This window comes from Salarias fasciatus, chromosome 22 (assembly GCF_902148845.1).
Source record: "Salarias fasciatus chromosome 22, fSalaFa1.1, whole genome shotgun sequence".
Classification (NCBI taxonomy): Eukaryota; Metazoa; Chordata; class Actinopteri; order Blenniiformes; family Blenniidae; genus Salarias; species Salarias fasciatus.
The window spans coordinates 18,596,714-18,839,212 of NC_043765.1; the positions used below are offsets into that span (position 1 = coordinate 18,596,714).

At 44.5% G+C, this 242,499-nt stretch overlaps 11 protein-coding genes and 1 long non-coding RNA gene across 16 annotated transcripts; 6 read left to right on the forward strand and 6 right to left on the reverse strand.

The window, feature by feature from the left end:
• Positions 1-39,565: 39,565 nt before the first annotated feature.
• hey1 (hes-related family bHLH transcription factor with YRPW motif 1) lies at positions 39,566-41,319 on the forward strand. Its single transcript, XM_030120286.1, has 5 exons — positions 39,566-39,736; positions 39,872-39,947; positions 40,060-40,143; positions 40,244-40,325; positions 40,444-41,319. Exons 1-5 carry the CDS (start codon positions 39,651-39,653, stop codon positions 41,127-41,129), a joined length of 1,014 nt encoding a protein of 337 aa, XP_029976146.1. The 5' UTR covers positions 39,566-39,650; the 3' UTR covers positions 41,130-41,319.
• A 3,723-nt stretch (positions 41,320-45,042) lies between these two features.
• On the reverse strand, positions 45,043-52,960 carry LOC115409223 (stathmin-2-like). The gene is made up of 5 exons (XM_030120288.1): positions 52,813-52,960; positions 47,335-47,430; positions 47,004-47,176; positions 46,698-46,889; positions 45,043-45,430 (listed from the first exon to the last, which is right to left on the reverse strand). The coding sequence occupies exons 1-5, from the start codon at positions 52,829-52,831 to the stop codon at positions 45,371-45,373; spliced, it is 540 nt and encodes a 179-aa protein (XP_029976148.1). The 5' UTR covers positions 52,832-52,960; the 3' UTR covers positions 45,043-45,370.
• Positions 52,961-53,252: 292 nt separating this feature from the next.
• LOC115409221 (uncharacterized) lies at positions 53,253-59,608 on the reverse strand. Its single transcript, XM_030120285.1, has 12 exons — positions 59,469-59,608; positions 58,155-58,364; positions 57,925-58,067; positions 57,719-57,841; positions 57,574-57,631; positions 57,272-57,435; positions 57,108-57,174; positions 56,896-57,032; positions 56,708-56,812; positions 56,516-56,573; positions 56,025-56,075; positions 53,253-55,936 (listed from the first exon to the last, which is right to left on the reverse strand). The coding sequence occupies exons 2-12, from the start codon at positions 58,339-58,341 to the stop codon at positions 55,044-55,046; spliced, it is 1,986 nt and encodes a 661-aa protein (XP_029976145.1). The 5' UTR covers positions 58,342-58,364; positions 59,469-59,608; the 3' UTR covers positions 53,253-55,043.
• Positions 59,609-64,130: 4,522 nt separating this feature from the next.
• LOC115409219 (uncharacterized) lies at positions 64,131-103,088 on the reverse strand. 4 transcript variants are annotated; one of them, XM_030120282.1, is made up of 44 exons: positions 103,007-103,088; positions 98,896-98,958; positions 98,705-98,729; positions 98,584-98,601; positions 98,328-98,384; positions 98,023-98,162; positions 97,808-97,912; positions 97,438-97,495; positions 97,303-97,350; positions 97,115-97,183; positions 95,839-95,978; positions 95,511-95,633; positions 95,359-95,416; positions 95,181-95,249; positions 94,859-94,920; positions 89,613-89,681; positions 89,506-89,530; positions 89,397-89,423; positions 89,144-89,209; positions 88,917-89,056; positions 88,641-88,769; positions 88,428-88,485; positions 88,123-88,167; positions 87,980-88,036; positions 87,749-87,894; positions 86,984-87,088; positions 86,847-86,895; positions 86,667-86,747; positions 85,573-86,085; positions 85,313-85,449; positions 84,000-84,057; positions 83,740-83,888; positions 75,176-76,943; positions 74,961-75,088; positions 74,780-74,878; positions 74,433-74,490; positions 72,583-72,717; positions 69,451-69,789; positions 69,305-69,370; positions 69,088-69,221; positions 68,809-68,958; positions 68,097-68,154; positions 67,913-67,990; positions 64,131-66,028 (listed from the first exon to the last, which is right to left on the reverse strand). In XM_030120282.1, the coding sequence occupies exons 1-44, from the start codon at positions 103,031-103,033 to the stop codon at positions 64,266-64,268; spliced, it is 7,692 nt and encodes a 2,563-aa protein (XP_029976142.1). In that variant the 5' UTR covers positions 103,034-103,088; the 3' UTR covers positions 64,131-64,265. The 4 variants fall into 4 exon arrangements, 3 of the variants coding, with proteins under 3 accessions (XP_029976142.1, XP_029976143.1, XP_029976144.1); XR_003933917.1 differs by having other exon boundaries at positions 65,971-66,028; positions 68,823-68,958; XM_030120283.1 differs by lacking the exon at positions 88,123-88,167.
• Positions 103,089-106,473: 3,385 nt separating this feature from the next.
• Positions 106,474-114,801, reverse strand: LOC115409403 (peptidyl-prolyl cis-trans isomerase FKBP9-like). 2 transcript variants are annotated; one of them, XM_030120571.1, is made up of 10 exons: positions 114,478-114,801; positions 113,682-113,827; positions 112,175-112,364; positions 111,941-112,086; positions 111,043-111,232; positions 109,171-109,316; positions 108,821-109,010; positions 108,271-108,416; positions 106,742-106,905; positions 106,474-106,659 (listed from the first exon to the last, which is right to left on the reverse strand). In XM_030120571.1, the coding sequence occupies exons 1-10, from the start codon at positions 114,711-114,713 to the stop codon at positions 106,480-106,482; spliced, it is 1,734 nt and encodes a 577-aa protein (XP_029976431.1). In that variant the 5' UTR covers positions 114,714-114,801; the 3' UTR covers positions 106,474-106,479. The 2 variants fall into 2 exon arrangements, with proteins under 2 accessions (XP_029976431.1, XP_029976432.1); XM_030120572.1 differs by lacking the exons at positions 113,682-113,827; positions 114,478-114,801 and adding an exon at positions 113,229-113,323.
• A 952-nt stretch (positions 114,802-115,753) lies between these two features.
• LOC115409936 (cartilage-associated protein-like) lies at positions 115,754-122,372 on the forward strand. The gene is made up of 7 exons (XM_030121287.1): positions 115,754-116,255; positions 117,232-117,381; positions 120,297-120,468; positions 120,574-120,702; positions 120,806-120,951; positions 121,363-121,446; positions 121,998-122,372. Exons 1-7 carry the CDS (start codon positions 115,794-115,796, stop codon positions 122,043-122,045), a joined length of 1,191 nt encoding a protein of 396 aa, XP_029977147.1. The 5' UTR covers positions 115,754-115,793; the 3' UTR covers positions 122,046-122,372.
• On the reverse strand, positions 122,014-136,217 carry LOC115409935 (sushi domain-containing protein 5-like). The gene is made up of 6 exons (XM_030121286.1): positions 135,916-136,217; positions 134,630-134,807; positions 129,826-129,935; positions 129,009-129,197; positions 125,100-128,301; positions 122,014-122,087 (listed from the first exon to the last, which is right to left on the reverse strand). Exons 1-5 carry the CDS (start codon positions 136,001-136,003, stop codon positions 126,407-126,409), a joined length of 2,460 nt encoding a protein of 819 aa, XP_029977146.1. The 5' UTR covers positions 136,004-136,217; the 3' UTR covers positions 122,014-122,087; positions 125,100-126,406.
• A 9,181-nt stretch (positions 136,218-145,398) lies between these two features.
• Positions 145,399-161,153, forward strand: LOC115409429 (F-box/LRR-repeat protein 2-like). The gene is made up of 14 exons (XM_030120613.1): positions 145,399-146,055; positions 149,980-150,041; positions 153,189-153,243; positions 153,929-154,003; positions 154,380-154,474; positions 155,001-155,165; positions 155,248-155,374; positions 156,643-156,717; positions 156,845-156,975; positions 157,299-157,359; positions 157,498-157,542; positions 157,753-157,809; positions 157,933-158,145; positions 159,043-161,153. Exons 1-14 carry the CDS (start codon positions 146,026-146,028, stop codon positions 159,148-159,150), a joined length of 1,299 nt encoding a protein of 432 aa, XP_029976473.1. The 5' UTR covers positions 145,399-146,025; the 3' UTR covers positions 159,151-161,153.
• A 1,434-nt stretch (positions 161,154-162,587) lies between these two features.
• LOC115408969 (CLIP-associating protein 2-like) lies at positions 162,588-212,302 on the forward strand. Its single transcript, XM_030119911.1, is given in 50 exon segments — positions 162,588-163,526; positions 167,985-168,063; positions 170,692-170,795; positions 171,462-171,553; positions 172,691-172,766; positions 174,040-174,137; positions 177,613-177,683; positions 186,877-187,014; positions 189,393-189,466; positions 189,593-189,685; positions 189,771-189,916; positions 190,688-190,823; positions 190,906-190,976; positions 191,142-191,201; positions 191,296-191,373; positions 191,549-191,716; positions 192,058-192,098; positions 192,508-192,660; positions 193,322-193,345; positions 195,304-195,405; positions 195,626-195,652; positions 196,568-196,594; positions 197,848-198,021; positions 198,265-198,309; positions 199,893-200,000; positions 200,312-200,374; positions 200,902-201,008; positions 201,149-201,172; positions 201,328-201,483; positions 201,765-201,856; positions 201,931-201,994; positions 202,778-202,837; positions 204,780-204,782; positions 204,921-205,084; positions 205,682-205,760; positions 207,255-207,398; positions 207,485-207,628; positions 207,769-207,875; positions 208,015-208,091; positions 208,094-208,155; positions 209,842-209,859; positions 209,861-210,038; positions 210,124-210,190; positions 210,192-210,315; positions 210,407-210,535; positions 210,769-210,795; positions 210,797-210,976; positions 211,069-211,087; positions 211,090-211,184; positions 211,752-212,302. Coding segments are annotated over 50 exon segments (4,641 nt in total). The 5' UTR covers positions 162,588-163,328; the 3' UTR covers positions 211,827-212,302.
• Positions 176,521-193,376, reverse strand: LOC115408971 (uncharacterized). The gene is made up of 3 exons (XR_003933831.1): positions 193,317-193,376; positions 180,605-180,617; positions 176,521-176,566 (listed from the first exon to the last, which is right to left on the reverse strand). It is a non-coding gene; the product is annotated as an uncharacterized LOC115408971 (long non-coding RNA).
• Positions 212,303-216,069: 3,767 nt separating the features above from the next.
• LOC115408970 (upstream-binding protein 1-like) lies at positions 216,070-226,448 on the forward strand. Its single transcript, XM_030119912.1, is given in 19 exon segments — positions 216,070-216,775; positions 219,444-219,545; positions 219,547-219,593; positions 221,880-221,921; positions 221,924-221,955; positions 222,075-222,129; positions 222,132-222,179; positions 222,276-222,382; positions 222,506-222,658; positions 222,734-222,844; positions 223,340-223,447; positions 223,626-223,732; positions 223,830-223,884; positions 224,766-224,859; positions 224,941-225,031; positions 225,140-225,258; positions 225,342-225,484; positions 226,020-226,071; positions 226,170-226,448. Coding segments are annotated over 19 exon segments (1,620 nt in total). The 5' UTR covers positions 216,070-216,659; the 3' UTR covers positions 226,208-226,448.
• Positions 226,449-234,170: 7,722 nt separating this feature from the next.
• Positions 234,171-241,162, forward strand: LOC115380932 (programmed cell death 6-interacting protein-like). The gene is given in 8 exon segments (XM_030082242.1): positions 234,171-234,467; positions 237,436-237,490; positions 237,570-237,639; positions 238,533-238,659; positions 240,314-240,339; positions 240,342-240,467; positions 240,978-240,998; positions 241,001-241,162. Coding segments are annotated over 8 exon segments (714 nt in total). The 5' UTR covers positions 234,171-234,261; the 3' UTR covers positions 241,084-241,162.
• Positions 241,163-242,499: the final 1,337 nt, after the last annotated feature.

Here is a 242,499-nt window from a genome sequence, read left to right on the forward strand (position 1 = left end):
TTTTTTTTTTTAGTAGAAAATGTTTAAATAAATTTTTTTAAAAAAAGACATAAAGCTTGGTGTAATGATGAAAACTTAAAGGACTTTCAGTTTTTGCTTTCATTGCCACGTCCAAATTGAAGAAACAAACAGTTGAGTATTCCTTCTTTTCATGCATTTTATGCAGCCAAATCTAAGCAAACCGGGACACGGGATGAGAAAGGCGTCCTTTTTACACAGACAGATTAAAACATTTAAACTTTCAGCTTTCTGTGACAATTTATCTCATCTCATCTGAAATCCTGAGCGCAGTAAATTCCTCCAATTTGGCACTTTAGACTGCGATCAGACTGAAACAAATGCAAAGAATGCATTAAACAGTGCTGTGGAGTGGTGTGTGTGTGTGTGTGTGTGTGTGTGTGTGTGTGTGTGTGTGTGTGTGTGTGCCTGCTGCCCGTCCCGGGCTACGTGCTGCTCTCACAGTTTATCACACTGTGTTTGTTTCCTCGTGGGCAAAAAGCACCGCTGTGTGTTTGAGTGTCTGTGTACACACACCGAAGTAGTCATCAAACACTGGCATTGCAGGCAACCACACACTGCCCTATTCTTTTCTCTGTGTGTGTATGTGTGTGTGTGTGTGTGTGTGTGTGTGTGTGTGTGTGTGTGTGTGTGTGTGTCACGAGCGTGAGTGTGTGTGCACAGGCCTCCTTCCCCATTCACAGGCCCTTTTGTGTGGGTGTCTGTCAGCGGCGTTGTCTGCGGGCAGGCCCCCATTGTGTTCAACCACTGCTCCTTATTGACACAGGGCCCCTGGCGCTCCGTGTTCCCATGGCCCCCCAGCCACGACGGACGGAAGGCTGAAACCGGAGCCCCGGACCTGGGGACAGTTTGTTTGCACTCCCCCTTTCTCTCCCCCGGTGCTCCTGAAGCCTGCGTGCACAGGGCCGGGAGTGTGTGTGTGTGTGTGTGTGTATGTGTGTGGCTGAGGATAACATAAAGTGGACAAACGGGTAATCATCTGGTCACAGCTGCAGGGGAACCCCGTTGCCACCCATTGCGTGCGTATGAAACCATTACGTGTGTGTGTGTAGTGTGCGCGTGTGCATGCGCGCGCGTGGGTGTGGCTTTGACCTTCGGGACGTATCGGTCACGCGCCGGCCTCGGCCATGGCTCCAGGCTCACAGGTCAGCGGGAGAGCGGACATTAGCGGAGCAGATTATTCCCCGATCGGCGTTATCTGTGCCGCGACCCGCCGTGACCCCGCGCCGGCGCTCAGGCTCAATCTGGCTCCCATGTGCAAAGTGCTGCCAGCCGGGCGCCGAGCGCCGCGCCGCCGCACATGGCCCGCATTTACACTCATGCTTTGAAACCGACTTTAAACGACATAACAGCAGTTTGTACATTTTGAACTGTTGTCAGGCACAAACCTCAACAACTTTCCAAAAAGCTGCTTCAGTTTTGTTTTTTTTTTAATGTTGAGTCAAAGCTTCTTCAGACGGTGAAAGACAAAAACAGCGAGCAGCCCTGGAATGTGTAAGTTATTACTTACATTAGCAATGATTTAATTGAAATTGGAAGTAAACTCAGCCTTCACCGACCGGAGCTCGTACAAAGTGCCCACATTGTACGAATATTTTGTAACTATTGCGTTTAATGTGGTCCTTTCTGCCAGTATATAATAAAACTATTTAGGTCAAAGGTTTTCATGCGAGAGCTCATGAAAACAAAAGACAGCTTGCTTGGAAATGTAAAAATGCTAAAAGTGTTTGTTGGAATAAATTAAAAGGGGTTTTCAGACAAGGAAAGTAACCCTTAGATTTTCTCTGAATGTGGAAATAAAATTCAAAAAGAAGCTTTTCCATGAGGAGTGAGCTGCAAAATGTTCTATTTAATTTTATTGAGTTTGTTTTTATCAAACCGAATCCCCGACATTTTTTTGTCACTTGTTTTATCTTCTTGATCAGGACAGTTTTTACTTTCGACATGAGTAGTTTTTTATTGGCAGACTTAAAACGTCTCAAGCTAAAATACCTGAAATTTAATGCAAATTCTCTCTCCATCACTCCATCTGGCTGTTTTTTGCCGTTAGAGCAGCACAGAGTGTGTGTTTACAGCAAAAGGAGACACACACACACACACACACACACACACACACACACACACTGCTGAACGCTGCTGTGTGAACCTGGCAGAGGCGCAGAAGTAAACACACACACAAACAGAGAGAAGCATTACCATGTGAAAACGAAAGGGCAATTAAGACGTGGAGAGTTTACTGGCTTGTGGTGTTGTGGCCTCTTCTCCTGTCCTTTTCTTTTCAGCCCCAGCTTTATTTAGGGCCACCATCGCCAAGTCAAGGCCAGCAGCCACACACACACACACACACACACACACACACACACACACACACACACACACACACACACACACACACACACACGGCAATGTTTGTGCCAGATATAAACTCGCCGCCTAAGTCTTCTCTCCACGGGTGACATAAATGTGTGTTTGTGTTTTTAATCCATTATGGTTACAGATGAGGATCTCTGCCTGTGATTCTGCCTGTTAATCCAGCCATACACACACACACACACACACACACACACACACACACACACACACACACACACAAACAAACCGGCTCTTGTCTTGTTCGTGCTTGCTTTTTATTTGTGGGCTGACATTGTTGTGCTTTGATGCCATATTTGCGTGTGTGTGTGTGTGTGTGTGTGTGTGTGTGTGTGTGTGTGTGTGTGTGTGTGTTCCTGAGGGTCTGCCTGCATCTGCTCATGACTGTGTGTTTGTTTATAAGGATCTGTCAGTGCGTGTGTGGGAGAGCATGCGTGTGTGTGAGAATGTGTACACACATATCGTATCATCTCAGCGTGTGTCCCAGCGAGTCCACGGTGTCAAGAAGTGACAACACGTGTGTGTGTGTGTGCGTGTGCATGCGAGTATGTGTGTGTGTGTCTAAGGCAAGGTGCTGGTTCCCACAGCTCAGATCTAATTCAGCTGTAACTCAATCTCCGTGTGAGTGATTCTCCTCCAGCGCTCTCCTCTCCCTCTGGAGTGTGTGTGAGCGTATTTACGTGTGTGTGCGTGTGTGTGTGTGTGTGTGTGTGTGTCAGGGAGACATTTCCCCTCTCAGACCCCATAGGATCAGTTTACTGTGTCAACGCCAGGAGCTAGACGGCAGCAGCAGCAGCAGCAGTCAAATCCAACACATGCACACACACACACACACACGGCCCACAATCTAGTCAAGTCAATGTCTGAATGGTAGGTGTAGGGTATCTGCCCTGTACGTATGTGTGTGTGTGTGTGTGTGTGTGTGTGTGTGTGTGTGTGTGTGTGTGTGTGTGTGTGTGTGTGGCCTATAAACCATTTGAGAGCGGAGGAGCTGTTAAAAGGCGACATTAGAGCTGTCCTGTTAGCAGAGATCCTCCATGACTCCTGTTTATATTTATCTGCTCTCCTCAATGAGGTTTCGGCTGTGATTTCCTCAGAGTGAGATTTTAACTCCAGAATCTTTGGGGTAAATGCTGTGTTTCCCAAGTACAATGTGTGTTCATGAAAATGATCAGTCATGCCTGTCTGAGACATGAGAAAAGCTTGTTTTTGGACGATGGGAGAAAACTGGACTGCCAAGAGAAATCCTGCACACGCACATGGGGAACATGCAAACTCCACACAGAACTGCCCCTCTCAGATTTTTAACTCACAATATTCTCGCTATGAGACGAGAGTGATAATCAGCTTCAGCGCAGCCTTTTAAAGAGAAAACAGAGGTAGCTTAGTTTAATTTATTACACATACTGCATAGTGGTTTTCTTCTCATTATGTTCAAAATGTTCAGTAGGTGGTCCAGTGATGACTTATATGTAATTATAAAATTACTCTTATACCCGAGGGATTGAATGCATTTCACAAAATTCCTCTGAAAACAAAACAGTAACAACAAATACGTATTTATGAAAGGTAGAGTATCTGCAAGCCAGCAGCAGCTGGGAGCGTGAGCTGTGTTTCTCTTGGCCTCATCTGACTACCGGGGAGAGAAAGTGGAGCAGAGGTGGACTGAGAGCGAAGGATGACGAAGTGTGTGTGTGTGTGTGTGTGTGTGTGTGTGTGTGTGTGTGTGTGTGTGTGTGTGTGTGTCTGCTTCAGACAGAAAACAAATCCAAACAGATGTGAGCAAGTGTGGGAGCGCTCTGTATGTGTGTGTGTGTGTGTGTGTGATGTGTGTGTGAGAGAGAGAGAGAGAGAGAGAGAGAGAGAGAGAGAGAGAGAGTGACAGTAAGTCTGTTTGTGCACACTGTGAGGACAAAACACACAAAAAAAAAAACACATCATGAGGGATCAAGCAGGGCGTGTGTATGAGTGTTTGAGAGAAACATGTGGGAGTGTTTGTGTTGAAGTGTGTGTTCGTGCGCACCATTGTTCATGCAAAAGCACCAAGAGTTTTTATGTTCATGTTGTTTTACAGAGAGAGAGAGAGACAGCAACACAAACACACACATATCATAGGAGGCAGTAGTTTTTGGTCCAAATACACCCCGAGGTGCTCAATGAGCCACTTTTGAATGGAACATCGAGCGCAATTATTCTTTAAAAGTTGTAAAACTGCAGTTAGAAATAATGAAACGTATATATATTGTGATGAAACAACCCAATAGCAAATATCACATACATCGTTAATTTGTATGATCCTTTGCAGATTGGATCTCTGATGGAGATTTTGGCATTTTTTTGGCAGATCCTATGATCGAAACTGTCCATCTGTGCACAGGAGTGGCTCACTGCACCACCATGTGGTCTAAAGTGTAACTGCATGTCAGGACAGGCTGGCTAGCTCCAGAGGGATTCCCAGTGTGGCAGTTTTTATCATTTAAATGTGAAATATTTGGCTTTATTACCTTTAAAGAGCTTATGTCTGGGTTAGAAGCCTATGAATGTGGGACAAGGTGACTCACCGCTTTCTTTGTGCTACTCTGACACGACACCCAACTTCCTGCGTTACACGCATTCTTGTGTTGCTTGTGGTTGTGTCTGGTCACAAAGGCAGCCGCGCTGCGGCGGCCAACAATGACAAGAGCCAAGATGTCTGCTTGATTGGTTTTTAAAAGACCCACCAAAGACACCGTCGTCCGGCCTCGTTGCTTCCTGATTGTGTGCGTAGGTGTGTGTGTGTGTGTGAGTGTTTGTGTGTGTGCATGCGAGCGGCCGGGTTCGGTGTCCCCTGGGTCACCAAGCCCTGCATTCAGTCCAGCGTTATCCTGCGTGGCACCGCTTCCTGCTGCGGCGGGCCGCCATCGAACGGCGGCCACGTTTTCAATCACTGAATAGAACAATTACAGAAGCGAAGGGCTGACGACATGCACACAGGAGACTCAAACACACGCACACACACACACACACACACACACACACACACACACACACACACATTGTTTATTTGTGTCTCTTCCAGCTCTACTTCATTTAGATACTTATCACCAATAAATTCAGAAGTCTTGCCATCACAGCTTTGTCGTCCCACAGTTACCAGGAAATTCAGGAGCGACGGTTTCACTTTCCAGCAATGCAGAAATAGTTTATCAAGATGAGAAAACTGTCCCGCAGGAATGTGAGCTCAGAACAGGAGTGACTGGATAATGCAGCTTCAATTGAAGCTAAAGCAGTTACACGCTTGATGTTGTTCTTTTTTTCTTAGATGCCTCTGATTGGCTACTTCCTTTCAGTGGATCGACACATATTCAGCGATGGCGAGAGGAGAATCTCTTCAGACCAGCATTTATTGTGCTTTCTGATGTGTATTTGTGAGTATTTTAATGTGTGAAGTCTTTAATGAAATCACCGCGAATGTTATTTAGCTTTAGATTATGTAACATTGTCGGTGTAAAGATGACCTCCTTTGTCTTTGATCACATTTTAACGACTCAAGTTAATATCCTGATTAATCTTGAGCCAAACGCATACACGTACGTGCACGTGCACGTGCCCATAGCGCAGGTACACCTTGAAGCCCGTACACTCAGATGGATGCTGGACCTCCTGTTTTCGGCAGTCGGAGCTGGTGGGAAAATCCTGGCCGCTCAGTAATTGATTCCGCCCTGCCAGCTCCATTAGTGAGCAGCAGTCTCACACACAAACACACACGTAGACAGTCGCACAGGGTGAGATAAAGCCGCCCAGACAGTCTCTCCACTAATTTATCCCGCTGCTTCCCCCCTTTCTTCACCATTTTCCAACCATTTGTTCCTCGCTTTGTTCTTATCAATGTCTTACCAGGTCCGCCGGGTTCAAAGATAGTCACAGAACGAGTGAGAGCTCACTGGAACTTGTTTTTTCAGTTCATGAATTAAAGGGATACTTCAACATTTTGGCAAATTGGCCCATTTAGCGCAATTCCTTAGTCATTTCGAACAGCATACTTACTTTTTTTGTGAGGGCGAGCTGTTGTTTATTCAGAGGCGAGTCGGGGAAGGTTTTCGGGACGGACACAATGGAAGTGGATGGTATTTTTGGTTCCCCTCATCAAACTCATCAAACACACAATCCAACAACCCCAAAACACTTTGGTGGACACGTTATAATCCGCACATTCACTACGCTGTGGAACACCAACAAATAATATTGTAGCGTTACGACACTGAGGCAAATACTGGGAACTACTTTTTCTTTTGAAATCACTACGCCCAGACGCCATCTTTAGTAAATAGTTCCGTCTTAGCAATCTTCGCGTAAACAAATGAATCTCGTAATTTTGCATTAATATTTCACAGCGTAGTGAATGTGCGGATTATAACGTGTCCACCAAAGTGTTTTGGGGTTGTTGGATTGTGTATTTGATGAGTTTGACGAGGGGGAACAAAAATACCATCCACTTCCATTGTGTCCGTCCCAAAAACCTTCCCCGACTCGCCTCTGAATAAACAACAGCTCGCCCTCACAAAAAAAGTAAGTATGCTGTTCGAAATGACTAAGGAATTGCGCTAAATGGGCCAATTTGCCAAAATGTTGAAGTATCGCTTTAAGTTTAGAATCCAAAACAGCTTCAAAAATTGTATTTAACTGATCATATTTAGAGAATTCAGTTTGGGATCACAGGAAGCTGAAGCTCGCTGAAGAATGACCAAATGTGGCAAGAAATGCTGCTTTTGAATGTAATTTTCTCTTCAGGATCAGCTGTTGACAAGTTCATGGAAGACGCAGTTCTTGAAAACACACACAGGGAGAACATGCAAACCCCTCGAAGAGAGGTTTTGGCCTTAAAACAAGCTGGATTGTCCTGCTCGTGAGACGAGAGCGCTCACCACTGCGCCGCCAGATAATCACATAATAGAAAGCTAATTTCTGTGTGTGAAGTCTGACGACGAGGAATGTTTTGGTGGAGGCGATCCCGGCCGACTGCGAGTGACGGCAGGGGACAGCTCGGACAAACACACAGAGACAGACGACCACAAACCAAACACTCACGGCCAGTCCGTCATCAGCTGACCTCAAAGGGCTCGTCTCCGGACTGTGTGAGGAACCAGAGGATGTGGAGAAACCTGCCTCCACACAGACAGGAGTTTACTCATTGTGAGGCGACGGTGCCATCCACTACACCACCTAAACCAGAACGTGTTGATTTGCACATTGTCAGAGTCGTGTTTTGTCGAATTTTCCAGGCTCAGATTTTGTTGTCTGCAGATCAGACAGCACTCAGTTGCCACCCAGTGTTTAGCTGTTTATTTTGCTGTTGAGACAGTAGAGAGATGAAAGGTGGCGAGAGACGGGAGAGATGACAGCCGACCGCCGGAGACCAAACATCTGCCTCAGACGCTGTCGTGGGGGATTTTAAGTCATTCCTCTCATGTTTTTGCACTCAAATCACTTTTTGAATCCAACATCCAGCTCTTCCTCGTTCTCTCTCTGCCTTTCTTTTCTCTCCTTCCTTTAATCCTGCCTTTATCAAAGTGACAGCCACCTGCTCCACACTGTTACCCCCCTGACCTTTGACCCCCACTCCTCGCACTTCTAAAGCGTAAAATGCCGCCTACATGCTTTTCGGCACACAGACCGAGTGACACAGACAAAAACAAGCACGCACAATCGCCACTTTTTCCCCTTATCGCCGCCGTTTCAGACCCCTCCCTGTTTTTTTATCACACAGCCCGGGGCAGGGCAGCGTCCAGTCTGGCTCGCGTTCAGCACTTCCCTTCCCCGATGAGCGGCCATTTGCCGTCCAGCGCACCGTTATCAATTACCATAATCGGCATTATTACCGCGACTCCTCCACTTCAAAGTGGCCATCAAAGCCGTCTCATCAGGGAGGACTTTCACATGGGATCCAGATTTCATTTTGAAGTTTTCATGTACAAAAACAGCAAACAACGCAGATAACTTTTCATTCATTTTCATTCCAAAATGAGTTATCTGCCGTTTGAAAACCTGCGACGACCCAAAGCAATTACTCGCTGTGGAGAGCAGAAAACGACAGGAGCGTCTTGGAGGCTTGTGGTTCTTGATAAGTATCCACAAAAAGCGTTTTTTTTTTTTTCTCAGTGTTTTCATAAAGGACTTGGAGTAAAACAGCTTTATGTTAAAAAGGTAATGAAAAGAAATCCCATTTCACTTATGTGAATTAACATGATTTGACAAGAGGCATGATTTTAGTTTTGGATGTGGTGCAGCAGTGGATGTCACTGTCAGCACACGGCAGTGGGCTCTAAGTTCAAGTCCGCTGCTCACATGACTCTGATTTGCTTGTTATCGATCATCTACATGAGCTGTTTTTGCAAAAGCTACGGCTATTTATCGCGGAATCCATAATTTAATGAAGACCTCAGCAACCTGATCTCATCCATTTTGCTTGGAAAGCTTCTTCTTTGTTGTTTCAGCTCTTTTTATTGGAGGATTTTTCATTTTTATTTTACATGTGAACGTGGATCTACATGAATTACATAGAAAAGACAGACAGTTAAAGGAAAACTAAACTCAGACATACAAAAATCACTTTCACCCTGCTCCAAACACGCACATCATATTTGTTCCTGAATTTTCTAACTTTCATGATTTTATTGTTTTAAAATAATCTATAAAAAGTTGCCATAGTCGGTAAAATCCATTCCAGTTGTTGGTGTTTCTTCACTTCTTTTCTTGTGGAAAAATGAACAGGGTTTTCTTTTTTGTTGTTGTTTCCAGTTAAATCGGATTAACTGCAGACTTTTGTTCATTTTTTTCCCCCCCTTTCTTTAATCTACAGAATCACTTCAAACAGCCTTTCTGGGACACATATGTGAGAGTTTCTGGTGGAAAACAATAGAAAACCACTGCTCCACGGGATAAGCTGGATTCTGGTCATAACTAAAATAATTCAGCGTTTCAGGATTAAACTAATTATCAGCTTATCAAACTGTAATGAACCGTCACAAAGAAACTTAAAACACCTTTTGTCGTGAATGAAAACAGTCAGTGAGCTGCAGGAGGAGCGTTTTCATTATTACTAAAAAGCAAATATTATGACTGACGGCACCGTGACCCAATGCTAAAATCCTACACAGTCAGACAACATTCACACACATCAACAACGTTAAAGAGTAACTTATTTCAACAGGTTTCTGTGACATACGTACGTTTATTATATAAACTTACATTAATGTTAGACAGATCCATGCCATGATGAACACGAATCACCAAAGCAACAAGGAATTTTCCATCGAACTGGAGAGGACTTCTGGAACTAACCTGAGTTATGTTCCTAAGTGTATACTTCACTTCACTTTCAATATGACTAACTCATTTTAAACTATCGAAGGTGTGTGTGTGCAGATATGCCGTGCGTTTACATGGGACTTTTTATTCCTCTTTAAATCCGAATAAAGCCTAATTGTGCTCTAAAATGACCATGTAAACGCTTGAAAACTTTATTCAGAATTAAGTTTATATCCGAAGAGACCGGTGGGTTTATTCTCCTTATATGCAGAATTATATGCTAATGAGGCGACTGTCGGTCGTTCTGCGCATGCTCCGCCGTGATGACGCAATTTTACAAGATGGCGGCGCAGTGGCGGACCGTGCATTTCACACTAAGGCCTTCAGAACAGATCCGCCTGAACCAATCCACCTCTCAATAACTATTTTATGTCTATTAAAAACATCTTATTATACAGATATGCATATACAGAGTTGTTGCATAGCAGATACTTGTGCAGCCATAATAAATGCCTTTACTGAAGTGCACAAGTCTCCTTCTACATCTGTGTACATACAATAAGCATCATTATTATTATTATTACCATTATTATTATTAGTGCTCCAGTGAGGGTCAGGGTATCCCATCCCAGTGTGTTGAGCCGACCAGGTGAACCAGATTTTTCCATTGTTGGTGATCTTGTGTCAGCTGCTTCGCATCCTCCACAGCAACTCCGTGTTAACTTCATAAAACAGCAATATTATTTAAGAAAAGAGGGACATTTTACTCACCAAAATCCTGATTATTTGTAAACAAAATCCATCCTCCTTTCCTTCCTCAAAAAGAGTTCATTTGCTCTGTCATATCAATTACCCGTGCGTTTCAGTTCCATCAGCAGATCCTTCTCGATTGCCATCAAATCCAGGGCTGAAAGTCAAGCTTGCCCTGTGGTATTTCTGGCTTAAGTTTTAATTCTCTGCAGGTCTTCTTCTTCTTCTTCTTCTTCTTCTTCTTCTTCTTCTTCTTCTTCTTCTTCTTCTTCTTCTTCTTCTTCTTCTTCTTCTTCTTCTTCTTCTTATTCTTATTCTTATTCTTATTCTTTGGAATAATTGCAGGTGGCGACCAGCAACTTAGGTGCATACCGCCACCTACTGTATCTCTTGGTGAATGTAAATCAGAAGGCCTGGATATGCTGTTGTTAGTGTACGCCTGCTAGAAGGCGCTGAGTCGCCAACTCGAAATCTGATTGGTTGAAGCAACTGTCTGTTGGACACTTTACTGAGCCATCAGGAATGGACTGTGAAGGCCTCAGGCAGATTTCTTTGACCCTAGCAACAGAGGATGCCTGAAATCTAATTGGTTAAATGATTAATAGGAAAAAAACATGTCTTGGAAGCAGTGCAGGAAAACTATGAAAGGAACCGAAACAGACCATTTGGAATCATTTAATAAGCATTCATGGACAAAATAGAATTTACATCATTCTGTAATTCAGATACTTTTTAGGCCAGCATAAGGCCTTGCGGGCCCAGACGGCCCACCACTGGCGTTTCGACTCGTATGAAGATGACTTGTTTAAAGGTGCATTAAGGAGTTTGCACATTTTATGTGAAACAACGGCCCCTGCAGGCCTTGAGCGAAACTGCAGCTTAGTGAAACGCTCATGCCTGTGGCTTGCGTCCATGTACGTGCACGGAAGAGGGGAACTCCTTCCTCGCTCGTTTAGTAGCGCTCAAGTAAAATTTAAGTTTCTTTTGCCTGGTGGGGTCTGTGCTGGAGTTGTGGCAGTGCTGGAAGCCGTTTTTTTCTTACTTTCTGGAAGATCCATCCTCAGTACTGTTCAGTTGTTGCTCGCTGAGCATCTGGCGGAGTAATGGCGGACAAAACAAAAGCTAAAGAAATCAGGCCAGCTGGAGCGCGCATTACGTCACATCCTCTCAAATTCTCCCCCAAAAAATTGTGGTGCCGGACCGGCACTGCAACTTTCAAGTGACAATTTAGCACTGTTAGCGGTACTTGCAGTGAATATGTCAGAGCACATTGTACACATCATTGAATATTTGTAACTTAGTTATGGTGGAAAATAGGTATTTTTAAAGTTGAAAAACTCCTTAATGCGCCTTTATTGGCTGTTTCAGAAGAATTGGGTATAAAGAAACGAGTGGATCGACGGGCGCTTAACAACACGGGCATTTTCAAAGCTGTAGCGTCAAAGTTAATTGAGAAACAAAGAAGAGAAAAACGCTGTTTACTGCCGGGCGACGTCATACGCCATGGCCGCCAATCAGAACGCTTCGCACACCCCAGCGTGAAAGAGGATTTAATTCTTCATTTTTCCCATGTAAACACGGCGCTCATGAATATAATTCTGAATTACTTAATCCGGAATAAACCAATTCCGAATTAAAAACACCATGTAACCACACTCATGGTGGCATGAGGCGCTTTCTCCTCTGCATGTGACTGGACACATGTTGGCTGAAACATTTCAGCATGCTGAAAGGTGAGGAGTGTGCGTGTGCGTGTGTGTGTGTGTGTGTGTGTGTGTGTGTGTGTGTGGGTCGGGATGGTGGGTAATTATGTCAATTATACTGCTGCTATGCACAGACACACACACACACACACACAGACTGGCCTGCCTGCGTTCTCCATTTGTTCGCTGTGAAATATTAATCACAGTCAGCTGCCAACCTGACAAGGAAAAGGATGCAGGGCATGAAGCCTTGCACGCCACACGCACGCACCCTGTCACTCTCACACGTTAGCCCTGCACCACACACACACACACACACACACACACACACACACACACACACACACACACACACACACACGTACACATTCACATGCAGTAACAGGTTCTCCTCCACACACACGTATGCTCCTGCCACCCCCCTCCTTTCTGTTACAGTCCCAGCTCCGTCCTCTCGCCTGGGCATCTGTGAGTCTCAGGGTCCCAGCTGTCTGAGGGATTATAACAATCGAAGGATGATCCTAGAGGTCAGTGTGTCCAGTGACCCATCATAACAGACCTACTGAGTCCAAGGACGAATTTTTCTCTTTGCTGTAACAAACTGCAAAGCTGAATGTTGTGTGAGATGTTTTGATTGTTTCACTGTAATTCTGGATTTTAATAACAGAGATCTGAAATAAAGAAGGAGAATGTTTGAGGAATGTAAGGACAGATATCTGTGTTGAATTTAGGAAATGAAGGTAAAAAGTAAAGAATAGCCACCTGAAAATCCACTGGGTACACTCTGAACCAGAAGATACAAAGAATTTCATTTTTATCAAGGAAATTCGCTTTAAAGCTGGTTAACTCCTGAGAGCATGCCCGTGCACAGCTGCAAATTCAAATTTTAAGATAAACAGGCAGACATGATCAAGACAGTGGAAAAAATGTATCAGTTGACATTTCAAACTTCGCTTCTTTCAGCATCATTTTTATTCAGTCTCTATGAAATGCATGTTTTTTGGGAAGAAACCCTAAGAAAACCCACACATCCACAGGGAGAACATGCAAACTACACGTAGAGAGGCCAAACTCAGACTTCAGTGGTGCAGCTTGTTGAATCCACCTTAAAAACAACAACAAACAAACAGCCGCACGGAGAGCGGTGGCATAGACAGTACCTCCGAACGCCCCCCCCCTGTCACAGCGTTGCGACATGGGAACGACCAGAGTTGTTTTAAATCATGGGCCTAACCACGGGCCGGCTCACCCGGGTGGCGGCGGTGGGGGGTTGCTGGATACTTAGCATTCCGACTGTGACTGAGGACTGTGAGAACCAAACGACACGGGCAGAATTATTCTTAGGTCCTAATGGCTGCAAAAAGTATGCAGAGTATGTGTGTGTGATGGTGTGTGTGTGTGTGTGTGTGTGTGCGCGCTTATGTATAAAATGTAATGCCATCTACTGTAATTCAAAAAAACTGCACCAGCCAGGGAAGCTGCTGCTAATGTCCGTGACGGTCAGGAGAGTGGAGAGTTTGTCATAGTTGGACGAATAAAGCAGGATCCTGGACCGACTTACAAGGAACAAGAAATAAAAAACAATCTGAAAATTTCGTCTTTCTTTCATCAGCATCAACTCATCGTCAGAGTAGAGGTAAGGATCACGTGTGTGTGTGTGTGTGTGTGTGTGTGCGTGTGTGTGTGTGTGTTTCATAAATGTTTATGTTCTCTTTGTTCTTGCATTTACAGCATTCCTCGCCCGGCGATGTGGGTGTCTTCCCCCATCGCCGCCTAATCGTTATTTAACCATTACTGGAGGGATAACTGGCCGACCGGGGTCCCGACAGCTGAGCGCACCCACTTTCCCATGCTGCCAGGGGTCAGAGGTCACCACGCAGCCACCGCCGCAGTTGTTGCTACGACCCCTGGCAGACAAGGCCTCTCCTGTGCGACTGTACGCATTGCTGGCTGCATGTGGCCGGGAGACGAGAGGCGGCGAGGGGGCCTCGTGCACGCCGGACCGGGGTGAGTGTGCGCATGTGTGTGAATGCAATACAACAATGGCTTGCTCAAAGTGCGATTGTTTGAACATGTATATGTTTGTGCAAGGCGATTGGTAGCCTCAGTAACCGTGAACGTGGCCTTGTGAGGGTCCGTCCATGAGGCCTCTTGTTTGTTTAAATTGAATGACTGTGTGTGTGTGTGCGCGCCTCCGCATGCGTGCGTACACGTACCCCTCCAACCTTCGCCGCCGCTCTTTGAACCGTTGGCATTCGGAATTCAAAGCTTCCTCCTTTTCTTCCACATGAAAATACGCCGACCTTCATTTGTTTTTTCTTGCCAGCCGTGTTTGAGGTGGACACATCTCAGCTCCCGGCGCACAAAAATAATTTCAAACCCCCCCGAAAGTTCAAAAAAACCCGCACGTCAAACTCCGTCCTGACACGGAGCACTTGATCTCTTTTCACCTCTCCTTCCGTTCTGTCATGGAAGACTTTGAGGGTGAACAACCGGCGCAGGTGCGGCCGAGACTTCGTTATTGGCACGGCGTTTCTCGCCAGGTGAACTGCGGCGTGTTGCTCCGGCATGAGACGATTTTCAAGCTTCTCTGTGTATTTTGTTAAGCTTCTTTGGCTGTGTGTGTGCATGTGTGTGTGTGTGTGTGTGTGTACTGTTTGATGTCGCCACTCTTCCCACAGGGCAAAACCACGGAGCCTCTGCAGCTCACCTCCACGCCGTTGTAGCTGCATGTAGGATCTTGAAAGTGGTTGGAAGTGTTTTCTTTGGAGCTGCCAGCGCGCTGAAGCCCAAGTCAGGCCTCCAATAAAAACGCATGTATTGCTCGAAGCTACAGTTGGATCATTAAATAAAATATGCTTTATTTACTCCAGCGCCCTTTGATGGGATATTAAGAACCGAAATCATGGGCGTGAATGGGTAAATGGACGCTTTGTCGTGCTATCAAAAGCTAAGGCTTTAGAAGACAGGTGGCTTTTGGTAGCTAAGCCTCACCGCACGTCACGTCGGACGGCTACAAAACAGCCCGATTGTTAACGTGTTGGAAGGCAGCTTCACACAGGCATTCAGGCCTAAGTCTCAATGCTCCAGTGTTAAACCGTGTTGTAATCCCACAGTGTTTAACTCTGATCCAGCTGGATTTAGCCTGCTGAAGCAAAGCAGCGGTGCAGGTGCCTGCTGATAAGACCTCAGCTTCACACAGATAATGGCAGAGTAATGGGGGGGGGTGTTGCTGAGGCTGAGGGTGTGAATGGTAGAGCCCTGAGAAAAAGTTACTTGCTACTCCAGTTTGTCTTTCTTTCTTTTTACTGGCATTAAGTTGCAAAAAAAAAAAAAAAAAAAAAATCGGATATTTAGTTTGTTCACACTTCTTAAAGATGCTTTGCTGCACCAGACAAACAATGGTCAATTTACATTTATCACACAAATTTTAGCTAAAGGACATTTGTTCAATAAGTTGTAACAACAGAACTTCTGTCAACCCATTTTCCTCAAAACTCAGCGCCCTGATAAATCCCCCCCCCCCCCCCCCCCCCCCCCCCAGAAACCCAAAGCCGGGTCTCGCTCAGTAACATTTAGCCAGGAGTGCGTGCAAAGTTCACTGTCATACATCAAAAAGACAACCCCAAACATTCGGAGATGCTTGGAGCCTGTGGCGCTGCGTTAACACACCGCAGAGTTCCTGCAGGAAATTTAAGGGATGATCTGATCTTTATGCGCTCTATTATTAGAGGATGTGATCATTTTCACCCGTGAAATGCCTTCAGTGCAAGACTCGGTTCAAAGGCCTATAATCAAAAGCACTGAGGGCGTGCCTTTGCTGTGATTTACACTCTCAAAAAAGGTGAATGGGTTTTTTGAATATTTCAAGTGAATAAAGAAAAAAAAGGAAACTTGTCTGGGCATCAGATAATTGAGGAGAAATCACTTGCTGATGGTTTTGTTTGAGGATTGGATTCAGTTTTATTGTCTCTCTCTAAGAATGACAGAGTAAATCGCAGAAGGATGAAGCTGAAGAATAATGGCTGATCAACCAAAAGTGCAATCTGAGAAAACTGAGAGGACAAAGGCAGAAACTCCGGGGCATCTTTCCCATCCCTTTGTGAAAGTGTATTGTAGACAGTAATCCCATGTTATGACAGCGACGGAGTCCGTCCTCCTTCCTTCCCACAGGTTGGAGGGAATGAGTCAGACGGAGAGGAAAACAAAGCAGCAGGCAGGAACCTGCAAGGATTACACTCTCATCATGTGGAAACGAGACACTGCAACCGGAGCCGCTGAGGCCGGCGCTCTGACAGCATGCGCTGAGCTACCGTCTGACTGAACCCGTGTGTGTGCGTGTGTGTGTGTGTGTGTCTGAGACACAGATAGACTGACTGATGGTTGTACATTTCCCATCCTCCTGTGCACTGTCGGGCTACAATAACACATTTTATTAGAAGATCGTGTTCTGTAAGGGAACTCTTAAACCGTCTTCCTCATCAGTTTATTTGTGCATGTTCTGTTCTGTCGTAAGAAAAAGTAAAAATATTTTACTGAACACAACTGCCCCGCTGTGGTGTAGCTGAAGGCACACTGCTCGTGTTTGCCTCAGGAAGTCCATGAAAACACAAACACACCTACTGAGAACGATGCGGTTAGAAGTGTGTAAGAAGCGTGCACGTCTCGCAACCCGAAGCGCTCCTGGCAAATATTTGTACTGCGACGAGAGTGGCTGAACCCTCTGTGTGAATGTAAGTGAATAACCTGAACTGCATCGCTCCTCAATAATCATTGACCTGCAGTTCTGTCACGCAGGACACGAACATGGGCTCTGCAGTTTATTTCAAGTCAGTCGCCACACAGTCGCCGTTCCCAAAAATACCCTACCGAGTCCTAAGAGTATTCATTTGCAGTAAAAATAGCCCTGAAAAAATACATTGGTCCTGCGTGAGTTTTCCTGGAAAGGAAACACAGACTCATCACCAGAGACTTCTTTAAAGAGTGATTTATAGCTGTCTGAGGACAGAAAATTAGGAAAATATTCAATCTACAGACAAAACTGTGGTCCTAGATCACATAGTGAGACCTCAGGTAATCAATTAACCCTGACTAAATATTAAACATACAGCCTTTGTGATGTTGCATTCACGCAGTTCCCAAACTGCACCAGCTTCAGGTGCAATATGCCGTTGGTTCAATCAGATTATGAAATGAAACGGAGCACCTTTTCTTCCTTCTTTGCTGTTTTTTGTTGTCGAACAAATCATTTGCAATTCAAACCCACATAATTGACCCAATGATGTTGTGTCTTTGCTGATTTAGTCAGTGTATTGTCTCAAGAGCAGATTTCTGAAAATGGCACCATCAATGTCTGTTCGAGACGATAAACCTTCACATGAACTCACTCAGGTTCACTTTTTTTTTTATATTCTAAAGCCCTGAAATATCTGAGACTCCCAAAAATAACTGAATAAACTATGAGACAGCAGAGCCACATGGCTTTTAAGGAGCGGGGCTTTCCAAAGTGGTTTACAGAGTGGACACACACACACACACACACACACACACACACACACACACACACACACACCTCGTTGGAGCGTTGGGGTCACGCTTGTCTTTCATAAGCTCCGCTGCCCACAGAGAGCTGCGAGGCCTTGGGCCAGCCTGCTGTGATGTTCACACATGCTGCTGCACTGGAGTGTTTTTAGAGGTGTCTGTGACAGTGAGCAGTGTGTGTGTGTGTGTGTGTGTGTGTGTGTGTATTTTGTTGTAAAGTCAGTTGCCCTGTCAAAGAGCTGTGGTGACAGTAATTAGACAGAGACGGTTTATCGCGGTTTACACACCACCTCAGCCTCAAACTCTCGGATCGTCTGCGCGGTGTGCGTCTGTGTGTTTGTGTGCATGTGTGTGTCTGTGTGTCTGTGCCTCAGGACTACACACACTCCTCTGTCCCTCTGTCTCCTCTCAGCCAGTGAGTCTGGGACCCGAAGGAAAAGGCCAATTATATATATATAAAAACCTCTCCATCTTTGTTCTGTGGGCATAAACCACTTCTTTGCTTTTTTTGTTTTCATTCTTTCCCCTTCTGTAGGCTTTCTGACATTCCTCGTCCATTCCCACCGTCCCCGAAACCCCCCCACTCCGCCCCGTTACTCACGCTCACGCACACATGCGAGCTCACTCTTTTGGCTCTCACCACACATTTATTTTTTTTCTTTACAAGCGACAGTTCCCAAAGTCTTAAAATAGTGGGCCTTGCTTCCTGGTCCTTCATCAGTACCGTATCTTATCACGTTTGAAAGAAAAGCAGGGTGCGGCTGCCTGTCATGGCTCACTGTTGCTGATTGGACGTTGATGTGATGCAGTGTGTGTTTGAAAATGAACGTCGCTCACATGTATTCCATGTATTCCTTTGCGAGTGCAAAAAGATCAGAGAGTTTTTACTTCATTTTATTAGATTTTGACTGAGAACAAGATGCAGTGAAGTGAGCGGCCCAGTTCAGACACTCAACGATGAAGCTGATCATCTGACTGTCCAGCAGCTCGCTCACAAGAGTGCCGGCAAGTCGCGTAACCGTCTCCCCAAGCTGTGCTCGGCGTCGTGGTTATGTGAGGACGCTGGGCTCGCACGGCTCCGACGCCGTCCCTCCAGCTGCTCTGTCACCTTCTCAGACTTTCGCTCACACACTGCATGCGAGGACACACTTTCTCTTTCTCTCTCCCACACTCACACTCACTGCCTGTCTCTCAATCCCCATTAACACACACACACACACACACACACACACACACACACACACGCACAAACGCACACACACGAAAAGCCAGAATCGCTGCTCAGTGTCCAGCTCTGGGCGGTGTTCCCATCCCCATGGCCTTTCCCAGCACAAACAATGCTTTGTGTCCCACAAAGGAAGCTCTCATCCAGACTCTGGGGCCCTGTTTGGCCCTCGGTGGCCCCCCAGACCCCAGAAAGGCCCCCTGAGCCGCCCCACCACAACCTGCCGAGGTGCCAAGAGGAACATCTGTGTGACTCGGGTGAAGAGACTTCGCCGAAGTTCTCACACTAAGAGGAAAAGTGCTGCTTGTGCGCTTCTGTGTGTGAGTTTCTGCCCCGTGTGTGTGTGTGTGTGTGTGTGTGTGTGTGTGTGTGTGTGTGTGTGTGTGAGACCTGGGAGTCTCCCAATACAGATAATAAATGGTGTGAGAGGAAAGACAGAGTGTGTTGCCAGAGCTTTCCAGTCAATGAACCACGTGTCCCAGCTGCTGGACTGCCAACCATAGAGTGAGAAACGGGGTCACACGGACAGAAACGGAGGGATGAGGGGAGAAGAGGAGGGAAGATACACCCGGCGCCGTCACAGAGAGCCACAGATGGGCTGGTGAACGGATGAGTTTCATGTAGAGATTATGATATCTGGCTGCTTCAGTAGGTTTTTAGCTGAGTTCAGTATCATCGAGCTCGAACCACAAAACTGGTTTGATGTTTTTCACAGATGATTTTGAAAATTCAAACGATATCTGGCAATATTTTACTCAGGTTTTATGTAATTTTCCAGTTCGCACTAACTATTACCCTAACCGAGCAGCCTGTTGGATTTGGGCGAAAGTTTAGAAAGTAAAGAATAGCATGGATAACAAAATAATAATAAACAATCTGCTTAGAACATCCTGGCAGGGAGAGAAACCGTAGACCAGGAAGAAGCACTTTCAAAGCTGGAGAAGCATGAAAGCAAAATACACTGAGATCTATATAAAATCCTACACACACACACACACACACACACACACACACACACACACACACACAGTATGTCTGCTTTTCAGATAAATTCATTAATGATGCAACTCCTTCGTCAGACTAATTCACTTGAGACGGACGGACAGACAGTCCTCTGCAGCTGGGACCTTCACGGTCCACACCCTCCGGCTCAAAAACACACAACGCCGTCCAGCACAGGAAGTGACATCATGCACGGCTGGCCGACATGCAGGAAGCATGACGACAGCTCCTGAAGGACATGAGGGACACATCAGCTCGGCAAAACCCAGCAGCTGCTGCCTCTGATCCCACACCCATGAACACACACACACCACACACACACACTCACACTCACACACACCACACACACACTTTGAAGAATTCCTGTGAATCGGTGTGGGAACTCAGCTGAGCCTCAACACGGTCCACTTTGGTGAAACAACACATTACAGAAATTAAGCCTAATTTCTGTCAGTAGCTCAGACGGTCATTTGAGGCCAAACGCCGGTCTGACAGCGGCTCTGTATCATCGGCAGTGTGGGAAAAAGAGCCTCGCTGCTTCGCTGCACATTGATATGTTTATATGTGTAATTATAGACGGAGTATGACAGACCATTAAAACTCATTTTAAAATACATTAGTCTTCTTCTTTTTGTTTTTTTAATCAACTAGTTTACCAAAGGTTATTTAAGGGCGCGATCTGCAGTCACCAGAGACTGAGCTCAAATCTTATTGGGCAGAATCGACATTGATCAATTATGTTAACGCAGTGATCAATGATCAGAGCTGCTCTGCCTATATAGGGTGTTTGCTAGTAGCACCGAGAAATAGTTGGAGTGAGCTTAAGATATTTGTGAGGGGGAAAAAGTCTCTGGAACCACCTGTGGAGTGACCAAAAGTTTAGAAAATAAAAACTTTTTTTTTCAGTCAGAATAGCTTTGACAACAGTGTCTCTTACATCGGACACATGATAGACATCTGTTGTTTTATGCTGTCATCAATAATAAAACTCTCCATTGTAAACCCAAACACAGATGAGGATACAACACGTTGATCGATCTTCGCTGAAATCTCTCCTGAGTGTGTTCAGAAGCAGACCGACACCGAGATGAATTGCTCTGCTCGGGCTGGCGAGAGTTCAGAATAGAGCATTTACTGAAAATGGGAATACGGCGATCACAAGAGCTTTTGTTTTATTGGACCCAATATGACTTTTTTTATAAAATAAAAATAAAATTCTGTCTTTTAATGCAAACATCACATTATGGATGAGCAGAATTTTTACACACATTAAGACAATTCTAATATTATTAGATTTCCATCGTAAAATATAAAAAAAAGAGGACTGTACAGTATCTTCTTCTCTTTAGCTTCACAGACATGAGCTAAAATAAACCTGTCAGCGATGTGCAGTGCTTCCATCCACAATAACCTCTTCCCAGCCTCAGTGTGGATATTCCATCTGTGTATTTGTCTTTCCAATTATGTTCTGAGCAGAAACGCACTGACTGCACAAATTATGATCCAAGGCAATCTTTATTTAAATTTTGAAGCGCTACACTTCTAAATTACACAGATATTAGTCTGTTGTGGTGGACAGTGGGTGTAAGGAGAGCGAGATGTCTCCTCCAGGGATTCTGGTTCGCGCCCCTGGTTTCTGGTCGAGGTTTATGTTTGGGCATCTTCCACGGATAAACAAAACTACCATATTTCCCTGAAGCTGACAGTGAGTTTCTGCTGCCTCACTCTTCAGATTTTCGCCTGCGGTGATTGTTTCAAGTGTATCTTACATTTTGGCAGAAAGCGAGTGAAATCTGCAGCCGGTGGACGTTTTACTGATACCTTCAGTGTCAACAAAAACACCATCTGGAGGCTTTACGTTCGCGAAAACGTGATTTTCACCAGACGCAACAGAGTGGTGATCATGTATAACAATCCATATATACACAGCGTGTGTGTGTGTGTGTGTGTGTGTGTATATATATATATGCATATTAGTTACACTCGTGAATGTGTGTGTTTTCCTGATCAGCACGGTTTGGGTTAGGACTGTGATTGCGCCGGGGTTTCCTGTTGTTGTGTTTATGGCTCCGTGCGGCCAACGATCACCCCGCATTCCCACCGGATCGGGTTGCCACTGTATCACACACACATGTGTGTGTGTGTTTTTTTTGTGCTTTCATCCACACACATGCTTCTGCTATGTTTTGACGTGTCTCTCTCTCTTTCTCTCTCTCTCTCTCCCTTTAACGTTCTCTGCTCCCCTTTAATTTCGCGGCGTGTATTTCTTGCTTCCTGGTTTTCCCTCCTGCGTCGGTGTCTGCCTCTTCCCTCTGTCTCGCTCCCACACTCCCGACACACACAACAAACACGCCGCCGCCCCTCTCAACTTGTGCCCGACTCATGATGCCGTGCCTCGTAAGAAGTATGCGTCGATAACCACAACAGTGCTCACACACACACATCACACACACACAAACACACACACAGAGGGCGGCCCGCCGTCGCCTAAACAACATGCTTGCAAATATTCATGAGAATTGCTAAAAAGCTACAAAGCAAATATGTGTGGTGAACACCAAGCTTTAAATCTGGGGTCTGGATGTCACAACTTTGATTTCCCTCATCCTGTTAAGTCGCTTTAATTCGCTTTCTCTTTGTTTCTCTTTCCTTTGTTTCTAGCAGTAGTCTTTCATTAAAACCCAGTGAATACATGAGTATTCGTAGTTGCCGAACTTGATCAACTTCGCCGGCCTCGGTCTCCAGATCGCGACGCCTGCTGCTCCCCGGCTTCCAGCGAAGTCTTTCCTGTGCCTGTGAAAGTCTGACTTCTGTCTATTTCCATCTGCAGGGATAACAAACACAGCGTAAAGCGGCTGATAAAAACACAAACACGGGGAATATTCCTGAGTCCGCCACATGTTTTCACATGGCATGTCCAAAATACCATGAAGGCCTCAACAAATAACTAAAATAGCACAGTTTCTTCAATCCAAACATTTCCAGCAGAGGAGACCTGCACCCTCCGTAAGGCCTCTGACCGGTTGTAGAGCAAAACTGTTCGTTGATGTTCAGGTAACACATAATTTTGTGAATGAAAATACAATTAATGCAGCATAATGTGTCCGTTTAACATATGTGTCTATTGAAAAAAAAGTGCAAAACTTTTTGACCCGTGAGCACTCGAGAGGTTTAGTCTCTCCGAAGTGGCTGCGCATTGCTTCCTGTTGAGACTGTGTCCCCGTTTCCTGTTAGCTATGAACAATTTCCTCGTGACAGAGTGAGGAGTCCGCTGGCTCTGGGCTGACACTCGAACTTCCCACTCAGTCAATTCCTCACACTTAAATCGTAAAATATGGACATTGTATATATTTTTTTCTTTATCCATCCAGTTCATGCAGATTAAATAGAGAAACAGTCACGTTCACAATATTACCATATAGCCAATACAGAAACCGATGGCATAAAAAACTTAAATTATAAGTTTGTCCACCTAATGATTCACTGATTCTTCAAAGCAGTGGAATCTCACACATTTTCACAAACCCTGGTAGATTTTTTTATATCTTCCATCTTTCTCTCTAACAGACAATCAGTCAAACCCTCAGCTGAATATATATATTTTTTTTATCCATCATGCTGTGGAGGTAACCGATCAGTAATATTAGACTCGCAGGGTCCTGCAGAACTGATGCAAATTGGCTTTAGCTGAAATCCAACAATGATCAGGAGCCAAGGCAGTGACGGTTCTTGACTGGTCCGGCTTGAAAACAATCTACAGGGAGGGTCACCGTTGGGAGTTTAGTCACTTTATTGTGCAAACAGGGATCTTAAGAGGATCCGCCTGAGAGATTGGAAGAAGCTGCACATCCTTCAGCACGAGAACAATTTATTCCGACTAGATCCTGCTCCACAGAGCGCTTCTTGAAATCTCTGCAGCTCTAAAACTGTATTTTCATTTCATCTTAATGATTTGTTGTTTCTTCTTGTGATCACTGTTTTACGTGCTCAGAATTAAATACACAGCAGAATAAAATGTCCCTGAGCCGAAGGGGTCTGAATCCTCTGCGAATCCTCTGTATGCGTCATGTTTGGTGTGCGGTTGTTGGTGTGCAAGTGTGCGATTGTGTGCGTAATCCTTTCCAGCCGTTTCCCCTCCTTCCCTCCCCGCTCGCTCACAGGCCTGGGAAGCAGTCGTGGGGGGGATCTCTCACAGCCGCCCGGTGTGTGTGCGCGCGCGTGTGCGAGTGTGTTCGGCAGACAGCTGTGTGGACGGCTGAGAGCAGCCGTTTCAACACACACACACACACACACACACACACACACACACACACACACACACACACACACACACAACATACAGTCGTCTCATCTTGTCATCCTGGTCCACCCTCTCCTCCCCCGATACTCTCATTGCTACTCAGTAGAGGAAGATGTCAGCTGGACAAAGGGAGACCTCTCAGTGTGTGTGTGTGTGTGTGTGTGTGTGTGTGTGTGTGTGTGTGTGTGTGTGTGTGTGGTTTGAGAAAGTATGACCACCAGACGGCAAAGCGGTGACCTCTTTATAAGTCTGTGTGTGTGCGTACGTGTGTTTTCTTTGGGACAGGGTCACATTACATGGTTGACTAAGTGCCCATGTACCATACCATCTTGTACATGTCTGTGTGTGTGTGTGTGTGTGTGTGTGTGTGTGTGTGTGTGTGCGTGTGTTCATCCTTTTACTGTATTAGAAAGAATGAAACTGTCCTGTTTTGCACATTTATTCAGAAAAACTGAATAATAAAAGCAGACAATTGTCTTTTAAGGCCTGGCTTCTGCTCTCTGTCTTCAGCTCAGCTGTCCAGGTTCCCAACAGAAGCCCCAGATCAGACTGAGAAACTAAAGTTAAAATAAGCCCTAATTCAACATAGAGCACCTGTTGGAAAAACGACTGAAAAGGTCAATCTTCAGCTTTTATTGAAGGCAAAAAAAACACCCCCAAAAAATGTGACTTGTGTGACTTTTTGTGTTAAAAATGGTATGTAAATCCATTGTTTCAAAATGGCGGTTTCAAAATGTAAAGTTGACCAAAACCACACACAAAACACTTTTAAAATTCTATAGTTTCTTGGATTAGTGAAAATGTCCATCATCTAAATATATCACAGAGACAGAGTCCAGTATCAAAATACCACAAGTCTCATTTGAAAACAATAGAAACTCAAGATTTCTTTGTTTTGTTTTTTCAGTTAACCCTTTATTAAGAGGCGATACGTGTAACTTTCACGTTTCTTGCCGCTGCTCACAGAATAATAACTTGAGGACAATCACTCAATTGTTTCTGTAAACAGTGAGGTCTGTGTTGCATGTGCATGATTTCTGGAATTTATACAACTTAGACGTGACATAATTGTGCTTTTTGCTTCTCACAAGAAGGAGAAACGCTGTTTTGGGCCTTTGGTTCAGAAAAGTGTTTAAGTCAGTGAACACGACTGAAAAACAAACAAAAAAATAAGCCTGGTGCAGAAGACAGAATTTCCATTTTCAAACACACTTAATGTATTTAATACTTATTATGCAAGGTTAATCCTTTTTAGATTCCTTATGATGACGTGAGACAGTATAGGTTTAATGTCATATAGGTTTACACATCCTCATATCTGTGTTGATAATTATTGAGAAAATTGTTATTTTGGGAGCGAAAATTCAATGTAACACCTGTAAATTCTTCTTCTCACTCTCACTATCAGAGACCATGACTTACCTTCTTCCACTTCTTCTAAAAAACTGGATCTGTGTCTATTTTACCTCTGAAGTTTCGAAAATATTTTGTTCAGTCATCATGATCAACTGTATGTTATTTCGAGGCACAGACAGGAAGTTCGGTGTGGGGGTCCTTGGATTTGGGGTGGGGGTGGTGGGGTGGGGGTGGAGGTGGAGGGGCAGAGGTAAGACCGCGACCCCACTGTTAGTGTTGCTGCTGCCGCAGGGACTCAATGAAAACAGAGCTGTCAGTTGTGCTCCTGACTGTTAGGCTCTGTGTCAACCCACAGACCAAATAAACAGCAATCAGCGCTGAGCTAACCACTTTGTCACACACACACACACACACACACACACACACACACACACACACACACACACACACACACACACACACACACACACACACACACACACACACACACCCTTGGTGAGTAAGCCTGTGTTCATATCACAGCAACCACACACAATGCACAGACGCACAAGCGCCTGTTGGCACACACACTCACACACACCCACACACACACACACACACACACACACACACGAGAACACAAATGCATACACACGTCACTCACAAGTCCAAAAGCAAACAAGCCGGGGAAGTCTGTCTAATTAATGTTTTGAAAGTGGCGTCTGAGTGACGTAATGACGGAGTCGTCGGAGTCGTCAACGCTCGGCCTGATAAGCGAGCGTCTCGCTTCCCACTACCTGTGAGTTTCTCTTTAATTTAAAAACTGTTACTTTGCCACTTCTTACACAGCAACACTTCTCAATAACTGAGGTCGGCACAAATTCGTGATTGATAAGAATTATTACAACAATAAATCATCAGCTGTCTTGGGAACCCATCACAAGTTTTACAATTTTTTCACAATTTTTATCTCAAATCCAAGTATTTCTCCTGCCGTTAAACTTTTATTTTGAAAATTATTGTTCTGATCAACTGATAATAGATTTAATCAGAGTGAGATTTTCCCCCATCTGGGTTGTCAATATCTCCACAGACTGCAGAAATATCACTGCATCCTGTTAATATCAGTAAATCTGATTGCTTTTGCATTGATAATAAACCTTTTGAAATAGGAAATGGGGTTGTCGAACAGGCTTGTTTTCTCTATATGTCCACTGTCTGATCTCACTGAACACTGTTATATGAATTTAATTTAATTTGTTCATTAGTTCTGTAAAGAATTTGCATATATTTTAATTTTTTTTTCTATTTTTTTGTGCGTATTTTAATGCTTATTTAATTAGTGTAATTGCCGCTGCTTATCTTGGCCACATCTGTTTTGAAAAATAGGTTTTCAATCCGTCGGGGACATTCCTGGTTAGATAACCAGTTTCCACCACCATCCTTCACTTCACGACACACTTGATATCAATGCGGTCAGACATATCTGGCATCGCTTCAAAAATATGGCCTTTTTTTTTTTTTTTTTTTTTCTTGACAAATATTGTTTCTTTCATTTAAGCAGACCTCAAGGAATTTCTACACGGGGCGGTGCCACATCTTCGCGCCGGCCCCATGTACAGCGAGGGGATCAGACATCACAAGTCCCAACTAATAGATGTGATTGTTTCAAAATGTCTGCACAAAGCCTCTGAGAGCGAGCAGACAGACAAAAGAGCTCCCAAGATCCCTCTGTGATTGAATAAGCACAAGGAGGGATTGGTTTTGTAGCTGCCATAACAGGCCTGCAGATATGACTGAAGTGGTCGCATCTAAATGGGCCGAGCAGACAGACAGCGGAGGCTTGGCCCGAGAGCGCGGCTCTAAGAAGAATAGCAGATGCTGGAGATGAAAGGGCGGCCGTGCCTTCACTGGAGGGGTCTGGCTCACAGACGCGCTGGCAAAAACAACCTCTCTGCATGTGGCTGGCGGCCTTTAGCGTGCACGGCTTCCTTCTCAGATGTATCGGAGCAGCGCTGCAATTGGATGAGACAACATGGAGCATCGGGACGACTGCAGGACGAGATTTCTGAACACTTTTCAGAGCAGAAGCAGATTCTTTGGGGAAATATTATTGATTAAACAACCCAATCCACTGCACTCTGGTTTCTTTCCTTTTTTTTCAGGTCTTCAGTCATATCACATTATGTTTTCATGCCAGCTGTGACGCAGATGTTCAGATGTAGATTGAACATTTGCGGGACTTTGCTTCACTTTAGGCTTTGAAGTTGCAAATGGAAAATAATAATTCTGATCTGAAATATGCTGCGAGCCCCACTTTTATTACATTCACCATAGTCATTAAATGTTTTGCATTCTATCATTACCAAGCCACATTTTTTCCACATTTTATTGAAATTGCTTTTAACCAACAGTACATGTATTCAATTTATCTCCTCAACAAAGAGTAAAAACAGAACCAGGAAATGTTACAGTGAAGCTATATCCACAGTGCTCTTCTATAGCTTTCTTTTTTTCTCCTATATATTCTTGATATTTATCAGCGGACGGAGCAGCAGCAGTGTGCTTTTGGTTTGGTTCTGCAGCCTTTCAGCGGAGCGTTGCATCATGTGTGCCGTTACATTCGTCTGACTTCTTTATTGAAGCAGCATGAGATATTTGGCTCTGTAAACAGCACCAGTAGCTGCTCTGTTGTGTTCCTGACTGCGTCACTGTTCACCGGCCGTCTGCTGGTTTAGTCATTAACACCTCCTGGACATTGTTCCATGGCATGCATGTGCATGTTTTGCTTTTCTTTTGATACTACAAGCAGCATGAATTTGTTTGACTTTACCATAAATGGATGCATTAATTGCTCCTCCTCCCTTATATTAAGATTTCTTACTATTTATTAACAGACATAAGAAAAAACACCTGGCCTCAAACGGGTGTGTGCACAGTTGTCAGTTTCTAATTATATGTAAAAAAAAAAAAAAAAACTGTTGTATTATAACAGTGTTAATGGGCTGCGTTTATAAGAGTATCAAAGCTGCCATCTGAGTCCTGGATCCACCTCTAAATGCTGGATTGAGGCCAATTAAAAACTCCAAATAAACTCTGGTTTTGCTTGATTAGTCAAACCGCAGTAATGATTAAAAACCTGGAAACTGGCCAAACACCTGTCAGCAACACAGACAGCTTTACTTTAGAATAAAAAAAAAAAATTGTTTTGGCTTTATAAATTGGATTAATTCATAAAAGTCTCCTCCGTGCCTCGACATGCCAAACACCTTGACTCTCACACTGTGAAACCTGTCATAACCAAACACCGACGTGTCGCCTGCAAACACATAAAGGAAATAAAAACTACGCCTGCTGCTTCCACGAAGCAGATTTACAATAAAACAGGAGATGTTTTCAGTCCCTCTGGTTGCGTTCTCGGGCCTCACATATCGGCGGTATTTTACAGTGCACTTGAACGGCGTTTTATAGGACATATTTCCTTTCCAGAGGTGCATGAAATGACCGAGCTTTGATCCGCGAGTCTCACAAAGGAAACTGTGTTCTCCAGAGACGTTTTATTTCGTGCTACCCAAACTTCAAACATTTCTTTTAACCATTTATTTTAGATCACGTCGTACAATCGTTTCGATAGAAAAATCTGTTTACAAATTTGGAGTTAAGACTTTTTTTTAATCGAAGTATTTCATTAAGTGGCATTTAAAGTGCTTAAAGATGGCGCCATTCAGCTTGAGACACTTTTTTTTTCAGGAGTCAGAAAAGTTCTGTTACAAAATACGTAACAAACCCTGCTCTGTTAAAATGTGTCATTGTTGGCTGACAAAAGGGGCGGAAATCACTTTTTTAGACTGTGAACTTCAGAGTGAGTCACTGAAATCTCAATGACAAAGAAGAAAATCACTTCAAAACTGACCAGACATAAAGCTCCAGTCCAGGCTTTTCAATTGGTTTAAAATGTGGTTCCCAGCCTAGGGTCCGTGACCCTTTTTGGGTGTGTGTGTGTGGCAGAGACCGGGGTCTTCAAGGTTTGATAGAACCTGGAGAAAACCTTGAAAACCCCTGAATTGGTATGCTGTTGTATGTGGATGTGTTTCCATCGTTTGGCTTCATGCTATTGTTTTGATGCTTTAAGCGGCGTGAACGCAGCGACAGGCTGATTCTGAACATGTGCTCCACCTCACTCCTCCACCGTATCATCTCATTCCCGCCGCTCACGGGCGGCCAGACAGGGAGCTCTGGTCACGGCATGACGGGAGGACAACCTCTGGGACCTACTGTTTCCGCTGGCGCGTCTCCTGTCGCAGTCACTCTCCTCCCACACACACACACACACACACACAAGAACCGCACATAAATATAAATACACACCGCTGGTCCCCGCCGGAGAGATCAATTTCACAGGATCACACGGCGAGCTCTGGTTCCCAGGCGCTCCTCACGCGCTCTGCAGGCGCAGACGGTTCCTTCACACAACCTGACTCTTGACCCTCCATCATTACGAGGGTCAAAGGACCGGCAACCCCTCGCTGCTGTAGTGGAGAAAGACGAGGGGGGAGGGGGGGTCGCTACAGTTTCCCCCCAAGACGCTGAAAGGAGGCTGCTTTTGTCGCCCCCCCCCCCCCTCCTTTTCCCCGTGAAGGCCAAATGTCAAACGTTAAAACATGTTTCGACTGTTCAGGCTCGTTATCGAATTAGTGTTTAAAGATGAGCGATTAGACGTCTGCGGGCAGCAGGAGTGCGTTCGTGCACATGCACCTCCTGACAAATGCGTGAAACCAATGTTGTTTTTCGCCCCACATTTTAGCATACCTTCCTGTCAGGCCGGGAGATCATGCCGCAGCCGTATCAAAGGATCCGGCGTGGAGTCGGTCCTCAGGCATGAAGCATGAAGTTCTTACGCCACTCGTGACTCCTGTCGCATGCCAGCAGGTTCCCATCTCTCTAATCTCTGCTGCCACTCCTGTCCGATACGTTCCAGAATCATGTAAGACGTCAAAACAGGGAAAAATCACTGTTTGCCAAAGGGCACAAGGCCAGTTTGAAAGTGTGACCGGGTCAGTCTCAAAGCGAATAATTACCTCAAGCTGAGATGAAAGTTAAATCACTGCCTTTGTTCTCCGTGACTTTCTCTCTTTTTCTCACTCCGTCCTCTCACACCGACCACCCACCAGGAGTTTCTCCAACCCCAGACATAAGTCACACTCAGAATCCAGTCGCTCGATCCGCTTCCCATCGTACCTCCGCACTGAAGGCAGGCCGCCTCCATTGTGACCAGCAGGTTCTTCTGGATTCGGCTTGACAGGATGCAACAAATGGCAGCCGAGTCCCGAGTCCTGCATCTCATCCACCTGTTGAATTTAGATATCAAATGTACCAGACTGAGGATTAGATGAAGATCAGAGAGCCGCAGATGAAGGGGGGCGCGTTAAGGTTGTCTGGGTTTCCTGCAGGCAAGAAAAGTAGACATGATGCTTGAAACACATGTTCATCAGTCGCGGCTGCAGGTGCCTCGGAGCCCTCACAGCCAGACTCCAGCCGAATCAGTCCAGCAGAGACGAGACAGATGGTTCTCTACCAGGCGTCTCACACAAAAAGTCACACTAACAGCAGATTCAGAAAAAAAAAACATGTAAAGACTAACATCAAATAAAATAAAAGTAAGTTATATGTTGTACATTAGATTGTTAAATGTCAAATACAGCCTTGATAGTCGTCAATCTGTGCATTTACATGGGACTTTTTTATTCCTCTTTAAATCCGAATAAAGCCTAATTCTGCTCGAAAATGACCATGTAGACGCCTGAAAACTTTATTCAAAATTACGTTTATATTCGAAAAGACGGGTTTATTCTCCTTTGGAAGCAGCATATGCCAATTAGGCGCGACTTTATTCCGGTCGTTCTGCGCATGCTGGCCCGCGGTCCGTGTTTCGACTCGTGTGGAGACGACTTATTTAACGGCAGTTTTAGAAAAATTAGATGTAATGAAACAAGCGGGTCGACGGGCGCTTGACAACGCCGCAATTTTCAAAGCTGCAGTGTTAAAGTTAATGGAGAAAGAAAGAAGAGAAAAATGCAGTTTACTTCCGGGAGACGTCAGTACGTCACGGCCGCCCCCTGTCCAATCAGAACGCTTCGCACACCCCAGCGTGAGAGAGGATTTAATTCTTCGTTTTTCCCATGTAAACATGACGCTCATGAATATAATTCTGAATTACTTAATTCAGAATAACCCTATTCAGAATTAAAACCACCATGTAACCACACTCACTAATGCAGCAAATTCTAACAACTTCTCTCAATGCTCAATCCAAAAATCCTGCTTTTAGACTGCTTGTTTTAAACTGGGCACAGAGGACTGTGGGCTAAATGAACAGGAAATAAAGTCCTCTCAAAATGATGCAGTTGTCTTTTCAGGCCTGTGTGTGTGAATGACGGACAGACAGACGGGGGAGGCCCTCGGACACTTCCCATGGGAAGACGAGACAGAGATGAGTGTCAGTGGGTCGACCCCGACACATCCTCCACTTCCTCAACGTGCACGGCGAGTGACGCTCTCCGTGCAAGGACGGCGGAGAAGAATGCGAGTCAAGAGGGGTGACGGAGAGCACCGAGTCAACAGAACTCACGGGGGATCAAACAGTGACTGACAGGGGCAAACAATGAGACCAGGTCCGACCCCCCACCCTCCTGGAGGACAATACTCGGGTGTCACACATACACAACCCTCACAAACAGCCCACCCTCTCTAAGACACTCACATTCATAAACAATGTCTCTCTCTGGCTCTCACCCCCTCTCCCTCCGAGGGACAATGGTCGGGTGTCACACACGTCTGGAGCAGAATTAGCCGCCGCTTCCTCTCCCTGTCAGTGGAAACAAAGTTAGCCTTCCTCAGAGCTCCGCACGGCTCTATTTATAAACAATAACAAGGCTCACCCTCCGCAGGGTTTCACCGGAGAGCCGCCGGACGCATTGTTTCGAGCGGATGAACATCTGTCTGCGGCGAACCTGCAGACGCCGCGGCTCTCGCCGCCTGATATGACTCAGTCAGGGTCACACCTTTTAATGTGAGCAGCGGCAGCACCGCTCTACTTTTCTGACTATTTCGTTTGAATGCCTCTTTCGTCTTTCATTCTAGTCAAACCAGATCGAAGCTCTGGCTCATTTTTTTACTTTTTTTGTTAAAAAAGCTAAATGCTGGGTTTCGTTGTGTGCTAACTGTGCATTCCATCTCTCCTGAGTCAGAATAAATAAAGCGAAACACATGGAGCCGAATGAACGTCAGAAAACTTTCCCTTTGAAATGCAGCAAACTTTGCTGGCTGAGTTATTATATGTTTTAGTCTTCTCCCGGAGAGATTAGAGAGCGATCATTAACCAGAGCCACTTTAAAGAAGTTGTGGCAACACAATTGTCCCTTCGACCACAAAACACATGCTGTCGCAGGGGTTTGGACAAATTTTCTCAATCAGTGTTTTTTCCTTTACTTTCATGACTACATTTTCACTGAAGGTTCATCATCTACAAATGAACACGAAAGGAATTTTTTTTATGGCAAAAAGTGTTAAATAAGCCTAAATGTGTTTTATATTTCAGATTCTTTAAAGTCGGCACCCTTTGTTTAGTGGACAGTGTGTCAAACCCTCGGCCTTCACTCAGTGCCGTCGTCACCTGGAATGGTTTTCACTTCCCAGCGGGGCCTTGTCAGGGTTCATTTATGGAGTTTCCTGCTTTCTTAATGGCTTTGAGACCGTCGGTTGTGTTGTTCAGATGTCAGGCTGGTACGCGGCTGACAGCCCTTTTGACAGCTGGTAGAATTCATAATAAGACGAGAGCCAATCAGGAACGACCATCAGCATCATTACTTTAAGAGCTGAAGGTTAAAAAAAAAAACTAGTTGTATTGACACCTTCACCAGAAGGTGTGTCCAGACTTGTGACTGGTGGGACAGCAGCTTCGTTCCGTTTTGAAAGTCGTCCCGGCTCTTGTCTTGTCTCCAGCCATAGACGAAACAACCCAAAGAAAATGTTCCCAGGAAAAAGAAAAGCTATCCTCTCCTTCGTGGCTGCAGAGTCAAAGCTGAAAAGGTTTCTCGGGTGCAGCGGTTAGTTCTCTCACCTCCCAGTGAGTTGTCCCTGGTTTGAATCCAGGGTCAGGGGCCTGGGCCTGCATGTATGAGTTTTCTCCTTATAAATCAATGGAAGCCAATCGTGTGTTTTGACATTTTCACAAGTTGGACATGGAGAGCTTCAAGCTGCCAAGACATTCATGCTCGTTTTTGTCCGTTTTCACCCCACAGACCGACTTTTAGGAGATTTTCCATCATAAAATATTATTGAAAACAGTGTCTTCAGACATTCCCCTAAAATGTATTAAAAAAATAAAGCTTGAAAGACAAGCTTTTTAGTCAAACCTTGATCAATGCTGTGTGAAAATAGTTTCAATATTGCAAAATTACACTTTTCTATGCTCTGTAAGAACATTACCTATTGTGCAAATCAGATAAGAAAAACATCTTTACCAATAGGATTTATCAGACATAAACTCCCAGTCTCAATGTTTACCGTGTTCGCTCATATTTATCTTGACAAAAGAACAATATTAAACAGAAACTCTGACAAAACATAATTACAGCTTTTGGTCTGGACATTTTTTTTGGAGCATTTCAGAGGCTTTCAGCTCTTGGAGGGATTCAAGTGAAGACAAATAACACGCCATGCAATAAAGCAATAATCCTGGAAATGAAGAACACCCTCTCTGTTTCTTCTGAAGCGGTTTTTCATTCGGGAAAAGTTCTGGTTTTTATAAATGAGGGATGATGCAAACGAAAGAGGTCGTCGCATAGCAGCGTGAAAAGAAGAACTCCGCTGTAGAGTCCGCCATCGCTTCAGTCGCTGTCCATCCTGCACGGACAACTGCAGGAAGACGCTGCACCATCTGCAAGTCACAGGGCACATCGGGAACGGTTTAGCATTAGCAGTTGACATTTAGCGTGACTTTGTTTTGCCGAGACGTAACTGGGAGTTCCTGAACGTGATATCAACATCGTTTATCACCGTCAGTCTGTCGACGCCGCGGCCCAGCTTGATTTACACTCCCCGGAGGCGTGTCGAGCCCTGTAAACTCTTCGCAGGAAGTCATATACCTAAACAACTCGACGCTGAACACCTGATGGCATGTGGACCGTTCAGTAAATATATTGATGACTTAAGTGATTACACTTAATGCAAAAAAAAAAAACAAAAAAAAAAACTGTGGGCCTGAGGCAGTCTAGACTCAAAATCTTTTCACAGAATATTAATAGACTAGGATTTAATCCACTTTTTCAGTATTTATGATTCAGGAGGAAACTCAAATTTAATGTTTTTTCCATTTGACCTGACTCCAGACCATGTGTATCAATATTTGGTGTCTGAGAGCTAAAACGAATTCTCACTGCTAACGCCGAGCCCTGCAGACAGAGAAAACAGAGTGAGGTAATGACTGAAGAGTAGAAGTCAGAGGAAAATATGTGAAAACAGGAAATTAGACATGAAAGAAGAAGGAGATATTAATACGAGACGGAGGGAGCAGTGGAGGTGGACCGTAACTGAGCTTTGGCCTCCAGTTTGATTCGATTTGGTGGCCTGATTCGCAGAGGGAGACAAGAGGCGGGGGGGAGGCGGTCGGCGGCGGAGGGTGGGGATTTGATGATGTGGTGTTGCGGGCCCTCACCTTCAAAGGGCGGCCCCTGAAAGGCCCTACTAATCACAACATGTGATGAGACCGGTAGAACAAAGACAGCCGGGCAGAAAATAACAGCGTGGGAACTCTGGGTGAACTTGAAATACAACAAGAGAGCTCCCCCACCCCCCTCCACCACCCACCCCCCCCACCTCATCCTCCTCCCACTCGCACTCCCCCCGGGTTACACACACACACACACACACACACACACACACACAGTCGAGAAACTAATGTGGACGCACACCTGTGTTTATTGTGACAAAGGCCTCAGGTTGCATGCACTCGGACGTGTGTGAAAGCAAGTCCCACACCCCCAACACACACACACACACACACACACACACACACACACACACACAAGCATGAGGCTCGGGCACCAGTGGTCACCTCCGTGAACGCTGGAGTGCATCTGTGTCTGTAGCCTTGTGCAACAACAATAAGATGAAAACAGCCCTAAGTGCTTCCTCTCATTCATATAAACCAAACAAGGCAGGCTCCTCTCTGTGATGACCATTACGCCTCATGTCGCCCTCGGCTCCCACTGATACAGATCGCCGTATACCTCTCTACGTGTGTGTGTGTGTGTGTCTGTGTGTGTGTGTGTAAAGGTCAGTAATGACAGAAAATGTCGTGTTTTCTCTTCATCTTCATTAGCATAAGATTAAAAGCAGCTCAGAGGAAGAAGCTGTCTTCTCTAAACAGAGCGATCTGTGCTGATGTCTAATGAATCCAGGTTTAATGTTTCCTCCATACAGGCTCACACGGCGGGTTCCTCACATTGTTACTAATGTCATAAGCTGCTGGAAAACAGTGCATTTTTGAAATATATATGCTTTTTTTTCTCTTATTTTGCTTCATTTCACATTGCATTTACTTAAAATAAATGACACTGTATAATCAAAGTTAAACTGATATTGTTCCACTGGTTTGAAAAAAATATACTAAAGTTATTAATTTCAGTAAAATAAATATTGGTTATGTTCTTTTTTTTTTTTTTTTTTTACCTTAAATAACAAAATATCCGACTAATCAAAACAGAGAATTCTGAGAAAATATACAAAGAATTCCATCAAGGGTTTTATGCAGGGATTTTGATGCTACCTTTTAAATTGTTTGTCATTACATTGACTTTTTTTAAAAATATAGCAGCTTGTGTTAATACTTAGTTAGGTTTCAGATGTATATTTGTGTGAGGAGGGCTATAGTAAAAGAAATACCAACCTGATCATTATCATGTGCAATCATGTGTAAAAACCATTTTACCAAAACAGGAATATATTCTGTGGAGTGAACGTGGTCAAACTCTGCGCCTTCAGTAAAATGAAAGGAAAATATGGCATTAAAGGGAGATTTTATGAGAAATGGTGTATTAAAATCATCGAATTGAGGGCAATTAATTTAGATACTTCAAATCATTGACTTTGTCCAGGATGAACTGAGGAGTATGACCCTGATGATGATGATGATGATGATGATTGTGATGAAGGGCACTGCTTTGATTGCGTTATGAACTCTTCTCCTTGTCTGTCTTGGGCTGACTTGGCAGTGGCCGCCGGGTCCTCGCCGCGCACGCGGTCTCTCTGTGGGGCGAGATTAGACTCGGCGGCTTCCTCTGGTCGCGGCAGCGCTCCCCGTCTCTCCTCCCCGGGCTGAGTTAGTATTGGATTACAGGTTCACACGCTCGCTCGCAGACCGCCCGTCGCCCCGACCAATTGCTCCATTCATTCCAGCGCCGGAGACGGCCGCCGGCCTCTGATTGGTTATCAGCGCCGGTTAGGGAACTTTCCCACGGCCAGCGCGTGCTGACAGCCGGCCAGCCACTCCTCATCACCACCGGGACACACACGGGGGGGGGGCGGCGGAGGGGGGCGGAGGGGGGCAGTCACGGACCGAGAGACCATTGGACCGCTGTCAAAGTTTGTCCAAAGATCCTCGATGTGGAGAAGATCAATCACTCTCAATGTCAGATGTCATTAAAAAAAAAAAGAGAGAGAGCTCAAACTTTCCTGAGAGAACAACCACAGTATGAACAATGATGGAGGGAGAAAATGTCAACAGAAATAATAGATAAAGGAAAGAAAAAAATATCATCTTTAATATGTTTGAGTCAGATTTTTATCTCTTTTTGCCTTTAATCTCAGAACTTTGTGATTTTTTTTCTTAAAGGCTTGATCATCACTGAAGGCCAATCACTCAGCAACAAAGTTAGGATTCTGAGAGATTATTTTAGATTTTCTGAGACTTTAAAGTGTCAACTAATCCTTTTCCCTGACAAAAACTGATGTGACTATTCTTTTTAAATTAAACCTGTGAATGATAATTAAATTAGTTATCAAACAAAACAACATATACTGATCGAAATGACTTCAGAGAATTACTTTTTATTAAATCCCATCCCTTCTCCAGAGATAATGACAACTGAGTTTAGGATGCATGTGCGACTGACATGATGTGTGACATGTGCACTATAATTTACTTACGCCTATTTTAAGAAATGTGTTCTGTATTAATTGTTTTTTAATGAAAGTTGTTGCTTTTGGGAATGTGGTGGGGGTTTCGCAATGTTGCTGAAACAGAACACTTTCTTGTTCATGTTCATGTTCAGTCAATATTCTATTCTATTCTATTCTATTCTATTCTATTCTATTCTATTCTATTTTATTCTATGTTGATCTCGTCACACTCTGTTGTATTAACAACCAACAGCGTTACAAATAAGTCATCAATATAATACATATGGTATTAAATGATTGAGTGATGCACGATGCATGCTGGTGTAGTGATTAGTATTTCGTCTTATTGCAGGAGAGTTTTGGGTTTGATTTCTTTCTTGTTCTTCCATGCATGTGTTGCTACATAGTCTCCTCAATTAAATAATCATCAAACCAGACATTATTTCCTCTCAGGAAGACAATATGATGCAAACAAAAGTTGCAGAGCAACCCTGGGAGGAAAAAACTTGAATTTTTTTTTTTCTCTTTGCATTGATGTTTTCGCTGTAAACATCAGGCCAAGGAATCTAAACAGACACCATATTGCACATATTTCTGACATTTATCGTGCATCGGACCTCACATAGCGTCTGCAGCGTTGCTGTCCGCTGCAGTAAATGCACGTCCAGTGTTGCTGAAGTCATTCTGTCAGCTGAGAACATACGATTGCACAATGCATGTGAGAAAGACTCCGAACAGCTTCAGTGATCCCTCAGTCACACACACACTGTAAGTAAAGTCCAGTTCCAGCACCGATCATGTCATGTGTTTGATCTGTGGTCTGAATTCATTCAGACTTCAGCTGAAGCGCGACAGCGTGTTTGGAACTCACCATTCAAGTGTCTTCATGTGCTTATTTGGTGCAAAACAGAGTGCAGATAGGCTGCAGAGTTTATTTCAACTGGACCAGACATTACAAGTAAGAATGCTTTGAGAAAAATGTTCCTGCAGCAACACACCACATTCAAATGAACAGAATGAAATCAAACTTCATGAAATAAACCAGGCAAGTAACCAGAGGAGGGAAATTGATTGGAAATTTGTACTCAAAAACTGTGTAGCAACTCGTGAAAGTAGTGTTCAAATATAATTTTTTTGTCAATAGAAAACATTTAATTAAATGTACCTGGATATATATGAATAACTTGCATAAGTGCAAAAAAAATTACAAATTAGTATTTTTTTAACATACAAATGTAATGAAGAACTGATCTCTTAACAGCTAAACACAACTCTAAGGGTTTTGCATTGTAAATAAAAAGTCTCTGAATCACACGTGGCCCATTTTTTATGACTTGCAAACTAATTTGAAAAAAATATATTGATTTCACAGGAAATTGCAGGTCATTTTCAGCACATTTCAACCAGATATCAACTGACATTACTCAAAATTACTGTATTTCTGAGTTTATTTCCCTGGAGAAGCAAATATTGAACACATGCATGCTAATTGGAGACATATAATCACTCAAACGTGCAAAATTTATTAAGTTGCATCTCCTTGACGGAGTAACTGTGCCTGAGAGGCGAATTGCAAAATGACAAAAAAAAAAAAAGTTCTTGTTTTATTTCGCCTATAATCATTGACATTTTTCCTCTAGCTAGACAGTCACAGAGTGAGACCTCTTTCTTTTTTCCTCCTCTCGGTTTTGTCAAAGCGCACCAAAATGCGCTTGGGCCAACTGCGCTGTCACTCAAACCCAGCGCCGCTCTGTGATTGGCTGCTCGGGGCCCAGGCCCCGCCCCCTCTGGCGGCTGCCACCGTTGAAATGACACCGTGGGAAAGCCGAGCGCTTCAAACGGAGGCGCTCCGGGCGAACCTGGACACACAGACGCGCGTCTGGCAGACGGAACCACTGAACCACTGGCGGAGAGGAGCGGCTACTGTGGAGACAGAACCATGAAGAGGAACCACGACTTCAGCTCCTCGGACAGCGAGCTGGATGAAACTATCGAGGTGGAGAAGGAGAGCGCGGATGAGAATGGGTAAGAAAGTCGCTCCGGTCCTGCCCTAACTTGCATATCAAGGCTTAACTTTAAGATTTAGGAAGATTTCCCAAGTATTTTTTTTAATTTATCTCCGGGATATTGACTGAAGCTCGCTGCTGGATTTCTTTGAAGGAACATGAGCTCTCCTCTCGGCTCCATGTCTCCAACCACATCGACTCAGGTGCAGGCGAGGAAGAGACGTCGAGGAGTGAGTATAGAAATCTCTTTGTGGATTAATTTAATTTCCTGGCATTTGTTCAGGCGCCCTGGTGCCATATTTTAAAGATAATCTCCTAATAGCTTCATTTTTTCCCCTTCAGATTATTGAGAAGCGGCGCCGGGACAGGATCAACAACAGCCTGAGTGAACTCCGCAGGCTCGTCCCCAGCGCCTACGAGAAGCAGGTAGAGCCACAAAAACTTTCTTTAACTACAGCCAGAGACTCTTTATTTGTTTAAAGACCTTCTATTGGTTGGCTCATATTTGTTTCTTCTCACTCTGAAGGGTTCAGCCAAACTGGAGAAAGCTGAGATTTTGCAAATGACTGTGGACCATCTGAAGATGCTCCATGCTGCTGGAGGCAAAGGTAAATATTTTCATTTATTATTTTTACTTTATCAGAAACAAACACTGCAAGAAGCAGGAAACTTTCCAACCTGAGGTGCTTTAAAAGTCTAATCTGATGTACTGTTGCTTCTCCTCAGGGTACTTTGATGCTCACGCCCTGGCCATGGACTACCGAGGGTTGGGTTTCCGGGAGTGCCTGGCAGAGACGGCCCGCTACCTGAGCATCATCGAGGGTCTGGACAGCACCGACCCCCTGCGGATCCGCCTGGTCTCCCACCTCAACAACTACGCCACGCAGCGAGAGGCCCACTCCGGCCTCAGCCACCTGGCCTGGGGCTCTGCCTTCGGATCCCCCCCGGCCCACCTGACGCACCCCCTGCTCCTCCAGCACCAGCAGGGCGCCCCGCTGGCGCCCCTGCCCCGCAGCACCACCAGCAGCCCCCAGACCCCCCTCTCGTCCACCTCATCCCCCTCCTCCTCCTCCTCCTCCTCCTCTTCCTCGTCCTCCTCCTCGTCGTCCTCCTTGGCCGCAGAGACTCACGTCCCCGGCAGGCGCAGCGGCAGCGCCACCCCCCACTCGGACCAGGGCCCGGTCCGGGTCCCCTCCACCGGCGCCGCCCCCGCCGCCGTCCTGCACCCCGCCCTGATCCCCTCGTCCACGTCCAAGATCTCGCCTCCCCTGCTCTCCTCCCTGTCGGCGTTCCCCTTCGCCTTCGGCACCTTCCCCATCATCTCCCCCTCCACGGCGCTCAGCCCCCCGGCCCAGACGCCCAGCGTGGGCAAACCCTACAGACCCTGGGGCATGGAGATAGGAGCCTTCTGACTCACACGCACTCTGCCCAGAGACTCCTTTCCCAGCTGAGCTGGACTCAAGGACAAGCCTTTATTTTTTCCCAATAAGAAAGTGCTATTTTTTTTTTTTTTTCAAAGATGTCGGCATCCCACGAGGATTTATCTAGCTACAGTTTTTATGTTGTTGTCTCCATAATGTTTTTTTTTTTTGTATAGAAAAAGTGCTGAGGGGGGGAGACCTCGGCTAAAAAGCTTCGGCGGTGAATTACGGCGTTGATTGATCTTTGTCCCTGCCCGCCCCCTTTAGAAGTTACCCTCACTGAAGTGGGCCTATCAGGAATGGCTTTTCCAGATGGTCAAGCAGTCGCTGCCTGTCAGGTTCCTGGGTGAAAGTGCCCCCTCCCTTTGTTTTCCTGAGCTGCTGGTGCCCTGGATACAGGGCGGGTGATGGGATGGGGGGAGTTGAGAGTCGCCCTGTTTTTCTTCTTTTTTTTTCTTTTTTTTTTTTTTTTTACAGCATTTTATGGGGTGGAATAACTGAAACCAGGTGTTTTGTTGATGAAATACTAGGAACAGAAGTTCGCTACCAGCTTGCTTAGAAATAAACTTCACCACAATTTATCAAACACTTGTAATGCCCCATATGGTGCTGCGTTGTTTCAGCCCGTGTCCGAAACGTGTGTTTTCCTCTCTCTTCAGTAAATCCAGCCGTCAACGATCAATGCTTCCTTGTGTTTTAACCCACTTTTTGTCTAATGTAAATTATGTTAGGTTGGGTTCTGTCTCATGTTCTTCTGGCTCTGGCGTATGTTCTCCCAGGAGCACCAGGCCCTGAAACTCAGTCTTGCATTTGCAGATACAAATGCATCGTTTCCAGCAAATCCCACTGCGAGTCTGTATGTTTTAAGGTTGTACAAAGCACAAACAAACACTGACAAATCTCAGCTTTTCAAAGATGCTGCTGGTGGTAATGACAACTTCCCTGCAATAAAAAGAGTTCTAATAAATCACTCGTGGTTCGTCGGCCTGTTTGTTCAAGTGTGTTTGAGCGTGTGCACAGTGTTTGCTTGTTGTTGTTGTTGTCGTTGCTGCTGCCTGCGGTCGTTTTGTGTATGCGTGCGTGCGTGTGCACGGTGCACGGCGGTATCAGATGGGGCTGCCTGTTTCTCTCAGCGGCCCTCTGTGTTGTGCACAGGAAGCCATTAACAAGGAGGGGATATCCTGGACAATAGCAGCCCGCCTGGCCCCATGCACTCCGTGGGAACTAGAGAAGGGAGGGAAGGCTGGAAGGAGGAGAGGAAGGAGGGATGGAGCAGGGAGCAGGAGAAGAACTGGGGCAGGGGATGAAAAGAGGAGAGAGGGGGACAGAGGAAGTGTGCAGTAACGAGTTTTGTCTTTTTGCCATCAGCCTGCACCAGCTGCACCTTCTGTTCTCAGCAGCGACACACCGGCGCTCCCTTCTTCTTCTTCTTCTGCTGGACCGGAGTTCTTCTCTCTCTCTTTCTCTGCTTACATCCCTCTTGTAATCTCCCTGATATCCATTCTCTCCTGCCGGTCAGGGCGTGGGGTCAGGTAGAGATGAGAGCTTCAGTCACTTCAGCCTCAAGGTCAGGAAGGCTGCCAGAGAGCTGTCATCTGTCTCCCCCTACTGGCCATGAGCGGTATTGCTGGGGAGACTGAATATAATGTGTCTTTGGTGGTTATTTATTAACTTCATATTATTAACGTCACTTACAGTGTCATATTGTGCATAGTTTAAAAAAAAAAACAAATAATAATCAAAAAGTTTACTTTTCCACAGCATGGATTTGTGAATTAAAGGCATATTCTAAACTCTGCTCAAAAAATTAAATAGAAATAAATTCATTACTTATAATCAGATCACTTCCCACTGTGTCACAAACTTTACGGATTTATATATATTTATTTATTTTAAATGTTGTGGATCTAAAGAGTAGAAAACAGATGTTTTGCACATGATTCTTCACTAATATGCGATAATAACATCAAATGTTTGGTAGGCATTCATTGTTGTCAATATCTTAAATAACAGAGTACTACATGTATTATTGTAAAGAGAGAGTAAGAAATTGTTTTTTTTTACATCAGAGATAAACAGATATCTGTTTGTTACTTTGTGAAGTTTATGATTATAATCATTGTAAACATCCTGTAACTATAATTCAACAGCTTTGTAATTTAATAAATGTGTCAAAGTGTATTTTAACCCCTGACACTGTAATTTACTATCTGAGAATGTACAATCTAAAGCAATAGAGATCAGATTGAGTATGGTGCACAACAACATGTGCATCTATACTCTGTGAATATCTGACAACAGTTTAGTTTAGAGACACCGTTTGTTTTTCAACAGGACCGGCGTCGCTCTGCAAAAGAAACCACTCTCCAGGTCTGTTTCATTCACTGAACCCCAAATCTTTATTAACCACTGCTTGCTCACAAAGATATATGTGGAGAGGGGGAAACACACAAATGGACGGAGGATAGAGAGAGAGAGAGAGAGAGAGAGAGAGAGAGAGAGAGAGAGAGAGAGAGAGAGAGAGAGAGAGAGAGGCAGGTAGGCGATTCACTGTCCTCTGTTGGACTTCTGACAGTTGTTTCACGCTGCGTTTAGTGTCGGTTTATATTTAACTGGATCAATACCGCATGGCACAAACATTGGGTGATCTGCCCGCCCTTTCTGACTTGACACACACTCACACATACACACTCACACACATCTATGGGCCAACTGTGCGTGCGTGACCAACAGGCTTCATCACCCTGGGCTGCAAACGACCGGGGGCCTTTAACACACTCATATACACCGTTTACAGATGGAAATACTGTGTCCATGAACCATTGTTGCAGTGATACCTGTTTATGGCTTAAAAATCTTTCCTGCGCCGGCCGTACGGCGGCAGTTACAGTGTCTGGGAGTGAAGTGCAATGATTCCAGGAGACAATGTTGAGCACTACTCTAGCCTTTACGGAGTGGAGAACGCTGGGGCTTATTGGTAATTTCTCCCATGAAGGATTCACAGTAGCGAGTAAAGGTTGTTCTTTTCTTTTCTTTTCTTTCTTTTTCTTGCACTTCAGCATTTTGCAGGTTGCAACTTTAAAACCTTTAGCTGTGTGGCATACTACAGTAACGCGTGATCTAAATGTGGCTGGAAAGTTCGGAGGCCCGCCATTTTTTTTTTTTTTTTTTCTCGGGATGGACGGAGTTTAGGCAGGCCGCTCCTGACCGCTGCGCTGCGACTGCCCGTGTGGAGAGAGCGTGTGAGTGAGTGCTTCCTACAGGAAATATATACGTGGAGAGATGAAGAAGAAGATGGAGATGAGCTCAATAAATGCTATCGTGTTCCCCTGTGGTACAGTCACTACCTAACCTCACAGGAGAGGATGGGCCACGACGGCCTGCGGCCCCCACAGGAGGATCCCCCCCCCCCCACCCTGTCCATCCACCCACAAGTCCTTCACTAATTGGAACATTGGCATCAAGTGGATGGAAAATCACTTTGGCCATACACTGATCCAATTTCGCCTGGGTCAAATGAGTAGGTGTCCACTGGAGGAGGAGGGGGGGGTCGGGGATGGGGGGGCCCTGTGAGGACGCACGAGGTCGCAGCATCACATCAGCTAGCTGGCAAACTCACAACAAACACCTAAGCCTGTTACCACACAAGAGAAACCTAAGATATGAAACATCATCAGGCTGATATGAACTAAAAAAAAAAACTAACAAAAACAAAAAAAAAAAACATGAAAATGAACAGAATATTACATCCATTAATATGCAAGGAGAGGAAACTTAGATATAAAAATGGCACACTGCAATCAATACTTCTGCTGCTTGTATCGTACTGTATATAACAAAAAAAGAAGTATTTACAAAAAACCACTGTCACTTGTCAATTTGATCTTTTTTTTTTCTCCTTTTTCTTTTCAAACAGAGCAAAAAACATTCTCTTTTGGGAAAAAGTGGACTGAAGACATTGATGTTTCTCTTGTTTGCTTGTTCTTTTTTTTTTTTTTTTTTTAACCTTTTTTCAATCATTTTTGCAAATCGTTTTCCACCCCGTTCGAAACTTCCGCTGTCTCAGGGTGGCGTCTCAAGCTGTGGTAGTTTCACTGTGACATGGGGGGTGGATGGAGGGAGGAGGAGGAGGGGGGGGGGAGAGGTGGGGGGGGGTAAGGCAGGGAGTGGTAGCGGGTGTGAGGAGATGGGGGTGGAGGGGAAGGGCGTGGCGGAGCTCGTCGCTGGGCTTCTCACGCTGTCACCTCTTCTCTCAACTCCTTGTTCCTGCGCACCTCCTGAGCGTGCTTCTCCTGAAACACACACACACACACACACACACACACACACACAAACACACGTCAAGGACGTTTCTCGGTTTTTTTTCCTTTCTTGAAGAAATACAAAATGAACAAATCTTCTTGCTTCCCCTCCTTGTTGCCACAGTAATCCATGACTGAATGCAGGCTGACACTGAATTAAAGACAGTGGCACGTCATAAATTATCTCCTTTTTCCCAAAGTTGTTAGTGAATAAATAAAAACACTGATGTTAGAGGAGAAATGCCAGTGATTTTTTTTTTTTTTTAATTTTCCAGTTAACTCACACCTCTGTAATAAACTCACACCAGCTTCTTTTAGAGTTGGCGTTCAAAGAAAAGGTGTTAATTTTATTTCACAGATTCTAAATTTGACTCTGTTGCCTAATCAAAAACAGCACATTTTAAAACACATATACATATATTTATTAGTTTATTTCTGATTTGTTTTTATCTCATTTCTCACAGGAAAATTGCTTATAATTAGTTACTGCAGGTTTACATTATGATGTGCTCCAGCTTTCATACAAACAATAGAGTTTACTTGTTTAATTAATTTTATTTTCAGAAAGCTTTTGCTTGATTTATCGTCCTTTTTTTTGTGTCTTTCTGAATCTCTTTGTTTTAATGTTCTTTCCATGTAAAGCACCTTGAATTTCATGTCATGGGGATCCTGATGTCTTTCCCATAGAATTTATTTATTTTGCAGGAACAGTTAACAAAAACACAATAAAAATACAGTGAAACCAAGTTGGAGCGCAGACATTCACTACAGTTTATCCTGGCTTCTCTGAAGAATGTCAGATCATCCATTTTGCCTTTGTTTAAGGATAAACTAAATAAAAACCTGCCGAGTCACTGCTTCCTTCTCAGTGGTCTTACTCTCACAGCAGAAAGGACCATTTCGAGATGCTTTCGCTCTCCTGAGGCGAAATGTTTAGAGAACTTGCACAACTTGCACTCAAACGAGATGTTTTCTCTTGGTTTCACTTGTCTGCAGGGCTGCACGGCGGAGTCGTGGTTAGAGGCGCTCTCGCCTCGTAATGACGATACTGCGGGTTTGAGACGTGTGGGCCTTTCTGTTTGGAGTATTCATGTTCTCCCTGGGGTGCCGTGGTATTCCTCCCACGGCCCGTAAAAAACATGTTTGAGGTTCAGCAGCGACTTCAGTTACGCATTTTATTTCATATTTCATGTAACCTGTCCAGACTAAGACCCGCCCGTGACCCCGAATTCGGTCAATAACGATCGTCGGCTTTCACCTTCTCCTGCAGGCGCTCCATGATGGCGGACAGGTAGGCCATCCGGTTCTCCTCGTTCTGCTCCATCTTCATCTGGAGCTTCTCCTCGGCCATGCGGCTGAAGTTGCTGTTCTCCTCCATGGCCTTCAGCAGCACGTCCCGCTCGTGCTCCCGCTTCTCGGCCAGGAATCGGAGCACCTTCTCCTCCTGGGACTGAAGAGGAGGGGGAACAAGCGAGGAGCACGTGAGCGTGTTTTCACATTTAACTACAGAAGCGTTCCGCAGTTTTTGAGGGATCCTGGCACTGCAGCACAGCAGCGTCCTGACCTTCCTTCGGTCCTCGGCCGCCTCCAGTTTCTTCTGGATGTCCTCCAGGGAGATGTCCCTCTTCGGGGGGGTTGTAACGCAGTGGGCCACTTCAGACACGGGAGACGCCGCCTTCAGGATGACCTCGAAGGCCTGGCCTGAGGCGCGCTTGTTGATGGGCTTGATGTCCAAGTCTGCAGGCACAAGTACGAAGCAAACAAAACCAATCCTCAGTTCCCTAAATGACTCCTCAGTGTGTGTGTGTGTGTGTGTGTGTGTGTGTGTGTGTGTGTGTGTGTGTGTGTGTGTTTGTGTGTGATAAAGAAGGAAATCCTCTCTCATCAATACACACCTTCGAAGTCGCCCATGACGTTCTTGCGTGTTTCGGGGTACAGACATGAGCAGATGAGCGAGAGAACTGAAATCTCCTTCATCTTCTCTTTGTAAGCTGTGGAAGGAAAAAGGAAGCACGATTGTTCTGACGTGAACTTACTGATGCTACAAAACAAAACAAAAACGGCTGAATATTAACCCAGTAACACAAAAACATGAAGCTTCATTAACCCAATTTTTACCTCCACAGGAGGTTCTTCATGCAAAAAAAATAAAAAATAAGATTTTAGCAGAATAATTATTCAGCAAGTCCTTTGGAAAAAAAAAAAAAAACTCATCAAAGGGAGAAACTGCCAGGGGCTTTGTAGCTATTTTGTGGCCTTTGTTTTCACCGAGCCGCGAGGAAAACATGATGGATGTGTCTTTACTTGGCCTAATTTCCCCTGCAGCCGAGACGCTGCCATCCCCACAGGACTCTCCACACATCATTAGCTATGCATTTTATTTCCCTCTATTATTTATTAACGCTGCCAGACCGACGCCCGATCGGCACCAGAGAATAACATGACGCTTTCAGTCACTCGAGGAAGCGGAAAGTTTGCTGGAAATCTGCTGAAATCTTATGATAATCTTGTGAGGCTCCTGTTTTGTGGCATGAGTTGCTGTTTTTATCGGCAACAACACTGTCCATTCTTTGGTTCTTTTATGACTCCAGTGTTATTGACATTTGGGCAAAGTTGGCAACAAATTATTCAAACTGGCAACCTGCCCCATGATCAATATGACAAAGTGATCCAAAGGCAGGGAAATAAATAAATAAAAAGAACAACTAACTTTGTCTAACCTTGTTTTTCCCCCCTGTGTTTTTGGCATGCTACTTTGTAATGTGAGACTCGAGCTGAGCAACAGTCCCTGCAGGGGAAGAGACAAAAATACCTGCAAAAAAACACTGCAGGATGTGAAATATTCTGCGTTTGCAGAGAGCCGCTCCGCCCTGTCAGAGGTGCACTACCTGGTGGTGCGTATTCGCGATGCCAACTGCCACTGCTTGGCACAAGCCGCCAGCGGGAGCGGGAGGGCTGCGGGGCTGCGGTGCGCCACACGGGCTGCAGCAGCAAAGCCAGAAATGAGATTTTAATGTGGAAGAGCTTCTCACTTCTCCGTGGTGGGGTATGGTGAACAGTGTGATTAATCCAAATCCTCCTTCTCCCTCTCTCTCTGTCTCTCTGTGTCTCTCTCTCCGCCCTGCAGACTGGCAGACGCCTCAGTAATATGATAAACTCTCAGATGCAGCCCTCACTACTCTCTGATGGCCTTGTTAACCCTTTCCCTGAGGAGGAAGTGGAAGAGGGTGAGGGGAGCACAGCGGGGGGTGAGAATAAGAAACTGAGGGAGAGACAGATGAAAAGTGGAGCAGAAGAAAAAAAAAAGGGGGGGGGGGCTGTACAATTTATTTGAGATGAAAAGGAGGAGTGGTTTAAAGACAGAAGGAGGAAATGCCTGAGTGATGGATGAGGGTTAACAACTTTCTGATATGAGCAGAATTCACAGGCGAGGGAGATTAGCGGGCAGCATGGAGGGCAGCTCCCAGTGGAGGCCCCCCCCCCCCCCCCCACCCCCACCCCCCGACTGCCCCTAACCGCCCCCAGGACTGCCTAATGCAAGCAGCCAGCTCAGGTGGATAACACTTTCATTTGCAATTAGCAGACCTCGCCAGCGCTGCTGATGAGCGGCGGTGTGGGAGGGGCGGGCAGGTCACATTTGTAGGGTTGTCGCAGACTCATTATTTTGCTGTGTGTGTGTGTGTGTGTGTGTGTGTGTGTGTGTGTCGAGACCCCAGCAGCCATTTTGTCAAACACACAATCCCACTTGACAGCTGAGGAGTCACAATCCAGCGGAGCAGGTAATTTGGGTTAAGTGCTTATAGAGGAGATCAACAGAAGCTTCAGGCTGGTGTTCGTATTGAAATTTAACTTCTGGGGCTTCAGCTTGACATTTCCTTTTCAAATATACGGCTCTCCAGATGTCTGGAGTCAACACGTCTTGTTTCACTTGATCAAGACAAGTAGTTTCAGGTTGCGTTGATCAATAAGCAGCATAAACAGCCACTGTGGTTTGCATCCATTCAAGGATCATGAGAGGAGCTTTATGTGTGTCAAAGGAAATCTAATTTATCTCTCATTGTGGAAAATCAGCATTTATTGTGTCTTGGAATGGCTCTCCATCTCTAAGCCACATATTTCCCCAATATCCATAATCTAAAATATATGAAGCGCTCTCTGGTGTGAAAGTATTAAAGTGCTACTGTATTTCTCATGAGAGAAAAGATCCTTTTCCTCCCGTAACCACAGTAATAACACACCCATGCCCTGTGGAAGAGACACATAAAAATGACAAATGATCCGAAGTGACACCCCGCAGCAGAGAGCCTCCAAACACCAGCATCTGCTCAAAGCTTTCCGATGAGTTTCAGGCGCGAGGCGCTCATAAGTCAGTCTGAAATTAGACAAAATAATGTCAGAGAGGGATGGCAGTGCTCCACCCTTTGCCTGCAGTCACGTCTGCAGCCTCCCGCAGCCCCGATCACCCGGCCAGACATCACACTGCACTTCCTCTTCCAATCCATCAGCCTCAGAGTTGCAGATCATCAATATCTACGGTTCGTCCTCCCCCGCAGGCATCAGCGCCTTCTGCATTCCCCGAGCCTCCGTCTCATCTGTTGCTGATGCCATCTCCCTCTCCTCATCCCGTCTTCCTCTCTATCTTCCTCCCGCCACACCTCCATCGCACACTTCTCCTGCGTTCATCTCCTCATCTCTCGCTCCCTTCGTCCCAACCCAGCCCCTAGCAATTATCCCATTTACAGCACACAGGATGAAAAATAAAAAAAAAGAACAAATGAGAGGTATGTTAGTGATGCTCCAACAAAGTGCCTATTAAAGTCAAGCCACGAAATGTGACCGTGTGCACGGAGCGAGCGCCCTACGGCCCTCCTGGGCGCCGTCGGCAGCGTGGGCTAGACTGGCGTGGTCGGAACATGCCGGCGCTTTACAGTCTGCACACAGCGCAACCGTATAACCGGGAAATTATGAAGGTATCACAAGAGCGAAATTGGCTATTAAACTAAATGTTATGATGCCCGGACGGTCGGGAGCAGGCCCAGTGATTTAATGGAGGGGTGGTGGGCTGCGAGCAAGACAGAGCCGCACCCTGTGTCTGCACAAGATCACTGTAAGGAAGACGAAGGCCACACGTTGATCTAAACACCCCTGTAATTTGGAAAACTAGATGATTTTCTTGAACAAAATCAAACAAATTGCTAAAAAACTGCAAAAAGAGTTACGCACTCAAAATTTCTGATTTAATCCAAACATCTTTAGAGGACAGCTCTGGAAGTGCACAGAAATAAGAACCGATTACAGTCAAATTCCTGCTAGAGAATGTTGTACAGTCAGGTGGAACAAGTTGAAGACCAATGCCCACATTGATGCATGGTATCAGGCCGCGGCCGCCGGATTGATGTCACGCTCCCTTCCAGCCTGTGTTTAAGAGAAACGCTCGTCGGAGCCAGTAATGGGAGTGTGCCGCACAGATCGATGTGACTCAGTGATAAATCAGGATGAATTACGGGTCCGGGCCGCTTCATGCAGATGGGCCGCGCCACCGACACCACCAACAATAGCGGTGCGGCGAGGAGGGCGAGGAGGAGGAGGAGGAGGAGGAGGAGGAGGAGGAGGAGGAGGAGGCAGGATCTGGAGGTGACCACTCGCTTGGTATGGACGACCATGTTGCTCTGTGTTCTCTGCACACAAAGGAATTGATTGCGGGGCACTGAGCGACCACACCTAGGAAGTGACACACGTGCACGATAAGGATCAGGAGAAGGGCTGGAGAGGCTCAGAGCGCATTCCCTCTGTCCTGCTGTCTGTGTCATCTCAGAAAATCTATAAACTTGAAATGTTTATCTTCGGTTTTCCAACATCGGGAACATGATAGAAGAACACTATTTGCCGTTTCATCCCTGAAAGCACAAACAAGTGGAATTAAGTTTGTCATCTTGGCGGCGGCAGCGTTTCTGTAAAAGGCTGAGATGAACTCGGCGACCCGGGGAGTGCTGACTGGCATGATGGCGGGTTTCTGCTGGAGTGTCTGCTCCGTGCCCATCCCATTCTGCCTGTCCTCAGCTCAAATCATGGAGGAAAAGAGAGGAGGAGGGGGAGAAGGAGGGGGAGGAGGAGGAGGAAGAGGAGGAGGAGGTGAGGGGGATAAATATAACAGGCAGGGCTGAGTTCCCCACGTCCCATGGACACCGGGACCCTTGGCCACCGTCCCTCTGCATGCCCCTCCATCCATCAAGTGCTTTGTCAACCAGAAAACAAACACACTGCTCGTCCGACTGGCCCCACCATACATCACACTGTTTTTGTGCACTCACACACTCTGTATCACGACCGGCTGCCCCTCCTGGAATATTTTTCGCAGAACATCAAGGTGTCTGCACTCTCGGGGAGGCTCGCAAGTAAAGTCAGGCGTCAAACACATGTAAGATGGAAATTCACACTCTCGCAAACACAAGGCCTCCGACCTGTCATGCTGTGCAATCTCTGCACCGCTCCTCCTTCAATCCACACCGAAGCACCAACAATTATTGAACATAACAGCCCACGGTCACAGAACGACTGGAGACATTTTCATCGCCAGTCGTAAATTCCTCCCTCGACTGCAAAGCAATTCTCCATGAGGATGCTCCTCTCTCCTCCTCCTCCTCCTCCTCCTCTTCCTCCTCCTCTCTCCCTCTGTTTCATTCACGTCTCCATCTCTAACCCACCAAATTTGCTCAGGGAGGCTTTTCCAGCTCCATGATCGGATGGCCCAGTTGGGTGGAGGGGACCGGTCAGGGCGAGGCGTCTGCGCCCCCGGAGGGCCGCCGGCCGGCCGGCCGGCCGGGGATGTTGGGTGGGGTCGCCTGCGCTGCATTATGCTGCACGGCCGTGAGTCAGGCAGAGAGAGAGGGGCAGGTGCTGCTGCATGCGGGCAGGATCGACCCCACGCCGCTGCGCGAGGGGGGCTAAACTGCCTCTTCTGTGGCAGATTCAGTTCATTTTCTCACCATTTTTGCTCGCTTTGCGCATAATAAGAATAAAAAATGCGTCACTGGTGGGAGCTGGAGCTCAGCCTGAACCTCATCCACCAGCTCTGACTGGGATCAAATAAAAATAGGAGCCGTGGAATTATTATTAAAGTGAGGAAAATTCTGCTTGGATTCAACTTGTGTTTCTTTTAATTTAAATTCCCTCAGTGACTTGCAGCGGAGTTTGGCCGCTCCCTCCCATCATCCCTCAGCATCCTTTTGTGCCATGGGTGTCGCCACCGACTCTTCATCACCATCAAACCCGCAAAGCCGCTTTTTTTCCCTTTCCCTCCTTTCCTTCTTTTTTTTTTTTTTTCCTCCCAATCTCGCATAAATCAGACGGAAAACATAAAGTGCGCCACTCACCGATCGCGGTCTTGGCCATGGTGTCTGTGGGAGCGGCGGTGCCGGGGCGCGTTGACCGGAGGAGCTGCGTCGGCGTGTGGATGCTGTACCGCGGGGCGAAGGGACTGCTTAAAGGCACTGAGTCAGCAGAGAGGGGCTGCCGGTGCGCCTGCTGCTCTCTTCTCCCTTTTACGGCTGCGTCAAGCCACAGAACGCACGCACGGAGACGCGCGTCCTTCAGAGTACACGCACGAACCCAACGCCCTCTCTGGCGATCGATACACACACTCTTCGATCACTTATCCTCATCACATTATTCTGTTGTAATGCTCTATTATCATGATATGGAAATAAATTAGTAAAAAAAAGTCTTATAAATTAAAAAGGCTGCAGAAATCTGTTATTTCTAAAGCCTTTATTTTGAAAGTCGAGGCAGGAAGTTGCCTCACACATCGGTCTGAATTCATCAGGGAGCTTAGAGGAGACTGTAGCATCCTGCCACACACCCCTTTCTCACATCCAACTAACCTGCAGCCTCCTCGTTGTGATGTTCATCATGGAGCTGCTGTGACAGACCACAGCCAGACCGTCTCCTTTATTTTGATGAGCGATCCATCAACAATCCATCAGAGCTTATTGGGTTCTTCTTAGTCATTTTCATTCTGACTTCAGTTTTGCAGTGTTAGAACAATATATTTAGCAATTGCTGTTAAAATCATGCTAGTGACATATTATATTCAGGTGAAATCAGAGTCGTCCGGTCTGAACGAAATACAGAATCTACTGATGGCAAAGTTTCAGCTCATCCAGATATCCGAAACGTGGTCTCTGTGTTTGCAGATTTGTGTTAATTCACCAGCTAAATTACATAAAGTGATTTAAAACAAACAGGAACTAATCTAAACTCTACATTCACAATTTTATTTGGTCAACAAGCTGGAAAAGAAGTTTGGAAACAGCCTTCAGCCATAAGTGTGCTTTACGTTTTACTTTTCAAGTAGAAATGTGTCACTTAAACCACCAGAAAAATGCAGGAAAGAACAAGAAATGCCTCAATGAAGGGGGCAGTGGTGAGTGCAGGATGAACTCCAGCAGTAGACAGTGCAGCTAATACTTCCATGTGTTTTGAAAACACACAGCGTGACCCAAAAAATAGACCAAAAACAAAATAAATGTGAAAAGTAAAAGAAATCACCTGAATACTTGATGCAGAAATTATAAAACTTATTCTTCATACAATTAAAATTGTTTTTAAAAGAGAAAATGACGAAATGAACATTTTCTCAGAGTATGAATACTTCTGAATGAACTGCAATGTTGTAATGTTCATAACTGTAATGTTAATGCCAAACAGGATCCAGGAGTCGCTGCACTGCCTTTGACAGCAACACAAATTCAACCACATTACGAGTAACTACGCATTTTACAACTACTGTGTGCTTTTGTACCGAGAATTGTGACACAAGGTATGAAAACGATCAGTAGCAAGTCAATGAAATCTGATAAACTGCAGCTTCTACATTTGTGAAAATCTAACGTTGAAATGGTTCCTATGATCAACCAACCTCATCACACAACCGATGGAGGGAAAGAACAAAACGTCAGCAAAACTTCTCAAACATTGTTACATGTTTCTTCTTTTAAAAAAAGGTAACTTTTGCAAGTGACTACAGAGAACAAGTCCATCGTGTAACATGACAGACTAAATGAATCTCATTTGAAGTTTTCCTGAAATGTTTTAAGGCACAGCTTGACCAAAACAAATGTAGCCGTTTGCATGACAATGTTAAAAAAAAGAAAAAAGAAAAAAAAAAGATGCAGATTTGAACAGATACTATCAAGAGAATCAAAAATAAGAGTGAACAGTGAAATGATGAACTCTACAGCCGCGTGTTTCCTGTGTAATATTTCACCTGAAGAATATTTCAGTCTGGTCCTCACAGGGTGGGGCGAACTTCCCACGGCGAGAAAACTTCCCTTCAAATATCTTTATCTTTTCAAAATTGTGAGAAGAAACAAAAACTATTCACCATTTTTCTAAAACACAAACTGCTAAACTTTCTGCGAGTGCAATGGAAACAAAAATGGTAAAATGGCTAAACTGTGGTCTGTCTCACACAAGAGCCTTGTTGGGAGGAGGGGGGGGGGGGGGGCTCACCCCCCCCTACACTTTGAGAACCTTTGTTCTGATGGGATTTCAGGGCATGTTCAGAACATTTCGTTCAGTTTAAAACGGGCTAGAGAGCTGGTGCCTATGCCCAGTGACCGTCGAAGCCCTGGTGTGTCTGCTGAGTCTGGGTCTGGTGGAGCTGATCGCTCGCCTCTGGTGCGACGCTGCCGTCCAGAGTCTGTGTTCTGGCTGCATATAAATGAGGAAGAGGATGGTAGAAGCCATCGCCAGGCCCATGCGGGACGCCTGCCGGCGGACCTGCAGCGCATCCTGCCGCGTGCTGATAACCGAGCCGCTGCTGGTCGTAATGCTGAACGGCGCCGGAGCCCATGCAGGCGTGTCCCTCCGCTCCGGTTTCGTCTTTTGAAGTCGACGCGTAGCAATAATCCTCTCCACCTTCCCAGTGACTGTAGCCGGGCAAATAAGACGCAGCCGCCATCGGTCCGCTGTTCGGTGTGTCAGGGTCGTATTCGCTTTGGCGCGTCTCAGTCGATGTTTGCAGACGAACCGTCAGGTTGTTGTAGTTCCTTCCTTCAAACGCCTCGCGGTCCGTCGTCTCAGCTACATGTCCATACCGGCTGTAACCTTCACTGGGAGAACTGTTCACATCTTGAAACAAACTGACTATGAGATTCTTCCTTCGAATACGTCCATCCACGTCGTCACCTTCATCGAGCTGGAAACGAGAGGATTCAGACGATGAGGTACCTTCACCATCATCATCATCATTTCCTGTGAATGATCCAGACTCTGGGAAGTGATCTAGATCCAGATCTGCTGAAGGTGATCCGGAGGACACAGAAGTCCTGCCCTCAGTGAAGGACGTCCTCTCCAGCAGCAAAGGACCACTAGAAAGAGGCAGGCTCACGCTGAACACAGTGTCAGTCTTGCCCTTCATCTTCTTCTTCCTTTTTGACGGCTTCGCAGTGTTTCTGTGTGGCGCAAAGCGGCCCGACGTCTCCGTCACTCCCGGCCCTTCCAGAATGTAGAAGAAACAGCACAACAACAGGTTACAACAGAGAAAAAATAAAACAGCACAAAGCTGAAAATCTCTTACGTTTACCTTGGAGGGGAACATCAGCGTGAGTCCATTCACCACGCAGTATCTTTAAACCTGAAAACAGCATCAAGCGGTATACAAACAGCAGAACGCACTCCAAGGTGCGCCGAACCACAAAACAAAGAGTTCAAATCAGCATTATTGTAGAACAATTAAACAGGCCTGCTGAAAAAAAGTACCTATTTATGAGAGAACTGATTAAATAATATACATACGCACAGTTTAATGAGCGTAATTTGCATTGCACGGGGTGCAGTTTCTCATTTAAATGTAAAAGCTTTAGGAACTTCTGTCTACAGCTTACAAATGTATAAAAACCTAAGCCGCACAGGCCTGTATATGCTTTATTTTTTCATCTAAATAGCTATGATAGATCGCTGCTTGTCCCGTTATGGAGAGCGTACAGTGAGGAGGAGATATTTTATACTCACAAGTCAAACCACAGGAGTCAAAGGAAAGAGAATGAAAGACGAGTGGAAAGCGTCTGTACTTACAGCAGTGGTAATTGTTGGCAGCGAGCAGTCTACAGAGGGATTCTGGTACATTTACTACCTGGGGATGCGAGATGTTGAGACGTGAAACAAAGAGCTTTGTGGAGAGTAGACCATGTCTTTTTTTTTTTTTTTTTTTTTTACATGGAGCTTGTTCACAGCAGAAAAGTCGATTTACAAAAGAAAATGAGATACCTTCAGACCTCCTCTGCAATCATTTTTTTCCACTGTCCGGGCGAGCGACTGCAGCGTTTTAATATCAACGCTCACTCCCTCCACCTGCTCAGGACAAGCTTCCATCTGCACAAACGCATTGTCGTTAAAATCCAAGACCTGGTTTGCAAAATGAGTCTATGGAGACAGATGATCCACAGCACGCTGACCAAGTAGTTGACGAGGTGACTGGAGCCGGTGAGGTGATCAACGATGTCCTTTTTGTTGGATCTGACGCGGCAGCAGTGGCATAAGAAGCAGCCAGAGGAGCCATCTTCACTCCGGTACTCGACCACGTAGAGAAGACCTGTTGGAGAAGTGAAATGCTTTAACTCTCCTCAGGTATAAATCAGTCCACCGTTACGATTCAAAGCGTGCTCACCAATAAGAGGTTCAGTTCCTGTGTAGCCATGAAAACAGCTGGTGTTCTCCGAGCTGTCGCAAGATTTCTGAGGATTGTCAATTTTTAGAGTCAAGACGACTGTTTACCATTTGTCTGACTGAATGAAAGCAGCGATGCAGAGACACAGGTCAGTGTGCAGAGACCTCATGTGACGGCGTGTCGCCCTGGACAGATTCCTCAGAGCCTCTCTCTTGGTGTTGCAGAACAACCCTGTGCGATTTGGTGGGACTGTGCGAAGCTGCAGTCGTGTCAGCACAGCTCCCACCTTCAGCCTGATCACCTCTTAGGAGGACTGTCAGAGTTACAGCTAAGGAGGGTTACGGGGAGAACATCCACAGTGACTGAGCAATGATGTACATGCAAATAAATAAAAATCTAATGAAAGGAAACAAGAGGCCCAGAAGTCAGAAAACAAAAGGCGATGGTGCTGAGATAATTTACTGACCGTCGGTTTCACTGAGCGTCGTCATCTTCTGGTACAACGCTTCTCGAACCTCTATCAGCTTTACATGAAGGTGAATTTGTAAACCCTTATTTAAATATTTTTTTTGCAACCAGAAACACACAGGGACACGGTTAAAGTAACATACCCGGGCCTGTCCCGGTCCCTCCTTTTCCTCAACCATCTTGGCCAGCTCCATGAGGGGCCATGCCATGGCAGAGAGGTCGTTATCCTCCTGCCATGCGATCAATAACTCGGGGTGCCATGCTTTCTGTAGAGCACAATAATCCACATTAACACTGAATCAAAGGTATCACTCAACCTGGCCATGAAGTTCCCCAAAGTAGCACTTACAATATAATTGAACCGATGGTGGCTTCCAAATATGTGGTTTCGTATGTCAGATTTATTACACCGACACACACAAACGATACAGAAGTACAGTGGCGCGCTGTTCACTGCACCTGCTGTTACACATTCTGTAATGCTGTTCAGGCCTACAAACACAACAATGCAGTTAAAGTCATGGAAAACACAACAAAAAAGACCGCACATATTCAAATGGGGGACACATCCCTACAGACCGATAACAGGTTGCAATCTCCTGCTGTTGTTGAGATACGCTTTCAGGGACTCAAACAACTGGCTCTGGGCTGAGACACCCACAAAGAGAGAGGGCATCAAAACCGGCTCGATTGCAAGAAATGGAGGATCGTGGTGGATAAGACGCAGAGTTAAAGAGGAGCGTCTGTGTGTCCTACCTGGCTGCATCTCACTGATGAAGAAAACACCGCCTGAAAGCAGAAGGCGAGGCAAAAAAAAACAAAAATATAAGGGCATATCAGAAGAAACCAAAAACTAATGACAGCCAAGGAAGGATGGATGAATGTGTGGTGGATGGATGGGAGGTGGATTGATGGATGGATGATGGGTAATGGATGATAGATGGATGTGTGATGGATGGATGGATGAATGATAGATTGATGAATCATAGATGGATGGATGACAGATGGATGGGTCAGTGACGGAAGGATGGGTGATAGATGGATGGATGGATGACAGATGGATGGGTCGGTGATGGAAGGATGGGTGATAGATGGATGGAAGGATGACATGTGGGTGGATGTTGAATGATAGATGAATGGTGATGGATGGATGACAGATGGATGGTTGAAAGATAGATGGATGGGTGATGAATGAATGATAGATGGATGGTTGAATGATAGATGGATTAATGGATGGGTGAAGGGTGGATGGATGATAGACAGATGGATGGGTGACAGATAGATAGATAGATAGATAGATAGATAGATAGATGAATGTATGATTGATGGATGGATGGAAGATTGACAGGTGATGGATGGACAGATGACAGAGGGATGGATGGATCATGGATGGATGATAGAGGGACAGACGGATGGATGACAGATGGATGGGTGTAGGGATGGACTGTGACCACCAGATGGTGCTGTAGCATCATCACTGAACTGAGCACAGCGAGACATGGCGAGCAAATCCAAACAGCGTGTCAGTATTACTGGCTTTAAACACGATTTACAAATGAGATCAATGAATTCGGAGGTAACAAGTAATGAGAAAATTACTAGTCATAGTTACCGTAAGTTTTTGTTGATTCGAGACCCCATGGTCTCAATTCAGGGACGATAATTGGAAACAAACGACGTAAATTAATTTACCAATAGTTTCATTTAGTCGGTTTACAGATTAGGGAGAGGTAACGAGACCCACCGGGTATTTCACGCAATTAAGACATGTTGACATGTGTTAAAACAAACGGCTCAACAACAAAATCACTGTGGAGCTAACGAGCAGCAGACAACAGGAACTCAAGTCAGTCTGTGAACTTTAGCAGAAACTCTCAGTCTCATTGTACTCACCGATAAAACAGCGTGTCAAACCGCTTGTTAAATGGAAAAAACGTTTTCTGTGAAGCTGGGTGTAAGGTAGTGCTGTTGGTTTAAAGTTTGCAGTGTGGCCATGAGACGAGCTCTCTCTCTTATCTGCTGCTACTCCCACCAATAAGACCTCATCCGTGTTGCCAGTTCCGAAATCACCTTAACTCAAAATACACTCTCTCAAAACCACGCACACCTGTGTTATCAACCTTATTTTGGTTATGTTAATGCACACAGCTTCGTTCGGTCTTGATTTGAACGTGTCACGTGCTTTTGAAAGTCTTTTCTTGTCTAACTTTTTTTTTAATCAGTAGGAAGCAGGGTTGCCAAGTCTGGCTGACATCTTCCATCTCAAACCAGCCAAATCATTCTCTCCGGTGGAAGTAAATATGGAATAAAAATCAAATTAGAATGTTTTAACAGAAATAATATTTCATTTTCAGGATGAAACTGCATTTTTATAATCATAAAAAAACTGATAATAAATCATCTAGACTGCATAACGAAATCGCATAGACATAGTGACTTGGTGAGCTGTGTGTTTTTTCTTTTAAGGTTTTGTCATAGTTTAATGATCTCTAAGTGACAAAATGACTTTTTTGTGCAAAACTTAAAAGTCATTTTTTCCTGCTTTCCAGTCAGGTAGCCATTACTCTTCCCATGAAATGCATATTTTCATTTCTGAATCTCATCTTGCCAAAAGTCCATCAGTATTTCATTGTCCTAAATGTAATCTCAGAAGAAAAAAAAAAGCCTCACATCTGCTGTCTGTGGAATGTATGAAGAACATTTTATCCCATTAGACAGACTTTATCTATATGTGACCTTCTCAGGAGCTTCCTTAGTGCACAGATACAGAAAAGCCTTAGTTACAAACTGTTAAACTGTCTACTGACATGCACCGACTGGGACAAAACAGAGATAGAAACACATGGGACATCAGCAAAAACCCTTCTGCACAATCATCAGCAGAATGTGTGTCGTCTTTATACTGCTGTATAATCTCTGTTTACGAGTCTGGTTTGTACTTAGGAAAGCTGTTGCCCTGAATATTGCCTGTGTGGCCTTGATGAGGCCCTTCCTGACTGCAGAGTGTGAGAAAATTCCTCACATGTGGAGGAGGATACTGGCAGCCTTTGGAGCCTGACACTGACGAACTGAGCCCCAAACAGGTTTTCCACTCTTCCTTTATTTCCACCACTGCAGTCAAACATTTTCAGAAAAATTGAAAAAAAAAACAAAAAAAACATGCATGCATGCAGTGCACGTGGGATCCGCATGTGAGTTCTTCAAGGTCAGATCTAACCATTCAGGATGAGATACCAACTCATGAGGTTACATACATATCTTATCAGTTAAATGCAGTCAGCATGCATGAGTGGGAGTATGTGACAGTATATGATTAAATGAACATACATGAGATTACTTGAATACATAAATGAAAAGGAGTAAAAAGGGAGATTTAAAAAAAGAAGGGGCATCCACCATGGCCTAGTATATGCAAAACAAGGCTGGGTTCACAATACTGAGAACCTCCAATCAAGGGCGTAACTTGTGAGGTCTACTGAGTGACTTATCATCGGTCATTCAGAGTCACAGCACCAGCAGTTCTTCAAACTACATCCTAACAAATTCCAAAGCTTAACTGGAAATCTCTGATTATGTTACCAAAATGACCCTGGAACATCTACAGGATAAGGAGCCAAATCATTAAGTGCCAAATGACAACAGCGAACATGAAATGTTCAGTAAAACGCCATTCCTATAAGCAAATTGTTACTAAGCACACAAAATGGAAAGAAAGTGACAGAGTAACAGGGTAATAAGCTGCATCATTTAATTTAATTTATTGACATGTGCAAAATGAATCAAGATGAAGTAAAATAGCACAATAAATTATACCTGCTGCCTTTAACAACACAAATAATGCAGTAATCAAACAATATCTTGAAAAAAAAATGACACAAACAAAAAACATCTAAATATAAACCACATCTTTAAACATTCATGTCAGTTTTTGCTCTTAGTGTTTCCCAGTTCCGGTCGTCAGGCCTCCCGTCCAGCATGGAGATGCCTCCCTCCTCCAACTCCTTCTGCAGAGCTTGATAATGAGCAGATCATTTGAATCACGTGTGTTGGAAGAAGGAAACATAAAATTAATATGATGTTTATGTTTGTGTGGGTCAAGATCCATATAAAAAAAAACATCTTAGATAAATATACACATGTATCTTTGATCAGCCAATCTCTCTCCCTGATCCTCCATCATAGGAACGAAGAAGTTCCTGCTGGTGACATCTGCTGCTTCTCCACCTGATCTTTTCAACCGTTCCTCCATCTCACTGTTTGAGTACAAGACTGTGTCTCGTGAGTCTGCCATAATTTAATGTAAGCCACTAAAATGTCCAGACAGCATAGAAAAATGGGTGTTTCAGCTTCCTGTTTCAAACAAACAGGTTGTCCAAGCCTGATTCACCAGCAGATGAGGTGTGTGTCACACCTTGGTAGCTTGAGTTCCAATAACCCTGAGTGCTTTTTTTTTAAACAATACAGCCATATGTTCTTCATGATTATACAAGCGGTTCTGCGTGAGCTTAGTTTCACCCTGAATGCACGACAAGGTATGAGTTAATTCAGTAACATCTCACACCACAATTCTCTTTTCACCTGTGCAGATCCTGCTTGGTGGTTTTAGTGCTAGTTATGGTCTGTCTCTTGTGGTCTGTCTCTTGTGGTGTGTCTCCTCTGGTCTTTGTTCTCTGCTCTCTCTATTGTGGTAATAAAGATTTCTTTAAACTATGTGGAAAGCATCATTCAGCTCAAGTTCTGTACAGAAATGAAAGTGGACTGGGATTGTTTGTAACATGAACTAACAGGCAACGGGTGTACAGGAAGGAGGGGAGCGGGGGGCTCTGGGTGTCCGTTGGCACCTGCCGATCTTGGCCCCCTGGCTGCTGGGGGTCCTGGCCAGGGCCTTCCTCTGTCCCCTCCTGGACCTGTGCGTGGATGTCTGCCTGGGTTGGTGGCTGAGATCTGGGCCCCGAGGGGTCCGCTCCTCATCTTCTCAGAGGTCAGAGGTCATATATGCATGATCACTGTCTAATTTGCATGATCAGGCTGATCTTTAATCACTCTTCATATTCTAATTCTAATGGTTCTGTATTAGATCTCTCTTGATGCCCTTGTGTAGTTTGGTGCCTGGATCATCAGCTTGCAAATCCCAGATCACTTCCAGCCATGTTCTGATGCAGAGGAGCACCGTCCCCGTTACCTGTTGACGAATCTCCACTTCTCTATGGATCAAGAGAAGCTCGCTGATCTTATCTTGACGAAGGATATCTCACGCTGTGTCCAAAAACAACAAGTGTGCTAACACGCATCGTCACGTAAATTACCGCTTCGACCCGGGTCTGCCTTTCCCACTGGAGGTGAGCCGTTTAAAACCTGGGTTGCTTGCAGTGTTGATCAACCCAGGTCAACATACCAATGAAACCTTCCCCACTGCCATGAGGAGCAGATTATTAGTGGGTTTAAACTGTTTGGGCCAGTGGGAAAGGGGTATTACAGTCTATACGGCAGGTTAGTATGAAACAGAAGAGACATGAAGAAGAGAGTTCTGTCGAAAAGTCATAACTCAGCTGATGAGTTCTCTTCATGCAGAGAAACTACTCCTCTTTTAATCTGGGGATAAACACTAAATATGTTTGGAAGAACAATGGAAGAGGCTGTCATCCATTTCACACACCATCTGATTGACTAAACAGAAATCCTGACGTATCAGACCGTTTCCCGATCTTGTCGAGCCTGTATGAACTGGAGCCTCCGTTTCCTGTTGTGAGCCGACGGGAGAGTCACCCGGCACGGTGGTCTTCTGCTGCTGTAGTCCATCAGCCCTCACATGCTACACAGCCAGAGATGGTTCTTGACTCCAACCATGTTCAGGTCTTTTAAATCACATCCTGCCCATGTCCACAAGCCTGAACACACCAAGTTGCTGGTGCAGGAACAAATGTAATGCAGCGCAAAGGAAGGGGCAATGTGGCAGACACTGATCATGAGCCTTTGAGAGAGAGAAGGCGACGAGAGGAGAGCTTTTAGACAGTCACCTGCTAATCACCAGCGGAGGTACGTACACTAAGACGTTCAAGAACCTTACAGGGCCCGCACTTCATCAACAGCATGGCACTGAAAGATTAAGAATAAATTAGTGCTCCAATGACCGTTAAAAAAAAAAAAAAAAAAAAGGTTTTAATGTCAGCAGGGTAGTTTATAAATGACACGACAATGTAGTAACGTGGTCTTATCAACCAGGCATACACATCACATACATGTATTTTAAATTTTTATACAGCCAAACAAGAAAAATTGTATCAAAAATTTACAACATTCATTCAAAAACAAAACAACCCAGATACATTTCAATCAACAAAGCAGCTCAAGATTAAAACATAAAATACCGATATAAAACTGCCACAAAGGTTTCAGGAAAAATACTGCTCATTAAAATAGAAAAACTCCAAAGTGGCTTCATATTGCTACTTTCTTTGACTCGTCCCTTAAAGTAGAAATATCTCTTTACACGTCAACATGAGAACTCCATAATGCTACAATGAAAAATTAGCTTTTCAACATTAGAAATATAACTGGGTAGACAAAGCTTTATCAACAGTCAGCTGGTAAGGTCAATAAGACGACACACAAAACACCAAGCGACACCTTTTTTTTTTTTTTTTTAAATCTCCTTTGTCCAGAAACCGCTCACCCATTCTGCTGGATATGCTACTGCTGGTACTGGCTCTGCTGCTGGCTTAAATACCACTGTTGCTGATAATACTGATACTGCTGCTGCTGATACATGTGTGGCTGCTGAAACGGGGGCGGCAGTTGCTGAAACGGCGGCGGATACAGTTGCGGTGGCGGCGAATACGGTTGTGGCAACTGCTGGTACGGTGGCGGTGGTGGCTGCTGATACGGTTGCGGCGGCAGTGGCGGCTGCTGGTACGGTTGCGGCGGCAGTGGCGGCTGCTGATACGGTTGCGGCGGCGGCGGCGGCTGCTGCTGCTGCATTGCCATGTTTGCCCACATGGCCTCCATCCCAGCTGCTGAACTGTGTCCAACTGCTTGCAGATGCAGGAAGTTTACTCCCGGGTAGGTCTGGGGGAACCCCATGGCAGAGTGGTAAAAACTCTGGGAGGGGTTGGCAACAGTGCTGCCAGCAGAGTTAGCATGAGGGTTCACGGCTGGATCAAAAGTATTAGTGTGGAGGTTGACGGCAGAGAGGACGTGAGGGGCGACGACACTGTCAGCACCGGTGCTGACGGAAGAGCCGGCGCTGTTGGCAACAACCGTGTTGACAGAAGGGGTGAAAGTTGAGCTGAGGTCAGGGTGGACCGGGGCTTTGAAAACTGAAAGTTCATTTGTGCCATGCGTGGGTGCCGTTAAGGCTGCGGACAGGCCCACCTGGGGGTCACCGCTCACCGCACTGGGGACTGGGTCTGCAGAGCTGCCGCTGGAGCTGTAAGAGTAATTTCCTCTACCGAGTACGATGGTTCTAATGGGAGAGGTGTCGGACGTTTCAGGCGTTGCGGCGCCGGTGGCAACAGCACTCCACCTCGGCTGGTCAGAGCCGCCTTGTGGATGTTGTGGATCACTGGGGAGGTCAGCAGGGGAGGCAGTAGCAGCAGTGACGGACACACCAGCAGCAGCTGCTGTGAGCCGGGAGTCGTCCCCCATGCGACTGCCCTCAAAAGGTGATTTGATGGCACTTTGGGTGAGAAGCTGATTCTGGAGACCAAGGCCAGCAGGAATTTCTCCTGAAATCTTAGAATTCCCACCAGTTGTATTCATATCTCCACATGCACTCAGCAGGGACGGTTTTCCTTCATCACTTGGCGCCGTCGTGACGGCACAGTGGCTCACGGGCTTCACGTTATCTTCGGCCGGCAAAGTGGACAAATTGCCTTTAGCCTGATTCCTGAGTACATTTATTATTTGTGACAGAGCTACGAAGGGATCCAGGGGTGCATTTTGGTCAGGTACAGACGTCACGTTTTCAGGCTGAGGAGGCAGGGAGGTAGGGTTTTCAGCAGGGTCGACAGCCATGGACTCGCAAGCTGACAGAGAGGTGCTCTCCTCACTCGGCTGCAGCGGGGGGCCTGCGGATGCGGCTGGCAGGGAGAGCTCAGCCGAGTCACTTGCACAGGATCTGACCGATGTTTCCAAAGACGTGTCAGCCGGCCGCTCCCTGCTTCCTGGCAGGGTCTGAGCGACTTCAGGGTCAACCGGAGCAGATGACATGGATTTTGGATCCTCCGTCGGTGTTGCTGGTAACACGGGGACGCTCTCCGTTTGGTGCTTGGAAGAGAGACAGCTGTCCATCTCTTTGGGGTGAAGACACACGTCAGCCTGAGGGAGTCGAGCGACGACAGAGTCGGCCCATGAGGGCAAACGTCTTGGATCCAGAGGATTGGAGGCTTTTCTTTTTGGGACGTCATGCGACTCTTCATCCATTGTCGACTTTCTCACCCCATCTTGTTTGGCTTCTAAGAGAAACAGCAGAGGGAGCACAATAATAATGATTGATTAGAGGGCCGAATGTCTTCAACCCAGACAAGTCCGCTTTTCACGTGGGGGACTTTTTAGTTCATTGTATTGAGAAACTCTGAAGCATGGATTTTAACGTTGGCACATGTGATGTAACATCATTGAGGGGGCATATGTTGGAACAGCATCGTCTCTGATCTGTCCAAAAAGTGTAAACATTAACTCACACAAGCACTTTGCAAAAGCATTGAAGCAATTATCTTACATTTCCCTCCTCTTGTAACAATGAAGAAAGAATGTTTGCAAGAAGGGTCTGTAAAGTATTGATTAACTTGCTTGCATAAATGATGTTTTGAAACTGTGCAGAAAGCCTGCACAGCGCGTGAAAAGCCTCGCCATACTCAGTTCTCAGAATATATGTTGTCTAGACATCTGTTCGCAGAAATAAGTCCGACTTATCAGAAGAAGCGGAACCCACCTTTGAGGTGCAAACAGATGTGAGCCTAAGTTCAAGAGGATGTGAGCCCGACAGCTCAGACTCTTAGGTGTTGCTGAATATTTGTTTTTACTGTTAGCATATCAGGAAATGTCTGTGAGCAGACACGCCCACGCTATGCTTGCTCTCCCAACTCAATAAAAGCTGAAGACATCAGAAGGGGTTGGGGACAGTCTGTGAGTCGCCACAGCGTGCTGTGAGCGAACATTGTACCCTCCCCCTTCTGCAGAAGCAGCCAAAGTCTAATTCTAGTCTCCGTGTGTTCACTGTTTGGATTATTTAGTGTTTGAAGTGTCTTTGAACCGGACAGTTTGTCAAACTAGTCACTTTGTGAATACATTTAATTACAATGGAAAAAAAAAATCCCTGAATTTTCAATAACTTTATTCAGTCTAGTTTCATAACTATTTGTCCAGTAACATTTGAAAATGGGAACAAAGATTTTGTTGTTGTATTCTGATTTTCATCAATACATTCCCAAGGGATAATTGAAAATGGGTTTTATCAGTCATAATAAGTATGTTGGGCACCAACTGTGAAGCCTGTCTTAACAGGAGTGTTTGGATATATTGAGACACACTGAACAAAAATGAAAATGCAGCACTTTTGTTTTTGTTTCCATGAGCAAAACTGAAAGACCTAAGACTTCTTCTATGTACACAAAAGGTCTATTTCTCTCAAATATTGTTCACAAATGTCTCAAAATCTGTGTTATACAGCACCTTTCCTTCATTAAAAAAAAAAAAAACTGTTTGCTCTTCATGTCACTAAAAACACCAACATTTCTTTTAAGATTTTGACTATTGGAGCATTTTATCTATTCTGCATGCTAAATCAGGGAACCCATTGTTAAAGCCTGCGATGCATCCATGCAGTTCTAATACAACTGAGAAAATGTATTCAAATAGTGTTCAATGGCGCATCATTTCACTTGTCACATTCATTCTAAGCCGATACGCTGAAATTGAGTTCTTTCGCTCCTTACGTCCTCTGTGGGATGCTGTTAAAGCATGTTTATAGAAAGTCCAGTCTGTGACAGTTAACGATTACTAAGACAGATCATCAGGGGTCAACAATGTCAGGAGTTTGGAGACTGTGACAGAAAATCAGCCAGAGGACGACCAGTTATTCACACCTCTTCTGGTCTCTATATTCAAATATCCCTGATGTCTGGTTATTTTATGCCACAGAGAGAAAACTGCACCCTCTGATTGGCTTGAACCAGTGGGAACTCAGGTGGGTGTTGAACCTCACCACATCTCCGTGGGAGGAGACGGATTCAAACTTTGCCGGGACGCCAGCTGCGTGCCCTGCCTTTCTACTCACATTGTTTCAGCTGAAGGCAGCAGAGCCAGGCTGTGACTGAACCGAGTGGGTGGAAACTTACTTTTCTGCGGTGGAGGACAGACGGGTGGCCAGGCGGCTTTAAGTTTCCTTTCACTGATGCTTTGCACCACTTTTAAAGCTTAAAAAAACCCCAAAAAACAAATATCACAGGTCAGTTTACACTAGTTACTATATAACTGATATGGACATGAACTGTGGACAATTGTTGATTGTGTATAACATACCGTCATGGAATTGAGCTTTCTGAAGCCGTTCATACAACTCTGAGCCCAGCAGTACAATCTAGGAAATGGAAAACACCAACAGGTTCACAATGACATCACACACACACACACGCGCTCAGTCTTGTATTTCTATCCTTGTGGGGACCGTCCATTGACTCCCATTCATGTCTAGCCCCTAACCCTGACCCTAACCCTCACCACAATAAAGCCTAACCCTAAAGAAATGTTTTTGCACTTTTACTTTTTTCAGTAACAACAACATGGTCAAGAAAACACTGTTTCTCCTACTTAGGACCGGAAAAAGGTCCCCACAAGGCACGTCGTTCCACGTTTTGCTATCCTTGTGGGGACATTTGGCCCCGACAAGGATAGAAATACAAGAACACACCAACACCCACCCACACCCACACACCCACACACCCACACCCCCACACACACCCACACACACACACCCACACACACACACACACACACACACACACACACACACACACACACACACACACACACACACACACACACACACACACACACACACACACACACACACACACACACACACACACACACACACACACACACACACACACACACACACCAACCAGTCCTATATAGTATATTATTGGTGTGATGACAAATTCATCAAGCAAAAATACAAGCACTTAAAAATACAACAATTGGACTGCCTTCACTAACAGATATAAAAAACTACCTTTGCGTCTATACTTTTTTCACGCTCCAGCAGCTGTGAGGTGATGAAATCGAAAAGTTCCAGTTTCTCTTCCTCTAAAAATTCCAGTTTTCCCTCCTCGTCAAGCTGCTCGTTCCTCCAGAAATACAGCAACTCTGACTGATATTTTTCCTGGAAGAAAATGCACCACAATATACTCAAGCTTGATTAACACTTGCTAAACTTCCATTTTATGAAATATTTGAAAAAAAAAAAAGAAAAAAGAAAAAAAAAGAATCATCACTCAGCGAGGACACCCACCACATATTTGAACATGTGATCCTTGCTGATCATGTGTTTGCAGATGTCTGTGGAAAGAAGCCTCAGTTCGCAGCTCTCGCATAAGAAGAACGGCGTCTGGGAGGTCCCCTGACACTCCCACACAGCGCCCTGGCCTAACAGAAACACGCCAGCTTTAACACACGGACGGTGTTTTTTCCAATACTTAAAATTAAGATTTGCCATTATAAACACTCACCTATGATACTCAATTGTTTTACTTTCACATACGTAGACAAATGACTGACACCTTCAATCCTCTCTCCTGTGGAAAACGACAAAGAACTCAGCATTTTTAAGGACAAAGCGGACAAACGTGAACACAAACACACACATATTACCGACCGACTGAAATTGTTGACAGTTCCTGTGACGATCTCTTTCTCCCAGGTCTTGAATGACATTTTGCTGCTTGATCTTTTTGGTAGGACGACCTTGACTGACTGTGCATGTCCTTATCAGTAGCAGGTTCGACACGTGGGTCTCGACCCAAGAACGTTACGTGTGAAAACTTCTGAGCATCTTGGGGTGTTTTGAGTGTGTCCTGTGATTCTGGAGCCTCCGACGGCCGCTGTTGGCTGCCAACAGGAATCTTCTCAGATGCGGCAGCAGTTTTGGAAGGCGTTGATGTGGATTCAGGGTCGCCGACTCCAGGCTTGAGGGCATTTTTTACTAGAGTGACTCCTACAGGTTTGGGAAGAAAAAAAATTAAAAGTCTGAGCAGCCTGAACGGCCACTAACAGTTTCATCTCATATCATGGTGATTCTTTGTACTTTAGTAAGCTGGACTTCAGTTTTTTTTTGTTTTTTTTTAATCTGGTGTGTGACTTGCATTATTTTGGTTCCTTATCGAGATTGTTCCATTACTGAACCCTTTGACTGAAATGCAATGTTCCCTCACTTTGGTTCTAAATGTTGGTTTTGTCAAGATCTCTGTTCCTTTCTATCATTACTTCCTCTTTTTGGAAATCTGTTCTGAATATGGCTGATTAAAGTTGTTTTTTTTTCTTTTTCTGAGCATTATACATAACATATTTTAATTTATTGAAATTTCAATATTTTTAACTGGTAGAATAATTGGTTTGTTGGATCTGCATTTTTTGCCACAGATTATCCCTCTTTTTTTTAGCATTTCCCCAAACTTCAACATAGTAGGTGTAGTGGGAGATGTCACTGAATTAACAATGGCTCAGGCTTCAGGTGACAATGGCCCTTGTCACCTGAAGAATTGTATGTTTGGTGCTAAAAGCTCATGAAGAATTCCACACCGGCATCTGGCCCAGGACTTTAAGCTCATCAAGAATTCCACGACAGGTATGTATGGAACAATCAGAGAGTTATTTAACATGTAAAGGGATTTGTCATCCAACAAGTCCTTTAGTTGATGTAATACCACAATTTTGGTGATTGTTCAACTTGCTGAAAGACTTGGGCCGACATCTACAAATATCTCTTAGCTTCAATAACTATCTTTGCTTTATCACAAATGTCAGAATAATTATTGACAAAATAATTTGGCAGAGTCATTTTGACTAACTTTTTATGAAACTATTATTCATTATGTCACCTTGTTTCTATTTCGGTTAAGTAGATGACTTTAGTATTCCTTATTTTACTTTATCCAGACCAATTTATTTTCATGTTTCTTATACTTCTTTTATGCCTTTTTTTTTAACCCGCCCTGTCCAGCATCGAAGCAGCAGAATGGAGGTCTTGCTGCTGTAATGTGCCTGACAGATTTGCTCTTCCAAGAGGAGCTTATAAGCTTAAAGATATGACAGGGGGCCTCCTATGGACGTTTGTCAGAGAACATAGCTTGTAGTTATCTGGGACATGCAAGCTGAGGATCCAGGTATCAAATTACACAAGGGCATCAGGAGAGACCTAACACAGAGCCATTAGTCTGACCCACAACAAGACAACAAGGTGACTGAGTCCACGTGCAGAATATGAGGAGTGATTAAAGATCAGCGTGATCATGCAAATGTGACAGTGATCATGCATAAATTACCTCTGAGAAGACCAGAAGCAGGCCAGAGAGGTCCTCAGGGCCCAGATAATCGGCGGCCACCCCAGAGCCCAGATCCCAGCCAACCCCCCAGGGCAGATGTTAATGCACCGGTGCAGGAGGGGGCAGAGGAAGGCCCCCAAACGGGACCCCGCTAGCAACCAAAGGCCCTGGGACCGAGACCTGCAGGCACCAACCCCACCTGGCACCGGACGCCCAGAGCGGGCAGAGCAGAGCATCCATGGCCCAAGAGCCGACCCCACCCACTCAGGCAGAGAGCAATGACCTTGTTTTCTGATTCTTTTCCCCTTAATTTTAAGAAGCATCTGGATGAGTAATTTTTCTATATACTGGCATTCAGTAGCCCTTTAGTAATCCTGGGCTTGTCAATGTAACTTTCTGGGCAAAGTTTTAAGTTTTCAGTTTTTTTTGTTTTTTTTTTTTTTTTTTAAATACAGATTTATTTATGTCACTGAATGTGTCAAAGATTGTACTTATGTCTTGAACATACAATTTATCTCAGGTTTGTTTCTTTAGGTCTTCTTTGAAGGCCTTTCAGAGCATTTTGTATCTATCTAAACTTTTTTCTCCTTTGTGTACTCAACATCATACTGATTTTTAAGATCAAAGTCTCTACGCATGACCCTGGTGTTCTATAGCCAACAGTTGACCAGAGCATTTTGAGACTGTCCATGAATATTTTCTCCTGTGACTATTTCAATGACGTCATGCTGCTAGCTACCTTACATTTCAAACTTCAGTGGACGTACAGAGCTACCTGTCCCCCTTTTCATTAGTTCTATTTATGTAGTACAACTCAAATCCATCTATCTGGAATTCCTTCATATCCTCATTCTTTAACCATGTTTCTAATTCTGCAATTATATTGAAACTTTCCCTACACAGCTTTTTGTGTTAAGATGCAGCTTACACTTTGACTGTTGAAGTGAATAGTAAAATAACAAATGGTGGAATTTCAACTATAAAACTGTTCTAAATTATATATCATTCGACATGAGTTTATGTTTCAGCTTGTGCTGTTTATCAATATTGATGAACAAGGCAGATGTTGATTTTTCTTCTCAAATATAATTTGATTTCTGAGGGATAAAGGTCATCTGTCAAACTGTTCATGTAAAGGTGAAGGACTGCAGGCGCTTATTGATAGATGGTCAGAAGACTATACATCACAGTGGTCTGTGGCTAGCTGTTGGCCGGCTACTGGGGCGGGCCTTACACATCTGGTCAGGACCGATCAAATGAGCCGGGTTTGTTCTTCATCAGGGTTCACTGCCGCTCTGGGTCAGTGTTCATTTTGGGCTACAGCACCCTCAAACGAGCAGTTTTCGTAAATGAATGACATTGTCCAGGCATATGGTGTGCTCTCTAAAGTGCAATGTGAAAGCAAGCAAAACCAAATGAAGGTGGGAAAATTCTCAGCTGCCCCCCACAAGGACACTTGAATTTACCATCATCTGAGCTTGTCACTTCACATGGACTGCCAATGATGGCTTTCTTTCGCAAAGCTGCCACACTGTTGGCTGTGGGCGAAGAGGACCCCTTCCAGCTTCTCTGACTCAGCATTTCTTTCAGTCTTTGCAACACTGAAACAAGAGAAACAAGCAGAAATGCAGCTTTGAAAATAATTACAATTTTCAGGAGGGACTTTCGGATCGAAGATGGAGTCGACATTCCTCCCTCAGCTCCCGCTATATTTAGTGTTAAACTTTACTTTGATGCCTTCTTTTCTCTTTTCATTAAGTTGAGAACAGTCTATCTTCACAACAGTGCTTGCCGTCCAAAATATTGAAATAGCAGTGAAAACAACTACAAAGAAGACCGATCCACCCGCTCTGGCCTCCACTGATGACATGGTGGCCCTCACAAAGCTACTCAAGGAGCATTAGAAAGGCTCTCTCTGCCGAATTCAAGACCACCATATCATCATTGGAGGTGAAGCTGGACTGTGTCCAGGCCACTCTTACAGATCACGGGCGTCGTGTGACCTCACTAGTGACAAAATGGAGGCGGTGGAGGATAAATGTGCCGCCATTGAGCAGCAAGAAAAGAGAACACAAGCAAAAAGATAAGAAATACAAGCGGAGGTGCAAACAACCAACTAAGGCACAAGCAAACCAACACAAGTCAACATCAGTCTAAATGTACATTCAACTGGGCCTAATATGCTGAAATCAAATCAAAACAAAAAGAGACATATCTCTGCATATTATTTTGAGCGACCGTACCAGACATAATTTTAAGAGACAAAAAATAAAGATCAAACTGATTTTTGAAACAGCTGAAGGAGGGATTTTAGTTCTTCCATTTACTACAGTTTAAATGATGTTTTCACAACAAAAGAAGTACACTGATAACTGTAGATAATGCTGTCTGAATTTATGTTTTGTAGGCTAATTACAGAGTTTTCAGGGTTTTTCCATTGTTGTTCATTCTTTACTGAGAGAAATATATGCCTTTTAGTAAAGAAATAATTACCATTTGTGTTTTGTATTTAGCAAGTGAAACGTTTCTCAGTTCAATTTGTTCCAACAAGTTCCGTGAATATTCTGCTAACTGTTAGCATGTCAATGGGATTTCCCATACAAGTTAGCATAAAGCTAGCAGGACATTTTTCATAATGTGTTTTACAGCATCACGTCCATGTGGAAAGCAGAAAGAATCCTTACATGACTAAGGAATTTCCCTTTAGGGATCAATAAAGTATTTGATTCTGAAGCTACCAGTCAGTGAAATAAGCTCTGATGAGAAGAGATTTGTCTCCTAACAAAGCTTCTTTGCTTCTCTCCTCTATACACATATCTATGGCTCTGCAGGCACTGTGCCGATTGGCTGTTACGCCTGCCGACTCTGAGTGTAACCAATCAGATGGTGCTGTGGTTTAGCCCACACTTGTTATCCTTTCCTTCTTCTGTTACTGTGTGTGTTAAAATCCAACTGCCTAAGCCTTCTTTTCCTTTTTGTTTTGTTCTGCTTTTAGTCCTATTGGTTTTTCTATTTGTGGGATGTTTGCAAAAACTTGTAAAAATATTTGACCTTGAAAAAAATAAATGACAATTTTCAGTAACAATAAATCAGACAGACATGAGCTCTGTTCAAACGTAACATTTTTGTGGAGTGAACTAGACTTTCTCCAGAACAGAAATTTATCTCTTTATAGCATGCTTATACCAGCAAGAAAAATCAAGAGAAAACATTTGGTTTGATGTTGATATATAGAATAAAAGGCAATTGAAACACATATGCATACTTTTCACTTCAGTTATTTTTTTACTTCACTTCTAGAAAATGATTTCTTTACCTGTATTTACTGGAAGGCGATTCATCTCCTCATACACGTCAAAGGTGACTTCAAGTATCTGGAACAACATAAATCACAAATAGTCTCACTGACAGTTCATATGGATTCCCATATATTTTACTGTTGCAAAATATATTGTGCATAAATATATCAAAGATCTGCAGGCTTTTCTCTGGGTTCAAGGGGTGGACCCCAATATCTTATCGGTATTGTGACGTATTCAGTGTATTGTGTGTATTCAGGTCTTAATTTTGAGCACAAATAGAGAATTAAACTTGAAAGAAAGTTAAATCTCAAGTCACTGAGGGTTTTGTCACTTAGGAGTTTAAACCATATGTGCAGAATACCTGACTCTGTCCCTTTTCCTTCTCCAACAAGGTCAGTGTCTCCTGAAACTTCTGTGCATCCTCAAAAGGCTTTGCAGTGTATCCAGGGATTTTCATTTTCTAGTAAAATAAAATTAAAATTCAACAGTGAAATGTAGCTGTGTAACCCTTGATTTTATTCCAAATCTTATCGTGCACGCACCACGTAGTTATACTGGTGACTGATCTCACGAAGGTGATCCGAGGACTGCAACTTGACTGAACACAGCTGACAGTAGACCTGCTGCTTTTTTTCCTTTGAGCACATCAAAATAATCAGCTGATCGGTGCCTGTGAAGAGAAAAAAATACACACATCTATTCAAGATCAGATTAATACAAATTCAGATCTTTCTTGCAACATTAAAATGAAACCCACCAATTTTGACAGTTCCATGAACTGACTTTGTCTTCTTTGCCGTAGTGAGCGGCAGCTCCGCTGGTTTCCTCTTGGACTCGGGCCTGTCGGACTTCACTGCAGTCCTTTGGGGAACAGCAAACTGTGTACCGTCATGAATGTGTGGTGAAAAAACCATTTCTTTTCCTGGCTTTCCGTTTTTCATTGCTGGTGTCGGCTTCTTGGTTGAGGCCACAGATTTTGTCAACATGTGACACGTGCTTACGGTTGCCGGTGCAGTTTTGGGGTATTTAACAGTATTTTCAGCCATTTTCATGTTTGCAGCTTTATGCACCACTGCAGATTCCACTGGAGACGTCGGTTCCACATTCTGAAGTTCATATTTTGCATCAGATGCAGCTTTGGTTTTGCATGCCAGTGGTGCGCACATCAACGCAGATGTTTTGACTAGTTCTGTCTGAAAAGTCGCTGCACCTGAGGTGGGGGTGACGCCAGTCACTTCATCAGTGGTAGCCGTACATTGAGAGGAAGTTGCAGAGCAGACGGAGCTCAATGTCACCTTTTCATCTGTTTCAAGAGTGACTTCAGTTCCTGATGACTCAATGTTTGTGTTTGGAGTAGAATTAGCTTGAGGGCATTTTTCTGAAACACTAACCAAGTTTTTTTCAGAACTGTTGTCATGAGGCTTCAGATCATGAGGCTTGAAGTCATCATGAGGCTTTATGTCGAGATGAGGATTTAAGTCAACATGAGGCTTCAGTTCAACATGAGGACTTATTTCAACATGAGGCTTCAGGTCATCTTGAGACTTTAAGTCAACATGAGAAGGATTTATGTCATCAGGCTTGAGGTCATCATGAGGCTTCAGTTCAACATGAGGACTTATGTCGACATGAGGATTTAAGTCATGAGGTTTTATGTCGACATGATTTACGTCAACATGAGGATTTAAGTCATGAGGTTTTATGTCGACATGAGGATTTGAGTCATGAGGTTTCATGTCAACATGAGGATTCACGTCGACATGAGGCTTCAGCTCATCATGACGCTTCAGCTCATGACGCTCCAGTTCAACATGAGGATTTAAGTCATGAGGTTTTATGTCGACATGAGGATTTAAGTCATGAGGTTTTATGTCAACATGAGGATTCACGTCGACATGAGGCTTCAGCTCATCATGACGCTTCAGCTCATGACGCTCCAGTTCAACATGAGGATTTAAGTCATGAGGTTTTATGTCGACATGAGGATTTAAGTCATGAGGTTTTATGTCAACATGAGGATTCACGTCGACATGAGGCTTCAGCTCATCATGACGCTTCAGCTCATGACGCTCCAGTTCAACATGAGGATTTAAGTCATGAGGCTTCAGGTCATCATGAGGACTTGTGTCGACATGAGACTTCAGGTCATCATGAGGTTTCAGTTCAACATGAGGATTTAAGTCATGAGGCTTCAGGTCATCATGAGGACTTTTGTTGACATGAGGATTTAAGTCATCATGAAGCTTCGGGTCATCATGAGGCTTCAGTTCAACATGAGGATTTAAGTCATGAGGCTTCAGGTCATCATGATGTTTTATGTTGACATGAGGATTTAAGTCATGAGGCTTCAGGTCATCATTATGTTTTATGTTGACATGAGGATTTAAGTCATGAGGCTTCAGGTCAACATGAGGATTCAGGTCTTCTTTCAGTGTTTCAGGAGCTTCAGTTCCCGATGTCACTGCAGGTACGCTCGATGCTCCCTCACAGGTTTTTGAATCATCTTCAGTCTTCAAGTCCTCCACCTTTAAGAACAAACAGACACCTTCAGCAAGCTGCACATGTTTTTGCCATCGAAGGGCCTGTTTACACCTGGTCTTAATATGTGTGATCAGATCACATCTGGCAAAATCCAAAGAACAACTGTAAATGGGCAGCAAAGTGCTTTCAATTAAACTATTTCCCAAGCTGGTCTGGGACACATCTGACCACATTTTAAACTAAACTAGAAAATTCCAAATAAAATTTTACTTTTAGCCCTGTGGCAGAGGCTACGTTCACATGCAGGCAGTAACCCTTTCTTAACCGGAATATTCGCAATAACACGGTTGTGCACAGCCATGTAAACACCTGCAAAAACCCGACTATGCTCATATTCCAGTTTTTAAAAACCCGAATACTACCCCTGGGTTACTCATTTTCTAACCTGAATTTCTGGTCATATAAACGCGCATCAGAAAATTCCGGTCGAAAAGGACATTAAATACTGTTCTGCGCATGTTCAATCCACAAGGAATCTTGGTCGTTTGAGTACAGGAACTACTTGTGATACAGTTTAACTGCTACTAAGAAAATAAAATGTGCGGAAACGATTTTTTTTCTTTAAAAGAGAAGAACTGAACAAAGTGCATCACATCATTGAACATTACAACTTCTTTCTGGCGCATGTCTTGCCGGGTGCTATTTTTCTGACAACATGCAGAGAGAGCCTGCACTTCAGGGGCCCTTCTTCGTCTGTGTAAAAATAATTTTGAACATGCAAACAGTGGCATGAAGTACAAATGCACTCATGACGTTGTCTGTGTGCTGCTGTCTGGCTGGGGATATCCTGATTGATCACACTGATCATGCAAACTGGAGTTAATGTTTAAGCATGTAAACTCGTTATTACAAATATTTCAGAAACCGGAATATCAACCTTAACCTGAATATTGACTGCATGTAAACGTAGTAAGAGCTGCAAAAAACATTGTAAAGGTTGGAAAAAAACTTCAGTGGAAGAGTTAAGAAAGTTTAATAAAAGCTGAAAACAGCTGGAACTTGGAAAAAGTAGGAAAAAATGAAAAAAGTTGAATAAAGCATAAAATGTTAAAAAGTGGCATTGAAAAGGCATCACTGAAATACCATTGAGAGTAATAAATTTGTATTAACTGTAGGGCTGTCAAATTAGCGCGATAATGAGTTAATTCAAATTCCCAATGACGCCACTGATCATTTTGACGCGCATTTAACTCGTTCATGTCTTTATGGGCAGAGTAACGGAGAATCAATAAAGCTCCAGTAGTAATGGAAAAATCCAGACTAATCAAGCAGCAGTCAGCACAGCAGGTGTGTCTGTTGCCATGGAGACCAAGTGCACCCAGAAGCCATGACATATTATGCTATTTTTCAGTTACGTCACATCGGTCTCAGAAGCCCAAAAACATAGGCTGTGTCCGAATGTCCACACTATGCCCTAACCCCTCAATCACTATATGGTGCTGGACTACATAGTGGACTTTACAGTGGCCTGAATCCGTTGGCGATTCGGACACGCACCTCTCTACTTTTTTCCTCAGCGCTGAACCCCGGCCGGTACCATGGTAACCAGACACACCGGCTTGCGAAGATGTAATTCCACAAAAATATTTGTAAGATTTTTTTAATGTGCTTTTATTTTACTTTCCTTGTCTTCTTTCTAATGAAAAATGAATAATGAAATATATTATTAAATCGTTCCCGGCTCGCGCTGCTGCTCTTCCGCCATTTTGCTGGAGATTCACAATGCACGATGGGCAATATTGAGCTGTCTAGGGAGCATCGATGGCTCACTACTTTTCGAGATGCATTGTGGGAAATTTCTAGTGCCCTTCTTTTTTGCTATCTGGACAATTTCATTCGATAATTATTAGCGATGCACCAAAAATTCAGCCACCGAAATTTTTTGGCCGAAAATGGCTCAAAAGTGTATTTTCGGCTTTTGGCCGAAAGAAAAAAAAAAAAATCACCGAAACAACAAGGCCGAAAATAATTGGTGAGGACGTGGCAGTAATGCTACAAGCAGTGGTTGCCAACCGCTGTAAAATCAAGAAGAAGAAGAACTGGTGATGACCAGTCGTGGCCGGTGGCAAGAGGCGCCGGTGGCGGGAGTGCTTGTTTTGTCTGCCTACACCGCCAGCGGCGGGCGGTGCGGCGTTAGTTCACTTCCGCTTTCGCGGGAGCGCTTGTTTCCACACCCGCGCATTCCAGGCGGGCAGCGTTGAAGAACCCAGCACTGCCGTCAATGCGGAAGTGAACTAACACCCCAATGCCCGCCACTGGCGGTACAGGCAGACCAAACAAGCGCTCCCGTCACCGGCCACGACTGGTGATGACGCAATCAAACGGCGCCGTCAGAAACACACGAGGAGGGCTATGTGCTAAGTGCTAACATGTCTGCGGTGTGGACATATTACACAGTCTCAGAGACAAACCAGCGGACAGCCATTTGCAAAACGTGCAAAACTGAAATCTCAAGACGGGGTGGATCTACGAAAACTTTCTCCACGTCAGGTTTGATTTACCATCTAAAATCCAAACACCCCGATCTCCACTCTGAATATGAGAAGACTACGACACAAAAAAGGAAAATGCAACCGAGCACGCCCACTCCATCTGTAGCGGAGGTTTCGGAAAAGGCAACAAAGTTTTCCAGCGAGTCAACCAAAGCAAAGGGCATAACACAAAAAATTATGGAGTTTATCGCCTTGGATGATTAACCATTCTCTGTCATAGAAGACGTTGGATTTCTTAGGCTGATAAATCACATTGAGCCCCGTTATGCTATGCCAAGCAGACGGCACTTCTCAGACGTGTGTTTACCCGAGTTGTACAATGTTGTTGCAACTTACATCCATGAGCTTCTAGCATCAGCCATTACAACCATCAGTTCCACTACCGACATTTGGAGCTCAGATGTTAGCCTCGCCAGTATGCTCAGTTTAACAGCGCAGTGGATGGACACAGAATTGAAGCTACAAAAGATTTTGCTCCATTCACAAGAGTTTAAATTATCACTCACAGCAGCAGCCATTTCTGACGCATTCACCAATATGTTCGACACCTGGCATATCGACCGATCTAAAGTGCATGCCATAGTCAGTGACAACGCAAAAAATATGGCAAAAGCGATACAAGACAGCGAGCTGAAAGGAATACGGTGCATGGCCCACACACTGCAACTAGCTGTAAAGGACGGCGTATTGTCGCAAGACGTGTTCGCTATTGGCAGAAAAATAGTTGGCCACTTTAAACATTCTCAGCTGGCCTACTCCAACCTACAGTCTATACGAGATCACCTAGGAGGAGTACAAACAAAACAGTTCCAACAAGACATGAGTACACGCTGGAATAGTATCTTCTACATGTTGGAAAGCCTCTTCGCGCAAAAGCGCGTCTTGGCTGCCTACAGCGCAGACTACGAGCTCCCCGCGACATTCTCTTCACACCGGTGGGTCTTAGTAGAAAACATTCTCTCTGTCCTTGCGCCATTTGAGCAGCTAACTAAAGAAATCAGCTCCTCTGATGCATCAGTCGCAGACGTTATCCCGTTCATTACAGCACTGAAGCGTTTACCAAGTAAAGAAGTTGAAACGGACCACGGGATGAAAAAGATGAAAAGTACACTCCTCAAGTCAGTCACCAGGCGTTTCACTGAGAGCTATAGTGATCCTCTGCACTTCTTCGCTACTGTACTTGACCCACGTTACAAGGACCATTACTTAGACGTGGGAAAACAGCGCACACGAGAAATGATCCAGGCTGAGATGGACGCTGACAACAACCCACCTGGAGTCGCACCAACCCAGAGCACAGGAGGGGAGCAGAGCGCAGAGAAATAACTCGTCTCTTTGGACCAGATGCGTGGCTGGTGCCTTTCATTGTCTGATATGTTCACGGAGATCATGCAAGAGAGAGGGTCCCAAACAGGTAGGTCATTCCGACTCACTATCCACAATATGACGATATGAAATGAAATGTTAATGCATGTAAAGTATTGTTTAACTTGCTTGCATAAATGAATCATGTGAATGTGTTTTGTAACTGTACAGAAAACCTGCACAGCGCGTGAAAAGTCTCACCATACTCCGTTCTCAGAAAATGTTGCCCAACCATCTGTTTGCAGAAATAAGCTTGCCTTATCCCGTTTGTGCAGAAGAAGCAGAACCCGTCCTTGAAGTGCGAATAGAAGTGAGCCCTAGACTAAGAAGACGTGAGACTGAGAGCTCAGACTCTCAGGTGTCACTGAATGTTCTTACTGTTACCATATTAAGAAATGTCTACGGGCAGATACGCCCATGTTTACCCATTTGTCTATGCTTGCTCTTCCAACTCAATAAAGCTGAAGACATCAGAAGGGGGTCGGAGACAGTCTGAGTCACCACAGCATGCTGTGAGCGAACATTGTACTCTCCCCTTCTGCAGAAGCAACCAAAACCTAACTCTCGTCTCTGTGTGTTCACTGTTTGGATTATTTAGTATTTGAAGTGTCTTTGAACCCGACAATGCATAGCCCTTTCTCTATCATTCTCAAATGTCAGGCAGCCAACCAGCTCAACCGCTCAACAGTTAGATGGATATCTATCTTAAGTCCCCATCTCCAGACAGGATGACCCTCTCCCCTACTGGAGGAATAACCGCGGACGCTTCCCTGACCTGGCGAAGATGGCACGCAAGTGTCTGTCTGCACCATGCACAAGTACTGACAGCGAGAGACTGTTCGGTGCTGCAGCTCATGAAAAAAGAAACAGACTTCACTGTGACAAAGCAGAAAAGCTACTGTTTGAGGAAAAAACAATCTACCACTTTACCTCAAGAAGTAGAATGGACTGTCCATTAGGGGTGTAACGGTACACAAAAGCCACGGTACGTTACGTACCTCGGTGTAAGGGTCACGGTTCGGTACATTTTTCGGTACAGTAGGGAAAAAGTAAAAAAAGCTCACAAATGTACCAGAACATTTTTCCCAAGCTTTCCCATGCGACACATTATTGGCCCAGTTTACATGGTGTTTTTTCAATCCGATTGTAAACAATAGTATTAAAAGCGAGTGTATTCATGTACAGCATACAAAGCATCCACGATGAATCCTCGTTTACAAGGACCCTGTGACATGCGCACAAAGTCTCACGAGGAACTTGCAGGTCTTCCTCTCTGAAGCAGCAGTCCTCAGCGCCAAGCAGAGAGTTTTTATCTGCTGATATCTGCTCAAATAATGTCCCAAAATCTCCAAGATACGCTGCTGAAGGAGCGGCTGCTCCCCTTACCGCAGCACCGCCGTGCTGAGAAGTACGTCTCGGTGTGGTCTGCACCGCATGCCGATGTTTCGAATTAACTGGTGCCCATGTTAACTTGTGACCAATAATGACTGAAACATCTAGTCGTTCTGGCGAACGTCGGTTATCGACAGTTACAGTGAGTGTATACGTTTAAAGTCTTTTGTGAGTCTTACTTTAACAACTGCTGTAATCAGCATGTGTTTACACAGACCTCCACTGTCATTCGTTAACACGGGAACCAGTCAATCCATAACACCAGTCGGCGATCGCTCGTATTCTGCTATGGAGCTCTTTATACAACTCGCTGTTGTGCGATTTGGTTCCATCTCGCCTCTCCAATGTTTTTTATGTCGGGGTTTTGTATTAAAAAAGTGTTTTTCCACCACCGTGGCGTTCTCTGCTGGTTTTTTGACTGTGCTGCTTCCCGTTTGCTGGCACGTCACACGTCACTCCGTATGAGGGAACGCACGCGGAACAAATACTCTCCCGTTTAATCTGCTCCGCCACACGCTGCAGCTCTCATTCCCCTTGTACTTTCTTCTTTGTTTGTTCATGTTTGGACCTTCTTGTTGTACTTCTTCTTCTGTGATAATGGTGGTTGCCAGCAGCTTTTAGGCTCATTACCGCCATCTAAGGTTGGAATTTTTTTTTTTTTTTACTCACTGGTGTATTCGTCGTGTGATTGTGTGTGCCGAACCGTGACCCCCGTACCGTGACGGTACGGGACGAATACAAATACCGTTACACTCCTACTGTCCATAGAATGTTCCACTGTTCAGTGTTAAAAAAATACTCAGGGATTTAAAAATACTTGACTGATGCACTTTGTTTTTGTGAGAGAAAATTTTAATTTATTTTACGGTCGTCCAACAGGTCATTGTTTGTCAGGTACATTATTTAATGTAGGCTACACATGAGTGGGCTGAAATTAAAATATTTCATTTTGAATTTTATGATGTTAGTGCTACGTACTTATTTTCTTTTTTTTCTTTCAGCAGCATTTGAAAGGTACTTGACCTAGGCTATATGCACTTTGTGTTTTGTTTTCTGAGAGAACATATTTTACTGTCATTCAGCAGTTCCTGTACCTTACTATTTTACACATGAGTGGCGTCAATTTTATGTCAGTGCTGAATAAATATTTTCAAACTTTTGTAATTGATATATTGCAATGTCTACTTCAATTAGGTTAAACGCCACAGACAGGAACTTTTCCTGTCCTGTCCTATCTAATTGGATGCAGTGATTAATCCGATGAACCTGATCATCCCTGAGGAATATAGGCTAATAATTACTCATTTCTTTCGGTCTTTCGGCTTTAGTTTCCTCATTTTTCGATTTCGGCAAAGAATTTTCATTTCGGTGCATATCTAATAAATATGACAGTGATGACCAACTGGTTCAAATCAAAGACAGACATAAATGTGGCAGAAGACAGACAGATTAACTGATTATAGAGGAAAACAACTAGAAAGAGGGAGAACAAAGCCATTTTCTTAGCTCAATCAACTATAAACTCACTGACCTGGACATGATCCCTCACAGAGTCAACGCTATGTTGAGCAAGAACCGGGGAATGGATCTCTTCATTTTTAACTGAACACGGAGTAGAGGCTGAGGGGAGCTCGGACTCTCTCTCACACCGAGTGAGAAACGCCGACACCGTCTGCCTAGCTGTTAAAGTAAAGGATGATATTAACGAAACGAAATACCAAGCCATTGATTACACAAAACGAGTGGCAGACGGGACTTTTTGATAACAAGTTAAGACAGACGCAATCTTACCTGATTGAAAGCTGCTTTTGGAGACGATACTGTAAAGGTTTTCATCCAGATTAACAACCTGGAGTCCAGACAGAAACCACAAATCAGTACAAGAAGTAGAGGTGGCAAAAGCACAAACACACTCTCTCTCTCTCTGGAAGTACATACTTAGTGATCAGCTGTTTGACTCAAACAACTGTGGAAGACACACGGATCAGCTGACCCTGCTCTCAATGCCAAGTAACAACTTCACACTGAACCCCGGGTCAGTGAGAAACTGGTTTAATTGCATTCGACGGAAGTGGAACTTTTACTGTTTTGTAGAATAGTAAATCACATTAAGAATGTAGGTATAGATTGAAATAGATGCAAGCACAATGACTCCATTTCCATTATAAAAAGTACGATGCAAAAAACATTGCTTTAGCATCCCACAGTGTGCAAACTCATTTCAAGTAAAGCTCGGAGTCAAGTTGACCTGCTGCTTTTCAACTGACACGGAGTCCAGTAAGAACCACGTTGGTACGTCACTGCTTACACAGCAGTTTACCCAACAGTCTTGACATGGGAGCTGGAATGATAAAGTGATGGTGGCAGTGGCTCCTGTTGAAGTGAAAATCACTTGAAGCCACACTCTCGCATCTAATTAGTGGCTGAACACCTGTGCATGTCAAAGTACACTTCCAAGGTCAAGGCAGAGTCTTTCCGGCACAAGACGGCTGAGAGTTAATCGGCTAGTGGTCTGCGAGTCAACTGGTGTTGAAGTATTCTCGAATCTCAAGGACAGTCCACAGCCGCACGCACAAAACAATTGAAACACGGATGAATGGAGAGACGAAACTCGGGGGATTGTTCAAGTGAAATATATGAAGGAATTAAAATGTATTTCGCACATCCAAAAAAAACAAACAAAAAAACTGTCAGTGATAATCTCAACCATCGGAGATATGGTGTCAGCCGATGGAGACTTCAAGGACAAGTTAACTTCTTCTCTGGACCGAAGGCCTGCTTCTCGGTGTCAGTTTTTGGCTCCACACCTCTTTAAGAAAAGTTTGTAAAATCTAAAAACAGCAACATCGTTCTGGCCCAGACCCAAAACGTTGATCGAAAGTCATAGTTTCAGTGGTTTTTGTTGCTGTGAGTCTCGGTTGCAGACCACAATAGAAGGAAGCAGTGGATCTCAACTGTATGGCTTTATTTTAGCATCCATATTGAGTTAGCCAAAAAACACACACTGCTGTTTTAAAAATGGCGGTTCTGCGTTTACACCAGTCATGTTGGTCAAAACAGCATGAATATAGGAAATTAAATCCCCTGTGAAAACATTCACTCACCTTCAGATGAGCCTTTGGATGGCCGGGTTCAGTAATATGGCCAATGAGCTCCTCTTGGGGGAACTTCACTGAGCAGCACTCGCAGAGGTACACCGAATCGCGTTTATCACAACGGCAGTCATAAAGTGTGAGTAAACCTAAACCGAAAAGTTTTTCATGCTTATTGATGTCTCATTGAAACGCAAGACATCTTCCCATACACTAATAAACACTCAAAAAGAAAACCGATTATGATTAAGTGGACGACAGTCTTCACAAACCTTCATCTTGGTGCGTCTTGAGGCTCTTTTCCACAGCAGAGCTCTCATTCTTCTCGCTGCTGGCTCCCTCAGATGTGAGTCTCTGTCTTTTATGTCTCATGCCTTCCAGGGATTCTTCACACGAGCTAATACTCCTTTTGTTCCTCATTTTGTCACCGCATGTGCTCAGTTGTGCTGGGGTATTCTCATTGTTTTCAGCTGCTTCTTGTTTACCGCGTTCCCCAGCAGCTTCTTTATCTGTGCTCGGGCTGCTTTCTGGGATCTCCTCGCTTGTTCTTTTAATTTCACACTCTGGCTCCTTTCTCATTATTTCCTGTGGTGGTTCAACCGCCTTTTCCACCACCTCTGAGGCAGTTCCTGAGATCTGTTTTTGCAGAGTTGTTTTTTGTTCACTCAGCGTCTGTTTTGCTCCTTTGTTTTCTCCATCTTGTGCTTTGTCAACGCAGAGCTTCGTGGTATCGCCGCTGTTGCTTCTCACATGGTCCTCTACTGTTGAGGAAGATTCATTTGGAACTGAAAAAAAAAAAATACATGTTGTTACAACATCTTGTTACAACACATCCAAACTAAAGCAGCAAATCCAATTACGCAAATGAAAGTGAAAAAAAAAAAAAAAAAATCACTATTTGATTTTAAGGTTGCTAAATCCATCTTCGTATCCGTCAGGGGGCTTGACTGTGTATGGTCTTATATATTGAGATGGTTATTTCCACTAATGCCACAACAGTGTGAAATCATTTGCCGACAAATTTCGCGGTCGCCATCTCACTTCACAACTCATTGTTTCAACAATCAACTTTTTCCCTGCACACAAACATTGCGTCAATTCAGAACAACTTTCTGCAGATAGGCATAAAGAATAGCGCAGTACATATTGAAGGACTGAGAAGCAGTATAAGGCAGATATTACGCTACAGTGCAAGTTATTTATTATTCACACAACTTCTGTTAAGATATTGTGCAGAGGTTGTATCTGATTTCATGAGGTCTGGCTAATAAACTATTCAAGAGTTTGAAAGGAATGAAGACTTGCGAGGTGTCTCAAGTCCGTTCCTAAGAAGTATTGCTCAATTCAGTCGTTTGATTTAACTTACGCAGCCTTCTTTTTGACGTTATTGAAGGTTCAACCACTACGCTCTGGTCCCGCTTCTTTCCAGATCTCAGAATCCCCAACGCTGCAAAAAAAAAATAAAAAAAATACAGCAATGAGGGGGAGTGATGCTAACATCTTAGCTACTCTATAGAGAAACATTTGTTACAGCACATATACTTACTTTTCTCATAGGTGTATGTATCGATCACGGGGCGTGCCAAATTCACCGTCTTTAAAAGGCAGAAAACAATAAATGTATGGCTAAAGAGGGGTGCTACATGGAGGAGATGCAAACAGCCAGCGTGTGATTTACAGCACCTGTGGCAGATTTACAAGATGAAGGGTCTGAGCCTGTCGCGCAAAGTCTAACAAGGTCTCTGTGTTGATACTGCTGGAGCTGAGTGAGCCTGGGTGGAATTTATTCTACACACAAGATAGAAAGCATGACGCATCACTGACAACATGTTTTCATTATCTCACACATTTTCAAAACAGTTTTAACTCTTTAAAGCACGAATGTAAGCAGACATAACAATAGAAGTGACTCTTTCACTTTTCACAACTCATTTTTATGACCATCCAGTTATCCATATAGATATTTACAAAGACATCCGTCACTACATTACCAAAAATAAAGATTAGGAAAACATCAAAGAAGAACCCACAAATAAGTCTGAGCAATCTACTTCACCCAAAAATCAAATATCCTATGCATACAAAACTTTATCAATAGATATGTCTGACAACACACTGCATATTAAACATCAATAAAATTAAATACAAGAGTGGAAGGGAAAACTTGGTAAACTATATAACACACTATATAAATACAGCTTGTCACACAGGGATTGGAAGTCAGCTCTGCAAAGAGTCTGACTGGATCTTTAGGACACCTCTAATAGATTCAACATTTCAAAACAACTCTTCCAAGAAGTAGAGGAATTGTGGCATGACTGCTGATCATACACAAACATGTTGGAATTTCCCAAAAAAAAAAAAAAGATGTTTTGGAAAAACAAAAAGGCCTGGAAGAAGAGCAACGTCTGAACCCTACTTACTGTCATATATAAAAGAAATGCTCACCAGAAATGTGGTAACGTGCTGCAGACAGAACAAGTGGTTGTCCGACTCTTCTTCGCTGAGCTTTCTTTTACACAGCAAACACAGGGAGGCCTTGTACTGCTGTGGATCTTTGGTTTTCGCATCGTAAAAGACCAGGAATTGCTGCCCTACAATGAAGTGGTAAACAAAGTCAACAACTGGGAGCTGGAGAGGATCACTGCTGGACCGTTTCGAGATTTCAGTTGTACTAACCGAGCAGCGGGAAGTTATTTTTAGCGTGGCGTTCATGGCTTGTTTTTAATACCGGAACTGCATCAAAAACACAAGAGACACACAATTTAAATGAGAGCAATAATAATCAAGTATGTTTATAAATTGATGACCGCGTAACTAACCTCCATTCAACAGGGAAAAGTTGTCACCTTGAAGCATTTCCACAACTGAAGCGCATACAAAAATATATATATATATATCAGCCATCACTTCAAATTGTTGCTTCTGAAATTCAGGTTTTCTTCTTGAGTTTGGAACAAAATCAATATGAGAAAACCTTGAAGGCACAAAAGAAGTTAAACTACCAGAACGATGAAAAACATAATCTAAAACAAGGTTTTGGTCAAAGGGCAAAGGTGCAAATTAAATGTTTTGTCTGTGTCCTCTTCACTTGCAATGAATCACTCCATGTGAAATCAGCTCTTACCTTCGGAATAGTTCTTCGTCGTGATGCTCAGAAAAGCCCGCTGCGGTAGATCAAGAACCTGGGAGATAAAAGCCGGTTTACTCAACTGTGCATCAAACTTCCAGCGGTATCACAAGGTGTTAGAAACTGAATTTCAAGAAGTGTTAACTCCGTACAGTTTGAAGACAGTGAATCGACTGAATTTTTAAATGATTTATTAAATAGGCATTTTACCTTTATGGAAATCTTCAGTGATCCTGTTGGTTTCTCCTTTTCCCAAACTTTGGCCTTCAGCCCAGCCAAGTCCAAGTCCAGAGGAGGCGTCCATGCGAAAGGCAGTGCCTCGAGGTCCTGGTAGTGGCCCTGCAAGGACATAAAGCTCGTCACTGGAATGACACGTGTGAAGATTCTACATCAAAATACCATCAGATAAAAAAAAAAATAAATAAATGAATAAAAATCAGTAGATCAAGAGATACAGCGATTAGGTGAGAATTAAACACGTGTTACCAGAGTGCGCAAGAGATGCTTTTGAGAGGTGAAGTGTTCCTCGATCAAGGGGCCACGGAAACACTTCTCACATGCGAGGCAGATGTACACAGCGTCACACTTGACCTCAGTGGTGATGCAGGACACAACCATGGGTATACCTGAGCAGACAAGCACACACAAAAGAAATTAAGTTTCTTTGCCCGCCTGTTTCATATCGGACAAACGTACCAAGAAAATAACCTCACCAACAACTGGCTCATTCTTTTGTATACACTTAGTAATGTAGGTGTATATACCCAGGTTGAATGAGGCTGAAAGAAAGAAAAAAGCAGGAGTTCAACAGATTGAATTTGTTCCGATGCAGTGGTTAATCAGTATATCTGCCAAAACCTGTTTCGACGGACACTGTCAAGCAAATTTATAACATAATAATCAATAATAAATTATTTGATCAGTGCTCAAACCAAAACCTAACCACGCGAAGCAAGGAAACGGTACCTATGTGCTGAGAGTCAACGTGTGCAGCTGCAAGAAAAGAGGAAATATTATTTTCAAAAAAACTTCCAATAGTAGGAAAAATGAAGAAAAATCATTTTTAAACACATACAAACATCCAAGGCTTTCGCCACACCCTGTGGGAGAACAATGGAAACAAAATTAATACAATTAATGACGGACATCTTAGAAAGGCTTTCTCTTGAAAGGGAAACGTACCTCCTTGTGACTTTTTTTGCGCAAATGTGCGATAAAGAAACTCATGTTGCTACATTCTGTATTGCAGACCTGCAGGTAAGAGACAAGCTAGAATTAGCACAATACGAGTTCATGCATTAACCTACGAGTGAATTTATGACTTATATTAGCAACAGAATGAATAATTATGGAGCCAGTTAATGCAAGAAAATTTTCCTGAGATGCATCAGAGCGCCAACCTAAATGACCACAGAAATCTGTTCGCTTGGAGCGATCAGACAAGTCCAATAAAAACCAATCCTGGCTTCCGTTTCTTTTAGTCCATTATTGGATTTCTCAGTATGCAAGTAGTGATTGAGACTTGGGGCTCTAACTTGGTAGACTGCGCCGAGTCCGCCCGCTGTCAGCCGAGCGTAAAGTTCGCCGTCGGCGGATAAAGTCAACAGGGCGTGTCCAGAAAAATTGCCCTAATTTCGTGAACCAGGCGCAGTCACGCCTCCATCCCGCCCACTGGCGCAGGTGGCGCAAGAGGGAGGAGAGAAAGTGGGTTTAACCTAGCCGAGCGTAATTTGACCAATCAAATGAACACCTCTCCTTTTTGTCAAATGCACTGCAGCGAAGGACACTGCTACATTAACATGATGAAATACATTTTATTTCCTGGCCTCAATACTAAACCATAGTGAAGCAACAATGTATATGACTGTATTTTAAAATAATAATCTCTTGAAGAGCTTGGGGAGCCAGACAAATGAAATAAAAATGCAGACACCCTGCATTTACAGGCTCATACTTCTTTCAGAGTGCAGACCGGCTCCGCCGAGGTCTTTACATACAGTGCGCGCTTTTACCCACACTATTCATTCACAAAGAAAGACAAGGCAAACTGACAGGTGCATGGCTGTAGCAAATGCATCGTGACAAGATGCAAGATCAATAAAACACACTAAGATCCTTCCCAAGACTGTCCGAATCATGTTTTGGTCCGATGGTGTGAAATAACTTCTGACATCGTACGGGTTTCCTCCTCAAAATCACAGGTAGAAATGATGATTCACCTGCTTTTTACGCTGTTCAACGCATGCATATGCAGCCGTGCGGGATCCACATAGTTCTGCACCCGAAATATGTTCATTTTATTTTTTTAATCAGATCAGTCAACTGAATGAAGCCGCTGTCATTGCGTGGAGTGTGTTGGTCAGCTCTAGTGACAAACGGACTGATTCTCCATATGAAGGATTTCTTTTAAGTCGGTTCAAAATGACCTGAGAGATCTTCCGAGCACAAAATAGAGACTGTTCATGCATGAATGAGGAGAGCAAAGCGGAGAGTCCCTCATTTTCGACTCATTCATGATGACAGAGTTGGTGTCACAGCTCTATATTGACAACATATCCTGCTCTGGGCCCGGCCGAATTGTGCATTGACCCTCTTGAAACCATTTTCGCGTGTGGTTTGTTTTTCTTTTCTCTTTTTTTTTTTTTTTGTTGGTTCTTTGCCTGAGGAAGATCGACAGCGGTGGAAACCTAGCGCGAAAATAAGATAAACAAAATATTAAGTCAAGAGGCTCAGCAAACCTTTTAATGCCTGATGTCTGCTTTATTGATGCCTCAAATCAGGTTTTAAAATTTAACTTTTTACAGTGCGCATTTGCGCAGCGTCACCTCTCACTGACACTCCGCGCACTCGTTTCCCTGATAAACACACACACACACCAACACACATAAAAAAAGTTGTATTATTAACCGTCAATAATAATCAAGAACATTTTAAAATTAATAAAATAAGTCTCCCCGGCTGCGCACCAGGACGTACACCTTCCCACACCGTCCCGTCCTCACCCTGCTCATTTGATTCTGGGACTGCAGGCTCCACAGGACAAAGGAAAATATGTTCGTTCTAAAATTAATTTTTGGAAACAAAAAATACATGGTTTGCTGTACTTTGATGGAGGATATAATATTTTACCTGAATCTGTAATTGGCACCTCTAGAGACGCTGCAGTGCTCCTGCTGTCAACTACCATGTTCACTGTTGTGTTAAATTTTATTACATTAGTTTATTTTTTTACACCATTTTATGTTATAATTATTTAGTTGTAAACTGACAGTAGCCTACAGTAATTCTCTATACCTGGAGGTGACGCGTGAGCGCTCCCATGCGCCCCTGCAGGTTTTTTGCTGGACTGTACAGCAGCCGGAGGTCGATCGGGCATTTTTGGGGCAGCAGGATTAAAATTTTTTTCGCTGTTTGGCCCGTGGCTGTTCTGACTCTGATTTAGAACTTTCCTCCTCTTCACTTCAGTAAAGATCGCTGATGTCCGACACGTCTCCGCCATCCGATTCCCCCTCACTGACCTCCTGTATCATTGCTAAAGCTTCTTCCACCTTATATCTCTTATTTATGCCCGTTTTTATTGTCTTTCTTTTGGGATTTGGTTGATATTTTTGGCCATCTGTCTGATTGTCTGCTGTCAGAGCTAGCTCCCTGTTCAGATGCGCGCATGAACCAAAACAAACCAATAGCAGGAAAAAAAAAAAGCCCCGTGAAGTGCGTCTTTTTTTATCAGCGGTCTGTGAGACGCTGTTGGCCTTTGGAGGTATAAATGCTTTGTAATATTATTTGTGTCATTGTTCGGACCTTATTTGCTTCAGAAAAACATACAAGACACATTTTTAGGAAAAGTCAAAGAATTAGAGGACAGGGGAATTATTTTTAACAGATTTATTTGAATTTCAAAAACCCAAACGGTCTGTCAGACCATCTTGGCTGTTCGAGAGTTAAAGAAGATAATAAAAACAATTATGTGCTTCATGAGTGATTCTGTGCATCTTTCATGACACTGACAAGCTGTCAGTGTCATCAGATCCTCCTCCCCAGCCTGCTCACACCTTCTGCACTAAACTCTCACTGGCCCAGCTGATTCTGTCGACCCCTCCCCCTGGTGCGCCGCCACGCCCATCTCGGCGCAAGTGCAGCGGACCAGCCAGACACCCTCTTCTGCGTCTGTCGAAAATAGGAATGCGCTGCCTCCGCCGCTGATCAATGGCCAAATTGCGCCGTCAAATTAGAGCCTTTGTTGTTTTTGTTAAATATCTGAACGCAGCGACACCTAAAGTCTTGAAATTAGTCGTCTTCCGAGTCACAATGGTCACGTTTACATGGGCCCCGTATAATCGGATTGTAAGGTGAAGCAGATTGTAAACGTGTCATACAAACACCCTAGTGGATCCGCTTCACTCGGACCCGATTGTACTTCAGATCCAATTGTACGAGGTGGTCTACACCGATCGATAATCCGCCTCCGTGTCTCCTATAAACGCCCGACAGCGGAGCGGATTGAACGGGGGATTATTCGTTTCGTGCATGTGTTCCAAGTGTTCTCCTTTCTGCTGGTGTCTTTATTAAAAGGATTACTGGTGTCAGAGAGTATTTTGTGCTCTTGTTCCTCCAGGATCAGTTTCTCTTCGTCATGCTTGCTCTGGAGTTTAAAACACTTCCACTACTCCTTTGTTTTGCGACGCCACAGCGTGTTCAGGTTTCAAAATAAAACACTCCTCCATGAAAGTGTATATTTATGCTTTTATTTACATGTAAAAACTTCAATAGTAATCTATATAGATACTTATATAAATATGCCTAGGAATATAAAAAAAAGCCAACTTCTGTAGTAATTTGTTTTAATAAAACGGATGTTGCACTCTTTTGGTTTCCTGTTGGTGCTTTGACATGATGGGAAATTGACTCCGGCTCCGCTGCGCGCCTCTGGCAAAAATAGACCTGGACCGAAGTTGTGCGGAGAGCCCTCCGCAGTACGACGGCGGGCGGACACTCGACGCAGCACTCGCACAGGCAGTGGGCGCGCTCTGCCCGCAACTTGACTTCAATGGGTGCGTAATTGCTGAGGAGTGCTGCGAACTGCGCGGCGCAGCACAGCGCAGCGGAGCCGTTTCGCAGTATGTGGGCGCTGGGCGCTGGCCCCAAGACTCCAAACTTACACATTTACTGTAATTGTAGATAACCGACGTTCGCTACAATGGCAAAAAGTTTCAGTTTTTCAACAACTGTTGGTCACAAGTTAGCACGGACACCAGTTAATTCGAAACATCGGCCTGCGGAGCGGTACCCCGGCTGGGGAAGCGCTCGCTCCTTGAGCAGCGTATCATGGAGATGTTGGAACATTTTTTGAGCAGATATACAGCAGATAAAAACACTCTGCTCGGCGCCGAGGACTGCTGGCCGCAAAGCTAAAGACCTGAAAGTTCCGTGAGAGACTTTGCGCATGTCACAGGAAGGTACAACCCACTTCACCCAGGGCTCTATGCGTTTAACACCATTGCTTTCAATCGGATTGAAAAAACACCCACGTAAACTGGGCCAATGTGACAAACTCTTCTCCATTTTGTACAATGACTACAGGAAAAGACTGGATCTGTAAAGAACTGCCATCAGTAGCCTAGATTCTTCCTGCACATTTGTTGATTGGGAGGACAAACGGCGACAGACTGAGTTCACATTCATTGTGCTATCATGCGCCATCGCTTCGTGTAATGTTTCACCCAAATGAGGACACAGTCATCCATGGCGGATCGCAGAACCAAAGAGAAGTAGATTTACTGCAGGTCATCCACTCCTGAGTTCACCTCTGACACTAGCTGGGCGTGTCGTGTCATTAGTTAAGGCATTATCGTTCTGACTCCATCTGGTAATCTTGTTGAGGGCCTGTCTGTAAAACCTGTTCGGGACCCCAAGATCTGTCCCTTGACCAAAGTCTCCCTCAAGCCATCCTGTTTGCCCTTAAATTGAACCTTTGCAGTTAAATCTCATTGTGCTTCCTTCACTGGCAGACAGGGCTGACGGTGTTTACATTGCAATTCGAGTGTGCATTCCTTCAATGCCCACTGACACACGCTTCCTTCCTCTGAGGCGCCATTTGGCTCAGTGACTGTTAAGTTTAACCATGCTGCAATCAGATGAGCATAAATGTCGTCTGGCCTCGGTTACGAGGAGTCCAGCATCCCATGACATTCGAACAGCTCACACAGGTTTGTGCTGATTCTTTGTATGAAAGTACATCATTGAAAGAAACTTTTATTATCAATATTATATTAATAAGACAATATCTGATCTACTGTACAGCAGGGTGGGGGCATAACAAAATCCTCTGTGCATTAGAGACATATTCTCAATGCTTTCCACGACACAGGCACCTTCAGGTAAAACAATAAAAGCAACAGTGTGCTGAAAAAGAAACTAAAAGTCATTACCTGACAGGATATTTTGAAGATCGAGGGAAAGGACGAGGGGCAGGATGAAGGTGAACGGGGCTCTACGGAGACAAGCAGTCATGTCATGGCTCTTAAAAATTAAGTTTTAAAAGTTTTAACAGCATTAAAATATATTTGAGTTTCAATGTTATAAAAACAAACAAAAAAAAAAAAGAGCACATTAGACGTGAAAATACAAAGCTGATTTCATGCGTTAAATTCAGGAACAACTCTGAAGACAAAAAAAAAAAATGGATGAATTTAAAAAAAAATAAAAATAAATGTATTCAGAAAAAAAAATGGTCTAAATGTAATACTTTACCAAGCTTTCTTCCAGGTTCAATGTTCGTTTCCAAGCTGCACTTCTGGATCAATTCCAGCTTCTTTAAAGCTGAAAATAAAAAAAACCATGGGTTCGTAAAACCGCAAATATGGATTAATTATGACTGAGAGAATAAAACGATCATACAAATTAACGCAGTAAAAAGTCAAACACCAACCTTCTGAGTAACACAAGGAATTCACAGACTTGAAATCAGCAGGCTCCAGACTCACATGCTACGGAAGAAAAGAAAAATCATACATTTTCACATCAACGCAAATTTAAAAACATCCGATTTGGAAAAAATCCAGAACCATAAACTGTGATTACCCTCATCTGTGTGGATCCTTGAATTTCCTCTGCCTGTTTTGCCAGGTTGAGCATCGTGGAGGTAAAGGAGTTGTCCTCCTTGTAGCTCGCCTTTGACAAGAGTGTGGAGGGATGCCACTCCTCCTGCACCAAGAAAGAAGAAAGACACTGGATTGTGGGTTTTACAGTACGTTATTCATTAACACTGTGCCCGTGTTATTCATTAACACTCTGGTCTATCCACACTCGTTGATAAACCAGTATTACTCATTAAAAGAGTAAGAAGCTTCTTTTAATTAGAATGTGGGGTAACAGTCATCACCAACATTATCTCTGATGTTGTACTTACAAAATAGCGAAAGACGTGGTCAAAGCTGAGGATGTGCTTCATGATCATGTGTGCAGCTACTGTGAGGTGGCAGAGGGTGCAGAGGTAGGATCTCTCATTACTCCGGCCCACGCAAACGCATTCAACAATGTGCTGCAGGCCTGTGGGAAGGAAGGGGGGGGGAGGGGACACAGACACAGCAGCTGAAAAACAACTAAAAGTGAAACAAACTGTGCTTCAGAAACATTTTCTGAACACGTACGGTTTGAATTTATCTGAACACCGTACTGGCCTGAATATAAGACGATATTTTTTTCCCAGAAATGGTATTCTCAAAAATGGGGTGGTGCTATAATCGAGGACGAGATGGAGCCAAAGTCCCGGTGACCTGTACTGCCTCTGCTTGCATGCAGTGGCTCAGCCGCCCCGTCAGGGGGAGCTAGTGAGTTGGACAGAGTGTCAGCCTACAGCAGTGTGCGAAGAAGACTGAGCAAGTGTGGCTGGTGTTTGTTTTTCTAAGGTTCATTTCAAACAGTGCATCGAAAATATCTGCCTGTAAGTACTCGAATATACTTAGTTGATGTTCAGGATAGAGGTGAAATTGATACTTGTGAGTTTGTCAGTTTGTTTTGAAGTTTCAACGCAGATGCTAATTCCATTAGCATGTTAATGGCGTTTCCATTAATAGTTAGCATCGAGCTCGCGGCTTTGATTTTAAATACTGACTTGTTTTGTTTTTAGACAGTGATGTGTGTTGTGATACATCTTGTGTATTTGTTCACTTATATGTATATCTGGTTTGTTTCAGTTTTATAGTGCCTTCAGGAGAAAGTAATAAATGCTCAGACCAGCTGAAATCTCATGCTTTCTTCCTGAAGAACTGTTCTCTACATGCCAAACTGAATCCAACATTCATGGAGGGCTGAATTATTCATGTTCATGAAGTTGAATAGAACTTCAACTTGATGGTTATAAAGTTATTTAAATCATTAATGCAGTTATTGAACCTTTGAGGCTACTTAATTGTTGCTTATTTTGAGAAAGAGAATATATTTTTTAATACTGCAGTAATATTTTTTTAATCTTAAATCAAGTGAAATGTTATCACTGTTGTGAGTTTAGAACAATTGTACAATAAAAAGTTATTTTACGAGTAATCTTATTGTCTTCAACATATTTTTATTTTTACAAAATATTTGAAAAATAGAATCATTATAAGACTCTGAATCTTATAATCAGAGTCGTCTTATATTCGGGCCAATACGGTAATTGTTTTTTGTGCAGTAGATTTATTCACCGAGCAGTGGATTCTTCCTCTTGGAGTCGTTTTGGTAACTTTTGACGAGGTCAGGGTTTGGCAAAGCAGCTACAGGGAAACAGACACAATATCGTCACGTTTTTGTCTCAGCACATCTTCGTGAATCACTGTTCTGTAGTTTTATGTCACATACAGGTTAAAAAAAACGTCAGAAAATGTGAACGAACCTTGAAGACATTGGTAAAGTTTTTCATTTTCACTTAGCGTGAGCATCACTGTAGAGAAGAACACAATTCAACAGTTTAACATAATTCATTAATTTAGTCTTTAATCCTACACATAGAAATCTTCCAATCACATACCTCCAGAATACAAACTGGACTTCAACACAGTGAGCACCTTTTGGGGTAATTGCAACATCTGCCAACAGAATTATCCACATCCAAGTAAGAACACTCCCAACATCAACGTAAATCTGCTAATAAAAGATCGAGGGTGAGCATCACCGTCACCTCTAGATTTCATTTTGAAATACAGCAGCAAGGCTGCAGTGGCTTGCAAAAGCAGTCAAACTTTTCCACGTTTCAAAAACTAAATGTAAATGCATTTTATGGAGAATTTGTGCGATGGACCAACGCAGCGTGCTGGATAATTGACCCCAGCACACACTGCACATCCTCAAGTCAATCAAGTCACAACGGGTTAATATTCGAATGCAGTCTGCGTACCGACCTGAAGCTCTCCACTTTTTCTCATACATTCTGAAGACAAAGGTGGGGCCTTGTTTCTCCCCACTGGCATCCAAGAGAATATCAGTGCATTTGGCATTGCAATGCTCTACAGGAAAAAAAAAGAAAAAGAAAAAAAATCATGACTGAAATTATAATTGTGAAGTCAACACCAGTTCTCCCCCACCCACCCACTCCTCTTATGACAGCAACACTCACAAGATAGTTTGTAACATGGTCCTCAGAACGGAGATGGCCTAAAATGCCCTCAAGTGGACATTTTAAGCGACAGACGTGGCAAAGGTAAAAACAGCCGCTCACGTCGGCGGCACCAAAAACCAGCGTCAGGTAAGACAAACCTGGACGGAAAGGGCAAATAAAAACAATTATTAGGTATATCACGAATCCCTGCAGCAGATCGTCCCAAAGCTGGACACACTTTCAAAAGTCAGCTAAATAAACAGAATAAATGCGCTGAAATAAAATAAATAGAAAATATTCAAAGTTAAGTGTAAAATACTCACCAACAAAATCTGCTTTACTGCGTTTTGAATTCTTAAAAACAATGTAGGGAAGGTAATCTGGAGCAAAAGCATGACAGAGGAAACAAAGTCAGCACAGCTCGCTGTAACTTCATCTTTATCTACAAGTGAGCAGCTACTGTTATTTACATATCAATGCAGACTTATCTTATTCTTTGAACTACTTCATGATAAAGAGGCCTTGATAAGTTTTAAGCGGAGCATGATATACGTAAGGATTGAATGATGACAAGCTTACCAGACATGACGACATTATCTGAGAAGAAGAAAAATGCAAAAGCAAACCAGGGAATTCTGAGTTAGTATGTTGCTCAGTGCACAAATTGAACACACATCTACAAACAAATAGCATTCGTTACCATTCTGGAAGATTTCTTTTATTTTCTGCGGGTAAAAATAGAGGAAAGGTGAATTAATTTCATCGGTCATGAAAAATTCTGCATGGGTCAAAATACGAGACAACAAGTTGCCAAATAAAATGAAAAGCAGTACCTAGTAAAACTGTTCACCACAACACACAGTGCGATATGTACATGTTTCAAACACTCACCGCTCTATGTGACTGCACATGTGACTTGAATGAGTACACCGAGTTGAAGGAGGCGAGGCAGACCTACGAGAAGACGACGCGCATCAGTCATGCAGACACTGGTAAGAAGATAAGGTATGAAACAGTGAAGCATGAAGGCCCGGTTTACATGACGAATGCCAACAGCAGAAATCAGTATATCAGCCAAGGACGATCAAGTGAGCAGCCTTGAGGGGGGAAACAGGACTTCCTCCAAGACTGCAAAAACCACCATATTAGGGTTGAACGATAGGGGTGGGACGAGACACAAATTCCACGAGATGAGATGTCTCACGAGATCGAGACGAGATGAGACGAGACGGCGGGGGGCGGGGTTTGGGTGGTTGGTGCTGGGCTGTGGGGAGCGGTGGCGGTGCGGTACTTGCATGCAGCGTCGGAGCGGCGCAGAGCAGTGCTCACACGGAACATGGAGCGTCGGGGCGCCCTCCCCTGTACACTGCGCCCGAGGCGGCTGCCTAGTTCGCCTGTTCCCATTCAAAACCGCGGCGCACAGACGACGCCATGACTGCATTTGCACTTCATGCCACTAGGTGTGCCATTTGCATGTTCAACCTTATTTTACACAGAAACCACAGAGGAAGAAGGGCGCTGCAGGCTGTCTCTGCATGTTGTGAGAAAAAAAAAAAGTGTGAGCCGAACATGCGCAGAACAGTATTTAATGTGCCTTTCAACCGGGATATTCCTCTCTTTCTCCCTGTCTCTCTCTCTCACATACACAAACGCACGCGCGCACGGAATTCCTTGCAGAGGACATGTTGCTGTTCTACATCTTTTATAAATCCGCTTAGGCTATAAGACCGTCACCAAGCAGTTTGATGTTACTGTAATGAAAGTTGCACATATTATTCAGAAATTCAAGATTCAAGGGACTGTAGCCAACCTTCCTGGACGTGGCCGAAGGAGGAAAATTGATGACAAATTAAAGAGACGGATCATAAGAATGGTAACAACGTGAAAAACAAATCATAAAAAAGCCAGACTGGAATTTGCCAAACTACATGTCGACAAGCCACAAAGCTTCTGGGAGAATGTTCTATTGACAGCTGAGACAAAAATGGAAGTTTTTGCCAAGGCACATTAGCTCTATGTTCACAGAAGGAAAAATGAAGCATATCAAGAAAAGAACACTGTCTCTACTGTGAAACATGGAGGAGGCTCTGTCATGTTCTGGGGCTGCTTTGCTGCATGTGGCACAGGGTGTCTTGAATCTGTGCAGGGTACAATGAAACCTCAAGACTATAAAGGGATTTTAGAGAGAAATGCGCTGCCAGTGTCAGAAAGCTCGGTCTCAGTCGCAGGTCATGGGTCTTGAAACAAGACAATGACCCAAAACACAGCTAAAAACACCCAAGAATGGCTAAGAGAAAAACACTGGCCTATTCTCAAGTGGCCTTCTATGAGCCCTGACCTAAATCCTATCGAACATCTTTGGAAGGAGCTGAAACACGCCGTCTGGAAAAGGTACCCTTCCAACCTGAGGCAACTGGAGCAGTTTGCTCAAGAGGAGTGGGCCAGAATACCTGCTGAAAGGTGCAGAAGTCTCAGTTACAGTTACAGGAATTGTTTGATCCAAAACAGGATATTGAAACCAATCTTTACCCAGGAAACATATTTAAGTCCTACCCTTTGTCTGCGTGTCATTGGCCAGGTAAGCACAGGGTGCACTCGCGAACAACACCAGCGTATCCAGGAGAGGTGGGAGCCATAATGGCGGATGCAGAGACTAGCGGCTCCAGGAGTGACGCTAAAAACTCAGGTCTTTTTGTTCTTTCAAGTTGTGATTTTTTTTTTTTTTTTTTTTTTTTTTAATAATTGAAGTTATATAAACGGGAGTTTAAAAAACAAAACGGGACAATGAGCAAATGTGACAGTTTGGTTATTTTTAAGCAATTATTTGAATTTACAGGGGAAAAATACACACCGTGATATATACCTTTACCGTGATATGAAATTTCTGATACCGTGATATAAGATTTTGTTCATAGCGCCCAACCCTATCTGTGGTAAAGTTTTGTGTCATCATTCCAGTGTATGTATCACACAGAAGATACTTCACACCGTTTTCAGTTTACAGAGATGTGCCTTTTTAGTTTGTACAATGCATAATTGTGTTATTTTGGATAAAAATAAAACAGTACTGTTGTGCTGGACACTGTATACAGTAAGTTTGGATATTTTGAGAATTATTACACAATTAAAATCCTCTAAAATCTCTGCTTTTTCCTTGATTTATTCCCAGTGATAACCAAGCAAGTCTGTAGACTCAGGATGAACCAACATTTTTTTTTTTTTTTTTTTTTTTAAATCGCAAGCACAATCGCAATATTGTCCAACTAATCGCCAATCGCACCTTTTCCCCAAATCGTGCAGCTCTAAATCTGATGCTGCCTGTTAACTGTAAAGTTGTGTTCGCACAGTTATGTAAAATTGAGAGATGCTTTCCGTCAGTTAACTAGGCATTTCTCTAATTGGCTGTTCATATTTCTCATCTGGAGCCTGTTGAACTGTGTGCCTAAGATAAGAGATTAAGCTGAGATATCTCCGTTGTCCTGGATGAATGAATCCTACTTTTATGCAATACGCTCCTAGTCTGATGTTGAAATGTTGATGGCAGTTTAAATGTAACAATGCTTTGGGCCCATGTGTGTCCGTCTATCACAGTGTGCATTGTTAAGCATTTACAAAATGCAACATATTGATTTCTTAGCCCCCATGCTAAATTAACTGAATGTGTAGAGTGTAAAAAATAGGTGCAGGGGAAGGAGAGCCAGCATGGCAGTTGTTTCGGCTGTGTGCCGAGGGAAGGAAGGTCAGCGTGTCGTCTAAACAAGATTGTGTGCTGTGTGATAAGAGGAGGCCACACTTGGCCCGTGGCACAGTCACCACAACATCAGGAAGCACGTTTTAAAGGAAATGCTGCCCTGAAGCACAGTTAACCCACCCACGCTGCACAGAACAGCTTTATCTTTAAATTGTTGCTGCCCTTTTTTGTTTGGGGTTGGGGTGGTTTGGGTGTGCCACCATTAAAGTGGGTTGAGGTCAGGACCGACCATTCTTCGATAAAACCCCAGAAGGAGAGGTTCTCAGTCGTCTTGGAGAACAAACTTCAGTCCCTAACTGTGGAGGAAAAGACTGTCCCTGGCTGCAGATCATCCTGATGAGTAACAATCATTACTTCGGTCTGAAAAACTCCTGTTACGAACAGTTAAACACACGTGAGGTGTCTTCATGATGTCTTTGCATGTTTCCTCATAGTGCATGTGAACAGCACTGTGAGGAAAACACTTCTCTAATTGAACCAGGAAATGCATTTGTCAATTCAAGGATCAAACACACCTTGTGAGTAGGGCTGGACGATATCGAGAAAAAAAGCTTCTCAATTTAATAATAAAAAACAATAAAACATTGATATCAATTATCCAAAATTTTAAATATTTTCAGTGCCTAATGACCTTGTTTTAATAGAGAACACAAACATCTGTAGGTTAAAGTCAGCTTCCCCTTCAGTCCAGCATCACTCTGGGTTTGTTTGTTTTGTTCTCTCTCATCCTCCTGGAGGAGCCGCGAGCCGCCAGCCGCTAGCTGCTGCCTGCTAACACACCAGAAGCAAAGGAGCAAACTTTTCCTACCATAGTTCAACTCTACCTGGGCTCATGAGCACTCCAGCAGAGTCGCGTCAGCACGGAGAGAAAACGCACAGCGTCCGCGTGGACGCGCTCGCGCCCGCACATCTCCCGGCGTGCAAGCAAAACTCTGCACAACACCAGCAGCAAGTTGCAACGGCGAGTTGGCGAGTTGCCATTGCCTCGATTTGCGCGTGCCGTCACTCCAAAACACACCCACTAATAACATCGTTTTCTCTCTCAAATCTGACGCCTGAAAGTCAAACTTCTCTGCAACGGAAAAGCGCGAACCCTGGGGTCGCGTGAACATGGTAACTTTCTTTCATGACACCGACTGAAACGCGGGTGTCACAGGATCCACGCCAAAACGTGGCCAAAGTTCAAGCGTCAAATCTCTACAATGCAAAGTGTGCGTGTGTGTGTGTGAGTGTGTGTGTGTATACACCGACCTGGCAGCGCAGCCTGATGCTGTTCATGATTCCGCAGTCTTGAAGCGCGCCGCTTCAGAAGGCGTCGTCCTCTCATCTGATGCTGCTGCGGGACACTGGAGGCAGGATGAGGAACCTCCTCCGATGTGCTGCTGCTTGTAGGCGGTGAGGTGAGTGACTCCTCCCGCTCCTCCCATCCTCCTCCCATCCACACACAGACGGAGACGCCTCACCACGTGCCTGCGTGGCGGAGTGGACCTTGCTTCCACGGCACACTGAGGAGTTTGATAAGTCTCACCGTAGAAGTGATCATAAATCGACCAGTTTTCAGCTTCTATTCTAGTTTTTTATAAAAATCAGGCATGGAGGACACACAGACATAAACAGAACGAAATTAACTCATAAACTGTTCAGGCTGAGGTTTTTATTGATAGAATTTGTTTAAGGATGTATATTGTATTTGATTGTTATTGATATGATTGTATGATTCTGATAATCATATTGCATTGTGATATATAGTCACAATTCTAATTAATTTTGTTACATTTTCATTTTATGATCACTTTTATGATTATTATTGCTATTATATTTAAATCATCACAATATTGCTTCTTCCATATTAATTATATTTTATTTTTATTCATACTGATTTTCAACATGATAAAAACCATAAATGGTAAAGCCTCAGATGCAACATTTGTCTCAAAACTATCTGCATATCTACAAACTACTAGAAACTACTAGAACTCTAAAATACTCCTTTGATTGTTTTGTTCTGCCCATGGTGTCTAGCATCATTGTCTCTCATCCAGATTTAGTCTGATGTTCTTCCAGTCTTCTTCTTAGCATCTTCTTTAGTAGAGAGAGTATTACTTTATTAATCTCATGCTGGGAAATTCTGGTGTTGCAACAAAAAACAAAAAATAAATTCTATGCATATAATTTACACAGAAATAAATATATTCTCAACAATAACAATGAAGACTATACAGTGGGGCAAAGAAAGTATTCAGCCACCAACTGTGCAAGTTCTCCCACCTAAAAAGATGAGAGGCCTGTAATTGTCACCATAGAGACAGAATGAGAAAAAAAAATCCAGAAAATCACATTGTCTGATTTTGATTTTTTAAGAATTTATTTGCAAATTATGGTGGAAAGTTACTATTTGGTCAATAACAAAAGTTCATCTCAATACTTTGTTATATACCCTTTGTTGGCAATGAGAGGTCAAACGGCTAGGCCACTGCAGGACCTTGAAATTCTTCCTACAAAGCCACTCCTTTGTTGCCCGGGCGGTTTGTTTTGGATCATCGTCATGCTGAAAGACCCAGCCACGTTTCATCTTCAATGGCCTCGCTGATGGAAGGAGGTTTTCACTCAAAATCTCACGATACTTGGCCCCGTTCACTCATTCCTTTACACAGATCAGTCGTCCTGGTCCCTTTGCAGAAAAACAGCCCAAAGCATGATGTTTCCACCCCCATGCTTCACAGTAGGTATGCTGTTCTTTGAATGCAATTCAGCATTCTTTCTCCTCCAAACACAAGAAGTGGTCTTGTATGTTTTCCATTTTCGAAGAATTGCTCCCACAGTTGATTTCTTCACGCCAAGCTGCTTACTTATTGCAGATTCAGTCTTCCCAGCCTGGTGCAGGTCTACAATTTTGTTTCTGTTGTCCTTTGACAGCTCTTTGGTCTTGGCCATAGTGGAGTTTGGAGTGTGACTGTTTGAGGTTGTGGACAGGTGTCTTTTATACTGATGAGTTCAAACAGGTGTCATTAATACAAGTACATACATGCCCATATACAGATACCCATATATGCATACATACATATACACACATAAACCCATATCCACATATATACACACCCGCACATACATACATATATAGTGGGTACAGTCAAAAGAGTAAAATTAAGGACATGAGAAAGTGTGAGAGAAGATATGAAAAGTATGCTGAGCGGGATAAAGGAAAAATAAGGACTGCTAGGATGATAAATATTATCAGGATAAGGTTACTATCCAGAGAAATGGACCTAAGCAGCACACCGCTGAGTTTCCTCTGTCGGCCAGGTGAGAGTTATTGTACAGAGTGATGGCCTGTGGCAGGAATGACTTTCTGTGTCTGTCCTTGTGACAGCAGAGCTGCAGCAGTCTGTTGGGGAAGGAGCTCCGCCGTCTGTCCAGTGTGTGGTGGAGAGGGTGGTCGGGGTTATCCATAATGGATAACAGTTTGTTCAGTTTCCTCCTCTCCACCACAGCCTCCACACTGACCCACAGTGAGCTGCATTTTCTGTGAAGAACCTGGAGGCAGAGTAAAGGGATTCAATCTGTCCCGTCTGGGTTTATTTCACTACTTAACAACCAGCTCTCTCCATGTTATTCTCTTTGCCAGTGAAAAGTGACTCTAAAGTATCTGGTTTAATTAGAACATCCACAGAAATCCACAAAATTTCAAGCCTTTATTCCTGGAAATGTGTGGCTCATAGATAATGAAAACCTAAAATTCACCATCTCAGAGAATTAGATGAATAAAAAGGATATTTTCAACAGCAACGACAACAAAATGTTAGGAACACACAAAAAACAGCACACCTGGTATTTTTGGGTCATGCCATTTTAATTCAAAAAAACTTAAATGACACAGTTCCCATCAACTCCTAGTACTGTCCTGAATAAAAACACAAAAACAACATACATACATACATGCATATCTCTCTCTCTCTCAGTCAAAAACACACAGACCACACGACAACAGACAAAAAACAAAGAAAGGACAAAAAGTGAGAGACTGAAAAACATTTCAGGACTAGCCTGCCTTTCAGTGTAATGTCAGAGGGTGAATGATGCCCCATGAATCATATTACGATCTGAAATTAGACTTCAAAGAAACAGGGGGGAGAAATAAAAGGTTTCAACTTTTCAAAAAGGCAGCAACTTTGAAAGAAAAGTAACTTCTTTCCATGCGACCATACTGCGGCGAGCAATAGACGCTACTGGAAGACTCTGATGTTTGAGGAAAATAAAGAGCGACACGACATAACAGTGATAAAATAGTCTGTGAAGTCAAAAGAATGTCAAATGCGATTTTGGAGTGAGACTGAAGTTTGTTCTTTTAGGAGTGCTTTTATACCCTTCAAAACTAAAAAAAAAACTTACAGATAAGTAGGCATGAAGAACTTGATGAGCAAAGAGGTAAAACAAAATCAAGTCATTCACTGTCATCAGTCTTCAAATTAGTTTTTTTTTATTCTATCTATTTTAATATATTCATTTTACTATAAAATCTCTCTTTTTCTTCTCAGTCATATTTGGCACTCAGTAAACTGGATTAACTGTCGCTTCAGTTGACAAAGTAGAAAAAAGTACAAACTTGAACTCAGCGTATCCCTCTCCTCACACATGTTTGCATATAAAGCCCGTTCTGTTGCGACCCCCCTCCCACCCTCCAACAACGGACCCTCTGTCCTGCCCCAACCCCCCACCCAGTCCCGTTATAGCTCGTCATGGGCAGCAGACTCATCTGCCTTCAGTTTGAACTCTGCCTCTGTGATCTTTCCGTCTCCATCGCGGTCCTGGTTGGAGAACATGTTGTCAATGATCCGATAGGGGTCAAAGCCGGGGGCCAGGCGACCCTTGCCGTCGTTCACCTGCTGCAGTATGTAGTCGGTGAACTGTGGAAACAGACGAACGGGAAAGTCACGCCGACTGGCAGCGACAAGACAAGAGACAAATGCTTCAGGTGTGAACACACACCTCAGAGGGCTCCACCACTTTGTCCTCGTTCTTGTCCATCTCGGCGAAGAGGTCGGGGGACACGTCCTCGTTCCAGATGAACATGTAACCTTCAGGAAGTCCTTCCTCCATCTCCACCAGCTCGATGTCAAACACCAGCACGGCGCTGCCTGGGACTTCGCCAGCTGTACACGCACACACACACACACACACACACACACAGAATGTGTACGTGGTGGGAAAACCACTATATGGTGCTGTGAATGTCAACTCGAGGCCTTTCTATCTTCACATGCTGTGAAATTTGCAGGTGCAAGCCGTTTTTTGTCATGTGCTGTGCATTGAATGTACTCAGACAGAGACAAAGCGTGGTTCGATATATTGTGTAAGTTTTTGCCACAGTCAGTGTGTAGAATCTACCCTGGACCATGTGTGTGTAAAAACACATTACACCTTAAATCACAGTGAACCTGGAGAAGATCATTAGGACAAATAAGGAATATTTCAGATGTACTGCTTAAGAAAAGAAACCAGTTTGTGATAGAAGACAGATGATGACTAATGACCAACAGCTGAGCTGTGTGTGTGTTTCTGAAAGGTTAGACTGACGCAGGATTGTATGCTTGCACCAATATTATGAGCATGAAATAATATGATGATCTAAACTTCTATGTATGTTTATTTTTCAATTGGGAGACTTTTCTGAACGATTGTATCCATGTCACCATAGGTCGAAAGAGGGAGGGGGCAAATAAGCAATCAAGATGATACAATTAGAAATTGGTGAGGGAGGAAATCTCCTCTATTTATCTGGACGTAGAAGAGGTTCTAAATTCTGTCATATGAATGAAATTAGGAAAACAATCCATAATTGTAAATGTCTATCGCAGTCAGTGTTGATAAATCGAACCTGTTTTTAACTGCCGTGCTCATTCATGGTAAGGGTCATTTGCATCCAGAAATGCTTCAAATTAACCATATATGTAAAAACATGTTTTTTTTTTCATTCATGTTTTTCACATTTTATAACTGTCATCATGTATGCTCATTTAATCATATATTATTTCTTATCTCCGTTCATGCACGCTGACTGTATTTAACTGATAAGATATTTTTGTGGTGGTAATCCAACTCACAAGCTTTTGCTAATGTTTGCTCTTTCTGCACAAAGGTGTGGCAGAATGTGACGGTTTGCAGCAGATGATGAACGGATTGTAACCTCAAGAGTTTGTATCTCTTCCTGAGTGGTTAAATCTGGGCATGAACAACTCGCGTGCAGAACTCGTGCTTTGCATGAATAGGGACTTTCCTATATATTACTATTTTTTTTAATTATTTACTTTTTTCTGTTCTTTCTGAGAACTGAGGCGACATGTTTCTACCTAGATGGAATTATCAATTGAGCGATTTTAATTCAATAAAACAGAAGACATGCTGAGTTTGCACCAGCTGAGACTCTCGTCATGCTTTCTATTTGCAGTTTCACTATTCCGCCACTAGATTTCGTTTGTATGCAGGGTCAGAGTTGTGAGAAGTTGTGTTTTACTTACTGACTCCTCTCTCTCCATAGCCCAGGTGGGGAGGAATGACGAGGTGTCTTTTCTCTCCCACACACATGTCCATGAGTCCGTCCTCCATCCCGGGGACGACCTGGTTCGCTCCAAGCACAATGTTGTATGTTTTTCCATAATTATACCTGGAAAAAAAAAACCCAGAATAACACTAAATTTGTATATTTGGCGAAATCATTTGTTTGTGGGAGCATCACAATTGTCAGACTTTCAGTCTTTAATTCAGGATAAATGTGTAAAATACCTAAATATCTTAACCTTTTAAAATTTAAAATGATATCCAAGTTAATTCATGCTTTTTAAGTTTAGCTTCAGCTTTATCCTGACACATCATTGTGTTATGTATTTTCTAATTCTAATATTAAAACACACATAAGTGAATATATACATATGAATGTATTTTAGATGACAACATTTTATTTTGGGGATGTGATTTCATTTTGTTTCTCATTGTTTTTCCTCTATTTATATTGCAGAATTTGTGGTAATTTCCTGTTCACGGTCAGTTAAAAGCGTCTGCTTGACTCACGTGGAGTCGATGGGCGTGCCATCCATCAGAGAGGCGTTGTAGTGGTATTTGACGAAGTCTCCCTTCTTGGTGTGCACGTCACACTCCTCTGGCTTTGAAGTGACGGTGACCACGGTGCTGTCGGCAGGGTTGTGGAAGTCGATGATGTGAACATCAAACACCAGCACGGCCGAACCGGGGATCTTAGAGCCTGAGGACGCAAGAAGGGAAGGAAATAGCAAATATTGAAGATGAGAGCATTTTTAATCAAAATATCACACACACACGCACACACACACACACACACACACACACACACACACACACACACACACACACACACACACACACACACACAGATATAAACCCACCTGTCCCCTCCTCTCCATAGGCAAGATGTGGAGGAATGGTGATGGTGCGTTTCTCTCCCACACAGACTCCAATCAGACCCTCGTCCATGCCGGCGATCACGTAGCCTTGGCCCACGTAGGTGTCATACGTACGATTACGAGAATAACTGGAATAATAAGAAAATGGAATCACGGGTGAAATATTCATGACTTTGGGATCAAAACCCAAAACCTTGAGCGTTTCTAAAGTGGTGTAGAAGGTGGACGGATCCACTTGTTTGTGTGGTGCAAAAGAGATGGAATCAGGGTAGGAAGGCACGGTTTCAAGCGTGGGCGTCTTGGCTGTGCATGAACACTCCCTGTAAAGTTTCTCAAATTAAAGGCAAAGTATTTTAATTTGGATTTTTTTTCTTTAAATATTAAACATAGAATATTTGAGGAAAAATAACGCTGTCTTGTGATGGAGGGTACATTAAGCAGTCTAGCCCGTTACACAATGAGGGTAGAGAATCATGATGTGTTTGACTAAAGATGGATGGAGGCTATTTTATTAGAAGTGATCGGTATCATCGAGAACTGATTTGTTGAAAAAAATCCTTTTGGACAAATCAGAAAGGTGTTGTTGAAATGTATTAAAACAGAAAATGAGTATGAGGGAAAAAAACATGAGTACAAAGTCTTAGAAAACAAGGGAAAAAACCTGTTAATCACCTGATGCAGTTAAAACTAACACATTTATATACAATATACTGGAATGCATCGTTATATTGTACGTACACATGTTAACCTACACATGTACTCAATTAATAATTACCTTATATTAACATTTATTTCTGTTTCAAAATATGTTTTATTATCATTGCTAAATGATAAAGGGTTTGAGCCTGACAATCTGTCAACAGTATATGGTCACAGAGTTTTAATTTTCACTTGCAAAAGTCGCTGAGTCCCATTAAGTACTGAAGGTTAGACTCAAGAAACATTACAACATATTTTACTTTTACACCAAATATCACAGAAATCATAAAATGAGGAAGCCACCCAGACAGCGTAAAAAAAAAATAAATAAATAAAAATAACGGTTCTTTACTTATCAGATATATGAACGAAGTCAGCTGGATTTAACAGGATGAAGCACACTGATGTAACAGAACACTTGGAGTTTATCAACCAGGTTAAAGGTCAAGCTGCTTTCTGCCCCCCCCCCCCAAAAAAAAAGCATTTCAGGTTTACAACTTCACAGCCAACCCTAACCTGCGCCCTCCTCACTCACAGCCCCTTTCACCTGTGACTCATCACTCACACAAACACACACACACACACACACACACACACACACACACACACACACACACACACACACACACACACACACACACACACACTCCAATACAGACAAGTTGTTGAGAAAGAAGGGCGGCTGAACTTTCATGACACCTTGAACCTACAAGGCTGCACAAATCAGCGAAAATCCTCCTCAGAATGAGCTCCGTATTGGATGCTTTCCATATTTCAAATCAAACGGTTTCCTCTTCCAGCTTTTCGTTTCCCCATTCAGCACAGCAGCCTTGAGAAACTGACTCAGCCTGTCTCAGAATCTGCTGCATGAGTTGCTGTTTTTTTTTCTTCCTTTGACTAACACACACTGTTGATTATTATAGTCTGACAGGAAGTGGTTAAAGTTTCAAAAGGATGAGGGTGCATGCAGTGCTTCATGATTACAGTTTCTTGCTTTAAGTTTCAATTCTGCAGTGGAGGACCTTCAGTGCACAGAGCGATGCTGCCACCCTGAGGCCGCCCGAGAGGCAGCATAGAGTGGAATACAGTGAGAATCATGGAGGAGTTCAGTAAATCTGTCTATGGTGAGAATACTGCCCCAAACGATCTACAAACCTGGAGTCAAAAAAGGTGCCGTCCAGGAGGCTGCCGTTGTAGTGGTAGCGGACAAAGTCTCCAGCCACGGATGTCCTGGTGCAGGACTCGGGCACCTGCTGGTTGGTGACCGTGATCCCGTCCCGGGGGTTATGGAGGTCCAGCAAGACGACGTCGAAGACCAGAGACGCCTGTCCGGGGATGTCGCTCCCTGAAGAGAGAAGAAAAATTATTAATTATTTTGAACATGGCTAGAGCAACAGACAGAAATAAATGATAGTACTAACATCAAAATGTCTAAACGTTAAACACAGACTTGAAGTGAAAGGGCTTTGTCTAGAAAGTGGTGTCAGATATCCTTTTAAGGCAGATTTATTGAGGTGTTGCAACCAGCATTTCCAAATAAGATAATTACATAATATAGTGAGAAAAAGAAAGTTTACAACCACTCTCTCTGAAATAAATTAGACCCAAAGTATTTACACTTCTTCAAGGTTCAGGCTTAAACCTTTTTAATCCCGAACAAAGTGAAATATTCGAAAACATCCAATAACATGAAGTGCTATTCATCTCTTCTTACTGTAATCACAAACACACAATGTTAATGATGATAAATCACATTGATATCAAGTAGATTAAAAGATTACATCAAATCTACTGAGAATCAGATTTTGTACATCAGTCTCTGAAGTTCTTTGAGATCCACTGTGACACTGGCACATCATTAAAAGTTAAAGCTGAAATGTGTGTGTTTATCTGTTTTCCCCCATGAATTACTTTTTGCTTTATGTTTATGTTTCCATGACAATCATCAGTTTCAAGCTTTACTCCAAATAGCGAATTCTTTAAAATCGTAATTTAGCTCATAATAACACAAATCAGGAACAAAATGAGTAGTTATTAAACTGTGCTCACGTACCGTCTCCGTTCTCTCCGTACCCGAGTGATGGGGGCATCGTGATGATACGTCTCTCTCCGACACACATTCCCAGGAGGCCCTGATCCATACCGGCAATCAGCCAGCCGATGCCGACGTAAGTGTCGTAGGTCCGCATGCGGGTGTGACTGCAGCGGAGAGCGAATGTGAGGAGAGTGCCGGTGCGTGTTGGTGTGACTGTCGGCATGCTCAACAATCGAAGTGTCAAAGAAAAACCTGGAGTCAAACAGGGTGCCGTCCAGCAGGGTGCCGTTATAGTGGTAACGGACAAAATCCGACACCTCCACCTTTCTGGAGCAGACGGGCGGCGTGTGGTAGGTGTTGGTCTGCACGCCGTCGTCCGGGTTCCACACGTCCAGCAGCAGGACATCGAAGTGCAGGATGGCGTCGGGAGGGATGATGGTTCCTGCAGGCGAAAGCAGAGAGAATTCTGTTCTGATTTCTCATTTGGCCTTTGCTGAACACGTTCATCAACCTAAGCTACGCAGACCAGCAGTGTTAGTGGAGCGAGAGCCAGCTGAAACCAGCCACAAGGCAGGCGATGACGGCATTTTGGTTCAAATTAAGTGAAATTATCAACTGAAGAAAGAACGAGATGGGTCAAGGTTCACCACAGTCTCCTGGCTGCACAGCTCAGACCATGTTTCAATAGAAGTGGTCTGTTAAAACAATGTGAATTGCACTCTAAACTGTAATTATTCAGGATGTTGGGATCAAATAGCCCCTCATAGTTCATAATAGCTTGTAAGGTCAAAGTAGCTCTTAGTTTCAAACAGGCTCTAGTCTCCTCAAATAGATGTGAAACAGTGTACATGTATACAGTCAGTGCAATTATCCCACAATCTGTTTAAGTCTTTATGTAATGTCTGCTTATCATTGTCAATATTTGCATCTCTGGTTTTGTAATTTACACAAAGTTCACACCTGTAAAACAGACGTAAAGTAAAGCAAACTGAATAAACGTGGCCAGAATATGTGCACGGTAGCCATTAAATCACTGTAACTGATGAGCTGGCAGTCTCTTTTTCATCTGAATCTTTTTTCTAACGCTTCAGAAATCCTCAATCACACCCTTCAGCTACCTTCTCAAGGCTTCCTGATCCCTTTGATACAGAGTAGTAAAGGACACTGCCTCTGCTTTGACCTGCCCATACATGCCCCCTGCCTTCCTCTCTGTCCTATTATCTGAGTATTTCCTGCTATACGTGAGGCATCAGTCTCTAAAAAGTTGTTAGATAAGTTTCTTTTTCTTGTCATTTGGCGAACAAACCTGCACTTCCTGTGGCAAACAGGCTCAGATTAGCAGAGGACCTCAGATTTCTCTACACGTCTACACGCTTTTGCTTGCTCTGCACAGACTCTGGCTGCCTCCTGAACTACTTCCTGGTCTGTGATGTCCTCCTGACATCATTCAACATGGATGCTTAAGAGCAGCCCACTTCCCTCCCCGTGCCTCGGCACAGCACCGTGCTCTCTGCAGAGACTGTCATTTCTGTTCCTTGAGCTTTTGCCCCTGTCCCAAACAAAGTGTTCTATTTTTCTGTGGGCTGAGTAGATCATCTGACTGTAGTTATAACCGCCACGTAAACAGCCACACTCGTCTTCGCATACACTTTCTAGCAACACTAAAAGTGGGTTGTTTTTTTTTTTGTCCTCACTCCAAACAATTCAGCTGTGGATGATGGAACAGAGGGAAGTTTGACACACATCCAAGTATACAGACCGTATCCTTGTTTCCCGTAGGCGAGCTGAGGAGGGATCTTCACCAGACTCCTCTCGTTGACACACATCCCCACCAGAGCTTTATCCATGCCTTGAATCAGCTGCTTCTTGCCAACAAATACATTGTAAGTGGTGCCACGGTCATAGCTGCAGAATTAACAAAAGCACACGTTCATTGATTTTATTTTTATGTCTGAATAGCCATTCATTTAGTCTAAAGCATCCTGAAAAAAAAAAAAAAAGTTTTATTGACACTTCACTTTGGTCTATTTCATGATTTGGGGGGACTATGGGAAAAGATGCCACAACTACTAAAGCGGCTGTTTTAACTATTAAGTATTTACACAAATTATTGTGCTTTGGGTCACTTATGGAGGTTTAGGTCCACTTTAAAATGCATTGCTCTAACTGTGTATACACTTTTTTTTAATTCCAAAGTGGAGCTCTGGCACATTCAGAGGTACTGTGGGAATTTACTCAACCGGAAAAAGACTAAAATGATGATAATGTGATGAGAAATAATTTCTAAAATCTAAAGTCCGCCTCCCATTAGAGCGGGGATTCTGTGGTATTCCCTCTGGAGGTGGTTTAGAGACCTTGTGTTAACTTCCACTGCTCAGCCTCCCTGCTTGCCTGCGTGGCTCACAGAGACAATCCACCAGACGCGCACTTTTACGCACCGTGCACGCCGCTTGCACGGTTCACCCGGTCCCCCCCCCCCCCTGCCCCAAACCTGCCCTTGCTGTGTGAGTGCGTGTATGTGTGTGTGTGTGTGTGTGTGTGTAAGAGATTCTCACCTGGAGTCAAACTTCTTTCCGTCCGGAAACGTGCCGATGTAGTGGTACCTGACATAGTCTCCCACTTGAACCGCCCGGGCGCACTGCTCCGGCACGAACGTTTTCTCAATGAGGATGTCGTCTAACGGGACCGGGGGCGCGTTGCAGGCGGCGAACGTCACCAGCACCGACAGATACAGAAAGCCCTGCATGCAGCCGATCATTTTTAGCAGTCGCGAGCTCTCGGGAGGTGGCATTAACAGAGGGTACGGCCTGTAGGTGTGCGCGCTCACTCCCAGGTCCCCGGTACTTTGGTTTCCTCCAACGAGACTTGGATCGTAGTCCTGCCCCTGGTCCCAGTGGAGGAAGGATCGTGTGTCAAGTCTCACATAACAAACGCGCCATATCCGGTTTTAACTATTCCAGCTAAAACTTCTCTGATCGCTAAAATGCAAAGTTTCAGCGCAGAAACAAAAGTAATGCAATAGGAATGTACAGTTTAACATCTGCAAGAGACTGTGGAGGATTTAAATTACACAATAGGGTTGAAAAAGATCTTTTGTTTTGAAACCACGGCTCATGTTTCCGGTGTTTGTCCGTGACATCTTGGGTGATTTAATGCGCTTTCAAACTGAATGGGGTAGTTGGGGCACCACGTATTGCTCTTGCGCAGTTGAAGCCCTCCAAGATGTGTCAACGTGGTAGCGAAAGGGTCTCCCGAGCTCAGACTCGTCCCCTCAGGGGGACATTGAAATGAGAATAATCCTCCAATCTGACCGCACCCCCTCTGAATTACACCCAAACTGCAGTAACGTGCAGGGTCGCGCTGCTGGTTTTACGCACAGACGCAGATGTGTCTGGGCCCTTTTTGGAGCTGAGGCACATCAAACAGGAATGTTTCTACGTGGCAGAAGAGGGGGAGGGAAACTCACCGGGGGTTTAATTGGTGACTGTAGGGAGGGGAAAAAAGGTAAAAACTTTTCCAGAGCAGCGTTAAATAGAGTAATCAAGTAAAATCAGGAGGTTAGAATGCAGTATAGTTTGAGTTCATGCATGTTTTTTTTCCAAATCCTTCACGTGTCAACTCATTAAAAAGACTTTATTCTGTTGAATTAAACTCTAAGGGGGAGTAATTCAAACCAGAACAAGAGCAGGGATTTACTTCAGCAGTTCAGTGGGAGGAGGAGCCCCGGTCCGGAGCGCCTGGTCCTGCCCTGAGCCCGCGGGGGAGGGGAGCCTCCTGCCCCGGATACGTTGTGGATCTTGAGGCGGTCCCAGGACCAACACGCAGCCCCGGATCATCCCAGCCCCTCCACCATTTGCACCAGCCTACAAAAATGGCCCCGTCCACGTCTCCCAAACTCCTCTCCGCTCTGCTCGTGGCGCTGCTCTCCGCCGCGGCGGACTCCCAGTACGAGAAGTACAGCTTCAGGAGTTTCCCCCGGCAAGAGCTGATGCCGCTGGAGTCCGCCTACAAGCACGCGCTGGACCAGTACACCGGGGAGAAGTGGAAGGAGACGGTGGAGTACATGGAGGTGTCCCTGCGCCTCTACCGGCTGCTGCGGGACAGCGAGGCCTTCTGCAACCTCAACTGCAGCTCGGTGCGGCTGGAGGACGAGCAGAGGTTCGAGGAGTTCCCGGAGCTGCGCGCCTTCGGGAACGTGATGAAGCGCGCGCAGTGCCTGAAGCGCTGCAAGCAGGGGCTGCCCGCCTTCCGGCAGACCATGCCCAGCCGGGACACCATCGACGAGTTCGAGAGGAGGGAGCCGTACAGATACCTGCAGTACGCATACTTCAAGGTAGAGGACCGACAGGAGCAGCGCGCGCGAGAGAGAGAGGGAGAGAGGTCAAACAAGGCGAAGAGGTTAAAACATTCACTGTGTGTCCCGGTTGAGTGGAGGATCAACAAGAAGTGATGTTTTTACTAGTTCCAGGTATTTCTCCTGATGTGCCACGGATGCACGAGAGGGTTAAAAACAGATCCCACAACTCTAACCAGCCTGTAGTTATGGAATGACTAACGAGGGATAGAAATAGATATCCGGAAACAAGGACTTCTCTCTTCACCACTTCTTCAAATTTAAGGTTTATCTTGTGGAGTACACATCGTTTATGGTTTGGAAGTAACATGTGAAGAATAAAATAAAAACTTGTAGATGAAAAAGATAAATGCAGATCTATCAGAGGTGTATTTATTGTCTTGATATAGATGTAATGTGTGTGTGTGTGTGTGCTTTTTAAACTGGTGTTTGTACTTTCAATTGAGTAATTGATTAATTTATGAACAGTTCATTCAGTACTGTTTATCTCATTTTGAGCTTTAAAATAATTTATTTGCTTCATTAAATTATCCATTTATTTATTTATTAGTGTTGATTTATGTTTTCCAACCTTCAAGTAATTTATTCATTAATTTGATTTTCCTATCTCTTTGTCCTTCCATCGGTCTGTTTTCCAAAGTGATTGATCTATGCACATTTTTATTGTTATTATGATTGTTATCAATTATTAATGGAATTATTATTATGGACAAATAGTTCACAGAACTACTGAACGAAAATATTATGAGGTAAACTGTTGAAATCAAGCTGATAGTAGTGACAAAACATACATACGTCTCTAAATTTGCTCTAAATTTGCTCTAAATTTGCTTGTATTTAGTAATTTTTTTGATGGGCAGTGACACAGTTAGTGACCCTGCATTGTCCATGCTGCTGTTTGTTGGTGTTGCAAAAAATAAATGGTACTAGTGTGTGTTTTTCCTCTGTGTCTCAGTCAAACAACCTGGCCAAGGCCGTGTCTGCTGCTCACACCTTCCTGCTGAAGCATCCGGACGACGACATGATGCAGAAAAACATGGCGTACTACAAAAGTCTGCCTGGAGCGGAGGAACACTTAAAAGACCTGGAAACCAAATCCTATGAGGTATACACACACACACACACACACACACACACACACACACACACACACACACACACTATTCCACTCTATAGCTTGCAGTGTGGTTCTTGTTGTATGGTTGTAAATATATATTATACATGTATTTACTTTTCCTTTTTTTTATAACATATTCTCAGATTTATGAAAATTCAAGTAAGAATACACCGTAACACTGAGAAATAGCTGTTTTTTGAACCACTGAATGTAAAATACGAACAATGGATACAAGTATTTGCCATGTGTTGAAATGTTATGAAACTGTTCATCTATTCATGGAGAGGAAAAGCACACTGGATGTAATATGTAGATTCTTGGTGCAGAGAAAGTACAAAAAAAAAAATAATTTTTCTGCACATCAGAAGTCGCTTGAAGCTCCAAGAAAAAGATGAGTGGTAGATTGAGAGCAAGAACGGAGTAATATGAGAATTTCAGATTCACAGTTTGTGTCACTCTGTGCTAAAGCCTCAGGCAGAGCTGAAACACAGCTGAAGTCAAAACATGGCCGCTGGATATTTGACGTGAAGATGTTTAAAGGGATCAGGTCATCTTTGGACTGCATCCTTTCCTTCATCAACTTTTCAGTGACAGCTACTGTATGAACCCCAGTTCGATTTATTACCTTTTATACTGAGTAAAGTCATCTTCACTCACTTCCCTGAGGAACAAGGATGGATTAGTGTCTGGACCAGACACAGTCTCAGGAAACTAATGACCATGTTGAGACTACTGGGTCGCAGTGTTAAGCTCTGACTACAAACCGATCAGTGCTACAAGGTGAAATAAGAGAAAAACAACTTTGTGATGTTTGCATTTTGTCTTCATACTGGAAATAATTGTTTCAAAATCTAACAAAACAAAAACCGTATACCATATTTCACTGTGTTATGAGGTTTCTTCAACTTTTACTTGTGTGGTGGGGGTTAGAATTTGGATCTTTCAATAAAAATTTTAGCAACCTAGTGTCACAGGTGCGGGGGGGAAGGACCCAGGCGCAGGCAGGGTAAAAAAAGTCTTTATTTTCCAAAACAAGGGAATCCAGAACTCAAGACAAATCGGGAACTCAGGAACAAAAAGGCAAACGGAGCGGAGGTGCAGGCAGAGACATGGAAGCACACAGACAGACCCACAAGGAGCCGACAAGACACACCTGGAGCACGGGACTTAAATACATGGCAGGGCAGGTGAGGCACATCAGGGAGTAACGAGGCGGGAGAACATGAGGGCAGACAAACAGAACAAGACCCCAGCGCCTCCACGAGGACGCAGGGACACAGGGCGTGACAGTACCCCCCTCTCCATGTGCGCGTCCTGGCGCAGGACGGGGACTCGGACGGGGACTCGGACGGGGACTCGGACGGGGACTCGGACGGGGACTCGGACGGGGACTCGGACGGGGACTCGGACGGGGACTCGGACGGGGACTCGGACGGGGACTCGGACGGGGACTCGGACGGGGACTCGGACGGGGACTCGGACGGGGACTCGGACGGGCAGCCAGCACGGAACGGGGGTGTGCTGCGCTCCCAGGGGTGTGCTGCGCTCCCTCGGGCAGCCAGCACGGAACGGGGGTGTGCTGTGCTCCCTCGGGCAGCCAGCACGGAACAGAGCAGGACAGGTTGGGGCTGCACGCCTGCAGCAAACGGGAACGGGTCGCCGGCAGCAAACGGGAACGGGTCGCCGGCAGCAAACGGGAACGGGTCGCCGGCAGCAAACGGGAACGGGTCGCCGGCAGCAAACGGGAACGGGTCGCCGGCAGCAAACGGGAACGGGTCGCCGGCAGCAAACGGGAACGGGTCGCCGGCAGCAAACGGGAACGGGTCGCCGGCAGCAAACGGGAACGGGTCGCCGGCAGCAAACGGGAACGGGTCGCCGGCAGCAAACGGGAACGGGTCGCCGGCAGCAAACGGGAACGGGTCGCCGGCAGCAAACGGGAACGGGTCGCCGGCAGCAAACGGGAACGGGTCGCCGGCAGCAAACGGGAACGGGTCGCCGGCAGCAAATGGGAACGGGTCGCCGGCAGCAAACGGGAACGGGTCGCCGGCAGCAAACGGGAACGGGTCGCCGGCAGCAAACGGGGGAACAGGACAGGTCGGGACTGCATGGCGGCACATGATCTGGGGGCGAGCTTCTCTCGCCAGCGGGGGGGCCATAGGCACACAATCCGGGGGCGAGCAGCCTCGCCGGCACACGCCCAGGGGGCGTGGGCTTCTTTCGCCGGGGCGAGCAACATTGCCGGCACACGCCCTGGAGGGGCGCGTGCTTCTTTCGCCGGCGGGGGGCCATAGGCACATGGTCCGGGGGTGAGCAGCCTCGGCGGCGGCCAGAGGCAGGGGATCCGGGGGGTAGGACTTACTGCCTGCTGGGTCCAGACGTGGTTGGCTCCTTCTGTCACGGGTGCGGGGGGGAAGGACCCAGGCGCAGGCAGCCAGGCGGGGTAAAAAAGTCTTTGTTTTCCAAAACAAGGGAATCCAGAACTCAAGACAAATCGGGAACTCAGGAACAAAAAGGCAAACAGAGCGGAGGTGCAGGCAGAGACATGGAAGCACACAGACAGACCCACAAGGAGCCGACAAGACACACCTGGAGCACGGGACTTAAATACATGGCAGGGCAGGTGAGGCACATCAGGGAGTAACGAGGCAGGAGAACATGAGGGCAGACAAACAGAACAGGACCCCAGCGCCTCCACGAGGACGCAGGGACACAGGGCGTGACACCTAGAACATGAAAGGAGTATATTCTATATAAGATTTAAAGTTTAAACCTTCATATTAAATCAACAGGCTTCTTTTTGGGGATGGTTTTTGACAGAATTCTCACTATTTTGTTTGATAAAGCATGAAAAGATTTTTTTTAACGCCTCATTGTGCAACGACTGGTATTTACTTTTGTTCCAGATGCTGTTTGTGCGAGCAGTGAGGGCCTACAATGGGGATAACTTCCGTACCTCCGTATCAGACATGGAGCTGGCATTGAGGGACTTCTTCAAGGTCTACGATGAGTGCCTGGCCGCATCCGAGGGTCCGCGGGACGTCAAAGACTTCAAAGATTTCTACCCGTCCATCGCTGGTCAGCTGGTCAAAAATATTCCACGTTTTTGCTTCCTGATTGTATGATCTTCCTGCAAACGTCTTGAGTTCAGAAAAAGTGTAATTGCGTTCCTTTCCTCTTCAGATCACTACATCGAGGTGCTGGAGAGGAAGGTGAAGTGTGAGAGCGATCTCACGCCTGTCGTCGGAGGATTTGTGGTGGAGAAGTTTGTGGCCACCATGTACCACTACCTGCAGTTTGCATATTACAAATGTGAGTCTGCTCTCGTCTGCGGTGCGCTTGCGCTTCAGATTTTCATCTGTTGGGTTGTGTGTAAGTTACTCCACTGAAAGCATTCGCATCTTTGTGATTCCAGTGAACGACCTGAAGAACGCGGTGCCCTGTGCCGTCAGCTACATGCTCTTTGACCCCAGTGATGAAGTCATGAAGAACAATGTGGCCTATTACAAGTACCACAAAGACCAGTGGGGGCTGACGGAAGAGGACTTCCTCCCCAGATCGGTGAGTGTTTTCACATTCTGCTCAACCGTCTGTATCACCGGTCCGTCACAGGACACTCAAACTCGCACCTCCAGGCTTTTTACCGTCACAAATGTGTATTTTTGAAAGGTCTAAAAAGGAGTAGCAATAAAAAAATCCAAGCTTGAAGAGAGAACTTATAAACTTCGCATGGAAAATCATTCCAAGACTTAGTGGAGACAATATATGTAAATAGTTTCAAGTTTTTCGATTTATAATTCTAATAATAATAAATCTATTCACGTTTGAGACAAAGACAGGTTGCCACCCTTACATACGGTCCTCATACTCACTTAAAGGGATCTACCTTCCAATTCTTTAATGGGGCTTTTTCAGGATAAAAGATAAATGTGTCATTTTTTTTAAACTGCTCCGTGTGTTTGTTTGCTGCAGGAGGCAGTGCGGTACTACAACCAGACGACCATGCAGATGGAGATGATGGACTTCTCCAGGCAGCGTCTGGTGAGCGACGACGAGGTGCGTATCTGTGGCTGGCGTCCTTTCTCTGTTCATGCTTTTTGCAGGACGCCTGCAGCCAGGTGGCTGCATCCGAATGAGATAAGGCGGCATCAGATGGGAGCACACCGGTGTGATTTCCATGAATCAAGTTCACGTTGGGTTGCCTGCCTCGCTCTCATAGCCGTTGTCCTCGTGTAACTTATGGAAAATCCCTGGATTCTTCACTGTGGTCACGTGACGCCCTGCAGTACAATGTGCCGTGTGTCTATCAGACTGCAGCACCGCGGGCGGCCACCAGGTGGCAGTGTGGCATCAGCTTTCCTTCAGTTATTCTGATGCAGCACAAAGCAACTGTGGCCATCAGGCCAGGCCACCATAAAGCAGGATTACATGCTGTACACAGTAAACTCCATTCACTGCTTGACTGTAATCTCTTCAGTAATGTACGATATGAGAAAACACAGATAGATCCGTGAGCGGGAGGATTTGTGGTAATCCACTTTGAAATGAGACACCAGACCCTCCTGAGTGGTCCCTGGTTCATTGTTCTCTCTCTTTTTTGTCTTCAGGGGGAGGTGGTGGAGTTTATAGACGAGTTCCTGGACGAGGATGAATAACCCAGGTTGAAAACTCTGCCGAAACACTGAAAAACACACACACTTACAGCAAAACACTCCCAAACTTAGTATTTATTGGGTTTTTCTGAGAGTCTCTGATTGATCACTGTGTCTTTAATAGCAGCTCAACAGCCCGAATTCTACTTTTTGAAATGGTGCACCAAGTGTCTAGGGATAAACTTCACAGCACAGCGGGGAAAATAATTGAAAGACAATGATACAGAGGACAGAAATATTTGTACGTACTGTTTTATGAATTCATTTTCTCACTGTGAATCATCTACGTTTTCTTTCAGAATTTTCTTTTTTGACAATAAAATACATTTATAAAAATCTGGTCCTTGCATCATCGGCTTGTGTTTGACCACATGGTGGTGAAGTGGTCCTATGGGATGCCATTCCTACAGGGAGTTTGCATATCTTCCCTGTGCATGTTTTCTCATGCAGTCCAAAAGCATCATTCATCTTGGGTGGACCCAGTTTGCATGTTCTTCCCATGTGTCCTTCGGTGCTTTGGTTCCTTCCCTCAGTCCAAAAACACACGTGAGGTTAATTAGTGTGTGTTTGCCCTGTCATGGACTGGCGGCCTGTCTCTGGTGGACAGGGATAGAAGATGGATCGTTAGACATAAATTATCCTCACAAATGTTTTTGGACTTCAGGAGAAAATCCAGTCATGCACAGGGAGAACATGAAAACTCAATTAATCTGTCAGGAAAGACTAATTGTATGTTTTTAATGGACTTTCTATTGGGATCTGCTGATTTTTTATTGATTAGATCTCTCTTCACTCCAATGGTTTTTAACTGAAGTGACCGCAAGAAGAAAAATTCCCAGCGGTGGGACAGGAGAATGGATCAGAGAGCCGAGCAGAGAGAAAATTCTTGAGTTGCTTAATCATGTTTGAACATTGAGTCTCTGTGCAGTTTGTCACACGTCGGCGTTAAAAGCCCACAGGGGAACATTCCCTCTGTATTACCGTGTGTCTCGGACTCTGTGTCCGCCTGCTCTCCAGCCTCTATTTACCTGTCTTTTTCATCACACCTCCTTCTGTCTCAACTCCACTTCATCTTTTGATGCTTTTTTTTTCTCACTTGTAAACATTTTGGTCAGAGAAGCAGAAGATGGCGACTGATAAAAAGCCCTGTTTGTGTAAATGACGGATGTCTGATTAATGGGATTCAAGGTTGCAGATGAACGTGACACCTCAAGACAGTTAATTTGACCCTGACAAAGGAGGAGGAGAAACACGACATGTTTGAAAGTTTATTTTGACTTAGAAAACATGTATACAGTACATTTTTCCATCTTGACATCAAACATCCTGCAGTTTGAGATGAAACCGAAACACTTTTTGTAAATTTGTTTAAATTCTGCACTTATCTGTGTCATTCAGATCCCAAGTTTAACCTCAGTGTTTTATCATTCCTCGGTTTTCAGACATGAAAAACTCTGACGTTTGACCAGAAACACAACTATCTGATACTTCAGTATAGATATGCTCTCTCCATATATAGTCTATCGTACCACAGGTGGGTCCTTTTGGTCCTGAAGGGCCACAGCTCTGCATGTTTTCAATGTCTTCCTGCTTCAACACATAATTTAATTACATTTTATTTATTAATTTGTCACCTCAAGGCTCTGCGGAAACTTTGATAACAACAAAGTGTTTGTTGAACCGAGGAATTGTCGAAACCATGCGTGATCGTGGCTCTCCGGGACCAGAACTGCCCTCTACGGCTGATTTGAGTGAGAAAAGAGGGATAAAGTCCACCTTCAGCTCGGCTTGATCGCCATAGTAATTGAGCTATGTGTAGTTTTACTTCCCACAAACTGCAGTATTTACAGCATCTTCACAGAGTTTTTAGATTCATATTTACAGAAACATAAATACATGTTGTTTAAATCTGTACTCCTATTTTTTTTATGAAACTTGGAGACAGAAAAGAAGATCCTTTATTATTGCTGACACATAAAACTGAACCTTGTCGTCACTTATGATGGTCGAACAGTTTTTTGTTACTATGTACTTATACATCTGTAATGACAATACATTGTAATCCTAATGCTATATTTTAAACCAAACAATTATTAAAATATTGCTTGAGAGTTCGGCTCTCCTCACCACTGGACAAACATTTTCTCATCTAAGCGTTATTGTGACAATTCAAACATATTTAAATTTGTATTGTTTATTGATGAGCGTGTAAACAGGAGTTCAATATCAGCACATTGCAGAGCAAACAGTCCACACCCAGTTCAGACAGGATGACCTTTTATCAAAATGTGGACAAAAAAAAAAAAAAACAATAATTACATGTATTTTAGTCAAATGTGAGGATGTGTGCATATTTGGGATTGAAACATTGATCTAACATTACCAGATTGATATACTATGGGGAAATCTGGGCAGGATACAGGAAACATTGTAACACTGTAATTTTTTTTATTGAGAGATTTAGCCCTTCAGCAGTCATGTATTTTATGTGACCCCTCTGGAAAAATTAATCATCGCCTGAAATTAATTATGAACTTTATTATTTATCTTCCATGATTTCTTTTAATTATTACAACAATCAGCAAGAATTAGTCAGAAATGTATTCATCAAATTATTCCCTTGTCCAGTCTAGAGGACATCCTTAACTGCTAATAGGGAATCAATCAGAGTAAACTCAAACTCACTAAACAACATTTAATGAAGCGATGTAGTGAATAAAATCTGTAATTATATTTGTTACTTTCGCATGTCTACTCGTCAAGTTCAACATTTGAGGACAGGTGTTGAAGCCAAGTTACCAGTATGTCGGAAACGTTTTTGATGGAACTTTGATTTAAAGACTCAAACAAAGCAGCCGAACGATCAGTGACGTTTCTCGAGCTGGAGCCTGATATCTGGGCTCCCTGCTGCCAGGGGAGCGCCTCAGAGTTTCATCTCTGGCTGGTTAAAAATGTCGTCAGCGTTCATGCAAGTATCACCTCATCCAAAAACTTCAGACACAGTGTACTGCTGGGCCTCGCGCGCGCGCGCACACACACACACACACACACACACACACACACACACACACACACACACACACTGGCTCTACCTTCGCATTGCTGTAATGTATTCCTTTGTCCCGTACTCACCTCGATCATCGCGGCTGTTAGATCCTAACCCTAATCCTAACCTAAACCCTTAAACTCCAGTTTAACCCTAAAATACATATAAACCAGTGTTCACCAGGTATGTCAGATCCAGCCAGTGCAGTGTGCTCACTCACTCAAACAAACAAACATATATTCTTGCACCGCTAACTTTGTGAAGTCCTGTTGTTGATGCAATGCATCCTCCTGTCTCTTCGCAATTAAGTGCTGAACCTTGACCGTAACCCTACTGCCAGATATGTGTGGTTTCCTAGCATTTTATGGCCCTAAGTTAAGCCAGACCCACAAGACTATGTACACCCAAGTTATTGGACCCCACAAAGACAGGAAAACGGGACTACACACAAACACATTCACACTTTTTCCTCACACACGTCCATAGAGCTGAGTCTGCAGTCTTCATGCGTCTGTATGTTTCACCAGCCGACTGTCAAAACCAACAGAGACGGAACAGTCTCATGAGTTTCCTCCCATCACACTGCTACGCTCGCTTCCTCCTTTCTTTGGCCTCTCTCATCGCCTCCTTCCCATCATACCTTTCTTCACAGCCATCATTAACCATCGTCTCTTTGTTGATTGTTCCTGTCAGCCTACCAGACCTGGAGTTTGCCAAGCTGTTCAAAATCTGCTCTGAAATGTTCACTCAGGTGATGACTGCAGTTTTTATACAAACAACACACAAAACAAGGCTGTAGATTAAAAAAAAAATAAATCCAAACAATAAAAATTAGGTCAGAGTCAATGAAAACAACAGCAAAGTAACACAATAATCTTTACCACAACGTCCAATAGTTTTGGAGGTTAAAGTCTCAGTTCATATTCGTATTCAGGAAGGTTCACCAACGCCATCGTTTCTTCATGATCTCCACTCACAGTTCCTGGGGTTGAGTCCAGCCCAGTCACAGCTCCTTCGTGTGTCCAGCTAGATGCCGACACATTGAAAATAATGGAAAGGTATAACAAGGACAAGTGTATTTCCTTGGAGTTGAAAAATGAAGAGAAAGCTCGCCGTCCTGCTTCGTACTGCATTAAGCGTCAGGTAGTATTCTTTTGCCTCTTCTTGACCAGTGTGCCAGATTTTCCTCTTTCGTAGAAGTAATCCGTTCATACCTCTGCAAGATCTTCAAATATGCATTCATTTCTAACAAGATCAGGAGCTGTGCTCTCCTCCTCTCATTGCCTTTTACCGTAGTCCTTCTACTCATCGCTCCCTCCTACACCTTCTGCTGCATCTCTATCTGTTGGGCCTGTCTGCTCTGACTTTGGCCCTTTCCGTTCATCTCATACATTGAACTCTTTCGCTGTTGCCTTTGGTAACACCAGACCCCGACGATGACGGCGGTGGCCAGGGCGCACACTGCCACGATGATGGCGGCCACTGTGGGCCCTCTGGCAGAGGAGGCGGGTGTGTTGGGGGGACAGTCTTCGCCCGCGCAGATCGTCTCCTCCATCTCCCCCTCCACCTCCCCCCTGTCGCCGGTCTCGCCGGGAAGGTTGCGCACCGTGTGCTCCTCGATCACTCCGGCGAAGACGTCGTCGTCGTCCCGCACCGGTGGAGCCGGGCCGTGGTCGAGGAACGGGTGCTCGGTCAGATCACCCAGCCACGAGTGGGTAGGAGCCGCCTGCTGCGTGTCGTAGTCCAGGGTGTCGGAGAAGGAGGGGGAGTCTGAAGGCTCTAAAGGGTCGCCTGCAGGCGCAGATGTCCCGATGAAACCTGGCCACAGATCCTCCTCCACTTCGCCCTGTTCCGATTCGGGAACCGTTGGCGATGCCTGCTCTTCTGACGAGGTGGCGTAAGGACCGGGTTTCCGGATTTCCACTTCGTTGGGTGTATCTGTTGCCTTGACAACACTCCCCCTCTCTCTGTCCTCTGGTTTAGACCCCTCCGTTGTGGAGTCGCCTTCCGTTTCCTCCTGAACGACAGGGTAGCCGTCCAGCCACATCTCGTCCGTGGTGACTTTCCCTCCCGTTTCCTTCTGAGTGAAGTTTTGACGCTCGTTTGTTGGTACAGACAAGACTTCGCGCTGACGACCATAATCATCTTCGTGGCTGTCGGGATCTTCATCGTCTTTGTGTATATGGTCATCATGATCATCATGGTCATGATGATCATCTTCATCCGTGTCAGACAGTTCCTTCCCATCGTCATGATCATCGTGGTCGTCATGATCGTCGTGGTCGTCATGATCGTCGTGGTCATCGTATTTTGATTGCTCCTCAGACACTTCAGGATGTTCACTGCCTTCCCCCTCGTGGTCATCGGTCATATCGTCGTGATCTTTGTAGGTTTCCTGTTCATCGGGAGTGTCGTCTCCATCGTCGATCTCCCGGCTGCCGTAATGAACGCGATCGTTGTCCTCTTCGTGTTCGCCCATGTCATAATGGTCATCGTGATCGTCGTCGTCGTCATGGCGTTCCCGTGTGTCCAGGTCATCATACTGAGCCGGGTGCTTGACATCTTCCTGCTGGTGACTGTCGCCTTCGTCTGGATCAACAAAGTGACTGTCTTTATCGTCTTCGTCGTAGTGGCTGTCCTGGATGTCCTGTTCGTCGTGGCGGCTGTCGTCTCGGTCAACGCCGTCGTGGTCATCATCTCTGTCTCTTTCATCATCATGATCATCAAAATCAACAGGACGTTGATCATCAGGTCCTTCTAGACTCTTGAGCTCTTTGCTTTCTTCCGATTGACCGCCTGAGGCTCTCTGTGTTGTCTGTGCGACCGGATCGGCGGCGACAGGAGACCCCTCCTCCTGGAAGGCCTCGGAAGGGAACCAGAACATGTGTTTCTGGGACAAAAGAGAGACAGGCGCTTCCGTCGCGGCAGCTGTGTCGGTCCTCGCCACCTCGGTCATCTCCTGCTCCCACCGGGGATGGCCAATGAAGTCCTCCACAGCCCTCTCCTCAGTTCTGTCTCCTTCTTCTACAGCTCCTTCAAACGCCCTGCTCTGATCAATCACCTCCCCCAACACTTCCAGCTCTCCATGTTCATCCGGATGCACCTCCTCCAACACTTCCCCGTGTGCCTCCTCTGGCCTCTCGTCATTTCGCTCTGCTGCTCCGTGAGAATCAATGAACTTGTCCTCGTAGTCAACGTGGCCTTCAGTTTGATCTGCAGACACAAAAGAATGAATCATATTTGAAAAAATCAACTAATATTTTAATTATAAATACTTCCAGTTGACAACATGAAACTCAGTAGAGATGCTCTTAATCTCTGGTTAAAAATGGAACCAGACTTTAGTACTGATTTGGCCAATTTGTAGCAAATAGTATGCAAACACAAGAAAAACAGAGAGTCTGCTAAAAAACTCAGTGTTTACAACATGAAAAGTCAAACTGATATCAAAGTTTTTCATGGCTGCCTTACTTCACCTGTCCTGTTTGGTTAAACGGTTCTTTCTTTTGACTCGTGACTCTACAGCTTCATCTTGTGATAGATCAGGAACCGATATGTTAACTATGAATGTGTTTACTAGCAATCCACGCTGCTAGCCTTTTGCCTTCATAGACTCCGTCTCTCCCTCGGCTATGAACCCAGCCACATCATGGCATGTCGCACCGAGGTGTCAGAGCGGCCATTTTCATCCCGCCTCACAACCGAGGCTCTGTGTTCCACGATCCAGGAACCGAGCACTGGTTACCTAACGAACCCCCGGCTAATACGCAAGAAAGTGAAGAGATTGACCTCCTTCTGGTGTCCAGTGCGGGTCAAAGTTCAAAGCTTTGACGTGCAAGCACAAGAGGGGAGCTGTCAGTTTCGGCCTCTTTGCGTTTGTACTCTGCTTTTCAAGAGAAACGGTTCAGACTTCTGCGTACCTCTGACACAGATCTGCACCAGTCCGTACCACTCCCCACAGCTGTCGCACAGCAGGCTGAAGGCAGACTGTCCGCTGGGCATCACGTATCCTGGGACGCAAGTGTAGAGGAGCTCGTCTCCCATCTCAAAGCCAGAGTGTCCCTGCAGGCGAGCGTTGGGAAAGGACGGCGGGTCGCCGCAGGGGACGTCTGGCCGCAGGAAACACAGAACACAGTGTTTATTTCATTGTGACGGATGGATCTGTCCTTGTTTGATAATAAACAGGGTAATCAGTGCAACATTACTTATTTCTTCTTTGCTTTGCAGACTTGTTTCATTTTTTTAAGAAGCCTCACTAATTGAAACACCCCAAATAATATTTATATATCACCAAGACCTACAATATAAAGCTGCGTATGTGCTTTTACGTGCATTTAGTGGATGTGCGCGATGTGTACATTTTCCTCCACAGCAGGGTGTTTGTTCCAGCCTCGGCATGTGTGGTGAGTAAACAGTCACGGTACAGTAGCTCTCCTGTTTATTAGTGAAAACCAGAGGCCTCTTGCAGGTGGAATTCAATACTAATCCGATCCAAAACATCAACTGATGTGCTTTACCCTCTCCGGTCCAAAACATGGCCGTGGAAAAAAGGTTTTTCATTTAAAATTTTCAGCTCCATCTGCACAAATCAATTTAAGATTAAAAAAATTCATCTGCAATAATATAAATTCTACAATCTTGCAAATATCTGAAGAAACAGAAAAATGTATCCATCAAAGTTAATCACTCATTCTCCTGTTCAAAAGTCCAAACAGTCAAATTTGAGCTTTCACTGACCTTTATCTTTGATACAGAAGGCATCCAGATGTGCAGGGACATCTGTAGTGTTCTCCATCCTTACGTCCACTGCTTTCAGGGCACTGCCAACAATATTGCACACAGTGGTCCTGCAAATACACACACAAAGCAGTCACATACACACACAAACGTTCTCCTTTTAAAGTTAAATTACACGCTGGCTAATTACAACATAATATGACAGAGAGCCTCCAGCAATGAAGCTCTTAGAAATTAAAAATTAAAAAAATCAAAATAAAGTCAAGAGCATTCGCTTGAAACGCACTCGCATATTCAAAAACAGACATTTACACATTTTGTACCTTGATACAGCAACAGAAATTTTCTCTCTACACACTAGATATGTGTTTTATTGCATTGGAGAAAAAAGGGGGGGAAAAATCAACAGTGAAAGCAATTTGAATAGAAAGTGTTTTGCTAGACTTTTCATATCCTTGACTTCACTTTGAGCTCACTTCTTCGGTGTTTTTCACAGTCGGGAAAAGCTGAAATGAATGTTAAGCTATTTGATGAGTCACGGTGCAAAAATAGTGTTCGAGTTTTGCACCATTAAAGCTGCTCAATATTCTGCTGAATATCTGATTAACTGCACCAAAGTACCAGACGATGGAGCACGCAATGCAGCCACGGAGACATTTGCAGCCTCATATTAATGTTGACAGTGGGAAATGATGAGGAGGTCACATTCAATCTCTTTACAACGGCAAAGAATCGAATGACAGAGTCGAGATGAAGAAATAAACACAGTCAATGAACAACAGAAAGGTTATTTCCGGTAAAGATTATTTGAATTTTCCCCTGCTTCTGAGCTTTTTTTTGGGGGGTTGTATGAGATGTAGGAGAGGTCTCAGTAAGTTTTGGAAGCTTCTGAATTTATTAGATGATTTCCTGTTAAAAAAAACTCGTTGCTGATGCCATTATCCTCAATAGTTGTAAAAGTTCTCAAAATGTCTAATATTATGAAAGGGGCCCTGACCCACGCATTAGGAAACGCTCGTCTGAAGCGTTTTTATCCAAACCAGATGCTTTGAGTAACCGTGAACAATTGCAGAAGTCCAATCATCAACAATCATCCAGCGGATTATTCCAGTAACATTTTGTTCTCCTGAAAATGGCAACAATAAACGCAGGCCATTAACTGAAAATATCCTAACAATAATGATTCTGTTATTTTCAAAAGAGCGTCGAATGTTCCTGACACCTTTAATAAAACTGAAAGAGCAGTGATTTGATGGGTCTTTGGAGTAATATTATACGCGAAGCTGCAGCTCTGCTTTATGTATGTATATGGGCAATTAGACCGTACTCTGGGATGTACGCCCTCCCGCCGTCCAGTGCTCTCTGAGTGACCACCGTTACATGTGTTGCCTCTGTAAATGTTTTTCCAACATGACATCAGCTCAGACACATCACGTCTGAAACACGCAGCAGTTATCAGCAGCTCTGCTGTGTGGCATAATATTATCACACCACTGCACATCGGGGACAGATTTTCCCACAGTAGATGCTTTAAATTACAGCCACCCTCATTTAGAGCAATCATAACATTATGGGCTTAATCTATTACGTACTCCACAGCGGCCAAATAATGCAGGGAGTGCAAATCGCCTGCAAGCTGCAGAGGCTAAAACTGCTGAGCGAACCGTCTATTTCAGTTGCCACATTATTAGATTATTGGGCTATTTGTCATCCAAAAACACCAGATAAGCATTTATTCCGACTCCCCAGGTCATTCATATCATGTTCCCATGGCAACGGCCGGCACCGGTCCACCCCGGTGGCGGCGAGGACAATTCAAAGTCTGACGGACTCCACGAGCATCCTGGCACACACTTTTCTCTAATAGCAGGTCTCGCTGCGAACGCTTGGCTGGGGTTTAAGTGCGTGCATGTGTGTGTGTGTGTGGGTGCCTAATCAAAGCAGCAGTGATTGGAAAGAATTTGACTGGCAGTGCAGAAAGGCTGTGAGAAGAGAGCGGTCTGAGTCACACTGCATGCTTGTGCCATGCTAACTTCTGCTTATAAGGACAAAAGTCTGAGGGTGAGACAGAGAGAGAGGGAGAGAGAGAGAGAGATTGGGTGCAAGACAGAAATAATCGAGAAAACACTCAAAATGAACAAGGTCTGTTTTAGCAGCCATCCAGCTCTCTGTGAGTGTGATTGGGAGAGAGAAGGAAAGAGGTAAAAAGCAAAAACCCATGTCGACATTTGGACAATGGCTACATTTTTAGAGCAAATTAGGTCAGGTGAGTGGTAGTGTGAAGGTTAGCTGTGTGTTTGTCCCCCTACACACACCCTGTATTGCCAAAATGCTACACGGTGGTTAAATTTCACCTCTTATGGATCATATCAGTGAAGCAGTCTTTAGATATTCACTCCATTCTCTCTCTCTCTCTCACACACACACACACACACACACACACACACACACACACACACACACACACACACACACACACACACACACACACACTGCAGCTGCCCTGCCTGGCGCACACACACCATTCGGAGAAACCTGAAGTTCAAGTCCCGGGAAGACTTTAACATTTGACAACGTGATAACATCGCCATCGGTGTGTGTTGGGTTTGGTGGTATTATTGAGTTTGGTTACCGGGGCAGCACACACACATGACTGACAGGTGAGACGAAGATGTTAAGGCAACAGTCAATCCCAGAAAGACCTGCTGTTGCAACAGACCCAGAGGCCTGGCCGGCGGTTTGTCCAAGTAGCTGCGAGGCTTTAAAGTTCAATATCCAGAAGACCCAGGCAGACGCTTCTGGAAAACGCCGCAGTTCACAGTATTGACAGAAAACAGTGAATGTCACAGTTCTTCATGTAACAAACTGACACGCGAGCTTGAACCGCTGGAAATTCTGACGTCTGAATCCGCCCCTTCCTAAAATTATCTGACATTTTCTGCTTACTTGTGGGTGTCTGGAGTGCAAAGGTCAGATAAAAGGCGAGGACAAGAGGAGGAGATAGTAAGAGACGACGGGGAAAGTGGGTGAGAGTGTGTATTATGCCCAAAAAAGCAACAGAAAAAAGAGAAATTGGCTGATAAAAACACACTTTTTACATTTTCACCAAAAAAAGAGGCTGCTTTTCGACGCGCACACCACCTTTAAGAGCAATAAACAATTGACAATTTGTAAGAGATTTAATACAACACTGCAGTTTACATGTACATCCTTTGAACATCGCCGACACAAGATGGTTTGAATTAATTTGATTAGCTGACTCTTCAGCAAGAGGAGATTATAAAATCACAAACAGAGTCACTTGAGTCCACTACAGCTGACTGTTATAAAGTCCTTCAAAAAAAAAAAAAAAGAATGGATAGAATTTTAAGTTTTCATCTGTTTTCTGGCCAAATCTCCCAGAAGACAAAACATAAACTTTTACCCTTCAGGTTGCTTGTTGATACACGGCGTCCTCTCTAATGCTCTTTGCATGTTATTATGTCTGCCTAGTGAGAACAAATACACAACAATACTTCCAACGCTCTGGCTTGTTAAAAAAAAAGGGAGATGAGGAACAGTGCAGGAAAGAACTTCAATTGCAAACTCTTTGCTGATAGTCCTGCATCCTTCCCTCCATCCATCCATCCATCCACTATATTGCAGCCCATTTGCTTATCAAAAAGTCTACTGGGACACTTCTCTACTCAGTTTCTTCCATTAAATGGAAAAGCGTGAAGCATTTTGAGCCCGAGCTGATTCCACCAGCTTACACATGAAGACTCTCATCTGTTCTATTTCTGGTTCTCCTGTCACGTCCCGAGCAGGAAGACGGAGCTCCTGACCTCGGCAGACACGGCCGCGGAGAGGGATGATAAAGTGTGAAACCTGGTAAGCAAGTGCGAAAGTCGATGTCCGCTGACCAACACGTACGGAGCGAGAGAAAAAAAAAAAATGTGTCAGCTTTTCCTGCCACCAGACGTTCGTCATTTTGAGGGCCATCGCCATTTTGAAGCAACTCCTTAATTTATTCTATTCAGATTTTAACGCCCATTTCAACTTGTATGAAGATTTTCATCTCATATGTACCTTTTTTACTCTTTTAATGTCTTAAAATATTCTAATTTCATGTTTTCCTTCTTTTCATTTCTTAGAATACCTTATGCCTTTTTTAATTCTTACATTCATTGTTCTTTAATCTATAGTGAAGTACAGTACTTTTTGTGTCACCTCAAATGAAATGAAACTTTTCTTTTTCAAAGTGTAAATAAAGTATATTTTTATGTTTTCTCAAGAGGAATAAAAAAAAAAGTCTTTTTTTGCTAATTATTTGTCAAAAACTGCTAAAAAATGTTGATCGGTGTAACTTTTCGGCTGTTATTTTGAGCCACGTGGGTCATCGTCTCCCTTCCTCTGCATGTCTGTCTGCCTGTTCCCGTCTCTGGGAGCCGAGGGCTGTGTGTCGCGTTGCCGTGGAGACGAGAGGTGTAAATGGAGGCAGTTGTCGACATGACACCCCGGCTCAGAATTCCCTCCTCCTGCAGGAAGAAACAGAGGAGTCTTTCTCCATCTCTTCCTCTCGTCTTTTTCTCTTTCCCCCCCGAAATGTGTCACTCCTCTATCTTCCCGCTCGCTCTGTAAGCGCCGCCGCTCTGTTTACTTCCTTTCTCTTTCATCCATTGCTGCCGCCGCTGCCTCCGTCACACGCACACAGAGGCGCACACAGCTAAATGACCTTTGACCTCTCTCTCTCTCTCTCGCTTTCTCTCTGGAAGTCCTCAGTCTCCTTAAACAATAAAAATAAGCACTTCTGTTCTCTTCTTACCCTATTTTGCCTCCGTGAAGCCAACCGCGGGTGCAGGGGGAGAAGAAGCACTCGACCACGGCGTGACGGAGCTCCTCGGCTGAGGCCAAACGGGCGTGTTGTGAGGCGCAGGCTCGCTCAGCATCTCTGAAGCCCTGCGGGCCGGAGGAGTTCCTCAGGTCCAACACAAACACTCGACCTGATGAGAGACAGGGAGCGGAGAGTCAGAGGAGCCCCTTATTAGGAACCTTTCGCCTGGCAAAACACTCAAAAAGAGGAATTTTAGATATAAGTACAAATTCAGCCAATCTGATTCTGATAGAAATCAGGATATTCAAGAAAAATCCTCGTAATTCAAATCACATTTATGCTGGACTAACAAAATAAAATAGTGATCGCTTGTAAAGACAGAAATGTATAAATATTTGAATCAAGTGATGACAGAGAAAATATTTTCTCATCTCACTAGGATTCGATAAAAGAAAGAAAGAAATCGCTTATCAAAAGATTAAAAATAGAGATGTGATATTAACCTGATCATTTAAACAGTTTAAAATGTATACTTGCTTCTTCTTTTTTTTAATCCAATTATGAAGTCCCCCTACACACTGTTTCACAGTGGGTAAGACGAACTTTTCTGCTTGGACTTTTTCCAGTTTATTCAAAGCAATGTTTGGCTTTGAGAAACTATGCACGAAAGTTTTTCTTTTTTAGAAAAAAACATGCGAGCTCTCACAGCACCTTGGGTAACAGAAAACACGATGAGGGTATCTGGCGGATCATCCTTCCAGAAAGAACAAATACACACAGACAACGCAAAGCAAAACGCCCAATTTAGAACAGCGGAGCCACTGATAGAGGACTATACTGTACGCTGCCCTCTCATTTTTAGCTTTTCAGACACAAGAACTGGGAAAACAACCCATAACAAAAAGCATATTTGCAGAGTTTCAGGGAAAAATGACCGTGCGCAATGCGCAGCTCGGCGGGCACCTTTCACAACTTTTACGCACGGATCATTTCACGACTAAAGTCTCAGTATTTGCACATGCACATTTAAGATTTATGAAAAAATATTGTTTAGATCATGTTATGGATGTTATCGTGTGACTTTACATAGAAAATGGGGTTTTGGTGAGCAGCAGGTAACGAGAGAGACGCCAGTTTTCTGTGCGTAAAGACCCAGCAGCTCGCGATCTAACTATTTTAATGTTCCAATGTGAACCCAAAAGCAGCCTGACGCTGGTCGTGACATTTTTGCATGTTTGCTTATCTGTTAGTTCCAAAATCTTGAAATGTTTACTCACCGTCTGCGTTTACAACAGAGGCCAGCACCAGACAAGCCAGGCATCCAAAGAGCAACGACTGGACTTTTCGGCAGCAGCGATCCAGCATCTTTTGTCGTCCTCTGTTATTCACCAGATGTCACGTCTTTTCTTGGAGAAAGTGCCTAAAACTCCCCCCTCGGTTATGAATTTATTATGTTAAAAGGAGAAATGCGTCCTCTCCCTGGCAGACGGAGGCTGAGTGAGTGGCAGGAAGGAAGGTGCGCGTGTTAACAAGAGAGGATGTTCACGGGAAGAGACCGAGAGAGAGAGTGAGGGAGAAAGAGAAAGAAAAAGAGAGAGAGAGGGAGAGAGGCGAAGTTTATCCCCACAAATAGTCGCACCGGCAAGCAGATGGAGCACCTGTGTGAAAACTCGCGCTTCCCCGTCAGTAAATACGTCACGGCCCAAAACCTCGAGTGGGATGGATGGAGGGAGAGAGAGAGAGAGAGAGAGAGAGAGAGAGAGACAGAGAGAGAGAGAGAGAGAGAGAGAGAGAGAGAGAGAGAGGAATACAAATTATATAATGAAAAAAATGATAATCAAATTAGCATAATTCTACAGTTGACCTCATCAATGATAACTTGGGTGTAAAATGGAGCAAGAAGAATTTAGACCAATTTTGTCCTTTCTGGAAAAAAAAAGTTGATTACTGCAGTAGCTTTCCCCACACCTGTTTCCACTGCCATTCAAAATGAAGTTCTTATACCACTTTTTGAACTAGATGATGTTTTTGTTCGCTGTTTTCTTTCATCTTGTTCCATAAAACCAGAACATAAAGGCACATCACACTTTTAAAGATTGTTTTTTTTTTTCTAATGTTGGAGTATATGTAGTGTCCCTCTATCTATACCACACTTTCTGTCTGTCAAACGTTTCTAATCAAACTATTTTTGGTGTTTTGAATTCTGTCACATCATTCAACTTTAAATTTAAAAAAAAGAAAACTTCACAGATATCCTGCATTGTCCCATGATCCCACATGGCAATCAAGACAAGGGAGATAAAGGCCGGGTTCTTTTGCAATCATGTACAACAAATGTTATGATGGATAAAGGTACAGTGGGCCAAGATGAGACTTATTGTAGCAGAGGTTCTGATATTTTTCATTATTCCGAGCTTAATTTAATAATTTGATTTTTATAATGTCTTCATCTGAATATATATGACATGCTATATTCTATATGCAGGAAATGTAGCTTATTAGGATTGAGTGAAACTGTCAGTACATTGTATTATACGTAATATATGATCTTTTTGAATAGTGGAGATCACCATTAGCCTCAGTAATTCATCACATGAGAAGAAACAAGAGTCTTGATATCACCTCAAATACTGTTTTTTTTATGTACTGGCTGGTATAAAGTCTAACTTCAGCAAGCCATCCAACTTGCTTCTTCAATACAACGTTCAACTACTGAATGGTGTATCGAGTCACTCAAAGAAGCAGCAAACACAACTGAAGCTCTTGGTTCCTATGGCCGAGTCAAGCTGACCATTTTTTTTAAACGTCAACAATAATTTACAAGAAGAAGAAGATATTCATGGAGTATGTTGTCAGTGCTAGCACATCTGACATGAGAAACTCATCCTTGGATGACCACGCTGATGACCAAGCATCAGTCTGCTTCGAGTGTCCATGTTTTCTCTCATCTGCACCTCAGCAATTAGCAACCGGGGAGCAGAGCCCAAACTCTGAAAGTCAAGCCAAAGCCAGAGTGACGCTCAAGTGTCTCGATGACACAAGAACAGGAATGAGACTTAATTATTGCATGAACATGTGAAGAAGAGGTTATGTGTACAGAGACATTGATTTAGAAAGAGGTGCAGGGCTGTGCAGTGTTAGTCATGATGCATATGATGTCCCAAACCTGACAGCGTTCTACGTTTATGGGTTCTGGTCCCAAATCACTACAGTGAGGATCCCACTGACCTCTGTGATCACTCTATCAATAAACCTTGTTGAGTCTAATGAATTCTGTTAGTATAATTTCTCAATCAGTATACACCATGTCAATAAGAAACTACTGTATTATCATCACCTTTTCTCAATGAAAAAGGCCCCCAAAAAACACCTCTCCAGTGTGTTTGTGAGTGTGTATGTGTGTGTGTCCCATTTGGTGAGAGAGATAAAGACAGATGGCCACATCCTATATACGGCTTCCTTTGGGACGGTTCGGTTTTTGTTTCAGTGAATCTGTCAGTGAAGATAACAGCCCACATACACCCCAGATCAGTACATTACAACCAATTAAAGATGCTGCACAGGAAGAATCAAAGTTATCACAGTATGCACATGTATTTTTTTTTCCTTTTGGCTTCCAATAAATGTCAAACCTCTGAATGTACCCGTTTCTCATGTGCCGAGAGATTACATAACGACGGCGCTCCAGCTCGTGTTAGACCTCAAGTGTGACGGCGGTTTTCCTATGAGTCTGTGTTTGAGGCATTTTCACGTCTGCGTGCGATAATATATGGATACACTGGCATCGAGTGCTCATTCGTGACCCTATAAATAGCAATGAATAAGCAGATTATCATGTTGATTCTGGAGGCAGCCGCCCTGGACGTTCCGCGGGTTCCGTCTGCTGACGTTTGTCCAGGCGTGGTTCCACATCGCTGAGATGTTCTCAGCCTTCAACCCATCAAGTTCCACAAGTCTGTCTGTGAACAGAAAAAAATACAACAAAAAACAAAAACTGAACAAAAATCAAAACAAGAAAATTGCAGTTCCAGTTATTAGCACTTCCTAAAAGGCCCCCAGTGTGAGACTGGCTCTGGTTTGAGGAGTTTTTCTACGAGGAGTTTGCGTGTTCTCTTTGGTTTCCTCTCACAGTCCACAAAATACACCACTGAGGTGAATTAATGACTTTAAAGAGTGTGGAACTATTGTTGCATATAGTCAACTGAGATTGGAGTTAGTGAGTTAGAGGACAGTTTCACAACAATATAGTCTTTCAAAGTCATTAAAAAAGAATTAAGAAAAGACAAGAAGCACTGAGTAGGAGTATGTTTTTCCTCCATCTGACTTTAAAAAAATGCAGTGATGTGATTTTGGAGGATGGGGTGGTGTTGGGGGGGGTTCGGCGAGCGTGTGCAGGTGAATTTTCTTTCTCAAGAAAATAACCGATGTGTGATTTAAAAAAAAAAACAATCATGATGGAGAAATTCCTGAAGGAGGAACTTCTTTATAGAGGATTCACACCTCATCTCTCTCACATAACACCTTTTTCATTTTCTTACTTGACTGTGTTTCCCTTGTCCCGCTGGAGTCGCCCATGTGGCTGCTGCTGCCTTTCAAGCCCCTCTAATCATTTCTTCCACGTCAGTCACCTTTCTCTATATTTCTATATCTCACACACACACACACACACACATACACACACACTCTGCTCCTGTGCTTCCTATATTTCACAGATGCCCCCTTCAGAAGGGTTAGAGGAAGAGAAGAGTTGGGCTGGGATCCTGACTCACGCACTCAGGCTATTTCTGGAGAGGGGGGGGGTGGTCGGGGTGGGGGGGGGGGGGGGGGGGGGGGGGGGGGGGGGGGGGGGGGGGGGGGGCAGTGATTCACACCTGTACCATCTCAGAGGGGCTGGTGAGAATTATGTTTGCTTCAGGTGTCCATGGGGCCCTCGGTTCGGGGACGAGACTCGCATCCAGACATCACACAAGTGTGTAATCTCACAGGACTTCCAGTACACGCCCATTAGGCAATCCGAGTCGTGGAAGCACACACACACACACACACACACACACACACACACACACACACACACACACACACACGATTGCTCTGAGCGAGACGTGTCCTGTCAGAATGAGGTGTGTGACTGACTCAGAGGAAACCTTCGGTGGTGGAGGCTGAAGACGGAGGAAAGTGTGGCTTTGTCTCCATGGCGACCGCTCAAGAGAAAAAAACCCTCAGTGAAGGCCTGGGTCCTTAAAGAAAAGAGAAGCCCCTCAAGTGCCTAAACTGAAGCAACAGCTTTGGACGTCAAAAGTCTGTAAGCCAAAGAGATAAACTAAGATTCATGTAAAGGAAAAGAGATCTAGTTCCTTGATGCTTTCACTCTCAAAGATAAACTTCTGTGTCGTATCGGAAACATGGCGCATGTCACAGACGTGGCCCAGTTTAACATTACTGTAGTCACTGGGATGATCAGGATACATTCAACACGGAGCCGCCAGCCGCAGCAGAGTCGGTAGGAGAAGGGCGTGGAGCTATTCAAAGAACGGAGTTAATTAATTTGACTGTCGATGAGAGGTTGTTAATTACTATGCAATGCAGTGGGACGGGGTCGCACGAAGATGAATATAAAAAAAGAAGTGTTGCATGGAGATGTAAAGCTGAATCTAGCACAAACTATATGAAATGTATGCATTGGTGCACGCGTACATGCACAGTAGTAAAACTTCAGACTGTGTAGATATATCTCTTGATAACTCCTGATGTCCTATCGAAAGTTGAAAAGGTCAGAGCTACATTTACAGTTTAACCTGGGTTTCAAAGTCTCAGCCTGAAAGCAACAGAGACAAGGAAGTATTTCAGCCACTGTAAATATAAACATACACATTGATATGTTTTTTGTTTTGAGGAGCAACATTTTTCATTTATTTCTTCAAGTTGTTGCTTGAGTTTTCTATGACTTGATCGCTCATCATCAGCTGTCTCTTGTGAGTCAGTGGAAGGAGATCATGTTAATCATGACCACAAAGATGTCATTCTCTATGCCAGAGGGTCGAATCGCCACAGATTATTTAATGATGTATGACGATTGGGGCAACTAATTGAACATAAAATGCTGAATGAAAAAAAAAAGGTTTATTGAATCAAAAAGCATGCATTAAAAAACTTCCACCTTAAAATGCATTTGGTCGCTCATTATTCAAGGTATTGTGCCTCTGAACCTTATTTCCATCCAGCGGTTCATCTATGAAATTATAGAGGAGGTGTCTGGGATTACATAATCCAGGCTGAGCTACGAACGCTGACGGCCTCTACAAGAAGTGTCAGCTGTTGATTTTGGACTGTGTTTTAGTCTATTCTGCCTGCTCCATCATGAACAGTGTTTCTCAAGCCCTCCATCAGTCTCCAACACGTCCTGGTCAACTGCAGAAGTGTCTTCATCAGCAGACTCATTCACTAATAAGAACCTTCTGACTTCCTCAAACAACAACACCCGCAAGAACAGTAACAAATTAAAATAAAATTGTATTAAAAAAAGAAAAAAATATTCATCCCTGAAACTCGCCTGATATTTTTGAAAGGTCAAAACAGGAGTGCATGATGAAGATTAAAGTTTTCCTGACAATGCATCCCATCACAAACTCCTCTGTCGCAAAGGTTTTCTCATCTTTCACCTGAGTATCCAGACCTCTCTTCTCCGTACTTCACTGCTAGTGTAGGTAGATGTTTAGATTTTGTTTCAGCAAAAATGAGATGAGAAATTACTGCGCTGCAGAGTGGAGCTCTTGATCAAACCACAGCAGTATTGTTGTGGTTACTTACTTACTTTTGTTGGTACTGTTGTTCATTATTATTGCTGTATTCTGTCCATCACCCTTGCTGGACAGTTCTACTTTACCATTATTGGTATTTCATTTTTTACCATTGTTGGTATGTAACCGTTGCTGTAATGTATTTGTTGCCCATGGTAACAACAATATTCTAATACTTCTGTCACACATTTGCCAAATATTTATCTGTATTTTCTGTTGTTTTTGGGTCTGTAATATCATAGAAATTAACAGGAAGTGACTTTGATATTATGTCTATAATTTATGTAATGGGGGTGGGATTAAATAAGTTCGCTTCTTCCCACTCCCTTTCAGGCACTCCATTCGGGATATGTAAGCACATGTATTACCTGTCCTGTTACGGCCGTATAAGTGATACCTGCGTTGAAATCATGTTGTGTGTGCATCCTTGCCTGAAATAAACTATTAACTAACTAACTAACTAACTGACTAACTAATTGTTTGTCATTGATTCATCAGGTGTGGTTCAGACTCAAATAATCTGTGATTTTAACTTGGTTGATCATTTAAATGAGACTGCTTGTAATTTTTTTTTTAACTATTCGGATATGGTCTGGGCACTTTCATATCCCAATAATCTGATGAAATTATGTAGTATTAGATTATAGAGATTCTTAAGCTTAATCTCATATTCAAGCAGACATGCTCCATCTGCACCACTTTTCATAAATTACTCAATTTTACCAATTCAAAAATGAAATATCTATCACATCTGTTTGTTTATTCGCACGTTTATTTCCAGAAACCAAGATCATCCTGACACTTTTCAGAATCCCTTTGCTTTCTCAAATATGGTTCATTCATATCATACCAGACATGACGAATAACAATCTATAGATTTTCCTTTTATTCGCCCATGTGTCATATTGAGGCCCGATACGCTTTGGACTCGATTAAGATTCATATCTTCCCACTCCCTCTTCAAAAAGCAGGAAAATATCTTCTCCTTCTATAAATCCTCCAGTCACCTCCCGCCCTCTACTCTGCCTCACGTTTTATTTTCTATCTTTTCCCTATCTTTTCTCCATGGTCCCTTGTTGATTTTGTTTGCTGATGGCAATCCATTTATATAATCTTTCACATATAAGGGTTGTTTTGTTCATTGTCTTCGTTTTTTTTTTCTTATTTCCATTTCACATTGGTCATTGTGTTGTAAAATCTTTTATTGTTCATTTGCTCTCTGTATCAATAAAATATATTCAGATTTTATAACTATAAACTCAGATCAGGCTGGTTGAATGTGAGCGCCCTCTGGCGGTAGTGATGGAGAAGTGCTGCAAAGGGATTTTACTGTAGTTCTGGATCTGGAACTATACTGTCTGCAGCTCTGTTTGAAAAACCCATGACAGGAACAAAGGAAGGAGAAGAGTAAAGGTAATCTAATGATTTCTATTTAAAAAACAACAACAACAAAAAAAATCATGGTCATCATTTTTATCATCATCATTACCATCATTATAGCTCTACACTGGTATTTCATGAATGACTACAGCTGGAAGAGTGTTTCCCATCGTGTCTTAACACCCTCAGAAACTGCTGTACAAGAGAATATCTAGTGGTACTGAATTGCTGTGCAGAACAAAAACATGATCAAAGAGGTCCCCTGGCATCAGGAGTACTTTAGGTACACTGCAGATTGTTCTTACCCACTCCTGCTGAAGAGAGAGACTTCACTCCTTTAAAACAGCACCTCATTTCACACGGCGCATTTTACACAGTTTGGAGAGCAGAAGATAAACAAAGGGATTTCTCAGCAAAATGGAAGAGGAGCCAGCAGGTGGATCTGTGTGCTGAACAGTATCAAGGGGAACTACAAAAATGCTTTCAGCAAGAGGCTTATTGTTTTAAATAGTTGCATGTTAATGTATTATTGTTCAAGCCGTGAATGGCTCTGCATGTAGTTCAAGGTCAGAATTTTAAAGAAATGTCTTTGAGTTGCTGGCAAATAAAACATTTCAGGTTTCATCATATGGATTGATTTGACATTTATTCGCAAAAGCCATGACTGTGTACTGAAAATACCATATTCTGCTAAAACACATAACTTTTGCATGCTCCTTGACAGACTTTTTTTTCAGTCTTCACTGGCATTGTAACTTCCAAAATCAAAATCTTGCAAGTGTTACAATATTATCAAAGGTATTTTGTCAGGGTATTGAGAAAAAAGTATGTGTGTGAGACATTAAAAGTGTGTGCATATTTATCTGGTTTAACTGGTTAGCTTTAAACAACACACATTTTGGAAAAAGTATCTTTGTTATTATAGCTGTTACATTTTACACTTGTGAATATCAACAGCATCATATTAAATAATAAAAAATATATTTGTAATTTCTGAGATCTCAAAAGCTGCTAAAAATTGTAAATAGAGAGAATGAAAAAATGATACAGGTGAATAATTTTTTTGGTTCTTTTTTAAATTATCAAAGTATAATCTGTAACAGTGTTGGTTTGAAACAGGGTTAAAAAAATACTATCTGAATGACTATCAGAAAGAGAAATATAGAATTAACAGACTTGCTAACAAGTTGCAGCCTGTCTAGTTTTGAAATACCACAAGGTTTTGTAATCCGACCACTTTTTTGTCATAAGTACAAAACCAGCAGCAGGACAGACACAAAAGAAGAACCATATAGCCCTGAATTTTCTTGGTAACAACCAACAACAAACTGCTGAAATAAGACTGACTCACTGCGAATCACCAGGTCAGAGCAGCAGTTTTATTTAAATTTTACCTTTGAAGGGGCTGTGGGAGTGATGAGGGCTTTACAGCGCCCCCTTTCGGATAGCAGTGGATCTGCATGTCGACAAAGGTGTCTTATCAAAGTAATTACACACATTTTTTTTCTTTTTTATTTCAGATATGTCAGGCTAAACCCAGCATTAGTTTAACTGCATAGTGAAATTAATAATTTTACTATAATAATACAGTTTATTGAATGTGGCTTTAATATTCTGTGTGTTTAAATGGCTGAGGGGTTATATTTAGTTTTCCTTGTGTGAACCAGGGGTCGTGTGGGTTAAAGGCTGGTCTGGGCTGGTCTTTCTTTGTAGAGTTTCCATTTTCTCCCTGCACACACCGCAAGACCCATTTGCAAATGTGACTCTTAGCGGTTTTGCTTTATAACTGAATAATTACTGACGATGGTTGTTATACCTTCAGTGACAATGTGCCAGTGCTTGAATTTTTTTTGCCAAGGTTTCTCTTATAATTATCATTTTCAGTGTGTAAATATCAGATTAAGTGAACTGATTAAAAATCCAGGTCATATTTTGTAAAGGCAAGCCATATTACAGATGTCACAGCAAATATCAAATGGATGAAATGTGCCTCTCCCCATCAACCCACCTCAAAGATGTGAACATTACAGTGTAAAGGGTTTTCCCTTGATCTGCCAGAGCATCTGAATTTCAAACGATCTGTGCACAGCCCTGCACGTCATCTTTTATGGTATCTATCCTGCTGAGCTTCAGCTGTGATCCAATGCAACTCTGCAGTCTTTCCATGCATGGTATATTTGAAAGTAGTACTGGGTCGCTGGATGTGGGGTTATCCCAGGGCAACACATTGCTGTAATCCGCGTGTGTGTGTGTGCGTGTGTGCGTGCGTGTGCGTGTGCGTGCAGGTGGAAGCCTAAACTGAGGCGGTGTTACAGATCTCTTCCGCAGGAAAAAAATAAAAAATAAAAAAAAAAATCTCGGAGGCTGGCTCTGGCGTCCTCGGCAGCCCAGTATTTCCTTTCCCCCTCCCCGGAGCCGCGGGTTCGCACCAGGTCACGTCCCGGAGCCGCTCCGGCCTCAGCCGCTCCGCTCCGACATGCGTCCAAACGTGACCCCGTCGTGGTCATTTCGCCCAAATCTCCGCAAGAGCCCACAATCAAAACAAATCGACCACGCGTGCTTTTCCCGCAGCAATGACGTCACATCGGCCCGCCCCTTTCCCCGCAAGTAAACAGAACACGGAGCGGTGTCGGCGCGCGGACCTGTGATATATGCGTGGAGGGGAGGGGGGGTCCACGCCGAGGAATGATCGGAGGGGTTCGTGTGGCGTCCCCCCGCGTGTTTTTCCTGAACTTTGCGGGATTTTTGGGGTCGTGCCAGCGGACTGGAGCTGGAGCGATGAAGGGAGAGGCGGAAGTGAAGTCACTTGACAGACCGTCCATGTTATTATTGTTATTTTGGTAGCCCTGTGTGATGAGACGGGCTGGGGAGCCGCCGCTCTCCGAGACAGCGTTGACGTTACCGCAGGCCGGCCCCGGACCGACACCACCCTCAGCGCCCGCACCGCCGCCGCCGCCGCCGCCGCCTCACTGACCCGGGGACAGGAGCCTCGCTGGCGGCCGGGGGTGGAGGAGAGGGGAGGAGGGTCTGAAGACCCAGCTCCAGCCCTGGCTCCCTAAAAAAAAAGAAAGAAAGAAAGAAAAGAAAAGAAAACAAAGAAAGAAAGAGAGAAACACTCGACCAAAAAAATTAAAACGGGGACAGAAACAGTAACGGCGTTTCGACGGGTGTCTGCGCGGCGCGTGTAGCAGCGGACGAGCCGCCGCAGACATGAACGGTATCACCAAGGGCCGGTTCGAGGTATGACAGAGGGAGTGGACCACCAACAGTTAAACTGCTTCTTTCTACTAGACGTGGGAGTCGTGGGTCTTGTATAAGCAGAGAGTGTGTGTGCGTGTGTTTATATATATTCATGTGTGCGCGTGTATGTGTGTGTGTGTGTGTGTGTGTGTGTATGTGTGTGGTCTGCTGCTCCCGGTATTACACGCAGCCAGTGCAGCCGAGGCGTTTTGTTGGTCAAGGGTAATCCGAAATCCTGTTGTTGTCCTGCCGCACCAGTAGACAGCGACAACATGGAGCTGAGGACTGCGGGACAGGAGAGGAGGGCTGTGGCTGAGGGGAGTCAATACATCAGGGCCGAGGCTGTCAGCTGAGGTTACTGGCTTTACAGGGGAAACAAACGTTAAATAAAAAAAAAATACAAGCAACGTGTAATCAGTCATCTATTAGGTATGGCAGATTACACCGGAGCCCTGTGACACCTCCTTTAATACCTGTGAATGACAGGTGCCAGGAGGTTTGGCTGGCTTTCTGCAGGTACTCCCTTAATCAGCTGTGTGTCCTTCCATAACATCTCCCCGATTCTGCAGACAGAGTGTTAAACATTGTCTTTAATTCATCAGCTAACGTGGGTTATTTCAGTGGAGTGTAGTAAATGCAGTGTGAAGCAGTCATTCCTCATCCGTGCAGATTTTGCTTGTCATCCCTGTGTGTGGGTTTCCAGTCCATAAACATGCATGTGAAGTTAATTGATGAATGTGACTGTGTGTGTGTGTGTGTGTGTGTGTGTGTGTGTGTGTGTGTGTGTGTGTGTGTGTGTGTGTGTGAGACTGTCTGACTCTGTTTGCTCTGTGATGCACTGGCAATCTGTCCAGGATGTACATAAAGCCTTTTGGTAGATAGTCAACTGAGATCAGCTCCAGTGCTCTGTGACACCAAGATGGATAAACAGTTGCAGAAGATTGATGGATGAATAACATCTTCCTTTATCATATTCGTGGGTAATTATTGTTATACAAGCATAGCAACAACATAAGTTATTTGTATTGCATTATACACCTTGCAGCTATATTTAAAATTCAATATGGTCCAACAAAGCAGCTCACACAAAAATATTCTTCCACATAGCTTAATTTATGACGTAATTTTTTTACCTTTTCTTGTCACAATCATAAAAATGATCATTTTACTTTGTGAAAGTTATCAAGGTTTTAGCCAGTGGTGGTGATCTGTTCCTGATATTCTTTACCTTTCAGTCAACAGTGTCCATATTATTATAGACGCTTTCTATTTCTTGTTGTTCGAGGTTAATTAAATCCACTCAAAAATTATTAAAAATGTTGCTAAATTACAAAATCTCCCACAGTGTGGAGGAAAAATTCCCATGTTATCTTTGAACGGGCTTGCCCTGAGGTGTGACTGTGAGTGTGTGTGACTGTCTGTCTTTCTGTGTTTCCTCTGTGATGGACCGGTGACTCGAGCGTGTCCCCCGCCTTCATCCTGAGCCACTCGGGACCGGCGTCAGCTCCCCGAGACAGTAGGGTGGATGGGGCGGTAAAAGGGATGAATGGATGGTGTTTCGAATTTGATCATAGGTGTGAATCAGAATCAGAATCACGAGACTGCAGACTCCTGAAACCAAAAGTTGAACTAAATGAATCCTTTGTACCACGCTTCCATGAAATTTTCTTTCAGAGCAGCACATTTTTATTGAACAATATTTGACATTGACAATGACAGTTGCTGTGAGTCCAGTAGTACAATATTTGGATATGAACTTTGTAGCATGAAATATAAACATGTTGAAGCTGTGCAGACGTACTGTGCCACTGCCACGGTTAGTCATTCATCCTCACTGTGCGTCGATCACACTTTCATAGGCTTCTTTTAAAGTTCATAAACCTTTAATATGCGTCGTAACATCTACCATGCAACAAGCATTATGTTTTGCCGTGTCAGCTTTCCCTTCACTTTTTTTTTTTTTTTTTTTGCACGAGTTAAATCACCTGGTTGGACTGGTTATCAGGTCCTCGGAGCTGTGAGCGCGGTTTATCTGCAATGGAGCGCATTGTTGACATTCTTTATGGTTTGACTTGATAGTACTTGACTTCCTCGGTCCGGTGTTGAAACGCTTCGCCGGTAGTATGCGTCTACGTGTGAGTGAATGAGAGTGGAAGGTGCTAGCGGCGCGGGTGTGTGTGTGTGTGTGTGTGTGTGTGTGTTGCCATTTCAGTAGATTTCTCCACAGACTTTCTTAGTTGAAAGCCAGTGCGCGCTGGGAAGCAAGCCCATGTGGCTGTGCGTATCTGAAGAAGGATCTTGGACACGACTTGTCCCCCCTTATGCCACGCAACACCTGGCTGGCACAAGGCCCCTCCAGCTGATCTATTGCATGCCTGAAATTGGACACACTACACGGCCCGGGTCTAATGGCTTCACGTTTGCTTTGATGTCGCAGTGAAACTCTAGATGTGAGCTATGCAGGTTCCAACAACACGTTTTTGTGGTACACTGTCGAGGAATACGAATATGAATGCAGAGCAGAGCTCCCTGCCTGGGAATGCTGCTTTTCTTGCTGTGACAATGAGGACGCCACAATACTGAGATGATAACTTGAATTAACTGTGTGTGTCAGAGATGGCTTTTCTCATTGATCCCATTATCATCCAGGCTAAAATCTAAACAGCAAATGCTCTTTTTTTTTTGTATTTTGAGTGAAAATATGACTTGATAATAAATGTTGGACAGTAATCAGATTATCCTCTGTGGTCAGAGAGGTCAGAGGTGACTGATGTGTAGCAGAGGTGGTTTGGAGTCCAGTCTAAATTTAGTTTTAAATCCTCAGCCACCTCTGGCTTGACAGGAGAGTCGATGCACGGTGTATTTATAGGCCGGGTTCTCGCCTATCATTTACGGCACAATACACTCACCCGTCTCTGCCGTGCACGTGTTAATGTGTTATCCACTACAGGTGTGTGTGGGGACTGGTGGAGAGAGTAACTCTGTTTTAGTGATAGTTAATCTACGTTTTTGGAACCACCAAGCGGAGATGTTAAAATTCAAACCAGCAATGTTAATATTTTACCAAACTTTGGCTGGACTGACGTTTTTTTTTTTTTTTTTTCCCTTTCTTTTTGATCTCACTTCCTCTCAAATGGATTTCATTTCCTCACTCCTTCTATCCTTCCTTTATGTAGTCTCACGCTGATGTTATGACTTTTATACCTCCTCCCTGCATTTTACTGCTTTCGGTTTTCAAGGAGGCGGCGTCTGTCGTGCAGCTAGCCAGAGCTAGAAGCAAGACCGTTGCTTCGTCCTGCGCCTTTTGTGCTTTTTTGCATTTCCAGTGTTTGCGCGTGAAGCGGCAGGGAGTCTCCCCTCATTAGGCAGGGTTTCGGAGTCTTTGAGGATACAAGTGTATCATTGGCAGGATGCGTGTCTGCAGAGGCACAGTGAATGTGGGTGTTTGACATAATTTAAATTCATGGCTGACTACAGCCCACCTGATCTAGAATGTTCTGCTTTCTGTTCTTCGCGCAGAGAGGTCTGACTTGAATCACCTGCGTGTGTGTGTGTGTGTATATGTGTGTGTGTATGCATGTGTGTGTGTGTGTCCCACTCAGCAGATGGCCAGACATCCAGCGAGTAGACTAATTGAGATAAGCATGCCAACAAGCTGACCAGGCTAACAGAATTATAAGCTTGTAAGGAGGGGAAGTGGAAAGCCAAATGTAGCCCTGGTGTGTTTATTACAATAGCTTAAGGAAGTGATGGCTTATATCTCTGAAACCACTGTAAACATTACGAGATGGTCTGTTTTTATTGGATCGTTTAAGCGTTGTGTGCTTAAAATGATGTGAGATGCCTTGCCATGCCGTTGCCGCTCTTACATGCAAATGGCTTCCATACACCTTAATTGTTGTTGTTTATCTTGTGTCTCGGCAGGTGTTCTCAAACAGCGATGAAGCCCCCATCAACAAGAAGCTCCCCAAAGAGCTTCTTCTTAGGTAAGATTGAGAATACACAATCTCCCTCACCCATTCACACTTGCTAAAGTCCACAGAATACGACACAACACACCCCGGGACAAGAGCTTTAGTCAGGCTGACTCATTATGTGAAGCAGCCTCAAACTGTGTGTGTGATTTGTCACTCGTTGTGTAGGTGTGTCTATGATGTGTGTTGCTGTAAGCTGTGTGACCTACAGACCAATATTTCGTCCCACAGCATTTGTACTTGATACATAAATCTAACACACCCTCCACAAATGTCGGGGTGGATTTTTTTGGGGGGGTTTTGGGTGTGTTTGACCACGAGTCGTAAAGGACGCACCTGCATGTCGATCAGCTGATGTTTTTATTCCTGCACTTGAGAGGCATACGTTTGTTTGTGCATGTGTGAAACACTTCTGGGCCTATGCAAACTGTGTGTGTGTGCTCCCATGCGCGTATGTGTGTGTGTGTGTGTGTGTGTGTGTGTGCGCTCCCGTGCTATAAATAGCTTGTCTTAGCTGGTGGGGAATTCCGCAGTGCTGTGCTCTTCTGCTGCTCCATCTGCACTCCGTAGAGACGACCAGTATACCCATTACAACCAGCACACTCTGGGAAAACCTGTCCTCACACACACTCGCTGGCAATGACACACTGCTCTGTACCCTCAGCTGCGTGTGTCAAGTCGAGATAGCCGCACGACGTAGCCGCTGTGGGGAAAACTCATTTTAATGGCAGTAATTCTGATTTTTAGACCATTTTAAGTGGATTGACTTCAGCTTATTTTGTAGCTTCACTCTGCGTCTGCTTTACACAGTGGGAGGAATTTTGTTATCCCTTTAGCTTTGCTGTAATCTGGTTATAGGTGTGTAGACTTTATAAGAAATGTGATTCACTTAACAAAAGAAATATTGAGCTTTTTTTCATTTATTTATTTTTGAGAAACAAAGGAAATTCACGACATCGATGCTTTTCTCTCAATTCTGACACCATTATCTCATTTGTAGAAATGGAAAGTCAGTGATATGTGCCAAGAAGCAACAGCATAAATCTAATAAGTGGCTGTGGGATGATTGATAGAGGAGGAGGAGGTAAGGAAAATGCTGCAGTTGAAGTTTAGAATTTATGTGGGACATTTTCCCGATCCTGTTTTCTCGTGAAACACTCAGGTTTATGTTTTGACTGCTGGCAGGTTTTAGCTCTCAATTTCTATCTAGAGGGAGTCTCTGCTGAGCCGCGCTCAGCGGGAACCGGTGTTGCCATCCTGGAAGACAGAGTTTCCCAAACTGTGCAGATATGCAACTGCAACTGGTTGCAGATTCTAATCTAGATTTTCCAGCCTTGATAAATGAACTTAAGACAGAAGACTGTCAACATCTCAGGGCACCTGAGCTCAAAACAACAACGTTATGGGATTCATTGCCAAGAAGCATTGCCACAACACTTAAATAATCTCCCAAACACAAACTTCCTCGCTCTTTTTTCGGTTATTAATTGGCAATTTGATAAGTAAGCGTTCTCATTAGCGGTCCTGTTTATGTGTAATCCATCACTGACAGCGAGTCCCATTGCCTGACTCGTTTTTTAGCGCCTGTTGTAAACAGCTGTTATCTAGGCCAGCGCTGCATGGACAGAAACTGTAGAAACCCTGCTGCCACATGGATGAACTTCCTTTGACAGACAGGCCTGAGAGATGGATCGGAGCGGATCGGAGTCCTCTTACCCGAGAAGTCGCTGACTCAGCATCTTCCCCACCACCCAAAATTCACGTCTGAGTTGTTACTATGGCTACCAGCCCCAGACTTGTGGCGAAGGCTCCACACACTCGCTTATCCAGCCATGCCTGAAGGGAGGGGTGTATACATTTTGTCAACAAAAGGAACCGTGCTTCATTAGATTCTTGCCGTGTACCTTGTCCAGAGAAGCGGTCGTAGCCAGGCCAGATCAGCCGGAGCAGTCGGAGCGGTTCGCTTTATTTTTCTTCCTGCTTGTGTTCAGTGGCAGCATGACTGCTTTCCAGACGGTGGTCAAACAGGAAACGCAGATTGCTCTCAGTGTTGTACGCTTCTGTCTGGTTTTATTGGTCAGCTCGTTCTTTCTGTTGTTTGTCTCTGAAAATGTCCATGATATGAATTGTCTGAGCTCGGCAACCGGTTTATCATTTTGTTGTTGGATATTTATTACATATATTTATTTCTATCACTAGTTACGATCATCAGTTAGGCTAACAGGCCTGAAAATAGCACCTGCCCGGTCAGATTGACTGACTGTGTCTCTGGTATTATGATTAACAGAATTCTTATGTGGTTCCTAAAAGACCCGTCTCGCTCACATAATGGGAAGTCAGATTGTATTTGATTGGAACAGACAGTCAATCAATGATTAGCGCCAAGGCCATTAACCAGTTATTAGAAGGCAGATCGATGAGCTGGACTGTTGGGCTTCTCCGGTGGCCTGCCGTGACTTCAGTCACCAAAAGTGTGTATTTGTGTCTGAGTGGGCTGCTCTGTCAATTGTTGCTGCGTACACCCCAGCACAAGACTCCGGTATAGATTATACAGGCATGTCCCAACATGCCCTGGCCCTACACATCAAAACACACGGCCTTTGTCTGTCTATATGAAAGAAACAATGGCCCGCTCCTGTTTCAGAGGGTTAAAAGGACATTCAGACCCCAGCTGCACTCAAAGCTTTGGCATCGTGACAGTTCTCTGAATACCTCAAATTTCTATAGATTTCCCCTCAAGTCCCGTCTGTGAACAGCCACAGGCCTTTAAACGGCCGGGTTTTCAGAGGAGCGGTTGCATATTTGGCTTCATCTCGGCGCGCGATCGTGTGTATCCTCCAATATTTGCATATATGTCTGTCCGTCTGTCCCAGCATGTCCGTGGCCTTGCCTGTCTGAGTGCCAGAGATTACTCATTGGCAGATTAATGGATTGAGCTGACCCAGTAGCCGGCTGCATGCAGGCCTTTGTGGCCGGGCGGCCCACAGCTCAAACACTGGCTGTGGGGCTCTCCTGCTTCCAGCCAAACACAGGGGATTGTTCTGCTCTTAAACATACCAACACGACACCAGGGGGAATAAAATGTCAGAAATAGAGCTGTTTGTTTGTGAATAATCACTGACCAGAGACAAACTCACCCTCCTGTTTTTCTGTTTGTAGAATATTTTCCTATCTCGACGTGGTTACACTCTGTAGATGTGCCCAGGTATCCAAGGTAAGCGCCTTCCCGAATACACAACAGACTCCATTCTTTTATTTTGCAGTAACTCCAAATTACATGATAATCAACTTGAAACCAGTGTGTTATTTCTGGATTTCTAGAAATATCTATAATATGGTGCCCTCTGCTGGTTCTGTGGAAGTGAGTTACCATTGTGCATTGCAGCTGAAACCCTTTTATGAATGAGGAATCTGAATAATAACAAATATTTGGCATGCAGAGCAGCAGTGGCACCTTTTGTTACAACAGCTCCAGTGTATTCTTAAAACAATATCCTAATCTTTTGATTCTCTTTGATAATGTGAAAAAAATCTGACAATAATTGGATCCCAGGTTCAGATAGTGATGCTTATTTGATTTGATTCATTATACCGTGTTTGAAATCATCAGAAAGTGAAGACAAATGACAGTTTGTCTGCCTCCAGGGTGTTTTATTGAAATTTGCTCCTTTTTTTTCTGCCACCTAATTCAAAAATAATTTTTGAGAAAATAATAACAAACAGGCAAGAGAAGAACATTCATTACTTCAGAGAAAAAGCATCCAGAATCTAAACAGTATTTATGCGTATAGAAATGTGGATTGCTGAGTGATGTTTTTTTCTTCTTTTTTTTGGGGGGGGGGTTAGATTATCAAATATTCACACCTTTTCACCCTCTCCACACCCTGTCACCCTCTCAGGCGTGGAACGTCCTGGCCCTTGATGGCAGCAATTGGCAGAAGATCGACCTGTTCAACTTCCAGACAGACATAGAGGTGAGCTGCGTGTCACTTGTGACGACGGGAAAGGGAGAAGCGCCGGCGCTCGAGCGGACAGTACTTGTACGCACGCCTGTGTTTTTGCTGCCCGTGTGTGTGTGTGTGTGTGTGTGTGTGTGTGTGTGTGTGTGTGTGTGTGTGTGTGATTGTGGGCGCTTGTTGAGTAGCATTATCCAGCCCAGGGCTTAGTGCTGGGTCAGTAGGCTTTGGTGCCGACTGTGACGTCACAGCTGATCCTGTGGCCCGAGTCATGTCACTCTCTCTCTCTCTCTCTCTCTCTCTCTCTCTCTCTCTCTCTCTCTCTCTCTCTCTCTCTCTCTCTCTCGCTCTCTCTCTCTCGCTCTCTCTTTCTCCCTGTCCCCGTGTCTCTCAGGGTCGGGTGGTGGAGAACATTTCGAAGCGTTGCGGAGGCTTCCTGAGGCAGCTCAGCCTCAGGGGCTGCCTGAGTGTTGGAGATGCCTCCATGAAGTGAGAGTCACATTTTCTTCCCCTGACATACTGTGATGTGATGGGCGAGCTTCTGCTTTGACTTTCACCAAATGTCATTCCCTCGTTCATTTCATAGCTTGCCGTGTTTAGCCTTTGTACGGTTATTCTTTAAACTCTAAGCAGCCTCTTCTTGTCTCCTTCCCAAGGGACTCTGTGCAAAGAACCTTGTTTTTATTCCATTTAATCTCACTTGACTGTGAGCATACAAGGAAAACAAACAAAACCAAAGCAGACTAATAGTGGTATAACTTCATTTCTGCGTTTTCTGCATGCTTTTGCTGGCAGATCACTAGCTACTGAAAAGCAGAGGATTTAAAAAAGTAAACCTTGTTCATCTTTGGTCTAAGAAAGCAACGTGCTCCGGCTGTACAGAAGACTCCCCTGGGCCCGTGGATGGCTTTGTTAATTGGATCCTGAGCAACTCCCGGCATCTCACGTCGTATTTATTCAATGAAGAGGCTCTTGAGAGATTTTCACTCTCCTCTTTTACTGTTCTGTTTACCAGGACGTTCGCTCAGAACTGCAGAAACATCGAGGTGTTGAACCTGAACGGCTGCACTAAGATCACAGACAGCACCTGCCTCAGTCTCAGCAAGTTTTGCTCCAAACTCAAACATCTCGATCTCACTTCCTGCGTGTCCGTCAGCAACCACTCCCTCAAGGCCCTCAGGTAGATCGCGCACCTCAAACCTTTAGTAACTCCGCCCTTCGCCACTCTCACTTCTTTTTGTGTTTTTCTCTTTTCTGCGCAGTGACGGCTGCAGGATGCTGGAGATGTTGAACCTGTCGTGGTGTGATCAGATCACACGTGACGGCATCGAGGCCCTGGCCAGAGGGTGCGCTGGTTTACGAGCGTTGTTCCTCAGAGGTTGCACACAGGTGCGGTGTTTCACAAAGTCCTGATTTTTATTTCCTGTAGTGAGAATTTGGTTTTTGAGTTCGGTGTTACAGAGTCAGTGTGTGCTGACTGTGAGGATAATGGGTAGAAAGCATGTATGATAATACGACGGTGATCAATAGCCGGGGTGTTTTCATGTAGGTGCTGGAGTGCGGTAGGCAGTTTAAATGTTAATACATGAGGAGATCAAGGAGACCAAGCAGCAGGGGGTTTGTCTCCGTGTCTGCTGCTATCGTTTGATTAGCTTGTTTTACAATGGCCACATGTATATTCAAACTTGAAGTGAGTCGCTATATAAAACACTACAGTGCTTAATATTAATCTCAATTTGATCCTTATTTTATGCATATATTTAGTAAACTTTTTGCCAGGTTTCTTGATGCTCATCTTAAACTCAAGTGTGTATTTTTATTTTTGTTGCAAAAGCATCACATCTGGGGTTTTTTTTAATTTACACAGAAAAAAAATTTAAAATTATGCAAATGATTGCATAAAAATCAATCTGTTAATGCATTAAAATATGCAATTTTCTCTCTGAAGAAATTGCCTTTCTCATTTTATGTAAACAGGATCTTGTGTTGTGAAATTAGTTTTTAATTTGCTTCAGCTGAGAAAGAAATTAAAGGCTAATGATAAAACGAGCCACTCAACAAAAGCTGGAAAACAAATCCCAGACTGCTCTTTTTTTTACTGCTGAACAATCCCAGCAGACCTCAGTGAAGAGAAATGTGATTTTTTTTTTTTTTTATTACCCTTTTTATCCTAGTGGAGAACATTCTTCCCCCCTTTGGCTGCTCACTTGTGTTTGAATGACATTTAGTTTCTCTACTTGTTGATGTGTTTGGTTGTTTTGTGTTTATGTCGCTTCTGAAAATACACTTTCTGTGGAATTTGCATCGCTGCTCCTTAATTCAAGCGTCCTTCCGAATGGAAAATATATGGTGAGAAATCAGCTGTTGCGGAGGCGTTTAAAAATGACTGTTGCTACAACACTATCATAAATGAATTATAGACACTGCAAAAATTTAACAGGCCAAGGAGCTTTTTATGTATCATCTGACAATAAACATCATTAAACAGCATTTAATTCATAATTACAGTACTTTACAGTCAGAATTTTGCCTTTTTCACAAAACAGGAAGAGAAAGCTCGCCTTGAAATTGATAACAAGGCACCTCTAATTTACCCACGACACTAGTTTACAACAACTGGTTTTTTTTATTTTGTTTTGTTTTGTTTCTTTAACCAGCTGGATGATGGAGCTTTGAAACACCTTCAGAAAAACTGCCCAGAACTCACCACCATCAACATGCAGTCCTGCACAGTAAGACAAAAAACATTTGGTGGAGACACGGCGGGGGGAGATGGAGACTCATAATAATGCAAGAGGGATGCGGTCTGGACGCTTTGGTGTGTTTGTAATTTGTTTTTTGTCTGTCCCCTGCCTCCAGCAAATAACAGATGAAGGTCTGGTCAGCCTGTGCCGAGGATGCCACAAGCTGCAGATCCTGTGTGTGTCTGGCTGCAGCAACATCACTGATGCCTCTCTCACTGCACTGGGACTTAACTGTCCCCGACTCAAGTAAGACACACACACACACACACAAACACACCCATACATCTGTTCCACCAGCCTTCTAAAAAGACACTGAGGCATTCTAAAAATGGCCTGAACATTTACTGTATTGGTTTAAGGATACCGTGTTGCATACAGTGTACAGTACTGAGTGTTCTCGGCTGTCTTTGCTCTGTATCCGAGTACAGCCCACTCCGTCTCACAGGCCTGAAGATGTATGATTCTTGTTAACTGAAGTAAATACATGAAAAGCGTTACTTAATAAAACAGTGCCTCCAGCGGGGTGCTGCCGAAGAAGCGCTTCACGCGGTTTGTTTTTCTGTTTGAAGGATTCTTGAAGCTGCACGATGCTCCCATGTTACGGACGCTGGGTTCACTGTGCTGGCCAGAGTGAGTTTCATTTTGTTTGCTGACTGCTGTTTTCTTATCCGCAGACTTTTTTTTATTACACAAGTCATCCTTTTCATCCGGCTCTCTCTGGGCCGAATGCAATGTTTTCCTCATAAAACAATGTGTTTATCCTCACAGAACTGTCACGAGCTTGAAAAAATGGACTTAGAAGAATGTATTTTGGTAAGACAATTTCGGTTTCCTTATCTCGCTGTTAAGTCTTTTTGCCAGAAAACAGTCACAGAGTTGAAGAGGTGACGTGAGGAAATGTGTCACTGAGACTCAAAACAAAAACATGAACAACACACGCCTACGAAGACTTGAGCTCTGAGCCTCTCAGCTGTCCTTCGACATGCGAGAACAGTCCGTTAATCAAGCCCGTCCTCTCCTCAGGTGACAGATAACACCCTGGTTCAGCTGTCAATCCACTGCCCTCGCCTGCAAGCACTGGTAAGCATTTACGCCCACAGGTCCGAGTGTGTGCCAGCTCCCTCCTCAGCCTGTCTTTATGAGGTTTAATCCATCCATCTCTGTGTCTCCGTCTCCGTCTCCGTGTCCCGGCGCCCTGGACAGTCCCTGTCCCACTGTGAGCTGATCACCGATGATGGCATCAGAGCACTGAGCAGCAGTACCTGTGGCCAAGAGCGCCTCACGGTGGTGGAGCTGGACAACTGCCCCCTCATCACTGACGTTACCCTGGAGCACCTGAAAAGCTGCCATCGGCTGGAGCGCATCGAGCTCTACGACTGTCAGCAAGTCACCAGGGCCGGCATCAAGCGCATCAGGGTCAGTGGACAGGGTGTTCTCTCATGTTCAATGAGTAGTCTGTAGTTTTTTGTATTTTTCAACTCAACTTTGTAGTTTTGTTCTTTTCCTTATTTGTGATTTTAGAAGGTCTCCTGTCTGACAATCTCCAGGCCGATGTAGTGATTAGCATTCACCCCTCACAGGAAGAATATTCCTTATTCTAGAAACATGAGTTGAGGGTTAACTGCTCACTGTCAGATCCCCGTCATGTCTGTCTCTGTATTTGCCCTCTGATGGACTCGGTGTCCGGTCCAAGGTACATCCTGCCTTCACTTGTATTGTTGGGATCGGCTCCAGCCGCGCTTTTCTCCCTAAGTTGGAAACAGCTGTATTAAAGACGTCTGACCATCTTGCTTGATGTGCTCAATACATATGTGAATGCATCCACTAACTAGTGTGGAAATTATGGTAGCTTTAATTGCTAAACATCAATAAGTACGGTAATCACCTTTGATTTGAAATGAGGAACTATTACATATCTTCAACTTTGAGACAGTTGACCAATAGTTGTATATTTGTCAAGTGTTTTTTTTCACAAAATGTCTCATGACATTGATCATATTATAAAATAACATGTTGAAGTGATGATAGTGTAATCTAGATAGTCTCATGTCTGTGATATCTTTACTCGGGATACTAAGCATTTTTTGGACATTGCTCATTTTTGCAGATTGCAGCCACATTTTAAAGCATCCACATCTCAGAAAATAAGGAAATATGAGCTTCTAAATATTGTTTGTGTACATTTATATAATTCTAATTCATAGTCAGTCAAAACACTCCTGCCACTTTTGCATTAAAGAATCCATCTGACTTTCAAAATGCATTTTTAAGACTTTATAGTACGTTATTAATGCATGTTTCCCCCCCACACAGGCCCACCTTCCAGAGATCAAGGTCCATGCCTACTTTGCCCCAGTGACGCCCCCTCCGTCTGTACATGGAGGTGGCCAGCGTCTGTGCCGCTGCTGCATCATCCTCTGACAGTGGAGGGCCAGGGGGGGCCACCTCTGTCTACAGGTCCTGCTGCTCTGACGTGGGCTGACGTCGGGTTTTGGGGTGGGGGTGGCGGGGTGGGGGTGGGGGAGGGGCCGGGGTAGGCGTCGGGGGAGAGGAGGGGCTGGACCCACTCACTGCTCCTGATCACTGATCAAAGGCTGATCCCTGATCAGTCGAACCCGCCCCTTCTCTCTCCTCTGGCTCACCAGTCAGCGCTTTAGCAGCCTGGAGGGGCTGAGATGAAGAAAAACGAATGGATGGATGGACTTTCTCTCTTTTTTCTCTCTCTCTCTCTCTTATCTCATTCTCTCTTTCACGCTGTAAAGACACAAACAGGTTGTCCACTCCATTCGTCTCCCCACAAAACCCCGACTTCCCCGCCTGTGGGTCTGAAGGACTGCGCCTGGACAGCTGCAGCCGGGGAGTCCGAACGGTGGAACTGAGTCGCATTAAGTTCAAACTAAAGAAAAAACAAAAAAGAAAAGAAAAGATGACATTGTCATCTGAGGACAGCCGCTCACTCTAACTGGAGCATCATCTCAACCAATCATGTGACAGCTCTGTGTGACCATTCTGTGATTCATTCTGCTTTGACCAACAAACACAGAGCGCCGAGGCGGAGGAGAGCCGGGCTGCGGGGGATCCTCAAGATATAAACAGTGAAGCTTTGGCAAGGCCGGCTCAGCTCTGTGACGTGGACGAGTCCAGGATGAGACGGAACCTACGGACTGGGACATGTGACATATTTGTGCATCTAAGAAACTTCTGTTGAGATTTCGATTCTGTTTGTACAAAGAATGTTTAGCAACAGAAAAAAAAAAAAGAAAAAAAGAATTACACTTACAACAACTCACTATAAAAAAAACAAAAAATTGGGACGGCTGACAAAAAAAAGTTTGGTTTTATTTTCTCTCCTTTTTTTTCAGTGCTTATTGTAATTGTCTATGCCTGTCTGTTCACAGAGGGAGATATGCTTGTCTTTCTTTTTGAACCGTAAAAGAAATACTGTTGCTGTTTGACAAAAAAAAAAAAAAAAAAAGGACCTATGATTCAGACCCTTGGTGTCTAAATGCACTATGTTGACACTGTATGCTGCTGGGATGAGAGGCCTCTCCTGTGTACCGCGTGGTGACGTTGGCTCGTAGGCCCTGATCCAATCCTGTCAGTAGCCCTGCGCACTAGCTCCTATATGGCCACTCAAGCATTTGTTTACAGCATGGACTAGGTTAGCACCACAGACTAACTTGTTTACATCAGTAGATTTCCAGTCCCGCACTGTTCAGGGTTAGCTGTTCAACGTACTCTGAATAATTAGTATGACTGACGAATGGTGTTGCAGGTGGCCACTGTTCAGATTATTTGCTGTGTGTATCTGGATATCAATCAGGGCTAATGTTGGTGTTACTTTGCTTTAAAAGTGAAATAGAAATTTGCGAAAAGCCTAAAAAAAAACAAAAACAAAAAAAAACTGCATAAAAGACTGTGAGCGATGGCACTTCAACTCTTTGACAATCACATAAATGTGTGTATTTGAAAGTTAATTTTATATAGTTTGGTGTAATTGTCAACTTACTGATGATCCTCAGTGTACTCCAATACATTTAGGTCCCAAAGCAGCACATGAGGAATTGAAATTAGCTTCGGACACATGTCTGCTGACATCTAATGTTGTTAAATAGCCCTAAACTCTCGTTGAATCTGGCAAAACACACGTGACATCAGGGAAGTGGTTTAGCAGCGACTGAGAAGGTCCAGAACAAACAGTTTATCACACTCTATACAGACACTCCTGGTCAGCAGGAAATCAACAGTATCTGCGTCTCCATGCAGGGTTCTGCAAGCAGGAGACATTAAAAAGAAAAAATCACCTAATGCACTGAAAATCCAACAGAGGAAAAAGCAGCTTGCGATGTTGTGCTATAGTTGAGACTGGCAAGTGCTTAAAAAGTGGGGAGACTGGCAGGAGAATGGATAGGACTGAAACAAAAAAAGAGCATAGTAATATGAAGAGAGACTCAGATGGACTCTGATACATAGCTGACTTGACTGGCTGTGATACTAATGCCCTCTCTTTGACAGCTGTTTTAATAGTTTTATGTTTAAAAAATAAAATAATACATGAAAAAATAAACAAATCAATAAATAAAGGTGACTAATAGTAAATGTGGCTTGTCTCTGCAGTGTGACATTTTTCTGCAGTCCAAACATGTGATTTCATTCCAGTTGGAGACTCTGATTTGCTTCTCGGTATGTGTGACTGTATGCCCCATGATCCAGTTGGATAAAATTCAAATAGTAGATGGATTTATATGTGAGAAGGTGATTTCCGTTCTCACTGTGACCTTTGATTTTTGCACACCTGTACACAGTTATATAGGGAACGCTTGTGAACGTTTGGAGGTTGTGTGAGGAGTGAGATGTGGCCGAGACACCCAAGCACTTCCCACCATTATTTAAGCATCCCTCATCATCGGTGAGCACATGCACTAATATTCTGGGCCAGTCGTGTAGTACCCATTACCCCTTGAATAATTTATACCCTGCATATAATCAGGACTCAAGAAAAACTCCTGGAAAGACTCATCACACACACTTCCTCACCTGCTCCTGTCTGTATTTCACCTGCCCAAAGGCAGAGGGCACATTCCACTATATAGAGGGGGGAATGATTTGTTTATTCCTTTATGTGTATATAACTTTGGGGATCTGTTGTTTAGATTTGAGATATTATCATCATCGTCTCTTTATCTATATCTAAATCATTTGCTGAGGTGAAGGACAGACTGACTGAGGATCTGTTTCAGCTTGTTGTGGGGCTGAAGAAGATCCTGTGTGTTCTTAAACTGGGAAACTGAAAACTCCCAAATAGTTATTTTCTTTGAAGAAACTCCAAATCTTCACCCTGATTTTTCCCTTTCCTTTCCTCTAAGCCTTGGATGACCACATCCCCAGTCGGGGTGACCACTCGGCCCATCACAATATACTCCACAACACCGCCTTTCCATGATTTCAAAAACGGAAATCTAAAACTTTGAAACACCCCCTGCAGAACCCCACAGTAGTTTGAGAGTCACTGATCTGAACAGACTTCATCCACTGTTAAACTGCGGCAAACTGAGCACGTGCTGTAACGCCATGTCACCGCTAGATGTCACTAGAGACCCATGTGGACGACAGACAATAACACGCCCACAATAACTATTAAATTTATAACTTCCGTTTTCCAGAAAATATCAAACCATGACGAAAGATAAAAATACACTTTAATTTAGGAATCATGTCATACTATTGTGCAGTGATGCTTGTGGCTCATGAGGTGGCGAATACTTTTCCATTTCTGATCAGGCATGTGTCTGGCTAGCTGTGCGGCGCCTGAAGACCCGGCGGCCTGGTCCGTTAATGGGAAGCGCCATAGCGCCTCCTGCTGAACTGCGGTTCCGGGCAACGCGCAGTCTGTCCCTTCAGTGAGCGGCTTCAGCGGCAACAGCGAAGGTTCTCGGATTAAAGAGGGTCTGGTTAGCGCGGGATCAGGGTCCGGCTCTTGTTGGAAAAGTTTGGAGCAAGTTCTCCGCAGGCAGAGCGGACGGCTGCCAGACCTTTCACCCCGGGGGTATGGAGCGGAGGAGCGGGGCAGCGCCAGGCGCCAGGCCTGCGGACAGGAGGCGTTAGCGGGCTCGGCTAGCTCTACGCGAGGCTGTCTAGCATTGTTTGGGTCGCTCTGCTAACTGGCTTCGTGCTATTTTTGTTAGCATAACAGAGAGCCAGACAAGACTGCTAGTTTGCTTGGATGCGGATATCTTCAAAGAACATCCCGTGGACCTTAACAGTTGCACATTTCCAGAAGTTTCTCCAACTTTTACGTTCAGTTTGAGCTAACAAAGCACAGACCCCAAACTGACGGACTACGTTTTTGTCGCAGCCTGAAAAGTCGAGTTTTTTTTTAAGGGGCAGAAGTATGTTTTCTGTGCTCAATTAGTCTTCATTTATCGGGGATTGCATGTTGATGATCCAACATCAGTCAGACGCAGTCCAGACCGCGCAGTCTCTCTGCCCCTCGGTGGGACTTCACTTCACATCTCCGGCTCTCCGCACCCCATCCCACCGACCACAGTCCCCTGACTCCGGCCAGCTCCAGGGGCTGGCCACACGGCACTGACTGCCCGATGGAGGATCATGACAACATGGACTATTTCTACCAGCAGGTACTGCAGAAAGACGTTACCCGCAGGCTGCAGGTCGGTCAGGAGCTCGTGGACTACTTAAACGACCCGCAGCGCTCTTCGGACGTGGAGCAGGACAAACCCCGGCTGGACAAGACCATAGACGAGCTGACGGGATGGGTGAACTCCAGCAATTTCAAGGTGAGGGATGCTGATCTAGTCATCGAAGGGAGGTAGTGCAGTGTCACTGTATCAGACATCCGCTCATCCTCTGCCTGAATCATTTTCCATTCGTTTGCCTGATGAACGGAACATAAATGGGGAGCGATTGAAGTGTTATTTATTTTCAGTGCAAAGAACTTTATTGAAGATAACATTTGAAAGAGCTGCTAAAGTTACTTTTACTCAGGCATCATTGCTTTTAAAGCTTTACCGTTCAAGACAGATTTCATAATTCTTTGGATTTTCTCACAGATCCCAAAGGATGAAGGAGAGATGGTTCTTTGTGAATGCCAAGAAGTCTAATCATAGTTCAAAACGGGCAGACATTTTTAAATTCCTCCCCAGAGATGGAGAGAGACTTTTGTGAGGCATTCCTGTGGTTTGTTGCGGTTTATGCTGTTGTTGCCTGAGACTGTCTGTCATCGAGACCCATTGTCAGCACTGTAGACTACTGGAGAAATGGGGATGGGGTGGGGGAGGGGTTAGGAGACTCATTGTTATGACCCATGCTGTTTCTGCATCATTCCCCCTCTCCTTCTGAACCTCCTTCAAGCTCTTACGGGTTATTTTTTCTGATTTTTCCTTCTTGTGGTAGGCCTGTGCAGTAAACTTGTTTGCTCTCTGTGTCCCTGATATTTCAGATACTCTGCCTTCTGGGTATTTCATTTTTTGTCAAATCATCGCTCTAATCCATACAGAAAGCAAAGAAATTCAAATCCCTTTTTCCAAAGCAGGCGAAAAGTTGACATTACATGACTCATGAATTTTAATTTTTGTGCTTCTTTATGCTGCTATGAGCCTCTCGTCTCCCTTTGTGCAGGTCGGTTCCTCTCTGTAGATGACACAGACTGTAATTTGAGCTGAGATCAGTGTTTGGCACTGATGCGCAAGTGAGTTGTGACCCTTCAGAGGCCTTTGTACAGCAGGCTTTCAGCAGTGATGATTGGCTCCCAGTTGTGCGAAAGGCATTAAGAGCTGGCTGTGAACAAGATGCTGAGTCAGCACGGCGAGTCTGAAGGATGGAGAGATGATGCAGAGCTGACAGGAGGAGAGGAGCACAGGTTGAATGGGTTTGGAGGAGTGAGTGAAAAATACAAGTCATGCCTCTGTAATCCAATTCAGAGATTTAAGATCTTAAGAAAAAGCAGGTGTCACACTTAGACACTTCATAGGAATCAGTCGATTGGGGAAGAAAGTACATGAGCCTCTTTGAAGCTATTATTTTTCAGTCGTACGCCCACACCTGGCTTCATTTTGATCACTTGATATACTTTGTTTTTGAAGTAGGTGGAACAGCACAGTCATTGAATGCACTTTGCTTCAAAAGCTTCATAGAGGCAGCAGTCTTTAGTGAGACATGTAGACAATGGAGCATTAATACTGCATGCTGCCTGTTTAGATCGAGATGATAGCCACTAGCTTCAGGGTTGATTCTGGTTTCAGACTCTTGTGTTCACACACGTAAATTTGTTTAGTTGTGGCAATTTTATAAATGTCATGTCATACATGTTCAAATGTCTCTGGCACAGGATGTGAATCAATGACTGTAATCTGCAATCTGACATTTATTGATGTTACGTCATCATCTCCCAGTGATTGGGAGTGGAGTTCAGTGCTTTCTGCAGTTTAATAATAGAAGTTATGTGCTTTCTTATCTCATCTTTAGTCACGGTAACATCACCTTAGTGTTATGTAAGTGTATCTGAGGAAGTGCCACTGGTACGTGAGAGCAGCTGCTTGATGAAATATATTGATGAAACATTGAAGCATATACTTTTGATCATTAATCAATTTTGAAATAAATTGCTGTGGTCAAATCTTTGCACGCTTCGTCTACGTCTCGACGTTTCTTCCTGAGCCTCTGTTTTTTCCGTCCCAAGACTTATTTTAAGCCTCTCTAGATTCCGCAGCAAACCCTGGACACGGTGTGCGAATTAAAGCGCTAAGCCACCCTCCACTCCAACCTGAGCCTTCACAAAGAGCCATTCATGCTGGGCTAAATATTTACAGTTGTTTTTCTTAGACATGTCTGAGCCACCAAAACGTTTAGAAGCTAGCATTCTAGAGATGGAGGGTAAAATATGTGTGATAACCCAGTCACAATTTCTCACTGGTTTTGAGCGATACCAGAGTGACCATTTACTCCCTTATTTTTCTCTCTGCTTGCCACCCATATTTTCCATTTATTCTGCAGCCATATTTGGGTATTTACTCTGCAGGGGGGTCTTTCCAGCAGGAGAGGCACATGTGTTTCTATTTATGTTGTAATCTCAAGGTGAATAAGCATGACTTCCATCACTCACCCCCTTATTGCTGTCTCACCAAAGTGAAAATGCCATATGGTTGTGGGTACCAAGCTTGTTGGGCTCTTGGATGGAGGAGGGGTCGGGAGGCCTCGGGGCTGTTTCCATCCTGTACAGTTTCTTCTTTGTCTTGCTGTTTTGCCTCTTCATCCTAAATTAGATCAGTAAGGAGTCATCATAGTGACACTAACTCGTGTTTTGTGTACAGGTGATTTTTCGTTCTATCTGGTGTTATGGCCTTCATCGCGGTTTCCTGTTTTCTTCGTTCATCACCCCTGATTTCATGGTTTTTGTTACTATTCTTACCTGGCCTTCCTTTGACTAAAATAGGGAAAAAAACAGCAGTCTGGCTCTTTTTCACCAGTCCTGGACAGAGTCGAGAGAGAGCAGTTTAAATGGATTTTCTTTTTAGTCTGAGTTATACCACAGCGTTGCCAAAACAAGCATTCCAGGAGCACAGCGCAGTGTGGGATGTGATCCTAATCAGAAACACAGTGGAAAAACTCCACAGCGAGACACAAGAATCTGTCTGCCTCCCCCTCTATAAGTTGTGTCACTTAAAAGTTTTCTTTCAAGAAATGACTTACACCCTGGACCTTGGAAAATTAAGGGCATAGTCACAAGGGTAGCAGCGTACTGACTTAAAATATGCTTTGGTGCGTGAAAGAAAGCTTTCATCAGGAATTCGACTCAATGAAAATGTTTCCAAACCAGAAACATGGTTGGAAATTTGTGCATGTGATGTATTTCAAGTTTACCTGTGACACAATCTATAAAAAGTTGATAGAGTGGGATGGTTATCATGGCATCAGTCATATTAGAAATAAGCATATGAATGTCCAAATATGTCCAGACCACTGCTGATATGAGTGCTTTTTCTTTGTCGCTTCATTCACATGGTGCTTTTTGGAGAGAGAGAGAGAAAAACAGATGTGAATTACAGCAGTCAGAGAGAAATGATAAGCCAGTTGGTGAACTATGAATATTGTAGTCTAGAAGTAGTTTTCTTTCAAAGTGCTTTCATTTTTAAACTAAACCCCCAGTGACACTCTGTTTGCTTTCATTAGCATCTGTTTTGTAGGTAGAATAACACGGACACAACACTGTTACATAATCAGGAGTGTCACAGCTGTTGAAGTACGACAACCTTTGAAACGGCTTGTTTTTCACCATTAAATATGACATGAAGGTCATGTGACAGAGTATTAAAGCGGTCTGCGAAGACCTGTTAAAATGTCGAGGTCGGGAGTCTCCATACAGACCTTTTTTAGCACATTATCAAACCAAAATCAGCATCCGTGGCTCCCTGGCTGGGAGGTACACTGTTCAATAAAAGATGGTGTAGCACCAGCGAGTTTAAAAGAGCATCTAAAAGCAAAAAAAATGAACACGTCAGAAAATATCTTAGCACAGCGGTTCTTCCATCAGACACCCGTGCAGTGAAAAGAAGAGTCTGCACTGTCTGTGTGCATGGGCGGGTTTGCCTTGCTTTTCGGTTAGAAAGAAGGCAGAAGGAGGCCATTGTCAGGAGAAGAAGTCTCTTCAGAGACCTCTGGAGTGCCACAACCACAGCAGTCTCTTATGATATACAGAGCAGTCCATAGTCGCAAATAATTCCCTTTGTAGTGCAAAAAAATGCACAGTACACAAAGTCACAAGTCATAGGAAGCAGCTGGCTCGTTGATCCATTTCGTCATTATTTCCTTTCACTGTATTCCACGCGGTTTACAAGCTGAATCATCCGTCATTTCATGATAGCATCTTATTTCTTTCTCAGACTCATCCAGATTAAAAACCTGCTCGCAGACTTACTGGTCCACATCCTGATAAAAGCCGGCAAAAGGCGTGCTTCTACATACCAGTGTAATCATTCGGTCAGAGACAACTCGAATTACCCCTTTTTTGTTATGTTTTTTTTTTTTTTTTTTTTTAAATTAAACACACAATTTGCCAAGATCAGATCTAAATTTATTCTCACACTTCTGCAGTAAGAAGTAATTTTAATCCTCCATCTATTGGTCTTCTGCAGTATTTGTGATGATTTACAGAGTGCTGTAGGTGTGAAAGGTCTGTTTCTATCTCACACGCTCATAGAATTACATGACCTTATATAAACTTCCTCTCTCTTTTCTAGGTGGCGTTGTTGGGAATGGACATCTGCGGCGCTTTTGTGGATCGCATGGGAGAACGGTTCAAAGGATACCTGGGCACAGGTGAAACGTTTTATCCCTCGCCACTTTGTGTTTTCTACAGGTTGTGCTCCATTTACAGCAGAGTCATTCATGAAAGCCTCGTATTTGTTCTCAAAAAACGAGTGGCAAAGCCACTAAACTGGAAATATTTGTTGCTTCCAAAAGTACTTTAATGAAGCACACAAACACTGTTTATGTTTTTGTGGCGGTTTCCATCTTTATATACCAAACATGTGCAAACTTGTCTTTACTAACATGACAACCAGCAACACCTGTCCTCGTTTTTCCCTCATTGTGAGAGGTGTGATCATCATCTTTTAGTTAACGAGGTTCGAAACTTGTTTCAGACCTCGTCTTTAGCTGTGGGTGGCTCTCAGTAGTAAAGGTTATTTAGTCTAAAATAAGAAGCTTACAGTCCACCTTATTATTCTTGGTTTCAAGAAGTGTCATAGTCCTTGTGTTGTCATACAGCCTCTCTGTCACATGTCCTTCCATTTTGTCTCTCACTTCCACTTTGTGGTTCCTCTGCGACCGGCCGGCGGCCTTGCAGTGGAGCCTGGCACCGCCCCCTCTATTATACATCCTCCGAGTTCCTATGTTTAGACCCTACTGTAGCTCACCCTGGTACACCCCCAAAACACACCGTACAAGCGTGATCTCATAGACTGAGTCCTGTGTCAGGTTTCAGGGCTCTGTGTGTGCGTGTGTGTGTGTATTATGTGTGTGTTATGTCAGTGCCAGCCCCTGTGTGAGTGTGTGCCCACTTAAGGTGTCACCAGCTGTCTTTGTCAGCCAGACTGGCTCCTGTCACAAACGAGCATGCTGAACACAGCGCCGCAGCTCAGGGGTGACTGGACCTGTCACGCTGTGCAGAGTCTGCCACCGCACACACCCATATACACACACACACACACACACACACACACACACACACACACACACACCATGTAGCACAGTGCCTTGGCACAGCTGTGTGTGCTTCAACCAGATGATGGAAACACCTCAGTCAGCCACTACCAGCCCTGGAATCTCCCCTCCCTGCATCTGACTTCCATTTCTCCTTTCCTGTACTCGCACTGTTCTTCTCCCTGCTCCCACACACACACACACACACACACACACACACACACACACACACACACACACACACACTCACGCACTCAGAGGGGAGGGAGATGAGATCATTGAGAGTGAGTGATTATATTGATCTCCAGGCCTGACTTACTGCACAGGGCTGCTGCCTGAGATTGCTCTTAGTGTGTGTGTGTGTGACTGTGAGCCTCCTGCCCAGCACTTCCCTTGTGTATTGCAGAAATAGAAGTGGAGCATACAGATCACATGCGGCCATTCTCAGATTTCTTATACGTATTGTGTTTGCAGTGTAACAGTTTCTGGTGGCTCTGTTGAAGTGTGTCTGCATCCTATGTTTTCATTTTTACTACAGCAGATGACGTGGTTTGGTACGACAATGACCCCCCTGTCATTTTTTTTTTCTGTTTGGTAGTATTGTCCTTGTTTCCAGGACAACCAGCTGTTGTGGTCGCATAATGTAGAGACACACACACACACACGGAAAAGGACAGATGACATCACTCTCGCTGATGTTTCAGATGAGGAATGTGGGCAGGGTGTGTGTGTGTATGCTTGTGCCATTCTGTGTATTTGCGTTTCATCTCACTGTGTGAATGTCAGAGGGAGTCTGAGAGTTTTATGTAACTCAGAAAGTAACCAGAGACAATTTTAACCTCCGTAAGCTCTGTATTTTGGACTTTGGATTGGAGGATGAGGCTCCACTGAGCATTCTAACATTAAAAACAACGAAACTGAAACACTTGATCGTTTTGTGACTCACCTAAATATAGAAGTATCTCTCATTGGGGGGGGGGGCACCTAAAGAGACAAGATTTTATTTAAATTGGTACTCAAATGCATCACTTAACTTGCCTTCAAAGACAGTAATGAAGAAGAATGTAATAGCAGTGTAGAGGCCTGTGGCACAGAAAGCTATTGATGTCATTCTTGGTATTTCTTCATTACGCTCAGCAGAATTGTTTTGCACTGCAGGTCTCTCGTTCACATGATGAATGAGATCTAAGCATTATTGAATTGCTTGCCGTGGCCGTCGGTTTATTATGGAAAGCTGCCGTCTACCTCCTGACCTGCGAGTTTAGCTGATGATGAACACCATTAGCAGCCTCTATTGTAACTCTATTGCTGATTTCAGAGAGAAACGAGGCTCGTGTTTATTCTTCATGGTGTCACTGCGATAGATAGGCCACGCTGACATGAGAGCATTTGATGATCTTGACGTTATTTTACTCACGGTCCATTTCTCATTTCCTGTCCCCTATTCCACTTTGCCAGAGCCGCGGTATTGACTGTTGTTTCCTTAGCGTGTATATTATCGCATTGAGTTTCTGTCTCTGTCGGATCACAAGCTCTACTGAATTGTATATTGTGTTTTAAAAGAGCTCCACTTGGGGGCAGTCTTGATTATCTTTGCCCTTTAAATCTGGCTGAGAGTCGGGGTCACATGTGGATTAATTTCTTCTTCATTTGACGCACATTGTGATTTGTAATTTCATACATTGTTGTTCTCATCTAAAGCTGCTCTCTCTGTTTTTCCTCTCTTTCCTTCCTGGACTGTAGTTCTACCCGCTCTGGTGGACAGGCTGGGTGATGGGAAGGACCAGGTCAGGGAGAACAGCCAAGCTCTCATCCTACGCTGCATGGAGCAGACGGCCTCGCCCATGGTGAGACAGACACACACACACACACACACACATACACACGTTCATAGAGGGTGTGAGGACCGCGAACACACTGATCCCTCCTTACATGATTGTTGTAACATGACAGATACTGCAAAATGATAGTTTTTGTTGTTGTTTTAAAAAGTAGTGACTCAAACTTTGTGTAGTATGGAAAAGCTGAGAAAATGTTGAGCTGTAAAAGTATCAGCAGCCTGAACATGTAGGAGTTGAAGTTCAGGAGCTGAAGCCAATGACGGCAGATGTTCTATAAGGTTGCAGTCGTGGTAAACTACACTGCATTGTGCATTTTGTACACATAATACAGATTGCTTATACTAACACTCAAATATTTGTTATAGTTCTTGGATGGCTTTCTGAACGTTGCCTGTTTAAAATGCAGAACAAATACAGAACAAGTCGCAGACTACAAACCTTCATATCCATAATTGAAACTCACTACAGTGAATGGTACTGTTTGTTTTGGCTCCCTCTACTGGGTATTGAAGGAACCACCAAGCCACATTTCCAGTCAGTTTAGTTTTGTTTGTACACATCTCTTCATGCATATCATTAATTGTAATCACTTTAAAAACCTTGTATCAAAGTCTCCTCTGCTTGCTCTAGCTGATGTTTTCTCTCTCTGTCCCTCCTCTGTCTTTTATCCAGTATGTTTGGGAAAGGCTGCTTCCTGGTTTTAAACACAAGAACTTCCGCAGTCGAGAAGGAATCTGCCTTTGTCTCAGTGCCACGCTCAGCACGTGAGTTACTTCTCCTCAGTTTGCGTCACTTGCCGAAATGTGAAAGGTTATGAAAGGTTTGTCCCACACACACTACTTACTTTTCATTCACAACCACAGAATGTTCTGGGTCTAAGTGATCGGGCAGCTCACATTGATTGGAGAGGACAGAAAGTCAACATAGCACAAATACACACCTTTTACAGCAAAGACATGCTTATTTGGATCATCTATAAACACATATGGAACCTTGAAGCCGTTGGGTCACAGCAGCAGAGTATTAGTATCAATAAATATTGGTTATGTTACAGATCTGATGCTGTGGCTGTTGTGTGTATATGTTTGTCAGAAATGGTCCAGTTTTTACCCTGCACTGTTGTTAAACTTATTCAGTGCATGTTAGTGAAAGTTCTCCAGACTGAGGGGTGCACAGTCATGTAACCACCACCACTTTCCCATGACCCGGTTGTTTGTCGAAGAAACACATGTCCTCTGTTTCCAGGATTAATCCTCTTAACAGTTTGTGTGACTCTGGAGGGTTGGCACACGTGAAACCAGCACTTTGGTCACGTGATGCCACACTTTTCAGACACACGTTTCTTTAGATATTTATGAGGTAATCTCTTCTCCTTCGAGATCCAGCGGACATATGATTGCACTCACACTTCTTTCCTGGTTGTTACTGGATTATGCAAACTCACAGGGGCATGAAGCAAACATTGTATGGATGCACATATGACTAAACAGAAGTTTGTTGCAGCTTGTTTGACAGCAGTTAAGAGCTCCGTGGCTTGGCCCGCACTGTATTTTCCACCTCGAGGTTACAGACACACAGCAAATCTAGGCTGTGAGATCCACTGTGCTAATTTTAGCATCTTTTTGCTAATGGAAAGTGACACTGTTGTGGTAAATGCTAAGCTGCTACCTGATAGTAAAGCTAAAGATGGCTGCTGTACAAACTCGGTCATCCATTAAGAGCGAGCAGAGTGAGGGGGAAAAAAAACACAGCACCGTAATGAGCCGCTCCTGGGTTTTCACATATTCATAGTGTTAGTTGTGTGTCGTCCACATGGCCGTGGGAAGCATGCTCGGCGCAGCGCAGTGTAGAATGATGCAGCAGATGCCACATTGACTGTTTTCTCTGTGTGTTTCTTCCAGGTTTGGATCCCATCCCCTGAGCCTTAGTAAAATAGTTCCTTATCTGTGCTCTTTGACTGAAGACCAAAACCCACAGGTAAAAGATACATTTCCATTGCGGTTCAATTAAAAAACAAAATGGCTGTATTTTTGTTTTGACTGAACTTCCCTCTTGTATTCAGTTCTAGGTTAGAAATTGGCTTGAACCAAAACATGATTTTGCAAATGAGCATGTGTATGTAATACATTTTTAAACGCATGGCTCATGGGACCGTACGCATCTTCCGGACTTGCGTTATCCTACACAGATCACATGTGCTGGAATCTCTCCACGCCGGGTTTGGACTTTCACACGGTGTATAATTCATATAGTGTCTAACACCCGTATGTGAAAAGTTCACCAGAAAATGTTTCCTGGATGATATGAGGAAACCAGACTGCAAATAGAAAGTCCACGCAAACTCAGGGAGAACGTGTGAAACTTTTATCATGGTTCACTTCGATGTTACACGTGTGCAGCCACTGCTGCTGAGAGTCACTGCAGCCAAAGCCAAGGCTTTACAGCCCAGGAATCCTGCTCCTGCTGTCACTTGCATCCTTTGTCCAATAGTCACAATTGCTCTCATACTTTGAGCTTGTCAAAATAGTAGTTGCCAGGCCATTTTTTTTCCATGGCTAAAAATGCCGCTTCTGGTTGGACGTTGTTGTTTTTTCCCCCTGTATCACCCTGAAGCTTCCTGTGTGGTTTAATCTCCCAGCACACAATGTGTTGGCGCACACCAGGAGGTAGATTATTGCTGTTATTAGCGAGGAGAGGGTCTGTAACCCCCCACCCCCCACCCCCACCCCAAAGCTTCGCCGCTGAATCATGGGCACCAACACCCAGTTGTTAACCCACACGCCAGCATGCAGCCCTGTGAGTGTGTGTGTGTGTGTGTGTGTGTGTGTGTGAGAAAGACCGAGGAAAGGAGAGAGGCTGCTTTAACCTCCTACCGAGTTGCACCCCAAAGCCGAAATCTGCTTCTGTCTTCTACCCAATGATTATCTACCCACATGCTGTCCTGACCAATCAAGGGGCTCAACATGCCTGCCCACCCCCGGCTGCCGAGATTCACTTTATCCGCATCCCACCGTCCAATCCCAGCAGTGTTCACAACACAGGCAGCAAATCAAATGCCTCTCAGGGGAAGGCGACATTACAGGCCTGGAAAGTTATGCATTTTAGCGTGTTTATAACAGTTACACTGTGTAAGTAAACATAATATTTTTGAAATCAATTTGCATACTTAGTAAATTGCAGGGCCAGGAGTGTAGAAGTGTGTATGTGTATTAAAATGGCTTTTCAGTTCTTTGTTTTGTGCTCTCTGTAGGTACGTGAAGCCTCCGTGACGACGCTTGTAGATGTTTATCGTCACGTTGGAGAGAGGGTGAGAGCAGACCTGGGAAAGAGAGGACTTCCAGCTGCGCGGTGAGTTTATTTCTTTGTTATAGCTGGTAGTACTTTTTTTTTTTTTTTTTCTATATTTGTGTGTGTGTTTGCACATTTGTGTGGAGGGCCTGTGGGTCTCATGGTCTTGGCACCCAGTCTGTTCCAGGCCACACCATGCACCACTCTGCCCTTCACACACACAGAGGCACTTTCATCCAGAGCACAATGCTGACTGACTGAGGGAGGAGGTCGGGGAGGGGGTGACCGGGGTACAAAAGCGGAATGGGGGGGTGGTAACAGAATTGGAGGAAAACCGGAGAAAGTGTGTGTGTGTATGTCTGTGAGTGTGTTGGCGCCTACTGAAGACGTTCATTTGGTGGTTTCATCCTTCTTTGGTCGTCGTGGTTACATTTTCGGGGTTGAGGGTTATTCTGAGCACACAGGAGAGCACCCCCCCCCCCCCCCTCACTCCAGTTTCCTTTTTTCTCCAGTGTAGCAGATTGCTGTATACTGACTGCTCAGCATGAGTCTTACGTCTGTGAATGCTGGCTGCAGCCATGTGTCATGTGTTGCGCATATTAAGCCAGTCTGTCTCCAGTGTAAACACACCGTCTGTGGATGTGGGATTTATTCTGACCAGTGTGTCTAAGGTTTGATATATTTGTCAGATGGAGGGATTTAGGTCTTCAACCTCTGCTAGATCTTCTCAAGTGGTTGTTATTCATTATTTGTTGTTACACAATTCCTACAGATGAGTTCCAGTAGTCTGCAGCCTCAATGAAAAATGCTTTTTGCAGGTCCAACAGTCCAAACTAGAATCACAACTTTGATTGTTTTGCTAGTAACTTTTCAGCCCTTAAGCCGACCGAACCAGGCTGATTGCCTCAGTGGGAACATTTTGCTAGGTTGTGTGTGTCTTGAGTATGTTTGTGTTAGTATATGGTTGCAGCTTGGAATGCACCGCTGCAGCCAGGCCTTGCTAACTGGATCATATATCAACTCTGCTGAGCAGCTTTCAGTAATGGATAGAAAGATACTCTTCACCCAGTAATAAAAGAATGAAAATACAGAAACTTTGGACCGTGACTAACCATGCTTTTCACCCAGAAGTAGAACAAACTATTAAAAGTGTGTAAGACATTAAAATCCAGATATTAACAAGGGAGACAGAACTAACGTTTAAACTCATTAACATCAAAACACTTCTTGATTTGCGTGATGTGCTTGACAGATATGAGCGCTATTATTTTTTCCAAATGATGGAAAGAGCTTTCTGTTTTCTTTCACAAACCATCATCCGTGTATTGTCCGTGATGCTTTTATTTGCTTTAGATGAATAGTGTTTATTGTTCCCTGTGGTATTTGCTTGTTGGTAATTACACTTTAATGCAGGTCAATGCACCCTGATTTCTGTCTTTTTTGCGACTGAATTTTGATACCATGTGGTTAATTGTGATCAATTTACGATATTTTACACCACGTATAGTTTTAAATATCCCAGGTTCTGCTCAAAGTCTACCTGCACATGTATATATTGTTTATATCTGAAGACTGATTGTGCAGCTGAACCTGCTGACCTCTCTTGCTGTCGGTGAAACGGGTGAACATGTCTTCTGGTTTGATTGCACAGCACGATTCCAAAAGATAGTAATATCCCACACTGATGATCCGGTGTTTCCATTCAAAGCAGGTACTTTTATTGACAGAACTAATAATATGACGCATTCCTTCATGTCCACAGAGACATGGGACTTATCTCTGTTTGTCCATTTTTTTTATAGTAACAAAGCGTAGTGCAGTTGGATCATGAGTTTGTCGGCAATGTCAACAAAGAATTACCATGATCTGACAACAGTCTCCTGTAAGTAGGTCAAGTGCAGGTTGAACTAGCATCCAGTAGAACACTTTCACATGCTTGTTTCTGCTCTGAAAGAGAATTGAATTATTGCAGCGGTGAGAATCGTCCCTGTTGGCGATGACTGCCGGGTGAGCTTTTTTTTTTTCAATGACAGCCAAGGTTCCACAGCATGAAACTGGAAAATGTTGATCACATAATATGAATTCAGGCAATCCGGGTGGGAAGGAGAGACGTGGAGGGGGAAGAGTAGCCTTGCTCTCTGTCTGCTGTGAGATTCGCAGCCCCTCCCCCTCTGATGTGTGTGTGTGTGTAGTTGTGTGTCTGAATATGGGAGGGAGGTTATGTAAAGGGTAACTGAATCTCTTTGCTGCCTGTCACACACACTGGCCCACTTCACCCAAACACACACAAATATGCTGAGATTTAATGCAGTGTACCTCTGTGGAGTGTGTGTGTGTACGTCCACTCAGCATACAGTATGTACGTGCGACAGTAGGTGGTGCTTCGTCGCATGCTCGTAGCGGGCTTTGGTCTCTCGCTCTCTCTCTCTCTCTCTCTCTCTCTCTCTCTCTCTCTCTCTCTCTCTCTCTCTCTCTCTCTCTCTCTCTCTCTCGCCCTCCCTCTCTCTCTCTCTCTCTCTCTCTCTCTCGCCCTCCCTCCCTCTCTCTTGCCTTCGTCTTCCCTCTTGTCCTCCCCTCCTCTCAGAGCCATTGCACCATGTTGGATACAAAGAGCCGAGGACCAGTGTGTGTGTGTCACTAGCATGGGAGCTAATGCAAGGTTGCGCAGCAACGCAGCAGCCTATTAACCAGCCCACTGGGAAGCGCTGAGGAAAATAAGCACTGAAGACAAACTGCCAGATTTTTATTTTTTTTAAAACCATCTCCAGGAGCAAAATGCTAATGAAAGGGAGGGAACCAAGTGAAAAGGCTGCACGGCTGAGGAGCCAGTTGCAACGCTAATCGTCACTTATCAAGATCTGCTAAGCTGTCTGCTGGTTGTGGATCAGCAACCAGACACCAAAAGACAGAGTCTGACACGTAGAGGTCGGTGTGTATGCTTCTGATTCTTCCGTGCCGATATTCATAGATAACCTTTTTACAGGAAGACGTGCACAGGATGTTATTGAACATGTGTCATCGTGCCTTTATTGTGTTTCTGTCACACCAGATCAGATTTATCCCACACTGCTCCGCTAATGGGAGACAATTGATGTTTTCATTTGTGAAACACGTTCGCGTTGGCGTGCTCCGATTATTGCGGCCAGTCTTTGCCTTGTGCCCATGCAGCCACATGGAATCACATGACTGTGCAGATTCCCCTTGTGTTTGTTTGTGTGTGTGTGTGTGATGCCGAGCAGCATGTTGCCATGTTGCTGCTGCGGCTTCAGGAGTGTGACCGCTCTAATATACACACCCACACATCGACACACAGACGGGCAGGCTCTCCACATGTTGATGATAATGCTACTTGGGATTCACATTCACACCTTTTTTTTCCTTCTCTGGGTCAACGCCGAGGGCTATTTGGGTGTGTGTCTGCATGTGTATGCGTAGCTCTGTTGATTCAGTCATTGGGTTTCCTTCAGCACCGCAGTCATGCTTATTAAGTTGACATTGTGTGTTTTGCCCTAACCTCCCTTTTCTCTCTCCCCAGGTTACAGACCATATTTTCCCGTTTTGATGAAGCTTTGAATTCAGGCAACATGGCTCTCAGTCCGAGTCACGGTCAGTGCTATTTCTCATTAATTTTGCCACATTTGTTATTCCGAGTTGTATCTTGGTTTGTTGTTTTTATATAAATGAGCAACTGTGTGTGTGTTTAAATCTGCATCTTCTCTGATGGTTACTTCAGTTTGCTGCCATGAGCTCATGTAAGAGCACCTAACGAGATTAATGGTTTAGTGTGTCTGTGTGTGTGCAGGTTTCTGAGTCAGACCTGAGCTAAAGGCTACTACTACTACTTCCCAGTATTTTTTTTTTCTGTCTAGGAATTGTGTGAGCAATAGATCTCCGACGACCTCGGATTTATGGAAAACCAAATGCGACAGACAGATTATGAGGAGGGATTCAAACCCTATGAATCTTGTGAGCCTGTCCTTCTGAGGACACTGACAACTTGTGGTTGATTACGTTTTAAATGATGACTTTAGGTTTGAATGCGGCGATTCGCTGAGTGCGTGCCGTCGCTGAGGTCAGTGGGATCTCCTCTCTTGGTGTCTAGCAGAGGTTGTCATTGGATGATTGTACCTTCAGGCAGTCCTGTCACTGTATCTATCTGTCCAGCTGCGAACGCGGTGGTTGGTACTTGATAGGCCGTTGCACCGTATTTACTTGACATGAGAAAGCGCTCACGGCGTACAGTACGTATAGCTGTCTGACGGCTGCAGAGGAAGGGAGAAAGTGTTATTCAAGTCATCTCCTTTCTTGAGTTCAGAGCACATTCGCACAGTGATCTAAGTAAAACACGGTTTGTTGTTTAACAGTAGAGGTGAACAACGACGCAAAACAGATTGCATCATGGTTTTCAGTCCACCTCAGCAGCTGTGACTGTCATTGTCAGCGGCTTTTAAATATCCTCCTGTAACACAGTCAGCTCTGTTTGTTTCCTCTCTCTGGAACTCTGAGGTTTAGGAAGGACTATCAGCTGGATTCTGACACCATTTTTGCCCTTCAGAAAATTGATGGACTGAGAGGGAATCTCAGACAGAGTTACTAGGCCACAATCCATGAAAGGCAGCGTTCAGGGTTCTTTGTCTTTTTTTAATAAGAATTATCATACGTCTTCCAAAATGAATCTATTAATATGAATCAATCTGGTGTGATTAGCCAAAATTGATCAGAAAATTGATCAGACAGCATGATTCTGGAGAAATACAGTGGGACTTTACAATTAATCCTCTGTTGACATGCGTGCTGAGCCATGGGGGTTGATCCGTACAGATCGTCTGCAATCCGTTACTCTGCTCCTAATAAGGCACGCCATGATCTTCAGCGACACCTGTTCTCCACAAGTGGTCCCAGCTCGTTTGGTTCCTTCAAAAGTACTGCAACTTGCAATATTAGCGCCCACGCTTCAGTTTCTCTTAAACATTTACAACTGGAGAGTTTTTTTGTGGCTTTTAGAAACATTTTTGATGACCTCGGTGGAGCGCAAGGCATCAGAGTAAACATGAAGAGGAAGTGACTGCAGATGCTTACCATTGTGAACCCTGGCTTCGTGCCCTGCTGTTTGGCCTTGCTGCAAATTCGAGTGTACTTAAGCAGCTTTCTTGTGCTCTGGCTCCGGCGATTTATCATGCCACAGTTGGTCATTCAGATTCAGATGCTACCTCCTGTCAAATGTAGTTGCATTTAGTGTGTTCCTACTATAAAAGTATAAATGATTAAAAAAAAGTCTTTTGAATTAATTTAAAGCTTATTAAAGTTTATTAGAATGAGTTTAGCATTTCAGGGTAGTTTACTGAAGCTTTCCTCTTTCCATCCATCCATTTCTCTTCTGACAAAAAAAAAAAAAATCATTGCTCTGTTGGACAACTGGTCTTTCAAAGTACATGTAAACCTGTAAGTTTGACTGAAATAAAGCCGAACATAACGCACGCCGATGCGCCGTCTGATTTCTACAGAGCAGTTGGATTAAGTGTTCTGTGAATGTATTCGAACAAATCTACCTGCAAATGTTGTTTCAGGCCACTATTAAATTGGAATGATTATTGTCTGCTCTTTTTCTGTCTTAACCTTTGAGAGGCAAACCAAAGCCATCTGCTGCACACACACACACACACACACACACACACACACACACACACACACACACGAGATCTTAGCAGCTCCTGCACCGCATTGCTTTCACGGCGCTCTTGGCGTTGACTTTAAAGGGTTCGAGGCAGCTGTTGCTGTGCGAGGAGGGAGGGCAGCGGATCGAGGGAGGAAGCTGACAGAGATCTCTGGCAGTAGCCGAGTCAGAGCGCTGTGCCTATCACCGCCTCTCCCTGATTCATCCTGACACAGACAGAGAGAGAGATTGAACAAATGAAGGGGGGGGAAAGAGATAGAGGGCAAAACAAAGGAGCGCACTGGAGAACAGAGGGGCATGGGCAGAGATACAGAGACAACAGGAGCTCTGCCCATGGCTCGGTAACTACGGCAGTTGGGGGCAATGGCATTGGTTTGTGTGTGTGGATGTGTGTTTAATCTCATCTGGCTACGGATGCTGGCACTCAGACAAAAGCCTCAGCATATGGTTTTAGATTGAAATCAGCTTAAACTTGAAGCACTTTCACCCCGACTGCTTTGGCTCAGGCAGAGGCTACATCTGTGTGTGTGTGTGTGTGTGTGTGTGTGTGTGTGTGTGTGTGTGAGAGAGAGAGACGGCAAACTGGGGTGTCCTGAAAAGTCTCCATTGTGAAGTATTTTCCTGTACTGAGATAAAAAGCACACATGTATAAACATAAATATAGTCAAGACTTTCCCCCCCTGCTTATCTTCTATGAACCTGATATAAGGAGACGAGGAGTAATGTGGGAGGGATATTTGTGCAGTGACGACTTGTTGCCTGAGGCCTCGCTTGACCCCAAGCTGTCTCTCGGTTACATGGTGTGGTGTGCGCACAAGCCAGCAAGGGGCTCAAAGTCAGCATTTATTAAAACCTGACTTTGCTTCCTTCAGTTGGACCTGTCTGATGAAGAGGACATTTCTTCCCAGTGACTTTTTCCTTGAAAGTAGCTTCTCTATGGCGTTAGCAGCCATACAGAACACAGCATTGAGAGTTCTCTGAGGGGGGGTGTTTGGAGGAGGTGATAACATCCCCAAAATAATATCTATTAATGATGTGATATTTAAAAATGTTGGCTTATTTTAGGGTAGATTACAAAGGAATACAGTCATTGTAACCTTGTCTGTGAGCTGAGAGAATCTCAGACATCCTCAAACATATTTCTGCAATCGCAGCTGACCAAAACCGTGAACCGACCTTGAACGCCTCTTTAAACTGGCGCCAAACAAGTTGCTCTCACACAATGACACCAACACAAGCTTCCCGAAGACAATTTTCTGTTTACTTGGTGCCATGAATAATCACATATAGTAGAGGAAATGCATGAATTCAGTCTTATTTAAGTGTGCCTTGACATATCCATCATAATTTAAAGCACCCAGTGTCATGTGCATCAGTGTGGCATGTTGCTGTTATTGTGACGATAAATGTTTGAATTGTAAGAGAAACTACACAGGTATTCTTGTAACCAGTAAAATGAGGCACGCTTCTGATGTCTGCACAGGAGGCGGTTAAGTCTAGCTCATCACGAGTCGCCAAAAGTTTCAGCTCCATCGGGTGCTGTCCTGCACACTATGCCTATAATTATGTACTTCATATGAAGATACAAAGTAGAAGTGAAATAATAATATGCTCAGCATTGTTTGACAAGCTAAGAAAGTCAAAGGGGAGCTGCTCCACTGTCTTTGCTCTGAAGGGCCGTGTTTTCATATGCTGTCTGGAAGAACAACGGTTGGAATGGCTTAGAGAACAGCAACACACCAAATAGTGATTAAAGTCTTGTTGTTCTTTTAAATTGACTTTTTTTTATTTGTTCTTTAAAAAAATAAATAAATAAAAAATAGGTCACATTTAAATCGATATTATTTTTTCCCCACATCTTCTAGAATCATATCCGTTCCTGTTGAAATAACAATAAATGATCTGTGACACAGGCTGAATGCCGTCTTATTTCTCCTGTTAATTGCATGTAGAGACGTCGGGTGTTTGTACGTGAGAAAGTAAAGCATGTCAGTGCCGCTGGCACCGTGCCGGATTTACGCGTAATGTTATTTGGCCCGGCCTGAAGATGTGCTTGTATGAAGACGAAAACACACACATACCACGGGAGCGCGGGGATATTTGGTGCCTTGCTAACTGACTGTCAGCAGCAGCTTCCATTGCTTGCACAGAACCCCAGTGTTGACAGGACACACACATACACACACACACACACACACACACACACACACACACACACACACACACACACACACACTCATTCACCCAGTCTTGCAGACATGCTCATTCTGCTTCAGTGCATCGCCGGCTCTGCAAAGGGAAGCGTGACCCTGTTTCCAGGCTCGTCTGGTTGCCATAGCAAAGCTTCCCTCTGAATATTATGGTTTATCCCTTTCTGCAGCTTGGAATTGCGACTCAAATTATACCTGTGTGTGTCTGTCTTCATTTAATGAGATCATTTTCCCAGAGCTGTGCTGGAAATGGAGCAGTCTCCTCTCCCGTCAGAGAGAATCCAGGCCTCAACCCTAAATGTGTGTCTCGCTGTTTTTACTCTGGTTTGCTCCGTGGTTCCTTGTCCCACATTGAAGCATCTGGTCATCCATAGCTACAGATGAAATGTTTAATTTGGATAACCGTAGCAACAAGTCATTTTGCGTTTTCCCTACTTCAGAAGATCATTTTATTTTTTTTCACTGTTTTCTACTTATTTCACTTTGCTATTAAATCAACACTCAGCTACAGACATAAAACTTCTCATAGTTGCAGTCTTCTGCGTGGGTTTGTGTCGCTTTATAAGCTTTTCAGTCTGAGTTGGAAAAAGCTGACTAGTGCATGATTCGCTCGTGTTATCCTGTTACTAGTTTATTTTGGAGATGGAGCAGTTTGGGTCTCTGCTCTGCTGCTCATGTTCTTCTTTCCACTTCTAATCCCTCTAGTGCGGCACAGTTTCCTGATAGTTTCTTGGTGTCAACTTTTGCAGTCGATTCTGCCCACCGTCACATGGTCCCGAGCAGGAACCTGTGACGTAACCAACCTGTACCAGTGCAGCTCACATGTTCCTGCCGACAGAACAGATTGATGGATTTAAGCTTTGGTTATGGTTGGTAAAAAAATGTAAACACGTACACACATACAGGACTCCTCATGCATACCGACAAATATCACAGTAAGAAAAGACTTGATACTGATCAAGGCCATCAGTTAAAGAATTGGAAACAATTTGCAAATCAGCAAAATATTCTTATATACTGACCCTCTCAGCTTTGCGCAGAAAGCTGAGTTTGATTTAAGCAGTTAAGACTGGAGAGGTAATTCAGTGTGAAATTTCTTCGGTAGATAAATTACATACTGGAACTTTTTCTGATTAGAAAACCAGCAGGGGTCTCTGTGTTTTCAGGGTTTTGGAATGATGGACTCAAAGCAAAGGTTTGGTTAATTTAGAGTCGGTGCTGCCACCATGTGGTCCAAGCTGAGAAAAAAATGGAGCGTGTTTGATTGGAAGAGAGTGTTTTGTTGTGTCATTGTCAATTTTGTGCAAGATTCAAAGAAGTTACAGAGAAAAAAAAAAGACAAATCTACACATTTTTGTTGATAGACATGCGAGCAGGTATGTTGGTCCCGAGCAGGAACCTGTGACGTAACCAACCTGTACCAGTGCAGCTCACATGTTCCTGCCGACAGAACAGATTGATGGATTTAAGCTTTGGTTATGGTTGGTAAAAAAATGTAAACACGTACACACATACAGGACTCCTCATGCATACCGACAAATATCACAGTAAGAAAAGAAGTTTTCCTTTTGCCTTTGTATTCTCTTCTCTTCAGATGGCAACACCAGTTTGTTTTCTCTATGACGTGAGGACCTGTTTGAATCGATCAGGGTTAGGCAACTGGCGAATTGCTGTTTTGTTCCCTGCTTGAGTAGAGATGATGATGATGTGTCTTCAGTTTGACCGAACGAGGGTTCAGCTATCACATATCAGGGATGTTTTGACCAATCATCTGCTCTTCTCGCGTTTGCGAAATGGAGAGAGGAGGGAATCTCGGCCCGGAGTTTCCATAGTAACGCTGCCTGGTACATGGTGGAGCTGATATCTCTTGCTGTGTGTGTATGTCTGTGTGTGTTCGTACGTGTGTGTCTGTGTGGTCATATTTTTGCCACTGTGTTTATATCCAAAAGGGATTTTTATTGCACCTGAGTGACTGGCTTACGTTGACATCAGTCCTGAGAGAATGACCTTGCATGAAGGATGAGTTCAGCTGTTGATTCCACTAAATATTGATGTTGCTGCTTCATTCAGTAGACAGACTGGTCTGCACAGGTTGCTATAGTAACCGGATGTGTGCAACCAGGTCCTCTTGCAGTCTTTCTTTTCATCTCTCTCTCCCTCTCTCCCTCTCCATATCTCTCTCACTCCATCTTATCTCTGCTCCGCCCCTCACTCAGACATTTACTCCCTTGAGATCTGACTAGACAAAAGCAAGAGATGCGAATCATGCGAACAGCGATGCTAATCAATGCAAAAAACCCTCGATGCCTGACGGAGTGGTGCTAATGGACCCATGGGTTTGGTCACAAAGCAAATCACATTCACCGAACCAGTTGTCCGATGGTGTGAATTCATTCACTTCTCCATCACATTTATCTGTAAATAATGCTGCTTTTTGCTTAAGTACGTGTTAGATAATAGCAAGGAGATGAGCTTTTTAGTTTAATTGAACCTTAAACTCCTAATTCCACCCCAACAGGACCCAAATTTGAACCATGATGCTTTTTTTTAATTTACCCAATGTTGACTAAAGCCTCACTAATAAAGGCAAACAAATGAAATAGTGTCATGATTTGATAGATGTAGGTGCTGTCTGAGGTTGAGCGTGGGTGTCTGTATTGAATAATAGTCAAACGGCATTTATCAATGAGTGTTTGCATTTGGAGTAGCGGGCTTCTGCGCAGACAGAACAATGCATGGCTTCAGTACAGGACTGACACAGATCTATTGATCTTAGGTTGTAGACTGTGTTCGTGGGCAGTAGTCGGGGAAAATGTATCGATTTACATGCACAGCTGTGTATTACACGCAACGCAACATAAAGAGTTTGACAAACAAACACAGACAGGAATGAGGCCGGAGGCTGGCATGACAACCCCTGTCGAAGCCTCTTTTCTGAGGCTGGTTGTTCATACAGTCCCCGAAATGACTTTTTATAAGCACAACACCAATTACACAACAGCTCTCTGGTTTTGGTCCCAGCCGGCCGTTTCTCAGGGGCTTTCAACCCTGACAGACAACAACGAAGAAAAAGCTTTGACTTGTCTTCCTAAATGTGTGAAACCCACAAAAGGATTAAATATTTGTTTACACTTGCTCTCATTGACAATTTACTGCTTCTGTGGAGCGGAATTATGCAATTAACTCAATGTAGACAAACATCTACAATCCTGTCACTGTCCACACACTCACTGCCTGCACCGTGTGTGTGGCAGATGAGGGTCAAGGTCTCAGATGGTGGGGTGTGGTTTACCCTCCAAATTACCCACCATGCCCCCAACCCACCCTCCCCCCACACCTCTGTTCATCACTTCATTATCCTTTGTTCCTTTGTGTTTGTGGAGAGGCTGAGCATACATGTCTGTTTTTGCCTCTCAGGTGAAAATGTAACTGTGGATGTGGGGAAGTGTTGAAGACAGTGAGCGGCTGGAGCTGGTGCTGTCAGTGGGAATGGGTTTAGATCAGCCGGTCTGGCAGAGACACGGAGGGAGCGCTGTTAATATTCCTGGGGTGTCCGCCTCTGTGTGTGTCTCTCTCCCATCACGCACACACATTCACAGTCCTGCCTCCGCACTGGCTGCAACACCATGATGTCACCTTTCGTCTGATTGGCTGTGAGGCTGCTAAGAGAAGGAGGAGAGCGAGCGAGCGAGGGAGGGAGGGAGGGAGGGATAGAAGGTAGAGAGGAGTGCAAGAAAATGCCGGCACTTGTATGGGTGGAGGAGTATTCGGACAAACGGTGCGAGGTGCATCCGTGAGCGCCGCCCGAGCCACACCATGAGGTGCATGTGAGGCTCGTGCACCTGCTCTGGGGTGCATCGCGGAGAAGAGGGGGGCACCTCCACTGCCACGCCCTCCCAAGAAGCATGAGGCGGCTCATCTGCGATCGGATCTGTGACTGTGAGTGCAGGACGGACCTGGGCGGGTTACCGTGTCGGGGTGTTTTCGTAAATGTCAGTTCCCAAAAGGCGACGTACGTGCCTTTACGCGTCCGCTTGACACCTTCGCGACTGTGTCACGACAGTGACAGGCTACCTGGTGTCATTAGGAAAGGTCGTGTGTATGCACATGCATGCGTGTTATTGATCCTTGCACGTTGAGTCTGATTGCATGTAGGTAAGTTGATGTATGAGTCAAGGTGTAGGGTGGTGGCTTTGGCGCATTTCTCCACGGCTGACTGTCAGAGCGACCACAGCGCAACTGCATTCCTCTGCCAACAGTTCGATTCTCACATTCGACATATGCAGGAGTCTGTCCGTTCCCACATACGGTCCGCACCTCCAGATGCACGTTGTAATTGTTTTAGCGTTGCAAATGTTTCTCAAGTTTGATTGCTAGCTTTCTGCTAGCATGCACTGTGTGCGATCAGTCTCTGGAGGGCTGTCAGTCACCCATTGGACATCTTGTTGAGCTGTGTTTTTGTAATTAAGAAGTAATCCTTTTTGTGTGTAGGTTTGTGTTTTTACCTCCTTTTCTTGAAGGGTTTGTAATGAGTATTGATTTACAGATTTTTCTGGTTTGGCTCATCTGCAGACTACAACCTCTTTGTGCTTGGCTTCTCTTTAATACTTTTTCTTACAGTGTGTTGTTTTCTAAGAGCTATGAGCTCTTTATGGTTAACATTAAGAAGCAATGCTATTAATTTTTAGCACTATAAGAGCCGAATAAACAAAGACTGTTTGATATTAACCTGATGGAATGCTGTTATTTTTTCCTTGATGATCTTTTTCATGAGTCAGTAAATTAAAAAAAAAAAGAAGAAAGAAAACTTACCTCATTTGGATTTTTGTAATTTGTTTTCAGTCTTGTGTCATTTAAAACGGTTTGCTCAGTCTTTGCTAAACATCGCTCTTTGCTTTCTGTCGTCTTCTTGCAGATCGCAGTTTTGAGGATGACGACAGCGTGGACGGAAGCCGCTCGTCGTCCCAGGCCGCCTTCAAGGTGCCCAAAGTTCCCAAGAAACCTGCAGACTCCTCTGCTGCACGCAGACCCAGCGCGACTGGAGGCAAGCTCGGTACGTAATCTGATTTAAAATTAAGACATGCACTGAGCGAAGGTGCACTTTATTCATCTGTTGCATCCGGAAACACATTTTTTTTTTCACATTAATTCTGAATGTCTTTACAGTTCAGTCGGTAATCTCAATTTCATCCATTGTTTTAGAGAAAAGAAAGAGAAAGTACACTACGAAGCTTCACTGCCCTGAGAGACTGAATGGATTATAGGTCAGGCTTTTGTAGAATTGGAGTTCTGCCCAAAAATGGCTTCAAAACAGGTGACTGCAAGAAATAAAGGATGTGAACAAGTGTCCCGCGGTTTGCAGTTGCTTTGCATGTCGTTACAAATCTGATGTAGTTGTATCCGATACGTTGATCAGTCTCTCATCACTCCTCTCAGGGCTTCAGGTAATCTTCCTTCTCAAATAGCTTTTATCATCCCTCATTTTACCTCTCATCCACTGAGTCTCTCTTCTCTTGTATCCCTCGTCATCGTTCTCTTGCAGCGGATTTGCGCCGCATGCAGATCTGTGTCTGCTTCACATACAGTCATCGGTTTGTTTTACTAATGAGCTCCCAGTCCTCATGCATCAGTCTGTTAGTCGGAAACCCAAAACTGTGATGCCTTATCACTTGGATCATTACATTCCTGTTGATTATAGAGCGGCTGTGTGATGCCACAGCAGGGGCATGCTGGGTATTATTTAAACATAGAGCCACAGCTCTTTCGGGTATTTTAATAATTTCAGTGTGCTATGAATGACTTGTGATTCCAAGTGTTTGCTTCCAGCCCTGTTCCTGCTGTTGGAATATGGGAAAGGTATTGGAAAAACAGCCAGCTGTGTTCACCTTTTTGGTTTTTAAAGTCTCTCTATTTTTTCCATTTTATATGAAAATAGTATCTGTGACGGCCTTATTGTCTACATTTGCATTTAGATGACAGCACGCCCACACACTCCGGCACACCCGTAAGCTTCAGTCAGATGACTGATGTCTCAGTTCACCAATTCACAGTATCAGAAAGCTGCCAGGCACAAAATGTCTAAAGGTGTATCTGAAAGGATTCTGGTCCCGCGCTGTAATTTCTCTGAAGCCTACATGCTCATGCAGGTCAGTCCTAGTCATCCTCCTAGTTATATTGATCTATCATAAAGCCCCTTACCTACTGACTGAAGTACCTAAATGCCAGTCGGATTGAATGCACAACCCTCCGTCCCATGAGACAGCCATAAAGATAATTGAAAATGGTGATGGGGTGCAGTGAGGTTGCGTTCATGGCTGAGGCTTCTTCCTGCTCCTTGCTAAGGGAAAAGAGCCTCCGGCTAACCAGCGGGCGAGCATCAATGTTCCTCAGCTCTCGGAGGGCCCTGTAGAGTTTTGACATGTCGCGTCTTTGTGGTGCAGCCTGATACGTAAACCAACCTCAGGGAGTAAGAGAGAAGAGGATACATTTCTACTGCAAGTCTGCCTGTTTATGCCCGTCCTCCTCCTCCTCCTCCTCCTCCTCCTCGTTTTACTGCTGCGGTCCAGCTTCTCTTTCCTCCTGTAAATATCCGCCACTTCCTCATTGAGCTTTTTTAATGTTCCCATCCTCCAGACTCCTCAGCGCTTGCTTCTCTCTCTTTTTCCTTCACTGTCTTTCTTTGTTTGATCCTTCTCCATACTGTCCACTCCCCCTGTAAGGAGTTATGGGAGGTGTGGTCTACAGAGCATCCAGCCCCTGGAGGGTTAGGATTGACATGCCCATTACTGCCAGGAAGTCCATTAGAAGCGCAGTCTGCTCCTGGTGCACACTTCATTGTGTGTATTTTCTTCAATCAAATTCACAAAACCAGTTTGATAAGAAATCTCCAGCCCTTTCGCCCAGCAGACACATTTATAGCATTTACTGAAGTAAAACAGAGGTCCACCCGTATAAGTTCAGAACAGAGACATTCCTCACATTTTAGAATGAATGAAGATTGTTTGTGTCCTTATCGTTATATTTGCTGTAAGAACTTAGTTTCTGTCAGTGTTCCCTTCATTGCAGTAGCATTAATGTTGTGTTGAAAATATTCCTTTAGAGTTTTGCTACACATCGGCAGGGCAGCTGCAGATATGCATGATGCTTCACAGCCATGTGAACTGCATGGCCTCAGTGTTGTTGTTGTTCTGACCAGATGGTCATTTCACCTTGTGTGTGTTTATGCTGCTCGAGCTTGATCATCTTCAAGCTGCAACCCGTCCTACGATCAGAAATATTCTTGTTTGTAACTTGATTGTAGAAAGTGGTTATACTATTTTTGCTAACAAGCAATTGATTCGTTTTTAACAAATTTAAACAACGGTGACGGCATATCACTAAATAATTCAGTGGCTGTGTTTTTGTTTTGTTTTGTTTTTTTCTCCCTCTCAGTGTCCAAGGATGGCGCCGGTGCAGTTGATGAAGAGGATTTCATTAGAGCCTTCACAGATGTCCCTACTGTCCAGGTACGATACACACAGGAGCTCAATCACACCTTCATTTAATTGAACTCTGAAAAACCATCATTCTGTTCATGTCCGTCCTCTGCTGACCGCCCTTTCTCTCCTCTGCGTCCTTCACTGCCTCTGCAGATCTACTCAACCAGAGATCTCGAGGACAACCTGAATAAGATCCGTGAGGTTTGCTCCGATGACAAACACGACTGGGACCAGAGAGCCAACGCCGTCAGTGCTTTTTCGATAGTTTACGTGTTACATAAGCGATCAAAGCAGGCAGTCGGGTGACATTTTTTTTCTTACTCTTGAACAGATGAAGAAAATCCGTTCCTTGCTGGTGGCAGGCGCAGCCAACTACGACTGTTTCTACCAGCACCTACGGCTACTAGATGGAGCCTTTAAGCTGTCGGCTAAAGACCTGCGGTCACAGGTGGTCCGGGAGGCGTGCATCACCGTGGCGTAAGTGTAAAGACACACTGCTTTTGCGAGGAATGTGTTCTGTGTTGTCCAGTAAACAGCAGCTGGTGAGTTGGAAGCAGGGCGGTGGCGATCACGGCGTTTTTGCCAGATTCGTTCATGTCGTGATGTAACGCGATTACATGGCTCAACAGTGCGATGTTGCTTATGCAAAACAACATGAAGCAAGTCTGAGAGCAAAGAGTAAACATGAAAATCTTCGGTTTTTATTTTGCTTGTTTGGGTCTATTTTAGAGTCATTCAAGAACAGTTCAGCGTTGTTGGTCAATGATTTCGAGCTTTGTTGAAAGACAGGTTAAACTGTCAGTCGGCTGTGAGTTTGAAAAAGTGTTCATCCACACTATTGAAAAGCACACAGCAGAGTAAACTTGTTGTCTAGTTTTGAAAGTAAAAGTGGCTTCAAAACAGAAGTGGGTGACTCCAGATGGACTGTAGATGTTGAGGTGCCGAAGCAGACCCCAGCTGATCATGGACAGAATTTTACATGCAAACAGTGAAGAACTGTGGCAGGTTTGAAGGAACCGGTGTTTCTGATCTACTGGTTTCCATGGTTACCATAGACTGCCTTTGGACTGCGTCAGCAGCTACTGTTAGAGCCATTGTTGAAAATGAGATGGGAAAGAAAATATCAATATTACTCATCGATGCAGATAAAGGCTTATAAATGGGGTTGTTTTTAAGTTTACGTCGTCTGAATAAGTCCGGGTTGGCTTGTGGTTGTGTGCTCACCGGCTCACTGGCGTCCTCTTGCAGCCACCTCTCATCAGTGTTGGGGAACAAGTTTGACCACGGAGCAGAGGCCATCGTTCCCGTCCTTTTCAACCTCATCCCCAACTGTGCCAAAGTCATGGCCACATCCGGCGTCTCGGCGATCCGCATCATCATCCGGGTGAGAGTGGATCATTTTTGTTTCAGCTCTCCGTGTTCTGGCCTCGGCTTCTTCGACTCAACCCGACCTGTTCCCTCTGCAGCACACACACGTCCCCAGACTCATCCCCCTGATAACCAGCAACTGCACGTCCAAGTCTGTGGCTGTGAGGAGGTGAGATTAATCAAGTCGATGCTGTTGTTACTACAGTGCGAATAACGGAGGACGCTATAAAAAGCAGCTCTCGAGTCGATAACGGCTGTAATATCATCAAATGCCGGTGTTGACACGACGACGGATGCGATATTGAAGAGGGTAATACTATTATGTTTTCCCCAGACGCTGTTATGATTTCTTAGACCTTCTGCTGCAGGAATGGCAAACCCACTCTTTAGAAAGGTGAGCGCTGGCGTCGACGTGGACGAGCTGTTCTCATAAAGGCGTGACCGCCGGACTGTCAGATCAGCTTGTAACTGTTTTCATGCTGTCTCAGGCACACGGCGGTTCTGGTCGAAAGTATCAAAAAGGGAATTCGAGATGCTGACTCAGAGGCCAGAGTCGAGGCCCGCAAGTAAGATAGAGGTTTCATTATGTGGAACACAAGTAGAGTCAAATTCCTCACCACCTTTTTGAATCCCTTTTATCCCTGTTGTTCTCTTGATTATTTTTTAACTTTCTTCTTATTGCTCCACCATTCACCCTCTTTTTCCCCCCCATCCACGTTTCACTTCCACCCGCTCATCCAGGGCGTACTGGGGTCTGAGGAACCACTTCCCAGCAGAAGCCGACGCTCTTTACAACTCCTTAGAGTCGTCGTACCAGAGGACACTTCAGTCCTGCCTGAAGAGCTCTGGCAGCGTGGCCTCTCTTCCCCAGAGTGACCGCTCCTCATCCTCTTCTCAAGAAAGCCTCAAGTAATGACCCTTCTGTGCTGCCCGTTAATACTTCAGTGCAGGTCTCTCTACAGCAGCTGGCAGTGAAATGATTAGAATTTTTATCAGTTTCATTGAACTTTGAAAATTTTTTGAAAATTTTTAAAATTTGAAAATTGAAATCGTCTTCTCAGTTTTTCTGCTCTATAAATAAATACAATTAAAGTGGACTTAATGCCAGTGTTGGAAAAAACACACAGGATAGTATTTAAATTATTCTTTGCTGAAACGGATTTTGTATTTTGTTTTGTTTTTGGTTTTCTGTTGTGTGTGGTGTGTTTTGTTTGTGTTGATGGTAGTGACCTACTTTTCTTTTCTTCCAGTCGCCCGCTGACTTCGAAGTGGTCAGCAGCTCCAGGGCGAGGTGAGTCAAACACACACACACACACACTGCTAGCAGCCAACACATCCACAAGCTGTTTCCAACACATAACCTCATGCTCACTCTATGAACACATGCACACACTCACACAAACTCACACACACACTCTGAGGTCCTACAAAAGCCATTTTCCATCATTTCATCTGCCTGTTGTCCAGCCCTGAACAGCCACATCCCATTCTTTTTTTTTTTCTTTTCTTTTCTTTTTATTTTCATGTCACAGCACATCTGTGCACATACAAACATGTGCACATGTGTCTGGCTGTCCGTTTCCTGTATGGTTTCAATATTGTGTTTGTGTCGTACGGTGCCTGCATGTGATTGTGATGTGTTTGTATATCCCATCACGTTCCCATCCCTTCTCCGACGCACCCCTCCCGCCCCCCGTCAGTCCCCGCGGGCTCAAAGGGTGGGCTGTCCTCGGCAGCCCTGCAGCGTTCCCGTAGTGACGTGGATGTAAACGCAGCGGCGCTTGCTAAGCACCGGCACGTCGGACAAGCCGGGGCAGCGGGGCGTCTGACCCCCGGCTCCTACTCGTCTCTGGGTAAGGGCCCTGCAAGGCGAATCAGAAGAACAGTCCAGCAGACCTCAGTCAGCATGCAATAAACAGGAAGGCCAGACCAGATGAGAACTCCCGATCAGCTCTGAACAGGTTGAAGGAAGAACTGAGTCAGATTCTGGAATAGATGCACATCAGTCTGCAAGGATGGGCCGACACACTCACACACTTTGGCGCTCGTGCTGGCTTCTCTCTCTCCTCTCCTCTCCTCTCCTCTCTCTCCTGCTGCCCGCTCATGCGCCTCTCGTTGTGCTTTGATCTGATATTCTCTGCATGCTGAGATGAATATCGTCCTCTCTGTCAGCTCGTCTCTGTGTCCCTCCCTTCATCCCGACACCTGCACGGTTCTCCGTTCTACAGATGTAATGTTACTAATGCACACTGTGCTCCTTTCTTCTCTTGTTTCCCTTCTTCCTGCCCTCTACCCTCTTTGATTTACATTTGTTCCCCCCCCCCTTTTAAAAATTTGTGTTTCCTGTTTCGTTAAACTTTCTGTTCTTCTTTCAATATTCTGAATCATTTTTCGTTCCTGCTTTCTGTTTCTTCTATAAATCATTTCTGCACACTATTTTGTTTTTTGTCTCCTGTCATTCCCCCCTTTACTTTCCTCCACCATCTCTCTCTCTCTCTCTCTCTGCTACTAAAGATGATGCCTCTGATAAAACGGATGGTAAGATCATCTCACTCTGCCTCTTCTCTTTTCTTTTCCCTTCCTCACTTCATTCCAGCTCATGTGAACCTTATTCTGGCAGCGCGTGGCCACAGCGCCCCCTGCTGTCCCCATCACGTTTAACCTTCATTAGTATCACATTTCCTCTCATTGCATTATAGATCAAACATTTACACATCCGGAACCATCTTTTTGCTTTATTAACGTTTAATCTGACTTTTCTTATTCAAGTCATACTACATCATGAAGGATTTACTAGAGTACTCAGGGTTTGTAGTTTGAGCATTAACGACATAACGGTGTGAAATGTCTTTAAAATGTGCTCCTTCTTTGTCTGTCTGTAGGCACCAGGTCAGATAATGGTAAGACTGTAGCTACGGTGAATGTCTGTGTGCATAATTTAGGGATGTTCTAGTCGGGAGATATTGGAGTTTCTAAATTGCGCAGTGTTTAGAAAGACAAAATAAAATCATCGCATCTGTTGTGATCAGTATATGATTGATGATTTTGCATTGCATATGCTGCAGTGAACTATGTCTAATTAATATTTACAACTAAAATGAGTAACCTCCAGGGCATTAATATTTAAAAGAACTGTTCTCTCAGTCACTGCATCAAATGCTGCACATGTCTGTAGTCTCGTCCCGCTCAGAGATCACTGGGTGTTTAATCATTACTGTCAGGTTTTATGATATTTCCTTACTATTGGTGTGTTTCTCAATTGCAAGCATGATTCCCCATTTGAATGAATACTTCTCAGTCCAGTCCGTCTACAGCTAGAAATTCCCAGTATCCAGAGATACGACAGTCTGCATTTGAGTCATTCCTTCATTGTTTTGAAGGCAACTTGGTCCGAGGAATTGAGTCATATAAATACAGTTGAGAGATGTAGGAAAAAAAATTGTGAAGAGAAGGGACAAAAACAGAGTTTTTTAATCCAGATGTAATTCTAAAGTTTAAATATAAAGTAGGTTAGGAGACACAATGCGGTGTTTGTTCTTGTTTTTTGTCTTATTATTCAGAGAATGCAACAAAGTAGTCTTTATTAACTCATCATGTAATGTTTTATTTTCAAAAAACTGTTCAGCAAATAAATTCTAACAACAAGCTGCATGAGATGCATGTTTAAGAAAATACATTGTTCCACTTGGATTCTATATACATATTCTTAAGTTAACTGGATCAAATGCACTTAAGACAAAGAGGCACAAATGTCAACATTTATAATACGTGAAGTGTATTCTAGGGTTGTCAGATATTGCCATTCTTTTAAAAGATTCTCAAAATCCTAAGCAAGAAACCCTGTCTTATTGCTTAAAACAATTTATAAAGTCTATTATATTAGCTTACTTGTGATAAAATAAACTGAACTGAATCTATTCACATACCTGACAGGAAGTTTGATATTGGTTATTGGGTTATAGTTCTCTGGTGGAAGGTTGTGCTGCAGCATCCTCGATATACGCTCTATCTGGGACGCATCCTTGTGACTGAGAAACACCTCATGCCTGGTTTCTAATCCGCTAAAGCATCCCTGGTGTTTTTATCTGCCTTCGCACCTGGCTGAATGTGAGTGTTTAGTGTAGGGCTTGGCAGCGTAGCAGCTTTCAGAGGTCGGAGGCTCTTAATGCGCTGTAGTGCTGCTTTAGTCTCTGGGCTTCATTTAGCTGCACACAGGTAGCCAGTGTTCCTGGTGTCTGCAGTCCTGGTCTTTGGGGGGTCACTGCCGTGCAGTTTGAAGGCTGTCCTGCTTCAGCGCTCCTAATTCTATTGACTCTGCTGATGATCCATTCATTTAAATTGGGTTTGTTGAAGCAGGGTTTTGATTGAAACTGGCAGGAAGTGACTCAGCAAGTCCAAGGCTGGGCGGCACAAGACTCTGAACACAGGAGGTACAGCTGTGTGATTTTTCTTTCTCTTCCTCTGTGTTTCCATGTCGGTTTTCCACTGGCGTGCAGGCCGCGTGCGCACCAAGCAGCCGCTGTCCACCGCCAGCAGCATGTCCAGCCAGGTGGACTCACGGGGACGCAGCCGAACCAAGATGGTCTCCCAGTCGCAACGTACGTACCTCCTCCCTTCACCAGTAAACACCTCCTTGACCTGTCGGCGGCTGTGAGTGGTGCGTTTTGGGTGCGCTGGCAGCGTAACCGACTGGAGCGGCAGAGATGGCGTGTGTGAGCTGGATGCGGTGGTTTTCTTCGGCTCTGGTTGTGGAGTTTCTTTAACGTGTTGCCTTCTACGGTGACGATAAGCTCCATGTGAATGTTTCTGTGCCTTCAGGTTCCGACGAATCCGATTGCACGCAAGGTATCTTGTCCGTGTGTCAGAAGTCAGAGTGTGTGCTCGTCTCTCTGTGTCCCACAGTGGGAATGGTGACCCACCTGCTACCGCTTTCATTCTGATCAAAGTGTTTTCTTTCAAGACTAGTGAGTGTTTGTGTTTTTGCTTTCTGCCGCATGCTGTGTGTTGCCACTGAGGATAGCGTGGTGGACAGTTCATTTCCTGCCTGCCCATCATTTGGTTATTAAAGATTCTTCAATATTTAAAAATCAACATGGAGCCACTGTGTATTACAAGAATCAGATTAGCGTGCACCGGATTCCCAAGAATACTGACTTTTCAAAGAGCTGCTTGTGCACGCCTTTGACATCATGTTGAAGGAGGACGGTGGTTCTGAATCTGAAACCTACACAATTTAAACAAATTTTCAAATCCTCAGCGCTCACATTTCAACTGCAGATTGACTGAAACAAGGAAATGGGGCTACAAAGGTTTCCACGGGTGTGAGTGTGTGTGTGAACATGAGCGAGTGGAAGCGAGAGTGACGAGTTAAAATCATTTTTCTTACTCATTGTGACCAGACTTTGGTTTTTTTGTACCAGTTGTCCCAACATGCACTGCTTCTCCCAGCTTTTCATCTGCAGCTGGCTCAGTGTGTGTGTGTGTGTGTGTGTGTCTTTCAGCTGCACTTGAGTCCTTGTTGTTCTCTTTTAAATGAGTGGATTTATTTAAAACAAAGTGCTTCAGCTGCACATTCATTCTTGGTGTCAGACTCCGGGATGCGCTCCCATCATGCTCCGCTCTCACACTCCCATGACGCTTCATTATTTTACCTCCCATAATTCATCTTGTTTAATCTGCTGTTCCTCCCCCCTCCCCCTCCCCTCCCTCCTCACCTCTGCTTACCCCCCTTCCTCCCAACCAATGGGCTTAATGGCTCAGGATCTCAGTCTGCTACCCCTGTTGGTGGTAAGATTACAACCCTACTTATTTTTACCCCCTTTCTGTAGCTTTACTGCTTCTCCTCTGTTGCCTCTTCACGCGCACGCAGAAAAGTCACTTTGAGGGAACGCTCAGATTTTTTTTTTTTTTTTCAGTGAGGTTGTTTGAGGTTCTCGAGGAGTCTCGTATGAATTAACGGTAGCTCTACCTTTGAATGTGGAATAAACGGTCCTGTCAGCTGCCAGCTTCTCCAGACTGAGGACTCGTTAGCTCTCAGTCGCTGCGCCTCATACATTAAACAGCGACGCTGTCCTCATGCAACCTCACTCCAGGTAATGTGAACCATCCCTTCAGAGCTTCTCCCACTCTGGCTGAAGCATGCTGGGATTTGTAGTCACTGAGTTTAAATGTGGCTGCTCCACAATCATGCTCGACACACACCGCTTTGAGAGGCTTGAGTTTCTGCACTCATGGGCGTGCCTTATTAACGGTTTGCTCAAAGGATTTCACATTAGTGAACCTGTTTATTAAGAAAATATGAGAAGAAAAAAAGTCAGGTTAAACAGGGTGAGGCTCTCAAAATAACACAAGTATAACACTTTAGCACTGTTTGTCTTTTATTAGAAATACTTCAGATGTAGTTTTAGCTCCATGGTGGTAGTAGTTGATAGTCGTGTGTGTGCGTGCGTGTGTGTGTTTAGGTACTTTGTCTGGAAAGAGTTTGATGCTCAGGTGGAGTTAGCACCAATCACCTCTGTACACCCCCACACCAGCAGTTTCTCCTGGACTGTCCCTCATATCCACATGGTGTGTTTTCATGTAGAGTAAAAGGCACTGTGGGCTTTTGCACATGGAGACGGGAGACCACGGGGGAGAAACCCACCATGAATATCTGACTCATCCTGCACTGTTGGTTATTTATTCCTATAACTGTGTCTTTAATGGCAGATTATGAGATGGATCATAAATACATGATTTTGAACTTTAATTTTAAGCTAGTGCCTGTTAGCTTTGCTCTCCCCCAGGAATCCTCTTTCCATCGATCTCAAACTGCACCGTGTTTGTCAATAAGTTGGGTCTGTTATTAATGAGTGGTGAAGAAAGCAGCACCTAACTTAGACACTAGGAAGTTCCTTTGTGTTCAGACCATCACTTCAGAGTGTTGTTCTTTTTCACAGCTCTCACAGTTAAATGTCAAATCTACTTCATCAGTCAGGCACTGATGTGGCCTCCTGTATTTATTTATTTTTGTCGTCTTGTCTCCCCGCATCCCCTCGAAGCTGGCAGTCGGAGCGGCTCCCCAGGTCGTTTGCTGGCGAATACGACCCTGAGCACCATGAGCCCCGGCGCCCACCGGGTGCTGGCCACAGCCACTGGGGACGGACAGAGGCGCAGCCGCATCCCCCGCAGCCAGGGCTGCTCCAGAGACTCCTCCCCCACCCGCCTGTCTGTCGGTGAGTCGCATCGATGCCAAAATGCTCATTTGATCCGTCCGCTGACGTCGACTGTGCAGCAGCAGCAGCCCAAAGGTTACCCGATACTTTGTGTTTAGAGATTCACGTGACCAGTGTCTTGCCGCGGACACACATTGCTCCCTGTAAGCTTGGATCTCAACTCCCGTTTCTGTCTCCCCTTCTCCACTCCTCTTCCTCTTCCTGTTCTCCTTCCTCTCTTCCACCGCTGCTTCTGTCGAACAGCTCCTTCTAGCATTAGTTCCATCTACAACGGAGCGAGCAGAGGAGGTAAGACTCCAACCTCAGCCGGACTCCCGCCCGCCTAACTTCACGTTAATCAGACTCATCCACACCCTCCTGTCCTCATCTTTAAAAAAAAAAAACGAAAATTAAAAATCTCTCGATTGCTACAAATTTCTGAATCATCCCGCCATCCCAGTCCCTTTCCCAGGCCGCTGCTTGTTGCTCTCGCTTCATAGAGTTCATCTCTCTAACTCCTCTCTGATCTCATGACCGCGATGGACGCCCGCCATCATTACGAACACGCCTCCTTCCTTTAACCTGTTGTCAGTGGCCGGTGAGCAAGGCTTTATCGCGAGATCAGCAGAGCTTCAGCGCCGCCCTGTAAGCCCCTCGGCCGGCTGTGATTAACAGTGATTGGCTGAGCAAGCGCCAAAGTTCACGAATACAGCAATGAACAGTAAACGCTACTGGATGAAACGCAGCTCCTCCCTTCACCCACCCCTTCGATCACTCCATCCGCCTTCTAATCACTTCATTTCCTTTCTATTCTGTGTGTTTGTGTGAAAATCTGAAGCGATGCAGCCGGATCATCTGCATACATGTGAATATCAGACTGTTGAGGCTGTAGTCTTCTGCTCCTGCTGGGCGCTTCTCATTTAAACCTGAAGAGTTTGAATCAGTGATAGACCTGTTTTGGCAACAGCTTATTAATAGCACTCTTTCCCAATGATGGTCTTTATTCATACAATTCTTCTCATACAGTAAATGTAACTCAAAGAGCTTTACGGGTGATTGATCAAAATAATCAGACACGACATGTAGACACATCTGCTCATTTATGTACTGTATGAATTTAAATTCACACAGACATAAGCCTGAAATCAAGAACGTAAAAGTTACGAAGAAATCAAGCACAGCTATAATAAAAATAAAGTCCAAATGTGATATATTGTCAAATATTGTTAGTAAAAAAGAAGTATATTGAGAAAACAATGAAAATTAAAAGTAAAATGAAAGATCAGTGCACCATCGATCCAGTACATTGATGCTAAACATTTTGTGATAAACAATTGTGATCACTGAGGGCCAGGAACATTTCATCCTTGCTGCTCGAGAGCTGATCACACTAGCTCGAAGTCTGATGAGAAGTATGTCAGCCTACAACCTGATCCGCATGCAGACTTGTGTTAATCTATGACTTAATAAATAATTACACTCTTTAACATGATGAATCGACCACCATGATTATCATCAAAGCACAAGAACTGATTGCCTCCTAAATCAAATACCTTGTTGTTTGGGTTTGCTGATTTGCCCCCGCAGAGCCAGTCGACCTGGCCTCATGTTTTTGTTTTTATTTTTTTTGTTCCTGTCACTTTTTGCCTGCTCTGTCTTATTCGTGTCTTTATCCTCGTGTCCTTCACTTCTTCATCACTGCTCATCTCTGTCTTTCTTTCCCGTTTCCTTTTCCTTCTCATTGCCACTTTTACCTCCCTCCACTTGTCGTTCTTTCCCTTGTTGCCCCCCCTCTCCTCCTCCTCCTCCTCCTCCTCTTCCTCCTCCTCCTCCTCTTCCTCCTCCTCCTCCTCACCTCCTGCGATGTGCGGTTGTAACCCGGGTGGCGTTAGCTCGGGGCAGTCGTATCCCTCGGCCCAGTATGAGTCAGGGGTGCAGCAGAGAGGCCAGCAGGGAGAGCAGCCGGGACACCAGCCCCGTACGCTCCTTCACACCTCTGGGTGAGTAGCAGCAGCAGCAGCGAGCAGAGAGACACCCTGCAGGGACTTGTGGTAGAACGAGGAAGGCCGTCCAGAGGAAGAGCGTCTCCTCTTTCATGCATGCGCTCCTCTATTTAGCGTTGAATTTCTCTCAAGTATTTAGAGCCACCTTTGTTCTGCAGTAGTTAGAAAGTAGATAAACTTGCATGGGTTTACATATGTTTCAGAGTTCCTTTGCTTCTCTCAAGCGCTGTGAAGTTCATGCGTGTGTTGCCCGTCGTTTGTATGCGCGAGCGGTAAACTGTGTGTGTGTGTTTTAATCTTGGTTGCAGCAACGCGGAGCTACTCTCGCTCCACCGGAGCTCTCCACACACCTGATGCTTTTGGGGCTGCAGGTGAAGGCTGAGTACATCTATTTCCTGTACCTCAACCCACCCACCCACCCACCCAGCTTTGATTTCTTTGCTCACTCTTTTTCTTTCCGTTCTCTCCTTAGTGGCAGCAACCTTCTTACGTTTGTGCCTGACTGTTTCTGTTCTCATCCATCAGCCTCAGTTTTTTCTTTCACGCCGTGCTCCAGGATGTCCAGTGGAATCGCATGCTTCCGCCCGTCCAGTCGCAAGCCGATAACCATTCTGCTGGTTTCTTTTTCTTTATTTAAGTTCCACCCCTTCTTTTGCAGGAAGCCCCACATGCCCTCCTGTGTTTTATGCCAATCATGTTTTGGTTTTTTTCCCCCTAACATGTCATCACATTGACTTACAGGATTGTCTCTTGGGAGAATTGAAGGATGTGTGAGTTGCGATGTGAGCCAGATGGACTGTGGATTAACTGTGAAGACTGAATGGGTTTTAGAGAGCTTGAATCTCTCGTTCTCATGCCTCCTCTCTCTCCGACCGTCTCCTCCTTTCGACGTCTGCAGGATCGGGTTTTGGCATCAGTCCGTCTAGTCGACTCTCCTCGTCTGTCAGCGCCATGAGGGTCCTCAACACCGGCTCAGATGTAGAAGAGGCTCTTGCAGACGCGCTGGTATGAAGAATTGCACACGTTTACACAAAAATTGCAAGTTCAGTGCACAATCCAGTGTCACCACGTTGAGCTCACATTTCCTTGAGTGTGTGTCTGTGTGTTAACTAAACCCTGATTCTACCTTTGTTTAACGCTGTCAGCTGTTGGGAGACATGAGATCTAAGGTCAGCTTCTTCCCCTGAATCTAACCTGTGTGTTGAGTGTGTGTTTAGCTTGTTTGGCTTCCTTTTAGGATGTGTCAGTGCCTGCCCGCACCTTTTTCCGTTCGCCTTGCGTCTGTTTCAGCCTGGATCTGATGTCCTCAATCTTCTGCCCGCAGAAAAAACCTGCTCGGCGGCGATACGAGAACTACAGCATGTACTCTGACGACGATGCCAACAGCGACGCGTCCAGCGCGTGCTCAGAGAGGTCCTACAGCTCCAGGAACGGGGGCGCCATTCCCACCTACATGAGGCAAACGGAAGATGTCGCTGAGGTAACCGCAATTGTTACAGATCATATAAACCCTGGTTTGGATTCAGGTGACTTTTAATTATTACGTGAACTGGATAAACTTGGTCTGAAGCTCTTTTAGAATTTGGAATATTGACAGAAAATGCTGCTGGGTCTTATTTGCCTGATTGGAAATGTTTATAATCCTGATTTGGATTTCCTCTGAGTCCTCCAGCTTCCTCTCACGATGCGTCAAGGTTTTCTTAACCATCCTTCTACCAACAGAGCGTTTTAGCAGAGCCTTGTATTTGTGTGATTCTCCAGGTGCTGAACCGCTGCGCCAGTGCCAACTGGTCTGAGAGAAAGGAGGGGCTGCTGGGCCTGCAGGCGCTGCTCAAAAACCAGCGCACCCTCAGGTCAGTCAGACTACAGGAAAGAGTGTTGGATGAATAAAAAGCAGACAGATAAGTAGCTGTTTTTCTTTCTGCAGTCGGGTGGAGTTAAAGAGACTGTGTGAAATCTTCACCCGGATGTTCGCGGACCCTCACAGTAAGGTATGAATGCATGCAGAGCAGGTATTCACACAAACACACACGCACACACACACACACACACACACAGCACCTCCATACAAAACCATTTCACCAAGATTTTTTTCTGTTCAACTTTTATTTTACTTTTATTTCAAAAAAATTGTTGATTTCACCCTCCCTCACTGTACCGGATTCTGCCAAAACATCAAAGGCTTAAAATCTGTTCAGAGCAGATCCACACCCATTTCAACTATTATAGCTGGTAAATGTTCTTCCTCTTTAAATGGACTTTGGAGAAAAGACGGGATAAACCGTTCTCAGACGCCCGCACATTGACATAAACACTGAAACATCACCTCAGGCATGCGGAGCGTGCAACGGACTGTTCTCTAACGGCATGCCGCACCGAGTTTTTGCGCGTGACTTGATGCTCTCCGCCGTCCTGTTGGATCGTCCTCTCACTTGTTGAGCGGCCGGTTCGTTGGCTGCGCTGTCTGCACTCACTGCCACTCCCCTCTTCTCCTCCCCCCCCCCACCACCTGCAGTCTGAAGCGTCACTGACCGCACGCAGCTCAAAAGCACTTAAAACACACACACAGATACACACAAAGACGTCTGGGCTGGCAGCTCTTCTCTCTGACTAACACGCTGCGGTCCGCCCGCCCTGCCTAACACCTCCACCTCTCCTCCGGCGTTTTTTTTTTTTTTTTTTTTGAGTGCTCCGTTGCCTCACACATGTCGTAAGGTGTGTGGGCTTCCTCCCCCTTCCCCTCGTTTGACGTTTGACGATTTGATGAATTTCAGCGAGACTCCGGCAGGGTGTACGGCACGGCAGAATCCGGTATAAGCTCAGCCTCATTCAAGGTACCGCATCTCACCGTGGATCTCTCTCCTGCCTACATCTGTCTGTCTCAAGCATCCCTTTTCCTTTTGTTTTGATCATCTTTTTTTTCTTCTTTCATTTATTTATTTATTTATTTATTTTTAGTATGCTCAGGACATCTTGAATATCTTCCGTGTTCTGAGTCTTGCCTGGTTGAAAATGCTCAAATTATTTTGTAAATGTGTCAATCTGTCAGCATGGTTTTCAAATCCTGCCTCTGGGAGAGCTTCTCTCGTGTCCCGAGGGAGGCTGGGGACATTGAGTCCGAGTGGACCGAGTTCTCCCCCTCCATTGTCGAAGCAGCTGCTCGGAGCTGCGGTCATAAGGTCTCCGGTGCAAACCCCGAACCTGGTGGTGGGCACCGCAAGTAAGGGCTGTCGTCAAGCGGAAGGAATCCTATCGAGCCTTGGTGGCTTGGAGGACTCCAGAAGTAGCTGACGGGTACCGGCTGGCCAAACGAACTGCAGCCCGAGCGGTTGTGGAGGCAAAAACCCGGGTCTGTGTGGAGTTCAAGGAGAGACCAGAGGGTGTGCTCCAACTATAGGGGGGGATCACACTCCTCAGCCTCCCTGGAGAAGTCTACTCCAGGGTACTGGAGAGGAGGATTCGACCAATAGTCAAACCTCGGATCCAGGAGGAACAATGCGGTTTTCATCAAACATCGGACCAGCTCAATACCCTCCACAGGGTGCTCGAGGGCTCGTGGGGGTTCGCCCAACCAGTCCACATGTGTTTTGTGGATTTGGAAAAAATGTTAAACCATGTCCGTCTAGGTGCCTTGTGGCGGATGCTTTGGTAGTATGGAGTTCGGGGCCCCTTGTTAAGGGCCGTCTGGTCTCTGTATGACCAAAGCAGGAGTCTGTTCCACATTGCCGGCAGTAAGTCGGACCTGTTCCCAGTGCATTTTGGACTCTGGCAAGGCTGCCCTTTGTCACCAGTTCTTGGTTCTAGGCGCAGCCAGGGGCCGGAGGGGGTCCGGTTTGGTAGGCACAGGATCTCATCTCTGCTTTTTGCAGATGATGTTGTCCTGTTGGCTTCATCGAACCCAGACCTACAGCATGCACTGAGGCGGTTTGCAGCCGAGTGTGAAGCAACAGGAATGAGGATCAGCACCTCCAAATCCGAGGCCATGGTCCTCGACCGGAAGAAGGTGGCTTGCCCCCTCCAGGTTGGTGGAGAGACTCTGGCTCAAATGGAGGAGTATAAGTATCTTGGGGTCTTGTTCACGAGTGAGGGGACGGATGGAGCGTGAGATTGACAGGCGGATCGGTGCAGCGGCTGCAGTGATGCGGTCGTTGTATCGGTCTTTTGTGGTGAAGAGGGAGCTGAGCCGAAAGGCGAAGCTCTCGATTTACCGGTCAGTCTACACCCCCACCCTCACCTATGGTCATGTGCTTTGGGTCATGACCGAAAGGACAAGATCCTGGATACAAGCGGCTGATATGAGCTTCCTCCGTAGGGTGACTGGGCGCTCCCTTAAAGATAGGGTGAGGAGCTCAGTCACGGGGGAGGAGCTCGGAGTAGAGCCGCTTCTCCTCCACATCAAGAGGAGCCAGCTGAAGTGGCTCGGGCACCTCTTTAGGATGCCTCCTGGACGCCTCCCTGGGGAGGTGTTCCGGGCATGTCCCACCGGGAGGAGACCCCGGGGAAGGCCAAGGACACGCTGGAGAGACTATGTCTCTCGGCTGGCCTGGGAACGCCTTGGGATCCTCCCGGAAGAGCTGGAGGAAGTGTCTGGGGACAGGGAAGTCTGGGCATCCCTAATGAGACTCCTGCCCCCGCGACCGGGTCTCGGATAAGCGATGGAAGATGGATGGATGGTTAGAAGTTGCTTCAGAGTGAGTTCACAATGTGTCAGGATGCTAACAAATGTCTCTCTCTCTCTCCCCTGTTTGTGCCACCCAACTCTGGAACTCTCTGTAGAGAGTAAGTTCGACCTACTGTTGCTTGGATCAAAAATAATTGCGAATGAATTGCAGTGCTGGTCTGCATGTTTGAGTGGGTTGCGTGAAGGCTGTGTTCACGCGGACTGACACAGCCTAAACCGTGTCCTTGTGTGTTCAGGTGTTCAGTATGTTCCTGGAGACGCTGGTAGACTTCATCCAGGTCCATAAGGACGACCTGCAGGACTGGTTGTTTGTGCTGCTCACGCAGCTGCTGAAGAAGATGGGAGCCGACCTGCTGGGCTCCGTGCAGGCCAAAGTTCAGAGAGCCCTGGACGTCACGAGGTGGGCATCACGCTCATCCACACACTGACCGCTGAGGGGATCAAGAACAAATAGCCACATTGGAACATAGGACCATGTGGAAATGAGCGTCAGTGTGTTTGTGGGTTGAGTTAATAAGAATTTAGTCTGGAGTTGCTAACACAACATTGATTTAATGAGTATTTTCTTATTTAATAATACTGTGTTCTCTGAGTCTACATCTTAGATTTTCTTAGCCTCAGGTGTTTGAAGTATTGAGAAATATTAGTTTATCTGTGTCAATCATGAGAAGCAGGGAGTTGTTGTGTATTCATATTGACAAAGAGAAACCAGGCTGTTGTGGCTAAATATGGATTTTCAGCCGGTATATTTTTTCTTCAGTCGTACTTGTTCTGCTCTGCCGCCATCCCACACAAATGTTCCCATCAAATGGGGAGCCATTCATTCACGAGGGAAATAAACAGAACAAACAATTTACCAAACATCAAATTTCCTAGCGTTTCATGCATAGTTTGTCTTGCAGAACTATTTTTTTCTCACTTGATTTGATAAGACCATTTTTTTTATTTGTGTATGTTAAATGAATCACTGATGTACATTTTTCCTCCTTGATTCCAGAGAATCTTTTCCAAATGAACTCCAGTTTACTATTCTCATGAGGTTCACTGTGGATCAGACTCAGACACCCAACCTCAAGGTAAAAAAAACAAACATGTAAACTCTCGTTTATGTGTGTGCGCATATGTTTGTGTGTGAGAAGCATGCACATAAAGCTGGAAGTTCAGCGATGCTGTCACCATGGTAACTGCTCCACTGATATGACTCCATGCCGGCTCTGCGTCCCGAAACCTTGAATCCTGGGCTGTGATTGGTTACCGATTGATCGCACCACTCAGACGGCTTCTCTCAAGCTTTCTTCCGCAAACTCCTTATCCATTAAAAAAACAAAAACCCTCCTTTCTTTGTCTTCTTCACAATTTCAGCGACTGCATCCGTCACTCTTCCTCTCTTCCTCTCCTTGCATTATTTCCTCCCTCTCCCCGTTCCTGCTTGATATTGGACCCCATTCCCTTTAACTCCGACAGCGATCCTCTCCAGTCTCCCTCTTTACCTTCACGAGGCATGTCTACCGTTTATTGGGTCTGTACTTCAAATTTATGTTAAGCTACAAATAGTCGCGTTCAGATCTCTGGCGACTGCGTGGCTCGAAATGTCTATTTTGAGACACAAGACTGTTTGCGCACTATTATCCTGCCTGTAAACTCTTAAGCGAAGCTGCACGAGCCAGCAGCTCCTGCTGGCACGCCGCGTGTCGCGGCTCCGAGCTGTAATAACGCGGCACAGGCCGCTGTGCCGCTTCATCAGTTTAATTTTCCCACTAATGCCCTGCAGTTTTAGCACAGCCTCGGCTTAATCTCCCACACTCTCACTCCCCCGCCACTTACCCCATCTCCCCTCCTTCCATGTCCTCCCCTGGCCGCCCTCCCCCTCCCTCCCCTCCCGCCCCTGTCCCTGTCTCTCTCCGTTGATTGACGCGGTGCCTCTCCTCTCTCTCTCTGAAGCCTGTGCGGAGCTCGTGTTGCGGGCGAGGGCGAGGCAGGGCAGGGTCCGGGGTAAAATTGTTCCCCCCCAGAGCGCGGCGCCACGCCTGCTCTCTAGACGAGCAGGCCGCAGCCTGGAGCCAGTCCTCCCAGGTCAGTGCGCTCCGGGGGGAGCAATTATGTGGCGCGCACGATGCTGCTAAGTGATTTGGAGAAGGCTCTGGGCCTCGAGGTGTTGGTGTAAAGAGGCGGAGGAACATCAGGGAGGAGTCAGTTGTGGCATTTCAAGGCCTGCGGTGAATGCTGACCGATATCGGATCATCTTTTCTCGTCACTTTTCTGTTGAGTGATTCGTTGTTGTTTTTTTTCCTCTTTTGCAAAGCATGTCCACGAATGTATTTTCATCTTCTTTCACTGACAAATCAGTTCATTTGATTTTTTTTTTTCCAGACTTGCAGGAGATGCACAATCTGTTGTGGTTGTACAGCTGACTGTAAACATTGTTGTTCTTCTTTTTTTCCCATACATAAGTGTTTTGTAGCTTTGTTGTTAATGTACTTGTTGTTTCTGCAGGTAAATATTGGCCATGCTCTTTCACTGTCAGTCCACACGCTCAACGTCGTGTAAGAATGTGTGTGTTTGTGTTGCAGGTGAAGGTGGCCATTCTCAAGTACATTGAGACGCTGACGCTACAGATGGACGCCCCGGACTTCGTGAACTCCAGCGAAACTCGGCTGGCCGTCTCCCGTATCATCACCTGGACGACCGAACCCAAGAGCTCGGATGTCAGAAAGGTACAGACTTCTAAAACTGTCCTCCATAAAGCAATAACTGAATGGCTTGAGGCGCACGAGGATATTGATTAATTTGTGTGTAACAGGCGGCCCAGTCGGTGCTGATCGCCCTCTTCCAGCTCAACACTCCGGAGTTCACCATGCTGCTGGCAGCTCTGCCCAAAACCTTTCAGGACGGAGCCACCAAGCTGCTCCAAAACCATCTGAAGAACACCGGCAACGCTGCACAGGTACAGCGCTGTCCAGCTCAGAGCGTCCGTCCCGTGGGGGTTTAGACACTCCCGCTGCACTGCAGCGGTCAAACATTATCCAGTAGAATTAATGGTGCACTTCTTCGTGTGCTTTTTTGTTTGCTTTGTCACCTTTTCAGGCACCAATGGGCAGCCCTTTGACCCGCCACACCCCCCGATCTCCAGCCAGCTGGTCCAGTCCCGTCACTTCCCCGACTAACACCTCCCAGAACACCCCTTCACCAAGGTAACGCCACTCCTCCTCCTCAGCAATTCACTGATCCCACCTCATTAGAAAAGGAATCAAAAACAGTGAAATCGCAGCATTTTTAATGTGCATTTGTTGCGTGAAATGGTCCTGACAACACGATCCTCCGTCTCTGCAGTGCTTTTGACTATGACACCGAAAACATGAACTCTGAGGACATCTACAGCTCTCTGAAAGGCGTCACCGAGGCCATCCAGACTTCAGCGTCCGCAGCCAGGAGGACATGAACGATCCTGTCCAACGACGAGAAGGAGAGGAAGTGAGTGGAGGAAGGCCGAGGGAGCGCCCACATGTGTCGTGTCTGGTCAGAAGCCCATGGGGAAAGCAGCTTCTGCTGCAAAACCATTGACAATTTTGGGTTTTACCTACAATTTACTTGTTTTTGTTTTTTTTAAAAGCCCATCATAGTTTTCTCAAATCTGCCTCACACCTGTATTCAGCAGAAATATACTTGAGGCTGCGGCTGCTAGGTGGCAGCATTGATGTCTAACATGAAGTGTTTCATCCAAAGTAGAAGTCAGGCCACCGATCACACCTGATCAATCAGTAACAAATCGCAAAGAAGAGGAGTCTGCTTAAAAAGTGAATACATTCAGCCTCTGTTGCTGATCAGTAAACTGCTGATGATTCACTGCAGATTCATATTATTCAAAATTAGAATTAAACACTTGAGGTTCCAGCTGGATCATATACCGCCATACAATACAATTCAGTGTTCTGAACAAGTTTCTTTAGTTTATCTGAAATATCTCCAGCCAAGCGGCTGGACTCATTAAAAGGAAATGATAATGTCTTCTTGTAGAATCCAGTTTATCTGCAACTAAAGCCATGTTTAATCACCCCTGACATTCTGTCTAAATTTGAGTATTTATGACAAAGTATCAGCAACCTGATTAGTAATCTATGTGAACAAAATGGGACGGTGTGTTCAATGCAACAGGCACCTTTAAGGACCCCAGGTTGATTCTCGTCCTGTTAGGCCACCTGCTGTGTTTACCGAGACTGAATACACACATGTGCTATATGGGACCCTGACATGTGATCCACCCCGCCACTGCCCCCGCGGCGTGGGAACGGAGCAGCACGCATCCAGCCCATGGCAGTGAAATCAATCTTCTGATCAAAATCATGTTCATTGTTTACTACACACACACACAAACACACACACAGCTGCTGAAATCAGGAACCAACCCTGTATATTTTCAAGCGCATGCTTCAACAGTCTGCCGGTTCCGAACAAATTACGAGCGCGGACGTCATGCCAGGTCTTATTGCAGTCCTCGCTAATAACCCGGGCCCTTTAAAGGACGCGGTGTACTCTCGTACAGAGGTGTGACCTCCTGACATTTCCCCCATGAGACACTTCTGAACCCGACCCTGGCCACATGTCATCGGCCTGCCAATCGCGGCACACCTGACTCATCAAACGTAGCATTTAATAGTTTGGTTTGAGAGTAAATTTATACACGCACACACACACACACACACACACACACACACACACACACACACAACACACACACACACACAAACCGTCTCACCCCGCCGCCGCTGCTCCTCCTCACCTGGTCCCACATGTTGAATCCTTCAAAAGTCACTAGGTTGTTTTTTGTAACATCATCCACGGTACGGCATTGCCGGCGGAAAATAAGGACCTCATTCAGCGTTGTCCTGATCGAGAAACACAACACATGAAAGAAACCGGCATTTATTTGCTTTTTAATTTTTTTTCTTTTTTGACACATATTTAACAGTGAATTATTTTCTTTTCTTTGCCCTAATATATAAACTTTAAATTATTAAAAAAAAAAAAAGAATTTAGTGGACGTTCTAAGTGATTGAGGTGCATCTGGGATTTAGAACTTTTCACACCTGCTAACTGAAAGAGACAGTAAATTTAGTGTCTAACAGATCTAACGGTTTGCTCTTCCGTGCGTTTTTGCAGGGAGGCAGCGGGACGGACGGGACGGGGCTCGGACGTGAAGGACGGTGGCCGCATGGCTCTGGACAACAAGACGTCCCTTCTCAACACCCCCCGCCTTCCCTCCGGCACTCGGGGGGCCCGCGAGCATTTCTCCGACTCCCCCTTCACGCACGGCCGCAAGGACCCCAGCCTGGACGACTCCCGAGCACCTCGCAGACGTACGCTCACCCCGATGGACGAACACTACGCACGCTCACACGCCGAAGCTCTATCCGTATTGTTGGGTCACGTGTCTCCGAACAGACAGCAGCCTGGACCAGTCGGAGCTGGTGGCCGAGCTGCTCAAAGAGCTGTCCAATCACAACGAGCGCACGACGAGAGGAGGCGGCGCTGTGCGAGCTGCTGAAGCTGATTCGCGAAAACACCCTGCAGGTGTGGGACGAGCACTTCAAGACCATCCTGCTGCTCCTGCTGGAGACGATGGCAGACGGAGAGGTACGCCACGGGCTCGCTCGGAATCTTTAACAAGAGAAAAGACACCGTCGGTTCCATTTCTTTCGAGCCTGAATCTCTCCAACTCACGCAGCACGTGATCCGAACGCTGGCTCTGCGAGTGCTCCGGGAGATTCTCAGCAAGCAGCCCTGGAGGTTCAAGAATTACGCGGAGCTCACCATCATGAAGGCCCTGGAGGCTCACAAAGACCCTCACAAGGAGGTTTGGAAACAAAAACACGCAAACAAATCAGCTGATGATGCCAGAGCATGAACAGATGGTGTGAAAGATTGGTTTATTTATGGTTCAAGAAATTCAAGTGAAAGAACTTGTTTGTCCGGCGTCAGCACAGGAGGCTTTTTCATGAGTTTCCACAGAATGAAAAAATGTGACCTGAGCCTCTGAAAGAGGAACTTCAGCATCGTGTGGTGTGTGTGTGTGTGTGTTTTCTGTAGGTGGTCCGAGCCGCAGAGGAGACGGCGGGCCATGTTGGCCTTGTCCATCAGCCCAGAGCAGTGTATCAAAGTGTTGTGCCCCATCATCCAGTCAGCCGACTACCCCACCAACCTGGCCGCCATCAAGATGCAGACCAAAGTGGTGGAGAGGATTCCCGGCGACAGCCTCATCAGCATGCTGCCCGAAATAGTGCCAGGACTCATACAGGTAGCACACGACGCTGGAAGGCAACACCTGGATCCAGCGTCTCTGTTCAGTATCTGCAGCTTTGCAAATCTGTGTCTTCTGCTGTTGAACAGGGTTACGACAACTCTGAGAGCATGTGAGGAAAGCCTGCGTGTTCTGCCTGGTGGCCATCCACGCAGTGATAGGAGAGGACCTCAAACCACACCTCAGCCAGCTCTCCAGCAGCAAGGTGACCATTCACATCTGATGTTTTGTGTAATCGTGTTTACAAAGATGAATGTTCACACCTTTATCAGCATTTTAGACCTCAGGGCCAAGTTTGACTCACAGCTCGGCCACCTGCTTAGATGCTTTATTTGTGAAGCATCAGCTTCTGTCTAATTTTTAGTCTTTATTAAAACTTTATCTCTTCAGAAACTGATCTTCCTCTCATTTTAATGTCTGAACATTGAGGAATCAGGGTTACATAAGTGAGTTTGCCTCTGAGTCACTTATTAAACTGATGTCTAAGTTACAGCAACAGATTCTGCGTTCCTGCAGGTCGTCGATGCTGTAACACCTGTAAATTATTGTAGCCTACAAGACACATTTGCAAAGATTTCTTTGAGCCAGGTCCAGTTCAGCACTATGAAATCTGTCAAATGTAAACAGGATTATTCCTGAAGTGACTTTTAAATTAATGCAATTGCATAGGTGTTTTAACCTGCTGGTGTGTCAAAGCTAAAATCGGTTTGTTCATGAGCTGGTTTGAACGATGTATTCTCACTATTTGTATCCGTTTGTTTTGTGTCTGTAGCTGAAGCTCTTGAACCTGTACATCAAGCGCGCTCAGTCCGGCTCCAGCTGCAGCGAACCCTCCGAGGGCCTATAGGAGACAGAACACCGTCCCTCTGAGGAGGCAACCTCCGAACTGCACCTCTGCCCACCAAAACATTGAAACATGTACTCCTGGGTTCACCTCCACACAGACCCAAACACTGTCTGACCAGAGAAAACACACACACACACACACACACACACAGGTACACAGATTGGTGACAGATGGGCTTCGCGGTGCAGAGGAGAGGCATGCCGTTGCTCTCCTCACCGTTACCAGGGCGTCTCCCCCCCCCACCACCACCCCCCGATCTCAGACTGAACTGAACCCCCGATGCTTGGAACAGACATTAACAGACACGCAGCCACATACTCCACCCGGCCCAGTCGGTCACTTCCTGTCCGCTCAGCTTTACATCCACAACACAACAGATTCCCCCTGCTCCTCCTCCTCCTGCCGCTCCTCCGAAAAACGTCTTGATGTCGAGAACAAATGGTGCGTCTGCATGGTTCTCATCTTTCTGCGAGGGTGAAGATGGTCAAACAGTGCCGTGTTTGTTTCCCCGCCGGGGCCAGGTCGACAGGAATGTAAATTTACATGGTGTCATAGCTCTTTTATTAAATCAGGTTTTACTGCGGTGATTCCCCTCCTCCTTCCCCAATACCTGGAGGTTTCTCTCTCCCTCACACATCAGCACACGATCCTCTCATTTAAAAAAAATAAAAAATGGTACAACCTCCTCTCTAATACGTGGTCTCGCCTGCTCTCTGCAAATACATAGACAGATTAAAAATTATAGAGAGGCGTAGTGTTCTTTGCATGAAATTCATTTTAAAACAATTCGTTTTATTGGGTTTTAAATGACTCTAATCATTGTCCAAACTTTTCAACAAGTTGAATTCAGGAAGTTTGGGCCGCTTTTCGACGTCGTGGAGGGAGACGGGAGCGTAAAGCTTACTCTATGATATGATGGGACGGGGACTATTATTACATAATGGATATGTATCTGTATATGACATTAAAATGGAATATCCAATAATTCTTTTAGATTTCCCCTGGGGGGTGCACACGCGCACCTGTGCCCATCATTATTTTTTAATTTTCCTCTCTCTGTTGCGCCTGCAGTAGTCTTTTCTCTTTTTTCCCCCCCTCTCTCACTCTTAGGATTTTTTCTCGCTGCCGTGAAATTTGTAGAAATTGTATTATTTTACAGCTCTGGAAAAAAAAGTCCCATCTCACCTTTCTCTCCTGTCCATGCTGTCTTTCTTTCCTTCCTCTCCCTCGTAACATTCTAGTTTACACTGTTGTGTTTTTCTCTGTGCATTTACAAAGCTGTGCTTACGATGAAATAAAGAACTTGTACAGATCAATAAGCCCGGCCTCTTTCCGGTTTTTTACAGCACAGAGGAAGGAGTTGCTCGGTGAGAGGCAGTGAAAGAAGTGTTGATTGAACAACGGAGGGTAGTGACTGAGAGCGAGCGTGGGTCGCCTTTATGCCCACACAGTTAAACACTAAAGACTGAGGCTTGTGATTCTAAAACTGTTTGTCTTTCCTCACTTGAATGAATCAAGAGCGTCTCAATCAACTCACAAAGAAAACGTTCACTTTTAACCGTTGAATTTTTTTTGACGATCCGGACTTTGAACAGAGCTGGCAGTCAAAAGAGCGATTGCTCCTAAGTGTTGCCGTCTCCTGTAAAGAGCCATGTACCGTGCGCTTGTTGTTAAAGTGGGCTCATCCAGCCGGGGTGGAAAAGACAACATTTATGTCTTATGCAACACAGCTATTTGAGAAACAGGTGCTGAATTTCATGTATGCATCTGTTCTCTGGGCTGTAAATTTAGGAGCAGCTAAAGAGGGCTGCGGACACTGCACCAGTTTGACCCGTAACACACCCCCACCCACCCCGGCCCCGCTGCAGTGTAGAAGTGTCTGCCGTGAAACGCCTCAAAACAACTCCTGCATCCCCATTAATGACACACAGATCCTTAGAAAGTCCTGTGGTGAGGATACACCGAGTTTATTTATTGCATTCACAGCTCTTCTGAGGAACGAAATGTTGCAAGTAATAGATGTTATTGTAGATTTTGTGCTCACACATGGGGGGTGAGGGTGGGGGGCTTTGGGGAAGTCATGAGGCGGGTCTTCCCCCTCAGGCCAAAATAGCATGCCCTCCCTGCTGCGAGGGGAAACAAAAAAAAAAAACTGCCATCCAGCGACTTGACTGCCTGCCACGTCCAGGGTCCGACTGTGGGGTAATTATTGACCGCAGGGTCCAAGAAGAAGAAGAAGAAGAAACAGGTGGAGCAGATCGGACTGCACTCTTTTCTCCGAGCGGACATGAACGCAGCATGAGCCCGGACCGGATCGGTACCGAGCGGAGCCGTGAAGGCAGCAGTGAGTGAGTGAGTGAGTGAGGGCCACCGAGAGCCTGCAGCTGCTGTCAGACGAGATGTTGTTCTGGCAGCCCTACACCGAAAACTTCCGACCTGCCGCACAGAGACACGACAGCAGCTTCTCACGGTACGAGCCTGTTTGTTCAGTTCGGTCTCTGGACTCGGAGGGTCCGCTGCAGTGTTTGAACTAACGCACACGACAGGTTAATGAACAGCCAGTGGTTTTGCTACTGGCGTCCCGTCACCTCACTGTGTGTGAGAGTGTGTGTCTAACCCCAAGTAATGAATTACAAATACTCATTAGTGTAAGCATTGTTTACAGTTTACATCATGTAATGTTCTGTGCTAGAGTTAAAATCACAGCAATTATGTCCACAGTTTGAATGAATACTCAGGTAGATCTGCATGTTTTGAGTCCACGAGTTTGTTGCTTTATGTCACTTTTTCAGACAAAAGTATATATACAGGTTACACTATGGTGATTGAGATTAAAAACAAAAACATGACTGTTTTTCTATTAATTACAGGTGTTTCGTATTGCCTGCAATTTCATATTGAGTGTACTGGACTGGTAAAATAGTAGAATATTACCTTCACATTTAATCTTCAAAGGTTTTCTTTGTTCTGGAGCAGAGTACATACAATGAAAATGTCTATTTTCACAAAAAAACAATTACTACTGAAAATGAATACAATCTCAACAAGAAGCCAATGTTAATATCATAGGGCAAAAACTGCAGTGAAAGGTCCTCATTCAGTTTTTATTTCTTTACTTTGACAATTTGCTGATTAGTTTGGCAGCCTGGATTGAAGCCTCTTTATGTTAAGCCTCTTTTACCTTATGTCAGTGCATTGTGGCCCCTTAACTAAAGTTTGCTTGACACCCCAGAGTTAATCAGTGTGACTTTGGTTGTACTTCAGTACAAATCTTCATATGCGTTTGACCTCTGTGCATATGGTGACACAGTTCAGTGATGACTTTGTAAATGTAGCATTATCATCATTATCAAGGAGGCCTCTTTGGGTCTAACAGAGTTCAATCAGTAAATAAAACCGTGGGTCAATGCAAACACCAGCAGTGTCCTTTAAACCACATACATACAGGTTTATTTAACATCTTTCATACAAATAAAATTCAATTCAGGATTATTGAAAAGTGGTGGACATAAATCCATCGCCTGTCTACTGTTTTATTCACCTCAGGGTCACCGGGGTGCTGAAATTTAGGGTAATTCACACGTTCACACCTACAGGTAATTTAGAATGACCATTAATCTTGGATGCATGCATTTGGACTGTGCACAGGCACACACGGGGAAACATGCAAACTCCAAACAGAAAGCACCCCACCCTGAACAGAATAAAGGGTAAGATGGATGGATGGATGATTGAATGGCGACTATAATTTACTGCAATCTGTCCCTCTGTGATGGTGAATTTAACTATAACTTAATACTTTATATTTTTCTTGACATTGCAGAATTTTAAATTTTGAAATGAAGTTATTGAATTCATGTTTAGTTTTTTTAGGTGTTCTGCATAGGGTTTTAAAAGTTGTAGTACATGCAAAGTACCGCTAGGGGCGCGCGTGGCCCCCTCTGGGAGGCAGAGGGCTGCTACAGTTGGACACAATGACGGAAGCTGGGAGGGCTCTGATTGGCTGATCCCTCCGCGCTGGGCACAGGAGGCGGCCTCTCATTGGCCGATCGCCGCCCTGGCATCGTTCCCGAGGCTGGCGGTGGCAGCCCTCTGCAGGCTTCATAGGGCGACAGTCTGAAGGCTGAGGGAGCCATGTTGATGCCTGGTTCTGTGTCAAACGTTTCGTTTTGGATGGTTAGAGGACTGCGCGCGGCAGAGCGGGAGCCTCGGCGGTGATTGCAGCTCCGCGATGAGAAGAAGCTCCGTTCGGGCTGGTTCAGGGAGCGCCGCGGCAGAGCTGCAGTTAGGACTCAAACTCAAGTTGATGCTAGTTAGCTTCTCCGCCAGGTAGCAACAGCTGTGTGTGGACGCTGCGTGGGATGCGACGCGTGGACTAAATCAATTTAATCGCCTCCGCTTGCTGCGTTTCGCTGAGCAAACCTTACCTCGACTGCCGGAGGACGCCTCGCGCCTGGAGTATCATCGGGGGCCGCTGTATCTATGCTAGCTAGCTTTGTAACGCTAGCCGTTAGCCATTAGCATGCTGACGACCACCTCGCATCCTCAGTCACGACTAACTGAGTGCTAGCTGAGTGGCTCATAACTTCTCACCGCTTTCTGTGGAAAAAAAAAACCAAACTCCTCGAGTGGAGGTATGGCGGTGCACCCAGTGTCTGTAGAAAGCTACCAGTTCGCCTGCCCAGCTCGCCGAGGAGCGGCTAGCGGCTAGCAGCGTAACTTTGCTCTCACGGTGTCACTCAGAAGCTGCACTTCCTCACCGGCCGACCGCTCGTTACCTGAAGCAAGCTGGCGGCCCTTCGAGTAGAGCCCGAGGACAAGGAGCTGGGGTCCATGGTCTGGGTGCTAAAGATGGACGACGCCACCATCGAGTCGGGGCTGGTGCACGACTTCGATGCCAGCCTGTCCGGCATCGGACAGGAGCTGGGAGCAGGAGCCTACAGCATGAGGTTAGAGGCGGACGGGAGTCGCCACCAACACAATGGGAAGGGGTCCTTGTCGAAAATAACACAAACAGCGTCTCCAGGTGTTAATATCACCGTCCTCCCATGCCCCTCCTGTCTGGGAGAGTTGTTCCCTTTGTGCCTGGTGTCATGGTTTCTCTTTGTTTTGGGATTTGGAGAAGGGCAGTCACTGCAGGGTGCCACGATCAGAGACAAAGATTAATGTCTCCACATCCACACAAAAGCTCGAGACAGACACGCGCTGACTTCACCCTGTTGTCAGTGGACTCCTGAAACTTTGTCCAGACCGCCGAGGAGGTCGGCAGGAAGGGCTGTGTTTTGGTTGTGAGAGCAGATCTGTGGCCTTGTTTTAGAAGCAGCCCCAGGAGGAAACAAAAGGTTTAACATTGTGTCTCACGCCAATGTTTTGCAGTGTTTTGACATGGAGAACCAGTATCAATAGCTCATTGGGCACCCCTTTAATATTCCCATCAGTGCTGCTCTCCCCTTCATTTCTCTTTCAATAACTCTTGACTCTACTTTTCAGCATTTACTTAATTCTGATTGTGATTTGTTTATTTGGCAAATGTGTCAGTAGGTTTCCAGTTCAGCTTAGTTCATGTTTGATTCAAAAAGCAATTGTCATACACACTGAAGATAAATAGAAGGTTGGAGCACCCAATAAAGCTACTAAATACTTTTACTGCATCCTCTTTGTCAGAATACAACACCTGCCAATGTTCGAAGTCCATGCACAATGGTCATTATTAGTATGTTATTTATTTATTGATCGCCTTTCCCCTGTGTTTGACACCAGACAGTAAAAATAGTATTTTTTGAAAACAGCATGTGATTCACATAGCCTGAATTGAATCCAACACAAGTTCTTGTTTTTGTTCCAACCAATAACCATAATATATTGAATTGATGATCGGAGTGCTAATGAAAATGAAAATCACATTTTTAAGCTAGAAATAGCTCAAGCTTAGCAAACTATAAATATTTGTTTGAGACAGGTAATTCACTAGTATAGCAGTTCTGCTCAATATGTTTCTTTTTCATTAGAAAGTTTTACATTATTGAACGTATATAAGATTTTTGTCTGTTTGTAGCAGCTTTAGTCATTCCTTTTATGCTCCAAGCATTATAGTTACACAAACTCAGGATTTACATACCAGCATGACATTTCCACTGTTGTCAAACACATGGAGTGATTCCTGGCTCCACCTTGTACACAAACACTTTCTATAACTGCAGAATTGATAAAAAGAGGAATACATGTCTGTCACACGTTGTTCATCCACAGTGCGGGTGTGAAATGTTCCACATGTGGGCTCATAATACATTTCTGGATGCTCGGTTGGCTTTTCTTTCTTTCTTTGGCATTCTGTGCTGTGACGTCTTACGAAACACTGGTTAGTCAGCACGACACCGTTTGTGGAGGATGCATGAAGGTTCCCGATGTTTGTCTTTCTTTATTGAGTCAAAAAAGACTCGCTGGCACATAGTCCCCTGTTCCATTTGTAATTCTTAGTATGTGTGCGTTGGGTTTTGCAACAGGTCACTGGGAGGTGGTGATGTTTGTAAGGCAAGAACCTGCATGCGTCTTATCAGCGGCCTGCTGGTCCATCTGCTCGGAGAGCGCGTTTATCTGAATGCGACGTGCCTTCTAGCCACTCGTCAGTGTGAGCAAGTTTACCAGAACTCAAGTGGCGGTGTGCGTGCGGGTGAATTAGTGCCGGCGAAGCGTGTGTGTGTGTGTGTGTGTGTGTGTGTGCAGTGGCATCAGACATCATTCTATCCATGGTGTCGGGATGGATTGTGGGGCATGTTTGGAGCCAGCAGCTGGTAGGAACAGAATGTTTCAGTGGGACGGGCTCCTCGGGTTTCAGGAAGCAGTTCCTGGTTTTTGCGGGCGGCGTGGCTTGCAGGGGCCGGAGCACCAGGGCTGGCACTGCCTTTGACCCAACTCTGCAGAGCAAACAGGTGGCGATGTGAGGATGACCCACTTATTTCTAGAAAATGCCATCGTTTTTACTTTATTTTGCTTTTGTGGCAAGTCCGAGCCTTGGATTCCTCGCTTCCCAACAAAGACTTCCCTTTCAATGACATGTTCTTTGTTGTCTTTTTGCACATGATCTGAAATTACACCTGCTCACATTCCGTGGCATTCATCAGGGTGAGCTGAGGACAGGTCGGTTGTCTGGAGTGGCTGTCAAGTGTGAGAGATTGTATACGTCAGCAGCTCAGACTGTCTCCGGGTGTTTCTGGTCATTTATCCTGCTCCGGGCTCATGCATGCATAAGAGGGCCGTTTGATCGATGGAAAGGCCTTCATCACTTATTCTAAAATAGGCCGATCCATTTAATAATTGCACACCATGGAGCAGTGAAGTATTGTCCTCAGGAAAGGGCGGATCAACGGGTGAAACTGCAAACCAGTTCGATGTGTGTCGTGAATGGCTGTTTGTTGTCAAATTAGGGATCCAACATGCTGAATAGCTTTCTGAAATGCACTTCCAAAGACAAGGGAAATCCTGTGGTTAAGCTTTACTTCCAGTAATTTGAGCAGGTGTCAGCTGTACCTGATATTTCTGGTTTGTTTACCTGCTCATGTGCATATTACTTTCACTGACTGTCTGTCCTCTCTGCCTCCCTCTCTCTCTCCCTCTCAGTGATGTGCTGGCTCTGCCCATCTTCAAGCAGGAGGACTCCAGCCTTCCTCCGGAAAACGAGACCAAAAATCCCCCATTCCAGTATGTGCTGTGCGCCGCCACTCGCTGCTGTCAAGCTGCACGACGAGACACTCACATACCTAAATCAAGGTGAGACGGACCACGCGGCACATTCAGGGCGGGGCTTGGCTCGCCTGCAGTCTTTACTTTTGTTCTGGAGTTCACTTTTCCAGTTGCACAGTGAAAGTTGTTCATAACGACTTTGTGTTCTACTCTTTAACATCAATAAATAAATAATTACCACATTAATTCAATGCACATTAGCATGATTGCTGTAAAATGAAACCACTGCTGATGTTACTGGCCTCCACACAGAGAGAAACACCAGCAGTTTGCAGCGCGCTCTTTATGGTGTGCATCAAGATTTACTGCTTAATGGCTCGAGAAAGGTTTACCATGAAATAGATGCTCCAGAGACGCCCCCCCCCCCAAACAAGATGGTAGAATATTAGGCGTAGATAAAATGTCAGTCTTGATCATCTTTAACTTATTGGACATTTTATTAATTGCAAGATTTACAAGATACAAATTGCAAAATGGAATTTAAACCTCCTGATCGACTCTGATTTTTTTTTTTTCCCCACAAACTAATTCTCACAAGGGTCACTCCCCTTTTAGAAACTCACTCCAAAAATTTTTTTCCCCAAACTGTCTTTCTACCGTTCAGTCACTTTGGATCTAAATCATGCTTTCTGCACTCAGATTTCACTTCAGATGTGTGTGAGTGGTGAGTGTTGTTCTCAACCACACTGCGGACTTCAGTTCTGCTGTATTATGATATCAAGTGACACGTATTGAATATTTAGGTGTGTCTTCTGAAGAAACGGAAGTAGTGCAGCACATATTAAGCATCCGCATCCGTTCTTTTTATCTCTTTCGCCACGTTTGAGTAAAAATTGATACTAGTGGTATCCGACCCTCAAGGGTGAGCATCTGCACAGACATGATGTTTCTCTTTTGAGTCTCTTGATTAATATGTTGCAATAATAAAGGCGGTGGGGCAGGGCAGAAACCCCCCATGCTGCATCAGGAAGAACATGCAGATGGATGGATGGATGGTGGGAGAGAACATGGCTCTCGGCCACCGTGCAGCCCCTTTAAAGATTACTTTGACTTTAGTTTCTACATATCGTTAATCTGAGACGTGGTCAATATTTAGTTCCTGTCTCCAAAAAGTGTCCCAGAAAGCAGCAGCAAGTTTAATTTTTACTCCCTAACAGCAGCGTCAATTTGATGTTGCAAAGTTTGATAGATTTGAGTCGAAAGGTAAAGATTTGTTGAGTCTTTCGTCAGAGCTGAAGTGGCAGGTTTCACAGCATAAAGAAGGAGCTCCTTGGCAGGTGTGTCCTTTTGGCCTCAGTCTCGCTGGAGTTTGTGTCTGTCCTGACTCGTGCAGGCTTGTGGCCTTCAAAACAAGAGCTTTGCGCCTTCTAACCTTCTGAGAAGTCAGGGTTGACTTGATCTTGATGACTAAATATTAGTACTTTTGTGAAGATTAAGCAGGGAGGGGTACCGAGCCCCCGGGCAGAATGTTTAAATGCCGTAGGGTTGATAAGCTCTGACGGTAGCGGTTCTTTAGTACAGTGATCACTTTTTTTTGTACCACAGACCGGTTTTAAACAAATTTTTCCACAGATGGACAGGGTGGTGTATAAAAATGTCTTAAGGGCTTAACACTGCATGGAAGAACAAAAAAACAAAAAACTGACAGGCTAAAGTGCTGGTGGAATGAAGCATTTTTCAAAGTACAGCTCATCGTGCATGAGCAAAAATGTAAATGTACTCTGTCAAAATAAAATTCAGTTTCTCTCCTTGCTGCAAATGGTTTTGTCTCATAAGTAGTTGTTGCTGTTCAGTATAATCGTCGCCACAGTAGTGTTAATAACGGAGATTTGCTCAACAGATGGCTGGATTGATCTTTTTTTAAATAACAATTTAAAAAAAGGAAGTAGTACTGATCAGAATACCGTTTAAGTACATGATCATTAAGCGATACTGATAAATTCTTAACGATATCCATCCCCGTGATTAAGAGATTAATATTTCATGTAGGGTGAAAAAAGGGTGAATCTGCTTTAATGAAGAAGTTAGAGTATTGACCATGTGTTATTTATCCTTTTTCTTATGTGGACTGAAACCTTTATGAACTCACTAAATCCAAAGAATATGACTCAAAACAAGAACAAGTTGGAGAGAGCAAGTTAAAACGACCCCGGTATGAAACTCAGGGGGATAAAAAGACTTTACAGTGTATTCAGGAACGATATATTCCGTGAACTTCCCGATGCCTTCAACTGCGTTTAGCAGAAGAAGAAATTTGGAGTCATCTTTATAATGTTTGCCTCATTTCTTTCTTTCTCTGCGTGTGTCGTTCAGGCCAGTCTTATGAGGTGCGTATGTTGGACAACAGGAAGCCCGGGAATTACCAGAACTCAACAACAAGATGGTGAAGGTGAGCGGATCGTCGCAGCCGGAGAACAGGTCCTCATCTCTTGCTCTTCCCGCTGCCTGTCTCTAACATGTACATCGTGTGTGTTTGTGTGTGTGTGTGTGTGTGTGTGTGTTACGTAGAGCATCGTGCGAGTCGTGTTTCACGACCGCCGGCTGCAGTACACGGAGCACCAGCAGCTGAGGGCTGGAAGTGGAATCGTCCGGGTGACCGTCTCCTTGACATCGGTAAAGATGCCAGCTGGATATGTTTACTGGAACTGTGTATTTGTGTGTGTGTGCACGCGTGTGTCATGTTGAGCTGAATGTGTTTGTGTGTGGCAGATATCCCAATGTCTGTGGGCATCGTGGAGCCCAAGACTCATCCCTCCCAGCTCAACGCAGCGGAGTTTCTGTGGGACCTGAATAAAAGAACGTCTGTGTTTGTGCAGGTAAGACACACACACACACACCACACACACGCACACGCACCTCTGCCATCTGTTGGGTGTGTCAGTGAATTACCACATCAGACACATTCTTTGAGCTCCTTTTTTTCCCCCTCCTGCCTGCAGGTGCATTGCATCAGCACGGAGTTCACTCCCAGAAAGCACGGCGGGGAGAAGGGCGTCCCCTTCAGGATCCAGATCGACACCTTCGCCCTGGGAGACGGCGGCGAGTACACAGAGCACCTCCACTCCGCCTCCTGCCAAATCAAAGTCTTCAAGGTGCAGAATCAAGACCGATTGCTGAAATCCTTCTCCTGAAGTCACTTTTTTTTTAAACGGCGGTTCTTGTTTTAGCCAAAAGGGGCCGACCGCAAGCAGAAGACGGACAGGGAGAAGATGGAGAAACGCACAGCTCAAGAGAAGGAAAAGTACCAACCTTCGTATGATACCACTATTTTGTCAGAGGTCAGTCTGCTGCAGCTGAAGCACCAGCATGCATCTGGGTTTTTCATGCTCAAATGTGTTAAAACACTCGTCACAGCGAGCTGCAAGGAACCAGCTTTGTTTTGAATTACAGAAAAATACTATTAGAATTTAGCTGGAAGCATAATGTCTTGTGTGTCTATTGAGACAAGAACAGGCTTTGAAATCCTTAATAAATCCAGATATAGATCATGGATACACTGAATTGGTTAATTTTCATTTATTATTGAAGATTTGTTAAATAATCTACTGTGATATGAGAAAAGATCAGAAGTATCAGAGATGGTTGAAGGTTTTAATGATTGAGCAAAATGTAAAAAAAAAAGCGACTGAAAACATTTAAACTCCACACAAGCCCTGATCATACAGAAACCAGATACAAGCTTGAGAACGGTCTTTCTCCTGAGCTGTGGGTCGTCTGTTGGCTTGTTGTTTGTCGGGCTGACCTGCCGCTGTGGTTGTGTTGTACATAAGCAGACGAGGCTCGAGCCCATCATCGAAGATGCCGGTGACCACGAGCTGAAGAAGTCCAGCAAGCGGACACTCCCCGCTGACTGTGGCGACTCCTTGGCCAAGAGAGGCAGTGTGAGCTCTCCGTTTCATCACTTTGTTCTTTTTGCGATTTAACTGGCGTGGACATGCTGTAAAGATAAATTCTCGGCCTGCGCTGAGCTCCTCTGTAACCTTTCAGCTCTTTTTCCTGCGACCCTGCGGCTGCTCCGTGAGTGCCGCCGGGTACTGAGATGTGTGTGACTTTCCTCAGTGCTCCCCGTGGCCAGACAACGCCTACGCCAGCACCAACCAGGCAGCTACTCCCTCCTTCACCTCCACACCGCTGTCCACCTACACAACTTCCTCAGTGCTGGACAGGTACCTGTGTGTGTGTGTGTGTGTGTGTGTGCTCTTTAAGTGAGACGTGTGTCGATGTTAGCGTTCTTAACCCTTCCTCTTTTCTTTTCCCCCCCAGTGACTCGTCCTCTCCCAATCACCAGGCAGACCCTGGCAGCCATGGCAACTCTGAGGTTCGTCTGGACTTTCTGCTCTTGTGTTAAGTGTCACGCGCCGCGTGTCCAGACACAAGAAGCCGTGTCAGACTATTCTGAACCGGCTGTTTTATAACCCAGTCTGAGGATTGGACATAAAAAGGGCTCACAGCCGCTGTGTTCAGTCTGAAATGCTCCACTGCAGCAGATCTTTATCGCTTCTGCCTTTTGAAAGAGCTTCATGTTCCGTTTGATCTGTGTTGTAAGGTATTGATATTTAATTCGTGGAGTAAAATTAGAACAGCTGTCTATCATTTAGAATTTTATGGAGTTAATTGAGTCATTGACATGAATCACACTTTCTTCCATGTTTAACATAAAGGCAAAATGACAGAATTTTGAAGTTTGCGATCAGTCCAGCTCAAGTATCGGCTTAATGGTTGAGTGCTCTACAGGTAGTGGTCTTCCTCCGTCTGTTAGCTGCCTCTCTGCGTTTTGCTTTAATGCAAAGTCATTCAGATTATATTCAAATTCCAATAACAAGTTACAAAGTTTGTTTTGTTTTTTTTGGTCAACTGACCTTGTCAGGAAATGTTTTGAAATGAAATTTGCCATCATTTCCATTTTCACGCTGGAACGGAGCTGTTAGTTTCTGACATCTCAGTATTTGAGGATGACGTGGGCGTCACGATTTGTTTCAACCACGTCAGCTTTTCCTGCGACTGGAGTCGCTGTCGTTCCTCTTATCCAGTAAAATCTCTGCTCGATGCTGGAGTGGGCTGACCCTGCTCCCTGACGGCCCGAAACACCAGATATCAGTGGATCAATAGTGTAGTGAGACGGCGTGTGTGGATTTTGCAGTGTTGCATTATTAATATGTGATGAGTTGACGTCCTCTGTGTTCCTGTGGCGTCTCGCAGCAGTTGAGCCCCACTGCATCCATCCAGGACACACAGAAGTGGCTGCTGAAAAACCGATTCAGCTCCTACACGAGGCTCTTCTCTCACTTCTCAGGTACGCTCACGCTCGCCGCCTCTCGCTCTGTCAAACACACCGGCCTCATGACTGACGAGCCGTCTGTGTTCTTTTGCCAAGGTTCTGATTTGTTGAAGCTAACCCGGGACGACCTGGTCCAGATTTGTGGTCCAGCAGATGGGATCAGACTCTTTAATGCACTCAAATCCAGGTGTGTCATACCTCACTTTGAGTATCCACACAATTTCCCCTTATTTTGATAATGACCACCAGCGGCGAAGGCTTTCTGGCTAACCTGGATGTGTGTGTGTGTGTGCAGGTCTGTGCGTCCCAGGTTGACTGTGTACGTCTGTCAGGAGTCTCCTCAGGAGAGCCCCCTGCTGGAGAGACAAGGCGCCAACGAAAACGGAGAACACAGCCTCTCTTCTAGTTTACATGGTAAAGCCGCCTGCTCCCGCCCGTGGCTGTGTGTGTGCTAACGCACCGTGTGGAGTGTGACGCCGGCGTGCCTGTCTCTGCAGTGTACCACGCTCTGTATCTAGAGGAGCTCACAGCCGCAGAGCTCATCCGCAAGATGGCGTGCGTGTGCAGCCTTCCACTGGGAAAAATCAACCAGGTGTACAGACAGGGTCCCACAGGTATACACATCCTGCTAAGCGACCAGGTACGGCACTCTGACACACACACACCACACACACACACACACACACACACACAACACACACACACACACACACACACACACACACACCCACACACCACACCCGCACACCGTAACACTGGAGCCACGCTCACCTAAACAAACATCACTAAAGATAGCCAGGCGTTTGAAGTCGAGCATAACGTCTGGCGGTGCAGATAATTTCAGATGAATGTCCACCGCGGGTCATCCTCCACACTAGTTTGTGTTTGATCTGAGCAGGAATAACACGCCGTCTCATGTTTGCATGTTATTACCATTTCCTGTACACACAATGGGAGAGAGAGAGAGGGAACCACAGTGTTTTCTTGATGTCTCTCTGCTCCACAACACCTGATGTAAATCAGACGGGTGCAGTGAGGAGCCACTCTGTGGAGTCCAACATGTTGGAGCATGGAGACATTTAAGATGTGGAGCGAGGCTCTGAACGGTGCCAGCAGGCGATATTTGATGCGCACTCACTCCTCTTACAATCTGTGCTCTGCTGCTTGTTTTTCAGATGGTTTACAACTTGCCTGACGAGAGCTGTTTTTTGATCAGCACCGTCAAAGGTCAGTTGATTTATGAAGATGCGACCGTCCCTCACAGCGCAGCAGCCTGGAGTCGATGTTCACTGACGAGCTTCTCGCGCGTGTTTCCTCCCTTCCAGATGAGTTGGGCGAAGGACTCCATCTAATCCTGAAGTAGTGAGGAGGACAGACGGCGTCGCTGATACTCCGCCCTCTGTCTCTGGAGCAGGAGCCTCCCTCTGTCCCCCTCCGCCTGCCTCTGTTGTCGTCTTCTACTCTCCTCCCCGTCTCTCTTCAAACGATCGTCGTACGGAAAGCCGAGAGACTTCGCTAAAGCCGTGTAAATGTTAGAATCTGACATGGGTGTGTCCACTGTTTCATATTGAAAACATTATTACCGGAGGAGATGAGTTTAAAAGAAGAGACTGGGGAGGATTTGGGATTTGGGCAGAAAGTTAACAATGTTCTATGTATTTTGATTTTATTATTTGTCTTTTCTATTGTTTGTGGGTGGAGGAGGGAGGGTGCAGGCTCCAGGAGGGAGGGGTGGGTGGGGGGGGGCGTTCTGGCCAGCAGGAGAAGAAACCATTTTCTTTATTGCTCGTTGCCCTTCCCACACAACGTGCACAACCAGCACTAGGCCAGTATTTGATAACCTGTACTGCTGAACAGCATGCGATCTCATACTAACCCGCTTGGAGGAGAATCCCACCGTACTCTGCTTGTTTAACATTCTTGATGGGGGGGGGGGGGCGTCTTAACAAACCACGTATCCGTCAGCTGAGCTCGGTAAGCCCCCGAAATACCCAGGCTGAATCTTGTGGCGTTGCCGTCATGTGGATGTTGACAGCACGTTATTTCTTGGATTTTTATAGATGGACTGATTACCTTTTTTTTTTTTTTTTTTTTTTTAATGTCTGGTCATTTCGAGGCATCCTCCGTGATTTTTGACATGCAGCCATATCTCTGCGTGGATGGGCGCATCGTTACGCTCAGCTCTCCTCACCTACGCCTCGTCCGGCCGGCGCTTTCATTGTTTTTTATTATTAGCTTTATTTATGAATCAGCCCTTTCTGTCACCTGTTACTCATTGAATTCACATGTTTCTCGTGCCATATTGGCTTCTCTCTCTTTTTTTTTTTTTTTTTTTTTTTTATATTAATTCAACCTCACATATTCACATAGAGCACGAACGTCGTTGCCTCCACTTGGCGTGTCGACTTTTAAACACTGGGTTAAAGAAAGGCTGTACTTATTGGTTATAAATGAGCAAAAAGAATTAAACCTCTCAAGAATCTGAAATGAGGAGTGAGAAAACCGATCCCCCGTCCCCCCAAAAATGCAAACATATACAGGGTTGTGCAAAGGTTTTAGGTTTTTTTGATTAGTCCACTTTTTTTTTTTGACCGAGGAGAAACACATGCACACATGGGAAGAACACGCAAACACCACACAGTAGGGTGCAACCCTGAGACTGCTAACCCCCACACCCCCACACCAGTGTCCTCAGAGCTCTGATCTCACATAATCAAGTCTGTGTTTACAGGATTCGAACCAGGTTACAGTCACGGTGAATTTGTTCTTAGTTATCAGAGATGTTTTTAAAAATGTGTGCTGACAAATGATCAGCTTTGAACTGAAATGACGAGAACACTGGTTTACTCTTTTTAATTTTTTTGCTATTATTGATTAAAAAAAAAAACTGGTGTGACATGTCTTATTTTTTCTTCAATGCGCTTTTGCGCCGTCTCCCTCTCCACATCAGCCTAAACCTTTTGCACAGCACTGTAACATCATGAAGTGGACCAAACTGTTTGCAGACCGAGAGGCGTCTCTACAGGAGAGGCCTCCGTTTCTCTGCGCGTCTTGTTCATTAGGACCCTTTAAAAACATTAGTTTTCTAAAACAATCAAATCTAGTAGCTTTACTCTCAGTGCTCCATTCCAGGATCTGCTCTCCAGGCCAGTTTGCTGCAGGCTGGTTTAAAAACCCATCACAAGCATCTCTCTGAGTTCATCCACGTCCAGACTCCTGTGTTGTTTTTTTTAAATGTAGCTTTACACAGGAGGTGCAGGTCGGGAGTTTGAAGTGCATCTCTGAAAAGTGACGGCAGACCTCACAGCTCCTCTGAGTCAGCTGACTTATTAATTTTGGTACACAGAGTCTGACATCTTCTGAAGTGTCCACAGTTTCACTTCGGCGTGTCAGTGTGTGTATGAGTGTACGCGCGTGTGCATGTGTATCCTTATTTTTATCCTCGGAAAGAAAACTTCATGTCATTTGTCAAAACATTTTCCTGTTGGTATGATGAAATTGTTGTTTAGCTTGATATTTAGTAAAGAGCATGTGGACAATGGCGACAGGTGGAACGGATGTTTTTTTTTTTTTGTCAGTGTGTAACTCCCCCCCCCCCCCCCCCCCCCTCCTCCTTTTTTCCAGACATTAGAGACCAAGCCTGCACAGAATCTCACAAAAATCCAAGCTTGATGTGTAGTCAGTAGTCCTACAGCCTCACCCTCCTGTCCGCTTAATGAGAAGAACAAAAAAAAAGATGGAAACATGTCAAGACTGAAGAAAGAGTGTTGTTGTTCCGCTGAACCTCGGAGCAGCACGACAGCGCTCGTGGTTTTCGAAGGAAACAGCACCGCCACACAGTAACATGTCGACCCAGAAATTGAGAGTAGAGCAGATGTGATCCCGAGTCAGACTGACTGTGGTGAGAGGCTTTGGTCCGCTGAAGGCCTGACCGTCCGTCTGTGTGTGTGTGAGTGTGTGTGTGTGTGTGAGATCGTGTGTGAGAGAGTGCTAGTGCAGGAAAGGTGACCACTGTTGATGTACAGCCCGATGTTGATGATGCTTCTCATGTGCACAGTATCATATGCTGGAGATGTACACAACCACATGTGCTGGGAATAAATGATTTCATAACTTTCTCTGCTGTTCTGCTGAATTATGGGATGGTTAATAAATGATCAGTGAACAACAAAGTCCAGTTAATGCTTGATATTCCAAAAGATGTACTCCAGATTACAGAAAATGTGAGACTACATAATTTTCCTTGGTAATCCCTTACATTAAAAGTTCATTCCATGGCTACACAACATATATTTTTATTAAGTGAATCATTATCACCATTATCTGAAAGAACAAATTACCTCAGTGTTTGTTCTGTACAGTTTTTGCTGACTGGAATCTATTCATCCATAATTTACTATTGTGAACAAATGCAGGTATAGAGCTGGATTTTTTTCTCTCTCTGTTAACAGAAACTTGTGAGAAACTTAAAAAAATCAGAATGAAGATTTAAATACTAATTGGGATTGTGGGTGTACTCAGTAGTGGCTTATCTTCAAAATATTAGCGTTGATTACATGCTGTAAATAGTAATTGGATATGAATACAATTGCATGCTTGCATAAAAACAAAGCGATCGACGACAAACAGTAAATGTTTTAGGAACAATCCCAAAAAATGCAATTCGAAATATATTTCAAACACCTTAACAGAATAAGACATCAGATTTAATGGAAAGTCTGAGACATTTCTGAGCATGCGCAGTGCGGCTCCCCTTCCGCCATGACGTCATAGACGACCCTCGTTAGAAACCAGGAAGTGGGTCTCCCGCTGTCGTTTGTGTCGCCACCATATATATATATATATATATATTATATATATATATATATATATATATATATATATATATATATATATATATATATATATATATATATACACAAACACTAGATGGCTCATGCGCGCTGTAACCCAATGGGGATGACGTCGTCACATGGCGGCCATCTTGGTACAGGGCCTCTCGCTCGCTCATCACATTAATGTCAATGGAGCATCAACTTTGAAATAACTACTGATTGCTCAGTTTTCAAACGACTCGGTTTGTTATAAACGTCAGACATGTAGATATTACACTGCATGTTTACAAATAGTTATAACCACGGACTTTAATATAAATACATTAAGTGGACTGGTCACATCACTGCACACACACAGACACCAAAATTCTATTATCAATATTTAATATGTAAATAATAGACCAAAATATATAAGTATTTATAAAATAAATCATAAAAGCAATATGTGAAACAGAGAAACAACAATAAATAAAAAATACATAATGACAAATTAAAAAACTTATATATTATATTATTATTATTATACCCTTGGGTGACCATATTTTGATTTGCAAAAAAAAGGACAATCGGCAGGGCCTCGACACACAAATTCAGATAGGTTTCTTGGAAGTTGATGAACATGCTTTATTATGCTTGAATGATGCAAAGGAAAACTTCTGTAATAAAATACAATGAAATCTGTAAACTTCTAACAACAGCCCTCTTGGATTCTTTTCAAATAAGTAGAAAGTGTTCTAAATATGAACTCCTCTGTTATGAAATCCAGCTTCACCAATACATCTCTTAGTAATTGTAATATAGATAAATAATAGAAGAGTCTCATCAAAATACTAACAAACACAAAACAGAGTAGAGGGGAAAACAGTAATTGTGCTATGAAAAATTGAATACCGGACATTTTTGCGAATTTATAAAATGCAAAAGAAGACGCTGGGTCACCCTAATATACATATGTACACACTGACTTTGGAATCACACTAATGTCCTTTGAAAAGAACGGTTTTGTTGAGCTTCTGCCTCTCATTGTTACGCTGCAGGCGAAGCATGTCATTTTGGCGATTGTGGTGCAGCCTCAGTTTGAAAAACATGGAGACACCAAAGCTCAACAGTGTATGGTGGTGACTGTTGATGCCGTATTGCGTGTCATTGATGTGCTCCCCCAGCAAAACACGTCTTCTGAACCGATCCTCTCCCGCACCATGTAGAGGACCTCCAACAGTTTGATGGGATGTGATCGTTTACAGTCTGCTGCTGCCTGGCGAACGACCCACTCTGCTGCCCTGATGACCTTAACCGTCCCTTGAGATGGAATGACCAGACCTCCATTGTTCTTCAGAGTCAGCAGGTGGTAGCTCTGGTCCTTACGGGCAGATTCAGCATCCATCACAAGACTGGCCCGGCAGACATCACAGGACAGCTTCTCAAGAGTGCGTCGCACTACAAATCCTGAAATCAGCGAAAAACAGATTCATGTTATAGCTTATAATTAAAAAGCCTTGGAAAAATAATCAGCTATAGACTAAATCTACCATCAATCGACCTCTACCTGAAATGTACACAAGAATGTTGTCCACAAGACCATCGAAGTGCTTGGGAAGGCAGCTGTGGTCATGTACAAGGGCAGGAATGTCAGCGAATGGGGATGTGAGATCTTCTCCTTCTGCAGAAGACATGTCTGCAGCCGACAGGTTGGTAGATGTATCTATGCTGTACGTCTGAGCAGTAGATGACATTGCTCCGGCTGCTAGGAACTCCATGTCATCCTGCGCTGTCACATTCCAACATAACAAAACCTTGTCACGGGTTCTTGGATGTGGGAAATGAGTCTTCAACGGCTCACATGGTGTTGCTTTCAGGTCACATCCCAGCTGCGTGCGCATGCTAATGTTGGATGCATGGCCATCCTTTGTAATGCACACCACCCTTATCTGGCGCTGTTGAAGTTCTTCCAAAGCGTGCACTACCAAGACTCTCTGTGTTTCTGGTGTTAGGCTCTTGGTCAAATAATACCCAACTGGAGCTTTAAAATAACCTTGGAGCCCAACAACCATGAAGACAAGAGCCTCAGAAGCAATGTCAGTTTATTCAAGTGATCCCCATGTCCACGAATCCACGCATGGTTTGTGTCTGTGGATCATACTGAATATGCTTTTTGATGGCCATGGCATCAAGCATCAGAGTGACACAGCCATACTTCTTGGCTGCATTTTCCTGGCGCCGTCTTCCAAGCATGTCAAGCATCATTTGGTTTAGTCCAGGTTGTGCATCCAGAGAGCTCAGCCACCTTGATACAATTAAAAGACATAGACCATTTAGTCACTCACCAGATGAACCGCTAACCCAAGAAATAACCCAATAACCCACTTTGAACAGTGGAAATACCAACAACTACTGCAACACCAAAATGTATCAACGGTTCAACCAGTAATTTTAATCATTGAATATACTGCAGTCTGTAGCTTTAGTTGTTAATGCAGTTCAACTTAGAGATGAAGAATACCTTTGCAATGAACTAGGTGTGGGAGGTGAATCTTTAGTTTCTCTCAGGTAGTCATGAGCCTTAGGGCCATGCAGATGCAGGGTAAGTGCAAAATCTCTCTGGGCTTTCGTGTATTCCACACCCTGCTTCGAGAGGAGATGAACCGGAAGATCTGAAATGCAATTAACAAACGTGATTGAGTACGTCTCCTTAGAGTGGTAACCAGGAAATCTAATAACACACACAAAAAATTTAATGTAATTGTTTATTTTACCTGAGTAACATTCAAGTTTGTCTTTCAGTTCTTCATTTATTAGGTTTTTGTCTTTCAGTTCCTCCAGAAGAGCATGCATGTTTTTCTCCGCCCTCCGTTCCCTCGCCATGGCATTACTCTTCTCCCGCTGCAATTTGCGTACCAATTTTGATGCTGCATCAAGTTTGGCTTTTAGAGCCTTGGGCCACGAAGGCAACACATACAGGTGGTCACAGGATTCCCTTTTCCGGGTCGTTTGCATCTCTTCAGTGGCTGCCTTTTGATTTTGAATAACATATAAACACAATAATAACAATATAATTAAAAAAAAATTAATAATAATAGTCATGGGCTTGTGTATAAGGCAAAAATATGTTTTATGTCTTCTGATAAAAAAATGTCTGTTCTGTCTGCAAAGGTTCCCCTTTGGCATAGTTTGTACATGTTTATTCATCACAGTGCATGTGTGGCATAGAGCATGTGACAGAACCAGTGGTTCTCCCTCCCTTTACACAGAATACCACCTCACATGATACTGGGCTCTTCTAGTAACACCATCATAGCCGTTCCTGGGCACCATTGTGTTGAACGGTGTAATGACAGGCCATATGATGCTCTCATTTGTTAATGACATTCCACATGCCTTTAAATACTGACAACATCAGGCGGAGGTTCATCCTGCTGAGATTCCGGCAGGTTTTCTTCTGCTCGCCTTGAAGCAGCTGTGCTTCTTGTTGCTGTAGGCTAAAAGAAACAGTTAAATATTGAAATGTTGTGTAAAATACAACATTTTATGTTTCCCTTAACTTACAGGAAATGTGACATTAAATCAGACATTTAAATATCCACCTCAAATTCTTGTGGGCCAGTGATAAACATACCCTTTGAAGATGAGCAGGGAAATTAAAGATTTTGGGCACAGCACCAGCCTGACAGTCTGCCCGGTCCTGTCAAAGTGCTCTTTGTGAAAGTGGTCGCTGCAGACCAGGGACCGATCGTTAACCACGAAATCATCCCTTTAAGTGCAAGTTCCCATTGTCTTCTGCGCTCTCCGCTTTTAGGAAACCTTAAAAATGGAAGGAAAAGTACTCATACATAAAACCTATTGTCAATACGTTCTACCTTTTCTCCTTTAACATTAAGGACAAGGACAAAAATACATTATGTTGGGGTCATTTGTGTACATATTCAGCCAATGCAAAAATTGTGAATTTCAGCAAGAGAAAATCTAATTAAACAAGATGTAAGTAGATAGTAAATTTCTAAAAAGTTAGGGTCAAAACCAATCTTGCAATATTATCACACAGCCATGGTGTTCCTGTGCAGCATAACTTTACATAACTGTACATAAACAGTGTCCTAATAAAAAGAAAGTCATTATATTGTCATGTCTCACCTGTGAAAGGTGATTCCACAGGTTCTGGTCTGGAGGCTACGCTCATTGGAGCAGCCGTAGGCAGCACAAAAATCAGGCATTTTGAGATGTTTTGCAAACACAAAGATAGCATGAAAGAATATAAATGTAAAGATGTTTTAATAAACGAACCACTTATATTGAAACGTAAGATTAATTCTGTCTCTCCCACCAACGTCAAATTGCTGAGTCAACTTCGTAATATATAGGTCAATTTCGAAATATATTTGAAACACCTTAACAGAATAAGGCATCAGATTTAATGGAAAGTCTGAGACATTTCTGAGCATGCGCAGTGCGGCTCCCCTTCCGCCTTGACGTCATCGACGTCCCTCGTTAGAAACCAGGAAGTGAGTCCTCCGCTGTTGTTTGTGTTCGCTGGCCACTCTCCGTCTCCGTGTTTTTCTGATTCAATACAGCGCAGACCGGGGCCGAAATGGCAACGTTTATTTCAGTACCATTGAAAAAATCCTCTGAGGTGGACCTGGTGAAGCCGCTGTCTAAGTTTGTGACGGCTACGTATCCTGCGGGCGAGGAGCAGACGGAGTACATCCGCGCCGTGGAGGAGCTCAACAAGCTCCGCAAGAACGCGCTGGGAAGGCCGCTGGACAAACACGAGAGCTCCCTGGAGATCGTACTCAGGTGGGAGAAAAACTCCTCCATAAACCAGGTCCTGGTCACACAGCCGGGACTCCCCGGGCGGTGGCACTTCACCTGAGGCGGAGAGCTGGCGCTGTCACTGCCGCACCCAGACGGTTAGCCTGTAGCGGCTAACGACGCAGCTAAAGTCTAGCGACAGTGCTACAAAGAAGGAATCTGAACGACCTGTCAGTGTTAGTAGGCTTAACCGGGAGGCCAGTGAAAATGTTACTCTGTTTGAATGGACTGTCACATGTTGAGTAACTAAGATTTGTCATGTAATCTGAGCTGGTTGTCATGTGTCGCCTTGGCCTTTGCATTGTAAATGTCTGAAAGACGAGTCCACATGGTTCACTGAGGCAGCTCTAAAACACAGAGCAAATGGGGAGATTAACCAGAAAACAGGTTAATATAGTTGAAAATGTTGGTCTAAATTAGTGTGACATCCCACTAAAGCTTGACCACATGTTTTTGTGAATATCAACTATCTTTATACTTCTATAATGAAATCACAATCACAGTTTAATCTTCTCAGAAACTTCAACGTCTAAGTGAAATTCACTCAATATAGTTAATAATTGTCCAAAATTTTGGACTGTTATATTAGTTGTTATTAAACAGTAAGAAATATTGATCATTGTTCCAGAACTTGAGTTGCTGTCTTGTTTTGTCTTCATCAACAGATGCCAGCAGATGATCAGTTTATTTCTGACTGAGGATGAAAAAAAACATTTATTTTTAACCCCAAAAAATGTTTGGTTGACGCAAGTATGTTTTAGATTTTGATCAATCTGACAATGGAGGTATTGTCTAAGTTTCCCAGTGTGAAAGTTTGGTAAAGAAATGCTGTCCATCCATCCATTGATCTTCATGTACTGAGTATTGCAGGACACTCTCGCTGATCCAGGTGAACAATGGGTGGACGCAGGGTGCACCCCGGACAGGTCACCAGGGCATTACAGGGCATTACTTTGCTAATTAAAGGCATCCTTTATTTGTCCAGCCTTTATGAACTCTGCCAAGAGAGACCACATATGATCATTTAGGATCTGGAGTTTGTGTGAGCGCTGTCATCCAGCTGAGTCATCCCTCATCAACCGCACTGGTCACTCTCCAGTTTTTAACATGTGACACTCTCTATCAGCAGACTGAAAATAATCCTTTATTTTGGCCTGACCCACTTCAGTCTGAGACTTCCTGTGTGAGAAAGACATTTGTTTGTAGAAATAGAAAAGTTTCATTTGGATGTCAGAGATTAATTTATAGATAAAATCCAATATCAGTTTCTGTCACATTCATATTTACAGTTTGGGAAAAAACAGTGTTGCACTGTGGCCTACTTTGCATAGAGGAACTGTGACGTACAATGAGTGTGTGTTGGTAAGACAAAGTTCCTCTGTTTCCCTCACAAGATTATTGCCACCTGGCTATTATTACCTGCTCTTATGTGATTATGTCATCTCATTATATTGTGGCTGAAAAAACGGAAGAAATCTTTTTTTTATTTTTTTTCCCCTCACTGACCGCATCATATCTTTAAAGGTCACTTCTTATAAACCTATTTGCTCCATTCCTTAGTGAAATATAGACTTTGTCCTCTGTAATTTAAGTCGGTGTTCTCACTGACTCATGAGTTATTTAAAGCAGAAAGTTTGCTCAGATTATGTCACTGGCCAGGTATGACTCTGCTGAAATTCAATTTTCTCTCCGCCGTGATTATTTTTTGTCTTTATTCAATGTGAATTTGTCTCACAGGTTTTTTTGTCTTGACTGAAATATTACACTAGTGTCAGGGTGTTGAATGTCCATAGCTCGACATTTACTCACCTCTAAACAACAGCAGTCTTTTCTTAATTTATATTCAAGAAGCATGAGTGCTGTATATTTCAGTCCTGGCCCAGTGGGGCCGCTGCACATCATCTCTGAAAACTCCAAATAATGTCTCTTTTGAGACGGATGTTTAAAATATGCAGGTTTTTCACTCCTGAGAGGTGAAGAATGCTGAACTACCAACATGTAGTCTGGATGACGTGCATCAGCGTTTAGATGAGAAGAATTTAGGTTGTGATTTTAATAATTTACTTTGTTGTGACTCATTTAAATTAAACAGTTGTTATGTGATATTGTGCCTTAATCACTCACTAACATGTACACAAATATGTCTGTTGCAGTCTTTGTTGATTCGACTGAACTTGAGTCGAACAGTGGTAGGAAAATCTACTTAAAACTGCTCAGAAAGGGGAAAGTTCTCGCAACAGCTGATCTCGTCATACATTTTTATTCCTAAATCCATAGATGTTTTACATTTATTTCCTGTCTCAGCCGCCTGAGGTGTTTAGAGATCCCTGGTCCGGGTTGATTAGCCATGAACGAGCAGCCTCCGCTGACATCTTGGCTCTTTGCACTTCGTCTGTCAGGCAGGCAGCCGTGGCGACGGGCTCGTATCGTTCACCCGGCCACCGTGTTGCCATGGAGACCATTGTTTGTGCAGGACGCTTTCTTTCGCTCACTGAGCCGGGAGACACACCTTATATCAGCTTCCCTTTGTGCACGTGTGTGCGTGTCCGCCTCGATGACAAATGTATATTCGGGTAGTTCAGGAACTGGCTTTGTTTGTGTTTTTGTTTATATTCCATTCCAGAAAAACAGGATAGAAAAGCCTCCTAGGGGAGTTCCTAATTGGCCCTCATGCATGATGTCAATTCTAATAATAGACGGTTCGCATCGTCGACTCAGATACTGAAGATACCGATACGGTGAAAGCCCCTGGAGCTGTGTGCATTTTTCCTGACTCAAGTGTCTGCAGTGTCAGAGTTTTCTCGCACCTCGCCCCAGCTGTTATGTAACCGAGAGTCATGATCAAGTTTGTATTGTAGTTTTCAGTCAAGATCAAGAATAAAGACATTTCATACTTTTGTGCTTCAGACGCAAACGGTTCAATTCCTGACGTCTCTCGATTTTGTTCCCACAGATACTATGACCAGCTGTGTGCCGTGGAGCCCAAGTTCCCCTTCTCTGAGAACCAGGTAATTGATCGGAGAGCGCATATGACTGTCGGCGAGACTCTGAAGAGCTTCAACACAAAGCGTCTCTCTGTTTCTGCAGCTCTGCCTAACCTTCACATGGAAGGACGCCTTCGATAAAGGATCGCTGTTCGGCGGCTCAGTCAAGCTAGGTGAGTGTTTTTATCCTCCGCATTTGCGCGTCTTGCATGAGCACTCACGCGCGTTAACATGGGTGCAGCGAGTGGCAGGAAGGAGAGGAAGGGCTTATGGGAAAGCGTCCGGACTTTGACCCTCGTGTGCGTGTTTGTCATTCTGTCTTCAAATCCGTCTTTGTCTCAGCCGTGAACACACGCCCACAGAGAACCGCGGCTTTCTGGAAATCACATATTAATTGCGTTCAGAAACAGGTCTGGCGAGGTCCGGAGGAACGCTGGAAGATAGATTTGACACAGAAGTATGAACACTTCATATTTCTCTCCACTGAAGCCTCCACTCTCGATATTTTTCTTGTTTACGCTCTAATCTGTTGTCCGCTGTGCTCACTTTTGGGAGTTCAGAAGTTTGAGATTCTGCTCAGTGAAATCTGGGCAACAGAAACAGACAAAGTAGGCAGAAGAAAGTTTAATTATACAGCACCGTTTGGGCTCGATGCAATTCAGAGTTCTTTATAGTGTTTGTGAAATGTGTTCAGATAAAACACTGAAGGAAGTTTAAGATTCAAGATGATTAAACCAAGCCATAAGCGGAACAGTTTTAATCACTGCGCCACAAATACAGATATTTTCAGGTGATCCTGACACTAAGTCAGGCATCTGCTGCAGTAAACTGTCGTGTTTTTTAAGCTCTGATGTGAAAATGTGGTGGGGAAAAAAACACACAAACAACTCAGGAGAAAAGAAAAATCTGACACAAAATCCAAACCATACAGGAAACATGGCAGCCTGTCCTCTGTTCGCTCGCTGGTTTCTCTCTGTGTGTCAGAACATGAAATTACTCCCGATACGGGACCCTGGTGGGTAATCGAGCCGTTCTGTCCATCAAAGGCTTTGTTTCCCTCTTTCAGCTCTGGCCAGTTTGGGCTACGAGAAGACGTGCGTGTTGTTCAACGCCGCCGCTCTGGCCAGTCAGATCGCCTCGGAGCAGAACCTGGACAACGACGAAGGCCTGAAGACCGCTGCCAAATACTACCAGGTGGGTTACTGTACAAACGGTCGTTGTCGGCGATTTATTTTTTTTTCTTTCCTCACTTACGGACTCCTACAAAGAACCAAACGGCCGCCCACGCCGAAACAGAACTGAACAATATCCACGCTGTCTCCTTCAGACGGGAAAACATTGGCAGCTTCTCGTCTAGAAGACCTTAAACTTTGTACCGTTAATCACTCTTACTGTGTTCTTAAATTTATTTTGCAGTCTGAGTGTTAACATTTTGCTAGTTTTCACCCTAGCCCTTTATTATTTTTGAAAATTTTATGATTGCGTTGTTTTTTTTTGCTGGCAACCAGCCCTGTTTTATTATTTCAATACATCTCAATGAATTATTATACTGGAATTTTCTGTACTCAGCAAGGGCTAAAAAAAAAAAAAAAACGATTTTACACAGCATTATTAATTGTACTAATGTTTACACAGAAGAAATGTCGAGTTTTCCTCATTTTGCAAGCACTGGGGTCAATAACCGCACTTAAGATCCAACAAATGTGTAATAAAATCTTCACTGATGAGTAATATCAATACGTTTCCCTCTGCAGTTTCATTATCTGTCAAATTGCTTCCATTTATCTATGATTGATTCTGCTTTTAATTGGCACTTCTCCCGCCCGCAGCCGTCTTGTCGCCGTTAGATTTAGAGTCGAGTCACTGTGTAATTCATGAAAGAAATGTCCTTTTGTGGAGATGACAGCGGAGTCAGACGGGAGAGGGAAAGAAGAAAATAACCCTCAGCTTACGTCCATTCACAAGTTAATTTCAGGCTTCAGTGATGTAAGCTCCAATTATAAAAGCCGCTCCAGAGCTCCTCTAACCGAACCAGCAACGTGCAGCTTTGGCATGTTGTTCTCAGTTAAATTTCGTGTTCTGAGAAGGAGCGAACAGGAGGCTTCTGAGGCACGCAAAGGTTTTCTACAGATGGTATCTGCACCAAGAAAACCATCTGTAATGTATTTTCTCGCATATATTGTAAGATTTTAATTCACGCTTTTGACTAAAACTTATCTCAAGCATCCTTTTCCTGTGCAGAAAGTTAAAACTGTCATTAGTTTTTAAAGATGGGCTTTGTTAGATTTAAGTAACACCACGGTTGTGCAGTAGGTGGCAGTAGTCAGTCACAGTTTGTGTCCAGTCCAGCTCGATCTTTGAGTTTGTTCTGTCGATACTATTCATCATGAGCTCCCACACGGTTGTGCTCACTGTTAAATCTGCAGACAGAGTCGATGCTTAATTCACAAGAACAGACGTGCCGGATCTTAGTTTGAGATCATAACCAGAGCAGCTGTGCTGCAGTCTGCAGACACAACTGAAAACTGGCATCGAGCTTGTTCTTTGTTAGATCTGATCGTGCATTTTGACCTTCACCTACATAACCGTGAGCCGTGCTGCTGATCGTGCTCGTAAAGCGTCCCCTGATGAGCGGGGCAGAGGCGGGAGCTGTGTGATTTTTGACCTGAAGGCGCAGGTGTGCTGGATCGGGGACTGGGCGCTTCAACTCTTTCTGGGGCAAAAACTAAATGTGGCGATGTGGATTCCCATCTCGGCCGCCGAGTCTGATCCGTGTCTCTCTCTCTCTCTCTCTCTCTCTCTCTCTCTCTCTCTCTCTCTCTCTCTCTCTCTCTCTCTCTCTCTCTCGCTGGCCAGCGGAGCGTTCAGCCACATCAGGACACGGTGCTGTCCGCTCTGAACAGGGAGCCCACCATGGACATCTCCCCCGAGACCGTGGGCACGCTCAGCCTCATCATGCTGGCCCAGGCCCAGGAGGTCTTCTTCCTCAAGGCCACCTCAGGTACCAGAGGCCCAGCAGCTCGATCTGGGCCCCCAGGGGTGGAGACAGGGCTAAAAATGTGCTCGGATGCAAGCTTGAGTTGTTGTGAAGTTGTTACAGATTGTGCTTTGAACGAATGTCTTCCTTAATTACACACCCGTGCAGTTTTTTTTATTTTTTTTTTTTTTTTGGGTCTGGTGATTAATTTTCAGCGGTGACAGGAGCAGTTTTGGTCCGGGTTGCACGCAGCTTCTGGCCCAGTTCTGTCTGCAGAGTTTGCTTGTTCCCGTTTTCCAGCAGAGCAGTTTTGAAATTATGTATTGTAGAAAAATTAGAGCAATAATTTGCTTACAAGTGGAGTTTCAGCTTTTAGTAAGTTAAGTTTCATTGTTTATAGGGTGCGTGTGGGAATAGGGAAGATGTTTTTAAGACGAGCCACTTCCTGAATCTCTGCAGCCTCTAAGTGATTGACGGCCTGTCTAAACGTCCGCGAGGTTTTCTCTGGTCTTTAAACGTATCTCCGCTCAACAGATAAGATGAAGGACGCCGTCATCGCAAACTGGCCAATCAAGCCGCAGATTTCTACAGCGACGCCTTCAAGCAATGCCAGTACAAAGACAACCTCCCCAAGGTATGAACCTACACACACACACACACACACAGTTCACAAGGGAGACACAAACACACGCACTGTTAGCTGTGTGTTCACCGTAGCAAAGACATACAGAGTATGCTCTGTATGGTCTGGTGTGTGTGTGTCCGGTTGTGTGCGCGTTGTTCTCGGCGTGTGTTTATGTGGGAAAACAGACTCAGGTTGTGGGACTGTCCAATTCTCAACCTCTCTGTTCTCATTGGTCCACTTCCCGCCTGGTCTTGCTGTGATTGGTTCGGTCACTGCTAAATCCACCGATTGACCTTTTTTTTTTTTTTTTGGTGTTCTGGTTTCTTACAAACTAATCAGGGGCATTTGTAGAGCTTATGTTCGAAACACACACACCCACACACACACACACACACTCCAGTTGAATATTTTGAGGTCAGGCAAGTGAAAAGCAGCTGTTCAGTTAATAATCAGAAATGATTGAACTACGATGTCTGAAAGATAATCGATACATATTATAATCTAAATTGTAAATATGTGGTTATTTTTTATATATGCAGACTGCAATCAGTGTAACCTTTGCACTAAAGCAAAACGTACAACTTTTATATATCTAATGTATTTATAATATAAAATCTATTATAATAAATATAATTGTTTAACCATTCTCTTATTTCTTTTAGTCATGACTTTTGCCAAAAAAATTTACAAGAAAAGAATTTGGCACTCAGAGAGCGCAGACCTCCGACACAGCTCAAATCAGTCACCAACAACAATAAAACACCAATATACTAAAAAACATTTTATTTCTCCCCAACACAAACAATGTATGGGAGAAAGCTGTTTGTTACATGTTCATATCTCAGTGTGTTGCCTCACAGTGACTGACACTCCGGAGTCCCCCTATTTTCGTCTGTTCTGGATCCTGGTATCCGGAATACTTCCGTGATCTGGATCAGCAGCTGATATCTCTTAGAGTCATTGAAGAAGTTACACTGTCATTTTTTGCTAAGCCCTCTTGTCATTTATTGTTGGTTATGCCCAACTATGTCAAAGACCTATCTCTCAATGATAAAGAATCCTTTAAAAAAAATTCCTGGATCCACACAGTGATCCGCATCATCAAAAAAATTTAATGGATTCTTAGTTAGCCCAAGACCCACCTTTCCACAAAGTTTCAATGCAATCCGTCCATAACTTTTTCCACAATGTTGATAACAGACCAACCAACAAACCGACGTGATTACATAACTTCCTTGGCGGAGGTAAAAATCCTGCTGGGAAAAGATTTCCTACCTGCTGACAATTTAAAAACACAGTTTTAGATAATATATCAATCGATAAAGACAAGTTTCTGAAGAAATAAAGAATTCAGCTGAGACACTAATGATGTTTTAGTAAATAGCTGAAAGGTTTTGAATTATTTAGAGTGAAGACGCCACTTCTTGTTTT

What these genes read in the sequence shown, in the direction of transcription:
- hey1 (XM_030120286.1), top strand. Translation starts at nt 39,651, where the DNA reads ATGAAGAGGAACCACGACTTCAGCTCCTCGGACAGCGAGCTGGATGAA. An exon ending in GAGAGCGCGGATGAGAATGG is followed by an intron (nt 39,737 to 39,871) that starts GTAAGAAAGTCG and finishes ATTTCTTTGAAG; the next exon opens with GAACATGAGCTCTCCTCTCG. An exon ending in CCAGCGCCTACGAGAAGCAG is followed by an intron (nt 40,144 to 40,243) that starts GTAGAGCCACAA and finishes CTCACTCTGAAG; the next exon opens with GGTTCAGCCAAACTGGAGAA.
- LOC115409223 (XM_030120288.1), bottom strand. An exon ending in CGTCATGGGCGACTTCGAAG is followed by an intron (nt 47,177 to 47,334) that starts GTGTGTATTGAT and finishes TTGTGCCTGCAG; the next exon opens with ACTTGGACATCAAGCCCATC. An exon ending in CGGCCGAGGACCGAAGGAAG is followed by an intron (nt 46,890 to 47,003) that starts GTCAGGACGCTG and finishes CCTCCTCTTCAG; the next exon opens with TCCCAGGAGGAGAAGGTGCT.
- LOC115409221 (XM_030120285.1), bottom strand. Translation starts at nt 58,341, where the DNA reads ATGCAGCCAGGTAGGACACACAGACGCTCCTCTTTAACTCTGCGTCTT. An exon ending in ACCATCGGTTCAATTATATT is followed by an intron (nt 57,842 to 57,924) that starts GTAAGTGCTACT and finishes TGTGCTCTACAG; the next exon opens with AAAGCATGGCACCCCGAGTT. An exon ending in CGCTGATGTTCCCCTCCAAG is followed by an intron (nt 55,937 to 56,024) that starts GTAAACGTAAGA and finishes ACATTCTGGAAG; the next exon opens with GGCCGGGAGTGACGGAGACG.
- LOC115409219 (XM_030120282.1), bottom strand. Translation starts at nt 103,033, where the DNA reads ATGAACAGCATCAGGCTGCGCTGCCAG. An exon ending in GCATCAGGCTGCGCTGCCAG is followed by an intron (nt 98,959 to 103,006) that starts GTCGGTGTATAC and finishes GTCTTCTCGTAG; the next exon opens with GTCTGCCTCGCCTCCTTCAA. An exon ending in ATCACATGTTCAAATATGTG is followed by an intron (nt 68,959 to 69,087) that starts GTGGGTGTCCTC and finishes ATTTTCTTCCAG; the next exon opens with GAAAAATATCAGTCAGAGTT.
- LOC115409403 (XM_030120571.1), bottom strand. Translation starts at nt 114,713, where the DNA reads ATGCCACCTCCCGAGAGCTCGCGACTGCTAAAAATGATCGGCTGCATG. An exon ending in CTACGGGAAACAAGGATACG is followed by an intron (nt 112,365 to 113,681) that starts GTCTGTATACTT and finishes TTTCGCCTGCAG; the next exon opens with GAACCATCATCCCTCCCGAC. An exon ending in GGCACCTTTTTTGACTCCAG is followed by an intron (nt 109,317 to 111,042) that starts GTTTGTAGATCG and finishes TTATTATTCCAG; the next exon opens with TTATTCTCGTAATCGTACGT.
- LOC115409936 (XM_030121287.1), top strand. Translation starts at nt 115,794, where the DNA reads ATGGCCCCGTCCACGTCTCCCAAACTCCTCTCCGCTCTGCTCGTGGCG. An exon ending in TGGAAACCAAATCCTATGAG is followed by an intron (nt 117,382 to 120,296) that starts GTATACACACAC and finishes CTTTTGTTCCAG; the next exon opens with ATGCTGTTTGTGCGAGCAGT. An exon ending in TTTCTACCCGTCCATCGCTG is followed by an intron (nt 120,469 to 120,573) that starts GTCAGCTGGTCA and finishes TTTCCTCTTCAG; the next exon opens with ATCACTACATCGAGGTGCTG.
- LOC115409935 (XM_030121286.1), bottom strand. Translation starts at nt 136,003, where the DNA reads ATGCTGGATCGCTGCTGCCGAAAAGTCCAGTCGTTGCTCTTTGGATGC. An exon ending in CTTCACGGAGGCAAAATAGG is followed by an intron (nt 129,936 to 134,629) that starts GTAAGAAGAGAA and finishes GTGTATTTGCAG; the next exon opens with GACCACTGTGTGCAATATTG. An exon ending in GGTGCAGATCTGTGTCAGAG is followed by an intron (nt 128,302 to 129,008) that starts GTACGCAGAAGT and finishes TTGTGTCTGCAG; the next exon opens with ATCAAACTGAAGGCCACGTT.
- LOC115409429 (XM_030120613.1), top strand. Translation starts at nt 146,026, where the DNA reads ATGAACGGTATCACCAAGGGCCGGTTCGAG. An exon ending in GTTGGAGATGCCTCCATGAA is followed by an intron (nt 154,475 to 155,000) that starts GTGAGAGTCACA and finishes TCTGTTTACCAG; the next exon opens with GACGTTCGCTCAGAACTGCA. An exon ending in ACTTAGAAGAATGTATTTTG is followed by an intron (nt 157,543 to 157,752) that starts GTAAGACAATTT and finishes TCCTCTCCTCAG; the next exon opens with GTGACAGATAACACCCTGGT.